Source organism: Tachypleus tridentatus, chromosome 3 (genome assembly GCF_004210375.1).
Source record: "Tachypleus tridentatus isolate NWPU-2018 chromosome 3, ASM421037v1, whole genome shotgun sequence".
In the NCBI taxonomy this organism is placed as follows: domain Eukaryota; kingdom Metazoa; phylum Arthropoda; class Merostomata; order Xiphosura; family Limulidae; genus Tachypleus; species Tachypleus tridentatus.
In genome coordinates, this window is record NC_134827.1 from 2,133,243 (window position 1) to 2,421,600 (window position 288,358).

General features: G+C 32.7%; 3 protein-coding genes and 1 long non-coding RNA gene across 30 annotated transcripts; 2 read left to right on the top strand and 2 right to left on the bottom strand.

Annotated features, from left to right (window-relative positions):
- Positions 1-12,966: 12,966 nt before the first annotated feature.
- LOC143246209 (uncharacterized) lies at positions 12,967-44,498 on the bottom strand. Of its 5 annotated transcripts, none has more exons than XM_076492465.1 (10): positions 44,223-44,498; positions 41,295-41,998; positions 34,518-34,762; positions 29,237-29,351; positions 26,890-27,011; positions 26,523-26,605; positions 25,737-25,982; positions 23,372-23,436; positions 22,071-22,144; positions 12,967-15,408 (listed from the first exon to the last, which is right to left on the bottom strand). In XM_076492465.1, exons 1-9 carry the CDS (start codon positions 44,345-44,347, stop codon positions 22,083-22,085), a joined length of 1,767 nt encoding a protein of 588 aa, XP_076348580.1. In that variant the 5' UTR covers positions 44,348-44,498; the 3' UTR covers positions 12,967-15,408; positions 22,071-22,082. The 5 variants fall into 5 exon arrangements, 4 of the variants coding, with proteins under 4 accessions (XP_076348580.1, XP_076348578.1, XP_076348581.1 ...); XM_076492463.1 differs by having other exon boundaries at positions 23,295-23,436; XR_013025853.1 differs by having other exon boundaries at positions 13,585-15,408; positions 23,295-23,431.
- Positions 44,499-54,912: 10,414 nt separating this feature from the next.
- Positions 54,913-180,061, top strand: LOC143246210 (ATP-dependent RNA helicase DDX42). 17 transcript variants are annotated; one of them, XR_013025854.1, is made up of 21 exons: positions 55,268-57,328; positions 60,232-60,477; positions 65,757-65,904; positions 71,834-71,898; positions 77,156-77,309; positions 78,712-78,972; positions 92,336-92,443; positions 95,021-95,089; positions 96,637-96,765; positions 99,387-99,486; positions 100,971-101,018; positions 106,191-106,382; positions 108,440-108,520; positions 110,474-110,575; positions 133,777-133,878; positions 136,803-136,927; positions 141,147-141,236; positions 144,078-144,182; positions 154,139-154,186; positions 175,837-176,360; positions 179,744-180,061. XR_013025854.1 is itself a non-coding variant. In XM_076492469.1 (20 exons), exons 2-20 carry the CDS (start codon positions 60,242-60,244, stop codon positions 176,119-176,121), a joined length of 2,448 nt encoding a protein of 815 aa, XP_076348584.1. In that variant the 5' UTR covers positions 54,913-55,064; positions 60,232-60,241; the 3' UTR covers positions 176,122-176,369. The 17 variants fall into 17 exon arrangements, 16 of the variants coding, with proteins under 16 accessions (XP_076348584.1, XP_076348590.1, XP_076348583.1 ...); XM_076492469.1 differs by lacking the exons at positions 55,268-57,328; positions 179,744-180,061 and adding an exon at positions 54,913-55,064 and having other exon boundaries at positions 175,837-176,369; XM_076492468.1 differs by lacking the exons at positions 55,268-57,328; positions 179,744-180,061 and adding an exon at positions 54,919-55,068 and having other exon boundaries at positions 175,837-176,369.
- On the top strand, positions 116,441-123,625 carry LOC143246213 (uncharacterized). Of its 2 annotated transcripts, none has more exons than XR_013025857.1 (2): positions 116,441-122,829; positions 123,042-123,625. It is a non-coding gene; the product is annotated as an uncharacterized LOC143246213 (long non-coding RNA). The 2 variants fall into 2 exon arrangements; XR_013025856.1 differs by having other exon boundaries at positions 116,456-122,829.
- Positions 161,653-225,869, bottom strand: LOC143246212 (sodium-coupled monocarboxylate transporter 2-like). Of its 6 annotated transcripts, none has more exons than XM_076492487.1 (16): positions 225,634-225,869; positions 208,387-208,809; positions 201,051-201,116; positions 196,388-196,439; positions 189,383-189,450; positions 188,570-188,724; positions 187,106-187,246; positions 181,863-181,992; positions 180,707-180,795; positions 180,233-180,348; positions 174,915-174,982; positions 173,629-173,715; positions 172,828-172,985; positions 170,598-170,698; positions 164,802-164,920; positions 161,653-164,429 (listed from the first exon to the last, which is right to left on the bottom strand). In XM_076492487.1, the coding sequence occupies exons 2-16, from the start codon at positions 208,798-208,800 to the stop codon at positions 164,265-164,267; spliced, it is 1,929 nt and encodes a 642-aa protein (XP_076348602.1). In that variant the 5' UTR covers positions 208,801-208,809; positions 225,634-225,869; the 3' UTR covers positions 161,653-164,264. The 6 variants fall into 6 exon arrangements, 5 of the variants coding, with proteins under 5 accessions (XP_076348602.1, XP_076348600.1, XP_076348604.1 ...); XM_076492485.1 differs by lacking the exon at positions 225,634-225,869 and adding an exon at positions 208,950-209,122; XM_076492489.1 differs by lacking the exon at positions 225,634-225,869 and adding an exon at positions 208,898-209,122 and having other exon boundaries at positions 174,915-174,949.
- Between the last annotated feature and the right edge of the window lie 62,489 nt (positions 225,870-288,358).

The following is a 288,358-nucleotide window of genomic DNA, read 5'->3' on the forward strand; positions in this document are numbered from 1 at the left end:
GATCCAAAGTTTAGAATGATTTTTTTTTTGCACAAAATACATCCATCTTTTACAATGAACTAAGTATGGATTAGGAAATGGATAATTAGCATGACGTATTGAATTGAAAGATCCGGATTTGGGAATAGATTTATTCGCTTCTTACACAAAATATATGTATTTTATGAAGGACTGGATTCAGATTAAGGAATGGATAATTAGCATTACGTATTTCTATTTAACGAGTAAGAATATTCGAAGTCGAATATTAAAGGGATTAATTAAAAATAGAACTTCAATAATAGCTAATTCCTTACTTTGTCCAAACTAATTTTCTTAACTACATTATTCCTCCTAATGGCTTAATGGAAAACTTTGGGTCTTATAAGACTAAAATTCAAAGTTCTATCACTATGGTGTGCTTAACACAAACAGCTGTATAATTAACAACAGAAGCATATACTAAAAAACGTAATTGTTCATTGTAATAGGGCATGTAAATTTTCTCCAAGATACTGGATGCTCGTTAAGTTAGATACTGCAAGAAAATTTGAGTTGGGAAACTTGAATACTGATGTTTTCAGTTTAAAAAAAGTTTATTGTTATTTATAAAGGCCCTTGGGAGAAACTAATCATGGTGCAACTTTCCATTTTATCGTAAGGAAAGTTTTTTGTTTTTGAATTTCGCGCAAAGCTACACGAGGGCTATCTGCGCTAGCCGTCCCTAATTTAGCAGGATAAGACTAGAGGGAAGGCAGCTAGTCATCACCACCCACCGCCAACTCTTTTACCAACGAATAATGGGATGACCGTCACACAATAACGTTTCCACGGCCGAAAGGGCGAGCATGTTTGGTACGACGGGTATTCAAACCCGCGACCTTCAAATAACGAGTCGAGTGCCTTAACCACCTGTCTATGCCGGACTGTAAAGGAAAGTTTTATCAATTGAAGATAATTTTACTGAAAAGAGCATAGGTTCGAAGACTATAAGATATATGACTTTGGAATAATCAAGTAGCTAAAAATTTTCTAGTTTATTCTGTAAGTAAACATTACAATATACTAAACTAGTTTGGAGACACATGGTATTGTTATAATGTATGTCGTCCTGTTCATCCATCTTTACCTTGCAGTGTAATTTTCATTGCAAAAGACACCGTTGTAGAATTCTAACAACCAAAGCGAATCCTTCCTCTCTGTAGCTCGATTGAATGTACAACAGCAATAATTTTTCAGTCCTGTTTCGACAGTTCGATCGCATAGATGCTGCTTTCGATGAGACTGACACCGGTCTTATTCTCTAGCCACTTGAGGTATACGACGATTGTAAGGACCTTTTCCTACCACCGCTGGAGTGGGACTTGATACTGGTCACTACCGGATTGTTCTAGTGTCTTAAGTTAATATGTATTTCTTCTTCTAATTTCATTAAATAAAGAATATCCCCTTCCGTACTGCAAATTTAAAGTATTAAATATCAACACATGATCTCAGTATATGAGCATTTTGATCAGTGATGACTATTAGATACACTTCCTGAAAGCAACCAATTTCCAATGTCATCGCGCTACCTACGAAACGTTAAACAACGTCAAAATGTAGTTTTGACTCATCCCATTCCATCGCGACTTCGTATATTGAGATATGAATTGCTCATTTTAATGTAACATACTGTACTCTCTGTATCTGTTAACGTTATCCGAACAGGTAGAATATGCATTGCAGCAGTATATGACATTAAAGGCAATAGTTATAAAAGACGGAAAAATAAATTCGTAGAATTGTTGTTTTTCACGATTATTAATGGTGTCACATATTTTTTTTTATTAAAATATAAGAACTTTTTAGTATTATGACCTTAAAGATCTTCAATCGTCAAGATACTCTGTCATCTAACTGGTAGTTGCTACAAATGTTTTATCATATAAGCTATTTTTTACATACTTTGTGTGGTAGTTTGCTTTTCTCTTTTTATAGGCATTTTAAATTTCACTTTTAGTGTTTAGTTCTGCTAGAACAATATCAGAATCACATAATTAATCTGTTTTCACTTTTAGATGGAACCTTTTAAAAACCTATTTGCTATACTGTTGTTATCTGTTATTGAAGTATTGTTGAGGTGTCCTTATGCATAAAATTATAAAACGGAGCAAATTTATTCTTTGATAGATTGTTTAGGAAGAGTATTCATGATGAAACTTTGTAGACAACACCTACACACACACACTGACCTGAAGACGAAAGGTGGAAGACTTTCGAGACGTCGTTTTATTTATAAAGAGTTTGAAACATAGTAGCATATGATCTGCTTTAGTAGCTATTCATTAACATAAAAAATGTGCTTTAACCACACACAGAAACATTTAAAAAAGCGCAAGGCCTGTATACTATGACATTAATACATTTTTATGAAGCAGACTCCAGTTTTCTAGCAGTTAAAACAAAACTGCCATACCTGCCAGAACCATAACAAATAAGTGTTGGTAAACTCCTTTATATATGCTTGTTTACTGTTTCAATGTGCCATTTGTCACAAAGCATTAATGCCCAAATGCGTTTGTCTTAATTCCAAATTATTCATTAAAAAATAAAACCTTTAGAATTAATCTTACTGTAATTAAACTTATAGGTATACCATGTTTTCGTAAGTAATAAAAACGTGAATGCTCTGGAAAACATCGGTCAGTAACAGTTAAGAACTTATGTCGATTTTCATATGAAATTAGACATTAATCTTGGCCCGGCATGGCCAGGTGTGTTAAGGCGTTCGACTCGTAATCCGAGGGTCGGGGGTTCGAACCCCAGTCGCACCAAACATGCTTGCCCTTTCAGCCGTGAGTGCGTTATAATGTTACGGTCAATCCTACTATTCGTTGGTAAAAGAGTAGCCCAAGAGTTGGCGGTGGGTGGTGATGACTAGCTGCCTTCCCTCTAGTCTTACACTACCAAATTAGAGACGGCGAGCACAGATAGCCCTCGAGTAGCTTCGCGTGAAATTTAAAACAAACCAAACCTTGGTCATGCTTTGAGTATTAAATATTATTTTTTGCACCGGCACATAGTATAGGTGGTGCTGTAATAAATTTATATACCTAATCTACTGTCCTTTCTTTAATGAACAAGTACAGAGTAATGAAACAACATACGTATAAAAAAAACAAAAACATACATCTAAATAGGTGTAACGAGGAAATACGAAAACTGTGCTCATTGGAATTCTTAGAAAAGAATACGGAAACACAAGTAAATTAAAGGATAAAAATGAGTTCCGCATCTTTTCTGTTTTTCCCTTCTGTTCTTTTTTATTTACCCTTTAGTGGCACAGCGGTACGTCTGCGGACTTGCGGTGCTAGAAACCAGGTTTCGATATGCGTGGTGGGCAGAGCTCAGGTAGCTCACTGTGCAGCTTTATGCTTAATTATAAACTTTTTACACATTTTCTGGATATCACGAAACTCTAAATATATACATATAAGCAGCTGCACGTTCAGATAAGTATTTTTATTAATACCAACGAATGAATACGCAACTCCACAGAAACGAACTTAAAGAAATCTTTTTCAGAATATTAGCTTTAATTATTAATTGGTTTTTCCAAACAAACTGAATTACCATAGCTTTATGAAAACAAACTAAATGTTCATTACATATACCAAATTGAAGTCCGTTATTATTTTTTAACGATTAGTTCTCATATTATCTATTACATAATCCCAGTAAATTAAATTTAAAACACGTATAATATTAATTTACCACACGATATACGAGTGTGAGGAAGTTCATACATTAAATGACCTTAACTTGCTTGGAAAGTTTTGAGAGAGCAAAACAAAACATACAAAGAACACAGAAATTGATGGTTTTGTGATGAAAGTCCAAAAACATCTCCATTTTAACATTTGATCGTTTGACAAATAACAACACTGAAATTTGTAAATACACACAATAGAGTTATTTGCTGCAGCTGTAGATTTCTATTTCCTTACTTCTGAACCCATTTGCAAATAATATTAAAGTGTACAAAATTTTGCTGTTTTAATTATTCTGCTCATCATCAATAGCTTCTTCACCTTTATCATCTTCATTCAAGTTTATTGTTGTTCTTAATACTTCTTTAAATCATGTTTCTTCCTTTTAACTCTTCTTTTTAATTAATATTCCTTCATCTTACCTCTGGAACTTCTAATTTCTTGTAATTTGCTTCTTAATATTCCTTTTATTTTTTCTCTATCTTCTAGTTCATTGCTTCTTTTTTATTGTTCTTTTACGTTTATGTACATTTCTTCTTTACATTATGTTAATTTTATATCTTTCTCCAAGATTTTTTTAATGATCTGTCTCTTTTTACTTATTTTTCTTTCCAATACTTTATAATTTCTAATCAATTTTTGACCACATTTTGAGTACATATTTTCATCTTGAATTTGAAGTTCAGTCTGAATTCGATTTTCTCTAAAATAATCCTACAACTTACATGAATATTGTAACATTTTTTTTATCAGAGGGTTATTTTTTATTGTTTAGTAAAAATAATTCAATGTCCAGTTCACTTAATCAAAAAGAAAATATCATTTATTTTACCATGAGTTCTGCAGTCATCTAGCAATAAACGCAACTTACAAATAAAACTAAACTGTCACACACTTTTTAAATATCCTCTCATATCTATAGCAGAAACTCCAACCTAACTGAAACTCATTTGCTAATCCATTAATCAATCACTGTGTTTTTCAGGTGTTATTCATTTGTTTGTTTGATTAGATGCATAGAGTTAGTCAGGTAACAATTTATATTTCCCTATTTTGAGAGCATACAAGATGGGCTACACTAATTAGCAATTATACAACTTTTTTCTTTTTATGAAGAAAATAGTATGTGACAACAAGAAATAGAAAGCTATCTTTTCTACCAATAAATTCAATAAGGGTCAGAGGCTGCTGCACCCTAAAGCCCAATTTTCACTAGACACAGATTTTAAATACTAGGTGTGTTTTGTGTACAAATTTGGATTTTTGTCTTTAAAGCTAGATTTGCTCCTTTAAGACATATTTTAAAAAGTTCTATGTTGATTTAAAATGATTTATTCTTAGATGAAGATAAGACATTGTGGTACAGCACTATATGTACCATGTGTTAAATATCTCCCTTAGCTGATATGTAAATATTTTTGAAATTATTCTTTTTCATAATCCTTATAGTATGATGTTCAAATGAGTTATTCAATTTTTCTTCTTTTCTAGTGCACATTGCATGTGTATTCACTAACTGGCTATTATCTGTGTTTTTTTGCAATATTGTGAGAAAAACACTGTTTTCTTGTTGGTGAATTGTACAATAGCTAGGGGCTGCCACATTCTTTGCATGTGGTACACTTTTAATGCACAAACCACCCTCAGAACATGGAGCCAGTGCAAGTCTGGCTTTGTGTAATATTACTATTTTTGTATTTAAAACCAGCTTTGCTTGAGCAACCAGAATGTTGTAAGCAAATTTTGATGAAGATCTCTCAAGATTTTTAAGACTAATTTGGAAGGTTTTGTATAGTTAAATTCTACTTTTGTGTTTTAATGTTTATTATGAATTTGTTTTAGAACAATTTTGGATTCTAATAGGATAAAGTTTTTGAGAAAGTTAAGGTTTGACTTATACTATTAGTTTAAGCATTTGAATTTGTTCTATTTTCATTTAACATGCCAAGGTTATTTTTCACTTGATTTTACTTTAATCTATGAGAAGTGAGGGTACTGAATAAATGCAAAATGACTTAACAGTAACAGTGGGATGTGAGACCAACAACAAGAGAAAATATGGATACCCAAGAATCATATGTGTGACATAGTCAATGATAAGGAAAGTGACAAAAGAGACATTAAAAAGTATGGAAAAAAGGAAAGTCTTAAATCCAGAATGAGTAGGTCAGCAAAAATGTAATCTAAAGAAATAACATCAATAAAAGGTGAGGTAAAAACTCTGGAAAGAAAAGGAGGACAGAATACACAAGATATCAGTTTAGGATACCAAAGAGAAAATAAAATCACTACAGATATTAGGTTAAGAAACGAGCTAGGGTAATAACGAGTACACTAAAATGATGAATGGAGTACGGGAAACAACATAACTTGACCTGAAGAGTCGTGACTGCAGGGAAACAGAGCATTGAGGGATAGAGAAGAAGTGGTATAGGTCAAAGAGGGAATGTCCATATAGGTCCATATGAAGCAAGAAAAAGTGTTCAGATAAAAGGCAAAGGTAGAAGAAGGAATAAAGGAAAGTAAAGAGAAAAATACAAAAATGTAAAATTACTGAATAGAAAAGTTAAGTAGAAAAAAAATGGCCTAATTCTCAAGTTAGACAGATAGGCACCAATGAATGGAAGTTGAGTAAAGGAAATAAAAATGTTAAAAATGGGGCAAAGAAGGCAGTAAAACGAGGAGGACTGGAAATTTAGGCATAAGTAGTGAAACGGTATAAATCATAATAAGAAAACAAACGTAAACCCAAGAAGCATGGGTCTTGGAGTGATAAAATAATGTAGAATGCAGGCAAAACACAAGGAAAATAATGTACCTGAAAAAAGAAATTTAGAAAAAAAATGGAAAGTTAAGGTCGTGTCATAAATTGTACAGAACAACCTAAAGCAGAGGTTCCCAGACTGTAATCCGAGATAGTGCTCAAGATAGTCTGCAATAACACAGCAAACTAATGAAATTACCATTTACTTAAAAGAGTAACAAATAAAATAAAATGCAATGACATAAAACTGATATAGTAATATGCATATATATAAATCTTAAATTAATAATTGTAATTAACATAAATTGGATTATGTAAATTTGTTGTGCACCTGATACCATTTCCTGCCAACAACAAGAAAACAGTACACTTGATGTCCAGTTGTACTGATGCATATAAAATCAAAGTGTAGAAGTAAAATAACTGTAGAGCCTGATCTTCATTTGAAATTGTTAAACACTGACGCAGAAAGCTGCAAGATTGTTTAAGCAAAGCAGTATCATCCTTCACATTGAAGTCGTAAGATTAAAAAAACAACAAAAAATCATAATTAAACTTCTTTTCATTGTTCTTTTCTTGAAACTAGAGTCAAGCTGTAAAGGTAGTAAAATACTCACATACAATAGTTACACATGATAAATGCAATTTTTTAATGGGAGGTCGTCTGCCAATACAGTAAAGAAGTTGAATAGGGCAAAGTTTGGGAACCTCTGGGCTACAGGAAAGATAGGCATGTAGTATGCATAAATAATTTGGCCATTTTCTTTTTACAAGAAAATATAAATATGGTATACTGTTCCACAAAAGACTGTTTGTTTGCTTTGAATTTTAACGCAAAGCTACACAAGAGCTATCGGTGCTTGTTGTCCCTAATTTAGCAGCGTAAGACTAGACGAAAAGCAGCTGGTTATCACCACCCATTGCCATCTGTTGGGCTAATGTTTTTACCAAAGAAGAGTGGAATTGACTGTTACATTATAATGTCCCCACAGCTGAAAAAGCAAGCATGTTTTTTGTGACGAGAATTTGAACCAATGACCCTCAGATTTCAAGTACCCTAACTACTTGGCCATGCCATGCTGGTTTATGCATTGGTTAAGTATGCGTGTTTTCTTTAAACAACCATTTTTAAAGCAATTTTTATCAGAATCAGATTGCAGACAATGTGATTGGGAAGATGAAACAATAAACATTTGATTGTTGTTATGGGCTGTTATCAACTGCTGAATCCTGTGAATATTATTAGTTAGCTATGGTTTAATTTTGCCCCTGTTGTAAAGAGCAGATTATAACTACTGCTACACAGTAAACCAAACAGAGAAAGTTCATTCCAATTTATCAGAATAATATGGATAATCTCGATAACATACTTATTATAATAGTTCACATTGTGTTATTTATGGCAGTGTACAGACTACACATAGGTCAAGCCTTCAGTCTAAGTCAGGTCAAGGGCTGGTTGCAATGTCAAGATACATATAGATTACACAAACCTGTAGGAAATAAATTTTTCAGCAGAGTGACCATTTCTTGTATTTATGAGCAGTGTCTGTCTAACTTAAATCACTATAGCAATCAATCAAAGTATTTGCTGATGTGTATTGATTTGTGTTTGAAATATGCATGGGTTGTTCAACTCAAAACTAAGAAAGGTGTTAAAACTCATAAAGACCTTTGAGTAGATTTCAAAAACCTTGTAAACTTCTAACTGAAGCTGGAACAGAATTTAACAACAATATTATTTCAACATTATCTGAAGGAGTAACACATTTACTTCTTTACTATGTATAATGAAACAAAAGCCTCTAGAGTTGAATGTTTTAATTATACTCTTAAACTAAAATGTGGTGCTATTTTACCCATCATGGAACACTCAAGTACATCTCAGTGTTAAAATATTTATTCAGTGTCTATAATATTTTATATCACTGCAATATTAAAATAGGACCAATAGACATTGATCACACTAATCAGACTGTGGTGTGGAAAACGTTCTACAAACCACACTGAAAGTGGAATTTTGATTCCAAGTAGAGGATAAAATTCAAATTAGTAACGTGAAATGTCAATTCAAGAAAGGATACATGCCCAGATGGCACAGACAAAATATTTACAATTCACAAGAGATTGGAAAGAAACCCCCAGTGCACAAACTGCAAGACTAACTAGTAGAATAGTTAGATGGAACATTTTACAAATCTGAATTATGTGTGTTTATTAAGTCTTTGTGCAATGTATATACTATGAAAGAAAGACTGTGTGAATGAGTAAGAGGTAAAAACAAACAGTATTCCATTAAATATAAAGGGCATTCAGATTAAATTAGATCTCTCAAGCCGATTTGAACTGGTTACCATTGTAACATGTTATGTATAATTTTATTACCCATTATTTGACATGGATCAGTTGTACGAGATGCCATCCAGCAATAGTTCTGTGAATTATTTTGCCAACAATATTTTGACGAATTACCCCACACATTCTACAAAATCTATTTACCCATAGGGCACAGGGGAAGTGGTCTCAGTTGAACTACAGTATTCATATAGTTGGCATAATGTACTTGATGATTCAGGATGTATCACTTGCTTTCCTTGTTCCGATGGTTGCAATAAAATAATTTATATTAGTCTGAGTCCTTACAAAAAGCCTGAAGATGTAATTAGAATATTAAACTAATTAAAGAAGTTAGCTCTTGAATCCAACACACATCCTGTATTTGGCTACAATTCATTCACCAAAAAAGTGTCAATGTGAAAAAGGAATATTCTATATTATCTGTTCTACTCGGATTTGATAATAATCATATAATATCAGAACCCACTACAGCTCCACAAAGTGTTTATATGCATGTAGGCTTTTATTTACTCTATGTGGAACCTGTTATTGTCATCACTATAGGTGCCACTATTATGAATTGTTCAAGTTAAAGGTCAGCATGGAGACACATGTACTGAAATGTTTATAAAACGTCATTAAATAGCTGTACTTATAAACAGGTTTCTGACTACTGAGATAGGTATAAAGGATGGCACGGGTCAGTGTATACCATCTGAACAAAAGTGAGAGTCATCATTACACTTCACTTCAGACGTCGTCACAACAGCACCTTATAATAACAATTATGATTACAAGATGGAAAATAATTATATTTTGCTGGTAGCCAATGGCAATGAGGCCTTGGTTTGAGAGATGTCTTAAGAAACCTATTTAATTTAGCCATACTTTTCTGAGAGAGGGAGAATTAGGTTTAAGAAAACAAGCAGTTAAATCAGGTATACACTTAACATCAGATGAATGCAGGAAAAACACTTTATTGATGTCAAAAAACAATATGCAAGAAAAGGGGTTCAAGAGTTGCCTTGAGATGTCACACAGATTGCTCTACCTAATAAAAAAGAAGAGATCCAATGACTTGGCATTCCAAATCACTAAAACCAAGTGACAGTGAATACCAAGTCATGATATTTTTGACAATTATATCTTTTATATCTCAGTATACAAAGTCTGAGCTACATGTATTTTCTTTCCCTCCTATATAAACAGTGATCAATGAGGGTCAGTGGACAGGATATTATCCTCTTTCATCAGTGATTGACAGTGGGCCCATTGAATTTTCTATATTAGGATCAGGAGATGAATACATAGATCCAGCAGAATTGTAACTATATGCCAAGTTAAAAGTGATGGAATGACAAAAATAAAGGTAAGTCTGTTCCTGTTAACCTGTTTTTTTCATTCTTTATTTTCACAAGTTGGAATTCACCTGAAGGACAAACTTATTTCTTTGTCTCACTATCTATATGCCTATAAGGCATACGCAGAAACAATACTGAATTACAACGGAGAAGCCATCTGACTAAATTTATGTGTGTAAAGGACATGCTGACTAAGTTTATATGTGTAAAGGGCATGGAATATAGTTTAAATGATCTTGATTTTAATGTTTACATTCAGACATCTTTCAAAACAAGTTCTTACTGAATGGTATTACTTTCAAACTGCACCTCACATAAAGTAAAGATACATTTTATATTAAGTTGAGTGATGCATCAAATTTCAGTTATTCTATAATGCACTTCTATCTGTATAAGTAATGTAAAAATCAGTCCTTCAGATATTTTGTTGCACACAAAAGTCTTTCAGAAAGGAACAACTAAATATCATATGAAATATATAAAGTTATAGGATGTGTTGATAATGATCCATTTAATGGATCTTTTAAAAGAAAAACACACACCACGAGCAGAAATATGATTTGGTAAAGCTTCAATGTATAAGTGCTTGAATCTTAGTTACATTTATTACTAATGTTAATTTTCAAAATTTTTTATGAAGTGCTTTATATATATATATTAAAGACTTGAAGACTTTCAAAGATTTCTTTATGTTCTTTCATCTAAAAATCCCTTTTCAATTTTCAGCAATTATCTTGTAGCTTGTGCTGTTACTTGAAATAAATCAAAGAAACATCCTGTCATAGAAAAAAAAAAAAGTGAGTATCTACAGTTATGTGTAACCATTACTGCAGGAATACTTTCAAAAAATGTTTCTATAAAGCTAGAATAGCTCAGTGGCTTTGATGTTGGTATTTTAATTGATAAGAATGTATCAGCTAAAAACCTAGAGCTCTAAGCAGTACCAGCCTTCATACAATATTCCTATGAAATGAGGATCAATCCTTCACCACTCAAGAAATTCATAAAGCCCCCCCAAAAAAAAGAGATACTCAAAAATTCATACAGCCCATCAAATCACATCAAGGAAACATGAAAGCCTTCGCATTTCAAGAAAGTTTTAACCACATCAAAAAAAAACAACAAATTCATGCTTTCTCCAAGTTGCTTCCTTTAACTTCAGTCACTTTGAAGTAGAAAAACTGTACCACAAATCTTGATTCCATGTATATTCAACACCAACTCCCACCTAACCAGGAAACCCAAACCTATACTAGAGAAAAAATAACAGTAAAATACCTAAGACAATGCCTAATAAACAAACAAATCTCAAGATAAGTCAACCCAGATATTACTTACAAGAAAAAAAAGGCACCCAGACCCAGCCACCATAACAAGATCACATTCAACTACTAAGTACAACACACAACAAACAAGTTCTTTCCAATGTCTACATCCTTTCCCATCCCCAAAGGAAGATACACCCACTGACTATTCAACAAATGCTCACTCACAGACACTGCCATTGAATCTTCACCACCACCAAAAGAAAAAAACCAACAAGCCTCACACACAGTTCTCTTCCTTCCTTTGCCCCTCAACCAGTGATGATAAGGGTCCACTCTTAGATCACTCCCAGGCAAAACTCCTTCCTTAAAGCAACCTGTAACAAGAGGAATACAGTCACATCTTTCTTCTTACCTCCTCCATCAGCAATCCATTTTTTAATATATTCCAAGTTTAACTAGGCATTGGTTAGGTGGATTATTTGTCACCCCACCAGCAAAATTGAGTTTGTTTCTTAGAGCCATCATGTTTCCCCCATACCAAAATCTGGGTTTTGTATTTTCAGATCCTCTGCTACCCTGATGTAACACAAATTCAATACTGGGTATTTGTTAAAGTAGAACAGAAAACCAGCTATGTAAAAAGAAGCTAAAGGACACCCTAAATTCATAAATTCAAGGTCTGCCCCTTCCACAGCCTCAAATGGGGCATAGAGGAAGAGTAGTTTCCAAGAACCTCAGGTTGTCTTCAAGGGTTTTCCTCAGGAGTTTTCAAATTAAAATTCCTGACAGTTGATGATGATTGTGAAACAGCCAAGCTCGTACTCTTAGCAAACCAAGACCCCAAACATCAATATTTTAAGGAAACATTAAAAAGTGTTTGTAGAGACAAGACAGTTAGCAAAAACAATTTATAATAACAGTTACCATTTCCAATAAAATGTCAATCCATTTACCAACTACTACACCAAATACTTAAGTACCCCTAATCTGGATAACTCAGGCAAAAATAATTATAATTTAGTTAAACACATTGAAGATAATACAGTATATAACAATTTCTCAGCAAAACTCACAGACTCATCCTAACAAATTCCCAAATGATAATATAACCATGCTTGTTTCACTCTCAAATATCAGCATACATATTAAGAAACTAAAAAACATTGCTCCTTGTGAAAACCAAATAACTATTTGAATCCTCAAAAATGTACCTGGCAATTTAACATCCTATCTCCCTCTAATCTAGATATTATTCAATACAATTGTAAAAAAAATAACTGTAATCCTAAAAAAAAAAGGGGCACACATTTTTAACTCTAGGTGACTTTTTTTCAAATAGCTTATTAAAGTGTACAGGCAAATTCTGAGGAAAAGATTATCACTATAATGCTTTTATGACATCTAGAAAAAAATAATATTACACCTAATACCTAAAGTATTAGTTGCACACAAAAATAACAAACTGTATATCACAGTTTACCAATAATAAAGCCACCAAATTTCAGTTTTTAACAAGTTAAGAAAGGCTTTAATTCAGTATGATATAAATGACATTAAATGAAAACTAAGAGCACATATACCATCATGTTCACATGAGTGATATCTAGCTTCTCTTTACTTCATCCCTTGTAAGTCAGAATTAACAATTTATCACACTCATTTACATTTTGATGGTGGTGAGTTGCAGTCTATTACACACACTTTTCTTTAATGACATGTCACACCCACCACAACCACTCACACAGCACAGTATGCTGATGATTTTTGCAGCCCAAAGCATGTAGTGAGAGAACCCACATTTGCAGCTAATAGTGATTAACAATTATTTAACTGCATTTCACAGTGGTGCAAAAATAAAAGTTGTTTTCAATCCATCAAAAAAAAACTATATTTCATAAAACATAAATATGAAATTTCCTAGAATAAAAACGTTCATTTAAACCTATGTCACATTCCTATTACATTTACTAACATAATTTACTTCTTCTCCATAAGAAGATGGATAATTGTGTTTGTATATGTAAAATATCCATAGTATTAGTCATATACAGAGTTTTTATCAGACAACTAAAGAAATATAACTCCCCAATTACTTGAAAAATGTTGGAAAACACAGCTGCATATGTTAAAAACCAAGCATTACATTTATTTGTTTACCTTATGTTCTACACTGACACGTTACATAGATAAAAGTCATCTCAAACATCCTTTCAGTTCAAAACATCTACAAAACTAACAACAAAATTTCATTGGAAAGAATAAAAAAAAGCCAATTGTCTGCACAGGTTTCTATCACAGCAGTCGCACTCTCCACATGGGAAGAAGATATTCCCCTTATAATATGATAAACAGCAAGTAGCATCAAACCACTTACAGTAGCAGAATGTACACTGCATAAATATTTTTACTGCCATTTCATCCTTTATATGTTTTTTTTACACCAGCAAAACAAAACATCTCAAACAGCCTAGTGTTAGAAATTGTCTGATGATGCAAGGATTAGCAGCTCCAGTTTAAAAGTCTGTATGCCATTAATATTTACTTGTATATGAGAATAATATTTAGTGTACACTTAAACATGCAAACTCTATATATTCTAAATTACACCTATGCATGACTTAATGAAACTTAAGTATCATGGGAAATTTCATACCTTTATCTAATTTTGAAAAGATCCTTAACTTGAATATTTGATAGTAACTTTCTTTAATGATACTAAGTATTGCATCTGAGCTGAAGCCTTATAATTTCAATTGTGTCAGTTCTCTCCTCATGAAACAAGTTTTTCTTCTCTAACAAAATAGAAAGGAACAATATAGTATGAAGCCATTATATTTGTTTTGAATCAATCAGTTACAATCACTATGTCTTTGTTATTAAAATATTGGTTGTATATTAATGTTACTAATATTAAACTTTACAAGTTTAATAGTTTACACTCCTTACCTATAAGGTAAATGTTTTTTTAGTTGGTTAATGATGAGAAATATCAATGCCAGCTATTTCTTGTGTGTGTGTGTGTGTGTGTGTGTGTTTATCATAAATGCTTACTAATAAAATATAAACTGAACACATTTTCATCATTTGTGCAATCCCTAAATTTATGAGCATAAAGATCAAAGGTTTGATAATTATATTTCAACTAAGCCATCATCTGATATTTCTTGCAGTGCTCCAAACTATATTTTGTTAGACTATGACTGATGTGACTGTTGGGCACGAAAAAACACAACATGTTATGCTATCAAAAGTCTCAGGTTTTTATAGTTTACTCACTAGGCTATCAGCACAGCCTTCTATTTGTTAACATCTTAAAGATGTTGTTCTTTCATCAACACCAGAAAGTGTTAGCAAAATTTCTCTAAGTACTATTTAAACAAGTACTTGCTCATGTAGCATACAAAACATTATGTTTGATGTAAACATGTACATCTCCAAACTTCATGGTTTCACACAGACAGTGGTCATGTGGCCACTGGAAGATAAAAAAAACTGGCACAATGCAACATTTTTTCCACTGTAATATTACAGTTTATATAAATTATACTTTTTATAATTCCACTTAATATAAGAAAACTTTTCTGTTGGGTATGGATCTTGCACAGATACTTACAACTCATTGGAAACATCATACGAAAACCAGTACATTCACAGGTTCCTAATTTGATGAAGATTTATACAGTTTCAAATACTTTACACAACAAATAGGAATTTGAGCTTTTATACATCTATTATTTCAAACAGATACAAAAAGTCCTCTGGGTTTTGGTTTAGCAATGTAAGAAGACATAACACAGAGAGAATACTTATGGCAAAGCTGTGATGTAACTTTACCAACTGTTGTTTCTGTATGTATAGCTTCCTTGAGATATGAATTCCTGTTCGCTTCATCAACTACAATTTCAAGTAACGAGCAATTAGAGCTATCTTGTTTTGATTTGAAAGCCCTGAAATGAAAACAATTCTAGTGATTTATATTAAACAGTTTCTAAATGCACTCTACTATTTTATTCAACAACTTAGAGCAAAACCTAAGTTTGCAGAATCATAATAGCCCTTATTATTTCCATTCAAACACATGAGTTAATACAAAATAACAGTAATAATAAAGAAAAAGAACAGACAGTTTTGAATAATATCAGGTCTCATCAGCTGTGTCAGAGTTAATATATTACCAAGCAGTTTTTTTAAAAATAGAATACAAGACAAAAAGAAGAGAGGAGTTTGAGAATTTTTATCTTCTTCAGTTGTTGACAGTAAAAGTATTTGAGACTGCATTTTGAGCAAAAATCTAATACTCATGTCTTCCTCCTGTTCTTGTTACAGGTTTTGCTACCTACTGTGTATTGAGCCTTATTTTCAACTTACATAACTATATGTTGATAAAAAAGTGTTAGTCCTATGTGAAAAGAAAGAATATTGTCAAGTAGATTAAAACTTCACCACACAATCTTCTGATCATAATCAATAAAGCTCTGTTGTCATTTTTCCAATTATCTGTCTTGCTGTATAACAAAAAGTAAAATTTCATTCTTATGTACTACAACAAGTTAGTTTAAACCATTACTAAGTCTACTGTCACATTTATTTCAGTGTTATTATATTCTAAAGCAAATAGTGTTATGCAGCATATTAATAAAAATCTCAGTAAGTACATTAACTAACAAATTAATAAAACAGAGTTTATGGAACTAAACTGTAAAGAACAGTAACCAACACGATACTCACATTCAAAGTAACCAACAGTATTTAACAAATAATCTGTTATTTAAAATATTCATACATATACTGTTAAATTACACTCAGATGAATCAAAGTTATAAAATAAATGTGTTGAACTTTAAAATCACAACTATCTCAATATAGAGAAATTGCTAATTTTTTGAGTTCACTTTGTAAAAGATATAGCCAGAAATATGATTTAACATTTAATTTTATTAATCAAAATTTTACAAAATCCCCATATGCTTTTATAAAAATTCATAAAATTGTGTTGTGGCACATCACATTGCAGTTGTCTAAACTATTTTCTTTATATGTGATGAAATTACACATTTATCTATTGACCAAAGAGCTTCACTGCAGTTTATAACATACTTATTCAGCAATAGGCTTTAAATTATAAGCAACAGACAAATTAACACTTTCCAAAATATGAACACTAATTTTATCACTTAAGTTCTGTTAGAAAAACAAATTCTATAAGCAAGTAATTACACTTTTGGAGATAAATCACCCAAAATAAGTATGGTTGTATTTTATTTCCTTAAAATAATTCAGTAGTAATCATTATCCAACAGACTTGTTTCTGGCTTAAAAAAGAACACTTGCTTGAAATGCTACTGATAAAATAAAAGTCAACCACAGCTTTTTGAGGGGATTCATCTAAAAATGTTTATTTTATCACCTTTGAATTTTTCTACTTATACAAGTAAGTATACAAATTTGGTAGTGTAAGTTAAATTCAGGGATCAAGTTAGCTTAATTTAATTTAATGAGTTCATTATCAATTAGGACTGAATACTATAGTCAATGAGTGCAATATTAGAGATTATGTAAGTAGTTACTACACAAATTATCTTAAGCTTACTCTTCTTGTGTTTCATTAGCTAGATTCATACTACTTTACGAATAAAATGTTCTATGCAAGTGAGAATATATTAATGCTTGAAACTCCTATAATAGAACTTCAAAAAAGGCCTGCAGATCAGCTGTCAATTTTGAGACTTCAGATAGTGCATCATATTTGTCAATAAACCTTTTAATTTCAATCAGCCACTTGAGATACTATAATCCACAAGTAGCAGTAAAAAAGTATAAAGTAATTTCTTTAAACTACATAGCATGAGTATATGAATTAATTAACCAATTACTGAAACTTATGCAGAAGAAAAACAGTAAATATCCAGAATATCTGGAAAATCTATAACCAGGAAAATTTCTGAAACATTCAATAGCACAATGTAACTGAAAAATACTACCATATTTGGGAAAGATATTACTTTTTTATGGCACAAAAATTTTCATCTTGGTATACATTTTAAATACATAACGTACAATGAATTCAAAATTTAAAAATGATGAAATAACTAATAAACAAAAATCAACATAATAATTTATAAATAAAACTTAAGTAAATCAAAATAATTTAAAGTATTTCCAATTTTTAGTTATTTTAATCATCATTACAGCTGAAGAAAAGAAATTACCCAAAGTGTTAAAAGTTAACATTTTCTTAATCTGAAAACGTATTTCTGATAGACACTCAACTCTGCACATAGATTAACTATCTTTTTCACACATCTGCCTATAGGATTTGCATACTTCTACCACTGAGCTAATTTCCACCTTAATTTCAAGGTTTAACATGGTACATAATGAAACTAGCATGAGACAAAAGACCTCCAACAATATGAGGGTGAAACAGCCTCTATGCAACTGTGCAACCTCTATGTACAGTTACTCCCACTATGAAATTGCATGCACTCTTGACATATTTATTCTTTGATAAGTCAAGGAAAAAATGTATTGGAAGTGAAGATGGCAGTATGGTGAGATAACTCACCTCTATGTACAGAATAGCTAGAATCTCACAGTGAATTGGTGGAAGGACTAGAGTAACAAAGTTTTAAACCTAAATAACTCCATCCAGGAAGTGCCCAAAGACAAAAACCGAATAAAGATGACACCTGATGGCAAGGGCTATATAAAGGCACACATGAAAGAGACTGCATCTTGTCTCAACTGGGTACCAAAGTATACACTTTGCCAAGAAAGTAAGGGGGAGAGAAGCAAATGAGTTCCCTGTGTCATATGAATGGGGAGAATATAACAAAGCACTTGCATGCTCGAGGTCAGTTAGCCAATATGTGTAGTTTGGTTGGTGCACTTCATACCTTATTCACACCTTAACTACTGAACAGGCTCTGCTGCAAGAGGAAGGCATAATAAGAATGTACTTTGTTATTCATACAGTGTTTGCTCACCTCACCTTTAATGAACAAACTATAGCTGCATGAAAAGGGCACATTAAATATGTAGTACATTTTTCACAGGTTTCCCCTTCTCTGAAAGCATCACCACCACTCCTCATCCAATTGCACCGAGCCCAACTGATGATAATTCTCCATGGTCCACACCCTTGCAGATATAGGAACTGGTAAGTGGCAAGGGTTATATGTGATCCACTAAAAGAATGGGAGGATTTGCAATGGAGGACCCAGAGAAGTGTCCAGATTCCCAATGAACCACTAGTATGAAAGATATTTTACTGGAGACAGTGCAATGAGCAACCTCAAAACTGTATCTTTCAAAGCCAGCAAGTAAAATCCAAAGAAGTGGGCAGAAATGTATAGATCAAAGAATAGTGACTGCAGGGAGATGAATACCCACAAGAGTCAATAGAGCCAGGTGATAAAAATAACAAAAGACAAATGTTTGAGAACTCATCCACAGATCATAGAAAATAAGGTGTAAGGAAGTGAGACAGAATATGAAATAGATGCAAAAAAGCATGAAATAGCCTGAAACTACATTCATCCAGAAATCATATAAAAATTGCAAGAGTTGAAGAGCCCATCCAATGAGAGAAGAAAGAAGTGTGGTTCCCAGAAGAAAAAAACCCTCATAGCATACATAAATGACAGTGACCATGAAATGGAGATGTTCATGACAAGTAATATCAAGTAGCCTGAACAAGAGAAGTTGATCCAGGGCTAAAATATCCAAGAGGCAAAAATAGAAGGAAGTGTATTAAGAAAACAAAATTGGAAACTACACCAGATGACAGAATTCTGAAGTAGAATAGATATTTGAACAATAGTAACAGGTGAAAAAAAATGAGGAAATAAGTCTTAAGAGAAATGTGGTATGAAGGGTAAGAAGTTAAAGGCTTCAACAGGGCATATGTGGAAGCAGTATAGAAGATTGGCAAAGAAGAAATAAGTGGAGAGTGCAAGTGAAGAAAACACCTTATGGTACCTGAAAAAGAGAAATGTAGTGGTTAATGCTAACTCATAATCAGTAATAACAGAGAGTGGCAAACCATGGTAAAGCAACCAAGAGTGACAGGAATGTGACAATAAAAAGGCTATAGAGTCCAGCTTAAAGAATGACAGACCAGAGAAATCTCACACAAGATGTAAAGACAATATCTCATGGTGAAACAGTGATGTATGAGGCTGAATAAAGTGAGAGAAGATACTGAGAAGAAAGATAGTCTGGATTTCAAGCAAAGAAACATAAGAAACCAAGGCTGATCTAGCTAAACAGGTGCCACTAAGGAGTGTTGCATATGGACTCAAGAAAGGAAACAAAGAGGAGGATAGGCATAGTGCAAAAAATGTGAGGTCAGTCCTGACTGAGAGCATCAATAGTTAGAGTTGAATTATGAAGAACTAGAGATCAGGAGAGAGGAAGCTTAGAGTAGCAAAGGCATTTAAAAGAGACACGCCTGACCAAGACTAATTATGGGTACTACATTGATGGTCAATGTAAGAAATGACCAAGGAATTGTTCTAGTGGACCATGACCAAACAATCCAACAGAAAGTGCAGGAAATATAGAGAATACCAGATGAACAGATAGAAATTCAAGCACATTGATATGTAGTGAATTTTTGTCCTGTATTCAAACAGTAGGTGTCATTTAGAGATGAGTCCCAGCATGAGAGGGAAGCATTGGAGAAGAGATGGAAAGCTAGTCTTGGGAAAAGCAAAGTAACTGCAGAAGTAATGTTGGCATCATCTAGCCACTATGATAATCCCTCAAGTAGCAGATGAAAGAAATTTAGAAATGAGGATAAGAGAACCCCAAAAAAATGGTCCATTGGTCTTGGAAGGTCTTCTAGAGGAGATGCATGTGCGTGCACTCCCAAAAAATGAAAGGTTGCAGTGAAGCCAGAGTCCCCAAAGGTAAAAAAACCTCTTACACAGGGTGAAAATAAAAAGTGTCAGTCTTGATGATCAGACACACCATATCTTGCAGATGAAATGAGAAGGTTGAGGTCATTGTGAGAAGAGTTGAAGAAAGCACCCAGGTGTATCAAATATTGAGCAGGCATGAGAAAGAGCTTGGATATTTTGACAGCATCCTGCAGAAGAGTAGGCCTTCTAAGGATAGGCCAGTAGGAGCTAAATACCCATATAAAAGCAGTAAACCAGTTCCAGGCTGTGAAGGTACTGAGAAAAAGTCCTCATGACACTATGTCATATGAGAAGCCTGATGGAGAAAAAGTAAAAATTGACTGGTAGAGTCAATCAAGATGTGGAGGAAGGTATCTTGAATGTAGAGCTTGATCCTCCACTACATGGAATAAAAGGATCACTGGAATGAAAAGAAATCTTCCATCCAGAAATATGGAATGATCAGATTGCAGCTGAAATATGAAAGGGTGATTTTTGGATGCTAGTCTTTAATCTTGTGGAGAGACAAAGTGATGACAGTAAAAAAACTCAGAAAAGGAGTTTTTGTCCTAAAATAGTATGTATGGCTAAAAAATCCAATACTGTTTCCTTGAGATGCTGAAAACAGAGACATGCTATTTCAGTCTGGATCACTAGTGAAACAGTAATAGTGAAGAAATGGAGCCCAATGAAGACTATGTACATAAGAAGTAGGAAATTATACATCCAAGAGAAGTGTATACAGACCAAGCAAGTCTCAACAGCAGAGGAACCAAGTATTGATGGACAGACCAGAAAAAGTAAAATAGGCTAAGTTGGTAAAAAAAGAAAAGAAAATGTACCTCATGCAGTGCAATGATGTGCCTCATAAAAACAGTGGAAGGAGTAAAAGGTAATACAAAAGAGTTATGAGTAAAAGAAGATGCATAAATTCAAAACTACAGAGTGAAACAGAAGGTAAGAGTTCTGTTCCTGAAACAGGCAAACGAGAGTCCAAAGATGGGGAATCTATGAATGGAAAGAATTAGGTTCAGGGAGTAAAAAATAGGAAGTAATAAAGGTCACAGATAAATGGTAAGGAAAGGAAAGTTAATTGAAAAATCATAAGCAGAAAGAGATAAGAAATTTGAGGACACTACTCAAAATGTAGTGTTACCTAAATCAAACCAAGTGAAATACTATGTTCAAATGGTTACTCACAATTGAGAAAAAATTGAATGTTGGTTAAAGTGATGGGAGGAGTAGGGCTATAAAGTATGCAGCCATCCACAACATATTAAATCATTATAATGAAGCAAAGATGTTCAGATAAAACCAAAGTTTTATAAATGAATGACAATCTTATCAAAGTAAAATTAGATACATCTATCCCATAAACAGTCAAGAAGAAGAATGAAGTTATCATGAATGCAAGTGCCAAGTGCACATGGAAGTTGCACTACCCTGCTGTTGGTGAAGGGCTTTTGTAGCATAATGATGTAATGTTGCATCAGGCCAGTTTCTATTAAATATGTGAATATTACTTTAAAGTTACTTTAAGGTTAGTGGCATGGAAATCTCACAGGCAGACATAAGAGGAAGATAGCTATTCTGTATGATGAGGTATCTCAGAAAATAATAAACTGGACAAGTTACTATTTTTTATTACGACAGTACAAACAAATACGTATCACAAGGAGAAGCTGAAATTAACAAGCACAACCTACCTAGTTATGGCTTTATTTAGAGCATTGTTGTTGAAAGTCATAGAGTGGATGTGAATAACATGTAAATTCGGAAGCTGCAACATTTGTTCAGAAAAGATACAGACAGTTAGCAAAAGTTGATATTTCCTTTAAAAAATTTGTACCATACAATATAAACCATTGAAATAACTAAGCAATTTCAGATTCATATGGAAGTAGAATAACTTAAGGGTCTAAGAAGGAAAATATTAGGAATATGGCTTTAAAAAGAGAGTTGATATCAAATGAATGCTCTTGCCAATAACAAAAAATACTACACCTCCAAGTGGCTGTATTCTTCTTATACCAAATTCATGTTATTTTTTAAAGTTACTTGAAATTTAAAAAAAATACCATAAATGGGGTATTATTTATAAACACCTCAACAAACACATTATAAATATCAAAGACAAATTGAGAACACTAATTTTACTTTAATTTCTCTGGTTTAGTACTATTTGACTTCTTCCCAATCTTATAACTATTAAAGACAGCATTCATTCTACCATCTTTTGCTACATATCATAGAGTCCTCCACCAATTCATATATATATTTATTATATATCATTCAGGTATGAAGTTTGACTTTTAAGTGGTTTTGTTGACCCATTTCACAAGCTTCCTTTCCTTAAGTTCACATATTTATACTTACGATAATTGTATAAAAAGAAAAATTTTTATGGATTGGAAGTTTCAAACTAGACAAAATTCAAGGAATGTTTTTTTTTACAAAATAATCTGTTAAAAATTAAGCAATTTATCAATATTAAAAATGACTACCACCACTTTCATTAGTTAATTAAAATCTTACATTTACCAAAGTCCATTTATATAAGCAAAACTATCAGAAAATAAATGCCTTTTTTTTTTTTCTGAAGTTATCAGAAGTTTCCTTATGGTTCTAACTAAACAACTGCTTATTGATATTTATGTACCTAAACATACTTTTTCACAAGATGTAAATTATCATCTACTTGATGATCTAAATTCCCAAAACCATGCAACTGTAAAGAGGTTTTTATCATTTATTTTTTAAAGTTGAAATTATGTTCAGTTTTGTTTTTGTTTTGCAAAACATTGGCACATGTAAACATAATTTAATGTCAATATAAGTCAACCTACCAAATGAAAGTTATGGTAATGCTTTAAATTAAACTAATCTTTAATAATGAAGCCTTAAAACATCACCTTCCCAAATATACTTACTTGAAAAAGAGATCTTACAACCATATTAGCATTTATTTTACCACTTTCATAGGTTAAGAGACAAAGACGTTGTAAACCTTTTATTTCCTGAATGGCAATCCAAAAATTTTGTGAATCGAGGTCTAAAGCTTTATGTCCTATCCTTAATAAAAAACCAAAAAAACAACAATAAACCAATATAACTAAGCCATCAATACGAAAGTTTATATTTTACTCTTAAATTATCCTTCTGTAGAAAAGAATATTGTTTCAAATCAGTTTTAGCTATCATTTTTGTTCCATAGCAAATTCACATACTAAAGTTGTTGATAATATTTGATTTATTCACTTCTAGTTTGTTTAACAAAAACAAATAAGATATCACCAATTAGAATCTATAGCAAAATTTACATATTTTTAAAATATTTTTTCTAGTTGCTTCTTTCCTATCTGTCATCACATATTATTTAAGATCCAGTTTTATGAATTTTGCTATTCCTGACACTCTTATAATATAAATTTCATGAAAGTCCTGTAAGAAACTAATGTTTGATAAAAATTTCCCTGCAAGATCATACAATTATGCTAAAAGTGAACATTTTCCTAGACAAAAGAGGAGAATATGTAATGACAATAAAAAAAACACATGAATTTTAAGTACAGCTACCTGGTAACCAGTCATGGTGAAAAGTGATAATCCAGATTTAAATAACCAACACACAAATTTGGAAAAATGGGGAATAGAAGGAACAGAATGGAAAAAAATATAATGCAAAGACCCACTACAAAAGGTACACCCTTGTCATGGATAAACAAGGAGGAAGGAAGAACAATCCAAACAATAAAGAAGGATTGCTAAATGTAAAGAAAGTCTGGAACTGGAAAAAACCCAAGTGTAAAGATGGAGTGACAATGCTGTTGGATGGGAGAGGGTGGAGTGAGGTTGAAGGAATATGGCGAGTGATAGAGGTGAGAAACAAAAACAGGATAGAAGTTGCAAAAGAAGAAACCATGACTGAGCTGGTCAGTAAGAAGTTATCAGGATGACTAAAGATGGAATATCCAGAATGAGGGAAAACATGAATAGAAGGGAAAGCATGGAGTAAAAAAAAAAAAAAGGTTGAATCAGTCTGAATAGATGCATTCCAGCTAAAACTGAGAGAGGACAAACATGAAACAAGAAAAAGGGAAGTAGGGTGTTGATAATAGTGGCAAAATCATTAAGAATTGTATCCAGACAAGAGCACAGCAACTTCAATGTCAGAGGAACAAGGGGCATAGATAGCATCTTGGTAGGTCTCAGGAGATAATCCACAACAAGACTCAGGGCAACCAGAATAGAACAAGCTGTTAGGCATACTTGTATGTCCAGAAAAAGAGGGCTGATAGGATTGAAACAGGGGAAGAGAGAGAGATATGAAGATGCTCCCTAATGATTTATAAAGACAACTGCAAATATACAGTACGTATAATCAAGGGACATCTACAAAGCTATTATGGGAGGAGAAGTGATGTATTATCTCAGAATTTAACCACCATATTTTGGTGGTTTGGTAAACCAGCTGTTTAGATAGCATTATTCAGTACAAACAATGCTTTCTGTGTGTCAAAAATCTATATTCTGGAAAGATTCTTTATTTAGATATATTAGCATTTTTTACTTAATTTATTTGCATGTATAATGTTTAAAAAAAGTTACATCACTTTGTTCTACACAAAAAGTCGCATTTATCCCAAAAATACCTGTAGTACTCAAGATATGTCTGTAAATTGATGACATCAATCTTACTCAGACTCTGACAAGATGGGATGTTCGTAAGAAATGTAAAAATACTTTTACATTGCCACCAGATAGTTTGCATGTAACATTTACAAAACCCCTAGACTATATTTTGTTTCTCAATATCACTCTACATTGTATTTGGTATTTACCTTCTTCTACTACAAATTGTCACTAAACCATCTATGTAGGGTAAAATGAATAGTTGGTAACTCTGACATTAAATACATAATAGCATGTTGAATTGCACTCTGTAAAAAGTCATGGAACATGTGTACTTTTTCTCCACCAATGCATATGTAGTTAAAATTAATCACTTTTAAGGTTAATATTTGCCTGTATGTGAAAAAATTAGTACCATTTATAGTAGTTGTGCACACACATGCCATATGATATATTTTTCATCCAAAGTGCAATAGGTTGTAATATACATTTTACTGATGGACATTACAACTCTTATGATCAACATAGTCTTCATTTCAATTTGTCTTAGCACTACAAAAAACATTAATGAATATAAACAAAAAAATATATCATACTTAAATTTAGAGTAATTATTCAAATGAACTGTCAAAGAATTGAACTCAAAACAATAAATAAAATATCTGGTTATGCATTTGAGGTAAAATATTAATGAAAATTCACTGCAGTTTTGACATAGTGTACACCTTATGAAAACTTGCCTAAGATCAATCAGACGATTAAGATTTCTTAAAGTCACTAGGAGAGAAGCCAAATATGTGATGTGAGCATATTCCCCCACATAATGTAGCCTCAACTGTTGTAGAAGTTGACAGTTTTCCCCTATTAATTCAAGAAATTTTCCATGGCGAACTCCTGCCAAGTATGAAAGTGTGAGTGCCCTAAGATGCTTAAATCTGGAGACTGGTATGAGATCTTGGCCTCCACAATTTCCATGTTTTGTTTTCCTATATAAAAAATAATACAGAACTTACATGCCGAAGCAAAAGCACCACTTTTCATTGATATCTACTTCTTGTTATATATGAATAATATGTTTTAGAAAACCCAAGCTTGTAATAGTTAAGGTAAAATTTGCTACAATCAAAATGACCAAGATTATGCACTTTATTTTTAAATTTAAAGTAATATTTGCCCAAAGATGCTGATTAAAGCCAATTTATCCCATGAAACACCTAACTCTCACAACCTATCACATGACTACTTTTCTACCTTTACTAACAAGTCGACAACTTGATAAATACACTTCAAAATAATTTCAGCATAAGCTTTTGTTTAACTGTGCAGATGTTCACAAAGCTTGATATATACAACTTGTAAATTTTGCTTAGATGTAATTTACAAGTATCAATTTAAATACAATGTACTGTAATTCTAGAATCATTTATAAGATCCAATGAACAGTATACTTGAAGGATAAAGTATGAGTTTTAAAAATTAAACAGAAGTCATTACATAAAATCAATGTTAAGAAGACATTTTCTTACGTGCAATCCCACCCTTCAATGTCTAATTCTTCTAAAAATGGACAATGTTCTGCCAACTCTTTCAGGGGTACTGATCCTTCACGCTTAGGTAAAGAAATTTATATAAATAAAAGAGACATACATTAAAAATACTTTATTTTCAACATCCTGATTGAACTCCAACCTTCACCACCAACATCAAACTTGCTACAAAAGTTTTGGATAAAAGCATAGCTTTTTAAAAATTACTTGTATCAAATTTGTGAGCTACATAAATTGTTCTGAATTTTGCCACAGGAATTGACTCAAACATGACAACATGCTGAATACAAATGTTTACAGAAGAAAAATAACCAACACACACACACAAACACGTATGTACTATTACCTCAATTTCAAGCCTTGGACGTTTGTGAAGACCTATAACTCTTCTCTCAGCATCAAAATTCTTAGTAAAATTTTGCATATCTGCACGTACAGCACAGCTGTGAAGTTTCAGTTTTCTTAATCCTAAATAAGATCTTGAAATCATTACAACTTGGATAAAAAAAAATAAATGAATTCAGTTCTCAAACTTGAAAATGAAAGTTGTAGAAGCTCGTAAAATTAATTTTATTCAAGAAGGAAAAACATTAAAGTATCATACTTCAAATATATTAAAAATCACTTGAGAACTTTGAAATATTTTGATCCCATTGGTTTTGATATTTATGCTTATATGTACTATTAAAAATCTTGGACATTATAAACAGAAAAAAATAAATATACTGTTTGAAACTATTTAACTTGTTATATTTGTATTTCAATCAGATATTGGTTTTCATTACCTTTTATGGCATGTGGGTGATAATTAAAGTTTGCAGGTAACCTTAACAGTCTGGGGCAGATCTTAGCCCAAAGGCCCAACATTGTGTGTTTATTAAAGGCATGCTAACTTGTAAATTTTTGGAAAATAAAGAATATCAGAAACGCAATTTCCTGCATCTTAACAAATTATAAAAGAATGAACTAAAATTAAAACAAAAGGTAATAAATGTTTGCATTCACATTAAATATTTTTGTGTCTAAGCTTTATTTGCACAAGCACTCTAACTCTCCAATGAGAATACTTCTTATGTAGGCAAAAGTATTCAGTAAATCCAAATATATCTTATTTTTTGTGCATTTTTGATTTACTGACATAATCAGTAACACTAAGATGAGACTGCATTACCCACAAAAGATAAAAAAATTTTATTCATCAAAAAGATTATAAATGATTTAAAATGATTTAAAAACTTTAAGGCAAATAAAAAATAAAAAGATTGCAGATGCTGTTGTTGGCTGAATTATTCCAGGATAAAAAGAGCTGGAAGAAAGGCCATATACAAAATCTAGAGTACTGGGTAGGTGAGCTATAATTAGTTGTAAGGATGGATGATTTACCCAGCACTTTCCAGTTAAATTATATCCTTGCAAAAATAGAAAATTGTATTGACTAAATATAAATGAAAAAAGTGATTGAAATAGTTTTGTTTATTTTCTAACATTTTGCCTTACTATTTTATAATGTAATTTATAGCTGGATAGAAAAGTCAAGTGATTGGGGTAGCTTTCAACTGTAGAATCACTGGTACAATCTACATGGTACAAATCAAATTTTTAAGGAAATTTTTGTAAAATATCTAAGCACCAATTAGTTTTGGAGTCAATGAAATTGTTGGTTACAAGATCTATACTAACACAAGTCACAGAAAATATTTTATCTAAAAATTTTGCCAAAACTGAAATTAATACATTTAATTACTGTTGGACTTCCCCCTTATGCACTTTACATAGTGAATAAATGTTTCACCACAATTTCTGGGTAGTTATTTACATTAAATCTTGTAACAAGCAAAAATGTAAAATTATTCGACAAGAAATATTTTGTGGATCTCACCAGTAATGAATGATAAGTAAACAAGTTAATAATTACGGGCTTAATCAGCCCAAATAGACCATAAAAATTACAAAAACCTTTGCTGATGAGCATACAAAAGCAAAACCTAAATTAAAATACAACAAAAAATTTAGGAACTGTTTAGTGACCAATACCTCACAATTTACCAATGACAAAGTAATTCTCAACATATGAGGTACCACAATTATTTCCAACAGTGTGGGAAGTCCTATTTTTTTGTGGACAACACTTAATAATTCATGCTTTGTTGCACCATTTGATAGCTTTCCATGATGTTGAATATTCCATACTTGAAACTACAAACAATGTACTGATAGAGGCATTATAAAAATGTTTTTATTACTAGTACTCCAAACTGAAGTTTTTTAAATTTGCTAAACAATAAAAAAAAATCACAGCTCACAATGACCAGTATAATAAATGTCTGGTTTTGGGAAAAGAACAAACAATTTACAGTTGACTTGTACCATTTACAATAAGTGCTTTGGTGAAAAACACCTCTGTGAACTGTTATTTCTGTTTAATGTTAAAGTCTTTAAATGTTATTATCACAAAGTTTATATTCATAATTTTTAAATTCCTTTGGTTTAGCATCCTAAGAATTAAATATAACACATCTTTAACTTTTAGTAAGTGTTCTAATATTAAGAAGTAGAGAGCTCAAAAACTTTCATATTTTTCACAAATTTTGTTAATTTATCAACAATCTTCAAAAAGTATATGATATAATGATAAAAATTAAACATATATCAAAAACAAGAGCAAAATAGATGGAAAATATCATGAAACTCACTTCTGAGCTGTGCAATTTCACAACATGGGTGATTGCTTACAAAGTGGATGCCAGTGAGGTTTAATTCTGTTATATTCCAACATATTTTAAAGAGATGACTCATCTGATTCCTTGTCTGTCAAACAAAAACCAATACAAAATAAATGAAATGTTAACACTTTCATAATCTGAAAATGTATTTCTGATAGGTACTCACTTCATCACACATAATTGTTATTTCCCTAATATATCTGCCTCTGAGATTTGCTTACCACTAACATTGCTTAACATTAATTGCCCTCGTGCATGATGACATAATTATACAAAAATAACCCTCCACTTATAGGAAAGCAACACAACCTTCATGTACAGTAAATCTCCTGTATATCTGCACAACAGATAAACTCATTTTTAGAAAAGAAGTGGGAAAGAAGAATGGGAATGTCTACAGAGGTGAGTATCTGTTGGAAATGAATTTTCAAATAAAGAAAATGATAACTTACAAAACAATACCTCACCACCATACACAGAAATGCTATAATCCCATGCTAAATTTAGTGGAAGGGATGGTGCAAATTTTAAACTTAAATGAGCTCCCCTCAGAAGGTGCCCAAAGGGAAAGTCTTTCAAGCATAACACAAGTTGACAGGAGCTCCATATGGGCATACCCATAAAAAACTGTATTTTGTCTTGATCAAGATGTACTCTTCTTTACAGAATAAAAAGAATGGAAGGATGAAAGAGTCTAAGTGTCACAAGGATGGGCAGAATGTGATGATGACCAACAAAGCACCTGCACATAAGCAGTTGGCAAGCCAATATATGTAGTGTGGTTAGGATGAGATAAGACCAAACCGATTATGTTAACCTTAACTACTGGATAGAGTCTGGCTACAAGAAGAGACTACATTAGCTGTTCAAGGAGTGATCCCTACTATACTGGCAGTTTGCCACTACTGTATTTCTCACTGCTTTTTGCTAAGCTTAACACATGTAGATTCTTCAAGGACCTCCATCACAACAGATAGAAACCGAGAAGTGGAAAGAGTCTCCAGTGCTCAATTTGAAGAAAGGAAGAGGACATATTTGTACTGGAAAGACCAAGAAAAATTCCCAGATTGCCACAGGATACCTGTCAAAAATGTATATAAGACAGTGCAATGGGTGACCACAAAACCATATTTTTAAAATTCAATAAGTGCATAAACTAAAGAAGAGAGCAGACATTTCACTAATGTTGGTTTTTTTCCATGATAATCCATGGAAATGGTAAAGATACTTCTAATGCTTTTGTGGATCACTCCATCTCAAGAGTGGGTACTGGTAGAACCAGAACATATAAAATTAGCACTTTCCAATACCCCTGACCCTATGTAAATTTTGGAAAGTAAACATATTCTGAGAAACAACATCAACCACCTAGCAGGATCTTTTCAGGCTGAAAGTGAGAAAATGAAATATACTATAAAATTAGCACTTTCCAATACCCCTGACCCTATGTAAATTTTGGAAAGTAAACATATTCTGAGAAACAACATCAACCACCTGGCAGGATCTTTTCAGGTTGGAAGTGAGAAAATGAAATATACTTACCCTTTTCAAAGGCAGTGTGTGGACTGAAGGATAGTCACTGGAGGAAAATAAAATTTAGTTGGAGACAAGACAGCCAGATGATGAAGATAACGAAAAATGAATGAGTGCAGAGTCACCTACATGCCAGTCTGAAGAATTTTACCAAAGGACTGACATAAACTAAATGCAAAAGAGACAGGTGCTGATAGCAATGTGACAAAGTGTAAAACAAAAAACACAAAAACCCTACAAGCATTAATATCCTGTAAAGAATATACTAACCATAAAAAGTTGGCAGACCTACTCAGTAGGGGTAGAAGGCAAATGGTCCCTGAATGAAGAGGGATCCCAAGAGAAAAAGAAACATTGACAGGAACTTCAAAAGGAAATGTAATATGTAAAATAACACCCAATTGTCCAAAGTGGTTGTAGAAAATAATATGGATCCAAGGGAGAGAGTCAATCACCTTCCCAAGCAACAGAAGTCTCATAAAGAAAGGCCCAGTTAGAAGAGAAGCACAAAGAAGTATTGTGAAGGAAAGTATGGGAAACATTAATGGCAGAAGTATCTGAATGACAATGACCATAGCCAAGAAAAAAAAGGAAGCATGTCTAGAGTGAAGGTGGCATAAAGAACAAAATGCCAACAGATCAAACTGGGTATGTATATAAATTAATAAAACAACACAAAGAACCCATTCAGGCATGGAAATCGGACAAGAGTTTAAATGAAGTAAGAGAGGACAAGAGAGGCAAACCTCTACCAGGCTCAGAGTCAAAATTAATTGGTTCAGAAATCAGAAGCAAAGAGCTCTGGAATGAATACCACACTAACAGCTGAAATATGAAACAACAGTAGAATTGTTGGACAAATTGATTCATGAGAAAAGATGGGAGAGCATGTACCCCAGCCTGACATAAATGTATTTGTGAAATAAATGACAGATCAGAAGTAATGCTGATCAATGTAGTGAAGAGAATAGAACCAACTTCTTCAGAAAACCCTCCCTGAGAGTACAATGAAGTGCACCAGATATAAGATGAAATAACATGAGGTAATGTAGAAGGTGGCAAATAACAGATGAAAATCAGACACCAGAACATTAAATACAATTGAAAGGGTCAAACCACCAAACAGGTAAATAGAAATAATACAACTGGGAATGGAGTCATGAAAGCAAAGAATGCTGTAAGCTAGGAGAAAAGAGGCAAGTAAATGAGGAGGACAAAGCATGTTAACACAAGTGTAGAGTTATTTAAAAATAAGTCAGCATGGGCCATAAAAGCAATTGAAAGACGACAAAGTATGGGTTATATGTAACAAACACAGAAAGAATCAGAATACAAGGGAAAAGAAAAAGAAAGGTACATACCTGAGAAACCACATCAAAGAAAAAAACTAGTAGGGTAAGGACTGTTTTTCACAGATAGTGCTATGTCTAGAGCTAACCCTACCAGGAGAAATAGCCAGGAAAATCATCACCATTATGTCCAATGAAGTAGAAGGAATATAAACCAAACAAATGGAAGGAGAAGACCCAGTGTGCATTAAATAATCCATAAACGATTAATCAATGGTTGTCCTATCCTCCATAGACAACAAGCCTACAGTTGCCACAATAGACAAAGGTTCTGTGTTAAGACAAAGAGAAAGACACTGGAGAATTCAAAGTTGATTTCCATTTAGTAATAAAAAAAACTAGAAATGCTCAAACAAAATTCAACTTTTGCAAACCATCTCAAATCTCATGTAACTGGTTAATACAATTTAAATAACATCTGTTCTAGACAATACTGAGAAAATGAATGAAGTTATTGAGTGCAAATACACAGTGAGAGTTATTGCAAGCAGATGCACAAGATGCAGTTTTGTGTGTGGAAGTGAGGTATTATAACAGAATATATGATTTCTGTATTATCATGTTTAAAAGGAACTATAGTAGTTTCTGAATCTAACCTGTTCCCAGATGATTTTAGTACTCTACTGAATGGTACAATAATACTAATGAAGTAAAAAATTTTAAGAATGAAAGAGATCCTTTGTTCTTCTGTACTAACAAGACAAATATACTCAAATATATGAGATTTATAAGGGACTATTTTAAATACAAGAGAACTGAGATTAGGAAGAATGAAGGGTCTAATAGTCTGTTGTTTCCAAATCATAAACTTGTGTCTTCTCATCTTAGTCTTCAGAAATAACAAATATATCAAAAGCCTCTATTTTATTAGTCAATCAGATAATTTAAACTTCAATAAGATCACCTCTTACTCTTCTTTTTTTTTTCTAAAGAAAAAATATCAGTTTATTCTCATAATGCAATCCTTCTATCCTAGAAGCTGTCCTCTAAACCATTTCTTCATTTCTTTTTCCAAAATTGACATGCTCTTGTTTTTTCTATAAGGTTCATGTAAGATTCAGCATTCATAGCTATAGATAGTATTACATGTATGTGGGAACCACCTACAAATTCATCAGCCATAAGTTTCAAAACTGTACCAAAAACTCTTTGGTCTATCCAGTTGCGAATACTTAACTCACATCTGTAAGAAATACTTCATTAAAAAAAAAATCACAGGAGTTGTTACACAACAACTAAGAAATGCTTGGTAGCAGTGCTTTGATGACAAACACTATATCCAATTAATCAGAATTAGTAAAGCTAGGAAAGAAAAATTTGTATTCAGAGAAGATAACATAACTGCAAAGATGTTGCATGAGATTTTGATGAGTCTTCTCACATTAATTACCAGCTTGGTGATGAATTGGCATAAATAATTAATTAAAGCCTAAATAACAATTATTTCTTTAAATTATATTTTATTAGAGAATTCAGAGATGAATATTATTCTTGAGGAGAAAAAAGTATTGGTTTTGTAAAAAATACCATGGGCAGAAACAGTTACCAGCTTTTGATAAACTGATAAAGGCCAAATTGTTGGGTGAGACACAGTTGTTAAAAAGAAATAAAACTCGTCCAACAAAGGGACTAACAACAAATGTGAAAGTGCAATTCAAATATAATTTGCACTATGTGACAGAATGTGTCTGGCTTAGAGATTGCATCAATAGCACATGAGGCATAATTATACATTTAATATTCTTGAACAAAAGAAATGCAAAAAACTGCATATTGTAAATGGTGGACAGTAATTGAGGTTAGTAGGAAGGAGAAAAATTGGGGAAGTTCCAAGTCTTGGCACAAGCAAAAATTACATCAAAAGAAATTATTATTTAAACTACATCATATAGCACCACTATTTGTTGTATTAAGGAATGAATTTATCTTTTGAAAAATTATCATGAATATGAAATAAAACTACTAACAGATGTTACAATAAGTCCACAAACTTTTGATTCAAAGAAAAGTAATGTTTTTTAAGAAGTTTTCGATATATTACATAAGGTAGACCCATACTATTGGCAAAAACATAGTTTGTAAGGATTAATTCATGTATAACTAAATACTTCTTCAGATATAAAAAATTATTTAAAACTACATAATGCAAAAACTAAAAATTACTTGTATAAAACTGATACTTTAAATATTAAATAAAACTACATCCAGATGGCAGTTACAGTATTACAGTACAGGTAAATTTATAAAGCTCAACAGACAGATATACAATTCATATAAAAAAAACTTGACTGTTCAAACTCCTTTAAGGACAGACTCTTGAATAACTTTGAAATGTGGCCAATGTCTTTGGCACAGTAAGTAGAACATACCTCTTCTGAGCTTTCCAACCAAGGTTTAAAGCTCAACAATGAGAAAGATACAAGAGAAGCACTCAGTCTGCTGATATTAATCAGGTCCATTTTGTCTATATCTACCTCAAGTTGTTTCACACTTCCCAAGTCACAATTTTCTAGGTAATAGCCAACTTGCTCCAAACCGGTTTCATGAGAATGGTTCACGTGAAATGATATGTCACTTGCTTTTATATCATCTTTCTTTAAAATGTTGTGTTCAGCTACAAAAATTTCAACAACAAAAAATTAGTAAAATATATCACACAATGAGGGATTTTTTACATTTTTTTCAAGAATATTTTAAAATGTGAACATGTAAACTGTCAAGAAAGTTATACTTGGCAAGGGACAAGTGTGAAGTGTTGAAAATAGCTACTGTTTACTGAGAAAGCTGTGTTAACCTTCTTGGACTCTTCAATAAATGTAATCCTAAGATTTTCTAAACAATAAGTTGCAAGTAGAAGAAACTGTAAGTCTCCTAAGGAAAGGTAATCCTCTAAAAGGTCCTAAGAAATTCATCACCTAAAAACAATGTTATTGAAACGTCACCCATAAATGCAAAAAAGGATTATATTTATCACTAAAAAAAAACTATTAATTGGTTTTACTGCAAAATAACCAAATAGTTCTTTCAATATACAAAAGTTGTTTACAAGAAAATACAACTGAGGTATAAAACACAAATACAAACAATTTGCCATATCCTATACATACATAAAGTTTTGCAAAAAAGCCACTGTATGTGCTGAAAGATAGGAATTAGTTATTATGGAATGAACATTTTAATGATTAAAACTGTATAATTCTTAAAGTGGGTAATCAGTGCAAAAATCTTTACTGAGCAAAAACATTTTGTTTCACATATAAGCTGCAATGCCAAACTACAAGTAAACTGTAATGTCAAATTCAACTTCCAGTACTTCAATCAAAATGTGCTTAAATGAGGTTCCTTAAAAATCATTCTTGTAACAGAGCCCAAAAGATAAAGCATATTAATGCCACCTAAAACATATGTTACATGTTAAAAAATAGAAATTAAAACTGAAATCAAAATAAGTTTATCCAAGAAAACTCTAAAAAAATTGCTTTACAAATTATTAATAAACCATTTGGCTAATGATCATATGTTTGTTAAATTTTAGAAAATTTGTAATGAATGGGCTTTAACTTAACTAATACACAAATACACTTTGTGTGTAAAACATTCTCTAAAATCATATGATAACAGCAATATCAGTGCTGCATTCTAGCACCAGACATTTCACTTACAAGCTTTTGAAAGACATTTAAATATTTGTTTAAGCTTCTTATTACTTTACATTTCTAATTGAAAGTTGAGTGATTAATTCAAATATTTTTTAAAACTCTGGTTTGATTGGTCTGAAACTATGAGCTTGTTATTATTACAATTTCTTTCAGTTATTAATTTCAAGATCAAATACTGTTACAGTAAGCAAAAAATAACAACAAAAATATTTTTTGCACAATGAGTCCATCAATTTTGTCATTTCAGTTTACTTTAACTGTACCTTAGAAGTGATGATTTATTTTTATTCTTAATGCTTTTTTAATAAATAAAAAATGTAATAATCATACATTAAATATCACAGAAGAAATACATTGTAATTTTGGTTGCGAATTGAAAAAAATTTTAACCCAATATAATTGAAAGAGTGAGACATAATTTAGCTGATTTTATATTTTCTGGTGAGATTATAAAGATTTTTTGTGCAATTTTCTTGTATTCATACCCCACTCTGAATGAACAAACATAATGCTCATTTTTTTTAATGTTATAGTACTTTATAATGTGCATTTTTGAAATTCATAAAAACATGTAATTTGGAAAAAAGAATTTAAATGTTTCTCTTCTACATTAACTACAAGCATATGGCAACTGAAGGTTGGGAAACTTTTTCTTTTGGTTAATCACTTATGCTTATTAAATTTGTGCAAATCGGTTTGCAGTCTTTATTTTCAGTTTTTTCACAAGATTACATGTATATTATTATTTTATATTCCTCCAGGGTTACTTTATCATTCTTGTAACTTTAGTCTCCTTGGTTGCTACAAATACTAAATTGTTGAGCTTTTTTAACTTTATTCACTTCTGAAACCTTTTTTTATTGCAAGCCTAGTTTCAAAATTATTAGTTTTGTGACAGTATAAATATCACTTCCAAATTTAATTTAGCTTTATTATAATGCCTGGCATTCTTTTGCATTACCTTGATACTCTTTTTTAGCAGACAAATTTTCTACTGCTGCAATTTTAATATGATGACACAATATATCTGCCAAAATATTGTATATTTTTTATTCACAGAATTTGTTATTTTCCTACGTTTTGACTCTGCACTGCTTAAGTCTGGTTGAGGTCTAATGATAAATTACAGTCTAAGGTGTTACTTTCTGTGACTTGATCAGTCATGAAAGTTAACTGCTGTTTTGTAAGATAGTTGTTTGACATCATGTTTGAACAAATCTTATGGACACAAGACAGGCGTTTCCACATTTTGGAACTCCTTCTTCTCACAAGTCAGTTACAGATTAAATGTTCTTTGTATATGATGTTTTGAAAAGATTTGTTCTAATTTTCAAAGATAGCATGATTGTGACCTGAGAGGGCCAGAACTTACTGTGGAAGTTCAGTTTCTTGTGTTGCTTTTTACACACACACACATATATAAAAGGGTAGTTGTAAATTAAAAAAACAAAACAAAGTTGGCTGACAGTGGGTATAAAGGATAAAAATGAGAGAAAAGAAGTAGAAATGTAAGAAGTTTTAATTAACTGCAATATCTAGAGCTTTGTAGTATTAGAAATGATCAAGAGATGGTTAAAATAAAGTAAAAAAAAAGTTGGCTGAAAATGTAAAATATAACAGTGAAGATTTCTTTGAATAGATTAAGGGTAAATAAATTGTTAAGATGGGAGTAGGACCTTTGAGGGAAAATATAGGAAGACAAGTTCCTGATAATTATTAGATGGCTAGGTTATTAAATTCTACTTTTTCTTCAATTTTTCCAAATGAAGATTAAAGCAATATTCCTAAAAAAAAGTTTGAAAAATAATAAAGCTCCTTGGCAAAATAATATTTACTCAATGGTTCTGAAAGAAGTTAATAACTAAATATGTGAACCTACTTACTACTGTTTTTTCCAAGTCCTTGAATAATTGGCAGGTTCCAGAAGATCGGAAATTGGTTAATATTACTCTCAGGAGGTGATAAAACCACATTTGTGCTGACAAGTATAGTGCAATCATAAGAAATAGACAGGGAGTGGGAAAACTATAATTAGAACCTGAGGCAACAGCCAAATCAGGGAAAAAGTTTGGTTTGTTTGGAATTTCATGCAAAGCTACACGAGGGCTCTCTGCACCAGGGAAAAGGAATACAGATGCAAACCTTTTCAATTCTGACTGAACACATCTACTTCCAATGCTTAAGAATGAGGTATTTGGAGACCAAACAACTGCAATTATGAATTCCAATGGACTGCAAAAGCATCAATTGTTGGAGACCCAAACTGAGAACAAATACACTGGAAAACCTTATGAAAGAGCATCCATTCCATTGGTAGAATCCAGTGAGGTCAAGACAAGTGATCTGCAAATAAGTTCATCACTCTTGAAACACGACAAGCTAAAAGACTCATACAATGGGAATGAACCAAGCAGACAAGATCCAAGTAATGAAAACATAGGTCTTGAGAATGGGTGCCTTCTTGATGAAAAATTTGATATACAACCGTGGAATTATTAAAATGTACAATGAAAATGTTTTTCTTCATAAGAGACAGACCTTGAACCATTTCCCACTGTACTGCAATGAGTACAAGACTATTGATACAGAGGGTACACTTCATGATGACAAGAAAACCCACTTGTAGAGAAAAATATATGTAAAAACAGCTGGTATGGGTAGAGAAAATTCTATGTAGAGGAGCAAGAAATGTTTCGACCTTATTTGGTCATTGTCAGGTTCACAAAGAAAGAAAGAGGTAAATGACCGATAGCTCATCTTCTGTCCAAATACTTTGGAATTTCTGATCTTGAAGATAAGAAATGCATCTGTCAGGAGATTGATCTCAAGATGAAGTAGTGGAATGGGCACCCAAATAGCAATGTTGTTCTGATCCAAATACCATTTGCAATAAATGATGTTGCTTCTCAGTAATGAGACAGAATGATCCAGAGGATCAGAATGTATTGAAATACACACCCAGAGAGATTAGATAATATGTTGGTGAAATAATTTATATCTCCAGTATGATAAGGAAACCAACTTTTGTGGCTTCCGAAAGGAGAAGCTTAGAGTGTTGTTCTGATAGGATGGTCGAGAAGGAACCAGTTGTTCATATAATAATGATGTGCACACAGAACCAAAGAATGCAGGTGAAGAGAAAAAGCTTTAACAACTCTGCAGAAGACATAAGGTGTTGATGCAAGCCCAAAATGTAGAGCAATGAACTGCAGTACCAACCCTTGTACACAAATTTTAGAAACTTCCAGGATGATTCTGCTATGTAAATTAGCATCTGTAACATCAAACTTGGTCATCCAGTGTCTTAGCACTAAGTGCCATCACATGCAGAGAAGAGATTCCATTGTAAATCAAGGAGGATCTAAAAATTGGTTGAGCCAAGAGAGATTGATTATTGGATCCCAATCTCCTGCCTTCTTGGGTATAACAAATAAATAGAAATAAAATCCTGGAAGAACAGGTTCTACCCTCTGTGCTTCCCTTTTAACCAACAACTCTCATATGGTCCTGAAATGAAGCTCTACTCCCCATGGATCTGTTAAAGGTGAGAAGGCAACAGGTTATGCAAACAATGATGGAGGTGATTTAAATTGAATGTCCAACCTTGAAGCCAGAACATGAAGTACCCATGGATCCCTGGAAAAAGAACTCCAGATGTCCAGAAAGTGATGTAATTATGCACCCATTACTTTCCTGCCATCATGATAGTCACAGATGCCATTGTCATTAGTCCAACTGAGAATAAGGGATAAACTACTTTATGGTTCCCATACAAACCAAAGGAAGGGAGTCAGGAAACATGATGGCCTCACACTCCCAAATTAATGCCCCAAGCTGAAGAAAGGCAAGAAGCCAATGTTAATTAAAAAAAGTAAACAGACTATATCAATTTGTGATTCTAACGTCTTTAGAACTACAGCTAACTATCAGAGGGCAGAAGATGGTAAATACTTTGTAACATGTCTCTACCCAATAAATCCCAGCAACACACCTACCAGGGAACCAAAGAAAGAACTGAAAAAGACAATCTGAATGAGATAGATGTCAGCTGAATCTTCAACTCATTCTCACATTACTTATGGGAGCATTGATAGGCTTGAAACAAAAGTTGGATTGAAGATAAATATCTCAGGATTGTCATGAGAGTAAGATAAAGAAAACTATGACCTGTTTAAAGTGATCACAGGTTACAATCTAGAGTTTCACAGATCAAAAAGGGATCAATCCCTTGAAAAGCTAAATATACTTCCTCCTAGCAGTGATAAGCCATAGCATGCTGTGATGATAAATGTGGGGGACAAGACATAGTTATCTTATTATGTAACTGAGTGACAAATCTCCCAGCATGATCAGCAATATCAAGAGGAAGAACCAAGTAGTTACTTGCCAACCTTCCTGCCAGCAAGGAAGTAGTAGTGTCCAATGTAATGGAGGGAGTTCCTTAAAACCTCACAAATCTGAGTAACCAACTGAAAAAAAGGGACTGGAGATGGCTGGTCAAAATTATTTTCTGTTGAGGCCACTCTTAAAAGAAGACAGAAAACATGAGTCTAAATTATTCCAAGTTGGTCCTGGTCCATTTTTAAAAGTTTCCTCAAAACCCCCTAAAGAGACATCCTTGGTTCACATCTCCATCTTGCAACAGATCACATCACGAACAGCTTCAACTGAGTGACCCCCACCCAGGCTGTTGACAAACAACAGCAGAGGTGGAAGAAAACAGGTCTGGTTGTCCTCCTTAGTAAAAACAATAATTCTAGAACTTATACCTGTTGGAAGTTTTTAAAGTAATTTATAAATATAAATGAAGACATAACCATAGAAATGCCAATCATGTTCAAAGTCACAATGCAAACTGTAAATAATCACACCACTCCTGTTTATATATACCCATCCTTAACACTGTTGAGAAAAAGTGATTACATAATATGAATGAGGTACTTATATACAGTACCTAGACAAAAGGCTCATTGAAGATGATGGAGAATTTTGCATACTAGAATTCACCAAGGGCATTCAAGTGGGGTACAAAATACTTGAGCAAGTATGTTCAATGTTTAGATGGGAAAAGAGTGAAAACCCTGGAGATAAAAAAATAGCTATATTGTGAGGAGAGGTACACATTTTTTCTTATTTAAAAGTGAGAATGGTAAGATAAAAGGGAAAAAATATAAATTTGGGGAAGGAGGTAGAAGACAACTTTAGCTTGGACAAGGTGGTTGACCTTTAGAACAGGCTGCCTAAAGATCATAGATGAAGTTCATGTAATGAAAAATTGATAAATATTTGAATTACAAGGGCTGGCTCTGAGTTTTTATTGTTTAGTTAAATTTGAGGGATAGAATGATTTTGTCCTTTGTTGTTATATCATAGTAAATTATATACACTATCATATAACATTTTATTTTATGCCTTTATGACCACATTTTTAGCATAACATAACACCTAAAACAGCACCAACTGAATAACTTTTGTTTTTTAGTTTACCTAAAGCACATAAAGCACCTGATGATAACCACAGAACTTTCCACACAATGCTTTCTTCTGATTGATTGTGAATGCTTATTATTTGATTCATTAAACTCTTAGTAGCTAGGAATCTTCTCTCTGCCACATAAGGTGGATAGGAAGTATTTGTGTACACTTCATCATCTGTAAAAAAAATTTTTGAGAGTTTCTGTACAGACAGTTTGTTATAAATCTTTAATGAACTGAATATTGGACAAGCTGCACCCAACAGATGCATGTAGTATGATGCATGAATATGAAATTCCTCAAGACTGCACGTGTAAGCAAGGATCCACGATGCTGCAATGTAACCATAATCTGAATCTGGAATTTCAAGATACAGTTTCTGCAATTTCTCCAAACCGAAACTAGCATCTTCCAGTTTTTGTTGAAAAGTACTTCTATGGACTTTGATAGCTAAACTCTCCAATGACCATGACAATACATTTAGTCCCTGAAGTCTTGAAAAGATTACATTCAAATCAGATGCTGTAAAGTTGCAGTTTACAATATGTAAGGCTTCTAGATGCTTGCATCTTTTCACAAATTTTAATAAAATTTGACTTTTTATCCAATTGACATTGCTTATGTTCAGTTCTGTAATATTTAGGACTCGTTCCTTGATGAAAAATCTTTCAAAATCACTTGGTTTGGTTTTCCACTGGTGATTGAAGTTTGCATACCTAGGAAATTATATATACTGTATATAAGCTTTCTTGCATGTGTATAAAAGAATCAAGCATACTATCATGACATAAATTTTAAGAACCAAGTCTTACACATTTGAAAATGCTTACATCTCCAGTTATTACATATTCATAACTTCATGTTACATGTCCAGCTACACATATCTAGTTCACTGAATTTTTCCACAAATAAATCCCAATGTACATTAGCTGCAAAAAATAAACAAGTGCAGTGCACAGTATATCGTGTTTAAAATCTAAAGGTTTTGTCAATCACTTATATTATTCATTAAAGTTAATGACTATTAGAAAATCAGTTTGGCAGGGGCAGAGGCATTGAATGACAATGTGCTCAAAGATATTATTCAAAATCTTCCTGTTTATTGAACATTAAATAACATGTGATGTCCTATTGCTTTAAATCCTCATATTATCTTCTTGCAGTTCTCAGAAATTATCACTTACATTGCTTGTCCAACCTATTTTATTGTTCCATACCATTTATATTTCAAACTTCTAAGTAAATTTATTTATTTATTCTATAAGTTAGTATTTACATTTCCTTTTTCATGCAAATTCAACTAACTACAACAATACATGGTACATACTAAAATAACCTCTCTAATCATATTATATTTGAGTAACACAAATTTGTTAACATTTTATGTTTAAATGGAACAGTTTTTGAATTTTTATACAATTATACCACAATAGAAGAAAAAAACAACTTGCAAATATCTAGATAATTTGACACAATAAAGAATGGTAAAGCAATCATTCTCTTATCACTAGTAAATTTAATATGATTCAAGTGATAAAGGCAGAATATATGTAAATAATATTAAACTGCTAACTTTTTAAATATTTTTCAGATTTAGTCCATAGAGAAATGAAATCCTGATTATTTCTTGTCACTTTAATCTAGAACAATGGTGTGTAGGACCCTCCCCTTTCCAGTAATAACAAAGGAATATAAAAAAACTAACAAATATTATTACTACCATGCAATATACTAACAAAAATGACATACATTATATACATAAGTATATTATACAGAATGTAATGAAGAGTGTACCAAAATGTACATTTAGAATGGGAAGGTACCATGAAAAAGATTGTACACACCTTTCCCAGAACATCTCAATCAGATCCCCTCTAACTCTTATTTTAAATAAATACAACCCCAAATACATTGCAAACAAGAAATGAATGCAATTACAAAAGCAATATATTATAGTCAATAAATTGTCAGTCAAAATCCAGTATTAAGGTATACTCTCACAGCCTTGAGTAGTAGCAAAATCAGAAATTAACGTCAACAGACTCCAGTACTTGCATAATTAACAGTAAATAACTCAATTATCAATACTAATAATATTCTTATTTTTTGATTAATACCTAAAAATTAAATAAAAGCTAAATGGCCTTATTTGATTTAATTTCTTTTAGTAAAACATAAGCAGTTTTGAATTAGAAAAAAAAAATACCAAAAATATTTTGCATATTTGAAACTTTTGATCATCAGTGGCAAGATGGTTTATTAATTATAGTTTATACATGTACATAAATATAAAAATTAAAATGAAGATCCATTATTAGCATTACTCATAGGAAACTGACACATAGGGCAGAGTGGTGGATGCCCCCTCCCACTTTTTGTACTAACTGTTACAAGACTTGAATTTTCATGCTGCAGAGCAGTAGGAAAAAAAACACTTTTGGGACTTTTAAGACCAGCTAGATTGGTGAGATGATCTTATTTTTCAGTTTGACATTATAAAATATACTCAATTTTCAACACACACATACACAAACTGATAGATTTTGAATACTTTTAAACAATAATGATTCTGACATCTAATGTATTCTGTACTTGTCATTCTTGGTACTTAAAAACAATATGATACTATATACTATATTAAGTATATATGTATTATTATGCTCAGTCGTTTTCATTTTTTTCGCCCACCCACTTTTAAAATTAACCAAATTAGGCACCCCTGGTATGACTACTAATATTACGAAACACAAGTTCATAGAAAAATACTTTCACGTGGGATTCTGAAGAATCCAAGTCAAGACTCATATGTCAAAATCTAATGAATCGTAATGGTATAACATTCATTCCACCTTTTAATTTTGGTCCTAGTGTCAGTACCAACAACAATCCTGCATTTTATAATTTAATTCGACAACAATCAGATTTATGTCTTTAACCTACCTGCAAACTTGTTTTCGTAGAGAGATGTTCCAAAATGTATTGCAAAGTTCACCAATGGCAAGAAGATCTAAAGGATTTAAATACATAAATATATTAATTAATATTTCTTCTGGTAAATGTTTCATATTTTGTTTCTTGTTTTTGAAAGTTTCACTCCCAACAACTCTAATACCATGTTACAGTTACCGCGTGTTCAATCTTAAAGAAGTATGATACTAATAACCTCTATCATATGTATTTGGCTTACAAATCAAATACATGTTTTCACACATCACTGACTAAAACATACTTCTGATAATGAACTTTTTAAGGAAAATTAATAACCTTATTAAGCATAAAAAATTATTTCAAACGATAACCTTAATACAACATATCCATTTTGATAACAATAAAGAGTAAAATAAAATAAATTGTTGGCGTATAAAAACGTAAAAGTCTTAACATGACTGTGATAATTAAAAATGCAGAGTTTGGTTTAAATTTTGTGCAAATCTACTAGAAGGCTATATGCGCTAGCCGTCCCTAATTTAGTAGTGTAAGGCTAGAGGGTTTATTTGTTTGTTTTTTGAAATTCGCACAGAGCTACTCGAGGGCTATCTGAGCTAGCCGTCCCTAATTTAGCAGTGTAAGACTAGAGGGAAGGCAGCTAGTCATCACCACCCACCGCCAACTCCTGGGCTACTCTTTTACCAACGAATAGTGGGATTGACCGACACTTTGTAACGCCCCCACGGCTCAAAGGGCGAACATGTTTAGTATGACCAGGATTCGAACCCGTGATCCTAAGATTACGAGTTGAGTGTCTTACCATCTGGCCCTGGCCAGCCAAAAAAGCAGGAAGAAGCAATATAAAGACTTTAGAGGATTTATAGACGATGACCTGCACCATCGGATGAGCCACAATTTTGCTTATACTATATTAACAATTCTCAGAGGAGTGAAATAGGTAGTTACTAAGTTGGCTTTTTTGCATGGATTATTCTTACAAGTTAGCCTAGTAATTAAGGCACTTCACTCACAATCTCGGGATCGCAGATTCGAATCCCATTTCCAAACATGCTCACCCTTTCATCTTTGGGTGAGTTCTAATTAATAGTTAATACCACTATTAGTTGGTAAGGAGTAACCCAAGATAATCTTAACTAGCTACTCTCAATCTAGTCTATCACTTCGAAATTAAGTGCGACTGATACAGATAGCCATCGTGACACTTTGGGTAAATTAAACAAACAAACTTACATATTATTCCTAGTTCCTCATACTGGTAACAATACCTCTGATCATGACCTTAGCATTTGGTTTGATTGATAATGAGGAAACAGGCTGCGATATACTTAGGTTTTCTCTTTTAGTCCATGACCACTGCTGACCTTTATTTTCTATAATAGGAAAAGCTGACAAAACTGTGGACCCTCCCCCTTCCCAGTAATAACAAAGGAATATAAAAAAAAACTAAGAAATATTATTACTACCATGTAATATACTAACAAAAATTAGCAATAAGCCCGCAGTGGCACAGCGGAATGTCTGCGAACTTATAATAGCAGAAACTGGCTTTCGATACTCGTCTTGAACGAAGCATGGATCGCCCATTAATGGTGTAGGTTTGTGCTCAATTAGAAACAGATAGTTCATACAATAAAGGATATTTATGCACTTACTTGTTTTAAACGAATATGATATGCTCATTTTTGTAACTTTGTGTCGTTCAAACTTGCCAATGTTTCCCTTTAGTCATGGCCAGTGGCGGATTAACAACTGCTCCGATGGTACTGATCCCTTTCCCTCTGAGAATATATATATATCAACCTAAAGATATATACATAAAGAGTTACATTTTGAATGGATTTGTTCTTTAATGTTTTGAAGTACATAGAGGTGGGCCCATTTCTTTTCATTAAACTACAAAACATTTCTTTATTTTTCTCACTTTTTTCTCAGTAGGAACAAAAATACAGCTGTGCAATGGAAAAAAAAAAGAACCAGTATGATGAAGAAACATGTGAGTGGAGCCTACAAACTGAAGGGTTTGATACCAACATTATGAAACTCCCTCTAATCAGTTCATTATGTGACAGTTCTGAGAGTACAAAGGCTCTTAGTTCAACTCCTTTGAAATTTTTACTTTTGTGCCAGATACTGTTGGTGAAAGCTCTACTACTTCTGAATCTGTTCGAGTTGCTATTTCTACTCATTCACCTTCCATTATCTTTGTTCTTACTCCTGAAATTGCTACAATTAGTGAAAAATATACCAGCAAACGAGCAGAATAAACAAAAATTCAATGTGCCAGCCATACTACCATGTAATCCTGCTTTGCATACTCTTGATGTTAAAATGGTGAATTGTTGATTAGAAATTGGCTCAGAATTGTGCCAAAATCGAGACGGTATCTATACCAACTGCAATACAACATATAAAATAGAACAAAATAAGCAACTTATGTTTACTCATTAATGTTTATTTTAGAAAAAAAATATTACTGATATTGTATCGAGGTTTTTATATTTGTTTTCAGTGTTACGTTAACAAAGTGGTCATCCCATTTTGATGCACTTCAGAGCTGTCGCTCCAATACAAAACGTGCTGGAATGTTCTACAAAATATGGCTCATTACGCATTGCAAGAGGATGACACAAAATTATAAAACAACACCACTTGTCAAACGGATGGAAAAATTGAAAATTTTTTTCATGACAGCATTTTGGGAAACCATTTTGAAAAACAAATAACTTCTTCGATAAGGGACTATTAATTTGATTATAGTTGTTGCACTGTTGAAGCCACTATCTGAATTTCTCAAGGCTCAAAGAAGTAAGATTTTTGTAAAGTACTATGTAACTGCAGAAATTTGGTATGGTTTTGACCAATTTTAAGTAAAAACAACAACGTTATCCAAAAGGTAGATGATAGTGATGAACAATTGTGGTAACTAGTGAAACAAAATTCAAAACTGAGACTTTTTACACGATTGTTGACTTTATTCATTGTTAATGTCAACCACAGAAAAAGTATATACATTGTGATTGACGATTGTTATCTCTTTCTGAGAACTGACAAAAAAACAAGGCTAGCTAATAAAATGTCTTTAAAAGAACTAGTTACCTTTAACTTAGATCGTTATTAAGATATTTTTGATGAATAGACAGAGCAAAAGAACTTAGTCAATGGCCCTTCCTCAAAGTTTCATCTTTATATAAGCTACTTTAAACATTTTTTCCACAATGTGATTTGCCTTTATTTGATTATTCCAGTGCGAAAGTATTCAGGTGAAAAATCATTCAGGTATACAAAGTGAGTCAGAAATGCTATATATTCAACGATGGACCAAGTACGATTTTCAAATCTAGGAATTATTAACATTTAATCATTGGGCTATCTGCTGTCTCTACGGTGGGGAACCAAGCACATGATTTCAGCGTTGTAAGTTTATAAACTTAATGATGCTCCACCAAAGAACCCCAAAATTTTGAACTTCCTTTATCTTTCTAAGTTGAATTTTGATTTTTTAAATTTCGCGCAAAACTACACGTGGGTGATCTGCGCTATCTGTTTCTAATTTTGCAGTGTAATACTAGAGAGAAGGTATCTAGTCATCACCACCCACCGCCAACTCTTGGACTACTCTTTTACCAACGAATAGTGGGATTGATCCTCCCATTATAACGGACCCACGGCTGAAAGGGCAAACAAGTTCGATGTGACGGGGACTTCGAACCCGCGGCCCTCAGATTACGAGTCGAGGACCCTAATTATCTGGCCATGTTGGACCTCAGCATTTTATATCATAACATAAACCCCTCATTCAGAGAAATATTTACAATATTTTATTTTCACTATACATATATACAAAGACTGTTTTCAGCTCATATGTTAAATCTTCTCATACAGTCTTCACTAACATTTACAGTTCCTTTCTCTGTTTCTCCTAGTGTAGAGCTTTACTTTGATAGGATCCCTTGTTTTCATTTTGATCTTGTGTTGCCTGAGATCCGTTTTTCCTGATATATCTGCATATTGATACAATAGATTTTGTTCCTCTTCCTTTTTATCAGTCAGTCAGTTCGACACTTATGTTAACATCTTTGTATATCTCATCTTCACTTTGTAGGTCCTTACCTTCTGTATTCAGATTCTGCTTCTGTGACAGCCACATCCGCTATGTTCATTTGTACATCAATAGCTACATTTGCAAGGCATTCTTCACTCTCAAAATACTTCTTCAACAGATTGGCATGATAGATTTTAGTCTTCCCACTCACATTCATCTTGTATTCCATTCTGTTGAATACTTCTTGTACTCCAAAAGGTCCTTTCCATTGTAAGGTGAGTTTGTTGTGGTATGTGGGCAGCAGAACTGAAACCTTCTCTCCGTCCTTGAAATGTTGATCTTTAGCCTTCTTGTCATAGAAATTTTTCTGACTGTTTTAAGCTACATATAAATTCTGTCGAGCAAGTTCATGTCACCTTAGTCTATTTTTGAGATCTAACACATACTGATATGTGTTCCTCACTTTTGGATCTTCTTTTCCCATCTATAGCTATTTCAATATTTGTATTGAACCTCGTACTGTTCTTTCATGCATAATTCTGAGAGTGAAAATCCTGTATTTGTTTGCGGGACTTCTTGATAAACAAATAATACTTTCTGCAAATTCCTGTCCCAGTCACGTGGTCTCTTTCTTCTTTAACATGCTCTTTAAAACTCCATTGACTCTCTCATAAACTCCATTATATTTAAAAATGTACAGGGTGGTAAAGAGACGCCAAGTAATGATGAGGCGGCGCACTTTATACATTAGTTTTGAAGTAAACTGTATTCCTCTGTCTCTCAGGATTCCTCTCAGAAAACCTACTCTGCAAAATATTTCCAGGAGGGCTTTTACTACTCTCTTTATTTGTATCTTTACCTGGAATATTGCTTCCAGATACCATGTCACAGTGTCGATTTCTGTCAGCAGATACTAGTTGCCCTCGTCTACACAGGCACTTTTGGCCAAATGAAGTCCACAGCTAATCTTCTATGAGAGGTATCTTCCCAATGGAAGTTTGACTACCTTCCATCTAGGTATTGTTCTTTGATATATATCACATAACCCGCAAACTCCACTCAGATCTCCGATAAATCCCGACAAATAGAAGTTATTGGTGATTCTCTCTGCAGATATCTTTGTTCCTAAATGTCCTTCTACAATTGATTCATGAGCCAATTTCATCACTTGAGCTTGGTATTCTGTTAGTACTATAATTTGTTTAACTTTGTCAGTATAACTGCCTTGATAGAGTAGGTTTAGCTGTCCCTTCCGATCTTTTGTTCCTAAATATCTTCCCAATTTTCTTGTGCTCGACTTTCTCTCAGATATTGTCTTAAAGTTTCTGCAGTGAAGGGTCTTTCTCCTCTGCTTCTTTTAAGTCTCTTCAAACCTATACACCAGATGTTACATTTCGACACTTTCAGGGGCGTAATGTTTTGTTTGTTTTTCATTTCTTGAGCTCTTGTTGTGATAGCAGATATTTCACTAATTTTGTTTTCGTCTAGCTTCTTCAAATTTCTATAACCTGGTTCATTTCCTAACACCAAGTCGGGTATTGGTTTCTTTATACACACATCTTCAAGGTCTTCTACATGATACGGAGCATCTACCTTTATTTTCGCTATGAGAAGCTTTATCACTGTCCTATCAATCAGTACACAGGTGCTTTGCCTGTCGTCTGACCATCAGATACTAAACCAGTTCTCACTGCTGCACTACTGCACCCACTGTCTTGTAGAATCTTCATTTTTCTGTTCTCAGTATATCTATCCCAAGCTGACATATTATGATTTGTTGGCACTTTGTTGGCGCTCATATCATTAGTGGCACTGTTGATCCATTTGCCATCTTAAGTTGACCATTAATTGCACACTAATAATCATGATATCTTCATATACTGAATCTTACGAGCTGTCTTGTTTCTCTTTTTTTCTGGCAACAGTATCTATAGTGCCAGTCACTTTTTTTCTTGTTTCTTACCAGTACTGTCTTTGTAAGTAGCTCCAGCCTTTATGTTGAGGTTTCTGCTGTTGTTTGTTGGTAACAGACTTCCACTTCCTTCCAAGGTATCCCGTTTTATAACAAACATAGTATCTCTTTATCCCTTCTGTCTGTTAACTTCCTGTCACTGCTGGTAGACTCTTGGTTAATTATTTCTGGTTTCGATTATATTACTTTGGTTATATTACATTCACGGGCTTCCATATACTGTTCTGCCAGCTTAATCATCTTGCCGGCTCGGCATGGTCACGTGGTTAAGGCACTCGACTCGTAATCCGAGGGTTGCGGGCTCCAATCCCCATCATACCAAACATGCTTGCCCTTTCAGCCGTGGGGGCATTATAAAGTGAGGGTCAATCCTACTATTCGTTAGTAAAAGAGTATGAGAAGAGTTGGCGGTGGGTGGTGATGACTAGCTGCCTTCCTTCTAGTCTTACACTGCTAAATTAGGAACGGCTAGCTCTGATAGCCCTCGTGTAGCTTTGCGCGAAATTCAAAACAAACAAACAATAATCTTGTCTACGTATTTTGGTACTCTCTCCTTTAAGAACAGTAACATATCGATTGAATACATGATAATGAGCTGTTTTCACACTATTAGGTCTGCATTTCCCTCAAAAATATTTTAATATTTGACCATAGCAGTCTAAATGGTGGAATATCGTTGTAAATGTGCCACAAACTTAACCAGTTTTTCCACTGTTGAATCTGACAACTTCTTTCACCATAGAAGTCACAGGCATATCATATACACTACATAGTTTTCTTCTTGTCAAAAATCCACTAAGACCCATTCAATTGCTTTAAAATTTCTGTTGATCAGCAGAACTACTTATCTCTATTTATGTTACACTAATATTCCACTGGCACGAGTTACTGCAGTCGTATATTGCCTTTTCAATAACCGTTGCTTCCTGGCACTATGGATATATTTTTCTATGATCAAAATGCACTCAAGCATCAATTATAAATTACTTTATAATTCGCTTTTACTGAATGATAGTACTTCTTGTTTCTTTTAAAACTATTTGTTTTCTTCTAACATATTAATCGTTAGGCATATCACTTCTACAGCAGTTAACTTCACGCCAAACTTTTTCTTGGCGTGACTTTACTCTCTCCTGCAATTGACTATCTCTGTCTTTTATCACTCATCTCACACATATAATTTTTTATTGCTTAACCGTCTGTTCACACTATTTTCGACATGAGTGAGTTCAAAGACAACTTCCAGTAATGGTTTACATTTAACTCTCTTATACTAATAATAATAAGCGCTAAACAATAATAAAACATTCATTCACAAAAATAAACTAATTAATAATATCTACACTAAACAGTCTTTTATATCATGACATTAGGTAACTGATCTCTGAAAAAGTCATTGTTTTATCCAATTAATACTTATTTCATCCTAACTTATAAAGAAAGTTATGATTGAACTAAAATGGATACCTCGACAACTATCACACAACCAAGTTCCCAGTTTTTATAATATGGCTTTTAGCGGAGAAATTGCGTCATCAAATCATGAACTTCTATGGTTCAGAATCTATAGAACAATTCTCACCCTCTTTATTAGTAAGCTCGTGTGGCTTTATGATGAGAGAAAAGTATGTTTTGTTGTACAAGTTAAAGGTTGGAATCTGATCTCCGTCGATTTGCATTTTTTTATCAGTTGTTTTTGGTTTAATATTGCTTATACTATTAATGCAATTGCATAGCTGAGAGTTAGAGTACATTTGAACGGCTTAAAATACGCTATTGCTATACGTTTTTTCGAGTATCTAGTTTGTTTTGCTGTTAGGTTACTAAATGACATGTGGTGTTTTGGAGTTGTTTGTTTGTTTTGAATTTCGCACAAAGCTACTCGAGAGCTATCTGTGCTAGCCGTCCCTAATTTAGTAGTGTAAGACTAGAGGGAAGGCAGCTAGTCATCACCACCCATCGCCAACACCTGAGCTACTCTTTTACCAACGAATAGTGGGATTGACCATAACATTATAACGCCCCCACGGCTGAAAGGGCGAGCATGTTTGGCGCGACGGGGATGCGAATTTGCGACCCTGAAATTACGAGTCGTACGCCTTAACACGCTTGGCTATGCCGGGCCTTTTTGGAGTTGATCTGTGATAAATCGCCTGTACATTACACACAGAAATACCTCTTTTCTCACGTGTTAATCATTAATCTTGTGAATGTATTTTCAGTTGCACTTTATTTAAACCTTGATAGTTGTTTCAAGATAGAGGTTTTTGTTTTGATAGATTGAAAGACTTTGTGTATGATATCACTCGATAGCTCATATTTTGCATATTCACTCTTCATGGAAATTTATAGAAATAATCTCGTTTATCCATGTGTACTTGCTGAATTAATTAGTTTTATGACTAACTAGATATTATGAATAAAGGTTAAAACTTTGAAGTTATTGCTTGAGAAATGTTGTGGGATGTATTAAAAATACAGAACAAAGACAGATATTCGCCCAAAATTGTATGAAACGTACTTTTAGATTATTTTCTTCATGTATCACAACAGTATTTCAGACTTTCATTGACAAATCTTCAAGCTTTATGTACACACATTACTTTGCAAACTATTTTACTGAAACCTATTAAATAAGGAAAATTTCAGTTAAAACCATTACAATGGTTTTTATTTGATTTACTTATATCATAGCACCCCAGTAATACAGCGGTACGTCGGTAGAAACCGGTTTTCGATACCCGTGGAGGGCAGAACACAAATAGCCCATTGTGTAGCTTTTCGCGTCATTCAAAACAACGACTTATATAACAAACTGATTATTCGCTCTACCTGTACTCACAGGTCCTGGAACTTGCATTATTACCACAAAACACAGAGACCATGTAAAATACATTTAAAGACGTTTCAGGTTAGGACTACATTTATTTTTCTTTTACTTTATTTAGAAATTTCAGGTTTTCCAGAACTAGCTAAAAGATAACCAGTAACTCAAAAATGATAGGAAAATGACAGATTCTTTTCCATCAAATCACAAACTTCATGGCACCATCTTTCAATGACACTAGAGAAAATAATAACAAACCAGTGCTGCCTAAATAATCATGGGTGACAATGGACAGTATATGACCACTGGCAGAAGAAAATACTAACGTACATTTTTGGATAAAATAAATGATAAAATGAACCAGAATTATAGTTTCTGAGTGTAGCCAGAAGAAATTCTTTCAAATTGTAATAAATAAAAATAATAAATATTTAGATGAAATATGACAGTCGTGAAGAAGAGAATATAATGAGTGTGCACCATAGATGTGGTATTTTGAGAAGAAACTGATTTCCTAACAAATATCAACCAGCAGATAACAGCAGATTGGATCAAGATATAAGAGGAGTGTTCTGTAGTTGATAACTTGACTTAATTTTACGTCGTATAAGAAATAAACAGATTGGACGCATTTAAATGACAATTAAATGTATTTATACACAACATGAAAAACAGTGTCTGTACCAGCATAGAAAAGTGAATGATTGCTTTTATTGGATCAGCACTACCTCATCAGCTTTATTTCCCACAAGGTGAATCTCTTCAAAACTTGTCACAGTGAAAGCCAAGTTGAACTAAACAGAAAAAAATGCACCTGAATTTCGAACATCATCTTTCTTTCTTTGTCCGGCAGATGAAGTCACTTCACAACCTTTATTCCCTGACATCATTAGCCAGCTATCAGTTTTAGTTAACGTAATGTTTCGGGTAGCAAAGGATATTCTAGTTTTAACAAATTAACCCAGATTCACAATAAAGCAAAGAAATATTCAAGTCAACCGAGAACATAATCTAACAAAAGGGCTGAAGTTATTAGAACGAGACAATAATAGAAAACTTTTATCAAGTTTATCCACCATGACGCTGTAGAAGCCAAATCAATATAAATATAATGTATTGTCTGTTCATGTAACTACTTCGCAGGGTGTGGAAAAACAAATATTAGTTTGTAGAGGTACACACAAATTTGTAGTTTTCCATTTTGAATTTTGTGTGTGTGTGTGTGTTTTGTTTTTTTAATGAGCGTTTTTACACATACTTCGTACTGTGTTGATGGATTTTTACCTAATTTGGCATGAAGGTTTGTTTTGTTCATGCGTAGATACAAGATAAAGTTTCGATTTAGCATTTCGTGTTTCACAATTATAGAGAAGGGAGGCAATTTTTCATGCTCTAAGATAAACCTTTATTATAAATCATGAATTTACACAACTTCCGTCCAAGTACTCTAACTGGTAATAAATAATTTAGAATATTTTTTTTTACAACAGAAAATTGAGAAGCATGGCACGTTTGTGTACCACATAGATTCGTTGGCAAATGTTCCAACTCAGTTCCGATTTTTAAAAGTGTTAGTTCGCAATGTATTTTACCGAAATGTTTTAAATAAGACAATACTATTCAGATAACTCTAAATGATAATGACTTTCGTTGGAATGCAATACAAACATACATTTAAATATAAATGTTGGAGGTATCTCACACTATACAAAATTTAAGACAAGTTTACCGTTAAAAACAAGATTTTTGTGCATTTTGAATACAATTATAAAATACGTTTTCAATGATAAATAAAGTTTTTCGCCGAGGTGGACGCAGCAGATAACTAAATGCTGCTTTATTTTAAAATATGTCCAAAGACACCCACTGTTTGTTAACTTTTCTGAAAATACACAAGTTTGTTTGAATTTTGTAAGATTCATCAATTTGACAAACGGTCCCTAATTGAATCTCAGCATTTAGCTGAGTTGCAATAATTTCGAAGCAGTTTATGTAGGTAGGCTTAAATTTAAATGTAGTTTAAGTTATATTTTAATAAATGTTACCTGTTTTTATATTTTATATCTTCAAATGCGTTATAAAATATTTGACTCCTAGATACTTGTTAACAGTTTTACTTGTTGTGAGGCACAATTACTTTACCGAACTCTCGTTCGTCGCTTGTGAGTTTTAAAATCTCCCTAGTTCTAAATTTTAGTCTACTGAAGTTCTAGTTCCACTCTAGGGTAGTTTATTCTGGATATGCATTTAATTTTTAAAATTGTAATTTTAATTATTTTATTAAGATTTAACCTTAAATGATTTACGTGTAATTAATACACTAAAACTTTTCAAGGATTGTGATACAAATAGAGTAAACGTCATACCTGTTTCAAATTCATTACAGAGTATTATTGTTATCTATAGCAATATCAACACTGGCACTGTCAATACGAATACTACTTGTTACTAATACTAGTAATAATATAACTGTTTAACTGATTGACGTAGTTTCTTTACGAATACAGTTAAGATTTTAGTAGTATGTCATTAGTTATATGTATAATATATGATTCTTCATGTTTATCCTGTATAAAAAGCATTATGTGGATATAGTGGTTAAATTAGGAAACAATACTACATTTTATATATGTAAAAATGGCTTGTTTGGGTTGAGAAAATATTTGTATAAGTACAAATGGCATAAGCATGGGCAACCCAGTATCACCAGTTCTAGCCAATATTTTTATGACACAAGTTGAAACACAAGCAATTAACACAGCATTACATCCACCACTATACTGGTACAGATATGTAGATGACATGGTTGCAGGATTCAGATCTACAGAACACACGCTTAATTTGTTCAAACACATTAATTCTATACATCCCATCATTAACTTCACATGTGAACAGGAAGAAAGCAATCAAATATCATTTCTTAACCTCAAAATTACAAGAACTGACACACAATTCAAAACAGAAATCCACCGAAAAATCACCCATACTGGACTATACATTCCTTGGGACTCAGCACATGAAACAAAACAAAAACTCAATATACTAAGAAACCAAATAAACACAGCCATAAAACTACGCTCACCAGATAAAATTAACGATGAATTAGACAAAATAAAACAATACTTCATCAACATCAATAAGTTTCCTCCACAAACCGTAGAAAACATTATACGCACACACCTAGAAAGAAAGCAAAATCAACCAACTAAAGTAAATACAGCTCACGAATCAAAAAACCACAAAACCATATACTGCTGTATACCATATATTCCTGACATCAGCAAACAAATAACCAACATTTGGCAAAAATTAGTAACAAAATATGACATTCCAGTTAATACCAAATTTATTCAAAAACCAGGCACAAAACTGAGGTCTATACTATGTAAAAACTACACTGACAAACACTACACTAACATTATTTATAAAATCAATGTGATAACTGCCATGACTTCTATATTGGAGAAACAAGTAGAAAAATGGAAACCAGAGTTAAAGAACATAAAAAGTCACCTTCACACGTTATTGAATACTGCAAGTCAAATAAACACAATATAACCATAGAAAACACTCAAATACTAAATAAACAAACAAACATAAACAAATTGAAAATTAAAGAAGCCTTACTTATACAACAACTTAAACCCAAAATAAATCGACACAAAGGAACACCTTTATACCTATATTAAAAATAATAAATAATATAAAATTATATATTCAAACATCTAATACTGCCCTCTACATTCCGACACTCAGTTGCACAACCCCTTTCAAACATGTGGTCAGCTTCTGGTCAGTTACCTCTTTCTTTTTTTGTGAACTTGACAATGACCAAAGAAGGTAGAAACATTGTTCGCTCTTCTACGTAAAATAGTTTCTCAACCCAAAAGAGCCGTTTTTACATATATATTTTTCTACAAGTGGGTTTTCTCGACATCACTGAATACTATATTTTTAAAAATATGTATGCTTCGTATATGTCCATACCAGGAGTTGATACTTAGTAGTTAGCTGTGTATAGGACCTACACAGATTTATGTAGCTTTAGTCACTAGAAAAGTTAAGTTGTGTTTTTTCTGTGTTTGTAATGACGAAAAAGCTTTTCTGTACATTTAGCCATCTAAGAAAACATTAGTATGGAGAGAAGAAATTAAATAAGTTTTAAATAGTTTTAGCCATTCTCAAAATACGTTTACATAGTTCATGTAGTTTTAATCACCATTGGACATTGAAATGGAATTTGCTATATACAATAGGTGAACTTGCATTTGTATTTTTATTTTCAAACAGTTGTGGTTGTCTGTACAATTTTCGAGTAGTTTATGTGCACCAAATATTGTACTATTTATTGTATAGAAAATAATAGGTTATTAATTTATCATTTACATATATCTATACTTTTTATGTTTCATCAGTGCAGTGTGAGCACTGAATGACTGGGAGGATTCCTAAGTAAAAACAGATGTCCAGTCCTTAAGTGGCATAAATGACTTTCAGGTTGATTAATGAACTGATCACTATCTAAATTTATATGCGAGTGTGTGTGTCTGTGGTATTAATAAATAGATTTATCTCTTTATTCAAATAAATGCTAAACATCTTAAGGAGGATTTCATCCACCAAGTTCTGTGATACTTTGTTAAGTGTGTATCAACATTAGCTGATTATGTGGAGTTATTTCTTTTCCCTTTGTCCAAACAGTGATTGTGTAATTGTGACTGCTAAATATTATACCACATTGTATGTTATAACAATCTTGGTAATAATTAAATAAATGTGTTTTGGGGAAAAATTAAGTATGATTATGGTTTTAAACAGTAATTAAGACAATTAAAAACCAAAAATTGATTGAAAAAGCTCATGACTTAGCTTGATTGTCATGCAAGTAAGAGCTAAAAAATATAACTCACACAAAATTTCTAAGGAAATTTTGCATGTTAATTGAAAGGATTGCATCTTTTTTCCTCAAATTATATTCTGAGGACAGATAAGTAGATTGACTAATTGTTTACTGTGAATGCAATTTTAAAGATTTAAAGCTGGTAAACATTTGTTTTTCAAGAACAATATTTCAATCCAAAACAAAATAATAATTGCCAAGGCAATTATCTCATCCCAAACTTCAAGAACAACTTGTACATAGGAAGCAAACTTAGCTAGCTTGCTGTCTGTTTTTCTTGATGTCATTCTGAGATATACTTTTAAGACTAGTAGAGTATCCAATGTGTTACCATTCTTAACATCAACCGTTGCACAATCACATGTTTTTGGAACAAATGGAAAAACATATCTCAAGCAGTCATTCAGCATTTACGAGTACTAGATGGGGTATGGATTTTTGTTGTTAAAATGTTTTGAATTTACTTGAGGAAAGGAATTAATGTATATTTTGACTAGCTGTCACCCACCAAACATTTGTAGTGATTTTCATGCCATTTGCTTGAATTTTTCTTATTCTATCATTATTATGTATACCTTTTAAGCTATACTTTCTTGCAGACATTATATATGTTAGATTGATAAATTCTAGTCAGTTTGAAAAATAAAAAAATACATGATCAGAGAAACTTGTATAAATGTAACTTTATTTAAAAAAACTACATGTTTGTGACTTTAACAAAACTACATCTAAAGTAAACAAAGTAATGGTGTTTATAATTGTACAGAGTATGACAGTTATGAGTATTTAGAAGATCACAAAAAATGAAGGATAAAATCTGTAATAAATAAAAGTAGTTAAAACATGTTTATAGCAGTCTGAAACAAACCCAAGCTAAATTACTGAAAAATGAAGTTAGTGATAAAGTTGTAATGGTGTCAAACATAGCAGAAGTATCTGAATGCATTTTCACAAAATAATAAGCATACAGTTGTGAACAAACTGCATATGTATTTGAAACCCAAATAAGTTGGAAAAGCCCATAGGAATTATATTTAATGTAACATTAATGTTTTTGGAAATTACATGAGGGTTAAGTGTTGTTCATGTGAAATGCTTTGCAAATAAAAATCTGAAGCTCAAATCAAAGCCATTTCCCACATGATGATATTAACATTGTGACATTGTATACCATACTTGTTGCACTAAAATGTTTGACTAAGCAAAGAATAGGTAAGGTGATTCTGAATAGGAAAGCCAATAGACAATCTGGACTCCTCAGACAAAGTTACTTCTATTGATATGAGGCTCATCCAGCACTTCTAATAATTTTCATTCACTAAACTGGTTAAGACTGCATAAATGTATTTTATGTTATCATAAGTTCCCTAGAAAAACTGTGCAATTAGTGGAATTTGCTAATCGACTTCTCTTGGGGCTCATTAGTTGATTCTATTCAACAAATTGATTGTTCTCATGTGAGAGTAATTTTTCTATTTTCAGCTTGTTTTACATAAAAATGTATCATGTGTGATGTTGTACTAAACCTGTAACATGTTGAAATTGTGATTAATAGCATTTTTTTTTTTTTTTTATAAATGTCTACACTACTGAATTTTTGTTGATGAAAATAAATATTACTTTATATTTTCAAAAACTTTTTATCTTATGTTAATAAATGCTATTGCAAAAATATCAACCTTAAAAATAAAAATTTAAAAACATCTAATTTTGGCATAGGTCTATATTAGGTATCTCTTCATTGAATATACCTACAACAGCACTAATTTTAATAGAGAAAAATAAACTGGAGCTTGGTAGATGTAGTAATTATGTTTCATTTTGCAGTTAAACAATAACATAGCATTGCTAGAGATTAATACTTTGAGAAAATGTTATTCAAAAAAGGATACTGGTGTAGTTACCATGAACAAGAATCACTAAAAATGCAAATCTGATGCATGGTGAGAAATATAAGAAGACTTAGAACTTAGTCATTTGTAAAAGAAATTTTCATGAGTAAAACTACAAATTGGTTTTATAAGATAAAAGCAATGAATCACATTATGTTATGGAGAATGAAAATTGTTGTATTTTCTTTCTCCTCTGAAAATAATAGTGAAACATATATTTTATGTTTTGATCTTCATGCTTCATGGTAATACAAGTAAATGTAAGGTGCACTTAGGGCAGGATTTTTGTGCTAGTATTGTAACTTCTGTGAATTATTGTAGAAAATGCATTAATGTGATAAGTGATGTTATTGACTTTTTTCTTTAGACTGAAAGAAATGTTTCACAAGGGTGGTGATGGGCGACCAAGAGGGTTTGGTTTTGGAAGTTTTACACTAGGAGGTAAAAAAACAGAACCTCAGCTTAGTCAGAGTCCCCTTGAATCTCATAGTCTATCTGCTGTACCGCCTCCAATGGTGAATAAGCATGGATATGCTGGACTGCAAACTATCACTCAGAATGCTATGGCAGCCAGTTTTGGACTTCCTCGTAAGAGGCCAAAGACTGAAGAAGAGTAAGTATTAATGATAATGTTGTACAGAATGGAATTATTGTTTGAAGGATATGGTGGACAAGAAGGCATAAACAGGAAAGTTTTTACTATTTGACATCTTGTTTTGAAGTTTATGTTTTGATAATATTGTCTCAAAACATATATTGTATTATGGGACTATAATGTGGGTTAGATCTCCCCTTAGTTATTATGTAACTTTTGTAAACTGTTGCACTTTTCACAGTTTGTAGTTAAGATGCAGTGAAGTAATATGCAAGTTACTCAGCTTTCACTTTCTCTAGTGCACTCTGCACATGAATTCATTAAATTATGTTTATTTATAGTTTATAAAATGAAAAAGACAGTTGTACCTTTGTGAAATAGGTGGTGGGTTTTCTTGCTGCTGAATCATATAATTGCCTGAAATGCTGTGGATGAGCATATTGGTTGCAAACATGAAGTTGTATACAAGCCTGGCTTTATTATATGTTAGTTTTTTGTATATAAGGTTTGCCCCAAGTAAGCAAACTGTTAGCATTTCTTGACATTTAAAAACATTTTGACATAGACTTTTAGAACTTAAGGGTTTTGAGAACATTCTTAGATTTGGTTTGACTTTAATTTTTGAGGGAATTACATTAAAATCATTAAGACTGCATTTGTTTTATTTCATTTCTGATTTAAATGTTTCAGTTATTTTATGTTCAGTGTAACTTACAAGGGTGGAGGAGGAACACATTGAACCACTGAGATAAATTATTAACCTGTTAACTGCCAAGTATTTCAACTGCTACAATACAACTCTAATGCTTCTTCATTTTGTAACTTTTTTCGTGACACCATTTTGGATCAAAAGTTAAAGAATTTATAAGTAGGTCAAATGCATGTATGGTGCTGACATCTAGCGTTGAAGTTGGGTATTATTATTAAGTTGTCCGTTGCACTGTGTTACCAGTTGGCTTGGACGAGTTATTTCGTCTATGGCACTGAACAGGTTAAAGGTTTTTTTCACGTCTCTTGCTAGTTCAACACATTCATTGAACATTTGCTCTGTTTTATTTTAGTTTACAACAAATAATGTTATTTCAATTGTGCATTTCTGAATAGTCCTTCTTTATGTAATAGACACTGCCAGAGTTTGAGGGAAAGTACACACTGTGACTTGGCTTTAATTAAGGTAAATGCTGGAGTTTTAAAATACTATAATATTCAAGAAAAGATATCCAGTAGTGAATAATTCCTAAGCATGCAATTATTATTGAAAGTTTTGAAAAATAATATTGTGCTGGTATAAATAAAATGCATAGTTTAAAAGGGCCAATTTGGTCCTTTAAGCCTGTCGTTGTACACCCACAACATTAGCTCAGGTTCACCTTTGGATCATTTTCAGTTCCATACCAAAATCACCATACTCTGATTGAACCAGCCAGATCTTGGTGGTGAATGCTAACATACACAAACACATATTTAATGGATCATTTTAATAGTAAGAAATTTGTGGTATATAGCCTTGAGTTTTTCATATTTTTTAAGCCAATTAAGTTGTATATTCCTTGTTATACTTCTTTGTTTAGAAATAATCTTATTTTAAATTAAAAACAATTTATTTTCAAACATTTCCCATATCATCTTCGAATTGTCTGTTTATGTACATATACTGAATTATTATTATTATTTTTTCTGGATTTCTTGTAGAGTGGAATGTTAAATGTAACTATACAATGATAATTTTCCCATATGTTCATTTACTTGAAGCTTTTATAACATTTTGTTACTTGTTATAATTAATCTCGGATGAGTCTCTGATTTGTTTATTATGTATGTACATTGTGTATTGTGATTTTAAATAGTCAAAAGTTTTAATTTTAATTTAGAAGTTAATTAAATGTTAATACATATCATATTTATGATATTTGCCAACAAGATTGTTATGCACAATTTTCTTTCTTAATGCAAACAAAATTTACAAAAACAAATAATACAATTTATAGTAATGGCTTTACAGATAATTATTTATACAAAACATTTTTATAAACTAACAAACAATATTCAGTCTTCTCTCTGGTCTGGAACTGAATATTTTATCAATAGTCCAGGTTCATGAGGTGCAAGTTACTTTTATGTTGATATACAGATCCACTTCATGTGATGGGAATACTAACTGTCTCTGTTCTTCACATGAGAGTTTTTCTGCTGAAGCTATATAATGGCTTCATAGAAATATTAATGTCTGAAGTAAGTTTTCTAAAGTTGAATGTTTCGTAATGCTCATAATCTATAAAAGTTCCTGATCAAATATTTGTAGTTTTCCAATTAATAAGTGGTAATTGCAGTTATAGCTTCCAAAGTAACCAAACATTATAACTGTCTCTCTGCATGTCAATTTATATACTATAAGGTGAGATTCTGGAATGTTCAACAATATTCAAAGATATGCTAGTGTTTTAATAAAACCTATTGTTGATTTTTGCACTTGAGAATCTTCTAAAAATTTAGAGAACAGGTGGGACTTGCACAATACACATTCAACAATATATGTCACATGTATCAAACTGAAACAAATGTAGATATTAAAATAAGTATATAACAGTAAATTAGTTAGTCTTTGATACCATTTCACTTTGAACCTAAAATGCTATCTCTGGTTATTTAGTATTTTGGCCAAGAGACTATCTATTTGATGGTCTTAAAATGCTTTAACATTGCAATTACTGCATTACTGCTAGAAATTATATTTTTGTACTTAGCACTGACTTTTTACTGGAGGGAGCAAACCAGTTTAATAAACCAACTGTCTTTTTAAGTTTGTGATTTGTATTCATTTCCTTGTATGGATAATTTACCATATTTTTTTTTTAAACAAATGTTGGTATCTGTTAAAAGATGTGCAGAAATAATGTATTTGTTACTATCAAAAGGTATATCTGATGAATGACACAAAAATTAAATTAATCAAAGCTGGATGATTAGGGGTATTTGCTAATGGATTAAGTAATGGGCTTACTAACTGATTATTGTGTCTCCCCCCATACAAAAAGTGTTCTAGCTTTTTAATATATTTCCAAATACTGCATTATTCTAAGTTTGTGTTACTCTTCTTTTTTTTTCTCACATCACTTTATTACTTTTAATTTATTGATAAAATTTACTTTCTTTTCATGTGATGGACTTCTGAAGGTTGCCATTTGTACATTTTCTTGCAACTTTTTTTTAAAGACAATCTATAATTTTTACTATATCTTTATTTATGAGCAAAATTTATTATCATTCAAATTAAAGGTTGTTGATTTAAAGCAGCAAACCTTTTGGGTGAAAGGATGTTTAGATACAGAAGTTTTTATCAGACCAAACAAACTAGATTATCGGTTTTTAGCTCTAGTTTTCAAATAAGTTATATGGTTGCATGGTTGTTATCAATTACCTGTTCTTAACTTTAAAGCACAAATTTGCTAAATTTTATAAAATTTCCCTAACTAAAGAGAGTTTAGTGTAACATGAGATTAGCTTATTCATGATGCCAGAAAAACATGTAGGTTTAAGAAGTCAAGATAGAAATGAGTACAAACCTTATGATATTAGCTTAAATAATTGATGCTTATTACAGCTGTACAATGTGCACATGGATGATGAAAAGAAACTGTTAATTTAGTTTCCATGGTGGTACTGTAAAGGAAATTATTAACACTGTTTCAGAAAGGAAAACTATCACCACATATTTTACAGAATCTTGTTGGTTCTGCAAAGGTCTGTTTGTCACGTGTTGCTTTACCCGCTATCATGCTTCAAATTGAACAAAAAAATATGGCCTGATTAACTAATCGATGTAATTACTAAAATTTTTATGAATGCTATAAGTGTAGCTACTAATTTAGCTACCAATTTTGGTTTTATTCCTTTAAGTTGCCAGCTGAATACTTTTTTGACCATACCTTGTTTTTGTCTTAAGATGTTTTTGATTAGACACACTTTTCCAGAATTATCATGAGACAGTTCAGTATTGTTTTATATGTGTATATGCTCTTAAGTTGTGTGTATACTTATACAGTTTCTCAGTTACTTTATAACCACTCACAAAAAAATTACTAATTCTAACTCATTTTGTTTGTTAAGCAAATACATACTTAGCCAAAGTTAAAAAAATGGCATTATTTAGATATCTTTCAAGTAACTTGAATTTAAAGTAAAATAACTTAAAAATTAAATAATTATTTTATAAAATAAAATGTTTTACAGGTATTGCTTTATCTTAGAAAGCTTCTAAACTATTAGGGAATGAATAAAAATAAAACTGGAAAGTCTGTACAGATTATACAAATATTTTATTAGGAATTAATAATAATGTTTAACTTTCTTATAATAGCTGTAGTAATTTTTAAATTTTTTTAAGGATGATATGATACAACTTTTAAAAGTTAACTGTGTAACACAATCACATTTTGAGTATTTTTCACACACAAAAAAAGTACTTCCTCTTTAATGAACTAAATAAAATTAAAGCAATGTTAATATATTCTGTAAATGATTAATTCAGGTTATAATTTGAAATTTCAAATCTTACATCTCTATATTCAATAATTGGTTGATATTAAGATGAAAACAGATCAGTTAAAATTTTAAGAAAAATTTATAGCATTAGTAAATAGGTTGCCAACAGTTGATTAATTTACATGACACAAGTCAATGTAATTGCTGCTTATGGATAATACATTAATTAACTTATTAAATTGTAAAGCCCTACAACTAACATAGGTCTTAATGAAATTGAGAATTATACTTTCATGCTAATTGTTGAATGAAACATGAAAGGTCTACATGTTTTAATAATCTGAATACATGCAATAAACATTTATTAGAGTAGAACATTAGAAATTAAGCATTAAAAGCTATTTAAAACATTTTTACATTTGTCTTTTGTAAAACTAGTCTCTTACCTTTTGATAAATACAAGTCATACTGAAATATAAACTGAGAAGGTTGTTTTAATGACAAAGTTTTAAAGCTCTTTATTTTTTATTCAATTTAATTAAGTATTCAACTTTCTCAAAGAGGAGCTTGCTACTTTTTGAATGTATAATTAAGTTGTAATTAGAATTAATGGTAGGCATGAAAGTAGTAGTATTTAAATGTGAAATGCTTCAAAGGCACTTGCTTATTGATTTAAATGTACTGGAAGCTTTTTTTTTTTTTTGAACAAGCCTATAGTGTAATTTAAATATTTATCTATTTACATAAATATTGCAAAATATAATTACTAAGAAGTAGAAAAAAACTGTCTTATAACTTTTGGCATCTAAATATAGATATTTTGAACAAGAAGATGATGATGAAAACCACAGTAATCTGGCTTACATCCCTGCTCCTGGAAGTCCATCATTGATGGAGGAAAAGCAAGAATCTGATTCTGATAGTGAAGAAGATCCACTTGATGCTTTTATGGCTGGCTTGGAGGTTTGTGGAGATATAGGTTATTCTTGAAGTAAATTTTTTGTAAACTCTCCTGGAATTATTGTGGCATTAAGGGTAATTTTTTTTTTTTTGAGTTAAGTATTTGCTAGAAGACTATTTTGGCTGAATGCAAGTTATTGGAATTGTGGCCTATAAAATAAAGTAGCACTTAATTCTAGAAAGAGGGTTTTCATTAAATAGAATAAAGAAAAGTTACAAATATTTTCAGTTTGGCCAAAAAAATGGGGAGGGAGAGGACTAATTTTGTTCATGATACAAATAAAAATTTATTTTGAAAAGTCTATAACTTGTTTTCACTTTGCAAATGGATATCATGTTTTATTGTTTGCAACAGTGAATGTTAGTTCAACACTGTGCAAACAATTTTTTTTTATTGTCACCAAACAGCAAGTGAGGTTTAGATGTTCCATTGCTGTAGAGACCAAAGGTTATTTTTATTAACATTGTAGTTTACTATATTCTCGGTAGTTTCCAATACAAAATATGAGATATTTACTTTATGTAAATACAAATCCCAGTTCTGACTAATCACTTAATTAAGAACTGGAAATGAAAGAGGGGAAAGGCAACTAGTATGAACAAGAATTATCCAGTTATTCTTTAGTATTTGTTGAAACCCCTTCATGAGTATAAAATGATTGCTGGATTTTTTTCACTTAATGACATGAAAACAGTCTGACATGATTGTTTAAATGAGTTTTTATGGGTGAGAATTGTAAGTAAAACATATTGACCCTTTTGTAAATATTTTTATAAATTTGAAAAGATTTCATTAAGCATCTTGGATCTTTTTTTTTATAAGCATATTAAACATTGTGTATTTTAAATGAAATCTCTGTGAAAGGAAAATATGCTTATTCATAATATATTTACACAAAGATTGTTTATTGACTTATGCATGTATTGTATCTTACATTCTCAGGTAAAAGAAAGTAGTTGTAAGTTTATTAGGAAAATAAATGTTTGCAATTGAAAGTATTTTAGATGTGTATATATATTGAATTTTAAAATATTTATTCAAGTGTAGAAATTTTTTTTAAGGACAAATTATATTGCATGAAGAACAACATATCAACATTCTGTATCTTGTTGTATTAATCTGTTGACATAAAGGACTTGAAGGAAGGGTTATCAGTGAAGAATATTTGAGTAGGATAAATAATGAGAAGTAACTTTAAATGTAAATCAAATCCTACTTATTGAGGCTTAGGCAATGGAGCAGCAACAGTGAGATGTAGGTCTAAATTTTTAGATATTATAAGGTATGATATACTTGCACTTGTTAAGTCAGACAAATGGTAGAAATTTGAAAAATTGTGAATTTTAGTATTCTGAATTGGTGATGCAGTTAGAGATGTGTATTACATAACATCAATCATTATTCTCCAAAGAAAATTCATTTACAATATTCAAAAACATGCAAGATTTACAGGAGAAAAGTGAGCATGAGAAAATAAACTCAGTTATTTGAATGTTTTTAAAAAGTTGAATTTCCATCTTCAGAGGTATGTCATGATGAAGGAAAGTTCACTTTCTGAAAGTGCTTGGGCTATTAAATTTCTTTATCAATGCTTTCTGAGATAGTTGATTTCTCATTGACACAATTGTTTAATTTAACAAATTTTAAATTATCTATAATCAACTTCTCCACAATGAAAGAATTAAATTTCTAACAAACAGTATTAAAAATTATACTCTGTAGTCCTGTTATGCATGTTCAATAAACAAAGGAAAGTGTTTTTATAGCAGCTAATTATATTTTAATTCAAACTAATTTATGACTAAAATTTTGAAACTTTTGCTTTTTTTTTGATAAAGAATAAATGTGCCATTAATGTGTACATTAAGACATAAAATAATTTATTTCTACACTCAGTTATGTCAATGCCCATATTTAGGAAATAAAATATGAGTTATAAAAATATCCATGCACAATAGTTTTTATTTGTGTGTTTAAGTAACTAATTACTTGATGAGCTCATATTTATTTGTGTATGAGACTGAAGATGTCAAAATACAGGAAAACATTCTCTTTTTGATGTATTATTTCATAACAGTATTCTTTGCTATATACATGACTTTGCTAATGGACTATCTATATGTGAATTGGATAAAACTTGAACAAAAATTGCATGTTTCTGTTTAATAAATGTAATTTAAATACATAAGCAACTTAGACATAAATATTATTTTACCATTCACTTTAAGTAAGAAAAAATGAGAAAAACACACTGCACTTGCTTCTTATATTCAGAATATTAAGTTATTTATTACTTTTGGGATATATTTTTGTAACACTTGGCCATAGCTCCTCTTCAGTATTAAATCTAGTCATGTGAAAAAGTTAGGACATCCTATGAAAGCCTGTGTATTTTTGTAACATTTTTGGATATATAGATATTTAATCTCAATTTCAACAATACTGAGAGATTATAGGAATATAACTAAACAATTAAAACTGAAGAAAAGACTTTTCAAGATCTTCTGTAAATGTAATTCTACAAAACTGCATATTCTAACTGAGGAAAAAGTTAGGATACCCTACCCCCTAATAGCTAGTTTTACCCCATTTGGCTGAAAAAACTGCAGTGAGATGCTTCTTGTAGCCATCTACCAGTCTTTGACATTGGTCTGAAGAAAGTTTGTCCCACTCCTCAATGCAGAATTCTGTCAGTTGTGAGATATTTGAGGGGTAACATGTACAGCCCGTTTTAAGTCACCCCACAGCATCTCAATGGGATTAAGATCTGGACTTTGACTAGGTCATTCCAGGACTCTCCATTTCTTAGTTTTCAGCCAGTCCTTGGTGGATTTACTGGTATGTTTTGGGTCATTGTTGTGTTGCAGGGTCAAGTTCCGCTTCAGCTTTAATTTTCGACAGATGGTCTCACATGATCCTCAAGCAACCTCTGATACACAGTAGAATTCATGGTGGATTCTATGATTGTGAGCTGTTTGGGTCCTGCTGCAGCAAAGCAGCCCCAAACCATAACACTTCCATCTCCATGCTTCATAGTTGGTATGAGGTTCTTTACCTGGAATGCTGCATTTGGTTTATGCCAAACATGTCCTCTGTTCTGGTGTCTAAATATTTCAGTTTTGGACTCATCTGTCCAAAGAACATTATTCCAGAAGTCCTGGTCTTTGTCTACATTCTCTCTGGCAAACTTCAGTCTGGCCTTGATGTTTCTCTTAGAGAGCAAAGGTTCCTCCTAGCACACCTCCCATGCAAGTTAAACTTGTGCAGTCTCTTTCTGATTGTAGAGGCATGTACTTTCACATGAACAGTAGCCAGAGCCTGCTGTAGGTCCCGTGATGACATGTTAGGGTGTTTGGAGACCTCTTTTAGCATCTTGTGGTCTGCTCTCGGGGTGAACTTGCTTGGACAACCAGACCAGGGCATGTTGGCAGTTGTTTTGAAAGCCCTCCACTTTTTGACTATTTTCCGGACAGTGGAATGGCTGATTTCAAAATCTTTTGGGATATTTTTTAATCCCTTACCAGACATATAAGCTGCTACAGTTATCTTTCTGAAGGCCTCAGACAGCTCTTTTGCTCTCACCAATGGTGCTCACTCTCACTTTAACAGTCAGGAGCACACCAAACTAAATGTCTGAGGTTTAAATAGGGCAAGCCTCATTCAAAATGCTGGTGCACCTGGTGTGATACACTTGTGTGTGAGTTGAGCCATTTTAAGTGGGAATAAATGTGGGCGTGTTCTAACTTTTTCCTCAGTTAGAATATGCATTTTTGTAGAATTACATTTACAGAAGATCATCAGTTTTAATTGTTTAGTTATATTCCTATAATCTTTCAGTATTGTTAAAATTGAGATTAAATAGCTATATATCCAAAAATGTTACAAAAATACACAGGCTTTCATAGGATGTCCTAACTTTTTCACATGACTGTATGTCTTTTTTTTATTAAACATTTACAAGTTGGATATTTCTGTTTGTTTCATTTTATTTCAAAACTATACAATGTACTGTGTATTTACATTTTAGGGACTAAATCTTGAATGTTAACAGCCTTTGAGCTACCAGGGAAGAGAATTGTTTTGCATGTGCAAATTGCAGTACAATATGTTGCATAGCATCTTAATATTGTTCACTTGTTTCTGTTGTGTAGTATTCTATGTGTCATAAAAGTCTAATGAAATCAATAAAGAATAACTGTCTTAACATTTCAAAATTTATTTGTACAGTAAAATGATATAACTAGACTAGAGTTAGGTAAATAGCACACATTAACGTGTACTAAACATTAATAAATATATATGTATAAATTCTTTGTTTTCAAATATTTAAAACATTAAAACTTGTAAATTTTTGTAACAATTACTTTATTTTAACTATTTCACATTAGATGATGTTTAATTTGGTTGGAGCATGTGTTGTGACAGAGTTTACAGTACCTTACTATCCAAGTTCAACCTGTACTAAGAAAAGTATTTTATTATTAAAAGTTACAGTTTAAATGCTGAAATGTGCAAAACATTCAAAATAAATAGGCCTAACATTTGTGTTAATTGAGATAAATAAGAAAATACACTTGAAATTTACATGATTTCTATATATATTTTTTTTACCTCTAATGAGCAATTACTTGGATACAATATTTCTAACCATGCTCTTGATAAATGAAGGAATGATGTGAGTCAAGCCTGCTTCTGTGTGTATTGTTGTTGTTTTAGAACCAATTGAACAATTGGAAGTTGCCTTGTATAGTTAGCATATCACTAGCAAGTGTTACAATATAGATGAGTGATATGCATGTATAAATGGATTATTGATACTCAGCAATAAGAATCTGTAAATTTTTCTTCTGAAACCTGTACTAGAATTTTTTCTAGTGCCTTTTACATTTCACTTACAAAACTTTTAACTTTAATCAGCAATTTCTTAGTTTTCCAGCATTAATTTTGAGCCAAGTAGCTTTAACTTGAGATGTTATCATATAGTGTACTGCTGTGCAAAAAGCATAAACCATAAAAAAACTTGTAGTTTTTATTTATATATATTTATATATATACGTGTGTGATTCTGTTTACTTATCTTTATCAAAATGTATTAATTTGCACTGATATATATATTACATATAAAATCCAAAAACCTTTCAAAGAAAGATAATTTAACATGAACCATGATAAAATATGTATGTGAATCTTTGTTTACATTGATTATGAAGTTTCTATGGTATGCATATTAGATAACTAAACAAAGTAGACTGTTTTTACCTTAGTTTATCTTTTAGCTGTTTTGATCTTTATCCACAATGTTAAGAGTATGAATCATTCTGTATTCTTCCATGAATTTATTCTATTATAAAAATATTACTCTCAAAGCTGAAATTTTTTATTTGTTATTCTTCTCTTTTTCAAGTTCACTAAATTGTTCTGATTTGAATCAGAAGAATCTGCCCCCACTGACATACACAGTGAAAGTTTACGAAGAGTTGGTGCTTTGAGAATAAACGTGGAAGCAACTTTGCATGAAATATAGATTAAATAATTGCATAACTCTTCACTAAAAGTCTACAAACATCCAAAATGTTAAATACCATAAGCAGCTGTACTGTTTAATAATTTTTTTTTACATCACCCCTTGAACCCACCCTGAGTATGGGTGTGACATTCTGTTTCAAAGTATTGATGTATTTTTTTATCTTCATGCTTACCATATGTTTGCATATACTTTATTGTTCCTTTGTGTGAGGAAAGAAATATATTTGCATGTGAAAGACAAAAATATATTTTTATTTTTCATGGTTGTCCATCTTTTTTTTAGATATAAGTTTTTCTAATTGCCTTTTTTTACTTATTATTTAGGATTTCATTTGAAATGAAAAACTTTGTTTATTCATTTAAAAATATGAGCTACATTGTAAAAGTGTAACTTTACTCTGTTAGAAAGAAGTGGAGAAAGAGAAGGAGAAAACTATTGAAACTGAAGAAAAAGACAAGTTGCAGGCAAAGTAAGTATAGTAGTTTTATGTGAAATGATGTCTGTCTTGAGTAGTTATATAGAAGATATATCTACTGTCACAAAGCAAGTGTGTAAAGTTCATGGTTTTGTATCATAACCAATAGGTTGGGTATAAACAACTTGTTTATGTAATGAAGTGGACTTGGAGTTGTTATTCAGAATATTCAAATATTAACATAAAAACAAGGAAATTAGTTTTGACACTTTCACATGTCTCCTTCTGCATTACATAGTTTTTTTTTATAATAGTTTTATTTTTGTTAATTCAGTTAACATACATGGTATTGTATATTTTACTCAACAAGGATGATGATCCTAATACATTAAACTTATGTGAATTGGTGCATGTTCAGTTTCCGTGAAGCTATATATAGCAGTGTTTTCTGTAATTTCAAATTTCCTTTGTTTTTGTAAAAATTAGAAGTACATTGTACACAAAAAACAGTTGTTAAAGATTTGTATGTGAATTTTCTGAGTAAGTCTAAATCAAACTTTGAGTAATCTGAGTTCAAAATGATGTTTATGTTAAGAATAAAAGTACTTTTTGTATTTTACAGTTTTACATTTCATTTATCTGACCTCTAAAACCTCCTAAATTAGTGTTAGAAGCATTTTTGTTGTCATAAAACTTTATATTTTACCTTTTCTTTTTTTCTACCCTGAAATTAAGTGTAGTAAAACAAGCAATCTAGGGTAAAATGAAAAGTTGAAAAATACAAAATCTAAATTTCCCCCTTTTCTTTTTTCTATAGAATTAGAATGAATGCATATTCTAACAGACAGTTATGTACTCTTTATTCTAACAGCCAAAGCTAGAAGATTTTTCAAGTCTTGGTTTATATAATTTTATTGCTTTTCATTTGCACTTACTCGGAGTATACTGGAAACCATTTATAGCTGGACAGATTTGTGTGAAAAAAATGAGCTACAAGCATAAAACAGATTGCAAATGTCTTGTCACACACAAATGTGTATTAAGATATTGAGTGTCATAAGATATTTAATTTTTTTATTTAAATTTTGTTACCTAATTGAACACATTTCTAGTTTGTAAGTTTTGGATACTTTTATAACAATAAAAGCACATACACAAAAAAACATTTATTTTGCATATTTCGATTAAGATGTTTAATTAATGCCAGGTATTGCTCTGTAAAAAAGTTCTTGTGTACTTTGATCTTTCATTGTGTGCATATGGTTAACAATTAAATGATATAATTATTTGTAATAAATATTTAACAAGGTAAAAGTTTCTCTTGTTCTTGTTTTTGGCACACTACAAGCAATAATGTAATCAAACTTCTCCCTGTGCCCATAGTTCTAATTTAGTAGAAAAAATATGTTTTATAGAATATTAACATTTTGATAGTAGTATTGATAAATAGTATTTGGGTGCTTTTTTACAAATTCATATTTAATTTTACTATAATATCTAAACTGTTTTCCAGAGTTTCCTCTTAAACATAAACTTGTATTAGTAATTTATGTAATAAAACTTAAAAAAAAAATATTTTGACATTATCAGAACTAGAGATTGTGAATCTTTTGTACTTATCTTTTCAAATTGTATTTTTTGATGTTTTTGAGATTTATTTGCTGTTCAAAGAAAGTTGACCAGGCATGGCCAGGTGGCTAAGACACTCAACTCGTAATCTGAGGGTTGCAGGTTTGAATCTCCGTCACACCACACATGCTTGCTTTTTCAGCCGTGGGGACATTATAAAGTGATGGTGAATCACACTATTTGTTGGTAAAAGAGTAAGCCAAGAGTTAGAGGTGAGTGGTGATAAGTAGCTGCCTTCCATCTAGTATTACACTGCTAAATTAGGGATGGCTCTTGCAGATAGCCCTTGAGTAGCTTTGTGTGAAATCCAAAACAAACAAAGTAAGTTAGGTCTAAAGGGTAACTATATCTAAATTTCAGAAAGTGTCAGTAACAAAAATGAAAAAGCAAACATGCTGGGCCTGGCATGGCTAGGTGGTTAAGGCACTTGACTCGTAGTTTGAAGGTTTTGGGTTTGAATTCCCATCACACCAAATATGCTTGCCCTTTCAGGTATGGGGGCATTATAATGTGATGGTCAGTCCCACTATTCATTGGTAAAAGAGTAGTCCAAGAGTTGGTGGTGGGTGGTGATGACTAGTTGCCTTCCCTCTAGTCTTACACTGCTAAATTAGGGACAGCTAGTGCAACTATCTCTTGAGTAGCTTTGCACAAAATTCAAAAGAAACCAAACCAATCAAACATGTTAAACTACAGCATGTCTACCTTCTACAGCAGATTGGTTTGTATTGTCAAAAAGAAAGCTCATTTTTCCTAAAAATAAGAATGTATTAATTACATGTTTACAGTAGTGTGCTTAAAATGTTTGATGAATGAAAGTTGTTTCTTGTTTAAATGGCATATAATTATAATGATTTATAAAATTAACTTTAAGGGAAGTCACATTTGAACTTTTGTAAAATTGTAAGACAGCTTGCATTACAATGTATTTACAAGCACTAAATACAGCTTGAATTACAGAAGAGCCCTTTTTGTTTAACATTGTTTGAATTTCTGGAGATGTCACTCTGTATAGCACCAAAAATCTGTATTCAAAACCCAAGTACCATTGTATCTGAATGGTCCAGCCTTATGAATCCAGGTTGAAATGTTGCAGGAAGATTGTTCATCATAATTGCATTCTCATTGTTTATTTCTTCAGGTAGCCTTTTACAGCTGCTTCAGCACATTATGGATTTTTAAGACAAAATTTGAAATCAACTGGATTGTCTTGACCTTTCCCTGGTCAGCCAGCATTCACCCAGTGAACATGAGAAATGAAATATGATCCACAATAATAATTTGAACTCTATAAGTTGTTGACGTCTGCTTGCAGGTTACATGAATGATCCAGACACTTTCTGCTTGATAGATTTTTGCCATTGCTAAAAATTGCTATCACAAAAACAATTCCAAATATTAAAACTTTCAACATTTTGGTAAGTTTCTTTCTAGCAAATGATTTTGAATTTTTTTTCATCGAATATTTCAAGCACACTGCTATAAGCATATGAATTTTGGAACTAAAATTTGATATAAATATTTTTAGGTTTAATGTATAAGTTATGGGTATTAGAAAGTGTACTGTAAAAGTGAAACATAGTTTCTTAGTTAACTGATTACTAAATTTATTTGTACTGAAGTATTGAAACTTTTGAATGTTGAAAAATATATTAAGTGCAAAAACATTACATGTTTATGTATTTAAGTTTTTAGCATGTAAACCAGTTATGTTATCTGTCCTTCATTCATATTCTTTTGAAAGATATTCACTATTCTTTTGAGGAGTTTTCAACAGATACTTGTTCCCTGTCTCTTCATACTTGGTTACTTTGTTATTGGGATTTGTTGGGGATGGAGACCTTTTTTGCCCAAGTATGTTTACCTTCCTATCTACTTAGGTACCTTTGTTTGGCTTCTGTTAACTTGGGTGTCTTCTTCTGGCTTCTTTCATCTTTCGGTTAGGGTACATGAGTCTTTGTAGTCAAACTCTGAGGCCAAGTACTACCAATTGTTCTTGACCACCTTTGTGTTCTATTGTTCCCAAGCTCTTCTAATTGTGGCCTTTTTACCTTCCTAACTTATTTTTACTCTTTGTTATTCCATCCCATTTGTTTTCTTCTGTTTGTTTGTTAACAGTCTGTAGGTTTCAGTTCCAACAGTCTTGTTGGAGGCTATCCTCTAAGCTCAGGAACCATTTAGGATATATTTGTTTTAATGTGTGGATTAGTGGATTCCCTTTGTGGATGAGCAGTAGGCCTTACACTTCATTTGTCTTTTCATCCTCCTCTCATGCCTCCTATTTCTGTTCCATAACTTCCTCCAGAGGATTATGTATCTTGCTAGCATCTCTTTGAGGTAGTGTCAGACATTTTAAACAAGGATGCTACTTAAAGGGACTCTTATCCTTTTCAGGGATTTTATTTCCATCTGTTTGTTATTCTCAAGATAACAGAGGATTAACAGTTGGTCATAGTTCTTTCACATCTCAGTTTTTCAACTCTTCTTTCATCCTACCTTAGTATTTTAATGTAGCTCATTTTTATAAAATTTAAAAAAGAAAATAGTCTTTCAGTTTAAGGAACAATTTTGCTTGAAAAATTACAATGCATATGTTACTGTATCTTACACATATTCATTTTTTTTTTAATAAAAGCAATATAAGGTCATTTTTGGCTTTACTGCTTTTAATATTTCATCTAACTTTAATTTCTCAATTTCTTATTTGTCCTTCAAAATCCAAGGAAGTTAATTTTAAGATCTCTTAATCTGTAGTATTTGTATCAGCTTGTATAACTGTTGGTAAAAACTCAAAGTAGAGCTATTTTACATTTGCAAACTTTTTGACATACAATGTTTGTAGTTTTTGAGTTTTCTTTTACTGAACATCATTGTTTTTTAATATGACAAAATAAGATTTAAAAAAAAATAATCTGAAGTGAAATTGAATATTGTTTGTAAAACTAGTAGTAATGAACCTCCCATGCATTAGCCAATAAACATATTAATACCACTGAAATACAACATAAATAACAAGTGATAAATTCAGATATGAAGTGATAATTTCTGAAAATACTAATTGTCACTGTCTTACTTTTGTGGTTTGTTTATGTGTATTAACAAAAAAATCATGATATCTAATCAAAAACATCTTAGGTGTGAAAAGGTGCAGCCAGAAATGGAATGATCATGCAATTTTAAGGAATGAAATAAAAATTGTGGAACAAACTGGTAGCTGTACTTACAGCATTGATAACAAATTTACAGCAAATAATCATTAATTTTGGACACCAATTTTGATGTCTTTCCCTCAAGTTGCATGTTCAGTATTTTCCTGACTAACATTTTTCACACCTAAGATGTTTTTGATTAGATATCTTTAATAGGTGTACAGTTTATTTGTTTGTTGTTTTTTGACAAAATTTTGACTCATTTGTTTTTATATCTTAAGCTTTGCAATAAGAAAAATAATTTCTATTCATAGAAATGTTCAAACTTAGTGAATAATTTAAATTATTGATTGCCTACTTACACGAATTAAAAGCTAATTATCACCTTAAATTGCAGAAAAGAAAGTGGTACAAAAGCAAAGTCCAAAGATATGTAATTTAGTGTTTAGATTTTTAAATATTTCAAAACCTGAAAGATCGGAATGATTTGAAGCTTTTATTTTTTTAACATTATAGTTCTTTTAACATTGTAGGGGGGTTCGAGACGACATAGAAGAAGAAGATGATGAAGAATCTTATTATCGATACATGGAGGAAAACCCTAATGCAGGAGTGGATAAGGAAGACAGTGACCAGGAATTAGAATACGATGAAGATGGAAATCCAATTGCTCCTCCAAAGTCAAAGGTTTATTAGAATTTTGCTCTAGCATAATAAAATTGTGAAGGTTTATGGTCCAATGGTTAGTTTAAACTGTCTTGTTTATAGATATTCAGCAAGTTAAGAATGCTTAATCCAGTTTCAATGATATTACTTCCTTGTGTTCTTAAACTTACACACATACCATAGCATAAAAGATAACCTGAAATACATTTCTGGAGACAGTAGCATAAGATTAGCATAGACGTTGATATTAAACATTAGTTACCATCAACATAGTTCATTACAGACTTTATGTGACATATGGTACTATAAAGTAAAAAGAAATGCATGTTAGACTGCATGTGGTATGTATTTGTAACAAAAACATTAAGTTGATTAAAAACTATTTTAAAGTTTCCAACTAAAGAGAAACAATTTCTACTTGTAAATGATAAAATGAATATTTAAAAGTTATAAATAACAAAGATTTGTACTTATAGATAGCATATAAAAAAATTGTAAACATGTGACTGTAGTCAGTACATTTTCTGTCTTACTCGACACCTGCGTTTGCTGTAATGACATGGTTAAAAATAATGTTTTTCTCATTCACAACTTTGATGCTAAATAAAACAAGTTTTTCAGTTTCTCATTGTTAATAATTCTATCTAAGGTAGTTTAATTTTATAATTTTAAAATACAAAATGAAATCAAATGCAGATATTAGATTACTTGTTAGCAATGTTTACTAAAAATTTGTTAGGCCTGTTATAAAGTAGTTTAGTTACTTCAACATTTGAAACATATGAAAATCAAAAGACACTTATTTAACCAAACCACTGACTTTTTGTAAAACAAATATAAAAAAAATGTTCATTAAAGTGCTAAAAATAGGATTTAAACATTTTTTTAAAAAATAAATTTCTGTTTTATATACTGATAATCTCAAAACTTACCTTGATTATGTTATAGATAACTCGTGATGATTTTATTTTCTAATTAGGATTTGTATTGTCTTTGTTTTTGAACCCCAATGTGTAATTAACTTTCTCAGGAGCTTTAAGAGTTTCGTGTTGTTACTTTTTATTTTTAATAGCTTTAAAAGAAAAAGTTGGGTTGTATGTCCTATTGTCACAAATATTCTTAAATTTTTTCACTGTTTTAACATATTTTTATTATCTAAAGTTGTATAAAGAGCAAACACAGACATGAACTCACATTTTATGTAAGAGTACAAACCTCTACTTCTTTTGATAATTACATGATTGTCCAATTGTAATTTTAATCACTTAAAGACATATAAACGTTTACTGCTACTAAAGTAACACACAACTTTTTACTCAAACTAACTTAGTTTTTTCTGCATACTTTAGAATTTCAAATGCTCATCATTTTCAGGTTTAAGTATTAAAAGTTTTTTTTCTTATTTTATTCTATTTAACATCAGTACATAGATCCCCTTCCTGCAATTGACCATTCTACAATTGAATATGGTGATTTTGCAAAAAATTTTTATGAAGAGCATGAAGATATTGCTCAGTTAACTCCATCAGATGTTCATGAGTTGAGGAAGAAGTTGGGAATTCAAGTTTCTGGTGCAGCACCACCTAAGCCGGTGACAAGCTTTGCACATTTTGGGTTAGAAGAAAGGTTAATGAAAGCCATTCGGAAATCTGAATATACTCAACCCACACCAATTCAAGCTCAGGTTGGTGTTTTTTTGCATGATTAGAATTATATGGATATTACATATGTAGTATCTTTAACATAAAGTATATTATTAAAATATCAAAAAGTAATACTATTAACTTTATCACTGTGGTTATATCAAACTGGTGCTATCAGAATTTTTTTTCAAAAAAAATATTTAAAAAGATTCAGTCTTCATTTTTCTGTGTCATGTGATGCATCAGAGCTCCAAATTTTTCACTCTAGAATTTTGTAACTTCTAAAATAGACATCTGCAGTTTCCATCCTGTTAGAAACACAAACCATTCATAATTACAAGCAAGAATCTAAAATGTTAATCATATTTATTTGTTGAGATAATAATAAATTTGTCAAACCCACCCAAGTAGTCCCTCTTATCTTTATCTGCTTTTGAAATTGTTTTGCTGATCAACTTTATGTGGCTGTTGAACATGTATATGACCACAGAAAGAGCAAATTCTCCTCTACCTAAACCTAAGATTTATTGTTTAGTTTTGAAAATAAAAGAAGGTGGTAGGAAAAAAATACTTGGTTTGTGTTGAATAAAGTACTTGCTTCAAGAATCAATAAAATTTATTTAACTTGCTTATAGCTTAATTAGAAGGCTGGATAAGCTATAGTAGTCTTAGGGCATTCTATTCTTGTGAATGTTGTAATTTTTTTAATCTTAAATAGATATTTAAAAGCTACATAAACCCATTTTTAGACAATTATCCTTTTGAGGAAAAGTGACATTTATGACAATTATTTCAGCTAATTGAAAGATCACATGTTCTGTTCAAGTTACTTATGAAAAATAGATAATGGTCTGATGCTATGATGTGTTCCTTTTGTCAGAGAATCAAACTTTCCTGTAGTCTTATTCAGGCAATAAAATTAAAATAAAAAGAGATGTGAAAAGGATAACTATTTAAATTGTGAAGATAAATAATTTCAAAATCTTGTATGAATTATGTATTCAAAGAATGGGGGAGGTATTATTCACATTATTTCCTATTTTTTATCTTTTTATTTTATTCAACATTAATAATTTTGAGGATTAGCATAGATAAAATAAATAAAATACAAAATGTTAAGAAAAACTATATTCTTTTGCAAACGAAACCTGAAAACTGTAAGATAAAAACAAATATTTTTATTCTTAGCATGAAAGTCACATTTTACTCAAGACTGACCAGTATCTTAAATTCACAGACAAATCTTTAATAAATATACTGTATTTAAATTTTTGTGAACAACAAACTTGTTTACTAAGAGCTTGCCAAATTCTCAGCAAGGATTTTCATTTTTATAATATCTATACATCTGTCTTTGTATTAAAAAAAAATGTATCAGAAAATGGGAAAATTCTAATAAAAATGCTTATGCTTATTCTTATGAACTGCGTATTTATGTGATTCTTTCATGACAGATCTGGTATTATCGTTACAGTCTTAATCTTAATATTTCCTTGTTCTAATTCTATAATGTTTTTGTATCAGTTTGGATTCTCAGTTCATCATTGTACGTGGGAATGTTTCTGCAGTGTTGTCTTAATTCTGCAGAGTAGACAGAATTAAATTAGAAAACTTTTTCACTTTATTAATTACATCTCTTAAAATTACAATAAATATTGATTTAAATATGGCCATTTTAAAATTGATACTGGTCATTTTATTTCATAAACTATACATGTTACCAAGAGTTTTTAAGCAGAGATTGTTTGAATAAGTTTATATTGCGATGGAACTCTGTAGTCCTATATAACCTATTTTAAAACTTTTGTACTCTTATATGAAGATGTTGTCATGATGCAAGCCTTTGGTAGGTTTACTACAGAGAAATTTGAAGAAAGAATTGTTATTTTCTGGCTTTGTGTTTAATCTTGAATCATTTAAAGTTCTGTTTGTTATACCAAAACCAAATCTCATTTTTTTTTAAATTCCTGCCAAGTGGCACATACAATATTTTCACACTTTGTCATGAATATATCAGAATTTGCGGCATAGCCAACTAGATTAGAGTATGTATGTATAGTACATGTACTGTACATTTAGCAATGATCTTATTTGAAACTCTCACTACAGGCTCTTTCTCAAGGACTAACCATTTAACTATTTTTACTTGCATATATTTTTAATACTATAACTTTTTATACATTGCCTACCCTTACAATATTTGGCAGACATATAGTAAACATTACAAGTTGTTTGCATACAAAATCAGGTTTTTTAATGAAATATTTTTAATAAAGATCTATCAATGAATATATTAAGTATTTCTTTGTGAGTACAAATGCAAAACACTTTTCATCTCAAAAATCTCTATTATTTGTGTAATCCCTAAAATCTCTTGATTTTTTTTTTCATTAGAACTTTATAACTTATCATTGTTTTCTCTATGCTAATTCTATACAAGGTCAGTTGACAGACCTTGTATCTACCAAGAAAAAAGAAATTAAAATAAAGCTAAATTATCCCTTTTTCTTTCTGGAAAGACTGGACACTGTAATATGAAACTACATTAGATTATTTTTAGTTACTTTAAACTTGTATAACCATATACATCTCTCAGTACTCAATTTTATTGTTCTATTGCTCATTGAGTTTGAATCATATATGTCTACTAATACTGTTCATGCCATTATAACATAAGTTGTTAATCAAGTTGAGGAATGTGCAGTTCAAGTTATGCTATCAAATTACATTACCTGTGAGCTACTTCCAGTTACATGTGTGCTTGCCTCATAAAGAAATTTATTTACTGAATCTAACCCTAAGTAACCTAAAGAGCTTCATAGTCTACAGTTTAATTATTTTCATAGTAATAAATATAGAGTACACATGAAACAAGAAATAAGGTCTTCTTTTTATTTCCTGTTGAGTGTCAATGACACTTAACTATACTTATATTAATAGTGGTAGTGCATTAAATAATTCTTATTTAATTAAATAATTCTTATTTAATTAAATAATAATTAATAGGATGCAAAAAAGCATAGAATGTATGATAACTATCACACTTTTTTGGGTCTCTAACTGTTTGATGAAAGTCATTATGAATTCATCCAAGTTAGTCAGTGTACTTTCTATGGGAATGAAGCTTGTATTGAAAGATATGTTAAATTTGTTCACATAAGGCACAATATAAAATGTCATTTGACAAATGAATGTCTTGGCTTTCTATTGATTAAAAATAATATGGTATTTAAATGTTAAAGAGAACAACTTACAACTCCTAAAAGAGATGATGTGACTGGTGGGTGTGGCAAGAAGGGTCTAATTTTCTATTTGATGGTCGTGTAACCAAACCAAATTGAAGGCTAAGAAAATTATATTTTATCTGAGTGATGATAGTATTGTAATAGGTAATTTATATTAAATCCCACACTGCATGTAGGGGTGATAATAAATTAGAGAAGAGGGTATGTCTAAAGGATAGAATGTCACATTTCATACACTAGGGGAAATTCAAGATTTTTTTTATATTGCCTCATAAAATTAAGAATTTAAATTTGCATATTATTAAAATATAACTTATTAGCTATGATTTTATGCTGTACTAATTAGTGTAACACAGTCAAACAAAAAGTAGTTTAACCTTTTCATAATAGATCAGGGGTCAAAGGCTATATCATTGCATTTGTTGACTTCCATTCAAAATTTTATTGAACTACTGTTTTATGAATTAATGTCAATAAGTTTAGAATTAAACTTTATATTATTACTCAAACTTTAATATGTATGCATTAATTTCTTGATTTAAAAGTAAGTATTTTAGTGAGTTGCATGGTATGTTGAATGCAGCTCTATTTAAAATTAGATACTTGTGATGTCAAAACACTAATTCTGTAACTTTGTATAAATTAGGAACTCAAATTACTAATATTGACAAACTAAAGTATAAAAATAAAAACCTCGTATCTTTTTATTTTAATGAGAGATGGTTTATGTATTGAATCAAACACAGTGGCACTGTTCAACTCTTTTCAGTTTTTTGAAATGGTCCCTTATATACACTTACTTCAATATATGACATGTGAATAATCAATTAACAGCTTAGAATGTCCCCAGAATGGTTTTCTTAGCCATTTTAATCTCTGAAAAACTTCCACGTTCTTTTGATGCAAGATTTCACTGAGATAGGTTGTGCCTTTAGTCTGCTCAAAGTTTCATCTTTTATAAAATCTCAATAAATCTTTGTTGAATTATAAAGTGTCAGTGTACTTATTTATGATTTTTTGGTTCTGCAAATGTATGTATATAAAACCTTAAGTTTTTTTTTTGTATTCTCCATGTGCAGAATTGTAAAAGGCTTATCAACTTATGTCCAACAACAGTACAAAGATTGTAGCAAGAGAAAATTGCTTTACTTCTTTTTTTATGTTTAATAATTTATTTCTAAATGGTAATAATCTACACACACACACACACACACACACACACACACACACACACACACACACACACACACTGTAATGAAATTAAATAAATACATTTAAATGAAATTAAATGAGGAAACAAAATCCTGAAGAAGTACTGCATTAGAAATGGCAAATCCCAAACTCAGAGTAATTGAATTATAACCATTGTTTTTAAGCCAAAACGAAAGACATTAAAATTAAACAAAATACTCTGCATTTTTTGAAAAAGATCATAGAGTACAAGCTACAATGTAGGTTTATAAAATGTATCCTTGGTTTTAGAGGTAATTGTGGAAGTAAGACCCACATTACAGTGGGTATACACCATCTATCAGTCTTCATCTCCAATTTGCTAGTCTCACATAAGAAACAGACACATGGGTGCTCAAGTCCACAATGTCCTACACATCTATATCACCCTTCACTGCTTGCAGACAGTTGTGGGAAAGTGACTGCTCTTCCAAGTTAAAATAATAAGAAGAAAAAGAAAAACACAAAAAGATAATAATAAGGTACTACAATGTGGAGGAAAGATGAAACTTACCTCTTGAAGTTAGCATTCCTGCCCCCAGTATGGTAGAGGCACTAATTTACACGATGTTGAACCATATCAGTATACTAAGTTTACTGTGACTGTAGTGCTTTTATATGCTGCTCAAGGTGTACATCTGCATAAAGTAGTGCCAAGTTCTTAAATGACCTTGTTTTTAACTAAAAATAATTATTAGTAATCTTTTGAGTAAAATTTCTCTGATTTTTATTTCTTTGAATTTATTTAGTACATTTATGTATTTATTATTCTGTAATGAATGCAACAATTGGGTACTACTTCCACAGTTATTTCTAAAACCTAGGACAAATTTAATGTGAAGATACACATATGTATCAAAAGTTATAATGCAGATACTTAATGTGTGCAAGTGTGTAGACAAACTTGTATATTATACTGAGCCTGTTGTGAAAGGGTTAGTTAAATTTTGAATTTAACTGACTAAAAAAACCTTACAACATGCACAGTGAAGGATGCTCCTGGTGAGAGGGGTAATTACTAAACAGTTTTCTTCTTCAAAATGCCAAGGACACATTTTATGAAGAGAGTGATGAAGTCTCAACAAATAAAAGAAATAAACTAGATTAATTTGAAAAATGATATGTGGCAACCTTGTTCAATTGCACTATCTTCAGGTCACTTCTTTCTCGTTAGTTGATTGTTACATTATTATGTGACAACATAGGTGTTTATTACTTCTTGCAGTTTTAAAGTTTTCCCTTGTATTCCAAGAAATGTCACATATAGTACAATAAAATATTAAGGTTTGAAGCTGAATAAAGATATTATTAGAATAGAAGCATACCATTTATCTCTTCTGTTAGTGGATATCTTTACAAATGATATCCATTGAGACTTTTAGTGCTCAATTTAGTTGCCATAACATGTTAAAATTATCAATGTTAAAAAGATGCTAAGCTTAATTGCTAGCTAATAATCAAATTCAATATTGATTAGCAGTTATTGCTAATCAGATTCATCAAAATATTTTGTTCTCACTAAGGTGTTTTAATTTTAAGTTTTTTTTATTGTTTTCATTGTTGACTTATTAAATTTAATTACATATTTATTTTTTACTTTTATTTCAAACTTTTTTCTTTTTTAATTAAACTTTTGCTTCCATTTTGTTCAGTATGGTTTGGTTAACAGTTCTTTGAAATTAACTGGAGATTGATTGGTCCTGTATAAACATAATTTAGTATATTTAAATACTGTTAATTTATCATGCAGGCTTACATTAAAGAAAATGTAATCTTGAGTAAAGGAGAAAATTATCAGTCAAAATAAAGTAATGTATAAAATTCTGTTCATGAATTTCAAGTGTCTTTATAAAAATGGTCAACCATAAAAGCAAATCCTGAGATAATTCAAATTAAATAACTAAGGTACTGCAAATATTGATTATTTGTGAAATTTGTGAAGTTATTAAAAATTTGTGTCATAATTCTTTAGTATAAAGTAAGACTATTTGCAGTTTTTATGTACAAAATTTGAGGTATTGAATTATGTAATGTTTTAATATGGAAGGCATCATTTTATCCAAAATATTTTATTCAAAGTTCACAGTTGCAGGAAGAGCTAAAATATTTATTATCAGTTTTATATTCAGAATTTCAAGACCAAAGCTTTAAATAACAATTTTGTTTCATCTAACAAAATTAATGTACTGGTTAACTGTACAAATCAGCTTCAAAGAGAAAATTGACAAATCTTGTTGGGCAAAATGCTTTATTAAACACACTATTTAAAGTATAAACTAAGATATATTTTGAAATTTAATAATATTTAAATAATTTGATGACAGATTTATCAGATTTGATAAACTGATAATCCAGTTTCACACTTTTACAAGTATATACAAGATTAACTTGTAAACATTGCTATCAGTATATCAGATTTTCTAACTTTTAGAATCTACTTTACATGGGATATATCCTGGTCTGTGTTTTTATAACAATGAACAATAGTTTTTTAATTAGTAACTTTAATAAATGGATAGTTGTGTTATAGATTATATGTGTAATGTTATTTAAATGTTAACTCAAAGGAGCTGTGGGTCTTGATGATGTTCAAATTTCAAGGTTTATACTAAACCTAATAGGTTTTAAGGATATGGTGTCTAAAGTTGTTTCTAAAGCTAGATTAGAAATATAAGTGTGATGTGTGTAGAGCTATTTTTAAGATAGAAAAGTGAATCATTCTGTATGATTTCATAAAGTATTTGAATATGTGTTTTCTGTAACTCTTATTGAGTGACTTTATGCAAGTAAACTTTTTTTTTAAGCTCTAGTATTGTTAGAGAGGGTTGGACATCATTTGTAATGCAGCCTATAACAATTTATGACCACAAAAGTGTTGGAGCAGGAAATAAATTATCACATGGACCCCTCGGTGTGGATTCCTGTTTGTGGTGAGGGGACCTCCCAGGGAAGGTTCTGTTCTTTCAGTTTACCTCCTCTGGGATCTAAACATCCACCCACGTGTTTGCCATGTGTGGCAACACTAACACACCACTTTGGCCTTGAATTCCTATAGACGGGCAGCCTTTGGGTGGCTCCTCTTGGGTCAGTCGGCTGTTCCACTTGGACTAGAGTCAACCAAGTACCAGTGTTGGAAGTTCTCAATGGGTGTTGTGGACATTGTGTCTGATACTGGTGTTTGGGAATAGTGCTCATGAAATCCTGGCATTGCTGCAGTGTCCTTGCTTGAAATTGTAGTGCGTCCCCTTGTAGGGCTCCATGGTGGGTGGGGTCAGTGGCCACTGAAATTTTCTTTTTTTCCTATGGATCCTCCTAATAAAAAATTTAAATAAAATAATGAAAAAACAGTCAACAGGTAAAGACCACGTCTTGAAGACTCTGATCAGCAATCTTCAACGTCTATAACACCTGTACCCCATTTTTTTATATTACATTCTCTTTCAGAAAAACCTTTAGGGCAAATGAACCCCCTTTTTTTATTCAGAAGGGACAAGAGGGATTTGCTGGCTCTCCAGAGTCAGTAAAGAAGCTTTGATCTGGAGACATATTGGTTGAAACATCCACATCCCAACACAGTGAACTCCTTGAATTCAAAGGCAATTGGGATGTACCTATTGAGGTTACCCCTCATGCTACCTTGAATTCATCACGAGGAGTTATTGTTGAGAGGGACTTGAAGAACGTCCCTGAGTCAGAGATTCTTGCTGGTCTCTCCACTCGAGTTTCTGCAGTGAGGTGCATCTCCACTCGTAAAGACGGAGTTACACTGCTGACAAATATCCTCGTTTTGACATTTACATCACCACGTGCACCTGCCACCATCAAGGCAGGTTATCTAATTTGCAGGGTACAGCTGTACATTCCAAATCCTCTTCGATGTTTCCAATGTCAGAGGTTCGGCCACTCACAAACATCTTGTCGGGTTCCCTGCCATGTGCTCATTGTGGTCCTTGGGGTCCCTCAGGGCTGTGTTTTGAGAGTCACACTTTTCAGTATAAAGATTAATGCCATCATTAAACAACTCCCTCTCACTGTTGCAAACAGGCTCTATGTCGACGACTTTCACATCTCATGTCAGTCGTTGAGCATGAGATATACTCTTCAAAAAAAGAAACGCAAAAGGCAAAATATGAGACAAGTTGCTAACAAGTTTATTCCGGGTAGTTCTGTATGACATTTGTGAAACTTTGCACATTCACTGCTGAACATCCAAAGTCTGCAAAGGCGAAGTCCACGCTCACTAGGTGAAGTTTAACGTCACTCAACGTCAATAACGAGTATGCCCCCCATTAGCATCAATAACTGCTTGGCATCTCCTACCCATGGAAGCGATGAGATGACGAATCACATCCTGTGGAATAACTGTCCACTCAACCTGCAAAGCTGCTGCAAGCTGAGGTAGAGTCTGAGGTTGAGGTTGTCGCAGACGTCGGTCCAACTCTTCCCAAAGATGTTCGATGGGGTTTAAATCTGGTGATCTGGAGAGCCAGGGAAGAACGTTGATGTTGTGGTGTCTCAAGAAGACAGTGGTGAGTCGGGCTGTGTGAGGACGGGCGTTGTCATGTTGAAAACGCCGCTGACGCTCACCATGATGGGCTGCACATGGGCCTAAGAATCTGTCGACGGTTGCATACGGTCTGATCGGAAATCCTACGCAGCCCTGGTATGGTTGAGGCAGTAGACGTTGCAGTGGTGGTCCTATCCCGAAGGTGACGTAACCAGATGTTGCGATCTTGTGCGGGCGTGGTCACACGAGGTCTGCCAGATCGTGGACAGTCACGAGTTGATCCATGTTGTTGGTAACGATTCCATAGCCTTGTGATGGTGCTTGGGTGGACATTCACAGCTCTGGCAACATCTGATCGAGATTCGTCTGCTTCCAAGCGACCAATGGCGTTATTGCGTTGTACTTCAGTCAGTCTTGGCGTAACTGTATTGCGTGTCGGTGGCTTAACACTGAGCCATGGAAACTGAGAACCCGTCACTTTTATAGGGATTTTGCACATGTTGCACTTGCAGAACATGCAGATCTTTCAAACAAATTTATTGGACACGCATGCGTTTTGGCGAAAAATCCGATGTTTTTCTCTGTTTTCAAAGTGCACAACTTTTATTGTCATTTTGGTCTGACAATCAGTGCCTTAACACGTGTAACATCACATACTCTGAGCTTGTAATGTTATTATATATATTTCTCTTTAAAATAACAAAAATATCCCTTTTGCGTTTCTTGTTTTGAACAGTATATATTGAGCGGAAACTACAAACTGCCCTCAATCTTGTACTGAAGTGGACTATGGTGAACGGCTTTAATTTTTCTCTCTCTAAAACCTTTTGCATGCACTTTTGCTGCCAACGGGGTATCCACTCTGATCCTGAACTCCGTATTGGTAAAATTTCACTGCCAGTGGTCCCTGAGACCAAGTTCTTGGGGCTTATCTTTGACCGTAAGCTGACCTTTATACCACACTTAAAGCAGCTACGGGTCAAATGCAAAAGAGCGCTGAACATCCTCCATGTCCTCTCTACTGCCAGTTGGGAAGCGGATCGATGTTCTACGTTAAAGATATATCGTGCTCTTATTTGTTCAAAACTTTACTTTGGATCAATGGTCTATGCCTCTGCCAGCCCCTCGGCTGTAAAGATACTGGACCCCATTCATCATTAAGGACTTCAACTCTGCACTGGGGCTTTCTGCACCTCCCCAGTTCAGAGCTTATATGTGGAATCTCACGAACCTTCTCTGCACCTTCGCTGTTTGCATCTGTCTTTACTGTATTCTTTGAAACTTCGCTTCTTACCGAAGCATCCCACTTAGGGATGTGTTATCCTTCCTCACTGGGCCTTACTTTTTCAAAACAGATGATTTGCTATTGCTCCTTTTGGCCTTTGCACCCAGGCACAATTGGATGAATTGGGTCTGTCCTTGGAAAACATTGCAGAATCCACTGGTCATCTTATCCCCCCCATGGCTTATTACAGCCGCCAAATGTGACCTTTCTTTAAGTCATCTGAAAAAGGCAGATACTCTCGATTGGAAGTACCGTCTTTTATTTATTGAACATCTTTCAAACACCCTTTCTATTCCAATTTATACGGATGGTTCGAAATCAGGTGACTCTGTGGGTTCTGCCATGGTTTGTTGCAGTTCAGTGGTTGCGCGCAGAATCCCCTCTACAGCTTCTGTGTTCACTGCTGAACTGTACACCATATCTCTTGCACTGGATCATTTTGAAGCTGAGCAGTACTCAAATTGCACTATTTATACTGACTCCCTTAGTTCTCTGCTGGCCTTGGAATCACTTCACGTTAGCTCACACCCTGTTCTAGCTGATATTCAAAATGGACTGGCCCATTTCTCCTTAACACTCTACAAAACGTGGGGCCTAATAGGCCCCAGAGCAACTTGAAAGGTTATTAATATTAGGCTAATAATTTTGTATTTAAATGAAATTGCCATTTAAATCCATTAATGAATGGATTAACGAGATTCCCACTGTCCCTATCTACTATCTAGCGAAACCACAGCCAGGGGAACGGGCTTGGGAGAAATCAGGACTAGAAATGTCTTTTCGTAGGAGTGTTAACATTTACTTCTATCCAGTTTTTCTAGATACCAGGCCACGTTGGTATTCGCGGGAATGTGCTTGCAGACATGGCAGCTAAATCTATCTGCTCTGCCACTATCACCACTGTGCCTATTCCGTACATGGGCTATGGTCCTATATTTGGGGCTTGGCTCTGTGCCAGCTGGCAGTCCACTTGGAGTGAGCAACGTGACAACAAGCTTTTTCAAACAAAACCCTATATTGGGCTTTGGCCCGTATAGCTTCCGTAAGGTTCGGAAGGAGGAAGTTGTTCTAACTAGACTACGCATTGGTCAGAGTTTTTTAATTCATCGTTTTCTTTTATCTGGAACTGATGCACCAGTGTGTAGTTTGTGTAACACTCAAATCACTGTAAGCCACATTTTACTTTCCTGCCATCGTTATGATTCTCAACAACGGTACTGTTTTAAACATGTTCTGTCCCAGGGTTTGTCTGTGACATTGGACAGTGTTATTAGTGATGGTGACACTGTCCACCTTCATAAAGTTTTTAGTTTTTTAATGGCCATTAATCTTTTTAACCTCATTTAAATGTTTGTTATTTATTCATTACACCTTTTTAATTGTGGTTCCATTTTCAGTCTCAATCTCTCTAGTTCAATTTGACATTGGAAAATGGCCAGAACATTAAATAACTCGACACCAGGAATTTTACTACATTTACTTTACTTTTACCTTTTTACAGGACATTTGACTAATTTTTATTACGATTTTGCCATATGTTTTAACACTTTTTTTATTTTACCTTTTGATAATGGCTGTTATGACAACATAACCCGGAACCAGGACTGGAAAGGCCAACTTCAGGTGACTGACGGTGGTTCTTGTACTTACCTGTTTGTATTCCTGTCGGGGTTATGATCATTACCATTTTGCTAGAGAAAGTCCTTTACAACTTCTCTTATTCTGCTTTCTCTCTTAACATTGTAGACTAGGTGTCAACATTGATTTTATATGTTTACTGTTATTCAATGATGTTTTGTTTTACCTTTATTCCCTTTTATGTATTTTACTACATTTAATTTATTTTTACCTTTTTACTGGACGTTTGGCACAGATAGCCTAGCTGCTTTGTGCCATAAAACACTAAATCAATCAATCAATTACGTGGACTGGATTTTTAATTATTTTCACCAGATAGTTTAAAAGAACTCACCAATAAAAAAACAACAACATTACAATAGTATTTTCAGTATTGAGTACATTTATAAAATGCCGCCTAACAGCTTATTTGAGTCGTATGAACAAAAGTCACTGTACTGTTATTTGTATTTGAGTTTTCAAATAATTGAGTTTCCTTCCTTTGTTTTACTTAATTAAGGATGCTTGTTTGCTTTATACTTTTTAGTTTTAATGTTATTATTATGATATTGATAGTTGTTTGCTTAATTTTAAGAAATGTTTTATTTACAAATGATTTGATTAAAACATTCTAAAAAAAATGGAAATTTTATGTGTATTTATAAAATCTTGTAATTTTATTTGCTGAATGAAAAGTGTTTTTGCAAGCTGTGAAGACAAAAAATCATGAGCTATGGTTCTTCAGTGATAATGTTCCATTTTAGAGATTTTTACAAGATGTTACTTTAAAATAGAATCAAACCTAGTTATTTGAGATGCATGTGCAAGGCACTGTGATGTATTATAAGTAATATCAGAACAACCAACTCCTGTTTTGTATGTAAATTAGTTTAAAAGTATATAAAATTGTAGAATTAAAATTGCAGTTTTGTGTCTATGCATTCTACAGGCCAAAAGTAATGGTCAGGTTTCCTTTTCTGTACCAACTTGGTTCACTGGATGAAACATCAAAGCACTGCTTCCAGAATTTTAGTCTAGAATGTTCAGCAAATTAAAGTATCATTTGACGTGAAGAAAAATGTATTTGTTTTTGATAAGTAAATGACATTTAGCTGTGGTTGATTATTCTAAAGAAGGTAAGTATGAAAAGTGTAGTCTCTAACAACTGTTGGCTTTACTTGTTACTCAGCAAATGTTTGTGTGCTCATTAAAATTGCAACTGATTGCTTCTAAAGTATTTAAAAACAGAATTTGTCTTTTCTAGGCATTCAGCAAATGTTTTAATTATGAACCCAACTAGTTTGGTTTTATTTATTTGATGCAAGTAAAAGTTGTATGCATTTATAAATGTTAAAATAAGGGAAAACAGTATAGAGATTTATTCCCGACTTTTATGTATTGTATATACATATAGAGATTTATACTAAATTTATAATGGTGTTATTTGATCTGAAACCTTTTGAATTGTAGTACAGAATTTTACTGTGGTACCAATCATGATGTTGTATGTTTGTATGCAGGGAGTGCCTATTGCCCTAAGTGGAAGAGACATTATCGGTATAGCAAAAACTGGCTCAGGAAAAACTGCAGCATTCATTTGGCCCATGATTGTTCACATTATGGACCAGGTAAGTATTTAACTGTGATTTCATAAAGCTGGAATTACTGTAGGTAGAGCATAAACTTAAAAATAAAGGATGATTGTGATTAGAGGTTTAGTGAGTCATTAGTGCTAATAAAATAAAAAAATCAGTCAGTTATATATATTATGTAGCAGTTCAGTAACATTTTTTGTATGAATGGTATCTTTTGTTATTTCTTTTTGTGATTCAGTTTGTGCATTTTCCTTTCAAGTATAATATTTAAACTATTTTTTACCTTGTGAAAAATATTTTTCTTCATATTGCATGCAATGAAATACTTCTTTTTTAATCTTGAAAATAACTTCTGATAGGAATTTATTACTACTCTGGATTATTTAATTCACTCTGGAGTTGGTTAAGAAAAGTGACTTTTAACAGGTAAAAAGTAGGTCTTTAGACTATTTTTCCATTTTTCTGTTGGGAAATTTACTAAAAGCATTATGTTTTATTATATTAGGTATAACTTAAATCTAATAGCACTGATTTTCTATAATAAGCAAGGAAAATTAATTTAAAAAAATACTTTAATGACAAGAAAAATTTCGGAATTTCTTCTTTAGTAGCATTGGTATGATTTTAGTTTCAGCTGTTCAAGTTTTGCATCTATATATGCCAGATCTAAAGGTGTTTGATAGTCTAAGATGCTAATTTTATATGTGGTGAGGTAACCGCTTACATAAATACATGCATGGCTAAAACAAGAAAATTTTGATACTGATGAAAATAAGAAGGGAAATTTAATTTTTTTACATATAATTTTGTAATTGTTTTAAATATTATATAATCAGATTTGATGTGAACCTAATCAGTGATGTCGAGAAAACCCACTTGTAGAGACATGTATATGCAAAAACGGCTCGTTTGGATTGAAAAAGTTCGCTCTTCCATGTAAAATATTTTTTCCAACCCAAACGAGCCGTTTTTGCATATATACGATGTGAACCTAGTAATTACTGCTCATGTATTCCAGTGTAAAAATATAGAACTATAAATTAATTGTTTCCTATAATCATATTTTAAATAATAATCTAAGTTGTTTTAAGCTTTAAGGATGTTATCAGAGATAAGAATTTTCCATGGATCAGTTTTTTGGGTGGGGTGGGGGTAATCAACAAGATAATTTTTGAGACCAGTGGAAATCCAAGAAGAAGGTTTAAGGTGTCATATTTTATCTGAAAATTGGTAACAGTTTGTCACCAAGAAGGATTTACTTTTTTTTGTTAGAGGAGAAAAATGGTTGTAACTGAATTTGAAATTGCATTGTTTATGATATATCTGCTATACTGGTTTGTTATTACTACTGTAAAATATATTTGACACTTGTCATTTCTTGTTTTTAACCATTTAAACCTACCATGTGAAATTTGGACAATTTCAACAAACAAAAGAAAAAGATGGTAAATTGACAAAGTTATGTTATCCACCTGGAAGTGGATAGAGATAAAAGTCATGGTTTCTGTAAAATAGAGTGAATAAACTCCCAATTTCAGTTGGCTTTGTTATTTGCTTCCTTGTTTGTAGACTTTGTGAGTTAGAGTTTTGAACAAGTTTATACAGATAATTCTGGATATTGGAGTGTTTTGAGTGTTTCACATGCATAACTACAAAGTACTTCTATGCAAATGCTTATTAGAACACTTATAACACTATTAACTAAACTTGCAGTCTGCCAGTATTGCAATTGAAACTCATTCCAGAATATGATTGAACTTTCAGCTGTGGGATGTAATAATGTGACATTTCCAATGTTGTTGGGGAAGAGTAGCTTAATAGTGTTATTTGTACCTTGTCTAATAAAACTAGTGCAAGTTAGCAAACAGTGTTAGTTGTATGTTGTTCATCACATCAAAATTAAGAACAGTTAAATACAGATATTCTTTAACATTTTGCATGAATTATGGACTTTAAATTTTGAAAAATGAGCAAAAGCTATTTTTCATTTAAGAGATGAAGTGAGACACACCTAAGCTTAAATTGGCAAGCCTGTAAGTGCCACTGTATTTAAATAAATATACCCAATGATTAGCTCAGTTATAGCAAGTAATTGTAATTAAACATACTGTGACTTACAGGTCTTTCAATTTAAGCTTTTGCCTTTCATATATACTTCATTTGGATAAAAGAAAATAGAATATAGTAAATAAGATTGTTAGTAAAATTGTCAAAATATGTTCAAATTAGAGTGAGTCTGCTGCGTCATGAGTAAAGTTTGGCTTTATAATTTCTGATGATAATTACTGTGAATTAAGTTTCATCTTGATATTTAGTATGGAACTACTTTAATGGTTAATAACAAGTTTCAATGAAAAATAAATAAAGAAGTTAATAATAAATTAATAAAATTGAATACTGGTTTTGGTGTCATTAAATTCAAGGTTCTTGCATTATCTGTAAAATAAATTGTAACATTGGTCATTTCATTAGAGTTAAGGTCTCATGTTTCCAAAATTTATGTGTTTGTTTATTATAGTCATTTTTAATTTTTTTAGTAAGATGTTGCAGCTGATGATATATTAGTTTATTTGACATAACATATGACATTTTTCTTTTGTGCCAATCTAGAAAGAACTTCAGCCAGGTGATGGTCCTATTGGGTTAATATTAGCCCCTACAAGAGAACTGGCACAACAGGTAAACTTATCATTCTAGTCACTTTACTTTGTTTGAACATTCTAAGGGCTATCTTTGAGAGTAATGTTTATTATTTGGTGTTAGAGGAGTAAAATACTTAAATTAAATTTTCATTAATAATAAAAGAAATGAATAGAAAAACATTTATACCACAAAATTTGGGTAATTCTGGTGAGCACAACTGCAGTTGTAATTTTGAGTTCTTCTGTAATTTGTCTGTGTAAAAAATTATGTTGGATGGTAGGAAAATGCTATATGCTTTTGATTTGTTGTTGTTGTCAAATTCTACGTTAAAAGTTTTAATTAAAATAAGAAATAACTACTTTGGGAAAAAACTACAGTGTGTGATTGACCTCAAAAATATTTTCTGCTGGTTCTTCCCACAAAATTTTTTTTTTTTCCTCAAATAAAGAATAACTGAAAATGATAAGCAACTTGAAATAAAATTTAATATACGATGGAGTTACAGAGCAAAATTACAATATTTGAAACTCGTATTATTGTCTGAATTTGGAAAAACAATTATAAAAACTGATGCTCAATTATATTTAACTAATTTAACGATACAAACTTCAAAAATTATTACAGTATATTTATTGTAAGATAAAAAATTTGCTTAAGCCATCTCAAATGTAATTGTGTTCACACTGAGTAGGAAATGTATTAGACTTGAACATTTTTCCTGCTGTCCTGATGTAGTAGAATAATAGAATCTTTTTCTAGCACTTTTGAATTTTGATATATAACAATCAGTTTTAGATTGGTTGTTATTTAAAGCTTAACTTTAGACAGTTTCCCAAGTATTAGGTAGTCTTTCTTTATATTTAATGAAAATAATAAATTTTTTGTAGATAATTCTTTGTTTCTATTTATAACAGAATATTTTCTAGCTTAACAAGAATTTAAGCTAGTCTGAGAAAAAAAAATGATTGTGGCAATTTGCAATACCCATTTTTATCTAATACCCTTTTGTCCAAATTTTGCAAGTTTGAATACTGAGCCTATTATTAGCCAGTACTAGGTTTTTAGAACTGAATTATTAGAATGATTAATGAAGTGAGAAAATGTGTTATGATAAATAGTGTGAAAAATATTTTTATTTTTACCTCTTATGGTAAATGCAGCTTTCAGATCAATACTTTTTGGCTGTTTTCCTAATTAGTTAAATTTACTCTCTTATTGATAAATGAATAATTTATATTTTATGCAAATTATTAAAAATAACAATTGAATACTTTTCTGAAAAAATAAGTAAAGGATATGACCTTTTATTCCAAGCATGTCATATGCAAATATAAGGTTTTGATGCATATAAAAAAATTTAGGAGGGGATTTCTTAAAGTCTGAAGTTTTTTTTGTTTACATTTTTGCTTATTTTAGTTCCTGTCTTTCTATCTGTCAGTTGTAATAATAAAAACAAAGTACTACTGAAACTTAGCAGTAGTAACTAAGTATAAACACTGGCCTGCCTGTAGATCTGTGCAATTGTTCTTGGAGTCAATGTGAATTGATAATTGTGTATTGTAATTATCTTATTTTCCCTTTAGATCTATATAGAAGCCAAACGATTTGGTAAAATTTATGGGCTTCATGCAGCGTGTTGTTTTGGTGGAGGAAGCAAGTGGGAGCAGTCTAAGGCCTTGCAAGAAGGATCAGATATTGTTGTTGCTACACCTGTAAGTTTTATTTATATATACCAATCAGTATAGCTTGGTAGCAATTTTGGTTTTTATTTCACAAGCCTTTGAGGCTTGTGAGACAATTAGTAGTACTCAGAAACATTTGTTTTTTAAGTGTTGCTCATAGAATTAAGGTTAGGTTCTATGAGAAAAGAACAATGATATAACTTGGAAGGTATGATAGATACCAAATTACTTGAGATGGATCTAAATTAAGATTAACATTAGAAGTGGGTGGGGGGAAAGCTGTGAAAAGATTTGCATGATCTTTGGTTTTAACATTATTCTAACTTTGTTTTAAATTTAAATGTGAAGGCATCTTCTCAGGGCAGGGATTGCAGGATCCAATGAATCAAGATGATAATTTTGCTATAGGGGGAAATGAAGTACCCTGTGAAAACCCACTTTTGGGGCCAGGGTGCTGAATAAATTACCCTGACTGTGCATGGGTGTGGGTGAAAGAGAAAACAAAGTTAATAACACAATAAAACATGATAAGGATTTTGTACATTTGTTGGCACTGAAAAGCATCTGGTTGTATTGTCTGAAAATATTCTCTGTGTCATACTTGAAAAGTTCTTGGGGCATGATTGAGCTGTAGAGTGCTCTGGTGAAAGGTGACTTGTTAACCAGTTGCTGAATGTTGGAATCTGTGGTAGTGAATGGTCTGGAGATATTTTGGTTCTGCTAGCTGACTGGATGTTGGCTTTAAAGTGAAAGAAATGACAAAAACAGCCATTAGTTAGAATGTAGTCAACTACTTGTTTGGAGGTTATAACATTCATGAACTAAATGAAGAGACCAGTGATTCTGGACCAGATTTGGTGAACAGCATGCAAGTGATCGATACCTGCTGGGAAGATAGAATGGTGGACGTTTCTAAGAAAAACAGAAAAGATATTACTCGGGCTTTTAGTGGTGGAACACCTGTACTTAATGTTTGTTTTCCAAGGTTCATAAAGATAAGTAAGCTCAGTCAGGGTAGAGAGATGGAGAAAAATTCTGCCTCAATGAAGCATTCTTTTATTTTTTGGGTTGGTAGAAACTCCTAGTTTACACTGGTTAGTAAAAGAGATAATTTGATATAAGAGATAACAAAAGAGTCCAGTGGCAATTCATCAAGAATTTCTGATGGAATTGGCAGGTTACTGGATGAAGAAATTTTTTTATTTCAGAGACATCTTGATAGAAATCAATTTACATGTCTGGCTGGCTAGGCTGTTGAACTGGAATAAAAAAAAGAATTTTGTACATAGGAGGAGCTGCAGCATTTAAATATTTTACTGCTTAGATACATATACATGATGACAATGATTTTATAATTTTATATGTTATTTTTAAATATAAAAATTTATATTTTTTTGATTGTCTGATGATGTGATTCTCATTTTATGAGGTTTTGTTTAGATTAGCTAATCCAAATTTAAGCAATGAAATTGTTATATCTGTGTTTTTTTAAAAACTGAAATTTGTTATTGCAGTTTTGGTGTATATTCTGCTTAACTTGGTTCTAATTTCAAAATAATCATTGTTAAATTACAGTGTAAAATGAACTGTTTCTAATTACTATACTCGTGTAAGTAACATCTACACATAGGCTATAAAGCTCAAAGAAATATCTTGAAGGTAAGAGTGGCAACTGTCTGGAATGAGAAAAAATTGTTAATTTTTTTCATTTGTATTCATTCAAAGAACTTTAAAATGAAGGAGTCAAAAAATTATATAAACCTCTTACTTTGCTCAACTACCATTAAGCATAAAAGATAAAGAGAGCCAAAGTAGAGAATTTTCAAAGCTTGTTGGTCACATAACAGAACATCTGAAGTTTAAGTAGGTTAAAAGGTTTTAATTCTATAGATTAGAAAACTCAAAACTTTAGTGGAGTGAAATTGTTTAAATCGTGTGAAATTATAGCTATTGAAATAATTTTTAATAATGTTTTTCTTGATTATCATAACTGCTTTTAATTGTAGTACTCATTTTCTCCTTTTTATTAAATAAACTGCTACAGTTTCACAGTTTATAATCTTCCTATAGGACCAACTAATGTAAAAAAGCAATTTTTTGCTTCCAAGTGAAATTGTTTAAATCATGGGAAATTATAGCTATCGAAATAATTTTTAATAATTTTTTTTTTATTATCATAACTGCTTTTAATTGTAGTACTGATTTTCTCCTTTTTATTAAATAAACTGCTACAGTTTCACAGTTTATAACCTTCCTATAGGACTAACTAATGTTAAAAAGCAATTTTTTGCTTCCAAGTTAGAGTCAGATCAGAGAATTCAGTTAGAATTTATCTTAATGCTTATACTTTCATGTTTGCCTGTTAAATTCATTTACTAATGCATTGTACTGTTATTGTCTGCTTAAAATGTTTTGAACTGTTGTAATTTGTACAATGCCTATTACACATCATTACAAAATGATTTGGTCACAATTTACATCACATGCAGCTGTCTCCTGCAACAATCTCTGAAAGTAATTAGAATAATTTGATTTGCTATTACATTATGATATATGATTACAATTGGAGGGTTATAGAATGAAAGGATTAGCAAAGAACATACAAATACAAAGTTTGTGTCTTATGAACCAGTAATTTCTGTCTACACCAGGGTAGAATGATTGATATGATCAAGATGAAAGCAACCAACTTGGAAAGAGTAACATTTCTGGTGTTGGATGAAGCTGATCGAATGTTTGACATGGGATTTGGTAAGACAAAATAGTTTTAAGGGTAAGAAGTATCATAAACTTATTTGTTGCAGAGGTAACCATACCATTTTTTTTAATTAAGTTATGTACCTGTTTTTTTTTCTCTTATAGAAATATTGAATAACATGTGAAGTCAGATTAATTATTACACTTTTACTTTTAAAGATTAACACTCATAGAATATGATTGTGAATTCAATTTCAGTGATGTAAACAGAAAGAATAAAGCCAGAAATATTACAAAAGAAGTCCAAGTACTTTAGAATTTTGTCATTATGTATTTTGCAACCTCTATATTAGAGCAAAACATAATTTGAAACGCATATTTGAATCTTTTTGTTGTTTTTCATAAATATTTTAATATTAGTTTGATCCTTTACTAATTTTAGGTTTTAAAGTTTAGAAAGATTCTTTAATGAAAATATTCAAATATTCAAAATACTGGTTAAATTTTGTGTTTCTAAACTTTAAAAACATTTCTAAATGCATTTCAGTTAAATGAATAAGAAAAGTAATAAATATTTGTGGAATTGCAGTAATGGAAAAGAGTAAATGTATGTTGAAAGAAAAACATAAAGGATTAACTAGCCTGTGTGTTAACATACCATTATGCAATTATGCATTTAAATAGTCTGTGTCTGTACCTAGAAAGAAGTAGAATCTCTCTTTTTTTTTTTTTTTTTTTGTATGTGTGCGTAATGATAGTTGAATTAGGGTGGGAACCATTTTCCTCTTTTCAATGACGTTTTTGAATTTATGTTTACATATTTTGTTATTTGTGAATTGGACAGCAAACTAGCATCACCTGTTGGTCAAAAATGCTAAGTAATATTTTTTTTATTCTGTAGTGTTTATAATTCTGTCAGAATAAGAAATATTTTTTTCTATTTTTAGTGTAAACTTTCTCTGAAAAAATACTGTGTAATTTGTTCTTAATAGTGTTAGTAGCTTTTTTTCTGACATTGTAGTAGGAGTAGACATAAAAAAACAAAAGTTGGTTTATTGTAAACATAATTTTCCTCAGAATTCATAGTATTATGGTCACAGATATACATATTAAATAGGAATCTAGTTAACTTCTTTCAAAGGCTTCAGTATCTTGGTATGTTTTTGAAGATAGACCACTCTTCGGCCATACTCTGAAATTTGGTCTGATTAAAATGTTTTGATGTTGTATTTTGTGGTTTTTCCATTTTGCATAAAACATCTTATAGGAAACAAACAACTGTTGTTGATGTGACACACTAATATGAAAGTACAAAATCTTAGTACTGTGAATTTACTGCACCATTTTGCTGAGAAAAATGTTTAAATTACATAATTAAAATACTTTCTAGGTGCCATATCATATAAATATTTATTAACTATTTTTGTCTTAAATTGTCAAACTTATTCAGTAAAAAATTAGTTAGTTGTAAAATTTAGTTACCTTTAATAACTGGTGATAATATTGTTTATATTTTCAAATCCTCACTGTGTATTTAGAGCCACAAGTTCGATCTATTTGTGATCATGTAAGACCAGACAGACAAAGTAAGTGTTGGTCTTTTTAAACTTTTTTTTGCTTATTAGAAGTATTTTAAATATTGGGTAAAAGAGTACATTGAATCATGATTTAACTTCTAAGGATAAATATGTGTGTGTGGTGTATTGTAGATAAGAAGTTTGAGTTTTAAGGTACATCTTGGAAAAGTATTTGTTAAGATCAAGAAAAAATAAGGTGGCGTGTTTTCATGTAGTGAAAATGTTGTTTTGAAGACATTTATGAAGTTTGTATTTTTAGTTCACTGATGAGGAAGTAGAGTTTACGCTGTATGATAATGTAGTATTTTATTTGTTGTTGCATGCTTTTTTCCCCTTTCTGCAGGTTTTTTTTTATTTTTAAGACTACAATTGGTAACGTTACAATAATGGCTATGAAAACTAAACCAAAATATTTCTGTTGGAATTGAGTCATTATTTGTTTTTAAAATTTGGCTGGAAATTTCTTCAGTGTTCAGAACTAATTATCAAGTGTTTGTAAAATATTTTATTGAAAATGTTTACTATTTGGACTATTTTTTCATAATTAAAGTTTGAATCATTCTATTTTGAAATTTATTTTTGTGACCCACTTTCTGTTTCTAAACATTTTATATATTTTTGAAGGGTACTTTCTTCAGAGTTTTGGAAGTACTTTGTCAAAGTTAGAGTTTATTCAACCATGTCAAACAGGACTAATGTTTTTTAGATTTTTAATCCTATGTTCATGGGTATGGGGTCAAAGTAGCATGGAATGACCTTTTACATGATATTAGGTATTTGATGTCAGAGTTATCAACTATTCATTTTATGTTGTTGATTTACGAATAGTACATAATAGATTAGATTAACTATCAGATACATTATTGGGATACTGAATAAACTGTAGATCTACATTTTGGAGGTTCTAGAGGTTATGCAAGTGCAACATGTGCATGCACAAACTTTCTATTCTTCTCATTAACATCACCTTGTTTAACTACATAGTCTGAACAAGACTGACATTGTCAGTTTACAGACGTAACTTGAGTACAAATACTGTTGTAATGCATCTAATGTTTCGTATAAAATGGATTTGCACATTTGACTAGAAGCTTGATGCATTTTGTGTTGATATACATAGTATATTTGGAGTTATGGTCAACAGTTCTTATGATCCCATTCAAATTGCTTAATATATTTGCCACTAATGACATGCCAACAGTGATCAATTATATTTGTCAAGAACTACTACTGTGGTAACATGTCAGTAAGGGAAGGGACAATAATTGTGTGAGTGTACTGATAAACAGTTCCTAAGTGCTTTATAATGATTACGTTTGTGTGTTGCCCATTTTGTGAATACAGAAAAATGTTTTCACTGTAGTGATATGGCCATGTTGTTCACTCCTCTATTAGTGCTTTCTCTACCCATTCCAGCCATTTTTAAATATATAATTTCATCAGTGATTTGTTTTTGTTACCATTATAGTTACAAGATGGTAGGATTGTGCAGTCATTTGAGGAGCAATATAGTCAGGGATAGTAATTATGAGTCTAATGATTCTGAGTCTGATGATGAAAGAGCCTGGATTAAATTCAGACTGATATGTCCATAGCTGGCAATGCTGATCCAGATGGTGACATTGGAATACCAGCATAAGTTGATGGATGCCACTGGCAGCTGTTGCAGTCAATATTTTCAAGCTGTTTGTGATGGAGAATGTTTTGAATATGGTTGTTGCTGAAACAACCAAGATTACTGAACTGGTCAAAGCCTGAAATCAGAATGCACCAGAGGTCTGAAACAATAATCTGAAATGAGAAAATTTCTTGGAGTTCTTTTTATCATCAACATTGTGGAAAACAAAACAAAACACATTACTAAAGGATTAATGATGAAGTATTACTAAAGTTTTGGCATTTTAACAATAGTGAATGAGTGTTGGGTGCTTCTGACACAAGTAATCTGCACAAGTCACAGTACATTATTGACTTAGATCATGGATTAAAGTTATTGCAGCAACAAATATGATATTACTTGAATTTAAATTGGGCACTGATTTTGAGTTTAATTGTTTAGTTAATTTTTTTTAACAGGTAAAATTTTGAAAAGAACTATTGCTACATGTTAAGTCTTGTTTATGTCCTAAACTTGTTGCACATTCTACTTTCTTATTGTGCAGTACTTGTTTTCATTATTAATTGCACTTTTGTTTGATACAGTAATTTAGTTTCAAATGTGTTCTTCTCATTATTAAAATAGGAGTGATATTACTCATATATCCTGTTCATAGAAAGCATAGTTAATTATAGAAAATAATAATGTGCAGTTTGATTTTTAAAGAATATATAGTATTTATATATATTTTGATATATGTATGTATGTATGTATGTATGTGAGAAATTAATATAATTAAAATACTTGTGTAGATCTTGTAATAAAATGTTGGTGATTGTAAAATGCTTCTTACATACAAGAGTCGGTAGTTAAATTTCAGGAATAGTTTATTTCTTAATTTGTTCTTGTTCAGGTTGCAACAAACTTTATGTGCCTACCATGTGAAAGGTTGATTAACCCTATCGTGATGAGCATCCTTCACTGTGCATGTTATGAGATTTTTGTGATTTACATTAAAATTTTTATTAATATTCTTTTTTTTATGTTATACCAATAACTATAGCATAAAATCATAGCTAATAATCTGTAAAATATGTGTTAAGATCCTAATTCAATACAGTAATATTTAAAAAAATCTTGAATTTTCTCTAGTGTGACACATTTTTTCTGTGTATCCTCTCTATTTTATCCATCACCCTTAAAGTAACTACAAAATTAAACCTGAGTTTGTCATTATAAAATCTTCATTGCTTAGACAAACCATAATTTTTTAGTCTTCAGTTTTGTCACATCTTCTGTTTCAGGATTCATTAATAACTCTGTTACATTTAATTCTATGCTATACGTAACCAACAGAAAGCCAAGATTTTCATCTATCAGGTGACATATTGTATAACATTGTTTTTTGAACAGAGAATTGCCAATTTTACTGTTAGTGCAAATTCTGTTCCCATTGGAAAGATAATGACTAATTTTTGATGGATTTGTAAAGGCTCTTGTCTTGTACTTGGAAAGCCAAAAAAAAAGTGTGAGAGTTAAGGGAAATTGTCTGCTTTTGCATATTATTAGTCTTTGTTCTTTGGTCCATTATTTAATTAAATTAAAATTATTTAGTGTATTACTATCATTAGCAAAAAAAAGTAGGGTTAAGTGTCATCACCAGTAGACAGCAAGAAAAAAAGACTTGAGTGTTGACTTTATTTCTTGTTTTTCGTGTTTATTATTTTTTTATTATTATAAAAGTAACTAAAGTGTAAAAATAGGGATCTCTTTAGGTTAGTAAAGGTTAAATTAAGTAAAATAAATACCTGATAATAATAATATAATGTTTCACAAGGCATGCATGTTAACAGCTTGTGGGTAACATAATTTGATAGCTTAATGTAATTTTCATATTTCCCAAGTTAGTTACAACTTATAAGGGTGTGATTTGTAGTTAGATGAAGTTCAGAGGGCAATAAAACAATAAAATTTAATTATAATAGATGTACACTGGTACCAGTTGGAAGCTATTTAAGATAACCTGATGTAGATTTATGTTAAAATTTGAAGTCATTCTACAAAGAAAAATGGATAAAATAGGTTTGAGTTTTTATTGGTAGTTATGAGGCTGGTCAAACTGACTAACACTATACAGTGTTAGGGTAAAAAAAATAACGGATATCATATATAGATTCAGTGAAACCAAACATATGAAGTGTATTTAGGAGGTTTTAGAGAATACATAAATTAAATCTGAGAAGTTTTAAGATGAAGAAAAGTATTTTTAATCTTAATATATAAATGTCTTTGCACACAGACTTTTAATATTCAAAACAAATACTCAATATAATCATGAACAAATCTTTAGTAAATATACTTGATTAAAAAAAAACTGATTGTGTACAAAATGCTTGCAATGTGTACTAAAAGGCTGTGAAATTTTGTAAAGATACACTATATATACAAATAAAAATGATCCTGTATTCAGTCCATGGGATCGAGCCTTTATTGAGAAAGTTAACCAATGAAGGTAACTTTTTTAATTTCATTACTTGAATAACATTTTATTGATGTGGCTCTAAGATACTATCTATAATTTTGAGAAACTACATACATTTGAAAGGAAACATTTCTAGCAAGGGAAAGAGGAAAGTGAAGAGTCATCAACATACAGAAGACACAAGTCAGTCTATCCACAAGCATAACTATAATTATATCTCTTGACACAGAGAAATTTTGTGTTTTATGAATTTCCCTACCATAAACCCACAGAGTTATTGATAAGAATTTTTTTTACTTGCAGCAACTACATTATGTTTAAAAGACAATTTTTATGTTTGTACACTCTTGGTTGTTTAATAGTTGTCATTATATTTAACTTTTGATGAGAACTTGGTGTTTGCTATATCTTCAGAAGTTTTATGTAATTGGACTTAAGGTGTTGAAAAATAAAAGTTTTGTCAAACAAATTGAAAGAAACCTAGTAAGAGGTCTGAATGTCTAAATCAGTCTTAGAATAATACCTTGCTTTTTCTCAATAAATGTATGTTATGTTGGACATATTTGCTTTCTCTGTTTGTTTATGAGTATTTGTTATTTTTATAATGCATAGTTGTGTGATGATATTTTAGTTTGATTTAATTTTTGAAGGAAAGCATTAATTAGGGTTTTATGTTTCCCTGCTCTATGTACATTTTAATTCGAATTTAGTAATGTGTTCAGTTAGGAGTAATTATCAGGACAAAATAAGAATGTTAAAGAGCATTAAGAATGCTCTTCTAAGAATGCATACAAAAACCAAATTGTAAGTTTTTATATTTTTATGTGTCAAGTTCAAATAATTGTTTACTTTTACAAATATTAATTAGTATTTATGGAACTTGTAAAACAAATTGTCATATTGCTCTAAGGTATAACAAAATGTTAAATAAAAAAAAGAATGATTGAAGTAACATGCAACAACCCACCCTTTGTTTTTGCTGCTTCACAGATTAAGTGTGGATACTAATACTGTTTATGTATGCATTTTATTTAGGTTTTTTTATGATGGAATTTTCATGTGTTACTCTTGCTTGTGCTATTTTTTTATCATTTTATTACAGCCCTGATGTTTAGTGCCACATTTAAAAGGAAAATTGAACGACTGGCACGAGATGTGTTGACAGATCCTGTGAAAGTTGTTCAGGGAGAACTTGGAGAAGCCAATGAAGATGTAACACAGTTTGTTTTGGTATTACCACATGGACCTTCTAAATGGACGTGGCTGTGCAATAAACTTGTAGAGCTGACTTCAAGTAATTTTTTATCCTTTTTGATCATTTTTTTTTCTCCTATTGAGTTTGACATAGTGATGGTACTGGATGGCATTTTGATATGAAATTATTTCTCATACCTGTTGATTATTAATGTTTGGAGAAACATATCACTAAAAAGAATAAATATATTTACCCATCCATATGAAATGATGTTTAGTAGATTTAGTAATACATCAAATTAACTTTAAACTATCTCAATAAGTGAAATTGTTCTTCTGTTTTTCAACCCTTTCTGGACTAAATAGATATCACTGAAATCTTTTGATTTTTTCTTCTCACAATGAAAATACTTAACCAAATGACATGAAGCATTAAACAAAAACCTAATATCTATTATCTAGCTTTTCTTGTTTTTTATGTTGTAAACTTTTCAAAATTTTGAGATACTATAGGGAAACAAATTAAGTACTTCCATTAATTTTAGAATTTCAATATATTTTTTAGTGTTGATTAGAAAGTACTATTTCATATACCCAGTTAATGTTATGTTAACATTTTTTATTACTTTATCTTGCAATTGCAGTAATCACAAATTATTAGTATAAATTGTAAAAAACATGCTGAAATTGATAGATTTAATGGTGTCCTCAGATTTGATTTTTCAAAATAGTACTGGGTCAGACTAGATAAAAATATTCTAGGTTGAAATAAATTTCCAGCTAATAGATATATTTTCTTTTCAAATAATTATTCTTTTATTTATCTGTGTTGTATGAATATGATAAAGTTAACAACAATATTCAATAAAGGTTTACTTAATAATTTGCCACTAAAGAAAATATAAATTTCTGCATTGGGATTAGGGGGAGAATAGTTATAAAAGAAGTTATTTAAATGCATTGTTTTGAGAGTGAACATCTGGGAATTGTGCAAAAATGTAAGTTGTTAATGCTTTTCCATTTTCATATGTGAATTACTATACATAAATTTTAGAAAATGACAAACTATAAATTGTAAAAAATTTTTGAGTTAAAAAGATGACTGAAGTAAAGGTAGAACTATCATTTTACCTAAAGCTTAAAATGTGGTGTGTGGGTATGCATTTAACCACCTGGAGGATGCTAACTGGTCCATATAGGGTTAAGTAGCTTATTTTCTTGTTAAATGTATGAAAACTTGTAATTTTCTTTTATAACTTCATAAATTGATTAAAAAAATTGCTTAATAGAAAAAAGAAATGTGTGTGTATCTTTTGTTGTGCCAGAAGCTTTTTTTTTTTTTATTTTCAATTTAACATGGTAGCACTCTTGCCTAAAAAGAAATTAAGTTGAAGTTACCAACCCAGTCCAACAAGAACTTCATACTTTTTGTCAGTAAATTTATGAATACATGTCAAATGCATTTAGATCAGAAAGCATCTAGAATGTGGGAGATATAAATAAATTGACTGAAAAATGAAAAATTGTACATTGCTGGAAAACCACAATTGTTTCAAAGTTCAGTTTGGGGAGGTTTTTCTTAACTTTGGAGGTTTTAGTGTATGTATTATAAAACTATTATCAAGCTTTGTTAATTGTTATCAACTATTTTTGGTAACTTAGTGACTGAAAGGAAATATGCTTAGACAAACACCTCTTTAAGCACAGTACCATACTGTCTCAACTGATACTATTTATAGCTACAATACACTGTCAAAAATATCTGAAAACAGAAAAATTAACCTACTTAGGTTCATGCAGACCATTTTTAGGTAATTTAATAACTTTGCAGGAAAAGCTATATTTGACTTTCAAGAATGTTAATTTTTCTGAATTTTGTATGAGAAATAATACATTTTTTTATGCATTGCTTCATCTTGACTTCATGCACTTTGTGAACTGTATAAACTAATATAAGTGATTTCCATGAGTTACGATATGTTAAATTAATATGTAATGATTTATTTATAAATTATTTTGAGAATCTTTGGTAAGTATTTTTCTAGACTTTTCAAAACTTTTGTTATTAAAATTGATTTTTCTCAAAGAAATGTCTTTTTCTACTCTAAATACTTAGCATTAAAGTGATTAATAAAGTATAACACGTTTTAATTTCAGCGGGAAGTGTTCTGATTTTTGTTACAAGAAAGTCAAACAGTGAAGAGCTTGCAACTAATCTTAAATTAAAAGAATTTGATGGTGAGTTTCAAATAATAGTTTGTTTTGTAAATTGAGTCTAAAACCACATAAAACTTGCTTGTTTATACTGTAATGTTGTTAATAAAGGTGTTGAAGTGATGACCATTTAACTAATAATTTTCAAAATAAAACTGTCACCTACATTAAAAGATTAGTTAAGTTTCATTAGTTAACCTTAAAGCAGCATCATACATGACCAGCTTATGTACCATACCTGTCCTTTGTCTGTCTTATGGACTTAAATAAAATGTGTGGGTGGATGCTATGATAAATGACACAAAAATCCTAACTTTCACAAAATGTATTTATAACATATTATAGAATTCATTATCACCTTACCTTAAGTTTTGTATAAATGTTAAGAATTCAAGGAGTATGTATTTCAAACATGGTATATATGGTGTGATAGTGGACAAAGTGGTGGCAGTACAGGTGCTTTCTGCTTCTAGCTTTTAACACCCAGTTCTAACTTTCCTTCCACAGTTTTTCACATGATTAATTAATAGACAGTTGTTGGCTACACAAGTGTCTTACCAGCCAGAGTTAATAGGCCAAACATCCCAAAGGTGTTCTGTTGGGTTGAGGTCAGGGTTTTGTGCTGGCTGCTGCAATGTTACTCTCTTCCAATCATGCTTTCACAATCCTTACTCTTCCACATGGAACATGTTGAAAGGTGTGAGGGCTGGTACCATAAAATTGCCGTAATATAGGACACACAGAATTGTTCAGAACATGAATATAGGAATCAGTATTCATAGATCTGTGCACTGCGACCAGTAAACCTAATCCATACTGCAAAAAGCATACTCAGACCATGATACCACCACCTTTAAAATTCAATGTTGGAATATTACATTCAGGTAATAAGCATTCTTCAGGCATCTCTCATACCAAAACACGTCCATCAGAGTGGAAGAGCATGTAGCATGACTCATCACTTCATATAACCAATTTCCATTGATCCATTGGTCCAGATTTGGTGTTCTTTGATGCATACCAATCAAAGGTATGTATTTTTCTTTTTTTATGAATGTCTTATGGACTGTAGCTCTCCATGTATTGTGGAAGCACTAATATGATTGCCTGAGGCTGCTCACATCCCCAAACACATTCTTTAGAGTCTGATGGCAAGATAAGGTAAATAGCCTTCTCAAGGTGGATTGGCTCCTGTTACTTAGTATTTTATACCTACTAGATTGTTTCTGAGGCCCATTGTCACCTGTGGATTTCCATTTCTACAACACATTGACATCTGTTGACCTGAGAATATTTAGTTGTTGTGTAATAGCACATTCAGACATTTTTCTCAAGTGACATCCAATTATCCTTTTCTCAAATTCTTTTAGCTTCTTCTTTTTACTTATCATTTGGGGTGCAAGTTTGAAATGACTTCCAAGCAATCTGATGATCATCTTGATAAGCCAAACTACTTGCTTATTTTGTCATTGCTCATATTTCTGCAATCAAAGGTATGTCCTATGACTCTTGTTAGGATAGTGTATCAACCCACAAAGTTTGGTTGAGGTTGAACCAGTAACATACTAGTAGTTAGAGAAATGATAGACACACATACACACAGGTTTTTTATGCTTTATGTATATAGAGATAATTTGCTGAAAAGCTACAAATGACTACAAAAATCTTTTCCAGTGAAGAAATATTCTGCTAAAATATTTCCACCTTGCTTTATAAAAGTTGTAAAAGTAAGTTAACGTTACTGCATTGAAAAAAAAATTTAACAACTCATCGTACATTTTCTTATTTTTTAAGGTATGACAAATTATGTAACATGAAAAGAAGGCCAGCACTAACTGTATAAGAGTATTGTTTTTCATTATTATTCATATTATCTGTTGAAGTTATAACTCTATACAATATAAAATTATGTTTGGAGATTATTATTTAGCTATATTTATATTACAGCTGTTTAATATATAGCTTTATAATTTCCAGTGGCTCTACTCCATGGTGATATGGACCAGAATGAGAGAACCAAAGTAATTTTATCTTTTAAGAAGAAGGAAGTGCCAATTCTAGTGGCAACTGATGTTGCTGGTAAGGAAAAGTCATTGTATTCTGCAGATGCAAAATGCTTTATGGTGTTTCTTAACTTTTTTATTTTTACTTAACCTTTTTGTTTTTTAATTTTCAACTAGTGCATGTCAATTTTTATCCTGGGTGAAACTAGCACAGTAAATTTCTTAATGTTTATAATCTTTCATGATTTTATAGATATATTTGTGTATAATTTTACCTCATGCACAAAGATTAGACGTTATTTATCTTAGTTTAAGGAGATATTGCTTTATGTTTTCCTTTTTATGGGTGTATGTTAAGTATTGGATAAGTATTCATTTAATCACATCATTCATAGCAGTTATTTGACCATTGTTAATGCATCGCAACCATGGATATACTTCTGGCTGGATATGCTTATGTTACAGTCTTTTAATGAAGGATATTCATATTACGATACTGAAGAGTTTTAAACCTCAGGACACTATCTTCAACATGGTGAATTGTATTGACAAAGAAAGAACAGCACATTGATGTGAAAATTTAAAACCACCTTAACAACATCCCGTTTCATGCAGGACAGCTGCTGCCACTGTTCAACTTTGCTAACTGGTCATTTAAGTGTTCAAAATATTATATTGCCCAATATACCAAGCTTACACATCCTAGATAGGTACCTAAGTATTTTCAGTGCCATAAAACTGATGCAAAAGATTATTATTATTACAGATTTAAACTACCATATTTGTACCTATAGCAATTTTAACATCTTCAGTATTATGCCCACATGTGCTGTGTTTCTTGTGCTGTTATTTGTGGAAGCTGTTCTATGGTGTGGGTGGTGTTGGAGGCATATGTCCAAAAACCATATTAGTTTGAAACAATTCATTAGTCCACATCTCTCTGTTGAGATGGTCAACACAATAAAAACATATCTGATTTTGCTGTGACTCAGTGATGCTTCTGTGAAATGAATAGAGAAAAAATAAATTATTATTAATTATCATGGGAGTATAAAGGCTCTTGTAGTATATTTCACAGACAGTAATTAAGTACCTGTCTAAATGAAATATAAGGATTTTGAAAAAGCTTCATTTGTTTTTTTCAAAACTAGATTATAGAGGATAATTTTTTATAGTATAAAAACATTCATGTAAGAAACACTAATAATGTCTAGAGTATATAATGAAATTTCTGTGGAAAAAGTTTGAAATCTGTTAAAAAGAAAATAAACAGTTTGATTATTTCATTAAAGCCTGACAGTTCAAAGATAAATTGAATTTAAACAGTTTTGATGAGTTTTAAATTTAGTTTATACCTGTTATTATATTTGTTCAATCAGTTACCAAAAGTAATTTTAATAGTCATATAAAATGATAATTTATTAGTAATTTTTTTAAATTCATTTTAAAAGGAAATATTCACTATAATCATTGCCTTTAGCACACAGATGCAGTGATTTTTGGTACAGCATAGGCTGGGGTTTGTTGATAGATGATAGCTTTAAGAAACAATTAGAAAATCAACAGTGAGAGTTAAGTAAAACCTGCATAAAGCAAAATATGGATGAAAATATATAATATCAGTAATATGGAGTTAATAACAAGTTGTGGAAAATATTGAACTCAAAAAAGCAGAATGATAGTGTGTCTCATAGTGTAACTAATAATAAGTTGTTTGTAAGGATTTCTGAGAATAAAGTACTGTTGGCTATCCATAAATTTTTTTAGAAATAGTTTAACTTGCACAGTAGAATAAATGGAATACATTGTGTTTATCTGAAACCTGCAATTTAATACATTAGATATGTGAATAATGTATTAGGAAAATATGCAGGATGTATATGAATGAATGGTGGGGTTTTGTAAGCAGATTGATAAATAAAACAACAGATACTCACTTTGTATTGAACTTTTAATTATATGCTTCATCAACTTCAAATGTTTTTGTAAATGCAGTTTTATCAATTTTGAAAGGTTTTGTAGAATGGTGTTACACAACTTCAGTGTGTTGCTATTAACAGCATGGCACCAGTCATATCAATAATCAATTTCTGTCCATACTTCATCAAGAATTTTCAGTGTGACACTTTCAATTGGTATTGTAATGCTTTATCATAAGAGAGCCGAATCAGCAATCTTTTCATTGTATGTCGTGTTCTTTACACACCCCACAGAAAGAAGCCAAGAGGCATGAGATCAGGACTCTTTGGGAGCCATGCAATTAGCTCATTTGTTCTGATCCATCAGTAGGAGAATTTAACCTTTAAAGCCCTGCTGCAAACAGTCTTTAACCACTGTCGTATGTTGTTTTCATGTGGTGGATCTTTGTTGTACTCTCTTCTAAACTGTCTTTGGACCAATTTCACTGACTTTAGCTCAGCTAACCACTGAACCTTTGCCATCATTTCTTGAATGGTACTCATTGGAACAGAGCCCTGCAACATGAAACAGTACTTTTAACAAAACTATATGGGTATAAGTGTGAAGTGGATATGCATATAATACAAGGTATTGTAGTAGCAACATAATGGCAATGTCACAAAACCCCACCATTCATTTGTGTACACCCTTTGTTGTTAGTCAAGCAACAAACAGGAAGGGAAAAAGACTGAAGGTAAAGATGAGCATGCATTACGAGATAGAATTGAATTAATCCTGTCTAGATGGGTCATGGGTCAAAGGCCATGCCATCGCATTTGTCAACTTGTATTCAAAATTTTATTGAACTACTATTTTATGAATTTATCTCCTGAAGTTTGGTATCAATCTATAGATTATAATTAAAATTTTCATATTATACATTTAATTTCTTAATTTAAAAGTAAATGTTAAACACGCCTATGCATTGGTTTTTGTGTGTCACATGGTATCTTGAATGCAGCACTGGTTTAAATTAGATGTTTGTGATGTCAGAATAAAAGTCTGTAGTTTTGTACAAATTAGGAACTCAAACTACCAATACTGATAAGCTTGAATATAAAATAAAAACCTTTTATCTTTTCTATTTCCTGAGTTATCACTGTATTTGGTGAATCAAATACAGTGTACCTCACTCATCTCTTTTTATACACTTACTTCTATACATATGTGCATAACCAACTGGAAGCTCATAATTTTCCCTCAGTGATTTTCTTAGTCATTTCAAACATATTGTCAAATGTAATGGCGTCTTCTGTTTCTTTCAAGACAAATCTTTGTGCTGGTGAGTTGAGTCTTTACATTGTTAAGAAATTTTGTATTTTTTTTTTAGATACAAATACAGCTTAGTTATTAAGTATATGATGGAATTCTATGGTATTGATGAAGTAATTTATGAATATATATAACTTTAAAAAATTTTGTTTCACCCCTTCCATCTGCAAAATTTCTTAAGGGTCAGCAAGCTATGACAAGTAGTAACTGAGGACAGAGGTTGTTACTAGAAGAGATAATTCTTTGCTTTATTTTTTTATGTAAATGTTTTATGTTTTTTAAAAAAATAAGGTTAAGATCTTGTTTGTAAATAGCAATAATCAATGTACACATACAGTTAATAATAATTGAAATATGACTATTTTATCAAATACTAGTCCACTAAAACACAGTCAAGATAGACCACTTTTTAAAAACTGAAGGTCAGTTTTATATTACTGGATACAGTAACATGAGTGAAAGTGAGCTGCATCATTGTAACTTTTATATTATTAGCCAGGTGTGACTGAAAGGTCACTATAATAAAAAATAATAAACATATGTAAATGTATGTTTATGTTTCTGTTTTATAATCTGTAGTCATTCTAAAACGAAGAAGGCATTTCCTAATTTTATGTGGTGGTTAGGAGATCAGTCAAATTGACTGAACCTGTACAAAGATTCATGAATGAAAATAACATTAAATATAATTTTTTTTATGAAACATTTGATAAAACTATTCTGGACATTATAAGGATTTTGCACATGAAATTTGAATATTTTCTGATGCATAAAAGTATTTTTAATTTTAAAATAAAAAATTACTTTGCATGTTGAATAGACAACATGTGAAAATAAAAAAATGGCAAGAGAAAAACTGCTTAATGCACCTTAAGACTTCATAAAAATATTTTAATATTTTGAATGAAAACATTATAATGTTTACTGCATGTGCCAGATTTTGTGAATATATGCTTACTAATTTAAAAGTAATAGCATGGAAACTATAACAAGCAGAAAATGGTTACAAATTTGGTTTTAGGGACCAAGTCCATGGTGAAAGAGTTAATAGTTTTGGTATTGTTTTGAAATGATGGGCTTTCAGACTTGAGATTTAGATATTAATTACTATAAAGATTATATAGTGTTTCTGTAGATGAGTATTGGTATATGTTAGTGTTTGTTATTGTGTCTAAGTACAAGAATTGTACTGGAATAAAAGTCGTTTTACTAAACATTTGATATAATGCAGTATTGATTTTGGTGATGTTTGCACTTGGTGACCTTTGTGTCTGTATCATTTACTGTAGTCTCTACAAGTACAAATTGTACATCATGATGTAGAATAATAATGCAACTATGAACATGGTAGATTTTTATCAGCATATCTGAAGAGACCTGTATGTATAATTAGAACTTGTAACTTATTTGTAAGCATACTCTCATGAATGAACAGAATTTATGTAAGCTTGAAAATATTTTTGATAATATGATCAGTTAATAACTATATAGTCACCTTAACTCAAAGATTTTGATGGTTGAGGAGTAGATGGACTTGATATATTTGAACTAACATACCTTACACCACTATTAACAGTACACGCTCATACGATCGTAAAGAAACTAAGAAACTTAAACCAAAGAATTATCGATAGAAGAAATGACATCTATTTCATTCAACAATATAGAAAGGAACAACTAACCCCTAACTTTGTAAAGGTAAAATTATCAAAAAATTTTAATCAATGCACAAACATTATCCAAAATTTATGGAAAAACTACTTAAAGCCATGTTGAATATGAAATACAAAGAACTCCATGACTTACAAAAACAAAAAATGAACCTAGACCATCAACTGGCATGCTGCATTAAACCAGAGATTTACGGACTTATACAACGAAACATAAACCAAATCAACACTAAGAATGACAGGGACAAAAAGATTTGCCACAACAAAAAAAACTAGAAAAACTAAGATGCAAAGAACAGAAAAGACACCAAAACGACAAACCGTTGACTAACCTCATAATTAACAGATCCGACCGACAATTAAACACAGGCAAAATACATCCACTTAACAAAGGACTCAACTTCGCAATAGCACCTAGGTACATTCCAACTTTAGAAATTAAAACATGTTTAGAAGACCTAACCAGGAGACTTGTGATACAGAAAATAAAAACAGAAAACAACTGAAAACAACCAACAGAATGAATACAACTTCAACAATTTTATTGACATCCAACAGCTAAACTTACCAGAAAAAATTTAAAATTTATATTTTCCAGAAACACCTAAAAACATCTTAAATGATCTTTTCAAAGAAATTTCTCACAAAACCATCAACATAATTTCACAAAACAGAAAGCTAAAAAACAATCTTACAAAAGGAGACATTAATTCCATTAAAAACCTAAAACAAGACAGAATCATAAAAATTCTAAAAGCAGATAAAGGAAACTGTAGTCACAATGAACACGAATGAATACATCCAAAAAATGAAGAACATCCTATCAGACACAAACAAAATCAAACCAATCCACAGAAATTCAACAAAGACACACGAAACACAACTAAACAAAATACTACCAAAAATTAGAAAAAGCCAACACAATTTGGAAAACACTTTATTCCTATCTATGCAAAACTGACTCACGCACACCACAAATATATGGCCTCCCCAAACCTCATAAACGATTCATATGTGGACATTATTGGTTGTAATGGACAATCTGGTTTATGAGGTTTGGGGAGGCCATATATTTGTGGTGTGCGTGAGTCAGTTTTGCATAGATAGGAATAAAGTGACATCAGCCAGCTCATTCATCAAAGACTCTCTTAATTTCATGTCTGATCAAAATCATAAAGCCTCAATGGCCAGTTTCGATGTTATATCCCTCTTTACAGAAGTCCCAACTGCTGAAGCCTGCAAGATAGCCTTAGAACTCTATATCCGAGGCCCTAACCCATCAATAGACATTCCCAGCAACCAATTAGCAACCCTCATAGAATTCACTACAGTGAAGATAAACTTCATGTTCAACAACCACAACTATATACAACAAATAGCCTAAGCATGGGCAACCCAGTATCACCAGTTTTAGCCAATATTTTTATGGCACAAGTTGAAACACAAGCAATTAACACAGCATTACATCCATTACTATACTGGTACAGGGATGTAGACAACACGAATGTGGGATTCACATCGACAGAACACACTTAATTTTTTCAATTACATTAACTCTATACATCCCAACATTAACTTCACATGTGAACAGGAAGAAAGCAATTAAATATCATTTCTGAACCTCAAATTTACAAGAACCGATACACAATTTAAAACAGGAATCCACCGAAAAATCACCCATACATTCCTTGGGACTCGCACATGAAACAAAACAAAAGCTCAACATACTAAGTAACCAAATAAACACAGCCATAAAACTATGCTCACCAGATAAAATTAATGATGAATTGGACAAAATAAAACAATACTTTATCAACATCAGTAAGTTTGCTCCACAAACTGTAGAAAACATTATACCAGTGATTCTCAACCTGGCAGGTACGCTGCAGTGTTTTTGAAACTCATTCAACTTTCTTGGGATTTTACAAGCAAGTCGAACACATCAGTTAATAAAAGCTACTATAGAGACACTTTGAAACCTTACAAAACATTTGATGGTTTTCATTAAACTCGTGCACTGAGAAGTTCATACTTAAATTTCATTCTCGACTGCAATAGTTCGACTGTTAGTTTAATTGTGGCACAACAAGCGCTTCGTACGTCATTAATGATGCATCAAACAATCAAACTGATTTCTGGAACGTGTTTTCATTCTGTGGTAAGCTACAGCTGCTATGCTCTAGGTAGGAATTTTATATCAACTGCAGAACTTCGTGCTTATCATGTATGAATTAGCTTTATCATTTATCTGTGGAAAAATATTTAAGTAAGTCTGGTGCTGCAAAGGAGAATGTGTTGAGTCAAAATAAAGGAATCAAATGAATGTACAAAAACAAATACATCGAATACAGTTTTATTGCTTTGGAATCGGAACATTCTCATTTATCATTCTGCCTACTCTGCAATGCAGCTTTATCGAATGAGGCACTTGTTCCTAGCAAACTCAAGAGACACTTGTAAACAAAACATTCAGCTGTGAAGGATAAACCAAAAGAATTTTATATGCAAAAACGGCTCGTTTGGGCTGAGAAAACACTTTACATAGAAGAGCGAACAACGTTTCGACCTTCTTCGGTCATCGTCAGGTGAAACCAAAAGAATACGTGGCTCAACAACATGAACAATCAAGGAAGTTTGTGAACTACATGAAGCTGCTCGAAAAAGGATTGATTGTAAGTTATAAGGTTGCTCAATTGTTGGCAAAACACAAGAAAGTGCATATGGAGGCCGAATCGGTCATTGCGCCAGTGATAGCAAGCATCGTTGAAACTATGCTTGGAACATATGCTGCCAAAAAGGTTGAGTAAGTTCCACTGTCTAATGACACAATTTTGCACAGAATTGTAGACTTGTCGTCGTATTTGAAGGATCAAGTTTGCAAATGTTTCGAAGCATCTGAAGATGAATTGTCTCTGCTATGGTCTCTTCAAGTTGATGAATCTACTGATGATAGTGGAAAAGTTCAAGTTCTGGCTTTTGTTTGATTCATAAAAGATGGAAAAATCGTAAATGAATACTTATTTTCCAAAGATTTAAAAAGTACAGTGAAAGGCCAAGACATTTTGCTCTTCAAATTACATTGGAATAACTGTGTCAGTGTTTACACCAATGGCTGTTCTTCAGTGCAAGGAAAAAAGAAGGGATTCGTCACTCTGGTGCGCCAACAAAATCCAAACATTAGGATTGTTCACTGCATGATTCACAGAGAGGTGCTCACCCCAAAATATTTTCCAAAAGATTTGCAGTCTGTTATGAATCAAGTTATTCCAGTGGTGAATTTCATCAAGTCTCGGCCATTTAAGTCTCAAATTTTCTCTCTTTTCTGTGAGGCGATGGATTCAGACTACAAAAAGCAACTATATCACACTGAAGTGCAATGGCTTTCGAAAGGAAAGGTGTTAAAGCGTCTTGTCCAACTAAAAACTGAAGTAATTTCTTTCTTGGAAGTTGAGGAAGCAGGTTTTGAATTTTTTTTTCATGATGAGATCTGGTGGCTGAAAGTTTAAATTCTCTTTGACTTGTTTCACAAATTAAATTCTCTGAACTTGTCTCTAATGACCATCTGAAAGCATTATGACTGCAATGTCCAAACTGGATGCTATGGAAGAATAATATCTCTAAAGGAGTCCTTGATTGTTTTCCTTCTGTTAAATAATGTCTGTCAAGGAAGAAAATTGTCCCTCAAATTTTGAACACATTAAGTGACCTACAGTCTGCACTAAAACATTACTTCCTGTCACTTGCTGTCGACAAATATAATGGGTGACCTATCCATTCGGAATCAACGAGACAACAAAGAAACGGCAAATTTTATCAGTTATTGTTTCCCGAAAAGAGCTTGGATGAGTTTTGGATCTCCATTAAAAATTCATATCCTGCAATCTGTTCGAAAGCAGTTGGAGTTCTGCTTTCACTTTCATCTTCTTGGTTTTACGAAATTGGATTTTCAGCATTGACTGAAATTAAAGCCGGAAAGAGAGAGACATCTTACAGTCGATGATGAAATGCGAGCTTGTTTGTCTGCGTTAGAGACTTGCTTCAATTTGATTTGCTCTTGGAAGCAGGCACAAGTGTCACATTGAAAACATGTAAAATTAAAAAGTTTTGATTTTTCTGCTGTACCACAAAATCGTTAAAAAGCCTTAGAACAACACTCACAGCCAAAGCAAGCAATAGTATTGTCAATGTGCAGATGACATTAATGTTGCTTGCTTTGGCTGTGATTTTCGATCTAAGGCTTTTTAAGTTAACTCTTCTGTGTTATGTGTATCTAAATGTGATGCACAATGGCATTATTATTGCTTGCTTTGGTCGTGATTTTCATTCTAAGGCTTTTAACGCTTGCCATATAAGATGTACCTAAAAAAATTGTTAAGGTTTTCCAGGTATGGTGCAAAAATTTTCAGATTGTCGAAGTGTGCTGCAAGTCAGAAAAGGTTGAGAACCGCTGCATTATATGCACACACCTAAACAAAAAGCAAAATCAACTAACAAAAGTAAATATACCTCATGATTTAAAAAAAATCACAAAACCATATATGGCTGTATATTCCTGACATCAGCAGAAAAAAAACCAAAATTTGGCAAACACCAGCAACAAAATATGACATCCCAGTAAATACCAAATTTATTCAAAAACCAGGCACAAAACTAAGGTCTATACTATGTAAAAACTGCACTGACAAACATAACACCAATATTATTTATAAAATACAATGTGATAACTGCCACGACTTCTGTGTTTGAGAAACAAGTTGAAAAATGGAAACCAGATTCAAAGAACATAAAAAGTCACCTTCACACGTTTTCGAACACTGCAAGTCAAATAAACACAACATAACCATAGAAAACACCCAAATACTAAATAAAGAAACAAACATCAATAAATACAAAATTAAAGAAGCCTTACTTATACAACAACTCAAGCCCAAAATAAACCAATACAAAGGAACACCTTTATACCTATATTAATAATCAAACATTTAAGGACGCCCTCTACATTCCTATACTTAGTTACACAACCTCCTTCAAACATGTTGTGAGCTATCGGTCAGTAACCTCTTTCTTTCTTTGTGAACCTGGCAATGACCGAAGAAGGTCAAAAAATTGTTCGCTCCTCTACATACAAAATTTTCTCAACCCAAACCAGCCTTTTTTACGTGTATATGCTAATCCTTTTGAAACTTTAAAAGATGACATGTAAGCAAACTGTGACTTAACATATTGCTTCTTTTGGCTTTGCTAAAGAATTCAGGAATAACATTTTGCAGTTATATGTGCTATTATAGGTAATAAATAGCCCAATGATGGTGGCGATGTGGCTTAAAACTACATGCAGGTATTAGTATACCAAGGAACATGATTTGAATTGGAAACTTTCATCCTTCATACTCATGACTGGAGAATTTATGACTAAACAGTTTAGTATTTGAAACCAGATTTGTAATGCGCTGGCCACAAATACGTATTTTGAGAACAAGGAGCTGTTATTTAACTTGGTTACGCATTTGATATTCGTGAACTCAGTAGAGAACATTAACAATCAGTGGGAAGCCTTGATATGAACCTAGTCTATACACTTTCCATCTATGATTGGTAATTATATAACAAATGATGTGTTTGAACTTATATATATTTGCTAATTTGAAGAGAGCATTGAATAGCTTTTTTACTGCTTTTTTACACTTTACATATACGTTTGTTACAGATATAACTGATCTATTCATCAATATTTGAAATATATAGACTATATACTTTCATTATTATTCTGTAACTGTGCCCTAATTTCCAGTTTATTTCTAGGTTCCCGTAACGGTATGCTTTAAAATATTATTTCAAATTTAAGATTAACTAAGCCATTGCATAGTGTAAAATATGTGAAGGAGCTAACAATAGATCAGAATATATTATTCTAAATGAATTTGAATGACTGATGATTAACACGAACAATAGTTGCAGTTTTTTATGCGTTTGGTATCGAAAAACATTACTTCCTTGGAAACGCTAACAAAGTATTTTCAGTCCATTACCTTAGCTTGATAATAACAAGGAGAAAATATATAGGACACACGAATATAATTATACCTTCGTCCTCGAAATATATATATATAGAAAGGCACGCATTATATGGTCTTTGTCCCTGAAATATGTAGGCATGTACCCACTCTTAAGGTTTTTGTCATCATTAATAAATTCTGAATGGCTCATATGTCTTCATAATGTGCTTAATGGCATGCTAAACAAATAGATTCACATAAAGGAAGAACACTAGCTGTTTGATATGCAGAGAGTTGGATATTTTGAAATTTGCTACCTTCGAGCACCGTTTGCATCATTTTCAGACGATATAAATTAGGTTAACGGCTTCAAATAAAAACAACAGTGATACAACCAACAGATACTTAAAAATTTACTTGTATTTGTGCTTATTTTTGTTGGTTTATGATAATTGTGAATTTACTAACACATGCACACTTTCTCTTTAAGAGACAAATAGTTAAATTTAGTAAACAGAGACAGTAATGTTTCTTTAGAACCAACAATTTCCTTTGAAGCTGGTAAGAACTTGCAATGCTTTGTTTATACCTTGTTTTTAAAGACCTTTTAGATACTGAAATACTCATTTAGGACATATATTTTATAGACTACTTAGGGGTTCCAAAACGTTATATTTCTTTCCGTAAGTTCCCAAGTTATTTCTTTACTTACAAAACACCTTGAAACTATATTTATATTGTTACTGATATAGTGGATTGATTAACATCTATTTCATTAAAGACGTGCTTAGTACGAGTTCGAAATATCATGTATTTCCCTGATAATTCAAATAAGACATATTGTATATTTCGGAACTACTTGATTTGAAAATAACACTATGTAACAAAATGTTTAGTTTTTCTTGTTCCTGGGCAGAAAGTGTTATTTCCCAATTGCTCATGCCTAAAGTAAATGGAAAAGACCTATTTTTCTCTACAATTTTTGCTTTTGTGACCTGGGTAATGAAATTTTTAAATTTAGTCATTTTTCCAGAACATTCCAGGTAGATTCAGTGCTGAGTAGCTGAGAGAGACTTTTCTCAAACTTACAAGAATTTACTGGAATGTTGTAGAACTTGCAAGAATTTTCTAGAACTTTCCATAGTAATGTATATACAGGGCTTACTACTTCAATTTGGTTGTAGCTGTCTAAGTGAACACATAAACTTATCTGATTTTATCAGAGATGGTATTAAGAAGCTTCACGCATTCTCCAGACGCATTCTGCTATGTATGTGGCCAATTTATCAAGACAAGAGCGAAAAAGTACTTTGTGACAGCATCTGCTAAAATGTGTGAAGCCTACAAGGCATATTTCGGCATGTCTGTCGGGGATCAAGACAAACCCTGGGCACCTCATTTTACCTGCGAGCATTGCAAAAAAACTGTAGAAGGTAAGACGGATAATTTTTTTCTTGCTTGAATAGTAACATTTTATATTATACAAATTTTAGACCTTTTAAAATTTAAATATATTTTATTTTAATTTCCAATAGTGTAGATAAAACATCACATATAAAATATTTTGCATGAACCTCTTACACATTATTTGTGGATGAAATAAATTTATTCTTCAAAATAACAATTTTATTTTGTTCTTTTGCAGGATGGTACAGAAGGGAAAAGAGAGCCATGAAGTTCACTGTTCCAAGAATTTAGCATGAGCCCACTGACCACTCGGACCTTTTACCATCCATCGCCTCAGTGCCACACTGCCCTGAGCTCCCTGTGCCTACTTTGCCAGAGAGAAAAGCAGCCATCGTCAGAAGAGAGCAGCAAACCAGAAGATGAGGTAGACGTTGAAGATCTAGATTACAATTTCAGAGGTGCAGCTGCTGAGAGAATCCCATACAACCTCAACCAAAGAGACCTCAATGACTTGATCAGAAAACTTGGTCTAACAAAGTCGAATTCCGAGCTTTTGACATTTAGGCTCAAGATGTGGGATTTTTTTAGATGAAAGTGTACAAGTCTCAAGTCAGAAGAAGAATCAATGGCATTTTTCAAATTTCTTCACTCGTCAAGATGGGCTCTGCTTCTGCTACAATGTATCTGATCTCTGCATGACTATAATTTGGGGCTGATACGTGAAAGTGATTTACATTACAGTCGCAAATCTCAAAAAATTACTCACTTATAAACATTTTTGCTCATTTCTGTATAACTTTAGAATAAATAATGTAAATCTTATTTCATATGTTGTTTTATTCAGAACTTATGTAAATGAAAATGTGCAAATTTGTCTGTTTTTACATAGAAATTGGTTAATTTCTAAATTTCATTATCCAGGTCACAAAAGCAAAGTTCAAAGGGAATAATGGTCATTTTCTGTACTTTTACAACATAATCAATTGCGAAATAACACATACTATCCAGGAACAAAATTTGTGTTGCATAGTGTCATTATATATATAATTTATTCACCGTATTTTATTGAATAAGGTTAATGACGAAACGTTTTACGCTTATAACAATAGCTCAAAATATTATATATATATAATATTAATACTGAACAGTCAAGTAAAATAAAATGAAATCAAAAGGAAGGACTACATTAAAAATAGCAAACCCAAACCTACAACTGATAGTGATTTATTACATTAAAAAACAAGTCTTAAGAAAATTCAAAAATGCTGCACTAATCGAAAGGATCTTCAGGGTATGGAAGATTGTTTTCTTTGTTTGTTTTAAATTTCACACAAAGCTACACAAGGACTATCTGCACTAGCCATCACTAATTTAGCAGTGTGAGACTAGCCATCACCATCTACTACCAATTCTTGGGTTACTGTTTTATGAATGGATAGTATGATTGATCGTGACATTATAATGCCCCCACAGCTGAAAGGGTGAGCATGTTTGGTGCGACGTGGATGGGTATAGAAGAGAAAGAAAACAGGAAAAGTACTACTGCTTGGGGTAAGTAAGTATAGTAAGCTTACCTCCTGAAATTGGCATTCCAACCCTCCCAAATGTTTTTCTTCTCCGTTTTTACTTTCGAGAGCAGTCACCTTTCCACCTCTGTCTGCAGGCAGTAAAGAGTAATGCAGATGTGGGACGTAGTGGGTTTGAGCACCAACATTTCGCTCTCCTAATTTCTATTTCGTTTGATTATTTTATTTTTCATGTGAAACTGGTGAACGGAGGTTAAGACTGACAAACGGTATATCCACACCTGAAGGTTGGTCTTACTTTCGCAGTCACATCCAAAACCTAGGGTTTTATATCTCACATTATAGCCTGTACCCTGGGGATCCTTTCAACTGGTGCAGTCTGTTTGAATTTTGTTTGAGCTTGTTTTTGTTTATAATAAATTATACATAGATGTATACACACACGTGCATTAAGAATATTAAGACGATTAAGAAAATTTGTGTTGTTTAACTGTGAAAGATTTTACAGATTTCTAAATATAGTAGTTATTCATAATTTTGTAATTGTAATTTGTTCTTTAGCGAGTGACGAATGATGTGTCTGTGTGTGATAGAGAAACATCATAATGAATGAAATAACTCAGATAGATGGCGCTAATTGACATACAAATAAAAGAATGTTTCTATATTCGGAATGGTCTGTTGTTGTTATTTAAATGACTATCTTTTTATTAGTATGATATAGTTAAAGTTGATCTAATTCTTTATGAGTTGATGGAAAATAGTAGAGTTAGAAGATGCACTTTGTTTTACTTGTTGAAATTTAACATAAAACGTTGAACCTAAACACTATTTCAAATCATTCGTTGAAGGACTTCTAAAGCATACCTTTTTCGTCTATTACTGACATGAGGTGCAAACCATTAGTTTATATAAGCTTTTTAACTTTATTTGTTTGATTGAAATTAAGCATAAAATTACACAATGAACTATCTGGTATTTTCTAACTACAGGTATCAAACCCTGTTTTGTAGTATTGTAATGCCACTGCGCCATTGGGGAGTAGATTTAAAAGATACAAATAACTCAGATTTTGAGAGAAAATCATAGTTTTTAGTTTGGTGAAACTATATTAAGAATTAATGCAACTTGTTTCATAATTAACCAACAGCCAGCCATTACTGAACTGAATTACATATTTCAAGTGTGGTAAGACACACTAGGGACTGTTTTCTTTTGATTATCCACTAAATATTTGAGACTGTAATTTTGGATAAATAATAATATACACTGAAAAGTTTTATTATACATAACAAGAAAGATGCAGTAAGTTAAAAGAATTTAAATAAAAAATAAGCCGGAGACTGTTGTGAATGCAAGTTTTTACTAAAATGGCTACTCACTAACTGAACAGGTCAACTCTATTTTGTACCAGCGGAGTGATAACTTAAAGGTTAAAAGTGTACTTGGACTACTTCATACTTGAATTTTATCTTATTTAAAGGCAATGCAGTGCATCTTCAAAATTATGATAACCTTTAATCTCTTCCAAATGCTCCCCAGTTGTACAGAAGTACGTTTGTGGACTTGCATCTCTAGAAATTGAATTTCGATACCAGTGGTGGACGGATTACATATAGTCTATTGCATAGCTTTTTGCTTAATTACAAACAAACAAACAATTTGAAATGTCCAACCACAAAAATAAACAATATTTAGGGTTTATGTTATCCCAAAATCATACTTATATCACATGTTTTCCATCTTTATATTATACTCAATATAGAGTGAAAACAGTTATGAACGTTATGAGCCATGCTACTTATAAATAGAGTGAAAACAGGAACTTGTTACGAACACCACAGCTCGAGTAGTGGTAAAACATGTTTTCGATTTTGTTCAAAACGTACGCTGTTTTAAAGTGGATTACGGTATGCTAAAATAATAAGTAATAAAAATATTAATTATGAATGATATATTTTAAAGAATATTAGCACACAGAGTCTTGCTGTAGCATGGTCAGATCTATCAACTTTTATATTTTATGAAGCTAAAGAATGAATGTTATCAAACACACACACACACACACACACAAAATTGTGGAGGTTCTTATTGAATAATCACTATTTCCCCAATACATATTACAGTGTTTGTATACTATCAAGAACGATAAGATGATCTGCTAGATATATTTTTTAAAACTATATCGGTAAGACCCTAAAGGAATTATTGTTTAATTTCACATGAACTACAAAGCTTTATTATAAGCCTAACTGAAGGAAGAAACGAAACAGTTTATACAGCATACTTACTGTGATAAATAATTTTATAGAACAGGTAAATTAATAAAACAGCCAATACAGCAATTAGACTGTTGTGAATAAAAAAATATATTCTCTTGGATAACATAAATTTTTTTTATTTGAACACCAGATTGTCAATATGTACTTCAAATGTAAGTTTTTTAGATATAGGTAATTTCTCTACATTCAATATGTCAGGCAACAATTAGATTAGTAAAATATCTATCCCGTATTGATTACCACCATTAATCAATGGTATTAAGGAAGGTTCTGACGAAAACCTTTGGTCTCTTTTGTTCTCTGTAGAATAAATAACACAGGCTCGAGAATTTTAAATTTATAAAAGTTGTTTGGGTGTACAAAACAGATTTTCTATAATTCAGCTACACTGGTCTCGAAAACAATATTATCTTTTTTTTCTATCACGTAAGGATTTTTTAAAAATTTGGAATAAAAAAACTGATTTAGAGCCAAACTATTATTTCGTTTACCACAATGAACAATTTTCATAGTTATGTTCATTAACAAAAATATAAACAAGCTGAGGAAAAGGAAGGAACATTGACGTCAAATGACTATGTATTCTTATTCATCCTGATTTGTTTTTGTACAATGCACGTAGTCTCATAGACACGTGTTGTGGTCTTTCATGTATGTATTTTGTTTGGGGCATCTCGATTCAATGACCAACAGTAATTAGCCATCTGGCTGATGTTCCAACTTCCCTGATACCTCCTCTCTGTCTTTTTGATGTCTTGATAAATCCTTTCCAGACATTTCTGGTTGATAACAATCCTTATCATCACTTATATTGACATCAGATTCAGAATAAGATGAAACTGTATCAGGACTCTCTAGTGAAGTCGATATAGGTACATCAGGTCCATAAACCACAGGTTTGAAGGTTTGGACCAGAAATTTCCATTTTAGTTCGAGTGTTGTAACCTTCAATGCTACATGAACAAAAATATCAGTCATCTCCGTGGTTTCTAGGCTCATGCTAGACTTCTGGAATTCCAGAAAGCAAATAATTTTTTCTTACCTTTAGTTCATTGTCTCTACTCTTCGACACAGATGGTTGAAACGTTTTGTGAAATTCATGATTTGTCTTGGTTCCCAAGTTTTATTTTGAAATATGCGTAATACACTTCTTTGATGAATTCTATAATGTTTTACCTTTGTTTCTTTGCACTTTTAGAACACATCACAAATATAACAGAATATGTTTGGGCCATTTACACAACCTCTTGTTGCCATAGCATTGAAGAGAAAAAATAATGTCAAAGTGTATGCAAAAAAAATACTATCCAGAAATGACACATTATGTGGTCTGTAAATAGTTTATATAGTAGTGGTGTGTTTTATGTTGGTTCTAGAATGACTGATAAGACTTTCACCTCATGATTAGTCTAAACACATTCAAAGCCAGCAGTTGTCGACACTTTAAGCATGACAAAATATGACTCGATTTCAATAAAAACGATTCAGTTATGTAAAATTATATATGATGTTTTGTGAAATGGCCCGGCATGGCCAAGTGCATTAAGGCATGCAACTCGTAATCTGAGGGTCGCGGGTTTGTATCCGCGTCATGCCAAACATGCTCGCCCTCCAAGCCGTGGGGGCGTTTTAATGTGACGGTCAATCCCACTATTCGTTGGTAAAAGAGTAGCCTAAGAGTTGGTGGTAGGTGGTGATGACTAGCTGCCTTCCCTCTAGTCTTACACTGCAAAATTAGGGACGGCTAGCACAGATAGCTCTCGAGTAGCTTTGTGCGAAATTCCAAAACAAACAAATAGTTTTGTTAAAAATAAATCTGTACGTGGTGGAGAAAAATGGATATCGTTTTGATTCGGCATACAGAAATCAGAAAAGAATATGTAAAACTTTCCATACAATAAAGACATTGCAGGCATGTATGGTATGTTTTCTGTGACTGGACATTATAAAAATTGCCTATTTAACAAAGCAGTCACAACCTCATTCTGTGTTTTCAAGACTATTTTACTATCATTAAATTAAATTATTTATTTCAAATGCTATAACTTTTTTGCATGTGTTCACACTTTCCAAACCTTAAGGGATTACCAGTGCGTATGATAATGTTACATTAAAGGATTAAAAGTGTTTGTTTGTTTATTAATGAATTTCGCGCAAAGCTACTTGAGGGCTATCTGCGCTAGCCGTCCCTAATTTAGCAGTGTAAGCTAGTCATCACCACTCAACGCCAACTCTTGTGCTACTCATTTAACCAACGAATTGTGGCATTGACCGTCACATTATAACACCCCCAAGGCTGGAAGAGTGAGCAGGTTTGGTGCGACCGGTTTTGAACCCGCGACCCTCAGATTACGAGTCGAACTCCTTAACCCACCTGGTTATGTCGGTCCTTAAAAGTAAAGTTAAGGTGATGTCTATCTTCTGTTGATAACTATTTTCTGTGTTATGTTTTCTCCATCTTTTTTTTTTAAGTCTGCAAACTAAACATGTAGGACTTTCAAATAACAACTCTTGAAGTTCCAAGCTGATACATGACATCTCCATGTTACATCAATCCACAGCATTTTACTGATTCTTCTTTAGAACATAACGAGCTTCTATTGTACCCATGGGGCCTGGCATGGCCTGGGGGTTAGGGTGCTCATGACACCAAATATATTCACCCTTTTAGCCCTGGAGCACTATTATGTGACTGTCAATTCAACTATTTGTTGGTAAAAGAGTAACCCAAAAGTCGGTGGTGGGTGATGATGACTAGCTGCCTTCCCTCTGATCTTACACTGCTAAATTAGGGACAGCTAGTGCAGATAACCCTCGTGTAGCTTTGCGTGAATTTCAAAACAAACAAAGGATCGTACCCATCATAAATAAGGGACTACAACTGAATCATACAAACGACTTTAACGAGAAGGGTATTTCAAAAAACTGAAACTTGTTAACAGCATAATACACAATTTTGTTAACATATTAAATCTTTGCTTTGCGTTTGTCATTCATACAACTAGGAAGAAAATCAAATATTACCTTTAATCAAGTATTCATTTCAGTTAAATTTCATGTCTCAATTTCTAAAATATGCACATGCTCAAAATTTTAAGTCATAGTCGAAGAAATATATACAAAATAATTTTGATAACATTTAAGACAAATTCACGCCAAAGCGATTTGTATAGAACTTCGTATAGGAGTATATTTGTACAGAACAGTCATTTGTATCTGTTATAATGGCTTTAGTTAGTCTTAAGCTAACTTATTAATTCCTCGCCCTTTTATACATTTTCCCCTAACACATAAGTGATGTCTATCATCTATTGATAACTATTTTCTGTGTTATGTTTTCTCCATCTCTTCTTCCTAAGTCTCCAAACTAAACAATATTTTATGCCCCATGGCTGAAAGAACGAGCATGATTGGTGTGACGGGGAGTCGAAACCTCAACCTTTGGGTTACGAGTCAAGTGCCTTAACCACTTGGCTGTGCCGGGCCGAATAATAATGAAACATACAGCTGTGTTCTTGGTAGTGTGTAATTACACAAGAGCATTAGTGAGCATGTGAACTGTAGTTAATCAGATGCAAACAACAAAGTAATATACTAAACCAACCTATAACCAATATATAATTACATAATATAATATTCTAATGTAGTGGAGACTAAAATATTAAAACATAAAATAAATTAAACAAAATATAAGTTTATTTCATCACACCAGAACAGGAAGACTAATTATTTATACTTCCTTGTACTTAAATAATATAAAACTCTCCAAAAGTAAAATAAAAAGACTAAATTTAAAGATGATACTTTTGCCAAAGAATTATGGCAATTTTCTTCATTCTAGGCATAGAGTGAGAAAGTACAATTTAAATAAAGCACATCAGCATTTGTAATTTTGTGTTTGAACAACTAAATGGGCATATTCACTCCACTCGAAAAAGGTATAGAAAATTTTTTTTTAAATTTGAGGGCAATGCTTTTAGAAATGACAGAACCTTTTCCTTTACTCTACCATATTGTAATATAGCTCACATATATAAACACATCACTCATTAAATAATGTACTTAATCAAACCAACCTTTACAATTAAGGCTTAATTTGCATTATTTTTAAAATTCCTTAGCTTTAAATGTATATATAGAGAAAAAAGCAATCTTCTGTTTGAGTGACACAGGCTCATTGCAAATGTAGTGCATTAACCTTGATAAAAAACAACTTATTATTATACTATCCAATATTGATGATATCAACAGTTGCATAATATTGAGTAACAATTATACAGTTTGATTTGGTTTGGTGGTTGTTAAGCACAGAGTTGGTTATCTGTGCTATCCCTAGTGGGGGTATCAGAACCTAGTTGTTAACGTTATAAGTTTGTAGACTTGCCACTAAAAGAATGGTAACAAAAATTTGATGTTTTTTGGCTGTTTAAACACAGGGCGTAAAGAATTAATTAGAAAATGGGAGAAGCTACTGATTGCCTAGGTTAAATACAGAGAAGATCTGTAATTCATGTGTTTCCATGTGCAACCAACAATAACATAGACTCGCAAACAATTTGCAATATATATTACATATATATCCATTAACCATTAATGTTTATTGCTCCTAACGTCCACACGAAAAGTCAGAAAATTTTCTTTAGCTATAAACACTACAAATGAGAAAGTCTAGTGAATCAATTTGCACATGAAATAAGCTAAATACATATCATAACAAAAAAAAAAAAGGCTTTAAAATCTAGGGAAATTGACATTTTTTGGAATATGGTGTGTATAATAGAACTGTTTACAGGATTAACAATAGATTAATGATGGGAGAATGAAGTCTAATAATGAAGATAAAGACTTTTGTTAAGACACGGAATGTTTTATTTACAGTGTAGAACGTTTCGGAATACATTCATTATATCTTCAGCGAAATCTGAAAATAGTGTTATGGAGATGATTATAACTGAAACAATAATACCATAATCACTAGTTTACTTCGTTTTTATGAAAAGTGGTAAATACAAGGATAAAACGAAAAGAAATAATATAGATACACTGCAAATCAAATAAACACAACATAACCATAGAAAATACCCAAATACTAAATAAACAAACATAAACGCATAATTAAAGAAGCCTTACTTATACAACAACTCAAGCCCAAAATAAACCAATACAAAGGAACACCTTTATACCTATATTAATAATCAAACATCTAAGCATGCCCTCTACATTCCTACACTCAGTTACACAACCTCCTTCAAACATGTGGTCAGCTATCGGTCAGTTACTTCTTTCTTTCTTTGTAAACCTGACGATGATCGAAGAAGGTCAAAACGTTGTTTGCTCCTCTACATAATTTTATCAACTCAAACCAACCATTATAACATATATATTTCTATACAAGTTGTTTTTCTCATCATCACTGATTGATATGCACAGTTTCAAAACACGTGAAAATAATACAATGTGCTCTGTAACAATGATGATTTTAATAATGTGTGTACTTATTGCACAGTTATAAAAAATGGAGAAACTATTTTCGATATCTATGTTCTTATAATGTATCAGTAAGTCTGTAACAGTGTGCTAATCATTTTGAAACTTTAAAAGATGACATGTAAGCAAACTGTGACTTAACATATTGCTTCTTTTGGCTTTGTTAAAGAATTCAGGAATAACATTTTGCAGTTATATGTGCAATTATAGGTAATAAATAGCCCAATGATTCATAACAAACATAAATCAGATGGTCAAAAAAGTAACATTTTGGCCAGGAAAAAAGTCATTCTGCCTGTGGTATGGGAACTGTGTATTTTTGACATTGACTAATCAAAAATACTAGATTTTTAAGTGGAAGCCTACCTTTTGTTTTCATGAAAAGTCTTAAACATTTGTTACACAGGTGACTTTTTAATACAAATGTAATGCAAGGACAATTACATCATGATACAGAGAATGTAAGCAAAGTTAAGTGTTTGAGATTTATGATTGTGGTAGATGTTCATGAAATGCCTAGCTCAGCAATGATGAACTCTGAGTATTATTTAAAAGAATGTACTGGTATACTTATTATGCAAGATTAAGTTTCTACACTCTTGTAGCCATGGTGCCAAGGTAATATGACTGCATCATGATAAATCATCAAGTCACATCTAAGTTCAAAGCAACATTTTGGGAACTGTAAAGAATGAAAGTGGTATTTAAGCCATTCCATTCTCAGATATATCTGAAAACCTTGTGAAGATTTTTAGTATAAGATTGTCTACACTTGACTTTGAAGAAAGTTGTTACAATAGAAACTGTGATGTCACAAAGAGTGCCTTATTATGAGAATCAAATTGACTACAACAAGTGATAGTGGAAATAGTTTGAACTATTTGAACTATTGATTTGAATTGTGGTTTTAGGAATTAGTACCTATTCTTAACCATCGAACAGCACTATCAGTGAGAGTGGAGGCAGTTCAAAGAGCACCTTGGAACTTGTGATTCATTTTTCATATGGATAAAATTTATTGCAAGTAACCCACACCTTGTTATATTGTTACAAGTGGTCAGTCCTTTTGGTGTGGAAAGAAGGAATTTATTGGAAACTGGGTAAATACAGAAGTATGTGACAACTCAGCACAATGTTAAACTAAGAAGTATTTGATTGATTTTGCAGTTATATAAAACTTGCATTTATAATAATAGGTTTAAATTGGATAGCTCTGTATTACAGAAATGTATCTATATATTCTGTGGTTTCAGGTTCAATATAACAAAACCTTAGATAGAAAAATATAAAATTTTAGGTATTTTTTGGTCCTATTAACATGCTGATAAGTGTTTTGGAAGACTTACCAATATTATCATTAGTAAATGACCGAAAAAAAAAGGATGATGTGAACTTTTGAACACTTTTTAAAATTGAACTAAATAGTTTATTCTTTTTTTTGTAATTCCTCATCAGATATTGTAAGAATGGTGATGAGATAATTTGTTTTGGTGCTTGTATAATGCATTTAAAAGACGCAGTATGGTATTACCTAATTTTGTGATTATGCTATATGTAGCAGAAGCATCTTAATTGAATTTTGTGAATGTGTTTATATACAGCAATGTTAGTGCATATAGTAAAACAGTTTAGATAAATTAAAGCTATATTGTTGATTCTTGTTACTCTTCCTTCCTAGCTCGAGGTCTAGATATCCCTCACATCAAAACAGTGATAAATTATGACGTAGCTCGTGATATTGACACTCATACACATCGTATTGGTAGAACTGGTAGAGCAGGTATGTAGAAATTTTAAAGTCTGTTTCTGTAGAATTTAAGTGGATATATGTACAGGTTTAAATTGTACATCTTAGTTTTCAGGTTGTATTCTAATTGTGTATAAATTGGTACATAATATTAATAGGAATAAATCAAAAGGAGACAATAAAATCTTGCAGTAGATACTGTTTGATGCAGTTATTTAAAGTATGTAATGAGACCATATTTTCTGTGTTACGGAATTTATTGGTGGTAAACTAGCCATGAGGGAATTAAAAAAATAGTGTTTTAGTGAATATGAAAATATTTGAATCTCATTCTTTACTAGAACAAATATATGATTACTACAGTATTGAAAAACCAAATAACACAAGATGTTATTTACATGGGATATAGACGTTGTTGACCACAGTAACTGTGTGATTACTGATTATATGTGTAATATCTATGTAGACAGACATGCACTGAATGTTTATTGTGACTAGATTTAGTTAACTGTCTTTAAATAACTAAAACTTATTTGGTATAACTGGGACTGGGAAGACTTATCTTCAAGCAGCTGGGCTTGTCTCAGGTATCTTGTGCTCTACTTGAATAATTTTGCAAAAGAAAAAGGGAGGATTTTGAACTACAAAAAAGTTTAAGGTAGGGTTTATAGCTCATTTTAAGACCATTTTAAATAGGATCTTTTGAATTTAAGTCTCAGAAAATATGTGAAGGTTCAGAGTAACTTATAGTAGAATTATTAGGGTGTGTTTATTATTAGGAACTATTAGAACTTAAGAGTGGAGGTTGGGAGGAATTGTAGTAGAAAGTTTGAGGGTGATCCTGTTTTATTTCTAATTTTGAAATTATTAGAAGTTTTAAGGTAGTAGGCATTGCAACATTGTGGGTATAAGCAATCAACTCTGCACCCTTAATTGAATTTCCATGAATACTAACAAGTTTTTTAATCTTTGGATTTTGTCTGATAGAAGGGGTGTACATAATATTTTTGGGTGCTTTCACTACAGACAATTTTCATAATGACTTCAAGGATACAAATGTAAATGACAGTGGACTTCACAAAATAATCTTCAGACTTATATTGAGCTCATTATTGTTTTATTGTTCTCATTTTATTGATTATGAACAGTGAATGCAAGTTGTATTAGTATACTTTTGAAGTTTTTTTTTCATTTTATACACATACATACATATAAGTGTGATAAACCAAAACCACTGGTCAGGTTATTCCACTGCATGTAGATACATAATAACACCCAGGTGCACACCCTCAGGGTCCACTTAGTGTGTGCAGAAAAATTCGTTTTCCAGGTTCTTTCTTCTTGGAGCTATGGAGGTTATACACATGTCTTTTTATTATTATAGATGGTACATTTTATACCTAAGTTGTGAAATTGGATTAACATACCATATTACATCAAATTTAAGATGTCCTGTAATTTAAGACATACTCCACTTTTAAAAAGATATTTTTCAGGAAAACAAAATTTGGATGATAATTAGAAAGGAGTAAATATGTTTTAGAAGAGTTTATTAAAGAATCAAAAATGTTAACATATTTAAAATTAAATATAATAAATAAATATATAAAATATACAGGCAATTTAAAATTTTCATTGCTGTGTTTCTTCCTGCTTTCTTTAATTAGAATTTTACTCTGATGTTTCTTCTGACTCACTGTTATATACTGACATTGAAGCATCTTCATCACTTGATTCATTATTGTCTCAAAGAATGTTATCTTGCATTCTATCTTCCACATCTTCAAAATCTGACTAATTGTTGTCCTTTACTGTGAAGATAAACCTTCTCTTTTCATAAATTTCTCACACCAGCCACAACTAACCTTGAAAAAATACCACTGTTTCCTGTAAGTTCTTTTGCTTTTAACATTAATACCTCTCTTGTTACAGGCAATCATTTATTTCATAATGCTCTGAATTATGTTAAAATGGTGGCATCAGTTTCAGGATGTCTTCCTTTTCTTGGGCCAGAAAATGACTTTTCTTGCAAGAAAACAACTTGATTTTCATACAATGCCAATGACATACATTTGCTTCACTTGCTTTGTACCTTTTACTGGCTATATTATTTGCAATCTGTTTGGTGCATAAAATAACTTTTAAATTTGGCAGAATACTTAAAACACTTTTCCACGAGTAGAACACAATAAAATAGCATCTTAACAACAGGAAAGTCAGACAGTGACTGAGGACAGTGATATCCAACTACACTGCTAGACACGCTGACATCAGCAAATTTGATGTTTTGTATGTTTTTTTTAGTCCTTCTAAGCTAAATTCTTTTTAAAATAAAGTCCAATCTGTTTGTTAATGCAGGATTTTTTCCAAAAATCTTTGTTTGAAGAAAATTATGTTTTTGAGACTTTCAAATAGTGAAAAATGATACCTTGAATTTAAGACGCACCCTAATTTCCAGTTTGCAAAAATGTGGAAAAAGGCTCACCTTAAATTCAAAGCAATATGATATATTAAATAACATTCCCTTTTTTTTGTAATTTTGCTGAACCTTCTGGTGGCTCAGTGATAAGCTGATGAGCTTATGACATTAATAAAATGTATTTTGATACTTGAATGGGTAGAACACAGATAGCCCATTAGGTAGCTTTGTCCTTAAACTTAACTCACAAATTTTATTTCCAAAATATTTATTAATTGTGGGATGAGAAATGGAACTTTTTTCCACCAAATATTGTGTTGATTATTAACATGCTCAATAACTTTAGTAGTTTATGTTAATTTTGTGGAGCACACATAATGTATTCTTACAAACAGCAGTTTTCACTTTATCATTCTGCTATTAATCTTTTCTTAAGTAAAATGTGTTGCATGCCAGCTTTATTTTTTTGGCTTAAAAAGTTTTATATATGTGAATAAACTTTTACTTTGTCTGTAATAATTATTTTTTGTTGTTGTAGGAGAAAAGGGAATAGCTTATACACTTGTGACAGAAAAAGATAAGGAGTTTGCTGGACACATTGTAAGGAATTTGGAAGGAGCAAACCAGCCAGTTCCTCAATCTCTTATGGATTTAGCTTTACAGGTCTGTAATGTTGAATTACAAAAAGGACTACAGCTGTTTCTCATTAAATCCATTTCTTGAAAATCTGTTTATAAGAAAGCCTATCAACAATTGCCTTTTTTCCTTGAGAGAGAGAGAGAGAAGGAATTAGGTTAAAACTTAGTTTTTTAGACTAGTTATATAGTACGAGGGCTGTTCAAAAAATACGCGGACTGTTTGAATTGCACGGCTCCAGTTGGTTCTAGGGGAATTCCGCTTGGTGTTGCTAGGTTTGCATGGATCAGCTGATTACGACGCCATTTCCCGATTACAGATATCTTCATTTGTGTATTAGCTACGTGGTTTTAAGTGAAGTGCGATTTTTTCGTTTGGCGGATTTCAGAATGAATGACCTGAAGGAGCAACGACTTGCTGTGAAATTTTGTGTTAAACTTGGAAAATCTGCGACTGAAACTTTTGCTATGCTTAACACGGCTTACGGTGATGTTGCTATGAAGCGTACGGCATGTTTTAAGTGGCATGAACGTTTTAAGGATGGTCGACAGTCCATTGAAGATGATGAACGTCCTGGATGTCCTTCCACGTCAACTGACGACCCACACGTCGACAAAATCAACACCCTGGTGCGGGCAAATCGACGTCTGACTGTCAGGGGAGCTTGCTGAAGAGTGTGGGATATCAGTTGGATCTTGATACGAGATTTTGACCGAGAAATTGAAGATGCACCGCGTTGCTGCGAAATTCAGCCCTCAGAACTCGTGAGTTTTTGACCAAACACTCGATCACTGTTCTTCCCCACCCCCCCTACTCACCTGACCTTGCTTCTTGCGATTTTTTCTTGTTCCTCAAACTCAAAAGACCCTTGAAAGGAAGAAGATTTGAGATGATTCCCGAGATTAAGGCAAATGCGACGAAGGAGCTGGAGGACATTACAAAAGAAGCGTACCAGGACTGTTTCAACAAGTGGAAACACCGTTGGGATAAGTGTGTGCGTTGGGGAGGAGAGTACTTTGAAGGGGTCCCAGACCTGTAACTTCTAAATAAAGTACATTTTGTTTTATGATGTCAGTCCGCGTATTTTTTGAACAGACCTCATATGTTGCCATAGAAAAGAAAACTTCATCTTTAAAAATATTTATCTTTGTGTTAGATATCATTAAGATATTACGTATTTTATTTCTGACGTTGTAATTAGTCAGTGTTTTTGTATTTTTTTGAGTATATATGATGTTTTAAAGCAAGATTTTAAGGTTATTTATATAAAGATCTTGGTACAATGTTATTCACAAAGACACTTACAGTAATACCCCCTGTTCTTCTACAGTGTGTTTATAGGCTTCACTAATTAATTAGGTTTATTCTGTTTGTCTTTAGAATATATTAATGTACAGTAATGTTTTGTGTTTGTTTTTACTTTAGTTAATTTTAATGTTGCTTACAAAAAACAATGATTGTTGCCATTTAATTTACCAGTCTTTCTCCCATTTAATTAACATTATTTAAGGTCTGTTTTTTTAAGTACTTAACTGTATCAAAACTGTATCATGCTATTAACTTTTCTCTGTCACTTTGGTAAAATTTAAAAGCTTGAATGTTTTCAGGTCACATTGATTTTAAAATCTATTTTTATATTTTATACACCTTTTTATTATAAGTTTTTTTAATTGTTAAACAAGCTAGTAACATAATGAGTATGTTTGTCACATCAACACAATGATGAATAAATGATTATAAAAAGTATGTGATAAGGTTTTATTGGTAGGGGCAGATTTAGGTCAGATGGGGCCTGGGGCAGTAGAATTGCATTTGGACTCCTGTGATAAATACAATGCATTAAAATATCAAACATCCTTTTTGGAGGGTTTTATTCAAAATGGTTTTTTGACCCTAATGCAGCTGCTTGTTTTGCTCCACTCTTAAAATAGCCTTTTTTTGCTGTGTATTTGAAACTGAATTATTTTTTACTATTATAGGTCAAAGGCCATGACATCACATTTTTTGACTTGCATTCAAAACTTTATTCAGCTATTATTTTATGAATTTATGTCAATATGTTTGGAATCAAGTTGTAGATTGTAATTCAAATTTTAGTATTATATATTAGTTAATTTCTTGATTTAAAATTAAATATTAAAAGCACAACCCAAATATTGATTTTTGTGAGTCACATGGTATGTTGAATGCATCACTTTTTCAAATTAAATGTTTGTGATGCAAAAACACTTAAGTCAAAAGGTTTGTTTTTTAAATAAGAACTCAAATTAACATGCTAATAAGCTTTAATATAAAATAATAACCTGATAATTTTCCTATATATATAGCTGAGATATTGCCTATGCACTAAATCAAATACAGTGACCCCAATAACTTCTTTTTATTTTTGGAAACAGTTTCTTAAATGCACTTATTTCAGTATATGATGTGAATAATCAATTGAAACCTCAGCATGCTCCCATAGTTGCTTTTTCAGTCTTTTTAAAGTGTTAGAAAACCACCTCATTATTTTGAACTGAGATTTCAAGCAGTTAGGTTGTGTCTTTGGTATGCTTGATAATAATTTTTTTTGACAAAATGCAGCTTACTAAGCTTTACAAATTATTGTGGAATTCTTTGGTATTGCTAGAGTTATTTATGATTTATGGTTATTTCAACAGTATAAAATTTGAAAGAAATTATTTTATTTCATATCATCCTCATGCAGAATTTGGAAAGGCTTAGCAACCTGTGGGAAGAAGCAAACAAATACAAAGGTCAAAATGACTACAAGATATAATTATTTGCTACACTTATTTATTTATTGTTCTAGGCTTTAAGATAACTAAGTTTTAGTTCTTGTTTATAAATAATAATAGTCTAATAATTGAAGTGTGACTGTATTTTACCAGATACTAGTTCACTAATGCACAGCGAAGACAGGTCACTTTGTAAAGACAAAAGGCTAGTTTTATATTATTGGATGTGGTAACATAGTGCACTGGTGCCACATAATTCTATCAGCAAATTGAATTAAGTTGTTGTCACTGATATAAATAAAAATAAAAAAAAAATCAAAGACTTAGCACTTGTGACATTAATTCAGTTTGAACTCCATTTATAGCAACTATCTACTTTCTTCCATCCAGTCACTGTTCTATCAAATTAGCTAACTTATCCCCCAGCCTTTAGGTATAATTTTTTACAAGCATTTTATGTGGTACATTGTCAAATGCTTTATGAAAATACAGATACACCAAATTTACTCCCTTACCATAAGCAGTAAGATGTTCAATGATTGTCAGAAGAATTGTAAGACAAGATTTTCCACTTTGCTAAACCATATTGACTACCTGATACACTTCTAAACTTTGTTTAAAGACTTTGCAAAGCATCTTTTATCAGACTTTCCAAATATTTCCCACAATTTATATTACCTCTCTTGAAAAGAAAAATGACATTAGCTAATATCCAATCCTTTGGTACTCGCCCACTATTCAAGAATGTACAAAACTGTAGTGGCAAGTGGCTCACATATTCAATCCATAACCTTCTTCAAAGCCCATGTGGAAATATCATCTGGCCCAGGAGTCTAATCATTTTTTTTTTAAACTTCACAATTTTTTTCTTAACAAGCACAAAATTGATGTAATCATTTTGTTCAACCTTGTTGGAATCCATTAACTATTCAAGATGAGGAATACTGCTTAAATCTTCATTAGTAAGAATTGAAGAAAAATGTAATAACCCAGTCATCTCAAAATAATCTGATACAAGTCTTCCCTCATCATCTCTAAAGGGTACTTATTATCCCTATCCTTATATTTTGTTTGCCCTTAATGTATTTGAAATAATCCTCACTGCTAATTTTTACATTTTCAGCCAACTTTTTCACACATCTTTCAAGATGTTATATTTTTCTGTTTGACCAAATTTCTTGATTTTCTGTAATCTTCTAAGTCTCCCATCATACCAGTCAATTTAAATTTCTAAAATTTGTAATGGTTTTCTTTAATTTTATCTCTCAGGCACTTTGTGAGCTAACATGGTTTTCTAGTTGCAGCCACAATTTTATGTCTATGAGGAATATGTTTATTTTAGATATTTAAAAATTTTTCTTTAAAACTTTTACACATTTGTTCAATATCTCAAAATATCTCAGTTGTTTAATTAATAACAGATAATTCTTGCTGCATCTCTTTAACATCTTGTTTTAAAAAATTGTAACAAACAATAACATTATAAGAGAATTTTAAACTAATTTCAGAGCTCTTGGTTCCACAAGTCCAGATTCAAGCAAAGCAAGGCAAAGAAATTGAATGTTGGAGGTCGTGGGTTGGGCTTCAAAGAAGAATCTGTGAGTTACCTTTCTAGTTTTATTGTATCTAGTATTCAGGTTGTGATTATCAGTCAGACTACTGAAGGTGCATATTTTTATGTGTATTTCAAATTGTATTTGATGTTATCATCAAGAAGTGAAATATAGTATTAATGAAAATGTTATACAATTGTTTTTAATTCACATTTTCATGTGCTAGAAAAACTCAACAGTGAGCATTAATTTTAGGGAATTGTAAATTCTCAGTTTAGTATAATTGTACTTAAAATAATTTTCTGTTCTGTTTATGTATTTTTTGTATAAATTAGTTAGTCTATCAAAACATGCTAATGGTAAAACAAAATCTTTTAAATGAAAATTTGTGTTGGATATTTGTACTTTGATAAATAATAGAACTTGTTTTAAGGCTTAGAAGACTTGTTGCTGAATTACTGAGCAAGTAAACTTTAATTTGTAGGTGATATCCATTAAATATTTTTAAAGATGTATAAAAATTTGAATATTTGAAATAGTATATTGCATTTAGTGAATTGTGAAGGAAAAATAGTCAACTTTTACAGTATTATGTTGTGTACTGTGTTAGAAAATTTAGTGTTCAATATTTTTGGTATGACACAATCAAATGAAAATGTAGGATTTAACAGAGGTAAAGCTGATGCATAATTGATATCACCAATTGTTACAGTGAATGCAGTAAGATATTAGAAAGGTTGCACATTTATTTTTCAAGTTAAATGTAATATTTATTTGATTTACTTGATCTGAACTAGTTTTATGCACAACAAATTTTGCATCAGAGTTATTAGCATTTTCTTATGGTTAAATGTGCAAGGTATCTACTTGGATGATTTCTGTTTGGCTAAGTGTATAGTCATTTTTGCTACATAATTATAAGTGAGATGACCTTATAGTTTGACTTGGGTATAATATGAACAGAGTCCAAAAGACTATTGAAAATAATCATTCAGAGTTGAAATTATCTCTAACAGATCTTCAAGGTCTTTTTATTTATGCTTAGATGGAATATGAAATACTCTACCATAATATTTACTAAAATACTCTGTTATAAATCATCTATTTAAAAAAAAGTGAATTAACCAGTTAATTTTATAATAAAATGAAAAAAATTGAGTCAGCAGTTGCTTTATATTGAAAAGTAATTTTGTAAAATGTGTTTTGGTTATAAACAGTATTTAATATTTAAATTTTTAATTACAATTCTTTTCTGCTTTATTGCTTAAAACATAGCATATGAAAGTGTGAAACATCAAGTTAAAGTATGTTCATTGACTACATCTTTTAGTTTTCATTAATATTTTTTTAGCCTTTAGGTAATGAACACACAAATCAACAGAAGACATTTTTCTGTACTAAATAAACATTAAAACAAAGTTTGTAAAATTTATACCTAAATATTACAGATATAAAATTTTCAGTTACCAAAATATTTTATATCCCAAATAATATTGTAGGGTAATTATATATTTGTAACATCTTGGGTTGGGTGTGGTCTAATAGTTCATGTACTATACTGTGAATCTGAGGGATAAGGTTTACATCCTGTTTCTGCAAAATTGCACTCTATGCTTACATGTCATGAGTGCATTGTAACAGTGATAGTTGGATCCCACTATTCAATTAAAGTAACCTAAAAGTTAATGGTGTTAATTATCACTTTCCCCCTAGTTTGTCAGTTCAGAATTAGAGGTGACTTCTACAGATTACCAGTGTGTAGGTTTATGCAAATTTTTGAAACAAATAATCATTAAAACAAAAAAAAGTTTACTTTTGGCATATTGGCATACTTCAATCTTTTCAGCAGTTTGTTCAGCTCATGTGAAGTTGTGGCCCGGCATGGCTAGGTGGTTAAGGCACTCAACTTGTAATCCAAGGGTCACAGGTTCAAATCCCCTTCACTCTAAACTTGCTCACCCTTTTAGCCGTGGGGGCGTTATAATGTGATGGTCAATCCCATTATTATTTGAGAAAAGAATAGCCCAAGAGTTGGAGGTAGGTGGTGATGACTAGCTGCCTTTCCTCTAGTCTTACACTGCTAAATTAGGGACAGTCAGTGCAGATAGCCCTCATGTAGCTTTGCACGAAATTCAAAACAAACAAACAAACAAACACATGAAGTTAATGTTAGATGTTGCTTGAAAAACTGCTATAAAAATTAAAGGTACATGAGCTTGTCATGATTTACAGGAGATCATTGCATACCTGTTATCTTATAGTTTTGGGTTCTTCTCTGTGAATATAATATTCATTTTACAGTAAGATTTTGACTGAAAGAAAGTAAATTTATACTGAACTTCAGTTTGGTTGAGATTACCTACTTAATACAAACCACAGTTGTGATTACAAGCATGTGATATATAGTAATATAACATTAATCTAATTTTGACCTAGTATCAAGCAATTAATTGTATGAACTAAAATCTCATTGATTCTTCTTGAAGTTTTAAAACTGTTTTTTTCTGATAATTTTCCACTTTTGATACATTACCCACAACATAACAGTCACTGATACTTTTATAGTTATTTATACCAAGTTGTGTTGAAATTAGTGAGTCTGAGAGAACTTGATATCAGAGAACTTATCTCATTGCTATGAAAAATAACAGGCATGATAAAGCCTGATAAGGTAAAATTGATCAAGTATGTGATCAAGTTAATAGTCCTGAAATAACCAAATTACAAATCTAATTTGCTGAGTTGGCTAATTAGGTATTTTAAGAATGTTTTAATGAGGCAGTGTTCACTATCTTGACCATCAGGAAACAAAATAATATTCTTGAATTATTGAACTTATTGTTGCCAACATTAATAATTTGTATTATTCTGGTATTTCCTATCCAGTCTTCAGAGAACACCTTCAGTAAAAACAGCTCACATTTTCCTTCTACTCATAAAGCATCTGGTCCTGGCACTGACCGATTATCTGCTCTAAAAGCTGCATTTCAGGTTGGTTGACTTGTATTTTTGTCAGAATGTTAATCTAAAATAGTGATGCATATTGTTTTCCATTTTGTTTGTAAAAGTATTTAAGATATACTGAAAACAGACATAAAAAAGTCCACTGTGAAATTATTTTTATGATACTTTGTATTTCAAATAATTGTTGAAAAAACTTAAATACATCTATCATTTAAGGAAAACTAATCTAATCTATATTAATGAACCAAATTTTCTCAATTTTCAAAGTAAAATTAGGTTACTAATTCATATGCAATTGAGGTACTGTAATGTAAAAAGACAAGTAATAAACATTATAAAATGACTTATGTTATAGTTTTTGAATTAATTTCATCAAACTCATAGAAAGTTACAAACAGAACTTTTTATATTTTAAATGGTAGAGTGACTCATTTTCATTTTATGTTCATTTTATTGCTAAGTGAACTTAAAACATTTAAGAGGGCAAGTATTATTATATTATTCTAGAATATTCAGCAAACCATTTAAGATTTCTTTGTTTACAGTAGATGTACTAGGAGAAGAGAGAACCAAATTCTGTCTTTCTCTGGTTTGAATCGAGTTTCCAGTGTTGCTTATCCAGTGTAGGATTAAGGCAGTTGGTTAGTTGTGCTAAAGTAATTCATATTTTTAGCTATTAGTATGCAGCTAATTTTGCAACATATATTTTGTATTACTGTTTGAGTATAGTGACAGCTATGTGTACATAGAACTCCAATATGGGAATGGTCATTTGGCACTAAATGTTTTTTATGGATTAAAAAAAAAGAAGAAGAAGAAGACATTACTAATGTCTCTCCATTCTTTGAAATTCTGATACTTTAGTTTTTTGTTTTACTTTCACTGTCATAAACCTGTCTTTCATACAAAATGGCTAAAATGTAGATGCTGGTTCTCCAAATTCAGTGGAGAAACTAAAATCTGATGGCCTGTTGCTAGAAACATTATGACCACAAGACAGTGAATTATTTTTGAAATTAAAGGTTATTAGAGGAACATCTGTTTAAGTTCCCCTTTCATAGTACTTTAATTCATTAAGAGTGAGTTATAGTTAAGCAGTATCTTCTTTACACAACCAAGTTGAAGGTTCTTAAGAGTTCTCTCCAGTCAGGGAATATCAACTGTTTGGTGGATCTGCACTTGAAATAAATGAATACCAGAGTCAACTAGGGTATTCACATAGTTGTTCACCTATTGATGTGAAGGCAGGCTATTGGAAGTGTGAAGTTTGGTTTTATATTACAAACTATCCATAATGTTTCAGTTTGAATACTAAAATATCTGCAGTCTTTGCACTGTTTTGGCAAAGACTAAAATTGCAACAAATGTCAGTTAGAACCCCACTGTTTCAACTGTGCTGGTTCATTTTCTCAGTAGTGTCTGAAAGGGATTGGAGAGAAGAAAGTAAGGAGAATAAAAACTTAGTAACCAATAACCACTGTTACACTGATGCAAAGAGGATGGTAACACTCCATCCAAAATGATAAAGCTGCTGAATTCTGTTTCAATATTATAGTGGGGGCAGTGACCTTTCTGACTATGTTTGCATTTTATTATCCTCAATGGACAAATGGGGGATAGATCTTCATCTCTGTTCATTCTGTTACTACCATTTAGCTGAAGTTGTAGTCTTCTGATATGGATCTGTTCCTTCCATCAATAGCAGAGTCCATAAGTTTAGTTGATCTAAATGTTGATGGATGAAACATAAAAAAAATGTGTTGTAGAGACAAACAATATAAACTCTGTCCCATTTAGTTCTCCTTAGATTTCCAGATGAAAATGACCTCGTTGATACATTAGAACAATTGAGGTTCTGAAACTAATTGAAATAATATCATGGCCTATACTAAATCTTAATATTCATTATGCATTTCTTTGAAGGAGACATGCATGCATTTCTCTGCTCACACTACAAAGTTTTAGTAAGTTAAAATTTATTTAAACTACTTTTTGTCATGATATACAAATAAATTTAGCATAGAAACATAGCTAATAATTTTGATAAAATATATATATTTTAAGTTTTGAATTTTATAAGACAATATTAACAAAAAATCCAGTGTTAGAAGTTTAACATTGTCTGTCTAAGCATCCCTTCTTTAATTTATTTACTGTGCTTTGATGGAGTATGAAATTCAAAATAAATTGCTCATTATAATATTGTTATTGATAAGGCAAAGCATAGTTTTTGTAGCCTTTAATCTTTTTAAGTTAAAGAGCCATAAAATAGAAAATTAAACCCCTCTTGTCATGCCCATCTGTCACATCAATTTTGGAATTTGCCAATATTCTCTCTGATTATAACCAATAGAAAGTCAAGGTTTAAATATATTAAATGATGTATGATATATTGTTTTCTGTACAGAGAATTGTCTATTTCACTTCCAGTTCAGTCTTAGTTCCCACAGGAAGCACATTGATGAACGTAGTTGAATTTTTAATAATTCTTGTAATATAGTTAGAATAAATAATAATATACAACTTTTTTTAAGATATACTCACAAATAGCATGTACATTATGTAATTTGATAAGGTAACATGAGCTACATACTTGCTAAGTGATTAACATTTTATGGTGGAAATATCAGTTAGACACAGTCCAAAGGGCAGTAAAATGTAAGTATAAATGGATGTGTACCTTTACAAGTTTAAAGCTATTTAGGATAAACAAATGTACTTTCATGTTACAGTTTAAAGTCATTCAAGAAAGGAAAAAAAAGAGGGTAATTTAGATTTATTTTCAGTTTTTTTTTTGGTGGTTACTAGTGTTACCAACCTCATAGAATTAATGTGAAGAAAATACTTTAGAATATAAATTTTGCTTGAAAAAAATGTTTGAAATTTATTTTGGCATTAGAGATTACACAAATGAAATTTGAGTTTTCAGTTAAAGAAAAGTATTTTTAATATTAACATGAAAATCACTCCATATATTCATTGAGAAAGTTTTAATGGAAATAAAATGTTGACAATTTTAATTTTTTTTTTATCTACAAATGACTCAATGCATGCTGTATGGTTGCATAACTTTGTGAAGGTACACAAAACGATTTAGAAGTCAGTGTATGGAATCTATAAAGGTCAGTTTGGGGGCACAGACTTGGTCGATTTGACCAAGCCTATTTCAAAAAAATTAATCATGAAGACCTTGATGGTATTATGAGTCACAATTTCACTTTATCATTCTATGAGTCATGAATGCACATTACTCTGGAGGTGGTGTAGATAATGACAAGAGTGTTTGAGCTGTAGCAATTTTGCTCTTATCTCGCAGCTTTTGTCTCTTTAATGCAAAAGGTTATTTTCATTTCTTTGTTCTGAGCCAGGCTTTTTTTGCTCTTTTCCTCTCATTTTTCTTCTTTGAAGGGGGACTGTGATTAAGAGTTAGTAATCATTTTCTAATCATTCAGAAGGAAAGTGGCTAAAATAAATGTCAATTGACTCCAGTTGTTTTGGTGGGAGATGAAGGTCATTGGGTCCTACTCCAACACACTTACTGTCATCAATTTACACTTTATTAGTAATTATATGTAGGCAATAATTATGCTTATCATTCTTAAAACCACTATATTTTAACATTATAACATGCTTGATAATAGTAATTTCGTTAAAAGACATTTGTATTAAAGTAGTTTAATTAAAGTTTGAATTTAAATTAGTAAAGATGTGTAGAAGGGATTTAAAAATGGCAACATTGACATAGGGTTAAAGATGCTTTTCTCACTATTGCCTCACCTTCACTTGTTCCCTGATTTCTTGGCTATTGAGATGTGTGCCCAAAGTTTCCTACTTCCCTTTTAGCTAGATTATATTGTGGAATTCAAACATTGTTTGTATTTGTTTTGCAAAATTTCTGTTGGAACAGATGATATGCATTGAAAATGCTGTGTTATTTCTTTTCTACTTCTCTTTACTTTCTTCTGGTTCTTTTTAACCAGATTTGGCAGAAAATGAAGTTTTCAGATGTATGGTGTTGGGCTTGTTACACCTAAGTAAAAGAACTAAAAAGAAAGGATTGTTTATAAGGTGTTCAGTCTGTGTCTTCAGAGTTTTTGAAATGCTGCTACATAACCAACGAAGCTAATAGATACACAATTTGTTTAAAAGTTGTTTGCATATTCTCTATCATCGGAGTTTAGTAGAATGTTGCATTTCCACCAAAGAGACTAGAGATGGAGTTGAGTTACATACAGGTAAAAGTATTCAGGTTGTGTGAACATACATGATTTAGTTAGTTTTCCTTCAGATAAGTCAGTAATCAAATTAATTTTAATACAATTTTGTTTAATTTACGACTGATTAATTACCAACAGATGTGCGTAATTTTCTAAGTCTTTGGCTGTCTGTGCTATGCATATTATATTGGTGGCTAAAAAATAAAGCAATGATTTTTAATATAACTAGGAATGTTTAAAATATTAACACTGAAGATAGTTTAAAAAGTTATTATGAATTAATAGAAGAATTGCTTATTCCTATTTTGAACTATGATTATTGTACAGAAATGATAAATATTATGGTGTTGTGTCCTAAAGTAGTCTAAAATGTTGTTAAATAGAGGCATATGGTTTAAGCAAAAAATGAATTTGTATAGTTAATTATATTGAGCATGTAATCTTATTAATTTCAGTTGTTATTTATTTTTGATGGCAACATTTATTCTGATTCTTTCTGTGAAGTTGGCTGTCTTGCAGTAAAACTAAGGTGTAGATATTCTTCTAACAATTTTTTTTCTTTTGAATTTTAACACACCTTTCTGATGATAGGCAAATAATATTATTGGATGTTTTTGTAATTTTCTTCACCTTTCCTTCTTTTACAGTTGTGTAATTTTAAAATTGTACGTACTTTAGCAGTATTTTGATAAATGATCTGTGCTGACAACATTTTTAATGAATGAAAGCAACAAATCAGTGAGATGACTGTAGCTGTTGCTACTGAGTATTTTATTGAATCAGCAAAGACTAGTGTACTAAAAGGACACTTGGAACTTTTTTTTGTTTTAGTACTGGGAATAATAAGTACACCAGACTTGTATCTTTCCTCAAAAAATAGACACTGGACTTTCATTTCTTACTGTAAATGTCCTTGCTTTTAGAAGTCTAGTGCACTGTACATACTGTTTAAGAAAAACCTAATTTTCCTTTCATAACTTACCAAAATAATGTTTTTTAAGTGCACAAACCATATCCTGAGTACTATGTACTAGCAACAAATGTATATATGTATAAATTATTTTAATAGTCTGTGCTGTGAGAATATAAGCTTTTCAAATAAAATGTACGTGAGGAATAGTTACCAGTACAAAAACATTAAGAAATATTAGTTAAATTTGGTAATGTTATAGGGTATAGCTCTGTATAAAGCTCTGGAATTGTATCACTACTTTTTTTTCTGTTCCAGTCTCAGTACAAGTCTCAGTTCTGTGCAGCCACAGACACAGCTTGGACAATTAATAAGCCTACTACACCTTCATCTGCAACAGTTGAGTCAAACAGTTCTGGTACTTCTGGATCAAACTCATCTTCTTCATTCACTAAATCCAGAAAAAAGAGTCGCTGGGATAGCTAATCGTCCTAATATTTGTATTTTATGATGTATTCTTGTGTCTTGTAGTATAAAGCTAGGAACTTTGTGAAACTTAACATCCTTGTTATTTAAAAAAAAAAGGCAACTTTGCATTACATCCCCATTTGTCAGTTTATACCCAGTTACTAAACTGCTACAGATTCGGTAATTTAAATCTTGCTAAACATTTACGTGGGAAATATGAATTAGAAACCAGTCTGACAGTCAGAGTAATTGCTTTCTTTTACTTGATATTTTGATTTGAAAACATTAATAAAAAAAATTACAGTCTTTAAAAGGAATTCATTGTAACACCAGTTACCAGCTTTTGTTTATCCACATTATAACTGTGTAATATGTCTGCTTAGTAAATATTTGTTTAAATGGTAAATAATTTGTATGGAGAAACATACATAATTTTTTGTGAATCAGACAGGAGTTTCCTATGCTGTATTATTAAATGAAAGTAAATTAAATAAGAATGTGGGAAATTGCAAGAAATTAAAAATTCATAAGAAAGTACTTTTATAATGGAGATTGTAGATTATTTCAATTTAGAAACATGTGAAAGATGTCACTGTTCACTGGTAATAAAGTTGTCAACCAAGCTCAACTTATTAAACATTATTTACTTAATGGTTTACACTGTACACTGTGTTTAGTGTTGTCTTTGATAATGCATTATCAAAATTGAGAAAAGTGAAAAGAAAATCTGAAAATAGAGTTACAATGTCTGCAAAAACAAATACATTCTTAGCCTCACGACACATGTATGGGCAATGATTATATGTGGCGATTATATATTTATAATACCTCTAATTAATTAGAACTTAATTCATAACTAATGTAAGCTTATGGGAGAATTTATTCAAAATTTTTATAAAGGCTTTCACAATATATTTACGGATATATGATTTAATTATCTGTAAAGAACTAAGCTCTAATATTATGTTTTTAACACTGTTTCAAATTGTTGCATACAGCTGAACAATCAGTCTTTATTGTTTAATACACTTACAAATGCTTTAATTTTGTAGTTGAATTTGCTAATATCTAGTTAACAGTCTGGCAGGAGAATGTTTTTCCTAATGCTTGCCACCAAGCTATTATCTTACCTTTCTCTAAGCCTGGGAAAGATCCCAAGATTCCTTCACACTACTGTCCAATTGCTTTGACGAGCTGTCTCCGTAAAACCTTAGAGAGGATGGCTAATGGTCGTCTTGTTTGGTTCCTCGAATCAAACAACCTCCTCTCACCCACCTAGTGTGGGTTCCAATGACAGCACTTTCCACCACGTACCATCTGATTCGACTTAAAACGTCAATCTGAGAAGCCTTTCTCAAAATAACATCCTGTATCAATGTTCTTAGACATTGAGAAGGCTTATGATACAACATGGAGGTATGGCATTTTGCAAGACCTCCATATATGTGGGTTACGTGGCCATTTGCCAATTTTTATTAAAAATTTTTTTAATGGACAGGAGATTCTGAGTTCATGTGGGTTCAACACTTTCCTATTCTTTTCTACAGGAACTTGGAGCCCCTCAGGGTTGTGTTCTGAGTGTTACACTTTTCAGTATAAAAATTAATGCCATCACTGAACAACTCCCTCTCACTGTTGCAAGTGAAAGTCATCGAACAGGAGATATATTGAGTGGCAGCTACAGAATGCCCTCAATTGTTTACTGAAGTAGATCACAGCAAACGGCTTTACCTTCTCTCTCTCTAAAACCATTTGCATGTGCTTTTGCTTCCAATGGGGTATTCACCCTGATCTTGAACTTTGTATCGATGAAGTTGTGCTGCCTGTGGTCTCTGAGACAAAGTTCTTGGGACTTATCTTTGACCGTAAGCCAGCCTTTATACCACACATCAAGCAGCTAGGGGTCAAATGCACAAGAGCATTTAACATCCTCCATGTCCTCTTTACCACCACTTGGGTAGCGGATCGATGTTCTATGCTAAATATATATCGTGCTCTTTTTTTGATCAAAACTCGATTATGGATCCCTGGGCTATGGCTCTGCCAGACCATCGGCTTTAAAGATGCTAGACCCTATTCATCATCAAGGACTTTGGCTCTGCACTGGGGCTTTCTGCACTTCCCCACTTCAGAGTTTATACATAGAGTCTCATGAACCTTTTTTGCACCTCTGCCATTTGCAACTGTCTTTACTATATGCTTTGAAACTTTGTTCCTTACCAAAACATCCCACCTGGGGTTGTGTTTTCCTTCCTTGATAGGCCATGTGTTTCAGACAAGATGGTATGCCTATTGCTCCTTTTGACCTTTGTATCCAAGTGCAGTTAGATGAGTTGGGTCTATCCTTGAATAACATTGCTGTATCCACTGGTCAGCCCATTCCACCATAGCTTCTTACAGTTCCCAATTGTGATGTATCTTTAAGTCACAGAGAAAGTAGACACTCCTGATTGGAAATGCTGTGCTATTTGCTAAACATCTTTCAAACCATCCTTCCATTCCTATTTATACAGATGGTTGAAAATCAGGTGAATGTGTGGACTCTGCCATGGTTTGCTGTGGTTCGGTGGTTGCATGCAGAATCCCCTCTACAGATCCTGTGTTAACTGCTGAACTGTATGCCATTTCTCCTGCCCTGGATCACATAGAAGCTAAGCAGTACTCAAACTGCATGATTTATACTGACTCGCTTAGTTCTCTACTGGCCCTGGAATTACCTCACATTGGTTCACACCCTGTTCTTGCCGATATTCAAAACTGACTGGCCCATTTCTCTTTAACATCTACTTCTATCCAGTTTTTCTGGATACAGGGCCAGGTTGGTATTTGTGGGAACGAGCTTGCAAACACCACAGCTAAGTCTATCTGCTCTGGTACTATCACCACTGTGCCTGTCCCATACATGGACTATTCAAGGCTTGGCTCTGTGCCAGCTGGCAGTCAATTTGGAGTGAGGAATGTGAAAACAAGCTTTTCCAACTAAAACTCTATATTGGACTGTGGCCATCTTGCCTCCTTAAGGATTGGAAAGAGAAAGTTGTTGTAACTAGACTACGTATTGGTCACAGTTTTTAACTCATTGTTTTATTTCATCTGGAACTGATGCACCAGTGTGTAGTTGGTGTAACACTCAGATCACAATAAGCCATATTTTTATTTGTTGTTGTTACGACTGGCAACGATGGCACCATTTTGAACATGTTTTGTCCCAAGGTTTGTCCATAACGTTAGATAGTGTTATTGGTGATGGTGACACTGTCCACCTTGGTAATGTTTTTAGTTTTTTGAAGGCCATCAATCTCTTTAATGCCATTTAAGTTTTTTAAATTTATACCTTACACCTTTTAATGTGGCTCCCTTTTAAAAATCACAGTTCATTAAATAACTCCAAACCAGGACTGGAAAGGTCAACTTCAGGTGACTGACAGTGGTTTTTGTACTTACCTGGCAAGTTATGATTATTACAGTCACACTACAGAAACTCCTTTACCACTGAATTACTGTCGTTTTTATCTTTATGTTGTAGACAAGTTGTAAACATTGGTTTTATGTTATTTATTTATTTTTTAACTTTGTTTTGTGTTACCTTAATTTCCTTTTATGAATTTTACTGAATTTACTTTTACCTATTTACCAGACATTTGGTGCAGATAGCCTCGCTATTTGTGCCATAAAACACTAAATCAATCAACGAGTTTATATATGCAGCTTGCTTTAATCACAAGTTAATATATTAAGTAGATACTACCAGCAGCTGAGTTAAAGAAAAAAGCATTGGTTGTAGCAGCAGGGATACGTTGAAGTGAAAATATTCATTTTGCGAAATCACTTTTTGAGAAAATTTGAGTTGCCAGTGCAGAAATGAAGCCAAGAGCAAAATTATGAAAATGAGATTAAAAATACATTAAATTTGCCTTAATTATGTAATTTACTATAATAATTTGTTTTATATATATGTATAAAATATGATTTGATAAAACTGGAGTTATCAGGTTCATGATGCTTAAAAATACACGTTAATCTTAGTACATACATGAAAAATAAAATATCAACATTTCTTGAAAATAGAATATTATTGATACTTAGCCTTACATAAATTATAGGCCAAATAACTGTGTTATGTACAAGGTATTTTTGAAAGCTAATGCTTAGCTATTTCAACAGTATTACAAAAATGGGCTAGTGAAAATAGTAAAACGTTGTATTTCTAGTTTTTCATTTTGATCTAAGTAATTAGAAAAAAAACAAAAGAACATTTCATTCAGTGTACTATTTTTAAACTTTCTGATATTTAAATGACAAAATATTGAATTTGTCTCAAATTTCAATAATTAAATTTACCTTGAAAATATTTAACGTTAAATGAGATATCTACTTGTATCTTACAGCAGATGAAGACATTTTATGTAAATGTGAAAAGAGAAGTTGTTTGGAAGGTAAGTTCTCATAATAATGTGGATTTTCGAATGTTATTTGGCATTATTAATTTTATATTTAGAAATTAGAGTTGCATAACAAAGGAATAACTAGATACAGTAGGATTGGGATTCAAAAAGTAGGTATAATTTTGAATTTAAGTTTTAGTAGTATAATGTTAGATTAGGCATAGTTATAATTCAATTTGCAATGAGATTTTAAGAGAAATGCATTGCTTTATATATTAAATAAAATTTAAAAATTATGCTAAATGGTTTTGAGAGAACAAGTTACTGGTGTTAAATAATAATATTGAGTTTAATTCTACAAATACTAATGGTTAAGAATAGTTTGGGGTTAAGCAGTCCCAAGTTTGTTAGATTCTGTATGTGCAATGAGAACTCTGGACTACTATGCAATTTTATGTTAGCTTGTAGTGAGGATGTTCACTTTACATATAGAGTTTACAGGTTGGAAGTTATCCTATCTAAGGATGAGAAAATAGATCAAGAGAAGTATAAACTCTGGGAAATGATAGCAGGATTTCAAGAGCAGCTTAAGCTTTTACATGCAAGGGGTCATCAGCTAAGATTAACTATAACACTCAGGAAGTTAGAAAGGGTAGTATTAGGGTTAAAGTAGTGAACTCAATTGTAAAGATCCTATTCTATAGAGCAACAGGTTTCAGCCCTTGGCTTATGGAAATGAGGAACTATTGAAGGGAGGGAGAGCAAAAGGAATAGGAAAAGATATGAAGCTAATTGATAAGTACAAAAGTTGGTAAAAGCATTTTAAGATAAAGGCCATAAATTGTGTCAGGGACTCTGCCAGAAATTAATTGTACAGATGAAGTTATGAGTGGGTGACTAAGGCTAAATGCTAGGCTGAAATTAATATGTAAAATTGAGCAGGTTAGTTTTGGACTTGTGGAATTATTTCAGTGGGAGGAGTGAACTTTTTGGAAGGTTTACACTTGATTTGAAAAGGGTCTGGTATGTTTGCAAGGGCTGTTAACTGTAAGGGAAATTTTAAACTAGGAGAAGATGGTGGTGAGATCAAAGATAAATGAAACAAAATTGAGATAGGGAGGAAAGTTTTGCATAGGAAATCAGTATAAAAGTAGTTATAAGAATAAGTCTGATGTTACTATTATTAAGCTAGAAGTATAAGAAATAAAACAGATGGCTTTATGGTATTTGTAGGAGTAGAAGCATTTGAAGTAATGGGAATGAATGCAAGATGGGTTAAATGTGGACTATTTTAATGTCAGAAATTTTTTGAAATATATTGTTATAGGTTATTTAATAGGAATAGAATAGTAAAGAGAGGGGAGTAATGTCTCTATATGTAAAGTGCGAGTTGCATCCACTTGAAGTTGAAAATATGAAGGATAACAACAAGGGGATTAAATGCATTTGGGTTTCTATTAGTGGATATAGAAGGAATAAGCTCTTAGTATGAATTTGTTACAGATCACCAGATGAAACTGGTGAAATTAGTGAAAAACTTTAAGATTAGAATATCAGTTGTCAATGAAGTCATAATTATGAATGATTTTAATTTCAGACATATTGATTGGGAAATACTAGAGTTAAACCATCAGGTTGAAAGGTTTTTGGGAACTGTTTGAGGTGAATTTCTGCACCAATTTGCCAAAAAATTTTAATCCAATTGTTAACTTCTGATAGTGCAATGGTTGAGAAGGTGGAAATTGGAGAACATCTGGGTCAAGTGGTCAATGCTCTATTAGGTTCAGTGTTTCATTGCATATGGAGATATGGAATAATGCTATTTTTGTTACAAATAAAAAAAAAGATTTTGAAGGGATGCAAAAAAATTATCTGTTATTAATAAATAGCAACTGATATATTTTGAGATGCTAAGGAAATGTGGAAAATATTTAAATTTTTAAGACAAATATATTCCTAACATAAAGAAAAGCATCACAAATTTAAGAAATTTAAATTGATTGGTATTATATAAAAGATAAGGAAAGTTGCTTAAAAGATGCATGAAAATAATTTGGCTGTAAACAAGAATTAACAGTAATGATTTTTAAAGCACGTTGAGGGTAAACAAAATGTTAGGTAAGGGAGAAGACCCTTTAGGGATGATAAAGGAAGGCTTGCATTTGATTATTATGAAATCATTAGGTTATTAAATTATGCCCTTTCTTCTGGTTTTACTAATAAAGACATAGGCAGTATTCCTAATCTTGAGCAACTCATAGATGAAAACAAAGCTGAACAAGATAACTGCATGAATTCTGAGCTTGTTAAAAGGTTATTGCATATGTAGATGAGGGTAAATGTATGGATTTGTTTATCTGGATTTTAAGAAGGCATTTGACAAAGTGTCGCATAAAAGGCGTGTAATGAAACTTATCTCTGTTGGATAGAAGAGTGGCTTGATGGAAGAAAGCAGAGGTTTATAAATAGAGTTCAGTCAAACTGAATTAATGTTGCAAGTGGTGTATCTCATGGCTCAGTCTCAGGGCCATTGCACTTATTGATTTACATTTATGGCATAGATGAAGTGCTGGTCAATAAATTACTTATTAAGTAATTACTTATGATATTAAGGTTTTGGGTGTTGCTGGCTGTGAAGATGCTGCTGCTATAAAAGGATTTAGATCATTTAGTAGTTTGGTAGGTAAATAGCAGGTGGGTTTTAATCACGATAAATGTGAGATATTGCATGTCGATTATCATAATTTGGATACAGTATTATTTGAATGACAATAACTTTAACAGTGTCATGAAAGAAAATAATCTTGGTGTAATGGTTGATCAATCTCTTAAATCATCTAAGCAGTGTGCTGCTGCTAGTGGGTAAGACAAATAGGACTTTAAGTTGTATCTACAGAAATATTGAATACCAGTCTAAAGAGGTTATAATTTCATAGTATAGGTTACAGATTATGCCACACTTGGAGTATTGTGTTCATTCTTGTATTCCTTCCCTTAGGAAAGATACTGAATTGTTGGAAAGAGTTCAGAGAATGGTGCCTGGGATGGAGGAGTTGTCATGTGAGGGGAGATTAAGATCTTTAATATTGTTTTCTATTAAAAACAGAAGAATTAGAGGGGATCAGATTGACATGTTTAAGATAGTAAAAGGAATTGATAATGTTGACACATCAACATTTTACATACTTAACAGTGAGAATTATAGAACTAGGGGACACACACAGATTTAGGCAAGGAAGAAGCCGTTTTCTGCTAAGAAAACAGAGGTTTATAATTAAACTTATTTTTAAAATGGGATGGTTAGTCTATCGAATGGATTGCCTTCGGATATTTTGGAAGCAGTAAACTTGAGTTAGTTTAAAACAAAGCTTGATAGATATATGAATGATAAGATCTGGCTTTAATTTTATATTTATTTAATAATTTTAGTTTGGCTTAGAGGATGGGGCCATCGAGACGTCGCTAATTATTATGTTATTATTAACTTGTCCAAGAAACGATATACGTGCAGACACAGAACAGTTTCCAAGTTCATATTATGAGGTTCTACTGCTAAAATGGCGAGTGTGTTCGATAGTTGGGATCTGATTTTGAAAAATGTCAGGCCTACTTGTTTGTTTTAAAGCAATGTCACGTTGAGCTATCTGCCATTTTCCCCGTAGGGAATCGAATCTCCGATTTTAGTATTGAAGTTCCGTAAACTTACTACTGTCCCGTCGGATTTCTAGTTTCAGCTTATGTTTTTTTAACCTTTGAAAAGACCGTACTACTTTTCTAGAAAAGCTTATTATTGCCACTGTTGAAAGATTTATATGCTTGTCGTTTTTTTTCATATTTTTTGTTAATTACAGTTTTGGAAAATTCATTCGTCAAATAATTTTCTTCAAGTTTCTTCAAGAAATTCTAGGTTTTGCTGTGTAAGTTTACTTCATCTGTTACTAAAAAAACATTTAAGTAAAAATTTGTTCACTAATTTTGATATATCCATGTAAATGTAAATAGTCCTGTCTATTGTATGTCTATGTAACTCTTTCGCAGAGTGTGGATGGACCTTAACCAAAATTGGTATGGAGGTACTCAAGGCCCATGTGGGCAATATATCAGTTTTCAGTTTTACAGGTTGCGGGTTTTATGAGCAATTTTGTGTAATTTGTTTAAACCACCACCTCCTTCTGTATATGGATATTCACCAAATTTTATACGAAAATTTATACGGACCATGGGGAGATACAAATTTTCAGTTTTGCATTTTGCAGTTTTTATGGGTGTTGTTTTTTACAATTATATATATGGGAAGCAAATTTTCATGTTCTAAGATAACCTTTCATTAATCAAATATTTATATAACCCGTCCATGGGACGGGTACTCCAGCTAATAGAAACAAACTTTCTTTGTAAACTGTAATCTAATACTAACTAGGTATAACGTAGAGCCTCAAAACATGAGGATGTTAATAAGTTAATAATTTTAAAAGTTGGAACGATGAAAATGCTAAAACTATTTTATTTGCATGGGAAACTGACAGTATCAATTTGTTGATGGATTAGAGTGGTATTAATGTAGACCTTAAAAGCAGTAAAGGAGATATTTTCCCATTAACCTAAAATTATTACGTAACGCGCCACTAAATGCATTTTAAGATGTTCTTGATGATTACAAAAATAGTTTTCAGCATAAAACGCTTAACATTTGATTTGGCTGCTATTAATATGGTTAGTAGCTCGAATCGTAATCTGAGGGTCGCGGATTCAAATCCCCGTCGTGCCAGACATGCTCGCTCTTTCAGCCGTGTAGGCGTTATATGTGATGGTCAATCCTACTATCCATTAGTAAAAGAGTAGCCCAAGAGTTGGCGGTGGGTGGTGATGACTAGCCGTCTTCTCTCTAGTCGTGCACTGTTAAATTATGGATAGCTAGCGCAGATAGTCATTGTGTAGCTTTGCGCAAAAGTAAAAAACAAGTTACCATAAAAATTTCGGTTCATGGTCACATCATCTCTAATATTAGGAACATTTTTTCTGAAGTGAAGATTGATATTTGGCAGTATTTGACTTAGGATTCCTGTAATTGAGTTACTGAAAGTTGAGTTTGGCTAAAAAAGTGTATAATTTCATAGAACTACATAACATCTTAATATTCAAAAAACTGAAAATGAAATTTTTATCCCCAGCTAAAACTTTATAATAAATGAATCTTATTGCTGACTATCGAAAATTTTCAGTAAACTTTTCAATTTGGTTCTTAAAAAAATGAGAAAGTATTAACATAACTGTAAAGGTTATGGGTTTGTAATTTAATAGAATGGAACGCCACCCTTTATGTTTCTATATTCTTGATACTAGGCGTCACTTTTAATTTACAGAGGTTACGAATTACCTGTAATTTATCGAAAATTAAGTGTACTTAAGTCTATGATGTTATACGTAATCATTACACTGCTGGCCAAAATCTTAAGGCCAATGAACATAAAGAAAAAATATGCATTTTGCATTGTTAGACTCAACTACTTATTTGAGTATAGCTTCGAAAGATAAAAATAAGAAAAGGGAAAATAAAAATAAATTTTTTCAGCATTTAATAGGGAAAATGTGAACACTATGAAATTAGCCTAAATAATAGTTGGTCAAAAGTTTAAGACCATACCAAAAAGAAGTCCTAAACAGGGTAGGAAATGCCCAACAAGAGGTCTCAGCAGTGAGTTGCACGGCTATTATTACGAATAACTGTAAACATTCGATTTGTCTTGGTCGATATAAGTGTTTGCATAAGGCTGGTTGGAATGCCAAGATCATGCCAATGCAGCCAACTGCTGTTTGACGCCCCTGTTTAACCTGAAGCTTTATTGTTTCATGGAAGATGGCTTCACGAAGATCATTCACTGTTTGGAATTGACGTCCATTTCTATAGACTTCCCTTGCCATTCACCCCCAAACATTTTGAATTGGGTTCAGTTCGGGCAAACACGCTGGATGGTCCAAAAGAATCACGTTATTTGCCACGAAAAAGTAATTTGTCCTGCGGGCATTGTGGATTTCAGCATTGTCCTGCTGAAAGATCCATCATTTCCACACAAGCGAGAGCCTTTAGTCAATAAGGATGTTCTCTCCAACATGCCAATGTAGCCTAGCCAGCTGCTGTTTGACGCCCCTATATAACCTGAAGCTCCATTGTTCCATGGAAGGAGAAATCATCCCAGATCATGATGAAACCTCCTCCACTATGTCGTGTAGTAAATGTCTCCGGTGGGATATCCTTATCGTGCCAGTAACGTTGGAAGCCATCTGGACCATCCAGGTTAAATTTTTTCTCATCTACTTTTCTACGTCCCATGTTTGGTGCTTCTCAGCAAAGTTTAACCGAGCTGTTTCGTGGTGTGGAAGGAGGCGTGGCCTTTGAAAACGTTTACGGTTTTTAAAACCTTTCTCTCGTAGATGCAGTCTTATTGTTCTTGAGCTTCATTCTGCGTCCATAAGGATCTTAATCTGGTTTGACGATCGGCTGGTGTCTTGTTGGACAACCCGTCAAATTTTCCTGCTGAACGCCGGCGAAATTTTCTTGGGCCTACCGCTTGAAATTCTCGTTCCGTATCCCTCAGGGTCTTTTAAGAAATTTGCGACAGCAGTTTTACTACGCCAAATCTCACCAGCGATGGCAAGTTGAGAGAGCTTTTGCAGCTCGACAATTCTGCCACGTTCAAACTCTGTTAACTTTTTTAGCCTTTGCCGTGTTTTTACCCAATGTAACACAGGAGTTGTTAGTGGGAGATTTTGACAACGCTTATGCTTGAACACAAATGACTAAATTTCGTTACGTGTTTACCGATTAACGCTTCGTTTCAATGTGGTCTTAAACTTTTGACCAGGTAGTATTAAGGCTAATTTCATAGTGTTCACATTTTCCCTATTAAATGCTAAAAAGTTTATTTTTATTTTCCCTTTTCTTATTGTCATCTATCGAAGTTCTACTCAAATAAGTGGTTGAGTTTAACAACGCAAAATGCATATTTTTTCTTTATGTTCATTGGCCTTAAAATTTTGGCCAGCAGAGTATGTATATACAATAATTATTCAAAATTATAAGTAATAGTTTTGAATACGCACACAAGTATCATGCAGGAACACGAAACCTCTTCGGCGAGTAAAAGGCAGTTTTTTCACATTAAAGAATTAAAAGTGCAGGCGTACTTTTCACACGCGAATTCAATTCTCCATTAGGTCTGGAACAATATTGGGAACTTTCTATTCTATTAGATTTGGTATCTTATTGGGAATTTTTCTAAAGTGTTTCTATACCAACACGAAACATAAAAGTAAACGTTGCTTTATCAGAGATTGAAAGGTACCCAATTACATATATCGGTATATCGTCTTCAGTGAAGCTTAATTGGACGGCAGTAGTGACTAAGAAGAAATAAGATTAACTTAGATAGTTATAGTATAAACTTCTCTAGTTTTTAATTTTTATAAAATGGACGAAATTGCATTTAGATGATGTAGTAATAGAAAGCTTTCGTTCGGTTCAACTAAGTGTTTATTAACTATTGACATTCCTTTTAACCATAGTTACAGAATCTATTTATGCATATCTGTCTGTGGGTTCATTAATACCATCATAAAACACTACTCCACCACTAGCACATACACGTATTTGTGATTGTAGTCCTACTAATATTTGTGGGGTTTACACTTATTCTGTATGCATATACAAGGAAAAATGTAATTTTATAATAGAATGCAGACTACTGTAGATTAATAATAATAATAAAACAACCAAAGTAAGATCTTGCTAGATTTCATAAGTAGGCAAAGTTAAAGTTGTAATAGTTGAGTAATTAATTCAGAATAAAAGTGAAATTGTTTAGAAATAAAACAGAAACGCCAATTTCGCAAGGGCTGAATTTTTGAGTTACACTTTCCAGATAATTTTGAATAATATCTTATAAACACATCCTGAATTACATGTTTTTGAGCTGATGGGGATAAATGTTACACATTATTTATATTTGTGAGAACTTATATTACCTCTTTATCAAATCAATCATTCAAGAGAATAATCGCATTTAAAAGATTGATACTATGTGTAATAATAATTTATAATTTCTTAACTCCTTAAAAATACTTTGGCTGAAAATTACTTCAAACCATGTAATTATCCACAAGATTAAGAGAAAGTTTTGCAAGGTTTGGTGATAATTATTAGGCAATCATGAAAATAATTACGGAAGGACGAGCAAAAAGTACGGGTTTCAAATGTTAATATGCATTAAAATTTAAGTGAAAGATAAAGAACAATCACATAACATATCTCTCCAACCTCGACCTTCTCAGATTGTGTTTATTTTGGTTAAACGAAACAAAAGTAGTATCATTAACAATTGATTATCTGCTTCTACTGAAACAGAAATAAAATAATTAATAGGACTTTCTAAAGCGCAAGTGCCGAATCCTAAAGTGTTAGAAACAAAACAGCTTTAAAACATAAACATATTATAATATATGTTTCCTTGCAAGATAACTACACCCTTGTGCAAATTAATTGAAACAAACGATCATTTTACAATATTTTCAGCATGGCGGCCGGTGTAGGCTCGCTGGACCCGCTGATTTCCTTTAATAGTCATTTTTTCACACAGACGGCGTTATTAGCTGTGTTTTGCAGTACGGTTGATCTATTTTTGGGATGTATGACGAAATTTTGAGGAATATTACGCCATTCGAAATTGCGTTAGAAGGGCAAGGAGCCCAGTCAAAAAACTTCTTACCAACTCAATGAAAAGTAAACGGTATCAGTGGGGTCTGAAATACAAGAACTGGACGCAAGAACAATCGAGGAAGGTGTTATTCAGTGACGTGACTCATTTCTTTGTACAGGGTCAAAGAAGTCTGCATGTTCGCAGATCTCTAGGTGAGAAACTTCGAGAATCTCGCATCAATCAGTTCGTAAAATATCCCTTGAAGAAGGTGTTTTGGGGCTTTTTCAGCTACTATGACGTCGGAGGCTTACATATCGTAGAAGGTGTGATGCAAGGACCACAGTACATCGAAGTTTTGCAGAGAAGAGTCGTTCCAGAATTGAAAAAGATATTTGCATTTTTCAGCAAGATCTGGCTCCGTGCCACACATCGAAACTTGTGAAGAATTTTGTTACTACTACGCGAATAAAGGTGCTGGACTGGCCTGGAAACTCTCCGGACTTAAATCCTATTAAAAAATTTTGGGCCATTTGTAAAGAAAGACTTCTGGGAAAGACTGTACTATGAAAGATAAGCTAATTGAGGCCATAATTAAGGTGTGGTACCGCGATCCAAAAATTAGTAAAGATTTCAGTCAACTCGTGGACTCGATGCCAAAGCGGATTAATGATCTTCTAAAAATAAATGCGGTCATATCATGTATTAATTTGTGAGTAATTTTTGGGTTCTCAGAAATAAAACGCAAAAAATTGAAAAAATCGTAATTTTCCGTCTTGTTTCAATTAATTTGCACAAGGGTGTAGGAAGAAATGGATGAAATCAGATATAAAATTGAATACGTATGTTAATATTTTACTGAAGAAAGAAAACAAACAGTGCTATCCATCATGGCCAGGTGGTTTAAGGCGTTCGAATCCCCGTCACATCAAACATGCTCGCTCTTTCAGCCGTGTGGGGCGTTATAATGTGACGGTCAATCCCATTATTTGTTGGTAAAAAGAGTAGTTTAAGAATTGGCGGTGGATGGTGATTACTAGCTGCTTTCCCTCTAGTCTTGCTTTGCTAAATTATGGGCGGTTAGCGCAGATAGCCCTCGAGTAGCTTTGCGCGAAATTCAAAAATAAACAAGCTATCCATCATTGTTATTAGTCACTAAAAAATATAAAAGTATTATTAAATAGTAAAAAATCCACAAAACTGTGTTTAGAGATGTTGAAATTTTAGAAATGTTCGAATAAAATGTGTGCCTTTTTTAAAGATGGTCACTTTGAAAATGTATGAAAATTGCAAATATTTATAATACTGTTTTTATTATAAAAGTCAGTAGCCGTTAAGCGTTCGTTTTTTTATATCTGCACCGAGACCCGTTTCCTTGAATTAGGTGATTAAATACAAAATCTCCATTAAAATGGCGTTATTTGTGTTTCACAATTAAGTTAATTTTGGTTTTTAACGCTGTTGTTATCCATCGCAGATTCCTCCAGGTTTGTCATACTAGGGATGTAGGAAAGATTAAGAACGTCATTTTTCTCTTTTTTGAGATCTGATGAACTTTCCGAGCACAAGGTGGTCGCTATAGATTGGTCACGCGGCAAAATAGACTGAAACAAAGGGCAAAACAAGTATATTACTTACGGTGTTTCGAACTAACACGTATGCATGCTCAAATTAGCACGATGAGTTAGTTCCCTAGCATACCTAGCCAGAAATAAAACTATTTCAAACAAAAAATCACTTGACCAATGTCGAATCGTAGATTCCAATTTTCATTGCAAAAATAATCGACACAATATATCATTGGATAATGGTATAAACATTATTATAAGTTTTACGTAATTTATAACTTTAAAATATTTTTATGAAAAAATTCGCTAGGTTTAGTAGTCGTTGTTTTACAACTTTCCTAAATCAAACAAGGTTGAATAGCACATCAAAAAGCAAAAAAAAAAAAAAAAAAAAAACAACAAACTCACCACATTTTGACCAACCCGAAACCTTAGCTTCTTCCGCAGTCTCATGGGAAGATAGCAGCATACCTTATCAAAAACTGGACAAATCAACTTTGGATCGACGTCTTCTGGTTTATTTGGACCTGTATAGATTAAGTATTCCAGCAATTACAATTGTGTTCTGTGAAATACCTTGTAAGTCTCATATTAACCATTGATATTAATATAAACACTAACACTTGAAAGTTGTTTTGTCCAAATCGAACATTTAATTCATTACTTTTATAAACCTGGAATCTTATAATCAAATATATTAACTTCATGGAAAACAAAATGGACATGACTAATTTTAAATACAATGTTATAACCTTGATAGTCTTAAAACACGAGTGTGAGGCAATAATAAAATTTTAAATTAATTGTAGTGGGTTTGAATCCAATCATCAAAAATGTTTGTACTTTCAGCCGTAGGACGTTATAATGGTTCGGCCAATCCTAATATTCAATTCTTGGGCGAGTGATAATGACTAGCTGCCTTCTCTTTAGTCTATTACTTTTAAATTTGGGACTCCTGACGCAAATAATCATTGGGTAGCTTTACGCGAAATACAGTAAATGTGCATGCATATACTGCAGTTTACTTAGCCCGAAGTGCTTGCTAGTTGTTTGGAGCAAAGCCACATTGGGCTATCTGCTGTGTCCCCCACCCTGAATTTAACGTTGTAAGTTTTTAAGCTTATCGCTGTACCACTGGAGGAAACCAGGAATATAACTATACTCTTCAAAACAAGAAACGCAAAAGGGATATTTTTGTTATTTTAAAGAGAAATATATGTAATAACGTTACAAGCTCAGAGTATGTGATGTTACACGTGTTAAGACACTGATTGTCAGACCAAAATGACAATAAAAGTTGTGCACTTTGAAAACGGAGGAAAACATCGGATTTTTCGCCAAAACGCATGCGTGTCCAATAAATTTGTTTGAGAGATCTGCATGTTTTGCAAGTGCAACATGTGCAAAATCCCTATAAAAGTGAGGGGTTCTCGGTTTCCATAGCTCAGTGTTAAGCCACCGACACGCAATACAGTTACGCCAAGACTGACTGAAGCACAACGCCATTGGTCGTTTTGAAGCAGGCGAATCTCGATCAGATGTTGCCAGAGCTGTGAATATACAACAAAGCACCGTCATAAGGCTATGGAATCGTCACCAACAACATGGATCAACTCGTGACCGTCCACGATCTGGTAGACCTCGTGTGACCACGCCCGCACATGATCGCAACATCCCGTTACGTCACCTTCGGGATAGGACCACCACTGCGACGTCTATTGCCTCAACCATACCAGGGCTGCGTAGGAATTCCGATCAGACCGTACTCAACCGTCTACGAGATTCTTAGGCCCCATGTGCAACCCATCATGGTGAACGTCAACGACGTTTTTCAACATAACAACGCCCGTCCTCACACAGCCCGACTCACCACTGTCTTCTTGAGACACCACAACATCAACGTTCTTCCCTGGCTCTCCAGATCACCAGATTTAAACCCCATCGAACATCTTTGGGACGAGTTGGACCGACGTCTGCGACGGAGACAACCTCAACTGCAGACTCTACCTCAGCTTGCAGCAGCTTTGCAGGCTGAGTGGACCGCCATTCCACAGGATGTGATTCGTCATCTCATCGCTTCCATGGGCAGGAGATGTCAAGCAGTTATTGATGCTCACGGGGGGTATACTCGTTATTGACGTTGAGTGACGTTAAACTTCATCTAGTGAGCGTGGACTTCGCCTTTGCAGACTTTGGATGTTCAGCAGTGAATGTGCAAAGTTTCACACATGTCATACAGAACTACCCGGAATAAACTTGTTAACAATGTGTCTTATATTTTGCCTTTTGCGTTTCTTTTTTTGAAGAGTGTATTTCAAACGAAAAGGTACATGGGAAATTACAAATTGCAGCCTTATTACATATAAAGTGGCCAGGCGTGTCTAGGTGGTTAGGACGCTCGATTCGTAACTTGATGGTCGTGGGTTCTAATCCCTGTCACAGAAAATATTCTCGATCTTTCAGCCATGGCGATGTTATTGTGTGAAGGTAAACCCCGTTGTTCATTGGTAAAATAGTATCCTAAGAGTTGGCGGTGGGAGGTGATGACTAACTGCCTTCTCTCTAGTTTTACACCGCTAAATTATGGACGACTAGCCCAGATAACCATTGTGTAGCTTTGCGCGAAAATTCAAAACAAACAAGATATCCGGAACAATAATTCATAGACGATGTAAGATAGTGGCATAAAAGATCTTAAAACACCTTGTAAAGAGTAAGCTCAAGTCTGTGTATAACTGAACTTCAAAATATGTAATATTAACGAAATTTGTTTAGAGAGAGGCTTTCCTGTTATCTATATTTTACATGAAATGTATGTAATCAAAGTAGAGGTGTTGCCCCCCCCCCTACTCACACAAAAAGAGGTTCATGGATAGAAGTGACGATTAAACCATAAAGAATGAGGAGGCAGGACACAGATGTGCACAAATAAAGAATTATTTAATGAAAAATAGTTTAAAGTATGAACGACGAATGCACTATCATAGAATACAAGGCAACGCTATAGCAGTGTAGTTTATAATAGGCAAGTAATCATGTTATTATATATAATAATATGCTGTTATTATTATTATAGCTTATAGCTCAGGCTAGCATATAAAAGAGAGTTACTATGAAATGTTTGTTTTGCATTTCTCGCAAAGCTACTCGAGGGCTATCTGCGCTAGCCGTCCTTAATTTAGTAGTTTAAGACTAGAGGGAAGGCAGCTAGGCATCACCACCCCTCGCCAACTTTTGGGCTACTCTTTTACCAACGAATAGTGGGATTGACCGTCACATTATAACGCTCCCACGGCTGAAAGGGCGAGTATGTTTGGTGCAACCGGGATTCGAACTCGCGCCCCTCGGATTACGAGTGAAACGCCTTAACACGCTTGGCCATGCCAGGTCATTACTATGAGATAGTGTCTCGATTTTTACTGTAATCCAATATAGTTAACCATCACCTTAGTGTCTGTAAAATCAAAGTTTTCGCTATTCTCTGGATAGGGGCAGATTTGTTCATATGGACAAAGGGCTGACAAGTGTATCTGACGCATTCTTAAAAAAAAAAAATTGTTTCGCCAATATGTAACATGTGATATTACCTGGGCTGGTCCTTCAATGCCAAACTGTCTTTGCTTGTGAATTAATTTATAAACAGCTAGTTCAGCGGCGAAATAAAACAGTTACTTATTCAATTTACCAGAGAAAGCCAAACGGCATCCGCAGAAATGGAATTAGCCTTGAAGTTACGAGTGAACTTCAAAAATTATCTGAAAGTAAAACTATTAATTAAAAAAGGACAAAAAACAGGTAAACCTAGTGCCAACAATCAAGGGTGCGGACTTTAAAAGAGTCCTCGAGTAGAAATTAAAAGTTACAGAAATGCTGTTATTCCACAAAAGTCTCTTTGGAATTTACATAGATGAAAATCTTAAAACATGTGGAAAAGCCTGATAAAATCTGCACTCTCAGGCTCCCACATTGTCTTGAAAATGGTAATAAATCTTTGAGTTGCTGTTCTGACACAGAAAAATTCTGGTAAGTGTCTGTTACAGCAGTTAATAAAACTTCTGGATAAGTTCACCCATAACTACCGCCCGATTCACCGAAAAGAATAACTTGTTATTTAAAAACAACTAATTATTCTTGGAATAGAATCAGACTATGAGGCGCTTTATCTCTACTTGATTCAATTAGCCGCTAGGGGAAGATAAATTAGAAACATAGTTGAGCGATGCTATTTTCCAACCTTGAGACTTTAGGGATAAAAGAAAACTTCAGTGATCTTAACTTCAAACTAAAAGCATTTAAAACATTTTAAAATGCTCTGTCAATCTTTTAGTGTAAAGTTAATGTTTTTTCAAAAAAGAGCAGAACGAGCTGCAGTTTATTTGTGTTAAATACTGCTTTCTATTGGTATTTAGTTTGATTAATTCTCATGAAATGTTAGTTTGTACTAAAAGACGGCTACACGTTTGATTACATAAAAGTTTATAATCCTGAACTTTTCACCTATTGATCACAAAATATTGATGACATGAAATGTGACACTTTATTAACACGACTCAGTTGTCAGTATCACGTGAATCTAGAATATATACATTTATTTTAACGAGGATTAAGAACAAGAAACTGGTGAGAAAGTTATTTAATTATTGCTGAAACTTAACGTGTTTCATATGACACAAAATACCTTCAACAAAGGAAGTATTGGGTTGAGAAATAATTCGTGAGCGTTTTTTCAAGTTAAACAAATATATTCATAAATGAAACGCTTTCGCAAAATATTTCATGTCATTTGGTGGATAATTTTTGCTCTAATAGATGGTGTGTTTGATTTTCATGTCTTTAATTTTTGCTTTCATTTTCAGCTCATTAAATGGACTGTGAAGTGGACAAAATCGAGCATTTTCGACACCATCTGCTTTTCGCATTTAATTTCTTGCAATTTCGTTTAAAACAGTGCATACTATATACCTAGGTATTACATGAAATAAAGTATCATAATAAATGTTTTGGGTGTAATGTGTTCATGCATTGAAGTATTGTATAGTCTTGCATGTAATGCTTGAATGAAATTATTTAAAAACGCTCACGAATTATTCCTCAGCCTAATACAATGATAAAATCGAAGTGTCCTCCGTTAGATTATAAAATACAACAATAATATGCTCGGATAATGTCTTAAGACTTCTAAAACATATCTACATTGGCTAAATAATAAAGAAAAGGTTAACAAAATATCAAACGTTTATACTACGACCCTAGGAAAGCAGTAACTACAAAGTTAATATAGGTTTATTTACATTTTATTGTCAAATTATAAAAGCTTACTTTTCTACTTTAATACTAGGTATTTGAAACGAGTACACATATGCAGGTTTTGCCTGTATTTTTATAGAGATATGTTGTCAACTGAGTGGACCAAGGTAAGTTTTGAAGGTTTATTGTTCTTTGTCAAACATTCAGTACAGGTAACTATGCATTCAGTGTAACAAAGAGGATGACTCAAATTATTCGTTTTAAACTTTCATTCCATTTTTAACTTTTAATTGATATAAATAAAAAAGTTGTTGTGCAACAGATTTAAAACAAGAAAATAATATCTACAAGTTATGTTACAATTAAAGCATTTTGGTCCCCATTGAAATCCACAAATTGTTTCAGAATTAAAGTTTCATGTTCATCAAAACCCAAATATATGCGAATTTTAAATACAAAAAAAATTATGTCTATGGGTTTGCACTGAAAGTTGCAGAAACAAATCACGTGTTTTAACATAAAGGGTGAATAAAAAAGGTGTCCATGTTGTTGTCTCATAATTAAATTGCTATGTGATCTATACATGAGGAACTTTGAAAGGAGTATAATAGACAAATAAAATTTAAGTTTAAAATGACTACTACAACATTTTGGGGGATGAATTATACATGACTTACCAGACTAAAAGTTCACGGTAAATCTGATGTATTTAGTTATCAACCTTTTTTTATATAGCTGACAAAACTGTTAATGTAAGAAATCAACAGTTATATAGTTACATTTTTTGCCGAAAAAAACGAACAAACTACACTAATAATCTATAAAATGTCGTTATACAAGTACTCACATAAGTTTTATTTAAAAAAAAAATAACTTATTACGCTTCTACCTTTATTACTTTATGTTTTTGTAGCTGTAGCTTAACGTTGATGTTACTAAAAAATCAAGTTCACCCACCTGTGATAAAACTGATTATCAGACCAGAAATAAGGACAGAGATGAATCCAATAGCACTGAACCACATGTATGAGACTCGGTATAGTGGAAAGACTTCAGCACTGAATAAAGGAAATAGTCATAATGGTATTTAATACAAATAAATATTTGCCATTAACACCAGACTGGCAGTACAGTTTAGGTTTGGTTGTCAGCATTTTCGTCTTGCTAGCCTAAATTTTGTGATTTCAATCTCCTTTGAATCATGTCTGGTGGCACTTAGGCCAAAGTGTAGTTTTATAATGGAATGACGGGGTAAACTAGTGTTTCGCATACGATGTGTGCTTATAAAATTATTTGTTCACACTACTTAAAAGGCGTTTAGGAAATAAATACATGGACATAGAGGGAACTGAATCCTCGACCTCCTGCATGCAAAGTGTTTAATCTGCCATATCAGCCAAAGTCCAAAGATTTGCTTTTATATATGGAGCATTATTAAGTGGAATACTGTGTATATGAGAAGGGTATCAAGAAACTGTTGCATATATATACGTATTTTTTCTTTAATTTGTAGACATCTTGAGTGTAATGTATATCATCTGAAACCTGCGAATATTTTCTTTCGCGCGATGTGTTAATTGTAGAGCGTCGAAAATTAAAGAAGTTGTGTCAGGACTATTAAGACAGTCGTACATTATATAGCGGATAAACTCGTACTTCGCGTATGAAGCGTGTTTAAACTGTAGGCCTAACTGTCAATTTTTGGACGCTTCTTGGAATCCGTAATGAGATGTAATAGTTTTAAGTTTTTTATAAGGCGCTGAAAGATAAAGAATTAACATCATGTGCTTCTATGTGTGTTAATTTATGTTAGTGAAGCAATTATTTTCAAAATTAATGTTATAAACATCGTAGTTTACACTCGTATAAAGTACCATAAAATTAGCTAATGGAAATCGTGTGTTTCCATGTAAGCCAGCACGTATACATGCAAGGAGAAACTGATACATATTATTCTTTTAATAACATGGATACTTCCTGATTCAAATGGAGAGACATCTAGTGTTAATTAAGTCAAGGACACTTTTATGTTATTCTGAAATGATCCAGAATTAGAGCATCATATTTGTGGGTAGTGCGTAACCTAGTGCAGTTGGTTGGTAGTCTTTCCTGTTATAAGTAATAACGACAGCTATATTTTAACTTTAAAAGTATTTGACCTTCTATTTAACTCGTATACAAATGTGTCGTATGAGTTGAAACTACGTGTACGATAGTCTTACTGGGAAATTGCAATTTGCTTTGCTTTCAAAATATGACATGTATGTGGAACACAATTTTTCTTGATTTTCTTCCGTTTTCAAAAAGGTCTAACTTTTTATTTTGCGACTAGAGGAAAGGTTTAATCGACTGATGAAATTATAACTAACAAACACTTGTTTTTTGTCACTCTTATAAATCAACATTTATCAATCACTTGAAATTTGGCCCGGCACTGGCCTGGTGGTTAGAGTGTTTGATTCCTAATCTGAGGGTCGCGGCTTCGAACCCTCGTTACGCTAAAAATGCTCGCCCTTTCAGTTATGGTGGCGTTATAAAGTGCAATCAATCTCGCTATTAGTTTGTAAAAAAATCCTAAATCCTTTTTATTAAACCCTGTCCTTACTTTTTTTCTTGGTACTGTGTTTATGTAAAAACAAAAAAAAACAAACTACAATTACGTAAACTTGTTTTGCAAAAACAGCAACAAAACTACCTTCTGTGTTATAATTAATTATAAATATTCACAGTTTAGCTTAAAACACAGTAAAGGTGTGTATGTGACGACTGTCTAAAAAAATACCATTTTTCAAATGTTTGTTTAGCGTCTTCATATGTTTTATTAGCCACTCCCCCCAGTAACACAGCAATATGTCTGCAGATTTACATTGCTAGATACCAGGTTTGTGCTTAATTCCAAGTAAACGAACAAACGTTTTATTATTATTTTCTATATTTTAAGTCTTTGTATGAGTTTAAGGTAAAAAAAGAATTATAATTAATGCTCATCTGGTTTACAGATTTGTCACTGGCTCCTCCAACTACTTATGGGATCCTTGAACCAAGGATGGTTTACGTCTTTTTTTTTTTTTTAAGTGTTTTGGGTTCCACTTCTTATAGAATGGAAGCTCGTAAATTTTCTGTTGTAATCATAACTACCGAATCTTATTACGCCGACATGTTTTATTGTTTTATTTAAGCTTCTTACTTGTGAATTTCTGGTGCAACAGTTGTTGGAAGAGTATAGTTTCCTAAACATCCGTCAACCGAAATTGGCGCTCTAGGAACCATCGGTTTTTGGATAAAAGCTCCAAACCCCACCCAGAACGAGATGCTAAGACCAGTTAGTAGTCCACCGCCCGCTCCCTGGTAACCAGAGAATAGAACTATGAAACTAAAACTGAATGAATAAATTATACCAACTACGAATACACACACACATATACGTATTTTAAACTTCAGCCTTATTGCATATTGTTTGGTTCATTGATTAAATATTAGAACTAAAGTAAAAATTATGACAGGGGCGAAAACCAAAATTAGGATTAAGATTTTTTATTTTTTATTATTACTTAATTCAAAATGAATCGATAAAATATACATGAAAACAAAATTATAAACTGAAATATTTGACTGTATTATTATTTCTTAGGAAATATGAGGTGAAAGGTCAGCCAGACTTTTTAAAAACACAAGTATACCTTTTGTCCTTATACAAATGGTTGGACGTAGCTTAATGAATAGCGTGCTCACCTGTAGAGCTATGGAAGCATGGTTCTCATACTGTTTCCGCATACGTGTTTCTATTCGACTATTGGCTGTATATGTCTCATACATTAAATTTTAAAAAATTATTGGTGGTGATACTGTAATAGCGTGTACGTTAGTAAAAACTGAATGTATTTGAAATCATTACTGTAATTTAGTAAGCTAAAAATCAGATTAATTTTCGCATTGTATCTAAACTCCTCAGTGAGTGTGCAAAAATGTGATCAATCAGCAAACTGACCTTAGTGTTAGACCAGGGAAAGAACATTCCGAGAGTGAAGACTCCGAGAATCGGACCACCTATCATTCCTCGAATACTCAGTGTCGCCTTGAAAAAACAATAACAAGATTCATTGCCAAATAACTTTTGATCGTAGTTAGCAACAAAAGCAACAAAGGAAAAAAAAAAGGTAATAATAGTGCATGAAAAAATCAGTACTAATTATTTACTAAATAGAGAAGCATGAGTAAGGTAAAAGTATATAAATAAAATGGAAACTAGGTGCACAAAATTAACAACCTTTTAAGTTTCTAAAGTCACATCTGCTACAACGTTCAGCATTCCATAAGTATAATTGCATTTAAAAAAACCCGAAAAACTTGTATCGAGACAAATAGAAAGGTAAGGTAAATATGTTGTCAGCTTGATGGACAATATAGTTTTTGGATAATGAACGCTGTAAATTTTGGTAAAAACTTGTCTCTTCTCTTTCTTACACCTAAATTATGGAACATGTACAACTATGTAAGTTTAACGAGTTTTTTTGCCTGGCATAAGCGAGTGGTTTTTATAAAAGTTTTTCACTTTCTTTCCTTTTCCTGTTTGAAGGGAGATTGTTTAGGATAAACACTTATTGGATAGTAAAAAAAATTAAATTCCACGACCAATCTCTGCTCGCGTTGAAACGAGCATTTCTTTCTGAAGTGATTCTGGTAAACAGGTACACATAGTATTATAGAAACTAAAATAAAGGTTGGTCATCTAGTTAGGATAAGTTGGCGTTTCGTTTGAAAGCCATCTTTCTTTATATGACTCAATAATGCTGCATGTAAAACACACTATCTTTAACACTACCATGTTACCAGATTATTCTGAGTTAATATAATAAGTCATCTTTTTTCCCTTCTGTCATATGCAATTATAAAAGAAGTTTGGCTGTCGAAACGTTTATATTACACTTTTTTATTATGCATAATATACATCTTTCACACACATAAAACACTGGTAAGCGGACGTGTATTCAAATATATGTCGTGTTTTTAGAATGTTCGTAATAAGACCGCAATTACGTATTGTGTGCTAATAAGTACAGGGTAAAAAATTTGTTGCGTACAACGAATAAGAGATGATTCGTCTTATGGTTGTATTGCTTCTTAAAAATGATAGTTACTAAACAAGTCCGCATACTGGATTTATCCTAGACAACTTCAATTTTTTACTCTAATTTTACTGTAGTATTTTTGAAAAAGTCTTAGCGGAAGTTAAGACATAAAAAAGTCAAAATTTATAAGAGTATATTTGCTTACCTGAAGTACATTTCCTAGTTCTTTTGCAACTACCACTAAAATGATAGTAAAAACACCATAGACAAGAGCTATAGCCGAAGAATAGAGAATATTACGAAATTACTAACAATGAAAGAGAAATACAGAAATTTTTAGTTTTTAATCTCTGTCATTAAAACAAAGAACGTTATTGTGATCATTTTATCATGCATAAGTCCTGAAGTAATTATGGATTTAGCCTTTATTCACACACAAAAAAAACTGTAACCAGAACTAAACAAACAAACTGGCATAGCACAACGTCTACATATAAAAATATCATTCATCGTCGTCTCCAGACACTTGTGGGAAGGCAGAGTTGCTCCTAATGAAAAAGTGAAACTTCCTGAATTTTGCATTCCAACCACATGCTTATCATATACGTATATGAACAACGTTATGAAATCTTAGATGCATAGGTCAGTAAATAATATTATTAAAAGAAATGTATCCTCTCCTAATCCCAATGATGTAATAGATCATAATGATTACTGCGTTTTGTGCAAATATTTTCAAGATACCTAAACACATGGTATAACTGAAGTACCCTACCTTAAGGTCCTGCAACATATTTTTAGGTCTTCTTTATTTTTTTTTTATTTTTCTAGAATTTTACTATCATTTTATAAGACCGTTCTTGAATATATTAAATCGTGTTGTTGGAAGTCATTGTACTTAGCTCGCTCAGGCCGTATTATTGGGAATTTTAGATTTGCTATTAGCCGAATTCCCGGGAATGGGAAACGCCCACATTTAAACGAGGTCAAACTAAAAATAAATCAGCCAGTCAGAATAAAGGTAGGTTGTGAGTGCGGTATTAATATTATTTTGCAAATGACAGCCTCCTATTAGCGTTAATTTCGTTGATTTTGTAAAGATATTTGCTGATTTTTTTACTACGAAGCGTAGCTCTCTGGAACCAAGTACTTCGAGTAAGAAAAGACAGAGGCCTAGGATGTTTACAACTGCTGAGATACTGCAAAAATTAGATGAATCAGATGAAGATGAACAGAAATTCGATGAAACGTATCCTGAGAACGGCTTGGAATCAGTTGAGAGTAAAGAAAGTTCAGAAGAAGAATCTAAAAATGATGATGATATGCCTCAAACCAAGGGGAGAGGTCATCGATCGGCTGATAGTATAGATGATGCAGGCTGGAGTAATATTTTGTTGTGCACCAGAGATTGATTTATAGTTTGATGGTAACAATGCAGACACGTCTGGAAATCATGTGTGTGTTGTGTGCAGTGAAAAACACCTCGGATATAAAACAAACCATCTTGGAGTACCATACAATGACATTCCTTTCAGTCTGGTCAAGAGCTCAATTTGGTACTCCCTCTGCAAGAAATATCTTTGCATCAAACAAGGGTCAACATGCTGGGAAGACCAGCACATTAAGTTTCAGTATTGGTACTAGATTAAAGGTAAACCTATTACAGATAATATTCCTAAATTTTATGTGTTTCTGTGTAGTAATTTTCATGTAATTTCTGTTTCTGCGACACGTGTTTTTATGCATTTTTGTGATTTTGATTCCTTGGGTCATAACTTTGATTCCTTGGCTGATAACTAAAAAAAACAAAAAACTATTAGATATAAAATAATTTTGTTCGTTACAAAACTTGCAGTATCTAAACGATTGATAAATTAGTGATTTTTTATTTACAGGAAATTAAACAGTTTAGAAAGAAACTTTTGATGTATATTCTTGTTATTCGTATAACCAAAACCACTTGTTGCTTGGATGCCGAAAAAGTTTATATTTATTTCAAGTTTATATATAGTAGTAATGCGCGTAACAATACTCCAAATATATTTGTAGCAACAAGGACCATGTTGATAAATAGTTCTCTTATGGCTCGATTTATAGTGTTAAAATTCAGGGTTGGATTTCTGGTGGGCACAGCGCAGCTAACCCATTGTGTTAGTTAAATCAAACATGGATGTATCAAATGGATTTAACGTGATAGAATTTAGCATTATACTAATATGTAAATGAAATAATTTACATCTCTCTTGAGTTACAACAGTTTTAAGATTAATCGGAATATTCTAAGAATAAAGAAAATAATAATTAAAAGCAAATACTTTAAAACACAAAAAGATCGATAATTACATGTTGTCAGTACTTAAGATTATAGGTTATCAGGTAAAACAAGCTTGAGAAACATACGTATAAGATGGTTTGACTCTCCACCCAACGTTATTCTTAGCAGCATGAAATAACTGCGTTCCACTGAAGAGTTCAAAATCTCCCTCATAATCCACAAGGGCTGAGATGTCCAAGGGCTGCGAATTCGAATACTCGTCCCACCAAACATGCTCGCCCTTTCAGCCGTAGATCCATTATAACGTTACGGTCAATCCCGTTATTTATTGGTAAAAGAGTAGCCAATGGCGTTGGGTGGTGATGACTACTTTCTCTCAAGTATTACACTGCTAAATTAGGGATGGCTAGAACAGATATTTCTCACGTAGCTTTCCCAAAAAATCCATATAAACCAAGTATAATTTACAGAGGTCCATGTGTATGATCACGCTCTTCTATCATTCATAATTACTTTTAAAGATACCCGAAGGGTTGGGGGTCCATACCCGAAAATTAACCCCATAACAACATTCGCCCATGTACTTTGGCAGGTATGCTATATTTGGTTTCATTAGCTGGTTTCAAACATGTAATTACCAGCATCCAGAGGGAGTGGGACCGGGAAAATAAAATTTGATACTAGATTCGGGTTTAGCTGTCTTGAGTACAAATCGTTAGACTCCTTTCACGACTTAGTGGTTTTACGGGTGCATTTCAGGGGTTGCGACAGGTTCTTCGCCACACAGATAAGGTTATCTCCCGGGCTACACTATGTTTGGTCTTGCAAATTCTAAGGCCGTATTAAGAATTTGTCAATAAACAAACAAATACATAACGTGAATTAATATGCGATGGTAAACATGCCCTATTTCCTGTGAAAATTTCTAGATATTTTATTACATTTATAAACACTTACAAAAAATATAATAGATAAAAAAAATCACAATTATAAAAAAAAATATTACCAAGATATTCTAAAGTATTTTAAAACACTTAGTTTTTATTAATGTATCTTAATTAATGTTTATTTTACCGACATTTTATTAAAATATTAGATGTATTATAAACACGGCTGATATGGGTATGAAAACTTTATTTTAATTAATGTTGTAATAGCCATACCACCCGTCTTGGTCCGGTATGGCCAAGTGGTTAAGGCACTCAGTTCGTAATTTGAGGGTCGCGGGTTCGAATTCTCATCACACCACACCTACTCGCCCTTTCAGTTGTGGGGTCGTTATAATGTTACGGTCAATCTAACTATTCGTTAGTAAAAGAGTAGTCCAAAAATTGGTTCACACTACTAAAGTAGGGGCGGCTAACGCAGATAACCCTCATGTAGCTTTGCTAAATTCAAATCAACCCAGCCGTGTTTAGAATACATTTTTACATCAAGTGTGTTTCTCGTCATCATAAAATACTAGTTGTTTTATAGGAAACAGGAAGAAAATATTTAACGTAGTTAAAAACGTTATTATTGTTATTTTTTAGTGCAAATTTACATAATGAACCATCTGCACTCGGGGCATAACAAGGAATCTAACTCCGGATCTTTGCGGTGTATGTCCATAGACTTACATTTATCTATCGGAAGGTTAAAAATGTTTGAAGAATAAAAAAAACAGCGTTTTTCAAGCGTCATCCCTAATAAAGACACTGAATATTCACCCCTTTTAAAGTCAGATATCCCGTTTAAAGACTATTCATAATCTGACTACTTCTTTACATCAGATGACATATTACACAACTCTATTTCGCACATTTATGCGAAAGGGTCGTAGTAAATTAAGCAATCAGAGAACGTGAAATTGTATGACCTGAAAGTTATTAAAATTATATCACAAACGTCACTAGAGCAGTGACGAATAAAAAAGCCACTTGGACATAAGCTAAAAATTTCATAAGAAACATAAGAATTCAAAAATACCTACTGACGTAGGACCTATACCTTGCAAAGTGAAAGTTTTATCAATATATTAGATTTTAAGCAAGGGCAACATATGCTCCTAATTGTTTAAGAACCGAAACTGCATTGTAATACTTCAAATTAACCAGACAATGCTAAGTCTTTGAAACATATCATTAGAATGCAAAAACAGTCATTTTTATTTATTCAATTTTGTTATTTGTTTAATTGTCAAGCACAAACCTACATAATGTACTATCTGTATTGTTCCATCACGAGTGTCGAAATTCGATTTTGAGCGTTATAACTTGTTAGACGTTAGATACATGCATATACATGACTGCTTCAATTTAATTTCTACGAGTGTTAAATTTAGTTATGTTTAGAAGCGACAGTTTATCTCAGGTTTCTTTACGTAATTATTTATTAATCATTGTTATGAAGAGGCGCTTGTTATATTATGTAATATTACTAGAACCTTCTAAGTTTTTCTCATTGTTTTGATTGAATATTATTTTACGTTGATATATTGTAGTGTGCAGTACGTTTCGGGCCACGGTCAGGCTATAATAAAAGTACGAAATGTTGTTCGAGTTAGTTAGGTAGATAGTCAGAGCTGGACTTCATATTTTAGAGTTTAGCAATGAAGATCGATTAGTGGAGAATTTTAAAGTGAAATTAGCACAGATTATATTATAATAATAGAGTAGAGAAGAATAATTTGTCTTGCCAGTTGTGTTCTAAGGTTTGTTTGTTGTGAATTTCGTGCAAAGCTACACGAGGGCGATTTGTGCTAACTGTCCTTAATTTAGCAGCGAAAAGCTAGAGGAAAGGCAGCTAGTCATCACCACTCACCGCCAACCCTAGGGCTGCTCTTTTACCAACGAATAATGGGGTTGGCCGTCACATTATAATGCTTCCATGGTTGAAAGGGCCAGGATGTTTGGTGTAACTTGGATTTGAACTTGCGAATTTGTTGTAAAGTAACTTTACCATCCTGTGTGGACTTCAACAAGAAGAGACGATTATTTAAAACTTTGGATACAACTGTGATAATTAACAATGTAACGAACATTTATATATACGTTTGACTTGTTTTAATGCACAATTAAAAAAAAAAGTGGACTGTGTGATGTTTGTTTATTGTTAAAATTTATCGCTAACAAGTCACATACACCTACTGTAAGGAATCCGGCCCATACATATATAAAAATACAAAATCCATTTTCTGAGTTACTGGAAAGAAAGAGGAGCTAATTTTAAACAAATAAGTCATATTATTCACATACTACAATACTCACCAAGTATCTTCGTGAGACGGGCAGCCCAGAGTTCTGACAGATCATTTTTGATGTATGTTTTAATCAAATCCTCCAATGTCACAGCTGCCAAAGAATTAACTCCGGATGATACTGTGCTAAAACCAAAAAACAATAACAAACAAACTTGATATTAAATAGTACTAACAGAGCTCGCACATCAAGTTGTAATAATAAACTCTTCTAATGAGACAACCTAAAGCGTTTAAAATTATATTTTAATTAGTTTTATGAAAGCCATACATATAATTGTCTTACTTTAAATGTTCATTAACAATCATTCGTGAAGCTTAAATCTCGATAGGTGTTTTCAAAAAGAAAAAGACATCTCAAAGCTTCCTGAGCTCTATACAAGTTTAATGAACGGAATAGTTAGAAATGTACCTTTCAGCAGTTATAGAGCAAACTAAACTCACTGGCCTTAAACTTCCTTACTTCATAGACTTACTTTCTTACCTGAGAGCTCCACTGAAAACACCGGCTACAAAAAGTCCAGGAAGACCAGGCAAAAAACCAAGGACGTCCATTACATATAAGGGAAAGAGCTGAAAAAGAGAACAAATGTTTTCCCCAAGGCGTAGGCACGATATTGGATAATACACAAATATAGCTTATATGTGAATTAGATTAATTTTTGGCATATGATTTAATCAGCGATTTAAGTATCTCCGCAGCTCCTCCGAAATTTGCGGGAGGGCAAATCAAATGGGGCGTAACGGGCCTGACAAATTCAAGAATTACTGACAAGGAAAATAAATGTAGGTAACTCAACTATTTTGTGTGTGTGTGTATATATATATATCAACGACGGTGGGCGTTGTCCTTGCTTTTCAAAAATATTAATAAAGTTTCTCTCTGTTGTACTCGTGTGATTTTAAAGGGCAATATGCTAAAGGAAAATTTAATATGTACGAAAAGATGTGTCACACATAGAATATGAATTTCGGATTGTCAGAAACGTTGGAATTTCGAAGGTTAAAACTATACAAGAATAAATATAGCCAACACTGCTTAGCAGTTACCATCCAGTCCAAAATTTAGCCTATCACAATAATTTTGATATGTAAACTCTTAAGAAATATTAAATAAATATAATCAAAATACGTGGTTTCACGTATAAATATGATACCAACAAGAAAGCGTTTGTAAAATAATAAAGGAATTGTTAAATGTGATCGTGCAAAAACGTTCGAAACGTTTATTCTTTAGGATATTGCTCCTTTCATCTTCTCTCGAGGAAATCTGTCTCACCAGTTTTTTTTTTATTAAATCCAGACTTTTAGCTAGTTATCAGTTTATAGAAGAATCAAGAAAAGTTGAATATCCACATTATATACATGAGTCTTCACTAATCCTACCTGAGCTACATAAGCTTTTAAATTTGGAATTTCGATAAAAACTTGTGCTAAAACAAAACATCATGACACACGTTTTAAAGTTATGATTTACGAGAAGAAATAAAACTTACCAGTGATATAAAAAATGAAAATTGTCCTAATATTGGGGGTTATACCAGTAAAACCAACGTTTACAGTTGGATTGCAATGATATTGAAATCAAGACATTGCACACTTATGTAAATAAAGAATACTTACACACACTCATTGCCTACCTGGTCTGGGGCATTAACCAGTTTCAAAGTAATGGGGTCACAGTTATGGTATTTGGTGTAGACGATTAGGCCTGCGAGCCCTGTGATAATTACCAACAGAATAAGGCCTGGAAGGTTGTACCATATCGTTCTGAAACGGTTTGAAACACTGAGACAGAGTACAAATTATGTTAATTTGACTTTCTTAATAAAATAAGGACTAGATTTTAATAGGAATCAATATGAGTAATTTCATTACTACCTGGGAAAAATGTACATAGAAAGCTGTCTTATTTCTATATTTTGCTAATGTCTAACATTATATTCGTGGAAATAAGTTGATATCGGTAGCCTTTTGCTTTATATTATAGCCCAATGACAAGTTGATTTTACTGTCGTTGAATAATACACATAAATTATTTTCCAGTTTTTCGAAAGAGTTTGTGAAAAACATAGAAAACAAACAAGGTTCTCGAGAGAAATTTTGTTCTAAACAATAAGAAAATATTTCGTTATTGGAGAAACAAGTAGAAAAATGGAAACCAGATTCAAAGAACATAAAAAGTCACCTTCACACGTTTTCGAACACTGCAAGTCAAATAAACACAACATAACCATAGAAAACACTCAAATACTAAATAAAGAAACAAACATAAACAAACGCAAAATTAAAGAAGCCTTACTTATACAACAACTTAAACCTAAAATAAACCAATATAAAGAAACGCCTTTATACCTATATTAATATAATAAAATAAATAAAATTATATATTCAAACATCTAATACCGCCCTCTACATTTCGACACACAGTTACACAACCCCTTTCAAACATGTGGTCAGCTTCCGGTCAGTTACCTCTTTCTTTGTGAACCTGACGATGACCGAAGAAGGTCGAAACGTTGTTCGCTCTTCTATGTAAAATATTTTCTCAACCCAAACGAGCCGTTTTTTGCATATAAAGGAGTGGTGTTTGAAACATCTGAATACTTTATAAAGTCTAATTTTAAGCATGCGACATCAATTCCGAATGGCTCTTGCGGATTGTAGTGATGGTGACCATACCTCATTAAATATAATTAAATGCAAAAGGTATAAAACCATTTCTACGAGAAGAAACAGGCTGCATTTCAAACCACAAGGCCAACCATTAGATGTCTGATTTAATTATAAAGGAAATTAATGAGGAAATGCGATTAGCACTATTTTATATCGAAACCTTTATCTTAGGTGGGAACATAAGTTCCAATTACTCTTTAGTCGTTTTGTGAAATGTTTGCCAGTAAGATTTTAGAATATGATTCACAATGGCTTGTGCAAGCATCCTTCACTAGGTGTCGTATCAGCGCACCCATCTTTATGATATTTTATCGCAAAAGAACATTTATTTGTCCATTGATTGATATTACTTTGATAATACTAGAAACTGCTATACTTTCAACAAGCTACAAGACATCCACTTTACGAAGCTATATCTAAATTGAAAAAAAAAATGAACACCTAAAAATTAATTATCTAAGAAAAATTTCTAATACCTCTGATGAAAATACATTAAACAGGGGATTCGTTTTTCACATTCCTGTTTAACATATCTATTACATACTTCAAAAAGTATACTTGTATAAACAAAATTTCGTATTTAGCCTTCATCTCCCAACAAGTCACCACCCAAAAGGATTTTCGTTACCAGGTCTTTACGATAAGAAAAAACAAAACACAGGAAGCAGTCTTAATGATTTTTATCAGAAGTATTAAGCATTTGGGATTCTTTAAGTCGAACATGGACAATTATTTCTATTGTCCAGCTCTTCAGATGGTATGCTTAAATTATGCCTTCAAGATTAATAAACTACGAATTGAATAAATTTAAAAGATCAAAGGATTTCAAAAACCTGCTCGAAACATTTCCAAAATCTCTCTTGACAAAAAGTGAATTTCTTGATCTATAAGTATTACAAATGTACTCCAGTTTACTATCGGCTATATAAGTCACGTGATAAGATATCTGATACTATTTCAAAATTAGTTAATACACCGTTTACTTTAATCAACATTCTAGTAAGTTATTTGATTTTTAAAGTTATTCTATATTATATTCTTATTATTATTTCCATTGATACCAACTCAGGGGCTTAGGGGATAAGTTTTTAAGCTTACACTAAAATTATGGGTTTCATCCCTAGTGGAATAGCACACTTGACAGCTTTGCCCTTAAAATAAACACCAGACGCAGAGAAAAATTATGAACTGCAAAAATATCTTCTGATATTCATAGTAACAAGGTGAATCGTGACTGAATTCAATTCATGGATAAATTAAGAAATAGACGCCGGAAAATTAATATGACATTAGAAAGTAGCATATTACTAACACTTTAATCAATAGTTCTGTTGCAAATCTCAAAATTTGTAATTTACAATGTCGCTTTAGTATGAAAATATTCTTATAGTAAAGAAAAGTACTGACTGAATTATTCAATAATTAGAAGACCAGTTTAGTGTCTTTGTATTAAGGCAAGACTTTGGGATGCATAGCGAATAGAAATTATCATATCTAAATCGTTTTACACATAATCTCATCCAATAACGTATGGAATCCAATGTATGTTACAAGCGATTTCAGGTTTAAAACGTTTCTTATAATAACTGATAGGCTAGAGAAGAGGAGAAATACTGGACAGATTCAAAATGTGCAACAGGTACTGTAAACATATGAAACACTCACATGGAACCCTTGAATTTGTTTTTTGTTTGGACAATGCAAAGAATTGGAGGATATTAATGCATAGTATGACATTAATTTCTTTAGAGTGGTGAATAACATCTAAATTGTAACCTGATGAAGTCCATCTTAGAATACTGCACTTTCACCTTGATGGAGAAAGGGTCTTCTAAGATGATAATGCGACAATATACTCCACTTGTACCATCCAGAAGAAAAGCATCGTGGTAACGCAAGTTGTCCTTTTTGACCGGCACAATCACCATATCTTTATTTTAATAAGTATCTTTGGGATTATCTTCAAGGAAGTAAGACATTTCAAAAACAATTTGACCATGTCGCATGGTCATGAGTGAGTTTGAAATAAGGTTTGTCAAAAGAAGTGCAAGGATTTGAACTGCAATCATGGACTATAGACAACAAATCTTTTGGTATAATTTGTGTTTATTATATTTGAAACTATAGCTAAATACGATTTCTTGTAATAATTAGGTATGAAACATATATAATTTCCGGTAGGTGTACACCGCTAACTGCTAAACGCCTTCTGTTGCAGAAGTCAAAGCTTTACGCGTAAGGCCATTAATTTCTGTCTTTATGTTATATTTTAAATGCTGTAGTGTCTGTGATTTGTTGATGTATACCATTTAATCAACGAACAGTGGGTTGACCGTAACATTATAACGCTCTCATGGCTGAAAGGGCGAGAGTGTTTAGTAGGACGGGGATTCGAAGCGGCGACCTGCAGATTGCGAGTCCAGCGCTCTAACCACTTGATCATGCCAGGATATTTACTTGCAGATGGCGAGAAAATTTGCACATCATATGTGATATCAATTATGCGCTAAAACTATACTATTAGACCTATTATTTCTTCTTGGTGGTTCAGCGGTAAGATTGAGAGCTTATAATCCTACAAACTGGGTTTTAATACCCTCTGTGGACAGAGCATAAATAACCTATTGTGTAACGTTCTGCTTAAGAACAAACAAAGATTCTTATCTGTTTCTCTTTTCATCTTCGTGAAAGCTAGAAAATATAACTGTGTATCTACATTTATATCAAACCAATTTCCCCCCTCTTTTACGTAAAGTCCGGCACGGCTATGTGGTTAAGGCACTGGACTCGTAATCCGAGGGTCGCGGGTTCGAATCCTTGTCACACCAAACATGCTCGCCCTTTCAGGCGTGAGGGCGTTATAATGATATGATAAATCCCACTATTCATTGGTAAAAGAGTAGCCCAAGAGTTGGAAGTGGGTGGTGGTGACCAGCTGCTTTCTCTCTAGTCTTACACTGCTAAATTAGGGACGGCTAGCGCAGATAGCCCTCGAGTAGCTTTTGCGCGAAGTTCAAAAAACGAACAAAACAGTATTACTGAAACACCTGCAATGTAAATGGATCGATGATGCTCTAAACCTACAATGTTTATTAGACCAGCGCAACTTTGAACTGTATAATAAATGTTTTCACGCATTCTAATTGCAGTTTTATTACCTTTGGAAATTTCTTGTAAGTGTTGTACGAAACATAAGCCGCTTAGTCTAATATTGTGTTATTGGAGCAAGGGCATATATGAATGATACTTTTCTGTTTTGCACGTGCGCTCTTATTCTTTTGGATGTCGTATTACGATGTGCCATGCCCAAAGACAGGTTAAAACATGTGCTCAGATGGTCAGGTATTTCTGCTTTATTTATAATGGGTTTAACTTTAGTTGTTTAAAGTAAAAGAAACATAGAAAATTTATGGGATATGTTTAATAGTTGAAACTTTCACGGTATGTAATTTGAAACCTTCTTATTAATAATGAATAGAAAGAGACACAGGTCCTTATTTTATTTTGATTTTACAATTTTTCTCTTCTTTATGTTTAATGAATTTTATACAGGCTGAAAAATCAAGAAATAAACGTAATAAACAGATAAAATATAGTGTTTGACTGAAAAACAAGTTGTATATTCATTTAAGAGGTTCTAGAGGTTATAAAAGTGAAATATGAAATTTTTGAGACAAAGAAAAATATTTTAAATATCAAAATGAGAATCACTTTGCTTTTGTACTAGTTAAAAAGAATTGACAATTTCATGAAGAATTATAAATAAGAAATACTTTATTTAAAAATCTGATTTTTCGTGTGTAAAAGTCTTGTAATATTTACAAAAAGTCTGTCAAATTTTGTGAAGATACACTTAATATATTACAAGTTACTGATATCTAAACTGTTACGAGTACAAATGGTTATGACTCTAGTCCGATGGGCCGAGACAGTGTTCGTACATTTAATAAGTGGTAACACTTTGTATAAGGATTTAGTATGATGAATATAAATTACAGAACATGAATTTGGCATAGTTTTGTAGTTATGGTCGCTCGATTGGCAATGTGCCATGACTTCGAATCCCCTAAATGGTTATCTATTAGGCTAACTTACAATAATGGTTAGGCAGAAAAGGAATAGCGTGAAGTATTTGCTATTTTAAATTACTAGATAGTGATAAACATATCTTATTATAAGTTATAAAAACGAAAGGTATTTATCTTACTTTTGTGCACTTTTCAAGGTAGGAATAGTCAAGTATCGCTGGACCATGGCTTGATTAACTCCATAAACAGCCAACCATGTGAAATAGCCACCGATTCCAAGACTCCACACGGTATGTCGTACAGTTGGATCAGGACTAAAACTGAACAAAACACGTTTATATAATCGTTAAAATACACTCTCGTTATGATGTATCGTATATACCAATTTTTCAATTTATCTGTCAGTCCGTCTAGCTATCTGTCTGCTTAGGATTTTTTTTTCTTTTTGCTCTTACGAACAAAAATAGTTACCTCACTATCTAAGATGACGATAACGATAACTGAACTAAACATCATGATAACTTGAAAGAAACCCGTCCAAACCACTGCTTTAATACCACCATAGGTGATCGAGGTATAATATTTGTGATTATGTACTAGTATTTGATGTCAAGCATAACAAAAACATTTTAATGAGCCTTAGTCTTACGGGAACAGCTAAATTTTGGGCCAACAAATTGTTAATTTTGTAGCTCTCGGATCTGGCGCCCATCACTACGCCACTGACTTAATTTCCAGGCAGTGTTATTACAAATGATGGAATATATTTTTACTCATATTCTTAAAATTAATTGATGTAATATGGGGAACTACTTAGTTATCTAGAAAATCTTTGACACCCACGTTTGCATCCTAACAAATAATATAATCAACCCGAAATTATTTGCACCCATATTCTTGAAACTATTCGATTTGTTATCTGAGCTCTGACGGTTATCTGACGGTAAGGTCTCGTATCCCTACATTCTGGCATCGTAAAGTTGAAAGATTACTGCTTCAACACATGGGAACCATATAAATTAAAACACTTACAACCAACCCTACATATTAATAGATGTAGAACTCATGAAATAGTTAATTACTTTAAAAAAATGTTTGACAAGTGAGCGACACTTAACAGTTGTTGGACTGTAAAAAACGAAGTTCGGAGGGGTAATCTAATTGACCTTATTGTTCTTGCAAGCAGTTACTTTTACGGATAAAATTTATCGTATAGAATCTATAGAGAAACTAGATTACATTTTAAAATGAAAATTCAGTACAGTTCTCAGAATTGTGGGCTACCTCCTGTTTCGCAACATTTAATGTTGGATTATTATGATTTAGGGGAGACAATATATTTTGAGCTGGATTTCTCAAGAATACACACACAGAATAAAGATTACACAAAGTAGTAAAACCTGTTGTGCTATTTCAATTTTTAAATTTATTGGCACAATATTTCATATCTTTTCGTCTGGATTATCTTGAATATCCAAAAGTAAATACGTTTTCTCTTTTAAAATTTGATTAGCACAATCTTTTAATCTAAATTATCTGGGATATCTAAAATTAGATGCGATTTTTCCTGTGAATAAATAGACAGATTAATGAAGTAATTTAGATAATAGATTTTTTAACGCCATGGACTAGTAATTAATTACTTGAAAAATTCAATTCTCTGCCCTTCTTCACTGGTTTTCCACACGTGCTGTATACCACCTTCGTCATAAACTCCCTTGATGACGATAACGATAACTGAACTAAACATCATGATAACTTGAAAGAAATCCGTCCAAACCACTGCTTTAATACCACCCTAGGTGATCGAAATGCCATTAATTATGCTCTATTACAGATTTAACCATTTCACATTCCCTTAATTCTAACGTATTCCAAAACAGTAAATAAACAACATCAAAAATCAAAGGTAAAGACATCAAGACGCAACAATTTCTACCTTAAAATTGCTACCAGTTTATCTTTTATCATTACCATGTGACAATAGCGTGTGTGTATCAAGTGACACAGATAGTTACTGATCTTGGTAATTTTGAAGCAGTTATTACTTTAACAGGAGCGACAATATTATTAAACGTTCTGAGCTGTTGTAAGTACAAAACAGTAATAAAATAATTATAATATCGTGTAGACTACGTGTGTTTCAGACTTTAATGATTTTCACGATGCTAACATTGAGATGCATTGTAGCTATGTACACAGTATATCAACAATGAAATTTAGAATTCGTTAAAAAATACTTAATTGGTAATTCAGACATTTGGATCAGCTTATTAAATAATTACATTATTTCACCCAATTCTTTCTCATCTTTTCTTAATACATGGACAACAGTTAGAATACGCTTGTAGAGTTTTACAAGTAATAAAATAGACTCTTATTTCACAGTTTTGTTGTTTAAGAATTACCAAAATTAACTGCAAGTTCCAGAAAATAATATGGTAAAAATATCTTACAATTGAAGTGTAGAAGGTACAGACCAAACCGATAGACATCACAGACAGCCACATATTCAGGCCAGTAACTAGGAAAAAAAATGAGAACAGACTTATTATAACCGTATACAATAGCAAGTAGTTTCATGGCTAGTAAAACACAGTGAAAATTGTACAACCGTAAGAAAACATAAGAAAATATTCACATATTGAAATGTAATTTTAACAAGTTTTTATAAGCTATTATAATGCTGTTTTGGAGTTTTGAAGTTATTCTTTTATGGGAAACTCGAACAAACAGTAAAGATACTATATTGTTCAGATCTTTCTTTTTTACATACTTTTTCTGTAATTCTTAAAATAAATTCTCTACGGAGTAGAACAGGCTTGATTTCTACATAAAACTATTTTTGCAGAGCTTTTATAAAACAGGAAGACCTTTGCTGCTTGGTACCAATGATTTTCATCACCTGAGAATGTTGTATTAATGTCAAGAAAACATAGTGCCGAATTTCGACGATTTGGTTTTATAAAAACCATTCTGCCACAATCTGCAGAACATATTTTTTAGATTATTTTATTTTATTAAGTTGTACTTCTACTTATCATCCAACACAAAATCTTTTGATTTATATATATTTTCTGACTGTAGTACTGTCTTTTGAAACAAATCTCTTTGATAAATCAACAAAGAGGAAAATTAATCCATCATTAGCTTCATACAATTTACGATGAACATATCTTTAATATTAAAATATCTAGGCCTAAAACCTAGTAGAAATTGTGTCAAGGTGATTTTCTTTTCTTTCCTTTATTCATAATTACCTTGTAATTATTTATGATTCGTTCATTTTTAGTATTTACTCTTTTGTGACGGTATACTAATATATCTTCATCTACGCACTATGATTTGTTTGTGATATGTCTACCGACGGGATCGAATCCCGGATTTTAGTGTTGTAAATCCGTAAGTTCGAAAAAGGTACTGTCCGCTTCCGGCAGTTTAATTTAAGTGTATTGTATACAGTGTTTGAGTCGCAAAAAATCCGCAATCAAAGGAGAGGTAGAGGCCCAGGTGTACCCAAGCTTCCCTGATTATATTACCAAAAAAACGACTAAATGAAATAACTAAACACTGCCACAAACAAGTATATCAGAAATTGACCTAAAACCCGAGAGAATTATAATGGCGTTAGAAATGAGTTGTGTGTTCATAGCTTCTAGTAAACGAAACTGAAACTGTTTTGGCGTATTATCTCAATTATACTGAACCTAAAAGTTACAAGGAGTTAATTTATACTAGTAATTTGACGTATTATTTTAATTATACGGATTTTGAAAACTACAATGATTTGATCAAATAGCCCGCAGTAAGTCTAAGGGCTTATAATGATAAAAATTTGGGTTCAATACTCAATGTGAGCAGAGCCAAGATAGCTTAATGTGTTTCTCAGCGCTGAACAGCCAACAAACAAAATAAAACGTTTCAAATTTTTTGTATGAAATTGCTTAAAATAATGTCACAATTGATATGACACCAAACGTTCAAGTTGAGAGCGCCTTTAGTGAGGCTGATATTATGAACAGACAGTTTGACTAGCTATTCAGATGGTCATAGCAAATAAAACCCATCGTGTGGCTTTTCGCTTAATAACACAACACTCTTGTTATGTGAACGTGCTCCAGTGAAGAAGCAGACTTTAATTATCCTTGAAGAAAGCTTTCTGGAAATTTATTTTGATGGCGCTTTACCAAGCTTCTAAATGAACATATGTAAATAAATGTTTGCGTGTTTTTTATAGCAATGCCACATAGGGCTATTTGCTGAGTCTACCGAGGGAAACGAGTCCCCTGATCTTAGCATTGTAAATCCGCAGACTTACCGCTGCACCGGTGGGGGAAAAATAAATAAGTAAAGAAATAAGAAATGAAAAGTCAAAGAGAGATAAGGTGGACGTATGACGTAATGAAAAGTATCAAACATACTGGTTAACTGGTTATTGGTGAGGAGTGTAATCCTCTGAAACTAGTATAACCCAATAACACACATTGATCAAAGTGTACATGGAATTGAACACCCTTGAATTAAACAATTTTTAGAATACTAAGTTTATTCATTGTTTAATGGTAGTATAAGATTATAAAAGAGTTTGATCTCGAAACACAAGCATACATTTCTTTAAAATAAACAATTAATCAGTCATGGTATTCGTATTCCTTTTATCTTCTTCGGTATCTTAATTCTAATGAGAATTTTGTGCGCTCATGTGTTTGCTTTCACTAACATAATATAATTTGTATGAAAAGAGGTTAACTGACATAGAAGCGATCCGGGTTAATGGAAATAATGTGTAATAGTGGGCATGATACAACAAACACTCATGCGTGTCGTACACCTCTCCTAACCCTAAATCAACTGCTTAGATCTCCTTCACTTCACACTGTTGCTTTCTGACTCCATTATAAATTATTCAGAATTCTGAGATTCGCTCGATTTACTCAAATATGTCGCAGAATATCGATTAGCTTCTCAATGTTTATCTTATCAAAAGTTTTATCGAAGTTTATGAAGTATACATAAATATACAATTTACATTCTCGTGTGCCCTAGTTTTTTCTTCTGACCACTTATTCTTAACTTTACCTTTAATTATAATGAGGATTACTTTTAGCAAAGCTATTGAGGTGTGAATTTTCAAGCTGATATTCATGAATTGGTGACTCTCTATAGTTTCAGGCTTCTTGGGAATTAGTGCAAGAAAAGAAAGAAAAAGGCTTATAAATGCTGTTGGAATTGTGCTTTCCATTATCTATAAATTGAATTAGAAATTGCAGTCAGATATTTAATCTCTCATATGCACATTTCCTTTAAAAATACGCTATAATACCTCGTTTGTACCACAAGGATTTCCATTTTTTTTTACCAGAATTGCTGGTCCTTTGTTAATTCGTTTTATTAAAACTAGGAGTAATTTCTCTTCCTCCACATCATTATGTAGTTCCGTCATATACTCCTCCCATTTGTCTTTGACATCCTCAATTTCAATTCGTATCCGATCGTACTTATCTGGATGGTTTTACTTGAAGACATGGTTAGTTTCTTGATAAACTCTTATATACATTTCTTGTTTCTATACTCACCTGATTTTCTTTTCTACTTTCATCCTTTTCATTATTGATTTCTTTATTTCATCTTTCTAAAATCGTTTTCCTACATTGTTTTGTTTTGTCTAATAATGTTCCTCCTTTTTGTAACACTTTTGTGGACTTATTCTGCTGATTTTCGCGATTCTTGTTTGCAAACTATTTCATAGTGTTTTTATTCTCTATTACAAAGTCTTGGTTATGTCGTTTTTTAAAAAATTATTTTAAGCCTCATTTTGCTCTAACAGAGATTTCTTTCTAGTTTCTTCAGTATTTAGTCTTATTCTCTCTTTTACTGTTTATATTCATTTTGCCTTAATTGATTAAAGGAAGAGTAGCTGTTGTTTTTAGTTTTACAACACCAGTGTGTTTGATACTTTCACTACGATATAGGTCCAGTTTATCTCTCTTTGGTTAACTTGAGTTTAGGGCAACTGATGAAAAATATAATACCTGTTGACCAAAGTGCAGATTTAAGCGGACCACCTTGAACTTAGACTTCGAGTTAAACAATCTTAGGAATATTAAGTTTATTTATTATATCTGCTATTATGCGACCAATAATGTAAAGAACTGAACAGTAGCCAAAAACACCTTTTCTTCACTTCACGTATTCAGCGTTTAGGTTTTTCTCATAGTGTCTTCAAAGCACGTTCACACCAATAGTATGATTATTAGGTTTAATCATATTTATGTTAAATCGATACCTAAGTTATAGTTATGGGTAGTTTTGGCGACGTAGCACAATCCCTATGATTTCATTATTGACGCAACTTATATATTTTTTTCGTAGTTACATTTTCTATCTTTATTATCAGTGTTGGATAATTGTAGTAGAACGTTAGATATATAATTTACGTTTATTTCACAGGTTAGTAATTGAAGAAAAAGTTTTGTATAATATCTACATTTATTTAAGCTTACCCGAAATAGGTCAAATACAATGATACTGAAGGTCGCCTACTTTTATAAGGGGCGTCAGTTTCACGTGCTCACATTTAAACAGGTTACTGACAGTTTTAGATATTTCTAACAACCTGGAAAATTTACTGAATGATTTCTTGTTGACCTTTCATCTAACTTAACCCACCGTCATTATGTTTATATACTTTTGAGAAGATTATGGGTTCGTATTTTACTACAATGAAGACACTTGACAAAGTTTGAAAATTAGAGGAATGTAGGACGTGTGAATTTTCTCGTTTCTTAAAGAAAAGTTATTTTCTTCAGTTATTTCTGGTTTCTCTCTCCATTTCCATTAATGTATTTACATATTGTGATCAAACAAGTAAGACTATAATGAATGTAAAATAATCGTTTTTTGAATGATTAATACGTTTTCCTTTTATTAATAGGAATCAGTTAATACCTTACACTGTACACATAATTTAAAAACATGAACAAATCATTATCGAATATTTTTGACAAATTAGACGGTTTCACTGAAAAGAAAGCATTTAAAAAATAAACTTATCGCATAGATCTTACAAAACTGATATTCCGTCTCCATATTTTTGTATAAAAACCTGGTTCAAAAGTTACATGATTGCTCTAAACCATTTACACGGAATATGTAATATCGTATGAATGACTGTAAACCGTTTACACCAAGGTTTTCCTATTGCAAGGATAGCCTTTAGCTTTTTAAACCAAGGATGTCATATTTTAAGGACTTCTCTGAGCTGTTTGCATCAAGTGTGTCGTAACGTAATAATTGCTCTAAGCTGTTTACAAGAAGGCTGCCATACTGTAAGGATTATATATATGTAAAAACGGCTCGTTTGGGTTGAGAAAATATTTTACGTAGAGGAGCGAACAACGTTTCGACCTTCTTCGGTCATCGTCAGGTTTACATATATATTTTTCTCTACAAGTGGGTTTTGTCGATATCACTGATACTGTAAGGATTGCTCTAAAGTCTAAATCATTCACTTTACGGGTGTAACATTGTAAGGATTACTCTAAACAGCTTGTACCAGGGTTGTCGTATTGTAAGAATGGCTCTTAACTGTTTACACCAAGACCCAAAGTTTCAGATCTCTAAAATCTTTATTAATGGTTCTGTTCGCTTGATTGGAGAAATACTTTTCTCTAACAATGTTGAGCCAGGAACTATTTGTGAAGAATTTAATGTATAGTAACATCTATAAATGGTTTACTAACGTTGAAGGTAGTGTAAAGCGATGTTAACGTATGCGGTTATATTTACATAGTATAGACAGAGAGTTTTCAATAGAGACAACATTACAGTTTGACTATGGAAAGTGCTGAGTGTTGTAAGATGTCTGTTATTTTTATGTTTGTGAGAGAATGGTTGATCGCTTAAGACCCCTGCAACAAAATCGAGCATATCAACACTTGTTTTCTTTTATTTAGCTCTAAATAAGCTCAATTTCATAGCGTGGTGTGAAAGTAGATTTGAACTGCATATTTCAAAGGCATTTCAATGCAAGGTTGTTTTTTTTTCTGAACAGTAAAATGTAATTTGCTTGAAAGTAAGACAAGTGCTGTGAAAGAAGACATTTTGTGGGAAACTGGTAATTTTACATTATGCAACACATGGTCTGAATGAATAAATCAGAGATCCATAGAATACAATTTTGTACTATTTATCAAAGGTATGGCGGCTATTTAGAAGCAATCGCTGCTACAAAGGTTTGTGCAACTCTTTAAAATGAACAAGGAGACCGACTGTCACTTTTATAAAGCACCCACAACTGAAAAAACTAGACTTATTCAGTTGGCATTGCAGCACAAATCTTGAACCCTCTAACACGCAGCCTCGCACGCCAACTACTCCACTGTTCTCGTCTCCACAGTACACAAGGATATGCAAGTTGTGGGCGCCAAGAGCTATTGAAAAAACACAAAACAGATACTTGGTGATCATTTAAATGGTAGTAAAGAGTTGTTTAATGTTTTACACTGCTCCAGTTAAAGTGTTAACAATAAGCGTAAAGCCTTTACTATATTATATATATATATGTATGTAATACCATTGTGTCATTGTATTATTATGAAAGAGCTTATCTTGCTGAATGGAAGTTGTTTCGAATGTTATATGTTTCTTAACATAGAGGTTTGAATATATACAGATATACATATATTATGATAATCATAAAAGCCCAGTGTTGATTGGTCACGTTCGATTTCTCCGAATTTCGCGAGTTACACGAGTCTATTCCATTTATACTCCTATAACACCTTCTCATTTCTTTGCTCGTTCACATTTTAGTTGAATTCAAAGAGGAGTTTTTCTATCAAATAAAGAATGAAATTAATTTATCGTGTTTTTTTCTTCTTTAGTGAAGAGAAGTAGTTCAAGTAGGCCCTTAATTTCTCTTATGTCAGTTTATGGACGGTAAAGTTGTAAATGCATATTGGAGAATTCAGATATGGTAGACTTTGATTTCTCATCATTTTTGACAGGTTTTTATTCTAGTATGTACGAAGAGGTTGTATCAGAGTGAAGTATACGTATTTGCATTTGTCTTGTAGCACACACTGTAAGGGTGAATCATGTACTAAAAGAAGTTAAGGCCAAGCATTTAGTCTTGAGGTCAGAATATTTACAAAATCTACATGAAGTTTAGAAATTTTAAAATACTAAAAAGTGTTAAATGTTAACACATATCAGAAAATGAATAAGAAAGAAAGAAAAACGACTAATGAACGTAGTACATATATATATATATATTCCTTCGATTTGTTTGTTTGGAATTAAGCACAAAGCTACACAGCGGGCTATTTGAGCTTTGCCCACCACGGGTACCTAAGCCAGGTTTCTAGGAGTGTGAGCCTGTGTACGTCTTCTCTTTATTAGTTTAGTTTATTCTTTTATGGACTCTGAAGTTGATTACTAATAACTGTTTAAAAACTTACCTTGAGCTAATGCTAAAGCTGGAGCGTACAGAACCACTGCCATGTATAACATCTATATGAAAGGTGAAAAACATCAAAGTGAGAACTAACTTCATTCGAAAGAAAATCCAGTTTCTTTAAAGATGTGTAATATCGAGCACAAAATATTCAAAATAACATATTTTTAACTGTTTTAGACTTCTTTTTGTTATATACAATATGTACATATAAATAAAAACATAAACATATAAAATTAAAAATTTCCAACGAAGTTTAACCAACTTATCAATAATAAACTTGCAAGGGACCATATTTTGTTCTTGTTAAGCGTATCATTTTACTAGATAATAAAGATGTAGATAATATTTGATATTCTCATGATGAAATTATATCGTATTATATCGTTCGTAGAAAAGCAAAGTTACACTGTTATTTTTAGTATACAAGCAAAATCGTGTTATATCACTGTAAGAGAAGCAAATTGATGAGGTTGAATCACGTACAAAGCAACTTCACAGTTATTTGCGCGAACCTTTTCAGATATTGAAATGACAGACTGAAGTGAAAACAATTAATCAACGTAACCCACCGCCATCTCTTACGATATTCTAGTAGTGGGAGTTATTGATTTCAGGACTTCTTATTGTGACTTTATTATTTAGCAGTAACAGGATGCGACCCCACAGAATGCAAGATCTACAGCCCGACATGCTAACCACTGGGTCTCAGTCAAGCAAATTCAATGGTAGTAATAAGAGAGTTAGTTTTATATTTTATAAACATAAAATTTCCAAAATACACAATCATTCAGTCACGGTATTCGTCCCTAAGAAAGCAAACACCCAGGCTCATCCACAAATGTTGTATTATCAACATATTCACTATCACACACTTTATTTCTATTAACCCGGATTGCTTCTATATTAGTTAACTTCCTCGCATATAAATTATATTATGTCGGTGCTAGTAAATACACGTGATCTCACATGCTTATCGTACGCTTCTTTTAACCCTAAATCAACTGCTTAGGTCTTCATGAGTTCACACTGTTACTTTCCATATTTTCTATTCCATTACAAATTATTCAGAATTCCGATATCTGCTTGACCTACTCCAATATGCTCCAGAATATCTACTAGCTTTTCAGTGTTACTCCTCTAAAAGTCTAAGAAGGATACAAAAGTATGTCTTTGTACTTCTATGGCTCATCTAATATCATAAGGAAGAATATGTACGAGACCTCTTCCTAAACCAATCTGCTCTTCTAAAGAATCATTCTCAACCATTACGTTTCATTACATTGAAGACTTGCTAGAGTACCCGTCCCTGGACAGAAGTTATGCAAAGAATAATCTATCAATATGAGGTGTAATATGAAAAAAAACACCCATAATCGCCCACAAAAACCGCAAAACGCAAAACTAAAAATTTGTTTGTATCTTTCCATGGATTTAATGAAATCTTCGTACCAATTTTGGTGAAGATAGTTATGTGAACATACAACAGACATACTATTATATTTATATAGATTACTTTTAGTGGTACTTTTAAGGTGTGACTGATTAAGCTGATGTTCCTGCACTGACAACACTATAGCCTTAGGCTTTTTTGGGTTCAGTGCATTATGCCACCTTTTCTCTATAAACTGAGTTACAAATTGGAGTTCAGATATTTAATCTTTGAAATGAACATCGTAATTTCTTGTTTATGGTGCAAGGTTTCTATTTTTTTAAACTTCTAATAGCTTCTTCTTTTATTTTATTGTTCAGAATTGCTAGTTCTTTGTTAATTCACTTTACCAAAACTTGAGTTAATTTCTCTTCTCTCATATATTCCGCCCATATGTCTTTAACATCCCCACTTTCAAAACGTATCTGATCGTGGTTACTTTTGATGGCTTTACTAGGAGACAGAGTTAATTTCTTAATAAATTCTTTTATTACTGCGAATTTCACGTATATGAAGTACCTCAGATCTTTCAGTTACACCACATTTATTATTCCCGTCATCTCCTGATTTTCGTATCTACTGCCCTACATATCTGTCGTGCACTTTATAACTATTTTCTTTCGTTCACATTTCTAAAATTCTTTCCTACATTGTCTTGTTTATTCTCACTTTATCTTTTCCATAATATTCTTCCTTGTTTGTCGTAACACTTTTTTGAACTTAACTCACTGGTTTTTCACGATTCTTGTTTGCAAGTTTCTCTTGTTATTAATATTTCAAAGATTTTTGTGTTTCTATTACAAAACTCTTGGCTATGCCACTTTTTCTTCTATACTATTCTAAACTTCATTTTGGCCTGACTGAGGTCTCTTTGTAGCTTCTTTAGTTTTAGACTTATTCCTTCGGACACTGTTTATACCTATTTTTGACCCGAATGATTTAAGGAACAGTAGCTGTTGATATTTTTACAAAATAATTTCACTTACAAAAGTAATTCATTACTGTGATCGAGTTCCTGAAATTTCGAAAAATCGTAAGTTTTTCAAACATTCTTTAACTGAAATGTAGTTTATTTAATTTATTTGTTTATCCTCTGGTGACCACAAAGCGTAATTGATATCAGTTGTTCTCAGGTTTAATATTACAGCGTGCTGAGACAAAGATGTAAATCATACTATTTGTATTAAAATATTTCATATTTTATTTTTATGAACTTGAAAACTATTTCATTTTCATCAAATAAACCCCTTCGACGTATACTTGTACTAATTTTAATTAACGAATTATTTCTATTGGTTTTAACTGATAAAGTATGCTTAACAAAAAACGTAATATAACTGTAAGTAATCTGAAGTCTCCTTTTTATGATGAACACGATATTTTATTTTTAAAAGTTAATGATTCTGGTTTAACAAAATTTTTTTTTTCTAGGAAACCAAGTAAGTTAGAAGATAAAGGATCCATTTTTACAGTTTCTTTATTGTTATTAGTCAATACTATGATTGATTCATCAATACTTTTACCACAGAAGTATGAATTCTCTCGTTTTGGTTTTCTTTCCAGGATTTCGTTAGAAGAGTGTAACTTATTCCTCAAAATCCAGGAAAACAAAAATACAAACATATACACATATTGGCCTATTAGCGCCATCCAAGTTTCTTTCCTTTTAAGATTAAAATATAAGCATGTATATTTTTTCAATGAGTTATTTTGACTAAATAAATGTCAGAGTTAACAAGATCTTTTCACTATGTAGTAATGCTTTGTATTTTATTTTAACCACAAACTGTTATTATCTGTTATATTCTACTTAAACAAACACACATGCTTTATATATCTACTATTTATTTTCAATATTGAGCACTGTTAGACATCAGTAAAATAAAACTTTATATAATTATAAAGATTTAAGATTTAATAGCTGCAAAAGTAGTAAAGCTTGAGAGCCATTTTGTTTTTATTAAACAGATCCACCACCTACCTGTACAAGGCTACGAGTGAGTATTTATATACGAATATTTTGAGATTTGAAAGTGAGATTTGTACGATTTTAGATATTTACATGTAAAATTTTAATCATGGAATTGAAGTTGTCTGATGGTTATGGAACTTTATTCACAAAACGATGTTCGCGGGATCGAAGCCAGTCGCAGAAAACGTCGGCCCTTTCAACAAGCAAAAGTTAAAATGTGGTAAATTTCACTATTTATTTGTAAAGAGTAGTCCATAAACTAGCGGTGGGTGGTGTTAATTAGGGATGGCTAGCGCAAATAGATAGCACTCGAGTAGCTTTGCATGAGATTTAACAAATGAGCAAGTTATGATCGTTTTGATCCAAAGAATATTAATACAAACACTAAATAAAATGGAGTAGAACCATTTTAACACCCATTATACGAGTCAGGGTGACATGTTTGACAGGTTGATTTTTAATAAAACTTTCCGATATTTTATTTTTTTTAATTCTTAATTAAGATTCGAATTCCTTTCGATATCTGTAATCTGAATGGTCCACGAGCTTGGTATCATTCGTACTAATCTCCAGGATATAAAGAAATAAGTTCCATAATCCCTCTACCAAAATTACAAACAATACATAGTAATGTCCGCAAGCGTTGGGAATCACAATATCTGATTTCTCAGCTTTATAAAGCCACTGTAAACTGAAAATAAAACGCATTTGTAATATTCCTTTCGTAAACAAAATAATTATGAAAGTTGCTAATATCTTTATATACAACTGTTCATGTGGTGCAGAAGCAGGTGGAAGATCTATATCTTACTGTTGGCAAATAATTGAGACTGTGATAGAAAATAATTGTTATCGATATATCAAACTGTGGAATTCACACACCCATACTAGTTTACTAAAATACTGAAACTAACTAATTCACAGATTCATCTGGGTAATAGATTGTGTAACATAATTATATTTGGAATCCCGAAAAGAAAACATAGCTTATTAAATTGGTCTTTAGTTTTATATGTAACAATATATGTGATTTCTCAGACATTCATGTTCCAGAGGAGTTTCATCCAAATTCAACACTTAAACCAGAGTTTTGAAAATGTTTTTTATTTCATCAAGTAATTTGATATGAATACCTTAACAAAAGCATATTTCAATTACTACTTGCAGTATATTTCTATATAAAATATATATTTGCACCGGCAACATACTTTAGAATTCATTCAACTACACATATCAAACGTAGGCCGTTAACAAGTAACTCACCATTTGAAAAGAAAAAACACAGGAGGCCATTGTTCGAATCACTCGGTTGAACCTTTTCTCTAAGTACTGGAAAACATAAGAAAAACAAGTATTTAAGAAACATCTCTTGATGAGAAAGCCAAAATCAGTGTAAATGTAAGTATATCATCTTAACTCTTTTCTTTGTGCGAACATTACCAATTAGCAAAATAATATTCAACTTTTAATTTTCTACTACATCGTGGCGTATTTAACATGTTAAAGAATTAATATCTTTTACTTCGTTTATTATCAAGAAAAATTTCTAACAATATAAGCTAATTTCAGTATATATGAGAGAAGCATGATTTTTTAAAGGAAAAAAGATAAACTGAAGTTATTGACGAAATAAACATTCCTACCTCTCTTTTATCATTGTACACAAACACGTATCTTTTGGAACTTTACGACATTATTACACTCTTTCTTTCTACGTCTGTTCTGTAATTTATATTCCAAAAGACTCCATTGCAAGGAAGTCATGTCCAAAGCACACCACTCTTCTCCGTTGCTTTAATAAAAAATGCGTCTCATTGTACAAGGACAACGGCTTCTGAGCAACTGTTTTAACAGTCTAACTTAACAGAAATCATGGACGATTGACTAGTGTTTCTTCTTGTGAAATACATTCATATCATTCGCCATCCGCTTGACGTTTGCAATGGTTGAACAGGAGATGTGACTGAAAATTTTATCATGGTGAACTCATATCTTATTGATCTCTTTTTCCACATGGAAATCATTCTTGATTGTGTTATTTAATGTTGGCTGAGACGTCTTGCATGATGGTCAGTATCCTTTTATTTTTCAATGGTATTATGTACAAATGATACCTTTGTCTTGAAAATTCTAAATCCCTGATCTGAATGTATGAATATTTTGCACCAAAAAGGCCCGTTATATATATTTCCCAAAAACGATTAAGTTTCGGTGACATTGTATCTACTTCTCGATAACCAATACTAAAAAGTAAATCTATTACCTATCGTCCCATGGCAAATTTATATATGCCATAGTTGTTACGTGACTTGTTGCTTTTTGTATTTAAAATAACTTTAAAGTAATGTACTCAACTCTCTGTAACTAAACACATTATTAGTCTAAGGGATCCAATTATTTCAAATAGCTATCCATATGCTATTATAAATGCATAACACGATACAACAGCGGTGTTTTATGAACTACTTTGAAATCCTTTATTAGATTACATAAAATGATGTAAAAGCAAATCAATTGAACAACTATAGCTAACAATCAATAATATATAATAATATTATCCTATATATAATCCTATTGGTTTAATTCCTAGTAGCGTAAGGCGTGCGACTCGTAATTTGAGGGTCACGGGTTCGCGCCCGCGTTGCGCTGAACATGCTCGCCCTTCCAGCCGTGGGGGTGTATAATGTGACGGTCAATTCCACTATTCGTTGGTAAAAGAGTTGCCCAAGAGTTGGCGGTGGGTGGTGATGACTAGCTGCCTTCCCTCTAGTCTTACACTGCTAAATTAGGGACGGCTAGCACAGATAGCCCTCGAGTAGCTTTGTGCGAAATTTCAAAACAAACAAACAAACAAACAAATCCTAGTAGCGTTGACTTTTTTTTCTATTGTAGTAAGCAATATACTCTTAAATCTATGTAGGAAATTACGCGTAGTGGTTGTTAAAAGAGATAAAAGAAAAATGTTGAAGGTAAAACCATCTAAAAGTAAACTGCAGATACATATATATACCGGTATTTATCTATACACATATATATAGTATTATAAATACAACGTTTTGGACAATACCCTTCTTCAGATATCACTAAATGATCAGTAAATCTGCAAACGAAAACATTCTAAATCGAAGCTCGTGTGACAATGTAACAAATGATTACAAACACTTGAAACAATAGGAAATTGTATATATCATAGTATAATGGAACTCTTGCTTATATGATATTATAAAAACGTTTTTATTACGTGATGTGCAACCCTCAAATTCATGAACGTTTTATCCTGTGTGCATGTAGATTTGCAATAGGGGTTATGATTTTTACGTTTCACCTCCATTTCCTGTCACAGGTAACTTTATTTTTCTTCATTTTCAGGGTGCAGATGTGACGGGTTATGGGTAGTATATATATTTTGTTTTGTTTGTTTGGAATTTCGCACAAAGCTACTCGAGGGCTATCTGTGCTAGCCGTCCCTAATTTAGCAGTGTAAGACTAGAGGGAAGGCAGCTAGTCATCACCACCCACCGCCAACTTTTGGGCTACTCTTTTACCAACGAATAGTGGGATTGACCGTCACATTATAACGCCCCCACGGCTGGGACGGCGAGTATGTTTGGCGCGACGTGGGCGCGAACCCGCGACCCTCAGATTACGAGTCGCACGCCTTACGCACTAGGCCATGCCATGCCTTAGTATATATAAACATACACAAATACCTCCACTACACACACGCATATATATGTCTGGATGTATCTGTGTATGTGTATATTATATTTACATATGTGTATACTGTATTTACATACACAGATACATCCAGATATATACACACATACATGCAACTAAATAACGGGCCACTTGGTCATCTGCAGTACAATTTATTATATCTTTAAGATGTTCTCGGGTACGTTCTTCTGATAATCTACTGGTTTTTGTTATTAAAAGTAGCCAGGCACAATATCCATGTTATAATATATACTAGGCTTAATGCATTTCAGAAACGAAATAAAACCTTCTTAGTTGATTCTTTTGATACTTAGATGCTGTTTCTTCAACATCAAAAAAGCGAATTTAGCTTTGGCACTGTTGACGACAGAGCTACATAATTCCGTCTAAAACGTTTATAACCGATAAAAACTTTATCTACAAGCCAACAAAGCAGGTTTTGGTACGTTAACCGATCGTTCCTTTTGTACTTCAATGAATTGTATTTGGAATTCATCTTTATTTTTAGATGTTAATTATTTTTTTATGTAATGTGACGTCTGCGCATTCTGAAGTTGAATTCTGAATGCATATTTTATTTCATTCGATTGTAATTTTTATATAACAACAACAAAGACAAAAGCAATGGTTCAGGGCAGAAAAAAGAAACAGCTTCCAGATTTGTAAATATGAGCACACCTAGTCTTGCCATTCCAGCATTTTGTCTTTTCTTTGAACTAGTTTTTGATTTCTAGATGATTATTTTTAAAAACTGTACAACTATAAATTCATTATATTTTTGCAACAGACCAGGTTTTATCATTTGGTGTATAGATAAAAGCTATAATAGGGCTCGAGACTTTATCTTGTTTTCTTACCAAAAAGGCAGAAACGCAACTATAAATTAAGAAAACAAGAAATTTCCGTTTCCTATGGAACTAATGAAGTGATATTTTGAGCTAGTTCTACAAATCCGATATGGTACATTAGTAGCTGCTTTTGTAAAATAATTTAAGTATTAGGGCTGATACGATATGTATCTAGATATTGATGCTGCGATATGATACGTGTCTAAACACAGACGTTTTACTAACGCTTTATTACAAAGTTTAACAGAAGTGACAATACAGTTTAATTAGAAACATTTGTATAATGTTAAGAGCGTTAAGTTACTTAGTGTATGGAAATGTAGTTCGAATATAGTTGAAGTAATTCTAGAATGAAAAAATGATAGTTTTGATGTATTTTGTATTTTATTCTGGTTACGAGGGTGGTGAAATTGACCGACTTTACATAAAATTAGGGTAGTGAATACAGAAGGAAAAATAGAAAAAAATTACCGATAAACTTAAAAACTTGTTCGGATGGTTTTAGAGATAACACAAGAGAAATTAGTTAATTATTAAAAGGAGAAAAGTGTTTTAAATCTTAACATGAAAATCTCCTTACACTCGAAGCAAGGACTACTTTGATTCCATATATTAAAACACAAATTTTTAGCAAAAATATTTTATTAAAAATTCTGATTTATTCTGTATAAAGACTTACAATGTTTACTAAGAGCTTGCCAAATTTCGTGAAGATATATAAATCGCATCGCATTATATCGGACGGCGTATGGATACAATCATGTCGCGGTTTCACGATATGATACTTGTATCGTATCGCTGTATTGCCACACCTCTAATAACTATGAATAGTAGAAAAAAGTATCTTCTCCAAATATAAATGATAAATAATCAGTTACGCATGTAGATGATATTACAAAAAGTCGTGTGAAAGAAAATTATAGCATGGCACAAACTGAGTCAACTTTAAATAACTAAACAACTGCTTGTTAAGGGTTATATGTATGTGTGTGTATTATACATATGTTTATATCAAGTATATATATATAAGTCATTTTGTAATTGAGGTTTTCCGATTTTAAAGTTAGATTATCCTTGTCAACTCAAAAAGCTCCCGATTCAGCTGTTTTAATAAATCTAAAATATATATATATATAATATAGAAAACGTGTCTGTGTGTGACCGCCACCCACAGCTCCAAGAAAAAAGAACATAGAAAATAGAAATTTTACGCGCATACTAAATGTACCCTAAGGGTGTGCATTTGGGTATTATTACTTTCCCACGTGCGCGTGCTTATTTTTTTGTGAGGCAAATTAGCGAAAAGCTATACAGAAAAAATATGCTATCGCCGTTGCTCCAAGAGGAAAGAACCTAGAAAACTAAAATTTTGTACATAATAAGTGGACCATAAAGGTGTGCACCTTGATATTATTACTTATCGACATGCATGCGCACATGTGCATTTTTTGATGAGGGAAGCTTGTGAAAAAGCAGATAGAAAATAAGTGATTACTTATATGAGAACATCATATATATATATATAGGAAAATCAGTGTGTTTTGGAAACAATGCATTCCAACAAATGCTTTTATGTCATGTTGCTTAGCAACAAAACTATACAGGTTATACTTTTATGCCAGTCATCTAAGATATACCAGCCCATTTATCTGAACGAGGCCGGGTACTTTTACTTGTCTATAATAAAAGGGCGTGTCTGTGTGTATGTATGTGTATAGTGAGACCACTATAACTTGAAGAGGAAAAACCTAGAAACTTGAAAATTTGCATCCATAGTAAATGGATCCTGAGGATGTATACTAAGGTATTAATACTTATCTACGTGCGTGCGCGTCTTTTTATGAGGCAAACTAGTGAAAAACTTCAAAGAAAAGAAGTGCTTCTTTATATTATAAATAAAATCACAAAGAGACAGACACTCATGTGCACGCGTGCGCCGTGCCCACTTGGATGTTATTACTTATCCACATACGTGCAGGCATGCACAATTTTTTATGAGGCAAGCTAATAAGAAACCACAAACAAAATAAGAATAAGTGGTTCCACACATAACAAAACTTAATATATAGGAAAATCAGTGTGTTTGGTTAACACTACGTTCCAACAATGGCTTTTATGTCATGTTGTTTAGCATAAGAAGTATAACCGTGTGCTTTCGCTAGTTCATAATAAATATCAAAACATTTAATTCAAGCAAAACTGTAAAACTGAGTATCGTCTACTGACGCTAAGCAAGAAAATTATATCTAGATATCTAGAGCGAAGTAGTTGCCTTATGTTATAAATGGCCCGGCATGGCCAGGTGGGTTAAGGCGTGCGTCTCGTAATCTGAGAGTCGCAGGTTCACATCCCCATCGCGCCAAACATGCTCGCCCTTTTAGCCGTGGGGGCGTTATAATTTAACGGTCAATCCAACTATTCGTTGGTAAAAGAGTAGCCCAAGAGTGGGCGGTGGGTGGTGATGACTAGCTGCCTTTCCTCTAGTCTTGCACTGTCAATTAGGGACAGCTAGTGCAGTTAGCCCTCGAGTAGCTTTGCGCGAAATTCAAAACAAACAAACAATATGTGATAAACAAACAAGTTTAAAACCGGACTGTTAACATCACTCTTTAACACTGTGCTGTCATGATGTTATAAAAACACACAGCTTCAAGAAGTCTTGATAGAAATGAATAAAAACTTTATAACCCGAACGCTTTCGAAAGGTGGACCTCTCTTCTTTAGGGGATGTAATATTTTTAGTATTGAAGAATAAATGACATAAGTAAACAATGCTTACTGTATGATACGCGATGAATTTGACGTATTTTTAGGAATTTATATTATTTTTGTTTTACAACGAAAATTACCAAGATTACAATTTAAAGAGACGCAGGAAAACACTTTTATTTTGCTTGAAGTTTGTTTTGGAGTTTTAGTTACAAAACTCTCGTGCATGTTTAATTTCCTTTCCTTCTTATTTCCATTAACTGTACTAAAACTATTCGTTTCCCACCGATTTTCAAATTGGAAACTTGTTATTTTGTTTTCCTATCATTTAGTTCATATAGTTATTCATTTTGTATCGAAGGCTGAGTAAAATGTTATTATGTACTCATGATATGAGAAACTGGATTTCTTATTAACACAAGAATAAAATAAGAAATGTATTCTTTTGTATAACATAATTGGTAAATGCAGTAGTAATATGAACGCTTGGTTTTCAGTTTATTTAGTCACGTTCTAATTCTGGGGGCACTAAATAGAGAGAGTGTTAGAATGATATTAGGTTATTCAAAATATTTCAAGAATATTTACGAAGGTAATATTACGTGGAAAAGTTTGTATTTTATATAAATTATCTAAACTCTATCAATAAGCCTAGTGTCTGTTTTTAAATGTTTAGTAGATTTACAATTAGACTGCAGTTTTTACCAATATGAGGTGGTCTTTCTTGTAAAAGTTTAAAATTTAAGCAATGAGTCCTAAAAAAACCCCAAAAATGAATAATATGTAAAGTTCGTGCTTTATAAAACTGGTAGCCACGACAGTATTATTCTTGTGAAAATACAGCAATAACAACAACAAAAAGTCCAACGCAGAACGATACGCAGACATCAAATTTTACTCTGCATACAAAACGTTTACCCGGTAAAAGTTACAAACACCTGATAAATGGTCATTGAATTATTTGCAATAACATTATTTTGACATAGGTTTCAATTTCAAAAAAAGTCTAGGGACGTACTAATTTGTATTTAGTTCTTATCAAAATAGTATAAATGTAATGAAAGTATGAATGGCTGCTAAATTTAGGCATTTATTCAGGCCCTGCTCATAATTCCAGAAAGTCGTTTATCAATGTATGAAAGAAAAAGCTTTCAAATTTGTCTCAGATTAAAAAGAAGTTCAAATGTATACGAAGATTTCGAAATAGCGGAATACATTTCATATAAAGTAAAACGTATGGCATCTGGAACTTCGAGTAACTGTTTAATTACAGAATTCGTAGTGAAAAAATCTAGTTACTAAAATGAGCCCGCAACATCACTTACCTCATATGCACTGATTAGTCCAAGGTTGTAAAAAATAGGCATATATAGATAAGCAGCAGCAGGGACGACTAAAATAAAGCTAATACAAATCATCCAGTATTGAGTACCATAAAGATACATCTCAGCCGGAGTTCCCAATAGCGTAATTGCTGACATGAAACTTGCTAACACAGACATGGCCACGGGAAATGTGCTCATGGACCGATTCCCCATCAGTAATTCTTTGGTTGTATTCTGCTTGTTTCCAGAACAAGCATAATAAATACCAATGGCCGCTGAAGCAACCAACATTGCGCTGAACACCAAGTAATCCGGCCATCCAAATCTGTTAATTAATTCTTGGGGTTTGATGTCTTTATTTACATCCTCCAAGGTGCTTACTGGAAGAGTGGACATTGTTGGTGTACTGGACATAGTGCGACACTGAAAGAATGGACAAATATCAGATATTATAATTACGAGAAACACGCAATATTCAATATACTGTAACTATTTGATGTGAACTACATACATTTTTAGTTTTATGAAAGCCTAGACAACCTTCCGAGGCTCTGCTACCACACCTGAAGTAATTCTTGTACACCGAACGTAACTGCAGAGTCTTAAGCTCAGAAGTGCTATTACTTATTGTTAAACTGTATTTTTCGACCTATTTAAACTCACATTTCTAGGAGCGTGATTAGAAACAGTGGTTACGTTCGGTAGAACGACAATTCAACACAAGAGTCCTAGATTATAACTTTTACACAGGTTGTCATGCGAGCACGTGAATCAAACCGGTTTCTGGTGGACAAGGGCAAAATTATCTATTCTTCTCCTGGTTGGATAGATATATTGTGCAAAGGGGTTTTAGGTAAATAGAATTAATCGTAATTTGTTCCGGTGTAAAGCTAATAAAAGAAAAAAATATGAAGAAAAAAATGAATTATTTAATCAACTTACATTTAACGCAGAAGGCCGAAAACAACTGTATACTTTTATTATATATTTTTACTTTCTATTCAAACCCAGATTCTTATCCTATGAGGATATTCATAATGTTTTACTGTAGATAATTTAACTAAACAGGAGTAACCAGTATTCAGACGTTCATTTGTTTATAGATAAAAGATGACTTGTTTACTGAATTTTTTGACAAAAAACAGAGACTTATTAGAATTTTTTAACTTAAAACTGTGAGTTCGTGGTAACGAAAAGTTAAAGAGCGTATGTAAGGTTAAGACATGAAGATGTCGCATCGATTATTTTCCCAAAAGCCAATTAATTAAAACATTAATTGTACACAATAAAAATAAGCATATGAATTTTTGATAAATGTTAATATTATTTTTGTTTGTTTGTTATTAAACACAAAGCTACACAATAGGCTATGTATGGAAACCGGGTTTCTCCCTTTATAAGTCCACAGTATTAAGGGATGTTGTACAAATATTACATTGTATGTTTGGCTTCAGAAAAAATATATGACTTTCGTGTTGTATACTTAAAATACTATGAGACGTAATTTTGAATTTTATTGATTTAGAGAGATGAAAGTGTGTGTAACGAACTTACAGATTAGATAGAGAAAGTAGCGAAAAGCATACTAACCAAATGCTCCACAATTAACTCGCATAGAGCATGTTTTGGTCCCTGATTATTATTAAAACAGATTAATTTAATTCTGCAAAACTAACTGATATATATATACTATATACTGACTTTTGATTATTATTGAGACTGATTGATTCAAATCTCTTAAATCAGATGATATTTACTAATTATTGATATGTGATTATTACCGTTACACAACCATATATTTCCAGCTGGTGTGTTAGTGAATTAATTGAATAATTTGGAATTTAGAGACCTAATATTTGCATTTCTGTTTAATGAGCCATGGCACTGTATGTGTTAAAACACATCCTATCAATTTGTTTGTTTATTTGTTAATTTCGCGCCAAGCTACACGAGGGCTATTTGCGCTAGCTGCCTCTAATTTAGCAATGTAAAACTAGAGGGAAGGCAGCTAGTCATCACCACCCATCGCCAACTCTTGGGCTACTCTCTTGCCTACGAATAGTTGGACTGACCGTCACATAATAATGCCCCCACGGCTGAAAGGGCGAGCATATTTGAAGTAACAGAGATTCGTACCTGCGACCCTTTATCCTAACAGTTTATATTATACAGCTCTAACACGTTTAAAATATCTTTCACGGTATTTCGTTTCTATTAGTTTGCTACACTAGAAATAAAATATTGGCTGTCAAAAAATCTGTTTCTACCATAATTTTAAATCTAGTATTCACTACGACCGATAAAAACCATTCCAGGTGGGTATATGTTCTTGTTTAACCCTCTGAGAGAGGATGGTCTTCATTAGTTTAGGGATAGGCTATTAGGTTATAATGTAAGATGGTTGTATTTCAGGCTGTCAAAATATAAGTTTTAAAGACGACTTCATAAAAGTTGGCGATATTGCCTATAGCAGTGGTTCTTAACCTGGGTTCAATCGAACCCCAGGGGTTCAGTGAGTCAGTTTCAGGCGTTCGGCGGAGGTCAAGTGTGTGTAATCGTTCCGTTTACCCCACTCGTATGATTCGTGACGTCATGCTTCACTTGGCCATCATTGGGAGCAATCCTTTTCGAGAATGGTACACATAAAAACGAAGAAAAGGAACAGACTTTGTTGCGAAAATGATACGAGAGTGGCACTTGCCAAGGTGAAGCCGCACATTTCTTAACTTGTCTCTGAAAGGCAACATCAAAAGTCACATTGCTTTGCAGTAAATATTCATTGAGTTATGTTTTTGTTTTTGTGTGAAATTCATGTTTTGTTGGTTTTGTTCTTTGAACACGGTGATATTGTGTGCAAATGATGCATGGTTCATTTTGTGCACTAATAAAATATCTACTTATGTTTTGAATTTGAAAAAAATCATAATTTATTTTTCCAATTACGAAGGGCTTAGCGAATGCAAGTACGAAACTTCCGGGGTTCAGTACCTCCAACAAGATTAAGAACCACTGGCCTATAGGTACGACTCCATTTCCATTTCACTTATTTATAAAGTGTATATTATGGGCTAAAGATAAACAATGACATGTGTAATCTTACCTTTCAAAAATTTTAAATCCCCAAAGCTCCGCTATTACAATTTTCAATGTATACTACTGCTAATTACCTTAATAAAATCTCTTGCAATTATACTGTCAAACTATGTAGCTAACTCAGTTAGCCCATTATTTCTAAAAAGTAAAGGTTTCAACCAAAATTCTCTTTCACCAAAATTATCTCTTATAGCAGCAACTTTTTATTTTATGCAAAAAATGTCATTCCTCCCGTGGCTTAACTTTTCCCGATATTTATACTATAAGTCACTAAACTCCACTTTAACTAGAAGTGAGTTGATGAAACTATATTCTGCTTACCACGGATATCGAAACCCGATTTTTAGCGTATCGCTGTGCTACTTGGGGGAAGGGGGCAGGGAGGAAGGAGGGTGATATTGATGAAAAAGGGTTGTATGTTTTTCCAAACACTCACCAGTAAAACATCAGCTAATATTGTGATGATGATGTCAGTTTTCAAGGTTAGGCTGTATTTGCTACGTAACTGCATGCTTTTATTCGTTTTATGAAGAATACTTGCATATTTTGAGAAACCTTTACTAAAAACATTCACTGGATGAAAATATGTTCACTTTTATCATACTTACAGAAAACAATAACAGCAAAAACAAACAAAACACGTTATTCCAGAAGATCCTAAAACTGTATTAAAACAGCTAAAAAGGGTATTTAAAAACAGTTTATTTACTAAACGAAAATTTTCACTGAGTTAATTCGGTATCACGATACTTCATGAGATTTATTTTATTTTATTCTAGAGGCTGTGTTAGCAGTTTATAAAGTTTTATTTCTCAGGTTTTGTAGCATCGCTGTCTAAAGGAATTTTCATAATTTTATGTTAATGTCAAGTTTCATAATTGAAACCACTTATTGGTCAGGTGGGTTAAGACGTTCGACTCGTAATACGAGGGTCGCGGGTTCGAATTCCCGTCGCATCAAACATGCTCACCCTTTCAGCCGTGGGGACGTTGTAATGTCGATCAATCCCACTATTCGTTGGTAAAATAGTAGCCCAAGAGTTGGCGGTGGGTGGTGATGACTATTTTCCTTCCTTCTAGTCTTACAGTGCTAAATTAGGGATGGCTAGCGCAGATAGCCCTTGTGTAGCTTTGCGCGAAATTCAAAAACAAACAACCAAACCACTTATTAAAGCTTATTATTTTTCTTGAAACTATGTACATGTCGCGGCATCTAGTGTTGCTGAGAAAAAGCTAAAACAAGAACAAACACTGAAACAAACGAAAAAAAGACAAAAAGAAATTAAAAACTGTATACTTTCGCATTTGAAGTAAATACTTGCTGTTACATTAATGTCCAATAAAAGTATATACAGCATTTAAACTAGAGATAATCCCAGTAATAATCATATAGTAAATTCTTATAGTTGATAACTGTACAGTGTTCGGTTGTCATTGTAATTCGCTTTTTTAGACTTTGTCCTTTCAATAAAACAATAAAACATCATAATAAATATCCCAGCCTTTTCTTTGTATGACATGATGTTTCAAAGATATTATTGTATGGTCATTTTATCATACATTCTTCTCCCCTCTGGCTTTCCAGAAAGACAGTAACAAAATTAAAGTTGGTATATTTTCCGATGGATTTAAAACGTAGATTAGAAAATCCATTCTTTACCACAATCATATGTTTCCAGAGAAAAATCATAGGCAGTAACAGACAATCTTTCACACAGATTGTAAGTAGTTAAATAAAACATACGTCCATGTGTAGTCGTGACAAACAAAAGCAAATTGATCACAAATGAGAAACAAATAATCGAAATTAGTTGATTAAAAATAAACAAAAACAAAGCAGATTTTATATCTCGTTAAACCATAAAATGTTATATTGCAGAATAAAAAAAAGAAGAAATAACAGTAAAGAACAAAAGTTGCACTCTGCACGTTGGAGCCGTGGGTAGCTATAACAACGGCGATTAAACCGCATAATTCGATTAGAGTAACCCAAGAGTTGGCGGTTGGAACTACTGACTAGTTGTCTTTTTTCCTAATTTATTAATTGAAAATTAGCTAAAGGCAGTGCGTAAATGACATCTAACTGACGATTGTACTGTCGAATTTTCCATAAACCTATATACTGTTACCACAATCCTACATATATATTTATAATATTACCGGTATATTACGCTAAGGTCTTAAAACTATCACAAAAATCAGTTTTGAGAAAACTGTCGGCAAAACAAACAAAAGCTGTGCTTCTAAGCATGTCTGCTAAGGCAGGATTGTTAAACGTAATCCTGTTTAATGAAAGTTAATAAGATAAAGGACTCTTGAATTATACACACTTACTGAGGTGTATATAACTTATTAGTTGCATAAGATTTGAAGATAAAACTCCCTTAAACAAAATAGCTATGTTTTAAAGTCGGGTATTATAAACTCAGTGCCTCTAACTAGTCATCCCCACCCACCGTCAACTCTAGGACTACTTTTTTACTAACGAATAGTTGGATTGACCGTCACAATATAACGCTCCCATGGCTGAAAGGGCGAGCATGTTTGGTGCTATGGGGATTTGAACCCGCGACACTCGAATTACGAGTCGAACGCCTTAATCCACCTGGCCTTGCCGGACCGTGTTAAGCAACTAACGGATTATATAAAAACCTTCGAATTTGTTATACCCGACTTCAAAACATAAGTATTTCATTCAGCTAGCTTTGTCTTATTATAATAACATATTCTCCTTTGCTTTCGTTCATGGATTTTTATAATTACTAGCTTTTTGGAAGTATCGAATAACAGTCAGAGGCACTGAGTTTATAATACCCGACTTCAAAACATAGCTATTTCGTTCGAGGAAGTTTTATCTTCAAACCTCATGCAACTAATAATTTATATACACTTCAGTAAGTGTGTATAATTCAAGTGGCCTTTTTTATATTAACTTTTGTTAAACAGGATTACGTTTAACAGTCCTGCCTTATCACACATGCTTGAAAGCACAGCTTTCGTTTGTTTTGCCGACAGTTTTCTCAGAACTGATTTTTGTGATAGTTTTAAGACCTTTACGTAATATGACCATAATATTATATATATACTTAACACTTTATTTTTAAAATTAAACATTATGTCCTGTTTACTTTATTTCTATTATCTTCGAACTAAATTCAAAGTTCTCGATTATTGCCATTTTTCTAATAGTTATCTAAGTGACTTTTCTTCTCCAGGAATAGCATACAAAATTACCTTATAAAAGTTTACTAGTCGGAAATATATAGCCTAGTAAGTAACATATCGGTACGTGGCATATTTGACTGAATATCAAACATCGTAATTCTGTTATTCTCTATTAATAAGTGTAGGTGTTTCACCTGCTTTTTGTTCTATAGAACGTTTTCGAAAACAATACAATTGCCTTAGAAATTTTGTCAATTTTCAGTTATTACTTGAGATTTAAAATATGGAATTTAAAATATGGAATGGTGTACAACACATAACATATCGAATGTTTGGACACGTTCATAGTTTTTTTTTGTTTATTTAAGGTTAAAAGATTTTTTTCAAGGACAATCTGCGGATATTCACTTTAAAAGCCTCTAAAGTAGCTTGGTTGATGTTGCTCTGTCCACCACAGGTATCGAAAGTCAAGCTATAGCATCTTAAGCCTGAAGACTTGTCGCTAAGCCAGTGGGCCTGGCATGGCCAAGCGCGTTAAGGCGTGCGACTCGTAATCTGAGGGTCGCGGGTTCGCATTCCCGTCGCGCCAAACATGCTCGTCCTCCCAGCCGTGGGGGCGTTATAACGGTACGGTCAATCCCACTATTCGTTGGTAAAAGAGTAGCCCAAGAGTTGGCGGTGGGTGGTGATGACTAGTTGCCTTCCCTCTAGTCTTACACTGCTAAATTAGGGACGGCTAGCACAGATAGCCCTCGAGTAGTTTTGTGCGAAATAAAAAAAATAAAAAAATGATGTTATTAGTTTGGGTAAAAAAACTAAATACTTTTCCGAATCATGTGTAGTTATAATGATAAATATAGGGATATAGGGTCGGAAAACAATTCGTTGATTATATTGTTAGGTTTGAAGGTCATACATACAGTACTACAATTAAAAAAAGAAATGACTAAATGAGGTGACGAGGTGAATTGCTTGTCTACTCTGGTGAAACTTAAGAACAACATTATCGAATCTTTACTTGATCTGTAAATGTTTGTGCTTCGTTTTCTAGCCCTATAACAATGAATTACATATCTTCATTATTAGATTCTCTGAAGTGGTTGATCTACTGATCTCAATCCGAACTGGGTTGCAAGTACTATTGTAAGGTTTTATAAGTACAAAAATTTTATCGCATCATTGATTATTACAATTGTATTCATAGCATTAAATAATTTTCTTTTTTCGTCAGTGTCCACCTAGGCGAGTTCAATTACTTTAGAAAGCTTTTTGATACGATGAATTATTCTCCTCTACTCTGTTATTCAATGCAATATATTTAGCCCCCTAGTAACAACAGTATCTAGTAACAACAGTAACGAGAAAAAGCATAAAAGCTTCGAGTAAGATGACGTCTACAATATTGCAAAAGCAATCACATAAACAACTTACCACTCGTACAGAGTTACATAACAAAACGTGTCTTAACTATCACTTTTAAAATAATTAACTTTTAATACTCTTTTTATTGAAACTAAATAATTATTAAACATTAAATTACTAAGTAAAACTTACTATATTGACACTTGATACCCCTAATTTGTCGAGTGTAACAATGCTAATGGCAAGGATATTCAAGTGACGGTTGATTTTTTGTAATAATTTCGTTCTTTCAATTTTGGAGATCTTAGTTTTATGTACATGTTATTTTATTTCTATATTACGTTACTATTATGAAAAGAAAAGGGTTCTGTAAATCACAAAAAAAAGTTATAACTAACAGCATTTTGTTGGCCTAAATTTATTTTATTGTGGTTTATTGTATTACTAATAATAAAGCGTTTGTTTAGAATTAAGCACAGAGCAACACTACAGGTATCAACATCTGATTTCTAGAGTCATGAGTCCGCAGAAATACGCTGTGCCACTGAGAGGAAATAAGAAAACGACAAATTTCCACAGAAGCCTATACAAAACTGTAGTAAAGTATAAAGGGCAGCATAAACACAGTGAATGCATTAAAATTAAAATAGAACAAAACTATTAAGTACTTCAGTTCACCATTTCTAACTAAAATCCTGAGATACAAGTTGTAATGCGCATAGTAAACTCGTATCACTATTGAATGATTTACCGCATGGAGGAGAATTTCTTATTTTATAGCCTAACGTAATCTTATTTAACATAAGTAGGCTAATAAAGTACATGTAATAATGAACTGTGTTAAATTATATGCATTTATTTTACACCTGACGTCGAAGTTATAAACTAATTAGCTGATGAATGTGCTATGTACATTTTAGATGTTGTACAAATATTTTGTTCTCCGTATAGGTTGAAACTGTTAGTGTTTAAATCAAATTCTATTTATGTAACATAGAAAACTTTTTCTCAGTTTTTCCCGCACTTTTTGCGGGTTGTCCTTTTACAGGATGAGACATCCGTATTTTTATGTAATACATACTTAAATACTTTATTAAATTGTAGACACGGTTGTCTTCTGATGTACAACCAAGCATGTATTTAAATAAACCAGAGAAAACAAACTTCATTCAAAACTACCTTCAAAACATCAATCCGTATTTCAAGGTTAGTTATAGTTTCTTGAGAAGTTTGTCAACACAACTTTCTATTTCTTTACATATTTCTAATTTTTCTTTGTTGTAAAACTGACAAGTTTCTAGAATATTCATCTGTCAGGATCTTCATTCCAAACAACTGTACAATGCATTATTTTTTTCTGCCAGTTTGATTACATTACTAATCATATATCTTACGGCTGCTTCCTTATATGGAGAAATTGGCGTACAACCTGATGCATCATCGTTAAGTTGTATGCATTTATTTTACAACTAATGTCATAAGTTATAAACTAATTAAGTGATGAATATGCTAGTAGGAAGTGCCACATGACGTCTTATGACATATAGAAATTAATGTTTTATTCTGGGTAGTGCAGTTTCCTGCTGCTTTTATTTCATGTCACTTGAGTAAAAATCTTATATATATTTATGAACTATTTAACAATTAAATCTCTATTGTAACTTCAAGAAGGCCTAGCAGCAACAAAAAACAAAACAAAAAAGTCCCAAATGATTCAGGGACGTTTTCTATACGTTAAATATACGTTATCTTAAGATTTTGGGTTCTTGCAACTTCCGTAAGCGATTAATGAACTACCATTTAATGTTTTCACCTTGTACAATTTTTAAAGCTCTCCCTGTGGCACTTGTATCTGCGGGCGTACAATGACTTTGATTCAAATGGCGTGCAGTGTACAGTAGCCATTTGCGTGGCTTTGCGCTTAACTACAAACACACACATAATTTTAAAATTTCCGCATGAGCAAAAGCATTTAGAATGAATTATAGCGGATGACACGTACCTATTGTGACACTAAACTTTCTTATACTTGCTGCATATTTAAACCCATTAAAATGTGTTTTACATTGAGTTTCATACATTTTTTGCACGGTGATGCCCGTTAACTGAAAAACGTAATTTTCTGAGTTTACTAAAGAAAGTTTTCAAATGACTCGGTGGAACTTCTAATAAGACTATTTTGGTTATAGCTAATGGGTTTCTAGAGTTGAAATATCACAAAGTAGATAAAATATCCTCATAAATTTGACTGCAGGCTTACGTCTTTAGATTTAGGTAAGTTCAGGAAGTTTTTGCAAAGTTCTATGACATCTGCAACATTTAAACCTAAATGTTGCAAAATTAACTTTCATTAACTACTAATCTTTAAATATCTGAGTTGTAGGCCTACAATAAATGCTTCAATTACCTGTTTGTGGTCACATTTTATTTTTTAAATAGAAGCGGTTTCAATACCTAAGACAAATCTGATTTCAACGAAAATCAACACAAGTCCACTTTCCAAGAGAAAAGATTCTTTTAGGTAAAAACCCATATCTTATGCATGGGAGTTGGGAGTGAACCAGTTGTGATAATATTCACATTTATTCTGGATATTATCTAGAATATTGATTCCGAACCTTTTTATCTTCATGAACTGTTTGGTCAACCAATGATAATCTAACAGATCTCATGCTAAGAGGGCAACAGGTGATTCCACACTTTATAGAAGAATATATAAATATGTGTAAGTGCTAATGATATTTTGAAATAAAACTTCATTTTTATTTAACTATAATACTATACTTTATTCTCTTTGGAATGCTTACGGTCCATATAGTAGTGTAGAAAAGTAAGAATAATGGTTAATAGCCACAGGTCTAGAGAAATGTATTATCTTCAACTCCTCTTTTGGTTAATGGATGCTCATCCAGTTATATCAAACATCAGAGAGAAAGCTTTTGAGGTTTCTCTTTAGATCAATTACTTCTATTTAGCTCAAAGTAGTTTTATGTATTGTATAAAATCAAGGTTTAGCATTTTTAATGTTTCCCGCTAATACAGCGGTAAGTCTACGGATTTACAATGCTAAAATCAGGGTTTTGATTACTCTCGGTGGACTCAGCAGATAGCCTGATGTGGCTTTGCTGTAAAAAACACAGAGAGCATTTTTAATTGTTTTACTTTGAGCACGAAGTTGCACAATGGGCTATTAACACTATTTCAACCGTTTGGAGAACATTTCAATAAACATAAATAAATGCTGAAAGTTTATTCAGAAAAGTAATGTTGTTGCATGTGGTTACATAAACGGTTAAGCTGAAACAAATGCATACTGAGAATGAGGTTTTGTTATTAAAAATAGTAAAGACCTGCAACTTTGTGATGTGCTTGTATTAAAATCGTATATTTGAATGCGGTATGATAAACTAAGATAAATAATAAAATTAATGTTTGTTAGGTATTACAATAGTGTTTTTAAACATTCTTCGTTGAGACCCAATAACAATTTTTTGTTTTGTTTTTGAATTTCGCACAAAGCTACTCGAGGGCTATCTGTGCTAGCCGTCCCTAATTTTGCAGTTTAAGACTAGAGGGAAGGCAGCTAGTCATCACCACCCACCGCCAACATTTGGGCTAGTCTTTTACCAACGAATAGTGGGACTGACCGTCACATTATAACGCCCCCACGACTGGGAGGGCGAGCATGTTTGGCGCGACGCGGGCGCGAACCCGCGACCCTCGGATTACGAGTCGCACGCCTTACGCGCTTGGCCATGCCGGGCCCCCCCAATAACAATATCTTCTGATTTGGATTTTGATAAAATTAAAAAAATAGATAGCAATACATACTAGTTTTAACAATTTTTACATCAAGTAATACCTACAATTAACCATTAAGAGCACATAAAAACGTTTTTAATACAATATAAAAGACAATCAGGTTGAGATTCACCTGCTTGATATGACGGGTGAAACTGTCTTTTTTTTTTTTCTTTCAAAATATCATCATGATATGGATTGCAATATAAAAGTGCTACCGTTAAATCAGTGATTGGTGAGTCAGTTTCTTTTTTTAACATTGTCAAAACTTTAAAATTTCAGTTCGTACATGTAGGCTGTTGTGAAGAGCAGCAGCAACAGGACTCTAATCTATATTCCAAAACGATGTTGTAACGGATTTACAGTTATACGTTTATTTTAAGACTTACGCTTGTTTCAGAACAATTTTCTTTTTTGCATGTGACATCTATTGTTGGCTGTGTATTGCGCATGTCCCGCTTGTTCTCTAAATTTGCAGAAAATTTTTGAGAGTAACAATCAACAATATTTGTTTTACGAAAACGCTAGCGTGTTCGAACTTTGTTGAACGTTCAAGAAATTCGCCTTAAAGTATATAAACCAACGCACCAAGAGTTAATAAGAATATTATTTGTCAGATACAGTCAATGTGCTATAGGCCTCGGAAGCTATAATTGTGATTAATGCTTACTAATTGGAAAACTACAAAATCTGACCAGAAACATTTATAGATTTCGAACATTACAAACCGTTCCATTTCAGTGAATAAATTCGCTGGTGAAAACTTAAGGATACTTCAAGCTTAGTCAACCTTCAAATGAAATGTACAGATGTATCAACAAATAATTAATTTGTTCTTCGTGAACGTCGATAAAAGATTCTGTTCCAAACTAGATATAAGGCTCAATATTGTTTGTAAGTTTGCAAAACTACTGTATATAATCCATCATTTGTAATAACTATTAGTAATAACCGTTACTATAAATTGTATTTTTTTTTGTTTGTGCATTAAAATATATTTATGTTGAAAAAGGATATTATGTGTATCAATCTTTTTGGCAAATAAGATAAATTTATTATTAACATTAAATACATATTAACATTTAATTAACTTCCAAATCCAAATTCAAATTTCTGATTATTTGAAATTTTCATGCGTAAAGTATGTAACATAATAAATCGGAGACTATTAAAAACTGTGCTATTAAAAACGAGTTGAAGCAAGTCTTTCACCAACTTAGGCATAACAAGTTTCTAAAGAACAACGGTCTTTCATTCATAATTTCAAAACCCTCGCTCCCCAGTGGCACAGCGGAATGTCTGTGGACTTATACTGCCAAAAACAGGGTTTGTGTAGCTTTGTTCTTAATTCCAATCAATTCAAAACCCTCTGCAGGAAAGTAGCGATTAAATCGTCTGACAAAGCAGCTGGATGTAATTGTATGCTACTTTTAATTTTCCCCATTTTTTTTTTGTCACTGATGCTTATTTTTTGGTGTATAGTAATAGTGCTGGCAAAATTTTGTAGCTCGGGCAAGAACTGTTCAATCGCATTTCTTACGATTGATCTCTCACTCTCTCTCTTTCTAGGTGTTTGGGTGTATAAATTTATATACCCAGAAGATTCAGGTACACTAGACCTGTTCCTTCTTCCTTTACATTGTTTGAGTAGACTTATTAATATATTTAAAGTAAATACAGAGGACCAGAGTGATAAACATAACCATAACTCAGGCCCTTTTCAGGGCAATGTCCATGTATATTGTTCCTTCATTTTTTAAAATTTATTTTATTATTATTATTTTTAATAAGTCCAGAACGTAGGTGGCCTGTTTTATTTTAGCATTAGTTTTATTATTATTATAATAATATATATATTTTAAATTATTTATTATTTGATTTGATTTTAGCTTAAAGATCTAATGTGCAAGTTTAACGGGAAGAGGTGTTTAGGTCTCTCTTCATCATATATGCAATATCTGTCTAGTTCGCATAACAGCTCATTTTTTCGCCAATTTTTATCGAAATATTTTATTGTACTGTGTAGAAATCTATCTGGTATTGGTTGTGTATTTGAGTATTTGTGCATGAACTTTGAGAAAGTGGTTTTAGGTATTCTATATGCTGTTGTAATTAATGTATTCTGTAATGTTTGGAGCTTGGTTTGCAATTGTTTTTCACTTACGTTAATCCATGCAGGAGCTGCATAGTCTATTACTGGTCTAATATATGTTTTGTATATTTTAATGATGTTTTCAGGTGTTGTTCCATAATTTTTACCACTTAGACTCTTAGCATAGTTTATTCTTCGCCAAATTTTAGTTTTTATGTTATTTATATGTTTTATCCAGGCAAGTTTAGAATCATATGTTAGCCCTAAAAATTTTGCATATGTAGCAGTCTGGAGAAGCTCTCCGCTCATGTAAATCTGGGGTTGAACTTTTTGATGTTTCGTTGATTTTGAAAATATCACTAATTGTGTCTTCGCTGTATTTATTTTAATTCTATATTTTCAACAGTATTCACTTAATCTGTTTAGTTTCTGGTGTAGAGGCACTTTTCCGAATTGCTACATCATCAGCGAACTGTGAGGTATATTCATGAGTTGGGTCTTTAAATGGCACATTATTCACATACTTGATGAAGAGAGTAGGACTAACCATTCCTCCTTGAGGGACACCAGCTTCTGGAGTGAAAAACTTCAAAAAAGTTCCCCCTACGTTTATTCTACATTTTCTATTTTCCAAAAAGTTAGATAAGCAGCGAATAATTCCACGCGGTAGTCCCATTTCGTACATACGGAACCGAAGACCATTGTGCCATACAGTGTTGAATGCTTTTTCGATATCGAGGAAGCAAGCGACAGTACATTCTTTTTTATTAAAGTTAATTATTATCGTTTCAGTTAATCTAATTAAATGATCTGTTGTTTGTCTATATTTTCTAAATCCGTTTTGTTCATCTGCTAATTTTGAAGTAATCTCCAAAAATGTGGAGAGTCTATTACTTATTATTCTTTCAAGAATTTTGTCAACATAGCTTCCAAGAAACTGGGATGTATCCTGAGTATAGAGATAAATTAAATATAGCTAATAGGTGGTCAAATAATTTTGGAGTGCCTTTTTTTAGAATAATTGTTTGTATTCCATCATTTCCCGGTGCTTTGTTTTTTGAATTTTTGATTGCTTGTTTGAGTTTAGTTAGTGTGATTTTTTTGGTGAGTAGTTGGGTATTGTAGTCATATGTATTATTAGTGTTGCTGTTAATAATGTTGACTGGAAAATGTGGCTTGTATAGTTCTATGTTATTTGTTACATGATTGTTTACTTTGTTGTAGTAATAGTTGTTCATGTCCAGGTCATTATGTGTTTTAAATGCGTTTTGTAATTGATGTCTGAAGGCTTCTACCTTTCCTTTGTTGGTTTGTGCTAAGGTGTTGTTATGTTCCAGTGTTGGACATTTTCTTGTCGTGGGTTCATTTGTAAATCTTTTTAGGTATAGCCAGAACTTTCTAGGGTCGGTTTGTTCATTTAGTTGGGAGCAGAAGTCATCCCTTTTTCTTGTTTTAGCTGTTTAATTTCTGCTCTAATTTTATTTCTAATGTTGTTAATTTGTGTTTTTATTTCTTGTTCTCTTGTTGCCATTAATTGTCTTCGTTGTTTTATCATTGTTAATAATTGTTTGGTTGGTTTCCATGCGTTGTTTGTAGTTGTATGTTGTTGTTTTGATACAGTGTCCGTAGCTTCTAAAAGGCACTCCATGATTATTTGATTGTAGCAATCAATTTCAGATTCGTTATTCGCTGTATGCTTAATTTTATCTGGTAGTATGTTAAAGATACTTTTTGAAATTCTTGCCAATTTGCTTTTTTTATAATAAAATTTGTCTTGTCTGTAGATTTTATCTTTATGGGGGGTGAGATCGAAGACACATCATATTGGAAGATGATCGCTGTCAACATCTATTTCCACATTAAAATTTATTAGCTTTTATCTAACATTATAAAAGGTGAGACAGATATCTAAGATATAATTTGAGTTTGTTGCATAGGTAGTATGCGTAGATGTATTATCATTAATAAGGGATATGCTGTTATCATCTATGAATTGTAATAGGTGTCTGTCATTTGAGTTTGTGGTATTGCATCCAAAGTTTTTATGTTTGCTATTCATATCACCTATTACAATTGTATTTTGGTTGTGGGAAAAGATGTTGTGCATGAAATTTATGTCTATGCACTAAGTTGGAGAACAATAAATACCTAATACTCTTATTATCGATTGGTTTTCTAAGAGGATATCAACCATAATATTTTCATTATTACTGTTCGTTTTGATTTCAGTAACGGAAAGGTGGTTTTTATATAGTAACATAATTCTTCTGTTGGTGTCTTGGGTATTAGTTCTATCTTTTCTTATTGACGTATAGTTACGTATATTGAATCTATTCTTGGGATAAATTAGTGTTTCACTTATAATAAGAATATCAGGGTTAGTATCTTTTGTTTCTTGGAAGCAAGTGCACCTTGGATATTGATGAACTGTGAATTTTATATTTTAGCATGTATCCTGTGATTGTTGTGATTAGTCGTGGTATGTGTGGTGTTATATGTTTTTTGGCTATGTTTATGAATAGGTCTATGCTAGTTTTAGATTGGGTCGGCTTTGTAAATTCTGTAATGAACTCTGTAAGAATGTTTTTCATTAAATTTACTATTAGACTTGTTTCATCGTTTGTGTTTTCTTTTACTGTTTTAATTTATATTTGCAGCAAGCTAAGGCGCCCGTTTTTTTCCCGAGTTATGAACTTAAGGAAAATCTAGTAGATGCTATGATAAATAACATAAAATACTAAATTTCACATAATTTATCTATAAAATAACATATTATTACGAACGTTTTGTATAAGCTTTAAGAACTCCCTATGTATATACTTAGTCAAAGTGACTTCGTACGAAGAGGTTGTGAACAAAATAGTGCCGGTATTGGTACTTTCTGTTACATTCTTTCAACACCCAGATTTTAATGTCCTTCCGTACTGTTTCGCGTTGTTAATTAATTAACGGTCATTAGTCGCAGAAGTATCTTATGGAATGAGTTGTAAGGTCATGGGTCAAACTATGAAGTTGTTGTAACTCAAGAAACGGCTCTTCATATCATCGTTATGGTGGTTATTGTAGTATGAACTTCACGTATTATGGCTGTAGTGGCAGCCATTTATTTCCATAGCATCTCTCCATGGAAAGGGCACTTCTTGAAATATATAAAATGTTTGTGTGTCCTCCCACACTGTGTTTATGTTGTGCTACAGAAAATTTAATGAGTGTGTGTGTGTTTTATTGGATTATCTGTTGTGTACACAAAGGGCAAGGGGGAATCGAAGCAATTTCAATGTAATGTTTGTTGGCTTATATAGGCATAGTTCCAACCCATCAGCATGGCCAGGTGGTTAAGGCACTCAACTCGTAATCCGAGGCTCGCCGGTTCGAATCCCCACCATACCAAATATGCTCACCCTTTAAGCTGTGGAGACATTATAATGTGATGTTCAACCTCACTATTCGTTGGTAATAGAGTAGCCCAAAAGGTGGCGGTGGGTAGTGATTACTAGCTGCCTTTCTTCTAGTCTTACATTGCAAAATTAGGGACGGCTAGCGCAGATAACCCTCGTGTAACTTTGGGCAAAATCAGAAACAAACAAACACATCAGAAAACTATAAATTTTGAACAAAACAAAAGCGCTTCAGCAAAATTATAAAGCAAACAAACATAGTTTAATTAATATTGATTCTCATCTTACTGTAAACACATGATTTTAAATAAATAAAACAAACAGATGCAGTACTTACCAAAAGGGAAAAAATCCTCCTATAATAAACAGATCCAAAGGATGTTATCTTTAATTATCAAAGTACCTGCACTTATATAATAATTGTATAAAAGCAACTTATACGATATTTTTATAATCGAAACACATTAATATTAATTTGTTTCCAACTGTAAAATAACGTACGACACGTTAACCTCACAGATGTACTTCATTAAACTTAAACTTATCATCCTTTACGTTAAGACACTGATTTATTTACTTGCACTCCCCTTATTTTATTAGGTTTTTCACATAAGGTTTTAATTTTATCTTTTCATAACCTATATTGTTTACTTAACAGTTTATTCTTCTTTCACATATGACGTTACCACATCTTACACACGTAACATGTTTAAAAAACGGAACAGACTTTGGAACCGTGTTGTACAGCTATACAAAAATTATCACTCTCTTATCTACTTTTTTGAAAAAGGTGTGTAACCGACGCACTGAGACAAAATATTAACATTCAGTGAAAAAGTGAAAAAGTCTAACGGTTTATTTAACATGCTTTTCATCCAACATTATGTTTCTCAAGAACTAACAAACAAGTTATTCACTTGACCTGCAGGAATGAGTGTGCATTTTTGTATATACGACAACAATACTAGGGCTTCCTACCACTGTCCCCAGTTTCGCCCTATTGACCAAATAGAAGGCAGCTAGCTTACTGTAGCCATCACTCACAACTCATGCCAAGTAATAAGGTTTTTTTTGTTCTAGAGCAAAGCCACGTTGAACTATCTGCTGTGTCCACCGCGAGAAATCGAATCCCGAATTTTTAGCGTTTAATTCCACAGACTTAAGAGATTGACACCTACCCTTATAACGCACTTAGCATTTGACACGCGGGAAGTATTTTGTGCCATTGCATGGATCCGAACTAGTCTTTTCAACCCTAAAATCTAGAGTTGTATCACAGGGCCAGTCCGTACGACCAGAAGAAGTAAATGCTAATAATAAAATTTGAATAAACAGCTTTAAGTGACTAAAAGTTACAATATTTAAAAGCCGATTATGAACTGCATTTATCTTGGAACCAATACCTTTTCTATAAACTGACAATTGTCTTAAAAATAAGGGAATTTCATCTAATTCTCTTACTAAATCTTACTATCAAACACATTTTTATACTGAAATTTAACCTACAGATTTTCAGTTACATTATTTGGCCAATTTAAAAACTAAATTTATTCTTAAAATTAAGTTTTTACTGACTGATTGTTTGCACAGACGCTTTATTTTGTTGAACTGTCAATAAAAGAGGGCCCACCTCATACACATTACTATTATACCAATTTACGGCCCGGCATGGCCAAGCGTGTTAGAGCGTGCGACTCGTAATCTGAGGGTGGCGGGTTTGCATTCCCGTCGCGCCAAACATGCTCGCCCTTTCAGCCGTGGGGGTGTTATAATGTGACGGTCAATCCCACTTTTCGTTGGTAAAAGAGTAGCCCAAGAGTTGGCAGTGGGTGGTGATGACTAGCTGCTACACTGCTAAATTAGGGACGGCTAGCACAGATAGCCCTCGAGTAGCTTTGTGCGAAATTCCAAAACAAACAAACGTGATACATACAATGTGTATTAACGTTCATATCGTTGGTAACGCTCCACTCTGCTTTTAACATTCATATTGTTTGTAACGATCCACTCAGCTCTTAACGCTCGTACCGTTGGTAACATTCAAATTGGCTCACTGGTCAATCTCTCTCGTTCAAATCCCAGTCAAGTGGAGATCTTTATACGTTTTTAAGATATAAACTCATTATGTTTAGAACAAGCTCTTACAATATTAGTGAAAACTAGAACAGCTGGATAGTTTAACTTAGATATTTTAATTATTAGCTAACATCCAATTTCAACTGAGTGTGAGAGTAATTATATTGCTCAACTATCACGCGGAAAACTTTCGTCGCAGTCGAGTGGGAATTTTATGTTAATTTTTATATCTATTTAAAAAAATGATTATGAGTGTCTTAAAGGAAGCTTTTTGAGTATTCAGAAAAATACGAATATCATTATAGATTAAATGAGAAATCATATCCATTACGAATGAACACATTGTCTGTGTCAAACACACTTTAAATATATTTCAACCCAACAGATGGCAATGCAATACATTATTATTAAAGTGTTCAATTTAAGTAAGAGTTTTTTTTTTAAAGCATTCACTTAAACATGCTATAATACAAGCATTTTTTATGAAAGGTGAAACTTTTATGAATTCTTTCGTCATATGGTAGTTCGTTACCTTTATCGTCACTATTAATAAACAGCAAAATTTAAATATGTGGAATATTTCTTCGAGAACTAGTTTTTTTTTCGCATGATTCAATCTAACAAAGCTTTACAATTTAAATTTTTAATCGTGAAAGACTTGTAGGAGATGACGATATATATATAAAAATGTTATTTTCGCGAAATAATAAAAAATTGATAAATAATATTTATTCGTAAGTTGCCACTACAATACGTGTGTGCGTTTTCATATAGCAAAGCCACATCGGGCTATCTGCTGACTACTACTATAATATAATTATCTTTTAGAAAATGTGCTTATAAAACACTCATTTAACTAACCCGCATGACTAGGGTAGTTAAGGTACTCGACTCGTAATCTGAGGGTCGCGGGATCGAATCCCTGCCACACCAAACAGGCTCGCCCTATCAATCGTAGGGACGTTATAAAGTTACGGTCAACTCCACTATTCGTTGGTAAAAGAGTTGGCGGTAGGTGATGATATTTACTTGCCTTTCCTCCAATTCTACACTGCAAACTTAGGGACAGTTAGCGCAGATAGCTTCCATGTAGCATTGTGCGGAATTAAAAACAAACTCAATTAAATTTAGTTTCCAGAAGAAATAATAATCAGTATTTGTCGTCAAGTGACGGACATTCAGCTAGTATTTTCTGTAATCGTGATAACATTTGTAGTGGAGGTAAAAAATCAGTTGAACATGGTCACACATTTTACTAAAAGAGTTATTATTTTTGAAATGTCGTATTTAAGTTAATGATTTTGATAAGTTTTGGGTTGAAGGGTTGTCTGCGATAGCCTTCCCTAATTTAACGGTGTAAGACTAGAGGGAAGGCAGCTACTCATAACTACCCACCACCAACCCTTGGGCTACTCTTTTGCCAACGAATAGTGAAATTGACTGTCACATTATAACGCCCTCACGGCTAAAAAGGCGAGCATAGTTGTTGCGAGAAGGATTCGACTCCACAACCCTCAGATTACGAGTCGAACGCCTTAACCCACCTGGCCATGCTGGGAATTTTGATAAGAGTATGGTAAGTTTGAAAACGTTTCTCATTACTGATGGTTGACCAATATTTACTGTTTTTAAGTATAGATTATAAGTGGAAACCAAGCTGCTTTGTTAGAAGTATCAAGTGTATAGTATTAGAATTGACCAACATGGATAAACAGAATCAGTGCCATAATGACGTTAGCTCAGTTTTTTCAGTTCCTATTTGAACAATGTTAGGATCGCCCAGGTTGCACAGGTAGAAGAAACGACAATAGTGATGATATAACACGTGTTCGTAAAAAAGTGTTTTGTACAATAATAGTAAGATTGTGGGTAAAACCTAATTTCTTCTGTTTCTCGTCGACACTAAATGAGTAGGTGCTGGTAACATTGGATAGTTTTAGATAAAAGTATCAACACAGTTATTCATTATCCTAAAATCTAAGTAAGTTATATCTAGTAGGTAGAATCTATCTATTTTTAGCACATATTATTTTTATAGGTGTAATCAACAGCATAGTTTGAAAATTTGCTTTTTTCTATACTCTATACTTGAGTTACATTGTGTTTCACAAACCATTTTGTTAGGTAGACGTAACAGCAGTGTGGTGATAATTTATTGTTTTTTTTTAATTTGTTCTTTTACTACAGAATAGCTTGTTTATGTATAAGACAGCGTGTTTGCAGTGGTAAAATGTAGTGACAAAGTTTTCTTATTCGGAAAATGTGAAACATTCGCAGTTTCATGAATAAATGACAGCACACTCTAAACGGTTTTCCTTTCTATTATGACATCCATTTCTGATTTTACGTTGTAAGCCTAAGGCTTTTCATTGTCTTCCGGGTGATTGTATTGAGTGAGAGAATTAGTCTGAGAAGTATGAAATGATAAATAATTATAAAGAACCAACAAGAATTTGGATATTTAATTGAACTGTTAAATAGAAAATGTCATCAGGTTGAGGTAATGTAGAAAAATGCCCTTTTATTCTTTCATGAAAATAATATTTTTGTTTATCCAATTAATAGGATTTACTGCAGAAGGCAATATGACCAACCTTGTGTTGCAACTAATGAGAATGTCACGTTGGACTTCTCCAACCATAAAACTGGTTCGTTTTATGTATTGGGTTGAGAAATTATTCGTGAGCGTTTTTTCTAGTTACAAAAATATATTCATAAATGAAACGCTTTCGCAAAATATTTCATGTCATTTGGTGGATAATTGTTTGCTCTAATAGATGGTGTGTTTGATTTTCATATGTCTTTAATTTTTGCTTTCATTTTCAGCTCATTAAATGGAATGTCAAGTGGACAAAATCGAGCATTTTCGACACCATCTGCTTTTCGCATTTAATATATTGCAATTTCGTTTAAAACAAAGCATACTATATACCTAAGTATTACATGAAATAAAGTATCATAATAAATGTTTTGGGTGTAATGTGTTCATGCATTGAAGTATTGCATAGTCTTGCATGTAATGCTTGAATGAAATTATTTAAAAAACGCTCACGAATTATTCCTCAACCTAATAATATTAATGTACAAAGTGCTCACATTTCTTTATTAGAGTGCATTTCTAAAATGATCATGTCTCTACGGATATTGGAACCCGGTTTTTGGCGTTACATATTTCCAGAATTACCGGTGAGTCACTGGGGGTGGGTACCAACTTAGGATCATAACATTTATTTTCCCATTGATTGTGGTCAAATGACACATCTTTTTACAGGTTAAATAAGATCTCCTGTGTCACTAGGTGTTTCAAATATCAGAGAATAAGACGTTTCTTCTGATAAGTTAGGTCATAACATAGTTCTTGCAATAAATCCCAATCATTCAGTTTGACTCTTTACGCCTCTGATCACTGGTTACTAAAGCTAGGGATAAGTTCGTTCGTAAGTAAACAGCATGAGTGCATTAACAGTAGGAAACTATATTTAAGGGTTTTATGGGGAGTTGTTTCTTGTTTAATCATTTTTCGGCGCAGAGCATTTTTACGCAAAAAGATGAACCATCTTCAAAGACTGACAAAAAATGCTATGAAACTGATGAAAATAAAAACGTAAGAAATTCTGAATATGTGTTGTTTAAAACTCATATCTACATAATTGGATTTAAAAAGAAAAAAGATGATAATATGAATTTTTATCGATTTATTTATTAGAAGTAATTCTAATTGTAATGTGCTTATCTCTGGAAAAATCTAACATCCTTGCTCTATCCATGTAATTAAGCTGTAATAAGTTAGACCACTAAAGACGCTGAAATGTAAACTCGTTTTACAATTGAGAAATTAAAAATATAATGTAGAAATGTGTTTAAAATAATCTTGGGAAATAATAATTATATTTCCAAGGATTTAACCACATAAAATCTTCTAACAATTCAATGTGTCCTCAACATACACGTTCATCTACCCTGATAAGCAGATATTATAATTTCTAATAATTAAATATACTAAGCCACATAAATTCTCAACACAGATACATAAATGTATATGAATTATATAAAATTGCTTACGCTACAATTTTTCGGCTGGTGTTTTATCGCCTTGGTAAAAAATGTGATATCAATAGATTTGTACACACGTAAGATAATAGAAAATAAGCAAATTCATTTCCTGAGCAGCAACAGATACTTTGTTTGTTCTTGTTTTGAATTTCGCACAAAGCTACACGAGGGTTATCTGCATTAGCCATCCCTAATTTAACAATGTAAGACTAGAGGAAACGCAGCTAGTCATCATCACCAACCGCCAACACTTGGGCTACTAATTTTCTAACGAATAGGGGGATTGTCTCCACAGCTGAAAGGGTAAGTATGTTTGGTATGGTGGGGATTCGAACCCGTGACCAGCAGATTACGAGTGGAGTGCCTTAACCAACTGGCCATGCTGGGTTCAACAGATGCTATTAAATTGTAATAAAGCACGATCTATTATTACCCTCTGCTGTTAACAAAAACATCTTTTATTTTTGTAACTAGTGTTAATCTCTACGGAAAAAAATGAATCACAAATAAATAACTCCAAGTACAGAAAGTAAATGTTAAACAACAACAAAGACTATAGTACTTCATAATGAGTGGATTCGTAAAGTGATCGACCTCTTCCATAAAACCAAATCTTAAGAACGTTAATCTTACTAGAGTTAAATAGCATACAACAATTTTTAAAATAAATATATGTCTATAAAACCATTTCAACGTATTAGAAATAAAATAAAAATGAAATCTAAACTATTAGTAACAAATAAAACAGTTCAAAGGGTATGAAAATAAAAATTTAACTAAATTAAAAAGAAACATTATATAAAAGTTTTAAAAGAATTGTTGCAAACAACAACAATTAGAATACGATTCAGAGTTTACCTCGCTGTACCCATGTAGTTTTGCAACAGCAAATACCTTGTATTTATCTGTTCTCATAGCTTTTAAGTTATTTTCATATTAGTCTGATGATGGACAGTAAAATAACCTAAACAGTCTTGTAGTTTTTGTTTCAGCAGAAAGTTACACAGTGAGTTGTACGTGTTTTAGCTACTGTAAGAAGTTGTTAAACTTACATTTGACCCACGAGGAGACATCTAAATGATAGCCTGTATTTTATAAGTACAAAATGCATAGACCAAGCCTTAAACACTAGTTCCTGAAATATTATTTCATAGTAAACCTGACTGTAATATAAATTGTACAGCGTTTCCATCAAGTGGCCGTAAAACATATTTGACTTACGTGATACAAAAGAGGAAGAAGAGAAAAAACAAACCAGTCATTATTTGAGCTACTTTCAGGTAAGTAAGCCATCTTCAAGCAACTCACAAAGTAGTATTATATTAACGATGATATAATATTGTGCCCCTAATTAACACCTTTGGGAGCATTGCAAACAGCAAAATGGCAGCTCTAATTAGAGTCTAATTAGATCATATGACAGAAATTGAGGGGCAGTTAAAGGACTATGTTTTAAACTAAACATTGATACAGTGTCGCATTTTACTGAACAGTTTATGGTATTTGTACAGTTATGGAATATATTCGTCACATGTAAGTTTTTGACTTCAATGCAGTATCATATGCATGTTTGATTACATGAACAGGGTAACACTAGACTAGCGATCATAGCAATGATTTGGTTATGTGAAGATGATAACACTACGCTGGCGATTATATGGAAGTTTTAGTTACAATTTCTGGATAGCACTATTCTTGTGATAATATTGACGTTCTGGTTATATGAATGGGGTAGAATTACACTGGTATTCAATAAAGAGAATCTCAACAGTTTTTCTGAGAAAAGTGTTTATATACAAAAACTAAGGTCCGACAATCACATGACTTTTTGAAAGTAATGTTTCAAACAGTACTTATGTATAGTGGACTGTTGTTTATAGCAAAGCTAATAAGGCTACTTCTCATCGTCCCTAATTTTAAACTGTTTTCCGCTGTTATATGTTTTAGTCTTGCACTGCTAAATTAGGGACAGCTAGCGTAGTGTAGCTTTGAGCGAAATTAATAAAAAAACTAACAAACGTAAAATAAAGAAAAGTCAGTATTTTTTTTTTTGCTGAAAATGATCTGTTGTTTATAAACAAACAATAGCTGAATAAAGTAAAATTTTTCCCAACGTTTATCGGGTTGACGAAAATTTAATGTTTTTTTAAGCTCAACCATATTTCTAAAATCTATACAATAACACTTATTTTTAGGCATGTTGGTTTTATTAGCTTAATTGTTTACGTTATTCTATAAAGACAGAATTCAATATTATGCTTTTTTTTAAAATAAAGTTACCAGTTTTCTCCTAGAAAAGTAAGAAAAACAGTGGTTTTTGTGAAACGTGAGCAAAATTCGTCACTTCTCCACACTTAATCTTGGAGCTAAATTTCTTTCTTGGCACTAAAACATAATTGTCAGGTGTTTGTGTTTAATATCAGCACAACCACTCTATATTAGGAATTTATCGGATGCAGAGCAACAAATCATTACGTTAATGTACATAATTGTAGTACATGTTACGTAACCCAGACAGAGCTCTTCTCGTGCGCCTTTTTACTTTCTTCTAGTTCTACCTTGTCAATAGTTAAGAATAAATTCAAATGTTAGCTGATTCTGTTTGTAGTTCGTTTTTAACACCAGATTTACCAAAAATCAGAAAAGTAAGTCAAACGTATGAAGGCAAGATTTATACTTTTAAAATACTATTTTTGTAACATTTTCTACAATGCCGAAATTGATGTTCTAACAGGGTTGTTTCTAAAGCGTTCCTCAGCCACTGCAGTGAGTGATTGAGTTGTCGCTAGTTTTACTACCTTTAACAACTAATTTATAATTTTTTCATTTACCTTTTTTAGCTCGTCTTTACATATAAACAACTATGTCTGTCCCGTGTATCAATCAAATTATTATTTACTTTTCTTAAATCACGATGTAGTTGTTTCTAAGAACCTATGTTGCATGAAACAAACATCATTTTTTAAGCTGCAATTCAATAAAATTTTGTTTAAGAATAATAATTTTTATAAAATGTCTGTTTGTTCAGTTTACAACTGACCAATAACAATAAATCTTGGTAGTTAATATCTGTTTTTTATTTTCTTATTTTAAATTTTTGTTATTTGTTTGACCTATTATAAGGCCTACTAAGGGGATGTGTTTATGAATAGGATGTTTAAATGAGTACATTAAAAATGAAAGGAGCACGTTTTTATTTTGGCAATCAAAATACCCCCCGTTAGTACAGCGGTAAGTCTACGGATTTACAACGCTAAAATCAGGGGTTCGATTCCCCGCGGTGGGCTCAGCAGATGGCCCGAGGTGGCTTTGCTATAAGAAAAACACACAAAACACACGGCTATCAAAAACAGCTCGTAATACGTAACAAATATTTTATTAACAGTGTATTAAGTTTAAGTTTTATGTGCTTCCACACAAAACACAGATTTATGAACATTTTTTTAAGGGAAAGCTTCATTAGTGAGATGGAAGTTTCATTAGTTTTACCTTAAATCTTGTCCTAGCTTGTTTTTTGAATTACAAATATGAAGTTATACTCATTTTATTAGCACTTAGAATGTAAAATATGGTTGAGATTTAGATGTGGATAATCTTTCCGTCATATTTGGTAGACGAGTATAGTTCAATCTGATTACTTGCCATAACCATTATACAACTAACTCTAATGCTATAAATTTAAAACGTGGCAGATAAACTTCTATAATCGGAGATTCTAGGTTCGGTTTTATATATTAATTATTGCATGTAATCACCTTTACACTTTGGGTTCTGTTCTAACAATATAAACTATGTACTCCAACATTTTCCACACCAGTGGCTCAGCGGTAAGTCAGAGGGTTTATAGTGCTAAAATTAGGTTTCAATGCCTGTGGTGGGCAGAACACAGTATAGTTGTATTAACAACTAACCAAGAAACAATGTTCTTTGAACTTGTCTTTGAAATGAATAATTCAGAGAAGTTTTACGTTCTCTAGGAATGTGATGTAACATTCCATCGTATTGTGAATTGAGTATCAGGTATGTACTAATATAACCAGTTAAAACAAAATAGAAAACAAAATATACGATGCGCCACTATAATGTTTATGTTTTTTTTACTTTTTGCCCCTTTCGGTTTATCAACTAGCACTAGCATATTCTTTTCGGCTGTTCTTCAACTTTATATAGTTCACAAAATTAATGATTGCTAAGAGGTTATTATATGCCAAACTGTGATCCTAAGTCTAAAATAAAAAATACATGTAAAATGTATCAGCTAAAATAGAGTCCTGAAAAAATAATGATTTAAATGTCAAATTCGTCTTTGTTTACTTTACAAACAATTTATCATATTTATTAATTTATATTTATTTTTTGTATCCAAAAAAAAGTTTCCAAGCATAAAAACATGTTTTTGTATGACATTTCAAATCTGTTAGTACGTTAATTAAAATTACTTACATACTTATCCAGTTGTACCGTTGTCATGTTCAAAGTATTATCTCGAACATCAATCAACATAACTCTGTTGCTCTGAAGAATTGTGTGCGATAAATTAATTAAAAAGTTAATTGTAAACTGTCGTGCTTAGTCATTGCAGATTGAAGTGGGGTCTGCTCAAATGTAGTTTCGTTTACTTTCATTCTTATTAAAGGTTCTTGTAAAAAATATTCTCACCACGGTTATTTAAAAACAATTTTCAGTATTATAAACTTTATCGCCGAGCTACTGGGAGGTTTTTAAAATTATTGTTTGGATAAATTTGTTTTTTAAATTCATCTGTTAGTTACAATGTAACTAATGAACATGTTAAACTATTGTAATCATGTCATGGAGAAGGGACTCAGGGAAGAGAAGGGAGTACGGTTGTCAGAATAGGAAGATGTATGACTGAAGTTCCACGAATAAGATTGTATCAAGGAAATTTACTGTGTTGTTTCTGTTAGAGTAAGCTGCAAAATTAGCTATATACTCTGTACAAGCTGATGTTAACCATAGAGCCACCGTAAAGAAGAAAAATTGGGCGGGGGGGTAGAGAAAGGTATAGCAAAGTTATTTGATTTCTTCTTAGTCACAAATGAAGTTACTTTCATTTTTGCAACACAAAATACTTTAGCACGATCTTTTTTATAGTCAGAAGTAGATTACATTTTTTGTAATTTGTTTTACTAAAATCACTTTAAGAATAAAATTGCAAATTGTACAATGCACTGGTTTCAAAAGAACTCGGAGCATATTATCAACATTAATCGCTTGAAAAATAATTCTGATAAAGATAATCGATCCTATAATCGAACGAAAAATAAAAAAGATATGTTTAAAATAGTTTATATCTTAAATATTTGTTTGAATGGGTTTGTGTAACTGAGTGTAGGAATTTAGAGGGCGTGCTTAGATGTTTGATTATATTTATTAATATAGGTATAAAGGTGTTCCATTGTATTGGTTTATTTTGGGCTTGAGTGTTGTATAAGTAAGGCTTCTTTAATTTTACGTTTGTTTATGTTTGTTTCTTTATTTAGTATTTGGGTGTTTTCTATGGTTATGTTGTGTTTATTTGATTTGCAGTGTTCGAAAACGCGTGAAGGTGACTTTTTGTGTTCTTTGAATCTATATATTATATTTGATCAAAACATTAAAAAACTATTAATGTCTTTATTGAAAGACTTGAAGCTTCCGTCACAGTAGTTAATATGATTCTCATTTTTTTTTTACCTATAAATGAAGCTTGATGGATGTTTTTCTTGTGCAAATAAGATAACAGCCCATTAACACCAACTGTTGTGTGGACTAGTTTTTAGTTAGCTTAACAACGGTTGATTTATTGCACAATGCACTCTATTCAGCTGATAAGGATAATGATTTGTTCTGATGCAAAGAATCAAAATTATCCAAAATAAATAAATATTTTTTATTACTTGACCATTATTTTCATGGTACCTTTTAATAAGGACATTTTTGCTAATCACAGGCGGAAAGCGCAAAGGTTGTTTAAGGAATTTTGGTATACATATTTTGGACGTTGTAAAGAGGTCATTTGACAGGTCAAGTCGGAACTGTTTATTTCTAAACCAGAGTAATGATAAAATATGTTTGACGTATTGTAAGATGTCCTTTCAAATAAAAAAGAAGCCAGTTTAGTGAGTTTACCCTTGGAGAAGGAAGATTTATGAGTTGAAGGACTAACCAAAGGCTCGAAGCTGCTTTTCTGTAACACTGAAAGCACGCTCTTGACTATCGATAACACATGTTTTTCTAAAGCTTTTAGTTTGATTTTAACACATCAGCTTTAATTAGGAACTGAGGCCTTCACAGTTTCAATATTTGTCATATTTCATTAGCTCAGCTGACGTTGATGAAAACTTGAGTTGTCAGACCGTTGGCGTGACCTTCATTACTTAGTGATAAAGGAAGAGTGCATTACATCTGTCGGGAATTTTTCAAAATCATATTTCAATAAAAATAAATGTTTGGAACATTTATGTAATATAAAGTTGAATTCAAAACCAATATTTCGGAAACTTCTGTTATCGAGGTTTCTTACAGTGTTTAGTTATAATACGTACACTCCAAATAAAAATAAATAGGTATATAAGGTTTATTATTGAGGTAGGTGCATTATAAAATAATTACATTACAAATATCTTTTGTTTCATTAATCTTTCACATAAACAAAAATAAAGTTCGGTTATTTTCTTTGATTATCATTATTTAATGATAGTTTTGCTGTTGATGTTCATAAAACAACGAGTGAAATAGAACGAGCTTTTAAATTCAGATAAATGTGTTTATTTTAGTGATGATACATTATAAATTACACATATATATTACAACAAATAGCTGGCGGATAACTAGTTTATAATACATTTCAGTATTTTGAAATGAATAATGCATATTTGCTGTTCTGTTTTATTCTGATGAGAATAAGTCACAGTTATTCTAATGTTTAGAAAAAAATCCGGTTTTTGAAGATTTTTATACCAAAATTTAGCATTGTATTATTTATTTTGTTGAAATGACATTGTTTCATTTCATTGCATGAATACCCTTGCAATGATGGTCAATGTAGATTTCATAGCTCTAACCTATTCACAAGAATAAAAGTACTTTCTAATCAATAAGCTTCTCTCTATTATATTTTGATTAGTGTTGTCTGGAACATTTGCGCAGCTGTGTGTTAGATGTGGCTGCGTTCGTCTGGCATGTAATAGCTGAGTGTGACAATACCATTTTGATATGAAAGACGATTTCCTCGTTCATAGTGAACAATCATGAAATTTTCCAATTATCAAAAATAGTTATATATACATTCATTTTAGACATATATCTTAAAAGAAACCCTTCTGTGTATTTATTCAGAAAAAGTTTATTGTGGTATTCTACGAATTAGTTTTCAATGTTATTATATAATTTGAAATAAAGACAATTAGATAATGCTCGGCATGGCCAGGTAGTTAAGGCACTCGACTCGTAATCTAAAAGTCACTAGTTCGAATCCCCGTCACACCTAACATACTCGACTTTTTAGCAGTTGGTGCGTTATAATGTTACAGTCAATTCCACTATTGGTTGATAAATGAGTAGCTCAAGAATTGTCGTAGGTGGTGATGACTAGCTGCCTTCCCTCTGCACCCCGCTAGTATAGCGGTAAGTCTACGGATTTATAACGCTAAAATCAGAGGTTTGATTTCCCTCGGTGGGTTCAGCACACACACATACACACGCCTTCCCTCTAGTCTTACACTGCTTACTTAGAAACGGCTAGCGCAGATAGTCCTAATGTAGCTTTGCGCGAAATTCAAAAACAAACAAACCAATTAGGAACGTTGTGCAAATGTTTAAAAAAGAATTTGCAGTGTTTAAAAACGTGATTTAAAAATACAAACAAACACAGAAAGAGATGTGGTTTCCTTAAGAAAAAGTAGTTATATATTATATATTAATTTTCCTTCCTAATCAATAATTTGAAAACAATTTTAAACCAAATGTTTATAAAGTTCGTAACTGCTAAAATTTACAGACGTCTTCAATGAATAACGAAGACAACTTTATTAGAAGTTTACTGCAGTAACAAATGTACAATTTTTGTGAAGGTTTCATCATCATCAGGTACAAGCACTTTACCTAAACACGGAATATATAAACGTACATATATGTAGTGAGAAAGTTTGTCACAAAGCTTTGCTCAACAGTACTGAGAGTGGGGCTGTGCTGCAAAATTAAATTTGCTGTGTTGTTAGTAGATATTCTATGGCTTTTATAAGTTGCATAGTAATAAACACGGGAAAATTTTTCTATTATGTTCGGTTAATCTACTTTTCAAGTTTCTTTGAACAGTTGTTACACGTTGGTATTTTGTGATACTACACAATTTGTATTTAGTAATAACCGTAGTTTTGGGATGGGGTTTTGAGAGAATGTGAAATAGTCAAGAATTTGTGTTTAATTGTAGCTTTTGTCGAAATGTGAACTATTTTTGAACTAATTACAAAGACAAATTGTAAACAGCAGTTGTTGTATTGTTGGTTGGTTCATTTGTATCAACTATGTTCATGATTGATTCTTTGTTTTTGTGTTTGTGTGATAATAAATAGTGGAAATAGGTTAGTGTAGATGAAATAATTCTTTAGAAGGTTCATTTCTGCCTCAGTATTACCCGATGATAGAGTCTTGAAGTAAGTTCACGACTATGTATTTGTTTGGTAAAGTTTGATACAATAATATTGAAGGTCTTAAGAGAAGATATTTCTTTGTTGTATTCGTGCTATATGACAAATATAAGAAGTTTATGTGTGGTCGACATTTCTATACCAGTATAAGAAGAATTAGAGAAGATATTAAATTTTACTCTCCGAGATCTCAACTTGGGAGCACAGTTTAACTCTTTTCTCCAAGCAATATTCACCCCTGAATTTTGATTTGTTCAGCAACTTAATGTTTTACATTTCTTTCATTTTTGGAATATGCAATATTGCTACAATATTACAACAAGCGACCAACTATCACGAGCAGGGAGATCCAAACTGCAGTACGTCTCATTTTACCTGGAGAGTTGGCCAAACACACCGTCTCCGAAGGGACCAAGACTGTGACCGAGCACACCAGTTCAAGGTAATGTGTTCTTCTTCTCTTTTCAGAGACGCGGTTTTAAACTTTTCGTTTGTTTATTTGTTTTTGAATTTTGCGCACAACTACTCAAGCTACTGCGCTAGCCGTCACTAATTTAGCAGTGTAAGACTAGAGGGAAGGCAGCTAGTCATCACCACCCACCGCCAACTCTTGGGCTACTCTTTTACCAACGAATAGTGGGATTGACCGTACATTATAACGCCTCTACAGCTGAAAGGGCGAGCATGTTTGGTGCGATCGGGATTAGAACCCGCGACCCTCGAATTACGAGGGCTTTAACCCACCTGGCCATGCTGGGCCCGGTTTTAAACTTCGATCCTATTATTTTATACTGTATGAAAATGATGAAGTCTTTAAAGTTGACCTCAAAACTTGTCTGATCGATATATGTGAAAACATTTCAAGGAATTCAGTAATTTTTAACGTATAACATTTCCCTGAATCATTTGTTTGTTTCTTTTTTAATTTCGCGCAAAACAACACGAGAGCTATCTACGTTATTCTTCTCTAACTTAGCAGGATATATCTTATATGATCTTTTAATATTTGCAATCTTCCAGCGCGCGTATTTGTAACAGACTGAGAAAATGAATGCAACCATAGTGCTTGCTGTCAAAAAGTCAACTTTCATAATAAGCACATACATTTCTCTGTGTTTTTTATATATATTTTTTCAGAATACGGAAAATTAGCTCTCGCAGTCTGTTCTGTTAACATAACAGAAAGGTAAACATCTATAGTATAAGTAAAGCTCAACACTGGGAGTCTTTTGCACAAATAAGTTGGTGCAATTTTATAAAATAAGTTGTTCGCTTTATTGTGGCTCTAAAGAAACCAATCAGACTGTCCAAAAGAAATGTTTGTGTTAGGAAGAAATGATGACAACAAAAGAGCCACATTTTACCATCTTGCACTTTTTGTTTCAGTAAAACTATTTGTTAAATCTCGTATTTACGTCAGCTCCTGTAAATACTGATTAAACTCAAACTACTTTGAGTGGAGTAAATCAATGACTGAAATCCACATTTTTGTGGAATCTGTTATTGCTGATGTGTGACTGGAATGCACAATATAATATCACCAAATTTTGATGCATTATACATTTTTCTCTTGGTTATACTTGAGTGCATTAGCTTAGTCACGTAACACACATGATCAGATGAGTCGTAACATGATTCTAGTTTCCTATCGTGAATTAACGTTTCTCCTTACTATACGAAAGAAACGTAAAGAAACTTATTTTCCAACTTTGATTTTATTAATTGACAACTAAATTAAATAATTAAATAATCTTTTTTTAAGAACATCAAAATTTCAGTGAATAAAGAGTATTTTTTGGAATAAAGCACAATCTTACGCAATGGGCTACCTGCTCAACACGAGTATTGAAACTCGTTTCTAACGTTGTGAGTCAGAAGATATACCGCTATACCACTAGGGGTCAAAGCTTACTTCTACACTCATCCTGTCTGGAATAAAGAGTAATAAATGTTGGAAGAAAAGTTTACGAAATGGGCTACAAAATGCAGAAAAGTACATTCACTCCTCATGCCACCAAAAAAATGGGTACCAAATGGGAGAGGGGGGGTAAAATCACCCCGCAAGTCACGCAAGCATCATGTGTCTAGAAGTGAGTTTTTATAATTACTGAGTGCAGATCTAGCGTTTTGATTTTGTCAGCCTTACATTTACAGAGGACAAACAAATTCACAAACGCATAACAAGAATTATTATAAGTTAACGCAGTAATTAAACAACAGCTTGGAAACAAAACTATAATTCCCTTCCTATGTAAATTTAAACTTCTATAGATTAATTCCAAAAAATTTAATTGATAGTAAACCTGTATATCAAACCATGTTATAAGGGTAGGTGTGTCTATTACTTCAATAATTCCTGGTACCCTTAGCAGGCCCGCACTTCGAATTCCGTATCACTGTATTTTTAGTTTTAGCTCAAAGTATCCTCTGCAACTTTCCCAAATTTTTCAGATTTCCTAAGCCACAGTATAACCGTGGACTTACAACGCTAGAATCCGGGTTTCCATTGTGTATCTTTGTGTTTAATTACAAACAAACAAAATATTTCTTAAACTCTACGTCATAATGACATTTTTTCATCTTTGTTTCCACCTCAAGTCCTATTTTACCAACGGAGGTTTTTCTACAGCTATAACCAAGAAACATTACACGCCCTGTTTAATTTTATACCGATCAGTGATTTTCACAATTTCATCAGTCAGTTTAGTAGTGGTGATTTTGATTTGACTCTCACTTTGTAAAACTTGTTCTGAAAAAATCCTTTTGCATTTATTTTACTCCAGAAATATAGAGTAAAAATATATACCAGACGATAAGGTAGGTTTCTCGTTTGGTTTGTTTAATTTAAATATTCGTTGACATTTTTAGGACTGAATAGTTTATTTAAAGAAAACTTAAGAATGACAATGGACTTCTACATTTTTTTCTTGTAAATCTTGTGAACTCAATCTGAGCATTCCGTTGCTTTTGTGACCTTTCAATTATCGAATGTAAAATTAAAATTCATATCTAATTTCTTTTGACGGGTTCAAGTTTCTAGTGGCAAAATACACCCAATAATAGAGTTTTGATTGTTATACTATTTTTCTTCTCTTGTACTCGATAGATTGATACTAGATTTTGTAATGATGTAATAACTTTTCTAGTTGTTTACTGTTTGTTGGTTTTTAAAAGCTACACGAGGGCTATTTGCGTTAACCATCCCTAATTTAGCAGTGTAAGACTGGAGAGAAGGCGGCTAGTCATCACCACCCGCCGCCAACTCTTGGGTTACTTTTTTACCAACGAATAGTGGGATTGACCGTCACATTATAATGCCTTATGGCTGAAAGGGGCGAGCATGTTTGGTGTAACGGGGATTCAAACCCATGACCTTCGGATTACGCGCCGAGTGTCCTAACCACCTGGCCATGCCGGGCCAAGCATGTTTGATTTTTCATTTTTGTTACTGATATTTTCTGAATTTTTGATACAGTTACTCTTTGGATTTAACTTGCTTTGTTTATTTTGAATTTCGCGCAAAGCTACTCAAGGACTATCTGCGCTAGCCATCCCTAAATTAGCAGTGAGAAGGCAGCTAGTCAGCACCACCCACTGCCAACTCTTGGGCTACTTTTTTAGCAACGAATAATGGAATTGACCACAACATTACAATGCCCCCATGGCTGAAAAGGCGAGCATATTTGGTATGATGGGGACTTGAGCCCGCGACCTTCGATTTACGAGTCGAGTGCCTTAAACACTGGGCCATGCCGGGGCCAGTTGTTTATTGAATATGGACATACTACAAGTGTGTTGCTCGAAGGGAGAAGCAGAACTTTCTGTTTTATAGTTGCTGTTTTTTCTTGTGAAAGTAGTGAGTTCATTGATGGACCATCGATGATGTTGAAATATTTGAAATTCCCAAAAACTAGTTAAATTGACTCTAGAGAATGTGAGTTTGTACGTTTCTCGAGGATGTAGTTACTTCCCGTTTTATTTATATAATTCTATGTGTTTCATGAATCGAAAATTTGACAATTAATTACTAATGGCATATGTAACATAATAATGTAGCTGCCTTTTTTCCTTGGATTTCCCTAGAGATTAGTGTGTTGGGTTGGAGGGTCTAAAAGTTCGGTATTTCAGATGTGATGTAGTTAAATATGCTCTCTACTTTCAATTTAACGAGAGAAGTATTTGTTTACATTGTTCAATTCATAGAGTCATACAGAGCCCTTTCGGTGGAATGTCAGTTATTCAACAATTATAAAAACTGCTATATGTAAACCTAATAGATTTCTAGATCTGACCTTAATTAAAATGTTTATAAGATGTTCAGGTGGAAATTTTCAGCTCCATCTCCTCTCTATTTTGACAATTTTCTAAAATAGTTTAGCTTGATAAAACTCGAGTCTTCATTATAAACAAAGTATATCATGAATGAACCAATTAAGTAATCCAACAAAGTTGGGATAAGGGAGATGTTCATCCTGCATAGAACGTTTTATTGTATGTTCTCGTACGAGATGCTTTCCATATTTAATGCACAGATAAAAAAGTTAGTTTTGTTTCAAATTCTTTAGTACTTTATTTTATACAGTGTGTTCCATTTAATTCTGTGTTGTAAGTCTTACGTTCTTTACCGCTGTAATAGCAAGTTTAGTTTCACACTCTTATTTCGTTGAGGCTAAAGAAGAAAGCATCACGCAACTTAAACCTCGCTATACATAAAATAAAAAAATAACTAAGCGTGTCATATTCTTGTGCACGTTTTAATTCTTACTCTGTAAAGCATTATAACTCGCTTTGTCGTTAAGGATTTTTTTTAACATTTCTTTTTGGATTTAGTTGTGATGATTCTAAAAACTATCATTACGTGCTATATCGTTAAAGGTCTTGATTGATCTATTTCATAGTTTAGTTTTTACATATTTGAACAACATTATTTGTCTTCTCTTTTCTTGTTAGCTGTCCGATTCAGTTGATGGTGTTTTTGAGTTATTTCCTGTTAGCAGTATAAAACAAAGAGCATACTTGAATTGGAAAATCTTGTACAATGTAAGTTTATTTTGCTTGTTTTGAATTTAGCACAAAGCTACACAATGGACTATCTGTGCTCTGCCCACCACGGGTATCGAAACCCGGTTTTTAGTGTGTAAGTCCACAGACATAACACCGTACCACTGTGGGGCTATATAATGTAAGAAAAGTGCAACTGTGTACACGTATAAAACAATGATATTCGGACAAAAAAGATGAACTTGTACGTCTTTCATACGTACTGAGAGCCTTTATCTAACTTCAATGACACAATGAATATACTTAAAGTCACTGATTTTACAAGTTACAGATAACTAGTTCTGTCCCGTACAAATACTTGATACTCTAATTTGTACTGCAGTTAAACAGAATTACGACTGCATATACATGTATTTCGTATTGTTAGTGATCAAGATATACAGTTATTTAGTACGTTCTGCTAGTATTCAGGATACACAGCATTGCTAGTTTACAAGGTATACAGTGATATAATAAGTAGCGCTAATGGTTAAAATTCACCAGTTAAATATCTCCGTAATGTGTAAGACTAATGTTCAAAATTCATAAAATAGAAGTGTGTAATACTAGTTCACTAGATAAACAGTAAGATGAACGAATTACCATAATGAAATCTTGAAGTAGCTTGTCTACAGGACCTTATAAACTTAATAAACAAAACATTCTTAGAGAAAATACTACACCAGTTAATAGTAACAAGCCTAAAAAAACAGTGATATTTGTTCGTAATCTTTACTTACTGTAAACAAAACTTTATGTTAATAAGCAAAGAATTAGGTTTTTCAGATTATTTAAGCAAATCAGGATATTTGGTTTAAATGATAATTAGAGAAACTCGCAAAGTAAGGTGAATATCCTAGGGGGATGCTACTTTTTGGAGTAAAAAGGAAATTAGTGGCGTAGTCATACTGGGGGAATGTTCGGGAGCACGCCCCTCGGAAGAGTTTATCCATATATTGGTACAATTTAGCGATTGGCTCCACGTCAAATCCTGCTTATATTAATGACATGTATCATAACTGACGATCCTTAGGAGTTTCCAGGTTAGATTGTCTTCAGATGAACAGTGTCTTGTATAACATAAGGAACTCTTTCTTTTTAAGTCCTATTTTTCAGAGATTTCAATTCCAAGGTTGATAAAGTTTCAGCCTAAATTTTAGTTTTTCATAAATTTACGATATTGATTCTCCGAGCCAACAAGATAGTGTGCAATATTCCACCTAGAAATGACGTAATCTTGCACTTCATCGATTTTCTTTCAAATTTTCTCAATATGCACTGCTGTATGAAGAGTAAAACAAATCAAACAACGTTCGTCAACCTCAAAATGAAAAGAAATGAAAATAGTACAATGATTTTCTCATTATATATGTGGGGATTGTTTTTTTTTTTACTAAACTTTGCCTGAGGTCATTGTGTTATTGTAATACAATGTTCATAAAGATCCTTACGACACCAGTGCTAATTGGGATTAGTAGGGAAAAACCAGATAACTTGTTGTCAAGTTTGCACATAGAGAAAATGATAGAAGCATCAACTGAAAATTTACTTGCAACCGTAAGGTAGAGAAATGCTTAACATGGTACCAGTGCAAAAGATGTGTATGGGAAGATGTAACTAAAGTTAAAAATTACACCTGAAATACTATTTAAAATAAAAGACGCATTTTGTCGTTTAAAGCAAATGCTCTTCGTCGGATAGTCGTATCATGGTCTAAATGTTGTAATAATTTCAACTAATGATTAAGCATAAATTTTCTACTTTAATAAAGTTTCTAACTGTTACTTTTCATCAAAGTCTATTTTATTAACATAATCTGTTGTTTCTACTAGAAAACCACCCATTTAATTCTTGTCATTCCCCTCAAATTCACATACAGTGTCTTGCAAAATTCTCCACTCGTCTGTGCTGATAATAAGTTTTGCGTATTTTCTTGTAAAAACCATGACTCAAATGGCTAAAAGTAGTTATTATACTAATCTCAGGCAAGTTTCTAAATATTACTAAGAACAAAAGGTACATTGTCACTCACTTTAGTGATATAACAGAATAAAATGATATTTGTAAAAGTGTTCACTCCCCCAGCTTTTACCATCATTGATTTAACTTTAACTACCCAGCTAAAGTAAATACAAGTGGCTGTGTACAGTTCTATCAGATCTCAAAGTATATTATGGAGCCATATAAAAAATACATTATCTCATATAGAGCAATCAGTACCAACACAAGCAGAGAATTTTGAAAGCTAGAATTATATTTACTGTTACATATTGAGCTCTCTACAGATTTAAGAGAGAAGAATGTTAAGAAACACAATGCTGGAGAAGGATATACACCAGTTTCAAAGATTCTCAATTTCTTATTAAGTACTGTAATATATGTTATGTAAAGAAATGGAAAGTAAGTCACACTACCTCAGTCTTGCCAAGGTCAGGTTGATCTAAAAAAGTCGGTGCTCGAATAAGCAGTAAAATCGTCAGAGAAGCGACTATCAAGCCAGCAGTGACAATGAAGTAGCTGCAGACTTTAATAGTAGCAACCGGAGTTACTGTACACACCTCGACAATATCACATTAGGGATACGTTACTAGGCCGCCATGGTAAGTGGATGTTGTGTCATAGTTTATTTTGAGTCTAATGGGTTTTCCCATATCTCCTTCTGTGAGGCAGCAAACTAGCGTGAGGCAACATACTTGGGCTGTGATTATTCTGCTCTTACTACTGTGGTGGGTCTGTAATGCTGTGGGAATGTTGACACTGGAGAACTTGTACATTCAAGAGATCGTGGACAGTACGAAATATTACAGATGTTGAGGGTAAACCTGAAGAAGCCAACTGAAAAACTAAAACTCGGTCGAAGTTTACATTTCAACAGGACAGCGATTCCAAACATAGATCAAAGGCAACCTAAGAACTGTTTCGGAGAAACAGAAATAAATTCTTGATTGACCAAGACAAAGCCCAGACCCTAATTCTCTCGCTAACCTGTGAAGATAATTGAAGACATCCTTCCAACATACAAGAACTGGAGGATATTTGCAACAATAATTGGGAAAAATATCTCCAACATACCGTGCAAAGCTTGTGGAGGGTTACCCAAAAGAACTTCCACATGTCATTGCTGCCAAAGGAGCTTCAATAAATATTAACTACATAATCATATTAGAGAATGAACACATTTGCAACATTGTTTTCAAGATTGTTTTGTAATATATCACTAAAACAAATAATGTACCTTTTGTTTTTTGTAATAATTAGAAACTGGTCTGAGATGAATATAAGAAATATTTTTGGCTATTTGAGTTACATCTTTCACAAGAAAACTATTAAAATTGATTACCAACATAGGAAGAGGTAAAGAGTTTTACTGGGCACTGCATGTATCTAGAACGACGAGTAACAAATTTAACGTTACCCTTCCCAAAGTAATATGCTTTCCATGCTTGGATGATATTTTAAATCGACAAAATACTTCCTAACAAGCATATTCACAACCGGACGCTAAAATATGTCACTATTACAGTCATTTTTTAAAACACACAAAAAAAAATGGAATTACAACTTTACTTTTCGAGAAAAACCTTATCTCTGTTAAATTGTTCTTATTTTATTTTAAAAAATCCTCATAACATTAAAATTAATCTGATGAAATTCGTTCCTTCCATTACAAATCACAGATGTCTCAAACGTTCCCAGATGTGCTATAGTGGAGAGTGCTAATGGAAATTATCTTCGAATTTATTTTTTGATCTTTAGAGGAAAATTTAAACTTTCTTCTGAAAAAGGTTTTGATTACTTTTATGAGGCTGTAGTTTATCGATGAGAATGTGTTCTCTTTGGTGTCTTTTTTTTTTTATAGAAGAGACTGCGCCTCAATTACGAATGTGTAACCATTTCCTTATCACTTATCTGTTACAACATAGAACCGTCATTATCATATTGAAAAAGCAAAAATACGAACCACTAATAGTCTATAGCTACCCAGCCTTAAAAACGCTTTAAATCTAGCGCCTCCGTTGAGTGACATCATGACTAGCTATATTATTGGCTAATTCATAATGGAATTACTATACTTCTTACACATTTCACATTAATTTTTTTACTTGATAGAAATACTATAATTTGATTGGAACTCGATATTTTGAGCTGTGTTAGATTCTATCTTTAATAATATATGAAGCCCTGCTAAAACAAAAGCAAGAGCAGTGTTACATAATTTACTGAATCGTTAACAAAATGTATTCTCGATGCAATTTTCGGTATAAGTTGCACTGCCGTGTGTATTGGTAGCAAATAAGACACAAAATACTGTGTAATTTAGGGTAAGTAAATACCATACGTAATTTACTGGTATTGAAAATACAACATTCCAACACATACTGCTGATATCTAACACACTATTAATATACAATACAGACCATATTACAATATATTCTGCCAATTTAAAACACTAATAAGCGTAGCATATGTTACCTACCTACTATGTCTTGGGTAGAACTTGTTGCACGTATATTTTCAGTAGGTACTAGTACCTCAGGTTGATCCATATTACTTTGTTTTCTAATATCATAAAGTACAGGAGATGTATTCGTTTTGGAAATTCTAAATCTGCGATCTTACATCTTTTTTCGAACTGAGAAATTGAATATTTTTGGCCAGAAAGTGCTATTTACAAAGAAACTTCCCAAAAGCGATCAATACTCGGTACATCATACTACGTAAGAAATGCTAAATTTCACCAAATTGTAGTTCTGATACATTCCGTTCCAGTTAATTCCTAGCTGGGAACGTGAGAACGCAACGACCAAAGCCAACGGATCCATACTTTATCGCTGTAACATTTTATGATATATGATGATTTTAAAGTCAGAGATATAAAGATATGAAGCTAGAAATTCAACCTTCGTCTACTTAGTTGATACAGTTATTACCTTCATCTTTTTTACTTGTAAATAAATATTCGCATGCAGCATCAGAGATGAATGAGGATAAACATCAATTAAGAAACATGAAAAAAAGCGTTCTTCTCTAAATATTATAATTGAGTTAACATAAAAAAATGATGTGATGAAACAGGAGTTAAGTTTAATGTAAATTAAGTTTTACAGAACATTATTAAAAGTAACACAATATCAGTAATGTTAACTCGTTTTATTTTGCCAAGTTGATAAGATATAACGTACTATTTGAGCTAAAGCAGAACTGTAGTTGTTTTTTCACTCGAGAATATTGCGATGGTTATTAGTTGTATGTTTATAACTAAGTACTAAACCGTTAATGTAGTTCCTTAATGGGCTAGTTTGAGTATTCTGTTGGATGTTAAAATGTTTTTTATTATATGTATCGAAAATATGTAACATTTTATGAAGGAAAATGAACATTTCATTGCATTACAAGAAATCGCAAAGCCCGTCCTTTCTTTTTTAAAAAAATATTACTCCATGGTATCCATTATTCTTTAAGGCTGGCATTAAACTCAGTGCGTTTGCTTTTACTACTCCGCCTGACCTCATTAATAATTATGCCAAAGTGTCTTATCAAGTTAATTTTTTGAGCACCACATTTTTTATACATTGGTTTGGATTCTTATTGTCTAATATCTTTCTGTGTGCTTAATTGTGATTGAGTTGAAATAAATTTTCCATTTAATTATTTCACAAAGACTGTCACTAAACTTGTTTAAAGATGGTTTCCACTTGTTAAGGATCGTTAGTTCGTCTTGATGACTCCCCACTTGTTAAGGATCATTAGTTCGCACTCTGAATCAGTTTCTAACTGCCAATTCCTATAGAAATCATTTGTTGAAAAGGCTAGATAAATCCTTTAGAGTGTCATTTCTGTTCCATTTGTAAAGTTAGAAATAAACTGAAATTTTATAAGTACTTTTATAGAGATCTTTGTTGATGATAATTACTACAAAATCTCTTGTTTATTTAATCTAGTTTACTAGTAACTTCTAACGGATATTCAATCTATTATCTGAAGTTGGTCTAGCAGCTCTATTGCATCTGCAGCATTAATTTTAACACGATGTTTATGGAGCTAATCATTACTTGTATCGCCAAGAAAAACGTTAAATAAGAGGTTTTAATTTTAAGAGATACTTATAAAATTATTAAACAGTAGTGTATAGAGTAATTTCAAACCCGCGACCGTTTGAATCCCTATACCACCTGGCCATGCTGGATCTCACTTACTTCAGAGCAAGGATATTAGTTATTTATTATTTACCGGCCCCCCAGTGGTTCAGCGATATGTCTGTGGACTTACAACGCTAAAAATCAGGTTTCGATACAAATGGTGGGCAGAGCACAGATAGCCTATTGTGTAGCTTTGTGCTTAATCCAAAACAACAATAACAATTATTTACCGTAATTCCCACATGTTATCAAATAAGATATTGCTTCAAATTCTAACAGATCGGATGTGGTCTAGTGGTTAGAGTCCTTACTACGAATTCGAAAATTCCTGGTTCGCGCTCCTTTGTCTCAAAAATGCGCCTCACGTTTTCAAGCTTTACAGAAAAGAACAAACCCCACTGTTCAGTCAGACAAAAGCTTTATATTTTTGCGTGAAATACAGTTTTGTTATTTATTCACCTTACATCATAATTTTTGTCTTCCATAATAATTAACTATTATTATTTGTTCTTATTTCATCCTAATTACAAGTGTTTTTGTAGCCAATTTTTTACAATTTTCTTTCTTTAAATCATTTACGTACTTCTTTTTCTTTCTCTTACCAATGATTATGTCTCTCACAATTCTTTCATTTCCATCGGCCTGATAGCTTAGTGCTTGTAGCGCCTGGACCGTTAACCCTAGAGTTTATGATTTGCAAACAAGGGTGCGTTATAAATACAAAAGAAAAATGTTGAATTCAATCAAAAAGCAGTAGCAGGTGTATGCTATTAACTTTCTTCTCTTTAACTTTTCGTTTGAAAACTAGGAACATTTATCATAGAATCTAAAGGCAAACAAAACATTTTCCACCCAATACCCGTTATTTCGTACACTTCCAACATTTGCATTTCAAACCAACATAAACACTTTTATGTTGTTAGGGTAAAATATCACACGTACTAATGATTTCGCTGACGATCGTTCATAACTTGCAGGTTCGTCATAGCCAGGTAGTTAGAGTGTTCAACTCGTAACCTAAGGGTCGCAGGTTCGAATCTCCATCGGACTAAACAAGTTCATCCTTTCAGCCGTGGGGGTGTTATAATGTTATATCAAGGCTATTAAAAACCTTCACTAAACAGAGATTCCGGATTAGAGGTGAGCAACCAGTGGCTGCCATTGGTTGAATCTACAGGAAATCTCTCCTCCAATTAGAAACAGCAATAATCCAACCAATCATAACACGCTCTCTACAATCCACCAGGACACTATAAAAGACCGACAATACCTACACACACATATGAATAATATTAATTATGACCAACTTCACTACTTCACCCAAAAGGAGTTAAAATAAAAGAAAACCAAAAACCCCAGCTAAACTCAATAACCTTCCACGAAAAGGGACGAAGAGGAACCACAACGTTCCTGAACACTCCAGTTGGAGAGAGAAATCTTCTGATCTCTCTCTCTCTAAACTAAACCTCTGCCACGTTAGTTTGCGTTTGCACATACACACACCCCAAACAAGCTTTTTTTCTGTTTTCTCGAGAGGAATACACCCTTCCATACACCCAAGCGAAATCAAATGCGCCATCGAAAATCAAACAAAGTCCGAGATGTATGCCGTCCACAGAATCTTCTCGAAATCCACCAAACAAGCTACTAACTTCGTGAAAATAGTCACAACCTCCAAACATATTGCCGACACCATTCTACGTAATGGGTGCTTTCATCACATTTTTCACTTCAGTGCTGAACGCCCCCGACGCCACCCAACCAAACCAAGAACACCCAAGCAACCTGAACCTGTCTTGCAACCTAACGTAATATCTACTCCGCCCATCGACCCTCCGCATGTTATAAATCAATCATCCGACAAGTGTACCCAAACAGATTCCTGTAACAAAATAACTCAAAGCACCCAAACTACCACTCAAGAGACTAAAACTCGTGAAGCCTCCTGTTCGACCGATCATGTCCAAACACTAGACGTTGATTCTCAAACAAACATAGCCATGAATCACCAAGAAACTCAGACTCCTGGAAACATGAGACTTACGAGAGCATCCAGCAAGTTAGTATAGGAAGAAACCCAGATTACTCCTTCAGCCAAGTCATCCATGGATCCCGACTCTTTCCTTTGTCACCCATTTTGCCTCAGGAGAAAGATACACTTTTCTCCTAGAAAGAATTTCATCGTCACTCCTCCTCCGCCCAAGCTGGAATCAGACCCATGCATCCCTGATGATCCGTCATGTCCCTTATAACATTCGTCTTCTTTGTTTAAAATTCACCGTAGTTGCAATCCATGTTTATTGTTATCATTTGCACATCTCTTTGTTATTGTAAGTGTTACCGTATTTCTCTATTTCTCTCCTTACAGCTCTTCTTCCGGGCACGGTCAGGGCCTTTTATTAGGTGTCCTGGTCGTGAAAGTGGGTTTTCTTGGGGTACTCTCGTTTCCCCTCGCAGCAAAAGTTCCGTTTCATAGGATCTATAGATCCCAGCCCTGAAAAGAGGTCTGTCACTTTAGTACCTAAATCGTAAGTGCTTAAATTCCAGTTAATCAAAGTCATGTGTCTTAATTATGTCGGCGTACTGTGTTTGCATCTCTCTGCTCCCTTTACTTCGATGATATTTACACCACGTAATTCTTCGGACGCTTATGAATGTTGTGCTGAACCTTTTCCCCTCATTCTTCGTTTTCTCTCCGGCTCGTCGGCCCGCTTCTCAGCTGTTTCCCGACGCTCCTCAATTAGATACATAAAACTGTCAACTTCAAGGTCATTAGTGACTATCGCTCTAGATCAGGGGTGTGCAACAGGCGGCCCGCGGGCCACAACCCGGCCCGCCAAGCCATTTAGTGTGGCCCTAGTTGTTGTAATCTAACCATGTGGCCTGATCTGTAATCCAACGCAAATGGAATATTTTTAAAAGCATCGATCCTACGTGATTCCCAGGCTTCGACTCGACAAACTTCTAAAATTATCTTTGCTAGAGAGGAGCAGGCCGAATTCGATTGGTCGGCCTCCTTAGGGCATGAATAGGTGACGTGCACTAGCACTATTGTCTACGACTCAACGTCATGTCCTGAACCTCGCCTTCGCCCGCTGGCGACAATTTTCCCTGACCTCTGCTGTCCGTCATTCATTATTGGTGAAAATTTTATTACCTTTTACAGTTACTACAAGAGATTGAAGGTAAATTGATTATTATTTAGCATATTGTTGTGACTTTACTGAATTTATTAAAATTTTTGCTTTCAGATGCATCTGATTCTATGTACAGTGTGACCTCGTTATTCGCGGGGGTTACGTTCTTTACCCTCCCGCGAATAGCGAAAAACCGCGAATATTGGACGCAGTTTTAAAACGTATATGTATGCGATTATATACTATATGAAATGCTTCCCAAACACTAATGATACTTATACTCATTGATGCAGTAATAATGTAGCAATATTGCATACTGTTATGTATTTCACTAAATTGTACCGTGCGTTACCGGGCTGTGCTTTGCCGTTTGCGTTGTTGGGGAAAAATGTTGCACACCCCTGCTCTAGATTAACAACCAACGTGCCACTCTAAATCAGTTTATTATTTTCGAGATCAGGTGACTAATTTATTCTTGCCTTGTGTGGGGTGAAGAGAAACAACAGTTTCTGACCGCCTCGGGTTATTTTTCGTTCCCCTTTGGAAGTTAACCGAAATACCTACCCAGAACCTCCTCCTACACACACACTGATCTGAAGACGAAAGACGGAAGATTTTCGAAACGTCGTCCTCTACACTTGTTTCTCCACAACAGGCAGTTGCCGTTCATTCTACAAAGTTTCATCTTGAATACTCTGCCTGAGCAATCTATCAAAAAAAAACATAACTTACATTTTTTGTTCATTTTAAATCCACTTCTGAAATAGGAAAACCATCTTTACGAAGGCTACTGGGTTTTTTTACTTTGTGATTTAAAACACCAAAAGTTTTATATACAGACATTTAAACAAAAGCTATTTAATTTTGTAAAACTCAGAAAAGTGATCTTACTGTGTCTTTGCAACACAAAAGTTTGCAACGAGGGAGACAACCGAGTCACAACTAGATAAACCATCAAGGTGATGTTAGCTATCACCTCATCTTAATCACGTAATTTCTTATTCGTCTTAAAAACAGTGAAATAAATTAGAACCCGCGTCTAGCTGTTGAATTAACATTTTATTACACAGTATTTCTATTTAACTGCAACAAAGGATATTCATATTTTAATGTTCATTGTTTTGTTGGAGAGTTATCATTTCTTCTTTCAAAGTTGGCCCGGCATGGCCAAGCGTGTTAAGGCGTGCGACTCGTATTCCGAGGGTCGCGGGTTCGCATACCCGTCGCGCTAAACATGCTCGCCCTTTTAGCCGTGGGGGCATTATAATGTGACGGTCAATCCCACTATTCGTTGGTAAAAGAGTAGCCCAAGAGTTGGCGGTGGGTGGTGATGACTAGCTGCCTTCCCTCTAGTCTTACACTGCTAAATTAGGGACGGCTGGCACAGATAGCCCTCGAGTAGCTTTGTGCGAAATTAAAAAAATAAACAAACAAACAAACAATCTTTCAAAGTTCAATCAGTTTTCGTTTCTACAACTTTGCATACAATTTGTTGTGTCTGTATTGCCTTATATTTATCTGTTTATGTTTTGTTGTTTCGCAAATATTTTAGCTAAAGAAAGAAGATATAGAAAGTGTTGCTAGTTTTGGTAAAGCAAACAATATAAAAAAATTATTTGTGCACGAGCTCTGTAAGAAAAACGTTTCTTTGCACTCAAATAAGTCAGTTCACTATAATGGAAAGTTGCTGGTAAAGAAAACTTAAAACCAAAATTTCAGAAGTGTTTTTGCAGCACATAATTTTATACAGAAAAATTAACCCACCCGTTTATATATACATCTCTTATATTACCGATTACTGTTTATATCGTTTAGGTAATGGTGAGGTCCACATATTTGTATTTTTGCTTGGTACAACTCTCAGTGCTTATTTTTTTTTTTTTTTTTTGAAGCAAAGCACAAAGCTATACGAGGGGTTATTTCTGTTCTTCCCACCACGGGTATCAAACCTTGGTTTCTGTGCAAATGGGGGGTCTCTCAGTGTAAAGAACTGATATACATGAGTGAAATAATTAATGTTGTATGTAATTAGCGTAACATGGTAGTACCAGTAGTAGTGCTTACTACTGAAATTAAATGAACTATTTTTATTTACATTTTCGTGTGTGACTTATTTGTTTGGAATACAATGAATAAACAATTTTCAAAAACGTGTTCAAAAACAAATGGGGTCAAGGAATTTTTGCAAATAGCTGCTGTTTGAAAGAGATTTTGTAGTTATTGGTCAAAAAGTGTTATTTTGAAATAAAAAAACTAAAAACAATATCAACAACGCTTTTATTAAATGAACTAATTACTAAAGTTTTAAACGTCGTAAATCTAGACTTAAATGCAACTGATGAATATAACACTGGTACTGAAAAGTACCACAGATGTAAGTTAGTGACTCAAAAGGTTTTTTTCTTTTCTGGCCTACAGAAAAGATCTTAAACGAGAAACTATAACATTTCAATACTTAATGGAAATTCTTTCTTGATATATTAATGAAAAGGTAATTTAGAAGCTTGTATAATTTTAATGAATTTGTTAACCATACTTTTAAAAATTAAAATATAGTGATATAAAAAAGTTTGAATTTCGCGCAAAGCTACACGAGTGGTTAAGGCACTCGACTCGTAATGCGAGGGTAGCGGGTTCGAATCACCGTCACACCAAACGAGCTCGCCCTTTCAGTCATGAGAGCGTTATAACGTTACGGTCAATCCCACTATTCGTTGGAAAAAGAGTAGCCCAAGAGTTGGCAGTGGGTGGTGATGACTAGCTGCCTTCCCTCTAGACTTACACTGCTAAATTAGGTTGGCCTAGCGGAGAGACCCTCGTGTAGCTTTGTGCGAAATTCAACACAAACAGTCATTCTCTAAGTAAGTGTGTTAGTCTTCATGGTTGACACCCTTCCTAGAAGCTCACGTGTATATAGTGATTATTTAATTTATGTAACATCACGATGTCTCTTGTGGGTTGAACAATACAGGTTTCAATCATCAACAATTTTTATATTTTTATGCGTTCAACAGGTGTTCCAAGGAAAAATATATCTTAAGAAGACTGGACTTTTACCAGTAAAATAATAGCTTGGTGGGATCTAGTAGTTACGGTAGTCAGATTTTGAATTGTATCAATAGAATTTACCAATAAGTATTGATTAAGTAGATATTGAAGTTAAACCAAACCGTTCTTAACTGTAATGATTCGTTCAACACCCTTGTGTCAGGTTTAACAGCATTACTATGCTGTGAAATTCGCTTGTTACGACAAAAGGAATACAAAGAAAAATTAAGGCACGTAGAAATCAAAAAATGACAACTAATGGCCTTGTTAAACTAGAAAGATATAAGCTATTATTAGGTCTGTTTCTAAGTGTAGCACGTGCAAAGTATTCCCTTCTTCCACTTTTGTTTTCACACTAAACGATTTTTTCTCATTCCAACGAAACTGTAACTAATGACACCATTCTCTTCAATAATATTTAGTTTGTTTGTTTGTTTTTTGAATTTCGCACAAAGCTACTCGAGGGCTATCTGTGCTAGCCGTCCCTAATTTAGTAGTGTAAGACTAGAGGGAAGGCAGCTAGTCATCACCACCCACCGCCAACTCTTGGGCTACTCTTTTACCAACGAATAGTGGGATTGACTGTCACATTATAACGCCCCCACGGCTGAAAGGGCGAGCATGTTTGGCACGACGGGTATGCGAACTCGCTACCCTCAGATTACGAGTCGCACGGGCCATAATATTTAGTTATGAGGGATTTTACTTTTATCCACTTCTGTTAAGTATGCAACGTCAAAGATAACTCAGATTAAGTTTCAGACAACTGAAAAAAATCTCAACACTAGATGGTTAAAAGAAAATATTCAACTCCGCAAAACTGAATCATAAGTTGTTGTGAAATTATTTAATTTTATTGGTTACTAGTGAAAGTACCAGGCTATCCCGGAATAGAGATTGATATATTCTAAATGACTATGTTTGTGTGTGTATTCTGAAGCTTTTGCAGCATAAAAGAACAGTAAAAAATATTCTAAACATTTTCATTTTCAATAAACGTAAAAGAACCGTACGGAAAGTGTAGTAAATTAAGAATGACTTATTGTTAAAGAAATTTAGCATTTCATTAAATATTTCACGCTTATATTTGATATCACAAAATTGTATGACATCTTCTCAGTTGCAATTCTCCAGGCTAGACAATATTGTTTGTCTTCCCAAAGAAATCACAGACAGACATACAGACACGTACTATTATAATATAAGTAAATGTTGTTGTTTTCTATGTGTTTCTCTGTGATTTATATTTATAATTTGGATCATAAAGAATCACTTTTTTCTATGTTTTTTTTTTTACCTTACCTCATTAAAAAAATGAACGCACGCACGTGGATAAGATAAGTAATAATACCCAGGTGCAGACCCTCATGGACCACTTAGTATAATGCAAAATTCTAAGTTTTTAGGTTTTCTTCCTCTTGGAGGTATGGCAGTCACATTGTTTTCTATGAATGTTTCGCATAAAAGGATGCGCATGCGTGCAAGTACAAATATGTATGCATATATATATAATAATACCCAGTTGCAAACCTTCATGGTATGTTTAGTATGGTGCAAAATATAATATTTTTAGTTCTTTCCTCTTCAATCTATTGAAGTCACACATACACAGATATGCATGTGCGCATGCTCACGCACGCACATATTTGGCTGTCTGTGATTTGTGTTTTCATTATGAGAAACTACTTTTTTCTATGTGGTTTATCGCTGGCTTGTCTCATTATAAAAAAGACGTGCATGTGCATACGATCGTGGATACCCAGGAGTATACCCTCAGGGTCCACTTAGTATAGGTGCAACATTTCAAATTTCTGGGTTCTTTGCTTTTGGTGCTATATTGGTCATACATTCTTTCCTATATGGTTTTTCGCTAGCCTGCCTCATTAAAAGGTGGCATGTACGTAGATAAGTAACAAAGTGTATACTCTCAGGATCCACTTTGTATGGGTGCGGCATTTCAGGTTTCTAGGTTCTTTCCTGTTGGAGTTATGGCGGTCACACACAGAGAGAGACCCACAGATGCACACTTATATCACTATAGATTTGCGAAATTAATTTACTAGTTTGTTGTTAAGCGCATAGAAACAAAAAGGACTATCTGTGCTATATGTACAGTTGGGAATCGAGCTGCCGATCTTAGCCATTCCACACCATCAAGCTTACCGCTAAACTACCGGAGAATCAAAGGTTTGAATACATAGTAAAAGTTTCTAAAGTATTACACTAGAAAATAACATAATTACAAAATACACGTTTTTTATTATAAAAATGAAAACAGCTTTAAAATAAGTTTATTAATGATGTAAGAGATATTTGTTTTATGATTAATGTAAGCTATAGTGAAGAAAATATGCAATTGAACCCAGATAATAACTATTATCTCAACTAAGAAATCATTATCTGGATTACGTTTAGGAGAGGGTGAGTAAAAAAAATAATGTAACTGGATTACATGGCAGCATTTTTTATCCAACTTCTTGTCTTTTTTTTAGTGGCTAGGGTATGCATCCTACTTCCATAAAACGTGCCCCATATTTCGAGGTTGTGGTGTCATATAAAAAGGAAGTTAAAATTATAACTAACTGATCAAACGAGAATAGTTCAAAACTTGGAAGTGGGAGCCGTTTACTAGCTGCCTTCAGTATAGTCTATCTCTTCAAAGTCTAATATCATGCACTGCCAGCACTTTATTTGGTTTTGCTCGAGAATTCCGAAACAGCGAAGAAAATCACAAAATGATATTTTTGTGACTTGATGTCAAAACGTTGAATATAACCGGTTCTATCTAAGAGTAGGGCTAACAAGCAACTTGTAGTTCGAGGAACTGAATCCTGCCACCAAGCAGACTTTGCTTTTCTCTCGCAGAAACGTTATAATGTGACATGTCAGTCTTACTATTTCTTGGCAAAGTGTACTCCAAGAGTTGGGTGCGAGCATTGTTGACTAGTTAATTTCTCCTTCAGTCTATCACTTCAAAAGAAGAAATGGCAAACGCAGATAGCACTTGAATTGTTTTGCGCGAAATTCTACAAACAAAAATAAAGAGTAGCCATCTCGTTTTAGTGGCTGACACTTTTTAATTTACCACGAAAATGTCTCTCGCTGAAACCACAGTATGTCTACATATTTACAACACTAAAATTCAGGGTTCGATTCACGCGGTGGACACAGCAGATAACCTGATGTGGCTTTGCTATAAGAAAAACACAACCATTATGAAAAAGCCCGAATGCAAAGTTCCGAAAACCGTTTTGTTAGTTGTTGTTGCTTCTACTGAAGCTATTGAAGTCGAAATATATTTGACCTAAGGGTGAAAAGTGTCACCGCACGATATTAGATAACTCTTTGCAAGGATACTTTAATCTTTGTACTTTAAAGAAGTGTCCGTGCGTTATACTCTCTACAGATAATATTTGTGATTCGTAGTACCGTGTTTTGTATATTTTGAATTTTGCTGGAAAAAATCTAAAGTCAAGAGAAACTGTCTGTAAAATTTCATCAGCTGTAAGAAAGGGACCGTATGATTAGTTTAAATTATCTACTAGTAGGCAGTTGCAAGGGATGTTTATGGCCCGTTAAAATGAAATTGAAATTGTACATAGCGAAAAAGGCAAAATTTCAAGAGAAGCTGTGAGAAAGGAAGTGGCTTGTAAAGAAGATTAGCAGCAGGAGGTGCACAAAAGAAACGAGAAAGGTTCACTACATCGTTGCTGCTACAGAGGTCGTGACACACGGACATATTTCTTTCAATTATAGACTACGGTATCTTAACATTTGTTCTCAAACATAGTTATGGTTGCACATCACTTGATACCACATAATCTACTTGGATACAGGTTAATAAATATTCTACACATTCAAGTTAATATTCCTTCTGACAATACCATAACAAAGTATAATTTGATGTTTTTATTAGAGTGTTTGGCGAAATCTGAATACCAATGTTATCCAGTCCTTACTTGGCCTGTAAAACTTTGTGCTCCCCTTGTTTATCACTAAAACAATGATTGTTATATCATCGCTAGTAATTTTTCTGAAGTGGTTCATTCACTGATGTCAATACAGAACTGGTCTGCATACTGGCAGACATCACTCTATTGACACTTGACATCAAGCGGTAGCCGTATTTAGCGGTCCCTAAAGTGTCGAGTGTAACAATGTTAATGGTAAGGATATCCAAACCACGGTTGAATACTTTGTCGTCATTATATCATTTCAGTTTTGGAGATAGTTTTATTATATGCTTTTCCACTTCATTACGTGCAGTTGAATTTATTTATATATTAATATTTTCTTAACTATGAAAAGAAAAGGCTGTAGAAATTGCAAAAATACTTGTTTGTTGAATTGGAATAGCAAACATAAAGAGAGTTATAACGAACAATATTGTGTTGGGTTAAATTTATTTTATTGTCGTTTGTTGTATTATTAATAATAAAGTGAAAACGTTTGGTAGAAGCTGTATTCAAGTATAAAGTACAGTATAAACACCATATAACTATTACTACTTAAACAGGCCAGGTGGGTTAAGGCGATAGACTCAGTTTCAGTTTTTTGAAATACCCTTCTCGTTAAAGTCGTTTGTATGATTCAGTTGTAGTCCCTTATTTATGATGGGTACGATTCTTTGTTTGTTTGTTTTGAAATCCACGCAAAGCTACAAGAGGGTTATCTACACTAGCTGTCCCTAATTTAGCAGTGTAAGATCAGAGGGAAGGCAGCTAGTCATCACCACCCACCACCGACTTTTGGGTTACTCTTTTACCAACGAATAGTTGGATTGACAGTCACATAATAGTGCTCCAGGGCTGAAAGGGCGAGTATATTTGGTGTGACGAGCGCCCTAACCACCAGGCCATGCCAGGCCCCATGGGTACGATAGAAGCTCGTTAGGTTCCAAAGAAGAATCATCAAAATCCTGTGGATTGATGTAACATGGAGATGTCATGTATCAGCTTGGAACTTCAAGAGTTGTTATTTGAAAGTCCTTCATGTTTAGTTTGGAGACTTAAAAAGAAAAGATGGAGAAAACATAACAGAGAAAATAGTTATCAATAGAAGATAGACATCACGTTAACTTTACTTTTAAGGCCCGGCATGGCCAGGTGGGTTAAGGCGTTCGACTCGTAATCTGAGGGTCGCGGGTTCGAATCCTGGTCCCATCAAGCATGCTCACCCTTTTAGCCGTGAGGGCGTTATAATGTGAAGGTCAATCCCACTATTAGTTGGTAAAAGAGTAGCCCAAGAGTTGGCGCTGAGTGGTGATGACAAGTTACCTTTCTTCTAGTCTTACACTGATAAACTAGGGACGGCTAGCACAGATAGCTCTCGAGTAGCTTTGTGTGAAATTCACAAAAACAAAACAATAAACAATACTACCTAAACAGCACAAAATTAATAAGTGACGCAATTCACTATGTATTAATACAATATAACAAAGCTATTTGGAATTTCAATAACACAAACGTACACAAGTAGGCTAGTAAAGTACAAATACTATTGAATTTATTTAAATTATACTACAATTTTTATGTTTTTTTATAGATTTATTGTTACAGATTATAAGACAATTGATGGATAAATGTGCTACATACATTTGAGAGTTTGTAAAGCAACACTCTTTACACTGGATGTTGTATATCTTTCTCTTTACCAAACCATCTTTATTTCTTATTTACGAGTAAAAGTTTCTAGAATTTTCTTTCAATATTTTGTGGGATGAAAAATTGTATCATCCTGGGCAATGTAGACATCCTGCTGCCTTTATTTCATGACGCTTAAATAACTTTCATATGTAGCCAGACTGTCGATCAGTTTGTTATTACAAACCTAAAATGACCCAATAGCAGCAGAAGAAGAGTTTCAAGTGATCCTGCCTTAAGACATTTCAAGAAGGATGATGATGGGAGAATTGAAGTTGTAATTTTATCCAATCGACTTTTGGAGTTAAACAAATCAAATTGTCTATCAAATATTCTTATAACTTTATTCGTAGAATCAATTACCGTAAGTTTAGGTTAGTACAAGTCTTTCTTGCAAAAAGCTATGGCGTCTACCACATTTAAGTATGAGGTTTCTTCTGCAATATAAACTTTCATTTTTGCTTCTGCTATTGAATATACGTTGATCGTAATTTACTTACTAGGTATGATCCTTCTTGTTACTTAATTATAGAACTCAGTAATGAGCTGCCATTAGTATGTTTCCTATAATCACTTTATAAAAATTTCCCATGTGCAAAAGTGTTTAGAATGAGTTATAAAATGTGGCATATGTATATATATATAAAGAAGAACATAAAGTCTTCTTTTATGCATTCTGTAGTGGAAAAAAAAAATATTGCTGAAGTTTCTTGTGGCCTTCCAGTGACACAATAGTATGTCTGCAGGCTATTAACGCTAGAATCCGATTTCAATATCGGTGGTGGGCAAAGCACAGATAACCCATTGTGTAGCTTTGTGCTTAATTACAGCAACAACAAGCTTTTGGAGACGTACTGGCTTTCATTTCATTCAACATGATAAAGCGGCAACTTAGACAATCACAAAGAATTGCCACGATTATAATATCAATATTTAACAGTTGCTGTTGGCATATTCTCACTAAGTGTGCTCGTTTGTGCCTCGTTGTGCCATTAACAAAGTAATAACCAACAGATACCTTTCAACAGCCGTTTAGAGAAACAATCATAATTACCATAACATCGCTGATAAGAGGATATGTATCGTCTTTTGTACAGGTGACAAAATCTTATGCCCATTTATTATGGCACTAAAAACTTTACTGGTTCCTTTACCATTTGTTTTAATGCTTTAAGTGTGTCTCGTGTAAATCCTGGTGCTCTGTTAATACTTTTATACAATTTTTGAATAAAGGATTAATGTGACAGAGCATAAATCAAATTACGTCTTACAAAATTGTAGACTTTGGTGGATTAAAACTGCAGTGTAAAAATTAAAGACTGCGAAAATGGAGGATGCGTTTTGTGAGTCGTTGTTCTTCCTTATTAGTAACCAATACCTCTCTTAAGGATTTACAATTGGTTATTGAAAAAAAGATTTGTTTGTTTGTTTTGAATTTCGCGCAAAGCTACACGAGGGCTATGGCTATCAGCGCAAGCTGATAATAATAATATATAATTATAATTATAAGACTAGAAGGAAGGCAGGTAATCATCACTACCCACCGCCAACTACTTGGGCTACTCATTAACCAATGATTAGTGGAATTGGCTATAAATTTATAACGCCCTCACGGCTGAAAATGTGAGCATGTTTGGTGTGACGGGGATTCGAACCTGCGACACTAATATTAATGTATTTCTAAATATTTACTAAAATATAAGTATGAAGTAATCGTTCTTATTGTTATCGAAACCTTCATTTATGGAAGTTCTGCCAGTGTTAGAGATAAAGCAAAATATTATTGACAAGTCGAACGCCCTAATCACCTGGCCATGCATACCCGAATTATAAAAGTGCCGTTCAACATATCAAAAGTATTAGTGGTGTTTATATTATAATTTATCTCGAACAAGCCTCCAAAGTATTATGCTACGTCTAATTTTGAAATAGTCTAAAACTAGGTTAAATTGTAATTTGAACTTAGAATTTAAATAAATGTCGATATATATCAATTTTTTGATATTTTCCAACAAGATTAATACACACAGTTGTATTCCTTTAATTAGGGTAAGTTACATTTCGTAGTATTAATATCAGTGTGACTTCCCATTAATACAGGAGATAATGCTTAATGTGTTTTGTACACAAGGACGAGAAATAATAATGTTTGTTCCAAAACTTATCGGCAAAAATGTCTGAGGCATTATAAATATAAATACCTGTTTTGAAACAATACTAAGAAAACATTTAAAATAGACAGCAGTATAAACTTAGTGTATTTCTAAATATTTAATAAAATATAAGTATGACGTAATCGTTCTTATTGTTATCGAAACCTTCGTTTATGGAAGTTCTGCCAGTGTTAGAGATAAAGCAAAATATTATTGACGGATGTCGGTTGGAAAACTTCTAGATGTTTTATTAGTTAATTTGCCATGAATGTGCTTAGTTGTAGTATTATAACGTATCTGAACCAATCACGGCATTTAACTGAAATAGCTATCGCCTAGCCAAGAAATAATTAAAAAAAAAATTTCATCCTCATAACTTGCGCATATATATATGTGTTTGAAATTCGAAGGTTTGAAGCAAATACGTTTTTCAGTCTTTTGATTAGCTTAGAAATAAATAATCTATTAAAAAAGAGGTAATTCCATAAGAATTGCCTCAGTTATTTTTTAAATTTATGTATATGAGAAACTAATGTATTTAGTTTTTTAGCATGATATCTGTGAAGAAATCATTGTATGACTGATAAAAACTCTGAAGGCATATAAGGAAAAATAAGAAAAATGAATTTGTGAATATTATCATGAATAACTGCAGACGTAGTAGGGGCAGAATTTCCTTAGCTAACCCACTTTTAACTGAAAGAAAAGGAAATTTGACGGTTCTTAAAAGAAGTGAAAAAGAGAGAAATGCACCAGGCAATTTGGAGGTGAAATCGACTCTCATGCAGGATGTACGGAAAGAATAATGGCCACCTGTGGAGCAAAATAGCTGTTATAACCACTCAGTGAAACAGTAAATGGAAGAGTTTAATTACATCTGCCACTTTAATGGTATGGCTCGATCTGCTAAATCTCATTTTAATGTAATCAAAGGTATGGTCTTGAAGTTCTTTAAAAGCATATTTTTTTGCCAAAACTATACTTTCCTGAAAACTTAGTTGGGTTCACCTGAATTTTTCGTGTTAAATCCCTTTTAAAATATGGTCTGCTTTAAAGCAAATCTATTTTTTGGATAGAATATTTAACTTAACTATTTACTCTGTAATGTCCAACTCTTAATCGACTCACTGAGTGAAATTAAAGAAATATATCATCTTATTAAATTTAGTCGTTATGTAAATTAAATGACATAAACAAATATGTGACAACAAGCATAGAACTTTAAAATTCCAGTTTCTTAAGTAATACATTTCAAACTTTCAGTCGTAACTATAAGTGTTATCCAATTTTCATTCCTTAGTAATACATTTTTCATCTCTTTGAAAACTGTAAGAAATCATTTCTACTTCCAAACGTAGTCCAATTTATTAAATAAAATAAAAATATAATTACGTTTGAAGAATTTTAAACTTAAAAACTTGTTATTAGATAAGATATAAGATATAAGTTTTTGACAGAAACATTTAAATTTAGATAACAGTGTAGACAACATAACTTTCCAAACTCAGAAGTTCGGTGAAAGGCGTGGAACTAAAATTCACGCCCCCCGCTTGTACAGCGGTAAGTCTACGGATTTACAACCCTAAATCAGTAATTTGATCCCCTCGGTGGGCACACAGCCACATGTGGCTTTGCTATAGCAAAAAACACACAATCACACTAAAAGTCATGGCTATAATTAAAACCTTTTAATATTCAGATGAATACTATGAATTTAAATTGGATTTCTTTATTATTTCTGTGATTATTAAAATATTTATAAATTTATTTAAACTTCTCAGAGAGTTATTACAAGTATTATGTTTAATATATTATTTATATAAATATTTTATTTTAGTATATTGCAATAATGTAATAAAAATAAAAATGAATTGTCAGTTGCAAATAACATTTTGTAACAAATTACTAACTTCAATGTTTTCTAATTATTTTTATGTTATTTAAAGTGTTTTTTAAAAGTGTCTGACAGCCCGCATAGTGTTCATAAAATGACTGTACATATTGTAGTCGTAAGTCAGTTTAGTTATGTATCGGGCGAGTGGTTTGCACATTCAGAGAGAAATCAAACAGATGAAAACCAAAAACGGTGAAAAAAGGTTACTTGTAAGTAAATTCTTTATTCCTAATATATCTGCAGAACCAATACTGAACACTAAGTTCAGTTTTATTTGTTTGTATTCAGGTATTTGAGCAAATCTACTTAAGGTCTCTCTGCTCTGTTCATCTATAATTTTGAAATGATAGACTAGAAGAAAGACAGTTAATTAAAAGCACCCACTGTAAACTTGGAGTTTACAACCTGTTAGAGGTGTCATGTTTATACTAAAAACACGAGATAATGATTTTTCTTAAGTTGAAAATACGGTAAGAAAGGCACGTCCATGGTTGGTGTACGTTTTAGAGTTGTGTTTTATATTTTTCTTGTAAAATGTTTGATGGCAAGAAAATACAGCTAACTAAAAAAGTTTATTTTTTCTAGCAAAATATTTGAAAATTTGAAAAGCCTTAGGAAATGAACTGAGTTAGTACTGTGATTGGAAAAGAACTCTTCTTTGTGGATATTTGGGTATGTTAATTTTTTGAATACCCAGGACGGTCAGGTGCACAAGACCTCTTCCTCCATCCCTAACTTTCGTGTCGGCTACTAGTTAGAATTTGTTGTTGTGTAAATTTGGGCCAGAGTATCCCACAGTACTCAGGCCCTTTTCAGGGCAATGTCCATGTATTGTCTTGATTTGCCCTTTTCTCCATTATTATAATATATTTTTTTAAATTTCTATTTCATTTTTATCTGTTTTCACTATTTCCATTATAATAATAATAATATAATAAAAGAAAGGAAAGAAGAAGAAAGAAAAAATAGATACATAAAATAAAACTAGTTTTAAGCGTCTAGTGTATGGTGGCCAGCTTAATTTATATTTCTTAAATATATATTTATAGGAGAGAGGTACTTAGGACTATGTTCATCATGTACGTAGTATCTGTCAGAAAAAGAATTATACTGTAGGTTGATTGGTTGTTTTTTTCTTGGCGCCAAGCTAAATAAAGTCCTCTCTTTGCTGGTAGAAAGCGAAACACGGTTTTTAGCGTTAGGAATCCGTGAATTTACCGGCAGGACATTGCATATAGCACATCTCCAAGTTTAATCGCAACTGAATGGCAGCATTGCACAAGTATAATTAGCAGAATAATTGCATCAGTTATACATTTGGAAGAAAGAAATCAACATTTACGGGGGAGTGTTTATGCGTTAAAACACGCCAAAAAAGGAAATATTTGAGTTTTAGTGGAACGTATGGCAACCATGAAGTAGAGAATAACTTTTGTTTGTTTGTTTTGGAATTTCGCACAAAGTTACTCGAGGGCTATCTGTGCTAGCCGTCCCTAATTTAGCAGTGTAAGACTAGAGGGAAGGCAGCTAGTCATCACCACCCATCGCCAACTCTTGGGCTACTTTTTTACCAACGAAAAGTGGGATGGACCGTCACATTATAACGCCCCCACGGCTGGGAGGGCGAGCATGTTTGGCGCGACTCGGGCGCGAACCCGCGACCCTCAGATTACGAAGCGCACGCCTTAACGCGCTAGGCCATGCCAGGCCCTAGAGACTAACTTAATATAGATGTTTTCTAAGTAATTCGACAATGAAGCACTATTCTATATGGTAGACTGCAGCTGTCGGTAGTCTTAACAACAGGAAAGGTACAAGGAATAGAGAAATATTAAAAAAAAATTGTTTCCTTTATTAAGGTTTTTATGAGGTGTATTATCTGAGTTTTGTGGAATATTATGGGATTATTTTAAAAGATAATCGCAAAAGAAAACACAAGGGAGATGTTTCATTGTATATGCAGCAGCTCTATCAATATTAATTCCTGATCTCCAGTTGTAGAAATAATAAGTCTGGGGGGTTAGGAAAAGTAATCATACGAGTTAGAAATGGTAAACCAGAGGAGCACTGTAAGATTTGTTGCCTCGAAAATGATAGATATAAATACCTTGTATGCTGTAAAGCAACTAGCATAATAAGCTCTGCTATGAAACGAAAATCCCTGGCTCTGCTGGTGCAAGATACATAAGTTATTAAGGCATAACACATTAGTAAGTAATATATGTAGCACGACAACACAGTAAGATTATTAATAATTTGAATCACAACATTCTTTACTGACCCAATATAGAATGTAAAACAACAGCAACACAAAACATATTACAACATTCAATTCATACTTTATTTGCTGTATTCATGGTTACTCATAAACGATTAATATTTACAACATTTTAACTAAGCCTTTACTATGCATTATCCTAATAAAAGTGTTTTTACGTGGGTTCATGGAAGGTTTAGAAATCACAATGCAACAACTCTGGTTCAAGCTCTTGAGATGGACATAGCGCAGAAAGCCCATTGTGTAGGTTTACGCTAAAAAGAAAACAACCAAATTTGTTAGAAGCTCCTAATTTTGGCCTAAGACGAGGGCGTAACCACTTATTCGATCGCCATTTCTTCTCAGAAATTAAGTTAAACAATGTTGAAAATTGACAGAATGAATAAAGAAAATCACTTCGGCTTTATATGTTACAGTTTAAACGTCGAAACCATTAGGGATGTAATTTGTGATAAAATTAATCAAAACTACAGAAGATTTGTTCAACATTCCTCATGATTTGTGCACATGGAATCCAAAACCAGAAGCGTATAGAAATAACATTTCAGATCTATATTTTGTCTTCCATAAGTCACTGTCCAAGACACCTCTGTATATAGTAGCTAGTAGCTCAGCAGAGCTGACAGGCTCTGGTGCTTGGTGAAAAACCTCATCAGCCACGACATTAAGCAGACAATGAAGTGTTTCTACTATACTCGTCACTTACTTAAATCTCATATTGAGTTAATAAAGTAATTTAAATTACTATAATTTTATGTGATATAATTAAGTCTTATGTGATGTAATAAAACAAATATTACTTACTAGTTAAGGACTATTATTAAATAATGGAGAGGTTAATAGAACAATAAAGTATAACAATGTAAATAATGTAACCTCAGGTAATGGATAGTTCTGCTGAAAGAGTGGAAATGTATCATGCTTATGTATCATATTGAAAGTACACAATTTCAATATTATTTTTTCGGCACTTATATCTTTAAACATTTATCTTCCTTATTTATACCAGCTTAAAACCTATTAAGTTAGAATTGGAGATGTCGATTCCTGCAATAAACTCTTACATTGTGGAAGTTATAGACCCTGGCTACAATGTTTTTAACGAATTCTACGGATCATTGAGGTTTAAATGGATTTTAAACTCTTGATAGGTCAGATGTTCCATAAACGTTTCATCTCTCTACCAATATCCAGTTTATATTGTTTATTTTATGTATGTAAAATTTAAATAAATTAATTTTAAAGCACTTGTTTCTTGTTAAACGCAAATCTTATGCTCATCACGAATACTGAAACTCCCTTTCTAGTGGTGAGCGCTGCCAGGTTGACCGCTGGGAAACACATTATATTTACAAACATTGATCTGTATAATTTCTTCTCAATAATAACACAAAACTATATCAACATAGATCATGATTCCAAGTTATAACTGTTTCCAGTATCCATTTTCTGCGAAGTCATTGTAATAGAATTCCCAGTTCAGTAACAGAGTATTAATAAGTACTGGCAGAAATATCCGCTTTATGGGTAGGTATAACTGCTAGTTCGTGCGGAAGGATATCAGGCCTGCAGCCTTTTATGGAAATACTTGACAATTCTATAACAGTGTACTAGTACTTGACATTCAATAATGTTCACTATCCATGAGGAAATATATTTTATTGAAAGTTTACATTACATCACAGGGTAACTTTTATTGAACCATTTATTTGCGGATGCAGTTATCAGTAAAAGAGCTTTGCTCTTCTATTGTAACCCTCATTAGATTTTCACTAAAGGAAAACAATTTTTTAAAGTTTGTTTTTGATTGTTTTATACTTGAAACTAACTCCTTTTTCTTTGTAATTTTTGCTGTTTAAGTACAAAACATATAAATAACTTTTGTAGAAATTTCAATTGTTTTATTTATTGATCAGTTATTAAAATACCGCTCAATTATAAAAAATATTGCCCAATTTTGATTGAAGATGATCGGTGCTGTAATTTTTGAGATTCGAGTTTTGGACGTGTATATCACAAGCTCCATTATAATAAGGTTATAGAAATTTATATGGTGAGTTTATAATATCGACCTCGATGCATTGGCAAAGCCTACTTCACTTGTTTCCTTAGTACAGGGTGTCCGAAAAAGCTGGAACTATTGAAACTTCAACGAATTTTACAGAATGTGTTTCACATGCTGTCCTTGTAACTTCAAACAAGTTTGGATGAACATCAGGAATAACTCGGTTTTCTCTTGCTTTTACAGCGCCATCATTAGTCACACATTAGAAATTAAGAAAAACTGCAACTACTCATGTTTCTAGACGCTTTGTGTATTCTGTAGAAGCTCTTGACCCAAGGAATCACTATATATTTATTTATTTATGATATCTAAGATGATTCAAATTTTGTGTTAGAAATGAATCCCACAGTGAGGAATTGATACCAATATTTTAAATGTTAACATAGACCGATTTTTTGCGATTGTTCTAATTTGTCTAATGAAGAAAGAACAGTTTGACTTAGTTCAAAGGACAATTCATAGGAGTTATTTAACATAACTTTAATTTCCAAATTATTATATCATATTCTTTCGAAAACAGAAGATATTAACAAAATACTGAAATCTTCAAATTAAACATTATATTACAACAATTATAAAAGGTTTTATTGTAACGAAATAAATGTACAAAAACCCAGTAATGTCCAGCAGAACGAATAGAAATAACAAATTCTTTGCATTTGGTATCCACAGTAATATTAATTTTTTTTGGATTTGTAGTCACATAAAAAAGCATTGCATATTTGGTTACAACTCTTTCTAGTTGGGGCCCGGCATGGCCAAGCACGTAAGGCGTGCGACTCGTAATCCGAGGGTCGCGGGTTCGCGCACGCGTCGCGCCAAACATGCTCGCCCTCCCAGCCGTGTGGGCGTTATAATGTTACGGTCAATCCCACTATTTGTTGGTAAAAGAGTAGCCCAAAAGTTGGCGGTGGATGGTGATGACTAGCTGCCTTCCCTCTGGTCTTACACTGCTAAATTAGGGACAGCTAGCACAGATAGCCCTCGAGTAGCTTTGTGCGAAATTCAAAAACAAACAAACTCTTTCTAGTTTTCTGTTTTTTCATTGTAAAATAATTCTACAAAAATAAAAATGAGATAAAAGCAAGAACAGGTTTGTATAGGTTCGTACACAAGTCTACACTTCAAATAACTTTCTTTCATATAAGTTTTACATTGTAGCACAAGTTTACTATCAAGACTTTGATCTTTGTACAAGCCGATGGTAAAGCTCAAAGCTTATTTGCGACGCTACTTTGGATTATTAAGTTTCCTGTTGAAAGGGGGAAAATACCTTTGAGTCTTATTTGCTCTTTCTTTTGAATAACACCCCGATGAGTCAGCGGTAAGTTTGCGGACTTACATCGCTTAAATACCGAGTTTAATTCTCCGTGGAGGATAGGGCACAGAGAGCTCACTGTGTAACTTTCAGAAACAATAACAACAAGCTCTCGAGTAATGGACCTTAAGTTCTGTTGTTTTAAGTTGTATCAGCTTTCTTTATTTAATTTTGAAACACCGAGCTTCTGGAAAACTTTCTATTGGCTGAATATAAGGAAAAGGAAGCGACATTCAGTTTCCATCAGTGACACATTTAATGGTATAAAAGATAACTTAGACTAAAATGACTGTCACTATGACATTTCCTTGCATTAAAATAAAAAAAATAAGTAAAATATCTTTTCTTGATTTGAATTTTGCGCAAAGCTACACGAAGGCTTTCTGTGCTAGCCGTTCCTAATTTAGCAGTATAAGGCTAGAGAGAAGGTAGCTAGTCATCAACTCTTGGGCTACTCTTTTATCAACGAATAGTGGAATTGACTGTTACATTATAACACCCCCACGGTTGAAAGGGCGTGCATGTTTCGCACGACCGAGATTCGAAACCACGACCCCCAGATTACAAGTCGAGTGCTCTAACCATGCTCGACCCTGTCCATGTTGTTTAGCATATGTTTTTTTTTTGTAGTTAAGCACAAAACTAACCACTGAACTGCTTGTGTTGTGGCTACCACGGGTATCAAATCCTGATTTCTAGTACGATAAGTCTACAAAAGTTATCGCTGTGCCATTGTCTGACGTATAACAGTCGTAGATTAGAGTACAGAAAACTGTACTTCAGTTTTTTTTAATGTTTTTGTAAGATGCTTCTTTCGTTTACTTTGTTGTGTTATTTAGACTCGATGTTTTCTTTCACAGAAGTTTGAAATGAAGCAGTTGCGATAAAAATCCTACTTTATTTACAAAATATACTCTAGGACTACTTATACCCACCTTAAAAATCCTAGTGTCGACACTTTTTGTCGATACTTCTTTAATCGCAGAAGTACGTGTAGAGCTAAAAAGAAATAAAAATAATCGATTTATTTTCGAAGCAAGTTGGTTGGTGTTTAATTAAGTATTGCTCTGAATATAAGTTGTATTTTTGTTTCACATAAGCTTCGGCAATGTTTATTTCCAATGCATTCCATTGCTTATTGTTTCTAGTTTTTACTTTAATGAACTCATTGCTGTTTCCTCGTCTTTAGTTCTCTGTACGTTACGATACGTTTTCCGAATTTGCTAACACTAACATTAGTTAAACGCACGAACCCTTGGAAAAACAACAACTGGAAAAACTCCTGGAAATACGTCTTGACAGATTAACAGTCGAAAACGTCAACAAGAAGATCGGTACTATGTATATTCTCTTGGACAGCTCGAGTTTTTACATGTTTTCCTTCTAGAAATTTCTTTAAAAACTTCTTTATATAAGATGTATGGGACACAGAACACAGGATTCAAATTATAGACTTGCTTTAGCCACAGTGTCTTTGGTTTCGAATCAATGAACAAAACCACTTAGAGGTAAAGCGAACTTTTAACAGATTTAGTTATCACTCTGAACTATTTCTTTGAAAAATATCTAACTAAGCTATATAAAAAACATCACAAACTAAGAGTTAATTTTAGTAAACGACAAAAGGTTGGAAAGAATTTACTGAACAGAAGGATCACTAAAAGAGAGTAGCTTATATGAATACAACATTATCGATCTGCTAGTATTTTTACGTTTCAATAGGGTTAGAATATAATCTTTTATGCTTTTTCGTAGACAGCATATGTATGCAATGAGCAGCTACTTGAAGAAAAATCTTTCCTCATTATTGCTTAACATCGTGGCAAATGTTCTAATCCTACTCTTGCTGAGGCACTTGTGCTAGCCCGAGAATATTGTAATAAAAACAAATTGCACCTGTATAGTGAAAAACAAGAAACTTCCGAATTAGTTTAAGAGGAGTTTGTGCCAGCATTAGAAAATTTTAACCACTTAAACAGTTGAACTAGTTCGAATCAGTGTATCGACATGAATACGAGACTTATATTAAGTACATGCACGGCATGGAATGAGTATAGACTGAACATAAAATGAAGTTTTTTTTGGTTTTTTTTTTTACATTATGAAAATGTCCCCAGCTAGAACAGCAGTATGTTTCCGAATTTACAACTCTAAAATCAGGGGTTTGATTCCCCTCGGTGGGCTGAGCAGATAGCCCGATGTGGCTTTGCTATAAGAAAAACACACAAACACACATTATGAAAAAGCGATAAAGTTTATCGAGTTTTTAAATTTGATTTACTAGAATCTTATATCGGCGTTAAAATTAGCTATAGTGCATTGAACAAATAATTATATTTTACGTTTATAAGTATTCAAAATATGTAAGAAATTTTTAAGAAACATATTTCAGAATCTTAAAAAAAGGTTTGTTTTTGAACTTCGCGCCAAGCTACTCGAGAACTACCTGCTCGAGCTGTCCCTTATTTAGCAGGAAAAGACGAGAGGAAAGACAGCTATTCATCGTAACCCACCGCCAGTTCTTGGGCTACTCTTTTATCAACGAATAGTGGAATTGACTGCCACATTATATCACTCCTACGGATGAAAGGACGAACATGTATGGTGGGACGGGGATCTAAACTCGTAACCCTCAGAATGCAGTTAAACGATCTAATCATCTAGTCTTGTTGGACGAAAATGCTTCTACACTCATGATTTACATACACTACATGGCCAAAAGTATGTGGGCCCCAGACCATCATACCCATATGTGCGTGTTAAACATTTCATTCCAAAACCAGGGTCATTAATAAGGATTTGGTCCCCCCTTTGGTGCTGTAACAGCCTTCACACTTCTGGGAAGGCTTTCATTATACTTTGAAACATGGCTGCAGTGATTCACTCCTATCCAGCCACAAGAGCATTAGTGAAGCCGGGCACTGATGTGAGGTCTGGCTCGCAGTCGAAGTTCCAATTCATCCCAAAGATGTTAGATGGGGTTGAGGTCAGAACTCTGTGCAGGCCAGTTAAGTTTTTCCACAATAACCTCGGCAAACCATGTTTTTATGGACCTTGCTTTGTGAACAGGGGCATTATTATGCTGAAACAAAATAGGACATTCCTCAAACTATTGCCAAGTCCCCCTGTAGCACTATTAGAATTAAAGAGCCTAGTCCAAACAATGAAAAACAGCCTCGGACCATTATTCCTCCTCCATTAAACTTTACAGTTGGCACTATGCATTCAGGCAGGTGGCATTCTCCTGGCATTTGCCAAATCCAGATTCTTCTATCAGACTGCCAGATAGTGAAGCATGATTCATCACTTCAGAGAAATCTTTTCCACTGCTCCAGAGTCCAATGGCGGTGTGCTTTACACCACTTCAGCCGACGTTTAGCATTGCGCATGGTGATCTTAGGTTTGTGTGCAGCTGCTCGGCCATAGAAACCCATTTCATGATGCTCGCGACGAACAGTTTTTGTGCTGACGTTGCTTTCAGAGGCTGTTTAGAACTCGGTAGTGAGTGTCGCAACTGTGAACAGACGATTGTTACGCGATTCAGCACTCCGCGGTCCGTTTTGTGAGCTTGTGTGGCCTACCACTTCGTGGCTGAGTTGTTGTTGCTCCTAGACATTTTCACTTTACAATAACAGCACCTACAGTTGACCGGGGCAGTTCTAGCAGGGCAGATATTTGACGAATTGACTTGATGGAAAGGTGGCATTCTATGACCGTGCCAAGTTGAAAGTTACTGAGCTCTTCAGTTCGACCCATTCTACTGCCAGTGTTTGTCTTTGGAGATTGCATGGCTGTATGCTTGATTTTATGCACCTGTTAGCAATGGGTGTAGCTTAAATATCCAAACCCATTAATAAAAAGGGGTGTCCACACACTTTTGGCCATGTAGTGTAGTTTTATCTGCCGAATAATGTATTATAAGAATAACAGTTTCACCGAACCGTTGTTCTGTAAACAGCTACAGCAATTTCATGTTAGAGTCTAGGTTGTTTGTCTAGACGAATGGTTAGTTTATATTATTATTTAGCTAGAAATGTATTTATTGTTTACTTGTTTTTTGTTAAGCACAATGCTATACAACGATCCATTTGTGCTCATACAGTTGTTTATGTCGAAACCTAATTTGTCATGTTATAAGTCCTCAGACTTTTTCTCACTTTCCGTTGAGTTATTGGAAGGGGTCTGAAAGAAGTTAAGCCATACATAAAATGCAGATTAATCTAGAAAGTGAGTTGTTCAGTGAGCGTTTCTCAGTTAATAAGTAATCAATGCATGAGGTATGCAGTTTGCCTGTTATGTAATCTAGTTAGTTCAGGTCTGGATATGCTGAATTAATGCTTAAATGGAGAAAGTGAGAAATTAGCCAATAGATATAATTTCTGTTTGATAGTTTATTGATGAAGATAGGACTCTCAGTGAACTTTGATCATGCTATGAGTTGAACTTGAAGATTAAGAAATAGAACTTTCTTGTTTTGTTATTGTTAAGTTTGTTTGTTTGTTTGTTTCTGAATTTCGCCCAAAGCTACACGAGGGCTATCTGCGCTAGCCGTCCCTAATTTAGCAGTGTAAGACTAGAGGGAAGACAGCTAGTCATCACCACCCACCATCAACCCTTGAACTACTCGTTTACAAACGAGTAGTGGGATTGACCATCACATTATAACGCTCACACGGCTGAAAGGGCGAGCATGTTTGCTGTGACGGAGATTCGAACCCGCGACCTTCAGATTACGAGTCGAACGTCTTAAACACCTGGCCATGTCGAGCCTGTTATCGTTAAGCACACTAGCATTTTCATTATTTGATTATTTTAAATACCTCCACACTCATTCAGTAACAGAAACAACCACAACAATATCGTTTAAAAGCATAAGTAGATATGATGAAAAAGATTTTTTCTTCCTGGAGTCAAAATAAAATTCTACTTTCCTTATATTTATTATGCGGTTTGTATGTAAATGACTTCTAGACATAGGGTAGAACGAAATTTCGAAACATAGGTTTTGTATTTAGCACAGTTTTTTATTGGATGAGCAAAAGGTAAGATATGTGTAAATTAAAAATTGACACAGTTAACTTTTCCTGTAATCAGACTACCATAAGGATTAGCAGATTGTAATGAATCATATTAAGTTTTTCTGTGATATCTTTCTACTAAATTTTCCGCTGAAAGCACCCTACATGACTATGATATATGACATAAAATCCAGTAAGTGAGGTCGACACGGAGAATTCTAAGCTATTATGACTTGTCTCAAGTAACTAATAATTAATAATGAATAAAGAAGTAACAAAATGAATTAACAACTACAACTACAGCCGTTGATAATGGATCAATTTTTTTTATGGAGAGGGTGATGAAACACCGGTGAACAAATTCAAAACTTTTGTATATGACGGAAACCATCCTATGCACTACAACCCCATACGTCAACTTATGGGATGATACTGCTGTACTCTCAATACCAATAGTTACCTTTACTTCAATATGTGTCTTTTAACGCTCATATTACAACATATTAACATAAAGCTACTGATATTTTCGCTATTAAGATGAAAAAAGTAGAAATCGACATGTTTTATTTGACATCACTAACATGAAATACTCGCGCTCTGCTTCGGAGTTCAAAGCTCACCTCACAATTGATCCAAAAAGGACCAAACGTATTTATCAAGCTTCTCCATCACCCATAATTACGTTTAAACTTACTCCAATTGGGTCCGTTAGGGCATCCTCCCTTGATACCTTAGATCATGTGCCAAGTTTGGCCCTGTTAAGTTTCAAACGTTGTGTTTTCAGGATTTTCATAATATTCAGGAACACAAAATGTTACATTAGACTCATAAGTATTAACTTCTAATGAAGAACTCTGCTAACATGTTTGGTGGTGTATAAGGTAAAACTAGTCAATTGTTCTGTTAAGAGTTTCCTAACATAGTAATTCGAACAATAATTTTTTTGAAAATCTGTCAAAAATCCCAAACACACACATTCTAACAAAAGTTTTGTTAACCTTGTGATTTAAAGTCCTTTCATATTTTTATTGAATCCGTAGTTTATTGCTTGTATGAGTGTATATTAAAAAGGTCCAAATGATGAATATTCACCTGTTAGGCATACTTTATTTTCTTTGTTATATTCCAAAGATAAATGAAGCACATAGTCACATGATCTTCTCAAGAAGTGGACATTTCACGAACATCAAGACACACTACAACCATCCCCCACTAGTACAGTGGTAAGTCTACGGATGTACAATGCTAAAATCAGGGGTTCGATTCCCCTCGGTGGGCTCAGCAGATAGTCTAATGTGGCTTTGCTATAAGAAAAGAAAAGACATATTATAATATGTCGTGCGGATCAAACAACTTGCTACAGGAAACATTATGTTATTAACAGGAATGATAGCTTAACGATTTTCCACTTTCAGTATCTCAAAAAGTGGTAATCCAAAGTAACAAATATTTTCATTGGAGGTGCTCTACTGTATTCGTACTTTACATGCCATTTTTCAAGGCAATCCATTGAGAAATACTAACATCTTCAATTGAGTTTTTCCAATTTCTTTTTTCTTCGCACCAAAAGTAAGGCATATTTATTTAATGAAGAAAGCATATTTAAGTTTTACAGATTTTTCTCAAACTTGGTACATTACAAGATTTTTTGCAACCTACAGTTAGGAGTCTTATTTGATGTAAGTATAAACCACATGTGCAAAGTTATTCAATAAAATCTCTTTAAATCTGACGAAAATATTTTTGCACGCCTACACAAAACATTGCGTGAGCTGTCGGGCTAACGTTTTTACTACAACTTCACCTGACAGCAAAAGTAGATTGCTTTTATTTTTTGTCACTTGGATTAAAGACAACTGACTTACAGCAGCAAAACTATAAGGTGAAAGGACTTGCAGATACATAAGCAGTGGTTATACCAAGAAAACTAGATTAGCGGTGTTTAGCTCAAGTTTTCAGAAGAATCATATAAGTGGGCAGTTATAATTAATTGTTCATTGCCAACTTTTCAGCAAAATTTTACTATATTTTATAAAAATTATCCTGATTAAAGAGCGTTTAACGTCACGTGATATTAGCTTAAGCAATTAACGTAAGTATTGATGCTTGATACAGCTGTACTGAGTGCAAGAAACTGTTAACATAAATCCCATGGCGTTACTATAAAGAAAGAGATTATCACTGTATTAAAGAACCTGGTTATTTCTGTAAAGTAAAAATCTGTTTCTAATAATAGGGTTGCAATCCTAAAGCTAATGTGGGTTACTATCGAGGGTCAGTTTCTTACTTGCTGTGGTTTGTTGTGTAAGTTGACAAGTGGTCATGATATCTAATCAGAAACACATTAGGTGTGACAAAAATGTGCAGCCATAAAAGGACTGAGTGTGTAATTCAAAGGAATGAAATCAAAATTAGCGGCCAAACTGGTAGCTACGCTTATAGCATTGATAATAATATTACAGCAAGTATACGTTCAATTAATTAGTTAGGCCGCATATTTTGTTAAACAAAAATGGTTAAACCCACCATTATGCCCCAGGTTGATCCAAAAATGTGGCCTGACCAACTAATGAATGAACATTGTAACCGTTCAAAAAAAGCCGTTCACTCTTTTTTATGTCGGATCTTTTATTTACACGTAAAGTGTTTCTGATTAGATAGTGTGTGTTTGCTTTTTTATAATTAAGCACAAACATACACAACGGGCTATCTGTGCTCCGCCCACTACGGGTATCAAAACCCGATATTTAGTGGTGTGAGTCCGCTGTACTAATGGGGTTGGGTGGAGATAGTATGTAAAAGGAAAGATGTAATGACTTGCTGCAAGTGGAATGAAAGAGAATATATTGGTGTGAAGTTGATACGAAAACAAATACTTTACTGGCTGAAGAAAGTAGCCTTTCAGATGAACACAGGCTGATCGTCAAGTGAAAAGGACTATTTTCTTGGTTAGGTAGAAAAAGTAAAGTAACCTACTATAAATGGATTTGGGTTTTTGAATTTCGCGCAAAGCTATACGAGGGATATCTGCGCTAGCCGTCCCTGATTTAGCAGTGTAAGACTAAAGGGAAGGCAGCTAGTCATCGCCACCCACTGCCAACTTTTGGGTTATTATTTTACCAACGAATAGTAGGATTGACCGTCACATTATAACGACCTCACGGCTAAAATGGCATGCATGTTTGGTGTGACGGGGATTCGAGCCGGCGACACTCAGATTACGAGTCGAATACTTTAACCACCTGGCCATGCAAAGCCTGTATTAAAATGAAAAAGAGAATCAAATTAGCTGTATTTAATGAAAACATACGAAATTAAATTTTACTTTGGAAATGAATTAAAATCAGTTTGTTGTATGATATACCAAGAGGTCGAGAAAACAAATTCCAGGCTCCTAAGCAGGATTTCACGCCTGTAAGACTGTAATGAATTTGGTTAAAAAACGAAAACTGTTCTCACATTCCGCATATCTGTTGTGGCTACCCAATCAGAAAATTGAAATTATCTCTGCTCCGTGTGAAAGACGTAAAGCGGCTCCATATTCACATGTGAAAGTGGAATACAATACAATTAGAACTATCTCATGAAGCAGTATATAATTAATATAACTGGGTCACACTAAAGAAAGTAAACATCTTTACACGATTTTCTGTTATTCTGATATTCCAATTTATTAACTTTGTTTGTGGTCCTGTTTTGACCATATTTGATCTTTTTATTCAACAGCTTCTTGTGCAAGCTTAGTGACATAGATTCCCTTCATATGAAAGAATGGGAAGCAGAATGGTAAATCCCTTTTCACCCTTTTGATTTTAGAAACAAGTAATTTAGTCATCCCACTCCATCTTCAAACTAAATGTGAAAAACATGGGGTTCTAAAAGGCTATTCCTGTTACGAAGGCAACCACAAGAATATTTAAAGAGGTCTTCTGATATTTAAGAATTATATTTCCATATTTTCGTACCTATCGTAGATGCAATCTACATATTCATGCAGCCATATTGGTTTTCGTGTTTATTTTAACTCTAAATATTTTCATAACGTAATCTTAAAGCTACATGTTTTTATATCCAATATTACTGAGAGAGTTTTGCCTTAGCTCATTTTTATGTATTATAATAACGTTCTTTATTGATATATTTTTAACCATTTCGCTTTTCAGTGGCATTAAATATATAAATTCAATATATTACCGTATTTTAGCGAGCCGATCTTAATTTTAAGGAATTTGAGCTTTATTATCGGTTGTAGCTCTAAATCATTTTACCAAGGTCTAAAATGTTGATTACTTGATGCGTTAAATGAAGGTAACATTGGTGCAAGGAACGAATCGATCAAACAAAAGAAAACCAGCATTTTTAAACGAACATGCTTCAGTCACCTTCGTAAAACAACAACAACAAAAACACTGTTGATAATGAATGTGAACATTTTCTCTGTAATTTACACATTTTCATACCAATGAAAAGCAAATGCATCTATAATGTTGTAATATCTCAAAAACAAAATAAATGATTGAAGTTGCTCTAACGGATAAAGAAAAATGCAGTTTTATGGCTATATGTCTTTCCTCGGATATTTAGACCAATTATCCCAATTATGTAGTGCACAAGTTGAAGATCTAGCCCTAACTGCATAGAAGCATATGAAATTATCTTACTTGGTGCATTGAGTTATAAGCTTTATTTCCACTAGGGGAGCTAGAAAACTTTTAAGTATAACTTCAATTCATGCGTGAAAGATAAGTGATGTTTGTTTATACACAATATTTGTTTTTAAATGTAATTAGTTTCCTCAACATTACATATTAGTATAAGTTTATAAATACGAGGTAATATATACATTTCTCAGCATTTCTCAGTTTTTAAGCAACTTACTGTAAATTGTAGCTTTCAAGTGGATTTGTTTGTTTGTTTGTTTTTGAATTTCGCGCAAAGCTACACGAGGGCTATCTGCATTAGCCGTTCCTAATTTAGCAGTGTAAAACTAGAGAGAAAGCAGCTAGTCATCACCACCCACCGCCAACTCTTGGGCTACTCTTTTACCAACGAATAGTGGGATTGACAGGTCACATTATAACGCCCCCACGGCTGAAAGGGCGAGCATGTTTGGCGCAACTGGGATGCAAACCCGCGACCCGCAGAGTACGAGTCGCACGCCTTAACACACTTGGCCATGCCGGGCCTTCAAGTGGAACTCAACGCTTATTGCATAAAAATTCGCGCAGAAAATTTAATGTTAGAATTTATGTTTGATTTCGAGTGCTCATTATTGGTAATAATGGTGCTACTGTGTGATGATCAGTTGTCGTGAGAAGCACTCCAAACATGTATAATAAAACATTATCTGCTGGTATATAATGCATTTGTTTTGATTCTTGATTGTTAGTAGTAATGGCGGTACTGTATGGTGATCAATTGTTGTTACACAAGTCAGTGAATGTAAACTTTATGAAAGTTATTTTGGTTTGAATAACGCATTTTCCACAATTCAACTACGCAGATTTCGAAAAAAAAATGTTTTTATGACATAAGAGATTTTTTACAATTGGGAAGAAAAAACTATTACTGAGATCAAATTATTAATTCGTATACCAGAATGGACTTTTTTGTTATGTTTGGATTCTAGAACGATCGATAAGACCCTCACGTCGCGGTTGTTTTAGAGAAGTTTACAGGCAGTGGTGGTTTTAAGCATAACAAATATGAGCTGATTTCAATGAAAATGATTCATTTATGTAAAAGTACATATTACGTTTTGTGAAAAATCTGTATACTGTAAAGAAAAATGGATATCATTATCAGATTCAGTGTACAGGAATTACTGTAGAACATGTAAACATTTCAAGACAATGAAACCATAGCAGGCCTGTGTTATTCGTCATGTACAACACTTCAATTATATATGATGAATTATCGAATTAAATACAAAATTTATATATATATATATTCAAATGAAATGAGAAAAAATGGTGTTACCTTAGAATTATAATAGCTCTTTCACTTTATATCATTTTAGGTGAATGAATAATTGAAAATTTGCACATTTCATTCTTTAAACAAAATTAATTTAGAAACCAAATTTTATTTAATTTTCGAAATTTACTGTTTTTGATATAATACACCTAGTTAATTTTTCATCTTTAAACTAAAATTAATCAGTTATGTTTTCTGTCAGTATGAACAAGCAGCAAAATGTTAACATGACGTAAAAAGGAATTAAACATTTAAGATTGAAAATTTGTATTACATTTGTAAGCCTTTACGAGTAAAACAAACAGCATGTCTTCCACTAATAATACAGCAACCAATATTGGAGAAAGAATAACTGAGTATGAGAAGGTCCGACAATCGAAGTCTATATCCATTGACCAATCTCAGTACTTCCAATTATAAAACCCATATATCTATGGCAGCCTATCAAGCTTTTCAGTTACGAGAAGTCAATTAAAAAGTCAATACTCTATAGGGTTATTCTGTCTGGCAATTGAAGAATCGATCAAATAAAAGCAATTCATAGTTATTATTCACGTTTATCGGGCTCTCTCAATTTTTATTAATGATCTCATAAGTTCTGATTGGTTCAAGAATAAGTTATACAGTTTTCTCTGAATAGTAATCCTATCTTGCAGCATGATCAAGTGTTTTCTTAATTTAAGACATGCGATAAGCACAGGAAATATGTTTATTGATTCGTTTGCTCCAGAATTTTCACACAAAGCAATCTCCAGATCACAGTCCATAATTTTGTAATGATAGACTACAGAAAGGCAGTTAGTCAAAAATACCAACCGTCAACTTTAGAAATACCCTCGTCTGATTGAATAATAAAATTTGTTTGTCATCCTTACAGTAAATCCATAGATCTAAACTACGGAACGCCTTCTGGGGCAACAGGCCGCGAAACGCAAAACATCGTATTCATTGTCTGAGAATGCTAACTACTTGGTCATACACTGCTGGCCAAAATCTTAAGGCCAATGAACATAAAGAAAAAATATGCATTTTGCGTTGTTAGACTCAACCGCTTATTTGAGTAGAGCTTCGAAAGATGAAAACAAGAAAAGGGAAAATAAAAATAAAAACCTTTTTTAGCATTTAATAGGAAAAATGTGAACACTATAAAATTAGCCTAAATACTAGCTGGTCAAAACTGAAACGAAGCGTTAATCTGTAAACACGTAACGAAATTTAGTCATTTGTGTTCAAGCATTAGCGTTGTCAATATCTCCCACTAACATCTCCTGTGTTACATTGGATAAAAACATGGCAAACGCTAAAAAGTTGACAGAGTTTGAACGTAGTAGAATTTTCGAGCTGAAAAAACAAAGTCTCTCTCAACGTACCATCGCTGGTGTGATCGGGCGTAGTAAAACTACTGTTCCAAATTTTTTTAAAATACCTTAAGAGATACGGAACGAAAATTTCAAGTGGTCGGCCCAAGAAAATTTCGCAGGCATTGTTGAGCAGGAGGATTCGAAGGGGGTTGTCCGGCAAGACACCAGCCGATCGTCGAACCAGATTAAGGCCACGCCTCCTTTCACACCACGAAGCAGCTCGATTAAACTTTGCTGGAAAGCAACAAACATGGGACGTAGAAAAGTGGACGAAGGTTTTGTTCTCTGATGAGAAAAAAAATTAACCTGGATGGTCCAGATGACTTTCAACGTTACTGGCACGATAAGGATATCTCACCGGAAGTATTTTCTACACGACACAGTGGAGAAGGTTTCATAATGGTTTGGGGTGCTTTCTCCTTCCATGAAACAATGGAGTTTCAGGTTATACAGGGGCGTCAAACAGCAGTTGGCTACATTGGCATAATCTTGACATTCCAAACAGCTTTTTGCAAACGCTTATATCGACCTTGCCAAAGCGAATGTTTGAAGTTATTCGCAATGACGGCCGTGCAACTCACTATTGAGACCTCATTGAGACCTCTTGTTGGACATTTCCTACCCTGTTTAAGACTTCTGTTTGGTATGATCTTAAACTTTTGACCAGCTAGTATTTAGGCTAATTTCATAGTGTTCTTATTTTCTCTATTAAATGCTAAAAAAAGTTTTTTTTATTTTTATTTTCCTTTTCTTATTTTCATCTTTCGAAGCTCTACTCAAATGAGTGGTTAAGTCTAACAACGCAAAATACATTTTTTTCTAACTGTCATTGGCCTTAAGATTTTTGGACAGCAGTGTATTTTGTTAACGCGTTTTTAAGTGTTGAATGGTAACTTACAAAAAGGAGAAATACGTGAACGGAAAATCAATAAATCCCCAATATGTGGCTCGTCTCTTTAATAAAACAAATAATTAACCGTATTTAACTTTGGTTATTAAGTAATTTACCTGTAAACTTAGCACCAGATCACAAGATTAGTGAATTATATCAAGCATAATCATTATCCCTATTGTGACGTCATTACTCAACGTCTAGTCTTAAATGTGTTGTATGATTCACATCAGGTTAGTATGGAACTTAACTAATAGCTAAGGAGTAAATTAGATCACACGTTACTTTGTGACTTGTATCGTATGATCCATATTTGATCATTAAAGAGTTTAACTAGCATATAAGTTCCAGTCATAAGATCAGCAAATCACATCACACGTTAACACCATGGTGACATCATTATTCAATTTTTTTGTTAACCTGTAGATGACCTAAGAAGGTCGAAATGTTGCTCTCTAATTTATTGGCCAAGAGTGTTAAGGCGTGCGACTCGTAATCTGAGAGTCACGGGTTCGCATCCCCGTCGCGCCAGACATGCTCGCCCTTTCAGCCGTGGGGGGTTATAAAGTGACGGTCAATCCCACTATTCGTTGGTAAAAGAGTAGCCCAAAAGTTGGTGGTGGGTGGTGATGACTAGCTGTCTTCCCTCTAGTCTTACATTGCTAAATTAGGGACGGCTAGCACAGATAGCCCTCGAGTAGCTTTGTGCAAAATTCCAAAACAAACAAACAAACAAAACTCTACTTTATTTTGATAAACGTTTTAATACCCATTCCAGCCGTCTTGAGATATATTATTCAAATTCTATTCTGGTGTGTACTGTATGATGCACATTTGATTATCGAATAATTTAACTTTCAGCTAAGTGCTAATCACAAGTTTAGTAAATTGTATCACACACATTACCACCGACCTGTCGTGACGTCATTACTAACGCTAAAGCTAACACGTGTTATATAACCGGAAGTACAAAGTGGCTTCATTCTTGTCTGTGTGTTTTTTTTCTTATAGCACAGTCATATCAGGCTATCTGCTGATTTATTCTTTGTATGGTCCACAAGAACGAGAAACCCAAACCGAAATCCAAATTAAATGTGCTATTAATGTTTTTTTAAAGCTAATCGGCAAAAGTTTAAAATATATTCAATCTAACAGGACGTATAGTATTGTAGGAAACCATTTTACGCGTTTAGAAATAAGACTGTATCTATAGTCTTCCACAATTTAACTTATCAGCTCTGATAGTCAAAATCATATTTCGAATATTTTACACGTCACTATTAAAACAATTCAGCAACAGAAATAATTGTAAAAACTTCAAATAATCTAAAAATAATTTAAAACTTTAAGCTCATTCTGGTTAGCGCAAATTACTTAAATATGGAATCACTTTAGTAGCCTGTCCCTTCAGTCTTGTTGATTTCCTTCCTTCATTTAATTAGGGAACCAAAGCTGCAAACATTATCTCATAGAAAGCCTCATTGTAAATTTATATAAGATTCCAACTTCCTTATTGGTAGTATAATTCATATAAATAGAACTAATACCTTGTTTTTACTGAGGAATTGCTACGCTCCTTTCCTCTGCGGGAGAAAAAGTATGGAGTCGAATTGGGGTTAATATTAACAATAATTCTTTAAGTGATATTTTGTAAGACGACTAAAAAATCGATTTTTAAAAAAATTACTGGGTTTTGAAGCATCGCTTGAGAAAAGAAGCAAAACATTTGAGACGACGTAGGTTTATCCCCGAGTCATTATACTAACATAAAGTATATAAACTATTTTTCTTGTCTCTATATAAGACGGTAAAAATTTGTGTGGTACTATAAAATTAATTATTCAACTCTTAACATGCATTCTTCAGAGTATTTGACAATGGAAACAACATTTATACAAATGTGTATCTAGCTTTAATCCGAGTTTATCCTTTGTTTATCTTTTGCTTCTGTAAAGTTTTACGTGCAATAGATAATTTAGGAAAAGCAAATTTTATCATCATCCAGCTACTTTTCTTACGTTCATTTCAAAGTTTCATTTTTCAAGAATGAGCTCTAAGGTAAATTAAAGGAATAAATATTTTTTATTTGTAGTGTTTATTATTGAAAAATGCTATTTGCAAACCAATAGATCCATATGTGTAGTTTCAGATTATAAAAGAAGCTGCTGAATACCCAGAGTAAAATATTCATCGTGAACAATGAGTAGAAGGTTAATTAAAAGAAACTGTTTTTGAATGGTTTGTTTTGAATTTTGCGCAAAGCTACACGAGGGTTATCGGCGCTAGCCCTCCCCGATTTAGCAGTGTAAGACTAGAGGGA

Coding starts and splice junctions, on each gene's coding strand:
- LOC143246209 (XM_076492463.1), bottom strand. CDS start 44,347: ATGAAACATTTACCAGAAGAAATATTAATTAATATATTTATGTATTTA. Junction 27,012..29,236: donor TGAAATTGCACAGCTCAGAA/GTGAGTTTCATG, acceptor GATCTTATTTAG/GATTAAGAAAACTGAAACTT. Junction 23,437..25,736: donor AATCGTCTGATTGATCTTAG/GCAAGTTTTCAT, acceptor TTTTTTATTAAG/GATAGGACATAAAGCTTTAG.
- LOC143246212 (XM_076492487.1), bottom strand. CDS start 208,800: ATGTCCAGTACACCAACAATGTCCACTCTTCCAGTAAGCACCTTGGAG. Junction 174,983..180,232: donor CCGTCTCACGAAGATACTTG/GTGAGTATTGTA, acceptor CTTCGGCTATAG/CTCTTGTCTATGGTGTTTTT. Junction 170,699..172,827: donor GTTGCACCAGAAATTCACAA/GTAAGAAGCTTA, acceptor TCCTTTATTCAG/TGCTGAAGTCTTTCCACTAT.
- LOC143246210 (XM_076492467.1), top strand. CDS start 57,306: ATGGAATTTGCTATATACAATAG. Junction 95,090..96,636: donor CAAGAGAACTGGCACAACAG/GTAAACTTATCA, acceptor TTTTCCCTTTAG/ATCTATATAGAAGCCAAACG. Junction 96,766..99,386: donor ATATTGTTGTTGCTACACCT/GTAAGTTTTATT, acceptor TGTCTACACCAG/GGTAGAATGATTGATATGAT.